Genomic DNA, 286,024 nt, shown 5'->3' with positions numbered 1-286,024 from the left:
TGACTCGGAAACTACAATTAATCCAGAATGTGGCAGCTAGACTGGTGACTGGGGGCGGCCACCGAGACCATGTAACGTTGGTCTTGAAAGACCTACATTGGCTCCCAGTACGTTTCCGAGCACAATTCAAAGTGTTGGTGTTGACCTTTAAAGCCCTAAACGGCCTTGGCCCAGTATATCTGAAGGAGCGTCTCCACCCCCATCGTTCTGCTGGGACGCTGAGTCCAGCGCCGAGGGCCTTCTGGCAGTTCCCTTCCTGTGAGAAGTGAGGTTACAGGGAACCAGGCAGAGGGCCTTCTCAATAGTGGCGCCCGCCCTGTGGAACGCCCTCCCATCAGATGTCAAAGAGATAAACAACCACCTGACATTCAGAAGACATCTTAAGGCAGCCCTGTTCAGGGAAGTTTTTAATGTATGACATATTAGTGTATTTTTTGTCTTTGTGGAAGCCGCCCAGAGTGGCTGGGGAAACCCAGCCAGATGGGCGGGGTACAAATAATAAATTATTATTATTATTATTATTATTATTATTATTATTATTATAAAACCTACATCTTAGGAAGTGGCTAGAAGGCAACCTGGTTGCATTTAGGCTTAAACTCTGTGCCTACCACTTCTAACCTTCAGCATTTCATTAGTGTTATATGCATAATGCAGAAGTCGCATACCCCACTGCTTTCTCTGTGTTTCAAAACATTTAAGGCTATGAAAATAGGCTCCCTAGCCCCCCTCCCTGCCCAGTTAATAGGAACTTGTGTGTGTATATATTTCCTAGGCAAATCGAGCTTTGACACATTGCTGCTTGCGAGTCTTCCGCCTTGGCACATGCATGGCCTGAGGAGCTGAGCAGCTCCCCTATGTGATGAAGTGTAGAAGGACTCTAATGAGGCAGCCTAGGCGTTTGCCTCAAGGACTTGATATGGTGTGTCACAGCCTCTTATCATCAGCAGCTTTTCCTCCAAATTAGCTGGAGCATCATGGCCAGGCTAGTTCCTTTCATTTGCAGCTTTGTACAGTCGTCTTGTGCATTTCTATATCTAGCCAATAAGTTTCGCTCTTGCTCCTGTTTTCAATGGGCTTGCCATTTTTTTTTTACTGTAAAAGCAATAGGTACCCTACAGTAGAATCTATATCTATATAGGCTGGGCTGTGCAGTAGATACTAATTTTAAAACCACCCCTTTATCCCTGAAAGAAAAATAGTGTGCGTTCCATTGTCTTCCACTTCCTGTACTGGTTTAGCAGTAGCCTCACTGCAATACAATTTCCACTTGTTCACATTCCTGCTGACACATTTAATACCCACAGGGAAGTGAAACAAGTCACCGCCGAACCTCTGGCTGGGAAATGAGTGAGGGCTGTAAAGAATGTTTGGCTACTCGACATTCGAGTCTACGCTGCCCTTGCTGATAAAACAATGCTATTTATACGCTGCAGCAAAGGATGCTGGAGTGCCCCAGTGCAAAATGTCCCCGTTGTCCTCTGAAGTCCTGGACAAAGTTGCTGGCTGAAATTCAGGGCAGGCTCGATACTTGAGCAACTTCAGCATTGTCTGAAAGACAGCAGGCAGAGCGTAAAGTCTTCTCAGTGACCTTGTCACGTTGAAGGAAACTGCTACTGCAGAACATCCATTGCTTTCAACCTTGATTGCCTAAATCTCCTGAATGGCCAACTTTTTTATATCTTTTGTTCCTTCTCTACAAGCCAAAGAGGTCCCATGCATATGCATGTATGCCACTGGTTTGGATATCTTCACCAGGCCACTCAAAAAAAAAAAAAATCCCTATTGAGATTCATACTTTACCAGCCATCATCTCTGATATTACAGTGGTACCTCAGGTTACATACGCTTCAGGTTACAGACTCCGCTAACCCAGAAATAATGCTTCAGGTTAAGAACTTTGCCTCAGGATGAGAACAGAAATCGTGCTGCGGCAGCAGTGGGAGGCCCCATTAGTTAAAGTGGTGCTTCAGGTAAAGAACAGTTTCAGGTTAAGAACGGACCTCCAGAACGAAGTAACTACTTAACCCGAGGTACCACTATACTACATTTATTCTATTTCTTCAAGATTTTGCCAAGTGCCCTTTGGTCTTTTCATCTTTATCCTCCTCTCTTTTCTCATCCATGAAACGAAAACGGTATTTTCCTCATGAAATGTTTTAACTAGATGGGTTCATATCATGCTTTCAGTACTTCTGGGATATTTATATGAGCAAAGGTATTGGTAAATGTTTTAAAACAAGTATCAGTAATTAAGATTAAGAAGAACCACCTTCCATTTATTTGCTTCTACGCTAAAAATGCACAGAAGAAAGTTAGGAGTGGACTTTGAGCTTCCCACCAAACAGCTGACCCTTGGTGGGGAACAGAATATTCTGGAAGCCTTCCCAGCATGTTAATATGCTTTGAACAGGCTGGCAGAAATCTCAGCCCACCCACCTTCTGCTCTGTGCCACGTTGCAGTTTATGCCACAACTAGCCCACCTGAGGCAGCCCAGCCTGGGAGGAAATCCCAAAATGGCAGCATTTGGTTTCAGAATGGCTGAAACAAAATTTTATTTAGCTTTCCCTTTCAAGCTCCTCTTGTAATACTAACCTGGCCCAGTTCTAATGCCGCGCAACCAGGGATTCCGGCGGTGCTGCAATCACAGGAGATATAGGGCTGGTATCCTCTTTATGTGTGCTGCCGCACATATGAAAGTAATTTGTCATCTCATGTCCTGGTTTGCTGCTCTTGATTTTTGCAATATACAAGGTACTAAACCTTCAAAGGTGATAATCTTATCTGACTAGCTGAAGGGAAAGCAACATCTTGACAGCATTCATAAGGTAGATGCTAGAGTTTTATCTCTCAGTGCTATCATTCAGTATGTGCTGTTGTTTGGCTCATTGGGTAAATGGTGTGGGCCTCACTTGTCCCATCCATGTATCGGTTTTTTAAAAAATCAGTGTCTTTGTGACATTGATCTTTCAGCAGCTGAATCAGAGTTAAGGGGCAGCTCTGTTAAATTCTGCATGAATGATTTATTATGATTATTATTACAGTGGTACCTCAGGTTACATACGCTTCAGGTTACAGACTCCGCTAACCCAGAAATAGTGCTTCGGGTTAAGAACTTTGCTTCAGGATGAGAACAGAATTCGTGCTCTGGCAGCACAGCGGCAGCAGGAGGCCCCATTAGCTAAAGTGGTGCTTCAGGTTAAGAACAGTTTCAGGTAAAGTACGGACCTCCGAAACGAATTAAGTACTTAACCTGAGGTACCACTGTATTCTTATTATTAGGCAAGCACAATGCTAGAAAGTCTACATAGACACTCTGGAGGATGAGGAACTAGTAGTTTCTTCTGCCTATTTCATTTCTTTGTTTGGATTTCACCCAGTCTTAATTGGGGGTGTAGAGGGAAGTCTCTGGCCCCATTTTCATCGCCATGCTCTGGAGCGTGCCACACATTAATAGGTTGTCTGGGGAGGAATTGTACTCAAATGCTGATGAATTTTCATGAGGACTCTTTTTTTAAGATCACGCTGATGTGGAAATGTGCAGAACTGAACTTGAGATTGGCAAAATGAGAAACTGAGAGAAATGGAAAATGGATTTGCACATCGCTCCTCAATATTGAATAACCATAAACTTTGGCTTCAGGTTAAAGGGCTTTCCATGGCAGAGGGCCATGTGTTCAGGGAGGCATTTGAACTCCATTATTTCTTCCTCTTTTTTAATTAAGCGTGTGGTATTGGCTTAATTCATTTATTTCCCTTATCTACCTTCTGATCTTTCTGTTCGTTAAATGGTTCCCCACCAAATGCGGCATTACAAGTCTTATCTTGTAAAATCTAGCATCTTATATTCTCTCAGTTTTAGCCAATGAAGAAGTATGGTTTGTTGGTATCTCTTACTGCAATCACAGCCAAGTAATACATGGAGATGCAAAGTGAAATCCTCATTAAACGGGCACAGCTCTGGGTTAATGAGGCTGCCCTCTCTAGCAATCACACTATTAATTTCTAAAACCTATAGAAAACTTAAGTCGCAAAAAGAAATATAGGCCTCTTTTAGGGGATGGTACTACTGAGACCTGTTAATAAGAACCCTTCCCTCTCTTTGCTATATGGGAAGCAGGATTAGATGCCTTATATCTCAGGCTTTGGGATGCGAGTGGTGCTGTGGGTTAAACCACAGAGCCTAGGACTTGCCGATCAGAAGGTCGGCAGTTCGAATCCCTGCGACGGGGTGAGCTCCCGTTGCTCGGTCCCTGCTCCTGCCAACCTAGCAGTTCGAAAGCATGTCAAAGTGCAAGTAGATAAATAGGTAGCGCTCCAGCGGGAAGGTAAACGCCATTTCCGTGCGCTGCTCTGGTTTGCCAGAAGCAGCTTAGTCATGCTGGCCACATGACCCGGAAGCTGTACGCCGGCTCTCTTGGCCAATAAAGCGAGATGAGCGCCACAACCCCAGAGTCGGCCACGACTGGACCTAATGGTCGGGGGTCGCTTTACCTTTACTTATCTCAGGCTTTATGACTGGGACATTGAAAACTATCAGAAGTCTGTATTCACTGGGACTCCTCCATAAGTGGTTTGTGGAACAGGGGCTTCGAAACTGCATTCTGTACTTCAAAAGGGCAGCAGCTTAGCCAATATGCAGCTGGTTTTGATCATTATATATTATATACATTTTACATTATGTACATTAAAGAAAAGAAACAAGCTGTTTCCTCTGTGTTTTGAGAAGTGAATCTTCCTGGAAAATCTTGGGTGGATTTTTTTGTCTGCCACGTGTTGTTTTTTTAAGGAGAAGAAAAGTAATCCTGTAATGTCAGTCAGTACCACAGGAATTCAAGTGCTGCTCTGCCACATACTGAGTAGAATATGCTGTTGAAAACGACCCAGGTTTTTTGGTGGCTTTATAAACTGGGGGTGGGGGGGAACCACCCCAGAATGTTGTTATGACCATCCTTTTTGCACTTATGGACTCCTATTTGCAGGATTGCAGCTTTTGATTGGCCACCTAAAGCTCCGCTAGCTTGAAATATAGAATTTTTATTTATTTGCATGTGTTAATCTCCTCTTAACTTGGTCCTCTAGATCAGCATTTCCCAACCTTGGGCCTCCAGCTGTTTTTGGACTACAACTCCCATAATCCTCAGCTAGCAAGACCAGTGGTCAGGGATGATGGGAATTGTAGTTCAAAAACAGCTGGAGGCCCAAGGTTGGGAAACACTGCTCTAGATGACTAGAATTGTGGAGTCTAATCGCCATTCTAGCATCCTGCCTCTGCCTTCGTCCTTATTTGGTTTTATCAGAGGAGATCAGTGGGTGGTGTTGCCTGGCAACTGCCAGCAGGGGAAGACTTGCTTCGCCATGAGCGGGTTCCAGCTGCTCATCCCCACCTCCTTGCCTCAGAGGCTATTGCTCAGAGAACCTCTGCCCAAGACGTGGGCAATTTCCTAAGAATCATAGAATCATAGAGTTGGAAGAGACCACAAGGGCCATCGAGTCCAACCCCCTGCCAAGCAGGAAACACCATCAGAGCACTCCTGACATATGATTGTCAAGCCTCTGCTTAAAGACCTCCAAAGAAGGAGACTCCACCACACTCCTTGGCAGCAAATTCCACTGTCAAACAGCTCTTACTGTCAGGAAGTTCTTCCTAATGTTTAGGTGGAATCTTCTTTCTTGTAGTTTGGATCCATTGCTCCGTGTCCGCTTCTCTGGAGCAGCAGAAAACAACCTTTCTCCCTCCTCTATGTGACATCCTTTTATATATTTGAACATGGCTATCATATCACCCCTTAACCTCCTCTTCTCCAGGCTAAACATGCCCAGCTCCCTTAGCCGTTCCTCATAAGGCATCGTTTCCAGGCCTTTGACCATTTTGGTTGCCCTCACGTTCCAGTTTGTCAGTGTCCTTCTTGAACTGTGGTGCCCAGAGCTGGACACAGTACTCCAGGTGAGGTCTGACCGGAGCAGAATACAGTGGCACTATTACTTCCCTTGATCTAGATGCTATACTCCTATTGATGCAGCCCAGAATTGCATTGGCTTTTTTAGCTGCCGCGTCACACTGTTGGCTCATGTCAAGTTTGTGGTCAACCAAGACTCCTAGATCCTTTTCACATGTACTGCTCTTAAGCCAGGTGTCACCCATCTTGTATTTGTGCCTCTCATTTGGTGGCGACCAAAGAGCAACACAAGAGAAGACTAAGAACGCAGGTGGGAAATGCCACCTGAATAATCCTGACACCCGTCGGAACACAATTTGGACCAAATTGAGTTATACATGGAGAAGACCCTCTGGTTTCAATGTCTTCTCTTTCATTGCCTAGTTGGATGCAACCCAATGTTATTTCTGTTCCTGGTACCAGATCTGAATGTAATTTTCATTGTGTGAATCTTTGGTAAGCACATGACTTCCCGCAAAGAATTCTGTGAACCCCGCAATAACCAGCAGCCCTAGCAAACTACGGTTCCCAGGATTCCTCGGGAGAAACAATGTGCTTTTAATGTGCATTAATTTATGGTGCAGATGTGCGCTGCCTTGGAGCTATAAAGCAGTCTTCTAAATCAATAAATTTAAGTAGTTGGATAATAGTTGCAAACGGTAGTTTCTTTTTATTTATTTTCCTATGCAGTGGTACCTCGGGTTACATACGCTTCAGGTTACAGACTCTGCTAACCCAGAAATAGTACCTCGGGTTAAGAACTTTGCCTCAGGATGAGAACAGAAATTGTGCGGTGGCAGCGGGAGGCCCCATTAGCTAAAGTGGTGCTTCAGGTTAAGAACAGTTTCAGGTTAAGAACGGACCTCCGGAACAAATTAAGTACTTAACCCGAGGTACCACTGTATATATCAGCCCAGTAACATGTTCTCTGGGCGAATGATAGAAAATTCAAAGAACAAAACACAATATTAAAGTAGAAAGCAGCATGTTTTATATTACCCTGGAGCAGAAGAGCCATAGCTTACTGGTAGAAGCTGACTTTGCAAGCAGGTTCAATCCCCAGCATCCCCTAGTTAAAATTTATTAGGTAAACAGGTGAGGGGAAAGACCCTCTGTCTGTGACATGGAAGTGCTGATGCCGATCAGAGTAGACAGATCTGGATGAGATTGAGCAAAGCAGTCTAAACTGGTATAAGGCTGTTTCCAACGAAAGATGGAAATGACTAGAATTATGGGTTCCTTTGACTTGCTAAATCCGCCAGTGGCCAGTAGGAGGCTAGACTCCATAGCTTAGACCATGGAGTTATTTAATCACATCTCATCTGAAGGCCTGATTTCCCAGGTGTAGAACCATCTCCAGTTCTCCATATAAGGACTTGGCTATAAATTGCATTCACCCTGTGGAAACAGGCCTGTCAAAGGAGAGTGTGTTCTTCCCATTTTGAATTCTGAAGGCTCCCACAGGACAGTCAGAGGAGGCTGGAGAGGGAAAAAATCACAACCATAGAGAAGGAGTTGGCTACTTTTCTCACCTTTAGTGGCTAACTTTCCCTAGAAATTGAGAGGAGGAACTTTAAGATTTCATGTTTTGGTACAATTGTTAAAGAAAGAGGTAGTTTTTTTTTCCTTCAGAATGATGGTGATGTTATAAGCTTTTCAGGACTGCAGCAAGTAAAAATAAATAGAAGCTTACCTATGCACAAAGAGATTCAAGGCTAATGATTAAAAACAACAACTCCTTAAATATCTTCCTGCAATCACATGAGCTAATGTTGACTTGGTTATGATAGGCTTTGCGCTACACCACAATGTTCTTAGCATAGAAAATAATTAGTTTTGCTAACCAGTGTGGATTTTAAGTCTGTTAACTGTAAAAGCTGAATTTCAGTTTCTGCTTTATCTAGCAGAATAGCTAAATTAAATTTTTAAATAATCGATCAATCTGTTCCAGGAGAAATAGCTAAGAATCATTAAAGGCCGTGATCCAGCCTTTTTCTTTCCAGTGCTCAGGTTGCATTTCTAGCTATTATCTGCTGTTATGTTGTTGTTGTTTTGCCACTGTACACTGTCTTGAGTAATAGGCATTGCAGAAAGATAACTATAGAAAAATTAAAAATGAATGGGACAAGGATTGAGCATGCAATTCATATCCCACATGCAATGCGGGTGGTGCTAAATGGAGAAAAATGGCTGGCAATTGTACTATATGCATTTATATGCTATGACTTCTAGCGATACACTTGGTGCTCACTCTAGTTTCATCTTCCATTTAGAAACTGAGGACACCTTGTTCATCTTCGTGTGGACAGCCTTTGCCGGGAGGGAAGCAATGGGAGAGTGACTATGTTGATTTATCTGTATATCTTGGTGGTTTTCAACACCCATGAAGGAATTGGAAAGCTCTCTGTCCCCTGCTCCCTTTCAGATCTGATGGGCTATTATTATTTTTTCTTTAAAAGATTGGGGATGGGGATAACTTGATATTTCAACCCTTTGCTTCAGGGAAGAGAGGAAGGGGGTATTCTAGCTTTGACGAGTTGCTTGGTGGAGCAGGGTTTGCCTAGTTGGCACTGTTTGGTCAAGTCCCAGGCTTCTCACCAAGCCTGGAGCTGGAAGAGGGGGCAAGAATGCTTTGTCCACCTCCATAGCTTCAGAGTTGGGCAGGATAAAAAAGGTATGTTTCTCCAAAACTTCATAGCTCCACAGAAGTACAAAATGGATGTATTATATGTATACTACATAGAGCAAGTATCACGGCTTGGCAGAGTATCTCATTTTTGAAACGTGTGTCTAGCATCCCTAACCATCATCCACAAAGATTATTTATACCTCAAGCCTACAGCTTCACACAGAGGGGAAAACCTTTGGGGCAACCTTGTTCAGAACTGCCCTGAGGCTGAAAAGAACATCTCTTGCGGAGCCTGAAGCAGTCTTTTCCAGTTTGAATCTGTCTCTGTAAAAGTTTGCTTTTCTGGTATCTCGTACTATGTGGCAGTAGGTACAACATGGAAGCCAGGCTAATCAGAGAGACAGAAAGAGAGGGAGTGTGGGTCAGTGTACTTTTTTTTGGGGGGGGGGGGGAACGTACTTGCGAATCACTGCGCTCATCTGTTGACTTCTGCTTTTGTTTTTCAGGTTCACACTTTCAGAGGTCCACATTGGTGTGAATATTGTGCCAACTTTATGTGGGGCCTCATTGCTCAGGGAGTGAAATGCGCAGGTAACAACTGCTTGGGTCTTTTGTTTCTTTCTGACGCTGTGAATGTTTAGTAGGTTTTGCATTTCACAATGAAATGCGCTCCCTCAATCTTTACTGACTTCAGTTGTAAATAATGTTATGACTCCCATTGGCACGAGAAGTAACTGGATCAGCCTCTTATATTAATCAGAAAGTATATTGGTAATTTGGCACTCTGCCTTTTAACATAAAAAAGCAATAAAATGGAGGCTGAAACAATGCTAAAATCATCATAAAACAGCAGTAGGTGCAACAAAACTATAAATTATAAATTCTGAAAGTCAGAGTTTCTCCAGTTGGATATCATTATGTGTTGATAGCATCCAAGAGAGAAATGGCAGTGAAGATTCTGCAAAAGCAAACAAGCTTTAAGCTACAAAAATGTAGTCCAAGAAATCAGATTCAATAAAATATGTATATAGGTGAACATCACACAGTTGCAAGGAAAATCCCAAACTTTCAATACACGGTTGAATTTACTTCTTAGGGTGGTTGTCTGTCTATCACAAATTAGTGCCATATGAATGAATGGGTCAGCTTATGGGTGTCCAGTACACATTTGATTTGATTTAATATTTGTATTCCACTTTTCCAACAGCAAATGTTGAGCTCAAAGCAGCTCACAATAATTAAAATAGCACTAAAAGCCAAACAAACATTGCAATCACCACACATGAGCATACACAACATGTGTACATTGTTACACAAATGCCGAATAGTTTCTATGTCATGAATATATGTTTTCGGAGAGCCATGTTGGTGGAGGAATGTGAAAACATTAAAACACAAATCCATATACATGGATTTTTGTGAATAAAAGTATATAAACATTCTGTCCACTTCCAAATGGTGTCTTCTCCCTCGGAGCATAATAATGCTAAGACTGTATAGACAGGCATGCAGCGCTTCAGGGGGAATCCTGCTGTGGAAATAAACTCACTGTTCTTTAGATATACTGCTGTCTTAAACCAGATGAAGCCCAGAAAGTTTTCTTTTAATTCTTGCAAATAAAATGGCCTACATTTCTTATTTAAAATAAGATTCTAGCCATAGATATCAAAACATGTGGCGGATTCTTAGTTGAGGTTGTTATTCTAAAGTAAATCATGTTGAATTATTATGGTGGGCACAATCAAGACTTTTAAATCTCTCTGATTTCAACCAAAGAGTTAAATGCCGCTTCTCTTATCACTGAAATCAGTAGGACTTGCCTAGAGTGTTCATCTTTGGCTGGGTTGTGCCCAACATTAAAAAAAAAAATGTTTATAGACCAATATTAAATTACAGAGAGTACAAAGGAGAAGAAAACTGTCAGGGGCAGGCAGGTGTTTTTTTTTTTTTTTTGTGCACATGAAGTTGCTGTGAAGCTACCTAGTCTGAGATCAAGGCGGGCGAAGAATGTAATCAAGATTCAGAAACAGTTGCTTGCTGGAGGGCAACATCGAAAGAGCATAGGCCTACAGTTGCTCCTTCAAGGTCCTAGTTAGCATTCTGTGGTCAGGATCCAATCCTTAGAGCACCAAAATTGGAATGGGCGCTTATTAGTCATGTAAAAGCAATGTCAGCTATAAAGCAAGAAGACGAAAACTGTGTAAAATTCTTGAGTCCAGCTGTTTGTATTTTTGAGCAAAGTCCAATGAACAGAGCACACTCTGATTACTTTTGCAGTGTTGCATGTCAGCAGAAGTAGAGAAATAATGGGGCGGGGGGCGGGGGGGGGGTGGTGGAATGCTATGTGGAGATTTTTCCAGTAAGCACGTAGATTAATTTATAGCATGAGAGCTTGTCAATCCATTTTCTTCAGAGTAAATTTTATAATCAGTATCTTTTCAGCAGTGCGTGACATACCATGGCAACTAGCTTGCCCCTTCTCGCTAAGCTGGCATGTAGGTGGGTGGCTTGCCTCCCGCATGGCTACAGTTTATATAATGTTCTTTCACACACTGTGCATCGCCATCCACATTAAAATAATGTTTTAGGGCCAGATTTCACACACACACACAAACACACCAAGTCCTTGAGTGGGAGGAGGAAAATTAAAAGTGGCTTCCTGCTTTACCCTGAACAAAACACAGAACAAACTTCCTTCCTTATCGCCTTTAAATTTTCTTGAGCTTTGCATTTGCTTTGGGGGCTTGTACTATTCAAACTTAATGCATCCTCGCCTTGGGCCATCAAGCCAAGTGGCATAGGGCAGGGGTCAGCAACCTTTTCCAGCCGTGGGCCGGTCCACCGTACCTCAGACCATGTGGTGGACCGGACTATATTTTGAAGGGGGGGAAATACCATATTTTTCGCTCTATAAGACGCACCAGACCATAAGACGCACCTAGTTTTTGGAGGAGGAAAACAAGAAAAAATATATTCTGAATCTCAGAAGCCAGAACAGCAAGAGGGATCGCTGCGCAGTGAAAGCAGCGATCCGTCTTGCTGTTCTGGCTTCTGGGATAGCTGCGCAGCCTGCATTCGCTCCATAAGACGCACAGACATTTCCCCTTACTTTTTAGGAGGGAAAAAGTGAGTCTTATAGAGCAAAAAATACGGTAAATGAATTCCTATGCCCCACAAATAACCCAGAGATGCATTTTAAATAAAAACACACATTCTACTCGTGTAAAAACACGCTGATTCCTGGACTGTTCATGGGCCAGATTGAGACAGCGATTGGGCCGCATTGGGCCCCCGGGCCTTAGGTTGCCTACCCCTGGCATAGGGAAATCATTTCACAGCAGGTGTGTCTTTAGAGGGGAGGCTGAGCCCCAAGTCTTAGGTGTTAAGTCCCAGATCTTTTGTCCCTCCCCTTCTGTGAACTGGTTTCTTTTTTTAGTTTGTTTCAGGGTGACTAGACATGATACAAAGTGGAGTGCTCGTGAATTACTACTAATAATAATAATACCCCGCCCGCCCCAGCCAAAACCAGGCTCAGAGCGGCTAACATCAAATGTATAACACATTAACATAAAATCAGACAGTCAATTAAAATACACCCTAAAATCAGATCAGGATCAGACTAAAATCTAATCAGATGGCAACCAGCAGATTAGGGCTGGGGACCTTAAATGCTCATCAGGCCCAACTGTTTGTGCTGAACTTATATGTGAGAAAAATTGGGAGGCCACTTTCATGCAAGTTCTTATGAAAGGGGAGAGGGAGTCAGACTGAACCCAGACCAAAGGCCTGGTGGAACAGCTCTGTCTTGCAGGCCCTGCGGAAAGATGTCAAATCCCGAAGGGCCCTTGTCTCTTGTGACAGAGTGTTCCACCAGGCCGGGGCCACGGCTGAAAAGGCCTTGACCCTGGTCGAGGCCAGTCTAATCTCTTTGAGGCTTGGAACCTCCAAAATGTTATTATTTGCAGACCATAAGGTCCTCTGTGGGGCATACCAGGAGGTGCAGTCCCATAGGTGCAAGAGTCCTAGGCTGTATAGGGCTTTAAATGTTAAAAACAGCACCTTAAACCTGATCCTGTACTCCACCGGGAGCCAGTGCATCTGATATAGCACTGGATAAATGTGATGCTGCAGTGAGGACCCCGTAAGGAGTCTCGCCGCGGCATTTTGCACCCGCTGGAGTTTCTGAGACCTCAGCCACCTTCCCCCTTAATTTGTCCAGAGACAATTGTTCTCATTTTAATATGTCCCTAAATTAGCACTTCTTGCCAATAGATTGCAGGTGGAGCAGAGTGGCCAATCCATACTGGGCTCAGAAAATCTTGCTGGCACCCTATAGCCCAGAGTGTTTTTTTCCACTCTGAAAGTCAACCAAGCCTTGCATCTATTCATATAAATTAGTATATGCAAAAAATGTGTCATGGGCATATCCCCAAGTCTTTTAAAGTATTGAACAATGTCTCTGCTTCAAGGAATTGTTGTGCAGTCAAAAGGAGATGGACCCAAGTGCAATGCCCTGAGCATCTTGGAGGATGGGTGGGATGCAAGTGGGATAAATAAATGCTTGCATCTCAGTTGCTGTTGCATTGACACTAACTTGTGATGGATAGAACAAGTGAAACAGCATTACGAGGGCTAAGAAGGAGCTTGGCCAAAAGGCAGTTTCAAAGACAATACGTGTAACCGACTCAGAAGGAGGTTTAGCCTAAAGAGGAGATGAAAGCCTTAGAAACTGGGTAGCTCACGTTACCCCTGAAGGGCGTTAATGGTCTCCTCTAATTCCAGAGGAGCAATGAACGAAGGGAAGAGATGTTCTGTATCAGAGGGACGCAAGATTCCTTTGAGTAATGGTGCCTTCCAAGAGTGCAGGTCTATTACTGTGCCATGATTGATTGATTGGGATCATTCATTTAGATATGGCTTGTTGTAGGCTGTTTTGTGAGAGTGTTGTTCAGTTAAAAGAAACTATTTGCTTCAATAAATAGCCACATCATAGCATAAACGTAAAGGGACCCCTGACCATTAGGTCCAGTCGTGGACGACTCTGGGGTTGCGGTGCTCATCTCACTTTATTGGCCGAGGAAGCCAGCGTACAGCTCATGTGGTCATGTGGCCAGCATGACTAAGCCGCTTCTGGCGCAACTAGAGCAGCGCACGGAAACGCCGTTTACCTTCCCGCCGGAGCGGTACCTATTTATCTACTTGGACTTTGACGTGCTTTCAAACTGCTAGGTTGGCAGGAGCAGGGACCGAACAACGGGAGCTCACCCCGCCGCAGGGATTCGAACCACCGACCTTCTGATCGGCAAGTCCTAGGCTCTGTGGTTTAACCCACAGCACCACCTGCGTCCCACATCACAGCATAGGCTAATGTAATATACCTCCGGTTTTGTTATGTCCATAAAAGCTAGTCAGCTAATTGACCGAAAAGAATTAATTGCAATGAGCTACCGCACTGTGAGCTACCGCACTGGCAGATAAGCAAGGTCAAAGGACAGTTGTCACAACTCTTAAATGTTATAATCGCGTTTGGTGGCAATTGCTGTGTGCAGGACTTGATGCTTTTGGGACACAGAGCAAAAGTGAATTGGGGTTCCAGGAGTCTAATAATCAGCTGGGTTGCAGCACTAGTAACTGATTCAATGAGCCACAGGCTACTTTCAAAGTGTTCAGCTTTTGTTGCATTGTCCCCTTGAACCCCATCCCTAGGCATTTAGGACAATTTATGTCAGTGTTTGTAAAAAGCAAAAAAAGAAGGAAAGGGTTCTGACCTCCCTTTGTCTCTTCAGCCTGGTCCTCGGACCCTTGTCTGCATAAAAGAGTCCATGAGAATATCCTTGCAGAGTTTTATTCTTAAAAGTCCTTGTGCAAAACACGACTGAATAACTTTACACACCAGCACTAACCAACCAACCAACCCAAACACCAGCCTCTGCACAAACTAACATTTCTCACTTATATATACAACCTGCTGCAGGCCGCTGAGTCATGCTGACCCAGCTTTATTCGCATTAAGGAAACAGCGGCCATTTTAGCCGTGACACCCCTTCTGTTTCTTAAATGCAAAAAACCCCAACAGAAACAATACATACATACATTATATACATAAACCCAGTTTTGTCATTAATTCATTATGGCATGGTGCTGGCAAAGGCTTAGTAAACAAATCAGCAATATTATCTTGTGATTGACAATACTCCAGTTTGATCACCCCATTCTGTATACAATCTCTAACATTCGCATGATGGATAGGCAATATGTTTTGATGCAGATTTCATTATTTCCGAGCCTGCTAATGCAATGCATGATTGGCTATCTTCATACACTTGGATAGGTAAATCTACTTTACAATCTAGATCTTTTAGTATCTGTATAAACCACATGATTTCATTGCAGGTTAGCGATAGGCTCCCATATTCTGCCTCACAGGATGAGGTCGCAACAAATCCTTGTTTCTTTGACCTCCATCCAATTATGGAATTGGCAAACATCATGACCATTCCACTTGTAGATTTTCTGGTAGCTACACAGCTTCCCCAGTCCGCATCAACAAATACTTCTAGTTTTTCGTCTTGTGTACTAGATATCTTTAAAAAACCCACCCTGCTCTTGCAGAAAAGTACAGTCTTTTATTTCCCAAATGGCCCATCGGTTGTGCAAGCACGCTAGGTATGGGTCACTTGCAGCTGCAAACAGTGGGCGTATGCTCGCCGCAGGACATCTGGAGAAGGAGCCTGGTATGTTGGAGAAACTAGCCAGCATTCCACTCGCAACCCCCTATTATCCATTACAAATTTCATTTATAGCCAACCTTTCCTTCAAAGGGCTCAAGGCGGCCATGCATAGTCCCCCTTTCCCCATGTTATCTACTGGAAAGTTTGCTGGCCTGAGAGCTGGTGCCTAAAAGCTAATATGAGCGAGTGCAAGTACATTGTTTTTTTTTTCTTTCCGCAGATCCAAAATTAGCCCCAGGTGGGACTTAGCTGAAGCTTATTTCATCCACTTGCCCCAAATCCTTCTTTGATTTCATGGCGATCATAAAACTGAAGGAACTCTCTGGTTGTCTTTTTGAGGGGCATATACATTATTATTATTTCCGTTTCTATTTGTTCTCAAAAGTGACAGAATGCCTACCCTTCCCCAGTGTAGCTTTGATAAAATACGATGGCCACGCATTAACATATGAGGATGTTTCTATAAAGCTCATTCAGCAACTATATATATTCCAGTGAATTAGAAGCAAGAAGAAGGTTAGGGCTGACTAAAATCAAATCAGCAGTGGAAGAGAAAATGACAGCTTTGCTTATTGTACTCTCAGCAAATATTTGAAATGGGTCCTCGTGGGGCAATCTTAATATACAGTGCTTACAGGTCTTGTGTTTGCTCATGCATTAATGAAAGCACATTATTACAGCTTTCACTGGAGAATGCGAGAATCGATATTTTCTGTTCTTAAATATTGTCTTTCCATTGATGCCCTGGAAGAGTGCAAGGGAAGAACGGCTTATCTGAGACATTTCAACTTGCAGTATCTGAGAATCTATTTCATCATGTTTCTAGGCTTTCTAGCGGTTTATGAAATTACATATAGTGTAATCTCTGCCTTGGTGGTCTGAGAAGCTAGAAAACATTTGGATAATCTGAAAATAAGATAGAAAGGACTGGTGGTTTTAGAAGCTGTGAAGGGGACTGCCAATGAATTTTGGATGATTAGTTTATATAAAGGGGTTGCTGCTAAACTCAGAACACTCAAGGCCACTTTGTACACATGCAAGATGGACATAGCTTGATGAAAGAACATGTGCTTTGGCTGCAGAGGGGAATAGGTTCATTCTGTAGCATCACTTCAATGCAGCATCACTTGCAATGAAGTCATATTGAAGTATATGCTGATAACCTGTTATAAACATGTAGAACCAAGGTGATAATATTCTTCAAACTGTGTACAGGTCCTGTACTGCATACAGTCACTTAAGAGATCCTTAAAATAGCAGACTCTCTAGGATTTCATAGCTACAGTTTCATAGCACTAAATGTTGGGCTAACCGTTTTGTTGTTGTTGTTGCTTGTATGCTTCTCCCACCAGATTGTGGCTTAAACGTTCATAAGCAATGTTCCAAGATGGTCCCAAACGACTGCAAGCCGGACCTGAAACATGTCAAAAAAGTGTACAGCTGTGATCTCACTACACTAGTAAAAGCGCACTTCACAAAGAGACCAATGGTCGTAGACATGTGCATTAGAGAGATTGAATCAAGAGGTAAGGCATCCTTAAATGATATTGTTGCCTTTTCTTATAATTCCTTTAGATCAGAGCTTTCCAAACTGTGTGAGCATGTCGGCTGCAGTGTGTAGGTGTGTCGTGCGAACACTCCTCCCAGGGGCAGGTAAAGGGTTAGTTTAACCTCCGGGTTGCTAGTAAAACTGAATTGCTGTGTCGCAGAAGGATGCGTGTGTCACTGACACGTAGAGTTTGGAAAACTCTGCTTTAGATTGATCTGGTTTAGCTGAATTTTAAGTTTGAAACTGTTTTGCATGACACATCTTACAAATACATACCCATTTCGCTGAGCAATTCATGCTTATCTTTGCATTGGGGTGTTTTTTGTTTTTTTAATGTAATGTCTCTGCTGAATCCCCATTATTGTTTCTTTAATGGTACAAGTTACAAAAAATATTCTTTCCAGTGCTTTAATATTTATGCCTGCTGTTGAGTGATCTCTTGTTCTACTTGCACAAATGCGCTCTTCCCAATATATTTCTGTGGAAAACAACAGGTAAATTATATATTTATAGCTAGGCACTATAATTACATATTTCCGCCTCGACGTCTACCCCTGCTAATGATTCTTTGCTTGAATGTTGCTCTTACGATATTTAAATATATGTAAATAAGCTTGGATATTCTAATGTGAGTGGTTTGTTTTCAAATTCCTTTGTGATTTGATGACATCTTCCTCATTCCAGGGACCATTATCATAAATATGTTTGTGTAAAATTATTGGGTGCTGATCACAACAGTGTTACATATTTAGGATTGAGAGCTGGCGGTGAAATTTATGCTCAGAAAGGAAGATGTGGCTTTTAAAGCTGAGCTCAGATTTATGCGTTGCTAGCAGTAAAGAAATGTGACTGTAGAAAAGATAAATATCTAAGTTTAATTGAGTCATTTGTTTTTTTTACAGGTCTCAATTCTGAAGGACTCTACAGAGTATCTGGATTCAGTGACCTAATTGAAGATGTCAAAATGGCTTTTGACCGAGGTAATATTGCTTACTGGATGTTTTAGCTTTTACATCCAACACAGTGGCCAAGACTCCAAAGCGCAGCACCCAAGCCAGATAGCAGACCATTTTTAAAATGGAGTGGACTTGCAAAGCTTGTGATATGAGACTCTTAATCTCAGCATTGTGGGTTCGAGTCCCAGGTTGGGCGAAAGATTCTTGCATTGCAAAGGTTTGGGCGAGATGACCCCTGTGCTTCCTTTACAACTCTACAATTCTATGGTTTAGTGCAGCTATGATCACGATCCATCCATTCCAAAATCTTAGCATGAAAATAATTCTTAGGTCAGGAATTGGTTTCAAGTTCCACAACTGGATGCCATTCAACACACCAAACAATCACTCCTAGGTACCCCAAGCTTCCTTCATTTCAGAAGTAAAATTTAGGACTGGGAGGCATTTCATTGCTCCTGCTGTTAAACAACTCAAGTTTTAGGGATCTTTCCCAGTCTACTGCAAATCAACCATAGGTTGACCAGTAGATGCAGATCTACTGTACCTAAGGTAGGTTTTGGCATACCAGCCATTGTATACGTTGACAGTATGAGGCCTGGTGAATTGGCCTTGATTACTGAGCAGAGGAAAGAGTAGTGTTTGTGGCTGATTTATCCAGCCATTGTCATCTCACTTAGTAAAGGAATTGCTCTTGCAAATTGAGGTAAACGTAAATTAACATTCTCACTATCTGTACCAATTCGCTGGTAAGGAAGAAAGACTTGGTTTAATGTGTAAAGCAATCATTTAATTTATAACGTCTTGTGAAAAGAAGAACAAGCTGGTTTAAGTGTACTTGACTTAGGGCTGAAATCTATGCCAATATAGTACTGGAATTGTTTACAAAAGGTTTGCTGGGACAGCAAAAAGGTGAACACCAGTAAATGTTCAATTTTGTATGAAAATAACCCTCCTACATTGTTTGCTTCTCCTCTCCCCCACCCCATTTTCTCCCTCGTTTTTACCTACAGACGGGGAAAAAGCAGACATCTCTGTGAATACATATGAAGATATCAATATTATCACAGGTGCACTTAAACTGTACTTCAGGGATTTGCCAATTCCGCTAATCACATACGATGCCTACCCAAAGTTTATAGATTCTGCAAGTAAGTTTTAGTTTATACTATTTTTCAAGTGAACTTTGTCCCCCCCCTCCCTTTTAGTGATTTTTTCCCCTACTGTTTATTACCTCTAGATTCTCCATAGGTTTTGTTTTTGTAGAGTCAAGCAACTTGTGGGGATTGTGTGTTTGTGTGTGTTTAAGCTAGAGTAACATTTTATTATACAGTCATCCTTTAGAGCAAGTTGAAGGCAACAACCTTTTCAGAAGTAGAATCAGAAACATCAAACACACACACACACAACCCTCCAATATTTTATTGTATTCACTTCTTTATGCAAGGGAGCAAGAGTAAACATTCATCAATCCCACCCACCCCCAGCAGAAGCACCAAATGTCTCATGACTTGCTAAACTTGTTTCGATCTTCTTTTTTGCATTTGTGTGACCACCATATCTCCTAACAGATAAGTTTGAAATATTAGGTGAAATAAGAAAACCTAACTGTAGGGTAGATTCTTTCATCTTCAATTCCTTTCAGCGACTCCTGTCCTAGATGCTAAACTTCAGGCAAGACAGGTTCCATTGTTTGTTTGTTTTTGTTTGTTTTTTGCTATTGTTTAAGATAAAACCTATTTGGGAAAGAAATTACTGTATTTTTCGCCCCATAGGGCGCACCGCCCCATAGGACGCACCTAGGTTTTTTGGGGGGGAAATAAAGGGGGGGAGTTCTTTTTCCCCCAGGCGCGGGGGAAGCCCGAGCTTCCCCCGACCCCAGCCCCCAGAACAGCCTGCTATCTGCAAGCCTAGGGAGCCCGGTGCAAAGTCGCGCCGGTCTCCCCAGGCTTGCGGAGAGGTGCGCGAAGCCCGGGCGCGCTCTTCAGCGCGTCCCAGGCTTCGGAATGCAGGCAGTTCTGCGCAGCAGTCGGGAGCCCGGCGCGACTTCGCGCCGGGCTCCAGATGGCTGCGCGGGGCTGTGCGAAGCCCGGGGCTGCAGGCACCTCCAGGCAGCCATTGGGAGCCCAGCGCGACTTCGCACTGGGCTCCGGAGGGCTGCGCGGAGCTGGGCAAAGCCCGGGGCTGCAGGCACCTCCGCGCAGCCTTCGGGAGCCCAGCGTGACTTCGCGCCGGGCTCCCGAGGGCTGCGCAGGGCTTCCTGAAGCCTGGAGAGCAAGAGGGGTCGGTGCGCACCGACCCCTCTCGCTCTCCAGGCTTCTGCGAAAGCCTGCATTCACCCCATAGGACGCACACACATTTCCCCTTCATTTTTGGAGGGGGAAAAGTGTGTCCTATAGGGCGAAAAATACAGTACTTTTGCCATTCTTGTGGACGTTGGTTTGTTTACAGATGGTTGCCTTGGTGATATTATCTTGTGTCGATTGCAGTAGTCATTGTATCATCAGCCTGTTTGTTGTTTTATTGTTAAAACTTTAGGCAAGGCAGGTTCCATTGGGGGTCGCTGTTCACAGTTTATGATACAGGCTAGCTGCCCATATCTGAAAAACGCTGTGTCATGCAATACTCCCTCCGTGAATGAGTCTAAATTCATTAAAAACAGACTCCCAGGGCAGATAAAATCGGGACTCCGTCCTCTGGTCTCCACTTGGTAAAATATTGATTAGTTGAGTTAAAACTAATTTAAAACTTGATAGCTGCGGAGCCACTCTCCGCTTCACAAACCATTCCTCATCATCTGTTTAATTACAATAAACTAGAACTATCTGGGAAGACTACCCAAACTCCTGAAACCCCCACATATTTTGGCTTCAGTTTGATCAGATATTTCTTGTTTCAGAAACCACGGATCCTGACGAACAGCTGGAAATACTTCACGAAGCCCTGAAACTGCTGCCCCCTGCTCACTGTGAAACCTTACGGTATCTCATGGCGCATTTAAAAAGGTATGGAAATGAATGGTCCTGTCCTCTTCTTGGTACCTCTTGGGGGTTTCTTGCCTCTGGTTCTTGGGCCAACTGCTGCAGGCATTAAATCCTAAGGGTAGGACAGAGCTGTTTGACAGTGGAATTTGCTGCCAAGGAGTGTGGTGGAGTCTCCTTCTTTGGAGGGCTTTAAGCAGGTTCTTGACAACCATATGTCAGGAGTGCTCTGATGGTGTTTCCTGCTTGGCAGGGGGTTGGACTCGATGGACCTTGTGGTCTCTTCCAACTCTATGATTCTATGACTTCAGTGATGGAAGGCATTAAGCAATACGGAGTGGCAATTTTCAGCAGTTCTCCTCCTCGCTACAGTCACATGTGTGTAGGAACTGGAGGGTCCCCCAAAACTTCTAAAGCTGATTTAGAGAAGGAAAGGAGCTGCAGCAGAAGGAAGAATTGCTGTAAAATTGCCTCCTTCCCAATTCTGTTGGTGGATGCTTTCTGGCAGTGGAAGAGACAGCATTGGAATGTCACCCTTTTTGCCCTATTCATGTGTTGAGCCCTGATAAGCAAATTCTCAACAAGAAGTGTGAATTCCATATTTCCCCCTTCATGTAACTATCTACGAAACAATGCGAGTGTTTCCATGTCAAACGAGGCTGCTTGTGAATTCAGAGGAATGATCATAGATTGGTTTTGGAATTACTTAGCCCTCGTGAGGTCACACAGCACAGTCCCTCGTCCCCATTTATTTCCTCTGAAAATAGAGACCCAGTAAAATGACTCTTTGTTTTTGCTCCCCTCCACTGAAGAACAGGTGAGATTTGTCCCTTTGGATAGCTCAGTTGGTTAGAGCGTGGTGCTGGCGTTGCACTGACTGCATGGCACTGTTCAAAAATCTAAACTTCCCTGGGAGTGTAACCCTAATCCTCTCTGGTTTGGGTTTTTGTTTTTCTTTGCAAAAACTTTTTTTTCCACCAGAAAGACATCTTATTTCCCCCTCTTTTGAGGAACTTTTTTTGATCATATAGTTTTCTTTGGGAGGATAGCATTCTGGCCATCAAGACAATGCAAAGTAATATTCTGAGCATCCCAAAGCAACCATGCCTTTAGTTAGTCCATGCAAACTTTGGATCTTCAGGTAGTTAATTTGTCTTTCCCGGTTACATGGACTATCGCATCATGCCCAGCACTGTTTTTCTTATCTACCACACTGAGCATGGCTTGGCCTACGGTTTCAAAGTAGAAATCTGGCTGAACCAACTCAGCTGTGCCAGTCTGTAATTGAAACATTAAAAAATGAGCAACCCCCTCCGCCACATCTTCGGCCCTGGCTGGCATGAACAGCAAAGTTTTGGATGCAGTAGTTGCTCTGCTCAGTGCTCCCAGCCCAGGGTTTAGGATTGCTGTACCCAGCCAATAAACTTCCAGTCATGATAGTGTGTCCTAGATTCAGGTAGCACCTTAGAGACCAACTAAGTTTGTTCTTGGTATAAGCTTCCGTGTGCATGCACACTTCTTCAGATACACTGAAACAGAAGTCACCAGAAGTCATATAAGGGTCTGGTGACTTCTGTTTCAGTGTATCTGAAGAAGTGTGCATGCACACGAAAACTTATACCAAGAACAAACTTAGTTGGTCTCTAAGGTGCTACTGGACAATTCTTTAATATATTTTGATAGTGTGCCCTGTTCTTTGAACAACCATTTTTAGTTCTTGGCAGAAGCTTTGGTTTTTTAATTTGGAAAAATTAACATCTTTGCTATGGATAAGGAAAGCCGCAATCCAGACTACGTGAAGCACATTTAAGGCCTGCTCTCCTCTCTTAACAAAAAAAAGGGGGGGTCACTTTCCCTCTATCACACCCAAAACGATTTTTCATTCCCTTTTATTAACAGCACCATTTTCTTTTAGAAGCTCAGCGAGATATTAATGTGATCCGTTGACAAATGTGCACTTGCCACTTCAGTTATGATTTGTAGTGGTTTATTCTTTAAAAAGTATTCTCTAAATACATACTCCACTCATGCAGGTATAATTTCGCAATCAAAATCCTCTTTAAAAGTCAAATGTACAAAAATGCAAATGCAAACAGCAAAAGAAGCGAGAAAGGAGGAAGAGAGTAGTTTCTGATAGAATTCCAAAAAACTTGTTATTTAGTGTGAAGGCCAGCCAGCTCTTCTCTATAGCAATAGCCAAGAAATTTCCACACAGAATTTTCTTATGACTACCACAGATGCAAGAATAACTCAGCCGTACCCATTTCACATAGGTACATAAGCAGCATCTAACTTTTTATAGGCATGCTCACGAAGACGTGTTGCAATGAGGGAACAGCTAATGAAGTCTTGTTATCAAATTCAGTTGGTCAGCCTGCTTGGCTATATTTGGACTCGCTGTAAATAGAAACTGCAGAGGTTGGTCAGCTTCAGAACAATATGCCAAACAGTTATCAGCTCCTAGTTATCATGATAGGTGTCTGAAATTTATTTTACTCTATAATATAGAACGAACACGGTGGAGAGGGGGCTGCTGATGTTTTATTTATAATTCACAGACTTCTCAACAGTGGGTATTTAGTTATATACGTGTGCCCTTGGTGGGGGTTTTGAGTTGTAATCCTGTGATATGAATTTAATCTGTTCACCAGCTAATTTACAAATATTAATTTGTTCTGAGAGGCAATTAACTGCCATAAAGCGTATTGTAGCCTCTCAAGACAGCTGCTTCCATGCTGCGCCATTCAAACGGAGTCCGAAGAGAGGGAGACAATCACTTTTCCTGTCATTTACCACATAGATTGTGTATCGTAGATGTTTATTCAATGCATTTAGATGGTTTGCTTTGTGTGCTTTATATTTATTCCATTTTACTGTTTATAACATGAAAAGGGATGTGTGTGTGGTTCTATAGAAGTACATGGCCTCTTTCAATTCTAGACTTTGATCCTTCCTCTATATCAGCGGTTCTCAACCTGTGGGTCCCCAGATGTTGTTGGACTACAACTCCCATCATCCCTGAGCTTTGGCCTTGCTAGCTAGGGATGATGGGAGTTGTACTTCAACAACATCTGGGGACCCACAGGTTCAGAAAGGCTGCTCTAAGGAGCCCATAAGGGGATATCAGTCTCACAGTAGTCCTTTAGGGCAGTAGTTTCCAACATGCTCAAAATTTGCCAAGCACCAGGAGCATTTTGCACCTGGCCATCGGCCACTTGCGACCAAGTGAAGATGCCCAGATACAGTGGTACCTCAGGTTACATACGCTTCAGGTTACATACGCTTCAGGTTACAGACTCCACTAACCCAGAAATAGTACCTCGGGTTAAGAATTTTGCTTCAGGATGAGAACAGAAATCACACGGTGGCAGCAGGAGGCCCCATTAGCTAAAGTGGTGCTTCAGGTTAAGAACAGTTTCAGGTTAAGAACGGACCTCTGGAATGAATTAAGTATGTAACCAGAGGTATCACTGTACCAGGATGGTGCCGGTCGTCTCCACCATCTGGAGTTGCCTGCCTGGGGATCCTTGGGTCTTGCCTGTTTTCACATACTAGCAACACATCCTGTAGAATTCTATCCATTATATTTTATCTGCACAATCAAAATGAATTTCAGGAACCAAAAAGTCCTATTAAAGAATAAAACGTTCATGCCGTATGGCCCCCAAATGGCAAAGAGGCATTCTGTTTTTGGTAACTCTAACCCTGGGTTTAAGGAGCCATTTGGTGCCTGGCTTAGATATCTGGATTTCTAACCCTGTTTACAAACACAAGGACCCCCTTTTAGCATCAGATTTCACGTGCTGTAATTGTTGTAAGGTCAGATCTTAAGAGTACAGAATTATCAACACAATCAGGGTGCCTACAGGGTTTTCTGGGCCCCATATGTGAGTCGAACCCCCTGCTGCACTAACAAAAGAAACTAGTTTTCATGAGAAGAGTTTGTTGGAGAATGATAACTCCTTTGCTAAACTGTAAGTCTTGCCAACTGGATTTCTGTAAAGCAGTGATCATAAAGCAGACTGTCTGGAAACGGGGTAGAGAGGGGAGAATCAGGGGCGGGGGAAGGGGGTGCGGTGGGGGCAGGCCGCCCCGGGTGTCACCACTGAGGGGGTGACAAAATGGCGGGTGGCACTCACCACGGGGCCTGCAGCGCGCCCAAGCCACACGTCTCTTCTGGGAGTGACATGGTGGCTTAGGCGTACGCAGGCTCCCCGCTGCCCCAAACAGTTCGCCCTCAGCTGTAGGGCAGCTGAGTGGGAAGAGGTAGGCAGACTCTGCAGAGGTCCCGTGGAGCATCCTGCCCCAGATTGCCCCGCCCTCACAGGCAGCTGGCCCTGCCCCTGGGCACATGCACTGCCCCAGGCACCCAATCAGCTTGCTCTGCCACTGGGGAGAATATCTGCCATGACGACAGACAGCTGCCAATAGGGCAAAATACATTATGACCGTTGAAACATTTACCGTATTTTTTGCTCTATAAGACGCACCAGACCACAAGATGCACCTAGTTTTTGGAGGAGGAAAACAAGAAGAAAAATATTCTGAATCTCAGAAGCCAGAACAGCAAGAGGGGTCGCTGCGCAGTGAAAGCAGCAATCCCTCTTGCCGTTCTGGCTTCTGGGATAGCTGTGCAGCCTGCATTCGCTCCATAAGACACACACACATTTCCACTTACTTTTTAGGAGGGGAAAATTGAGTCTTATAGAGCAAAAAATACGGTAATTAGTAGCGTCAATGTGGTTTGTGTTTCTGGTTCCATGTTTGTGAGATCAGTCTGGCAGCTACCAATAATGTCTTCCCGATGCTTTGTGTTTTAACTGTAGCCCTCCTTGTTTCAGGGTGATGCTCCATGAAAAGGAGAATCTGATGAACGCAGAGAACCTGGGCATTGTTTTTGGACCAACACTGATGCGAGCGCCGGAACTTGATGCGATGGCTGCCCTGAACGATATCCGTTACCAGAGACTTGTGGTGGAGATGCTTATAAAAAACGAAGATATTTTATTTTGAACTTGTTTGTGGGTGTGCATGTATGTTTTTAAATGAACTGCGAAAAAGAAAAAAGAGAATCCAGGGATGATGAAGGAATATTTTGAAGTGGAGCCTGCAGCGGAATTCTGATTGTGAGGTTTTTGATGTATGAAAGGTGCTTGTTTATCGTTGCTTGTGTGGTATCATTCAGACAATGTTGGGAACATATATTGTACTTTCCAGTACTAAATAGGTCTGGGGGGTTTCATCATAGTACAGGAAATTCAAACTGAAATAGGTCTCCTCCTTTTTTTACCCTCTCTTGTGAGGCTTCTGCTGCAAAGGACACAACAGGAACAGCACAGCTTCTGTGTTCTGGAATAGTCTGTGATTGTACTTTAGCATGTTTCTCAGTGTAAATCTGTTGTGGGTTTCTTACTACGTTCCGTAATTGGTTTCTGATATTTCAGTTGCGGGGGGGGGAGCAGATTGCAGTGAACCAAGACCTCTAGCTCTTCATTGACATCACCCCTCATTCTTAGCCTACTTTGAAAGATACCGTATTTACTCAAATCTAATGCGTGCCTTTTTTGGCCAAATTACCGTATTTTTTGCTCTATAAGACTCACTTTTTCCCTCCTAAAAAGTAAGGGGAAATGTGTGTGTGTCTTATGGAGCGAATGCAGGCTGCGCAGCTATCAAAGAAGCCAGAACAGCAAGAGGGATTGCTGCTTTCACTGCATAGCGATCCCTCTTGCTGTTCTGGCTTCTGAGATTCAGAATATTTTTCTTCTTGTTTTCCTCCACCAAAAACTAGGTGCCTCTTGTGGTCTGGTGCGTCTTATAGAGCGAAAAATACAGTATGTTGCGAAATTTAAGGTGCTCATTAGATTCGATAGCAGATTTACATTCGCCAGCAAATCCTTCCCCCACCCCCAAGGTTCTGAAAAATTGAGGCGTGCATTAGATTCAATGGTGCATTTGACTCGAGTAAATACGGTAATTTCTAGCTGGGTTCTATAGCATTTGTTTTAACAATGGCGTGCATTTTTCTTTTACGTTGTGGCTGCCACTTTTAAGTCATGCCTTTTTTTGTAAAGATCCAGTTAAAGGTGGCAAACTGAACGAATGAAGACTGGTTTGTTGTTGTTTTAAATGGTAATTTTGTATTTTTATTGGGCATGCGTATTAATTTATTAAAGTTTTGCGTTGGAACCTTACCAAGTCTGGCTGCATTTTTGCCCCAGTATCACAGACATGCAGCCCATTCCCCCACCCCAAACAAAAACACACTTATTTGACAAGTCCTACTTGACTTCTCGGTGGGACGCGGGTGGCGCTGTGGGTAAATCCTCAGCGCCTAGGACTTGCCGATCGTATGGTCGGCAGTTCGAATCCTCGCGGCGGGGTGAGCTCCCGTCGTTCGGTCTCAGCTCCTGCCCACCTAGCAGTTTGAAAGCACTCTTAAGTGCAAGTAGATAAATAGGTACCGCTTTATAGCGGGAAGGTAAACAGTGTTTCCGCGTGCTGCGCTGGTGCTGGCTCGCCAGAGCAGCTTCGTCACGCTGGCCACGTGACCCGGAAGTGTCTCTGGACAGCGCTGGCCCCCGGCCTCTTAAGTGAGATGGGCACACAACCCTAGAGTCGGACACAACTGGCCCGTATGGGCAGGGGTACCTTTACCTTTACTTGACTTCTCAGTTTAGCCTATTCCCAAATACAGTAGTACCTCTACTTACGAACGTGATCCGTTTCAGGGTGCCATTCACACCCTGGAAAGTCCGTAAGTAAAACACCACTGTGAAGCCCGATAGAGCGCTCCTGTGCATGCGTGAAGCGTGCAGATTGCTTCTGCGTCCATGTGCGTGGCGAACCCAGAAATAAACACTTCCAGGTTTGCCGCGTTCATAACCTGAAAAGCCACAAAGTGAAGCCAGCGTAACACGAGGTAGGACTGTAATAAATGCTCAAGACTGGAACTTTACAACCCTGTTCTCTCGTAAACAGGGTTAAGCTTTAGCCTATTGAAATCTTGAACTTAAACGTGCCTAACTCAACACAAGACCAGGCTGTTAGTGGATTGGGGAACCATTTTCAGGCTGAGGCTGCAGCCGGAAGTGAAAGTGGGCAGAGAAATGAAAGCAAATTTCACCTCCCCATAGTAGGCTGATTTCTGCACACATATCCCTCTCTATCCTCCCTCCAGGTGAGCAAGAGTTCAAAGGACGTATTCAAGGCAAGCAAAAAAACTTGATGGTGTGACGCACACAGCCAGTGTGGAGTGTGGCCTTGGGGCTAAAACAGTTTTCTTGTGGCATAAAGAATAAACGTAATAAATTACCAGGAGTGCTTTTAACCACCGATTCCTAGTTCATTTTTCTAATTAAATGTACAGCTGATGATATGCCAGCCAGCCTACTTATGCAAACCAGCAATCCAAACTTAATGAATCCAAATCATAGCTTAAATTGTTGGATAGTGACTTCCCCAAACACTCTGCCCTTCAGACCAGGGAGAAATGACCTAAAGTTACAAATTATTTGGGTATGTGTGGTTTAGCAAATCATGCAAATAAGGTGCTGTCAGTATTCCTGCAAGTCCCTTAATATAGCTGTCTTATCTTACATACAGTTTCATATATAATATTCTCTAGAAACTGGTGAGCTTTGACAAATTATGCAGGGAATTGTGCAGATCTTTTGATGGCCTATTTCAAAGAAAGGTACTAGAGAGTCTTATTCCCTTCCCCTTCTCCCTTACACATACAGCCATAATATTGTGAATCTTGCTAGTCAAAACTTAATAAACACCAATATGCAACGCTCTGACTTCCAGGCCTTGTCTGTGTTCTTTATATGCCATCGGGTCCATATGAACAAAAGATCCTACTTACTGTCAGAGGTCTGTAATCGGGGGGCCTCCCAGACTCCCTCCACTGCAAGGAAGATGATGAAGAAGAGCTGAACAAGGCTGGGTTGGGAGCCATCTTTCCACTGTTTTAGGCCTTGGCAAGGAGAAAGAAGCAAACAAGGTGTGATCTGGTGGTATTTTTGCCATGGAGCAAGTAATGAGCAGGAGGAGAATAAAGGTTGAATTCTTCATTTCCATTCACCAAGTCTGTGTTTACAGCATGGCTATATGTACAGAGCTGTCCCTGCCAGCTAAGTGAATGAGGAACCTACTGCCCACACAAAAGTGCCAGTGGTTCCTCTTTGACTTAAAAAATTGTAGATCACAGAATTGTTGAGGTGGAAGGGGTCTCAAGGCTCATCTCATCCAACCCCCTGCAATGCAAGAAACTCAACTAGAACATACATGACTGGTGGCCATCCAATCGCTGCTGAGAAACCTCCAAGGAAGGAGAGTCCACCACCTCCCAGGGGGTCATTTCCACCATCAAATAGCTCTGAGTGTCAGAAAGTTCTTCCTGATGTTTAGTCAGAATCTCCTTTCTTGTAAGTTGGATACACTGGTTTGGGTCCTGCCTACAGAGCAGGAGAAAGCAAACTTGCTCCATGTGACAGCCCTTGAAATATATTTTAAGATGGCTACCATATCTCCTTTCCAGGCTAAACATATCCAGCTCCTTCAACCATTCCTCATAAGGCCTGATTTCCAGACCCTTGATTATCTTGATTGCCCTGCACACGTTCCATCTTATCAATATCCCTTGTGGCAACCACAACTGGACACAGTATTCCAGGTGTTGTCTGACCAAGACAGAGTAGAGTGGGACTGTGACTTCCTTTGATTGGGATACAACTTTTGTTGATGCAGCCTAGAATAGCATTACCTTTTTGGCTGCTGCATCACACTGTTGACATGTTACACTTGTGGTCTTCTAAGACCCATAGATGCTTTTTCACATGTACTACTGGCAATCCAGGTGTCCCCCACATCTTATGTGTGTGCAGGTTGTTCTTCCTGCCTAAGTGTACAACCTTACATTTGTCCCTACTGAAGAAAGGGACTCCTCTGCACACAAAGAGTCCCTGGCTTAATAGATACAAGAGCCTTTGTTTGGCTGGGTAAATTGATAACAGTTGATGTGCCCACATTGTTCTGTAGCCACACTAGAATCCTACAGCTTTCGTAGACTTAAGTTGTAAAGCCTTTATTTGTAAAATCAGATGTGCCATGTAGTTCAAATTTATCTGCATTATTGAGACAAAAACTGAAATCTGCTTGGTCTTCCTTCTTTTTAAGGGAGGGTTACCCTTCCTTCAGGACTAAGAAACAAATACAAATATGGCTTTGGTATGTCACTGCAGTTCAAGAAGGTTAGTTTCTCAGATGCTCTGACTCAAGTCACAGACTATTAACAGGCCACGCAATTTCCTTGTCCATCCCCTCAACTCCAAGCCAGGGAATTAGCAGCAGACACACAGTTGGTTCAATCCAAAATATAAACTATAGCAGGACTGATGGAAGAAAATTGACATTTTCTTGTGTGTGGTTCTCCCACTTCTGTTTAGCACTAAATCATGTAATCGCCATCAGGAACGGCCCAACAAATATCTGTGGTCCTGCCAAGGCGTGACCTTGTGATTTTTCCACTACTTTTCTTTACAAGACAGAAGCAGATTCCTTGCTGAGGAAAACCTAAGATGAACCTTGTTAAGTCTTGCAAATACCTTTAAGCTGGGTTACTGCAAAACTTATGGAATATATATATATAGAGAGAGAGAGAGAGAGAGAGAGAGAGAGAGAGAGATGGTGCTGTGGGTTAAACCACAGAGCCTAGGACTTGCCGATCAGAAGGCCGGCGGTTCAAATCCCTGTGACTGGGTGAGTGCCCGTTGCTCGGTCCCTGCTCCTGCCAACCAAGCAGTTCAAAAGCATGTCAAAGTCCAAGTAGATAAATAGGTACTGCTCTGGAGGGAAGGTAAACGGCGTTTCCGTGCGCTGCTCTGGTATGTCAGAAGCAGCTTAGTTATGCTGACCACATGACCCAGAAGCTGTACACCGGCTCCCTCGGCCAATAAAGCAAGATGAGCGCCGCAACCCCAGAGTCGGTCACGACTGGACCTAATGGTCAGGGGTCCCTTTACCTTTACATACATATATATATATCTGAAAATACTACAACTGCACTAGATCAGACAAGCACATCCCCCTGATTTTACTTCTGAATTGTTGATTTCGGCATTCCAGAAGGTAAATAGTGCATTATAAATGAGGTCCAATTAGGATAATTGGATTCCTTCTTTCTAGCTATGCTCTCCCAATTAGAAATTAGAAACTATCAGCGGAAGAACCTCGTGTTTTAACAGATTGTTGCTTTCAGTTGGGACTGCCTTGTTCACTTTTAAGAGCAGCTGTCAGAATTAATGATTATTCCTCAACAACGCTGGCAGCTGTTCAGAGATCCTTATCCAAAGTGTGTGCTATCTTGTTCTAGCCATAACTCCAACTAGCAATCAAACCAGGCTTTGCTTTCTTTCTTTTTGGTTCGGAGGTGGCAGTTCCCCTCCCTCGGGGACTTTCGTTTTTGTTTTATAGCAGGAGGTGAGTCCTGTATCCAAAGGGAACAAACTTTATGGTTCAATATTTAGTCCTCTCCCACACTGAGCTCAGAACCACCCACAGGAGCCATGGGCTGCCTTGTCAATCAAGCTTTAGAGAGAGCCACCCACAGTCATGGGGAACTTCCGAACCCTTCAGCATTGAGAGCCGAGCTCGCTGGCAAACAGTTCTGTGGGGAGAGGCAGGAGTGGGAGCTGGGCTGCATTGTTCTCACTTCTGTGCGCTGGGCCCTTGCACACCTCCCCCTCTTTTACAATTAGCTAATGAGTAGGTAGGAGTCCACTCTGCCAAGCTCTACAATCCCTATGCATTTCTATAACAAGCAAAGCACTCAGCTAAACACCCCCCCCTCTCCCACCCCTTACCCCCCCCCCCCCGGTACAACAAATCATGACTATAAATGAGGGACGTCAAGCATGATAAAATCCGTCTGAGTTACTGTTCAGGGCGATGTAATTGTAGATTAATGCATTGCAAACTCCTAATAATTAGAGAGCTATGTGGCATTTTCTCACGCTATGCAGAACTGGTCAAATGTTGCTCAGAAAAGCTCGCTCTCAAAATCATGGTGAAATGGACGGTGGGTTTTCTTTTCGCGATCTGTCTGCTTTCTTTTTTCAAACAAAGGTTTGCTAAGACTGCTTCATTCCCTGTTTATCGTTCGAATCATTTTGAAATGTACCCACTTCGCGTCAGCTTACTTCGGTCAGCGGTTGAAGCCGATTTGGAAATGGCATCTGATTCTCAAATATTCAGGTTTTGTCTTGGGGTTATTTGCAACAGAGATGGAGTAAAGGAGCTCGTCTGGGCAGGGAAGTGTTTTTTTAAAAATAGAGTTTGGTCCCTAACGATTTTGGAGAAAGTCATGTTATGGCTGTTAGGAGCAGAGGGTGTTGCTGAGACATGAGCCTGGAATTGTGTACAACTGCCCCATGGGACATGCAGGTCAGTAGCTTAACACATGGGGCAGCTGCACACAACCCACCCATCTCCAGGCTCCTAACTCAACAGACCACCCAAAACCTTTTCCCCATCCGCATTATACATTTAAAGCAGTGTCATATCACTTTAAACTGTTGTGGGTTCCCCCAAAGAATCCTGGGAACTGTAATCTGTGAAAGGGGAATTGTAGCTTTGGGAGGGGTCTCTTAACAGCTCTCAGCACCCTTGACAAACCACAGTTCCCAGGATTCTTTGGGGGAAGGAAAGATCCGTAACTGCTAAGGTGGCATAAGAGTGCTTTAAATGGGTTGGCCATAATGGCTGAGAATACAGTGGTTTGTCTGAAGGAGGAATCTGCCCTTGAGATTCTCATGAGGTCCGGATCATGAAAGAAAAGGAGAACTTGTTTTCTACCCTAGTTTCTACCCCAGTACGTTTACAAGCACAATTCAAAGTTTTGCTGCTGACCTTTAAAGCCCTAAATGGCCTCGGCCCTGTATACTTAAAGGAGCATCTCCACCCCCATCGTTCAGCCCAGACACTGAGATCCAGCGCCAAGGGCCTTCTAGCAGTTCCCTCACTGCAAGATGTGAGGTTGCAGGGAACCAGGCAGAGGGTCTTCTCGGTAGTGGCGCCCTCCCTGTAGAACACCCTCCCATCGGATGTCAAGGAAATAAACAACTATCTGACTTTTAGAAGACATTTGAAGGCAGCCTCGTTTAGGGAGTTTTTAATGTTTGATGTTTTATCATGTTTTTAATATTCTGTTGTGAGCTGCCCAGAGTGGTTGGGGAAACCCAGCCAGATGGGTGGGGTTTAAATAATAAATTATAATTATAAGTGGTGGTGTTAAGCCATTATTGTTCATGTGCAGGGAGGAGGCCCCTTTGAACATGTGGCCTATCATTGGCATGGTGTAATATTAAAAATAAACTTTTTTTAAAAAAAAGGTCCCTAGTTAATGTGACTCCTTTTCAGTTGATCTTTTTAACAAGTAATCTAATCCACGAATCAACTGCAGCCCAAGCAGTTAGGATGCTGGTCACATGACCAGCATCCACACACAATATCCTGGGGCTGCTGTCACCACCAGTTACACCCTCTGAAGTGCCCAGTCTTGGAGCTGGTTCTCTATGATCAATTTCCAGCATAGAATGGATGGGTGAGGGGTAGTACCTGTAGCCCTCCAGATACTGCCAGATTCCAACACCCGCCAACCTAAGCCATGAGAGATGGTGGGAGTTGTAGTCCAACAACATCTGTGGGGGCCAAAGTGTAGAAAAGGCTCATTTGAAAGGCCATTCAGTAGATTGGGCCTTATCCTTAATTTCCTTCCCAAAAAGATGTTTAGCTGCTGTTAGCCATGATAGTTAAGAACTTCCATAATTAAAGGTGGCATAACTCACATTAGTAGATAGTGGGAATAAAAGAGTACTACTTGGAGTAGTAAGGAAGTAGTAAGAAATTGAGAGCTGGACCATAAAGAAGGCTGGTCGCCGAGGAATTGATGTTTTTGAATTATGGTGCTGGAGGAGACTCTTGAGAGTCCCATGGACTGCAAGAAGATCAAACCTATCCATTCTGAAGGAAATCAGCCCTGAGTGCTCACTGGAAGGACAGATCCTGAAGCTGAGGCTCCAATACTTTGGCCACCTCATGAGAAGAGAAGACTCCCTGTTTGAGTTGAGCTTCCTGTGTGAGCTTCCTGTTTGAGTTGCCACTAGTCAAAGATGCTAAACCATATGGACCTTGAGTAGTCATTTCTGTCTGTGTCTATAATGGAGGGGAATAAATTAGGCTTTTTTGGTTCATTAAGCTGGGAAGAACACAGTGAAGAACAGAATCTCCTAAACAGCTTAATTCCTGAGCTAGCTTACACATGGTGGTGAAAAACACTCAGAATGTCTTATTAAAAGCAAAAGAGCAAAACCCCTAGATATGACTGTAAGACGAAAAGGCCTTTAGTGCACTGAGGGTTTGTGCTATCACAACTTTCCTGTTGTTGTTTTTAGGGGGGAACTAATCACTGCTAGAAAGCTTATGTAACAGAAGCTCTCAAAAGCAACCCATTTGGCCAACTCCACCTTAGCAGCAGGGTTGGAGAAAATTGCAGAGAAAGAAACTGATTGCTGTGCTTCTACCCTTGAACTTAGCCAAAAAGGCCGGTGATTGTTCTGCTTCTGATGATGAATGTTGTATTGACTGGGGGAGAAAATGTACTAGCTCCGAACCTATGGAAATATAATAGGTATAAGCTGGCCTCGGGGTCTCAATCTGACTCAAAGTCTAGTTTCTTTAGAATGTGCCTCATTTTCTTCCATGGATTGGAACAAATGGTCTTCAACCTGGGTCGCTAGTTGCTATACACACACACATGACAATGGAATGTGTAACTTAGACAAAAAGAATCCTGACTGTGAGCCATGAGGACTTGCGCTCGGCAAAAATAGACCCTGTTCCCATTTCCAAACAGTTCTGCCGGCTTCCAGCTGCCATCCCCATAAGCAGGTGCCGTGAAACAATAACTCCGTGGTCACATTTCCTAAACGCCCTAGTTGGAAGCGGCGAAGCTTTACTCAGTGACAGATCTTGAACTCTCTGGAAGTCCCAGTGTTTATATACAAGAGGGAAAGGGATGGACGTCTGCGGTCTACCAATCTTCCTGCTCCTTGGACCAGGTAAATCATTTCAACCAGCAGTATAATTTTGGTGTGGCTTCTGCCTCATTGCAATGAGTGTGTGTGTGTGTGTGTGTGTGTTATAGATGGAGAGAGCATGTGTTTACAAAGATAAGATTCTTCCTATAGCTTTATGATGAGCTTTAGCTGAACGCAGTTTTAGATATATATGTTGGAGATCATTTCCCCAACCCCAAACTGCAACCAGAAAAGAATGAAATATGAGGGGTAAAACTAACAATAAGCTTCAGTGGAAAAAAAACAAAACAAAAAACACTAAATAATAAATAACAAAAAGAAGAATAAATATGATGTTTTTAAAATGTATGTGGGGACATGAAATAAATACGGTAAAGCTTAAAGTATAATATAATATGGTGAATGTTTTTCCTCTATTTGTACAGAAGTTTGATATGGAAGCAGAACTGATTGACAGCTCCATGTGTTGCCAAAAGACTGTTAATGGGTCTTAAACATACCCTCTGAAATGTTAGACCTTTCCGGTCTGCAGAAGAAATAGGAGATGGTTTGTTTTCTGAGATACAGACATCCGCATTCTTTAAGAGCAGCATTTGCAGTCATAAATAGGATCCTCCATGTCCCTTTTTAAATAGCACGGACAACTTATGAATGGTGAAACTCCTCGGGATTCTAGTTCATTCAAAAAAAGATGTAGACGTTCCACCAAAGGTCTTGTGGTAAACTGCAGCTTCTGCCCAATGCACACTTAACTGTGAGTAATCCTCACTAAATTTGATGGGATTTGTCATGGAGTAAACATGCATAAGATTGGGCTGTGTCTTTGTACGACCATAGCACCATCTCCTTCTAATCATCGACTTTCCACAACATTTGTAAAGCAAACCAAACAAAAAAGCAAAACAGTGGTTTAAGAAGTTGGATTTACTTCTTTAAGCCTTCTTAAACCAAATACCACAGACACAACCTTCCTCTGACCATTATTCCCCTTCTTTCCTCCCAGTGTATCCTCTTGCTCCTCCACATCACTGCAAATGGCCCCTTTAACTCCAGCCCCACAACCTGTCCCCTCTTCAAGTCCTCTTCCTCTTCAACTTTCTCCCTCCAACATCACTAGCAGCCTAAAACTGTCACACACACCTCCTTCCCTCTTATTTCTTCAAATGCCCCCTTTACCCCCAGCTTCACTTGTCCCTCCCCAATTTCTTCTCTTTCCCTCTGGCCTGCCACCAGAGGACTACACCTGCCCTTGCTCACTTCTGCTCCCCCCCTCCCATTAGCACACTGTTTTCACAGAGCAACCTGCCTTTGGAACCTTGGAAAACAGACAATAAAAACAGAGCGACGACACCTTACAATTTTATTATATAGTCAGATAAGATGTGAATTGGGCATAGGTGGAGGAGGAAGCTTAAAAACTCTGAACATCTATTTCTCCAGAGAGTGGCATCTCTACGTCCCCAGATAGAAAGCCTCAAAATTCAGCTCACCCCTCCTTCTGCAGTTTTCTCAGTCTCCCTGCTTCAAAACTATCTCAGAATGCAGGTTTACTTTATGGCAAAAGGTATGTTCCCATTTAGCACACAACAGTACAGAAGTTTCCAGCTTTTCCCTAGCTATTCACAATGCATCTATTAGTCATTTAGCCAGCAATTTCAGTCACAAAAGAAGGTAAACCCAGGCTTTGCCAGCAGATTTGCCCAACTTTTATCAGACTTTCTGGACCCATTAATGCTTTTCTGTCCAAACTCCAGACTCTTTTACAGGAATAGGATGAAATAATAGTAATTTTGCAACACCAAATTAACAAGTCTTGCTCTATATTGTCCTGCAGTTGTTCTGGTCCTGGGTTCTGATCATGAAACTCGTCTGGTTGACCATTTATTCGAGAATTATAACAAAGTTATTCGTCCAGTAAGCAACCACCTTGAAAGTGTTAACGTTACCGTTGGACTACAGCTTATCCAGTTGATCAATGTGGTATAGTACAAATTTCAATTATTCCATTATTATTGTTAGTTGTAGTAGTAATAAGCAGCAGTTTTAATTATTTGAAGGGTGTAATGTTTAATTGATTAGTTGGTTATAAACAGTTTAACCAACTAAAATGGTGCACCCCTTTAACTAGGCAGCAGATTGTGTGTATGTGTGTTTTTATGTAGGGTTGCATCTGGGTTAAATCAGTTGAACTTAGTCCCCTTTGGTATCAATGTGATTTAAATAATACCTAGCCTGTTCCATTGATTTCAATGAGAATTAAGTTCAAGTAACTTTGATTTTGTCCAACAAAGTTGTCCCAAAGTTATCAAGTGGAAATGTGTGCAGGTCTAACCGACAGACAACTTGGCTAACCATTGAAAGCTTTCCATGATGTCTACTCAACATTGTCCTCATCAAAATATAACCCCCCAACAAGCTACAAGAATTTGCTGAAATGGCACAGTTAACAAATACCCTGAGAGGCAATTCAAAACAAAAATTTATGGAAAAGTGGGATAGTTATAAAACATATGTTCAAAAATACAGTAAAGGTTCGCTATCTACGCTAGCATTTGTTTGACGTTGGAGTGAGACCGAGTTGAGAAATAAGACTAAGAGCACATATTGACATAGGAATGTATTAGATAATATGTAAAGAAATATACAATAATAAGAGTACATTCATTTGTAAAAAAGGAATATACAACGGAAAAGACAGGAAGTCTAGTGTGTTGGTATGTATATGATTTTGGGGGGAAATTGTTTTTGTTTTTTCTCTTTGTTCTTTCTTTCTTTTTTGTTCTAGGTATATAAAATTTGTATATAATTTTTGTATACGTGTTGGAAATTATATTATAGTGAGTCCTGTAATGTAATATGACAACGTTTACTGATGTAATATAAGAATGTTAACAAATAAATAAAATGCAAATTAAAAAAACAAAAACAAATTTAACATTCCTGTAGGGTATTTCTACAGCATTGAGTCCACAATAAAGTGCCCTTATACAGTGCCATCAGTGTACGATGAAAGCACATTTAAAGCACATGGCTTCGCGGAAATAATTCTGGGAACTGTAGTTTTCCCATCACAGAGCTACAGTTCCAAGCACCCTTTACAAACAGCTCCTCCGGGACAGTTGCATGCTTTAAGAGTATGACATGTATGCAGACTAAAACAAAGCAGGCATTTACAATCTACATTTTGATAGTGGGAAGAAAGGACAAGGGTGGAAGAGTCAGGAATAGTAGCAGATAGCTATTTACCAGTAAGTCTTACTGTACATTTTGCCTGCTAAGATCTCTCCCCTTAATCTTAGTGTTTTGCTCTCTTAAGGATGAAGTGAATCAGATTGTAGCAACCAACGTGCGTCTAAAACAGGTAATTCTTTGTCACCCTTTTCATTAATCTACTGCACGTTTAACAAGCTTGTCTGTTTGTTCACTATGCATTTGGACACCTCGTAAGAAGAAGAAGAAGAAGAGTTTGGATTTGATATCCTGCCTTTCACTCCCTTTGAGGAGTCTCAAAGCGACTCACATTCTCCTTTCCCTTCCTCCCCCACAACAAACACTCTGTGAGGTGAGTGAGGCTGAGAGACTTCAGAGAAGTGTGACTGGCCCAGGGTCACCCAGCAGCTGCATGTGGAGGAGTGGAGACGCGAACACGGTTCACCAGATTACGAGACTACCGCTCTTAACCACTACACCACGCTGGCTCGTAAGACGTCTTAAGCCAATCTTGCACGATGGGGACAGGTTTTCATCTATTTTGGGATGAAATTGGATGCCATTTTGTATCAAGATGGCAGACCTAACCTTTCAGAACTGTGCTGATTTTAACTATAGAGGCCACCACTTTCACACCATGCATTTAAGGCACTATGATGCCACATTAACCAGTCATGGCTTCCCCCAAATAATTCCAGGAGCTGTAGTTCAGGAGTGCTGAGAGTGTTGTTAAGAGACACACACATTTCCCTTACAGAACTCCCTGCAGTTCCCAGAGTTCCCTGTGAAGAAGGATTTATTGTTACAGCACTCTGGGAATTCTAGCTCGGGGGGGAGGCGTCTTTTAAAAACTCTCAGCACCCTTAAGAAACAACAGCTCCCAAAATTCTTTGAGAGAAGACATGACTAGTTAAAGTGGTATCATAGCACCTTAAATGTATGGTGAATGTGGCCAGAGAATTGCTGATAACGGGTACATACAGATATTCGTTCTCAAAAAGGAAATGGCCATGTCAGTTTCAAGTAATTATTCCAGTTACCATGAAGACAGGGCAAAATAAGTTGCAGAATTTTTTCACCCCATAAAATAAGTGCTCTGTTTTAGGCTTACATTCCACACTAGAGGAAAGAGTTGATGGGGTGTTTGTTTTTAAACTCTCTTAAATTCATTTTCTAGCAATGGAAAGATGTAAACCTGAAATGGAAGCCAGAAGATTATGGTGGTGTGAAACAAATTCGCGTCGCCTCAAGCGATCTCTGGCGTCCAGACTTGGTTTTGTACAACAAGTAAGGAAGGTTCTTTCATGTTAATTGTTCAGCAGTCACATAGCAAGGCTGCAAATGAGTCCAGGTTCTGTATGTGACTATGTAATTGCGATGAGAGCATTTCCCCCCAGTAGCTCCAGCTAACTTTGGCCAAGTGGTCTAAACCACAGAGCCTAGGCTTGCCAATCGCCGCGACGGGGTGAGCTCCCGTTGCTCTGTCCCTGCTCCTGCCAACCTAGCAGTTCAAAAGCACGTCAAAGTGCAAGTAGATAAATAGGTACTGCTCCGGTGTGAAGGTAAACGGCGTTTCCATGCGCTGCTCTGGTTCGCCAGAAGCGGCTTAGTCATGCTGGCCACATGACCCGGAAGCTGTACGCCGGCTCCCTTGGCCAATAAAGCAAGATGAGCACCGCAACCCCAGAGTCGGTCACAACTGGACCTAATGGTCAGGGGTCCCTTTACCTTTAAGAACTGCTTTGTTTTGCATAATTCCTGATGCTACCCATGGCTGTCATGGGCACTTATGGGCTGGCAGATAAGGGTTTGCAAGAGGAACACTAGGGCAAAGCTAAGGAACTTGTGACTTTCCAGAGGTTTTCGGATTCAAGGCACCATCAGTCCCAGCCAGCATATTCAATGGCAAGGAAGTGCAGAAGCTGTCATCCAGGCACATTTGAGGGATGACTTAGGTTCCAACTGCATGTGAGGATGAAGAAATTTGGGTCGCAGAGGTAGAAGAATATTCAGGTTTACTCATCAGTGGCCACGATCATCTCCCTGAAATGAGACCCATCACTGTACAAATTAAGCTTAGTATGGGCACATCAGATGGGCGCACCAAGGCCAAATGGTGGACAATTGGAGTTGAATAAATTTTTATCAGATGAATGGATTTATTGTTTTGACATGAGTGTCAATTTGACTTGCTTTGTTGTACTGAATATTCTGATAGTTTTGTTTTGCTGGTGGGGGTTGAGATGCTCTTGTGTTGGCTGCAGCAGCTTTGGGCTTCATTTGGGAAGAAAAAGTGAAATATAAACCCTATGTGCTATGAAAAAAAATTGCCAAAGAACTGGAAAGGGCAGACAGGAAGTTCCTGTCTCCGACTTCTGTTTTCCCCCCCCTAACATGTCTTTAAGCAGATGCAAGACATTTGCTGTATTTCAGATCAAACAAGAAACACAATATGGAGTAGTAGTTTTGCATTTGGTTGGTGTGACCGGGTTAGCCCACGTTCAACACTGGAAACTGCATATTATATCTGTACAGTGGTACCTCAGGTTAAGTACTTAATTCATTCCATACTTAACCTGAAACTGTTCTTAACCTGAAGCACCACTTTAGCTAATGGGGCCTCCTGCTGCTGCCGCCACACGATTTCTGTTCTCAACCTGAAGCAAAGTTTTTAACCTGAAGCACTATTTCTGGGTGAGCGGAGTATGTAACCTGAAGCGTATGTAACCTGAAGCGTATGTAACCTGAAGCGTATGTAACCTGAGGCACCACTGTATAGAACTCCACTGTTAAATTCCCAAAGCTTTCCCAAAGTTGTTGGTAGCTGCTGTGTCTCATTTGCTAGTGAAAATGAATAGGATTCACAGCACTGGTGTTCATCTCTTTCCTTTTACAGTGCAGATGGAGATTTTGCTATCGTTCAGGATACCAAAGTACTCTTAGACTATACAGGTCACATCACTTGGACTCCTCCAGCCATTTTCAAAAGCTACTGTGAAATTATAGTCACCCACTTTCCATTTGATGAGCAGAACTGTAGTATGAAGTTGGGAACATGGACATACGATGGCACAATGGTCGCCATCTTTCCGGTATGTAACATCTGGGCATATGAGACAAAGACCAGGGTCTAAATGCCCTTTGTGTTCTGGTATTGAGGAATGGGGCCCTTATGCTGGAAAAGAGTTCCTCTGTGTTCCTACTTTGGAGGACAGTCCTGTGCTTGAAGGGCTTTTGAAGCTTCCCTCGGTGTCAAAAGTCATTTGTCTTCATTGGCAAAGCAGCTTAAATAATGAAGACAGAGCCCAGAGAGAAAAGAAATCCTGATAACACTGAACAAAAGCAGCACATAATCTAGGGAGAAAAGGACAGGGAGTTTTTGTCTGCCTTGTATATGGCACAGAGACGCCGAACCAAGCATACAGAGGTGCCCTCCCTCAGAACTCCACATGTGTTACCTCAGCAAACCGTCATGCCACTCTCCCTGGTTGCTAAGCAAACACCTGCACCCCATACCTCTCTTAGCTAGCTGACTTCAATACTAACAGAATTAACCTTTCGGTGCCCCAAACCCGTGGCTTACCTGGCGGCAAGTCAGGGACAATCCACATGTCCAAATTCCCTCAGAGATCCCAGAGCATCCAAGCTGAGGCCCATCAACATGGGCAGTTGAGGAGACACAGCCCTCAGCTCTGCTTCCCTGTTGGACTTTGCAGGCTGATTGCAGCACCTGGGCCTGATGAGGCAGGTGACCCTCACCTGCTCCAAGGGAGGAATCACACCCCTCCTCCTAGAGCTAGCAAGCCCAACTGGCCAGCTAGGGAGATGAGCTGTGAATCCTAAGGCCTTGTTAGAGTCATAGAATGAGACACAAACCTCATTGGATATCTGTGCCAAGCTGCTTTTATTCATCTTTGCTACTTGTGAAAAGTTCTAACCTTTTAAATATTTATTTACTTTCTTCTTCTTTTCTTTTTTGCTGGGGAGGGGTAGCACCCCCCTACACACACACCTTCATATATTTGCATGATATATTGTTTGGTGTGTGGAGTTTATTTAGGTGGGGAAATTTTTTTTGGAGCAAATAGATATATAAGCTGCATAGTTCTTTATTTTTCAAGTGTTCTTTTAAACACTGTGCATAGGGGGAAATTACATATTGTTATCAGTTTCTTACACAGTTTCTGTCAGTGGGGCTACCATGTGGGTTGCTCTGAGGAAATACCTGGCCGGCCCACAGATGTGGCAAAAGAGTGTGAATAGCCTGGAGATGTGTTTCCATGGGAACTAACTGTCTCTCCATTTTTCTTAAGTTTGCTTAATGGGTAGGAAATAACTGAAAGATTTTGGGAAGGGCAGATGTTCCTCTTTCCCAGCTGCTATGTACACCATGTGTTCAAAGCGCATGGCTTCCGCAGAGAAGCTTGGGGGTTGTAGTTTGTTAAGCGTGCTGGGAGCTATAGCGCCATGAGGAGTACACTACGGCCCCCAAGCTTCTGTGGGGAAGCAATGTGCTTAGATTGTATGAAGTGCCATTTTAGACCAAGGCACAAAGAGCAGTGTTTAGGCTCTAGAAACCTTTTAAGGGACTGTCTTTCTGGAGATTGGATGTGGAAGCAGTGACGGGGTGAGCTCCCGTTGCTCGGTCCCTGCTCCTGCCAACTCAGCAGTTCAAAAGCACGAAGTGCAAGTAGATAAATAGGTACCGCTCCAGCGGGAAGGTAAACAGCGTTTCCATGCGCTGCTCTGGTTCGCCAGAAGCGGCTTAGTCATGCTGGCCACATGACCCGGAAGCTGTACGCCGGCTCCCTCGGCCAATAAAGCGAGATGTGTGCTGCAACCTCAGAGTCGGCCACGACTGGACCTAATGGTCAGGGGTCGTTTTACCTTTACCTTTACGTAGCCCCTTCATGAGGAATTCTGTGGGTGCTTGGACAGCCAGAGCCCCAGGGAGTTGGCACCTATGGCCAGTATATACACAAATAGGGACGCGGGTGGCGCTGTGGGTTAAACCACAGAGCCTAGGACTTGCCGATCAGAAGGTCGGCGGTTCGAATCCCCATGACGGGGTGAGCTCCCATTGCTCGGTCCCTGCTCCTGCCAACCTAGCAGTTCGAAAGCATGTCAAAGTGCAAGTAGATAAATAGGTATCGCTCCAGCGGGAAGGTAAATGGTGTTTCTATGCACTGCTCTGGTTCGCCAGAAGCGGCTTAGACATGCTGGCCACATGACCTGGAAGCTGTACGTCGGCTCCCTCAGCCAGCAAAGCGAGATGAGCACAGCAACCCCAGAGTCGGTCACGACTGGACCTAATGGTCAGGGGTCCCTTTACCTTTACCTTTATGCTTAACCTATACATTTGCAAATAAATAACCATACTGCAAAAATGCTATAACCCTCGCAAACGAAACCAAACCTTGGTAAACCCTGGGTCCCTGTAACTTCTCGCCCCCTCAGAAAAACAGGCTAAGCGTTTATTTTATCCTGACAACAAAAGGAGATATTGGTTTTACAGTATTTAAATGGAACCGAATGTTTCCTGAATGTAAAGGAGCATCGGGCCTTAGATATTATGTTAATGGCATTCATTCTCCTCTCAGGAAAGTGACCGCCCAGATCTGAGTAACTTCATGCCCAGCGGAGAATGGGTCATGAAAGATTACCGAGGCTGGAAGCACTGGGTTACCTATGCCTGCTGCCCTACCACACCTTACCTGGACATCACCTATCACTTTGTGTTGCAGCGGTTGCCTCTCTACTTCATCGTCAATGTCATCATCCCTTGCCTCCTCTTCTCTTTCCTAACCGGATTAGTGTTTTACCTGCCTACAGATTCAGGTATGTGGGATACAGTGGTACCTTGGGTTACAGACGCTTCAGGTTACAGATGCGTCAGGTTACAGACTCTGCTAACCCAGAAATAGTACCTTGGGTTAAGAACTTTGCTTCAGGATGAGAACAGAAATCGCACGGCGGCAGCGGGAGGCCCCATTAGCTAAAGTGGTACCTCAGGTTAAGAACGGTTTCAGGTTAAGAATGGACCTCCGGATCGATGGAAGTTCTTAACCCGTTGTACCACTGTACTGTGACTCACAGCCAGGGGGAACAACCTGCCCTCTTCTGGCCTACCTTGATTATTCATCTGTTTTGATGGCGGCTTAGGAAATTACATGGTAGTTTGTCCCTTAATTTGGCTTCCCCGTTGGAGAAGTAGTTTTATCTGTTATCGGCCATTGCGAAAGCCTCTCTCTGCCTCTTATCACATCTGATTCACATCCTATATTTATATAGGAGGTCTCAGGTAACTGCCATCAGTGCCGGAGGGAGAGAGCAAAATCCAGAGGGATTCCGGAGAGCGTCCCGGGATTGGGAGAGGCAGCCCATGTTCTGGGGAAGGGAATCAGCGTAGCACCAGTGGAGAAGGGGGGCAGATGGGGGAAGCGGCGAGGCGGTCCCATGACTCCTTGCCGGGGACCAGCGGGGAGAGGAAGGGTCCTCCGCTGCCTACGCCCTCCTTGCGCAGAAGGCTTTCGCGCAGAGAAAGTAGGAGGAGACTAGGCGTCAAAGAGCTTCTTTTCTGGAAGAAGTTTAAGAAACGCCCACTGACGGATTCTGCCAGTGATTGAGACAGCCACGGGTGAGTGGCTGTCCGGACAGGAAAGGTTCACTCAGGCAATCCAGCCAGGTGTTTGCACCGGCTTACACACGAGCAACCCCTAGAACCACTACAGGAGGACACACACAGGAAGGGGGCAGTTGGAGGTGGAAGGTCCCTGCAAAAAAGGCAGGGTAAGAAGGGATCTCTCAGGGTGGGAGACTGGGAGAAAAATAATTTAATCATCATCATCATCATCATTTTTTTATTTATACCCTGACCACCTGACTGGGTTTCCCCAGCCACTCTGGGTGGCTCCCAACAAAATATTAAAAACACGATAAAACAGTGGTACCTCTGGATACGAACGCTTCTGGTTGTGCATGCGTCTCGTTATGAGCTGTGTCAACCCGGAGGTACCGGTAGTTGCTCCCGGATGCGAACTTTTCCCCGGGATGCGAGTGGAAGCACAGCGGGAGGCATGCTTTCGCTAATGGCACCTCATGTTAAGATCAGTTTCAGGATGAGAATGGACCTCCAGAACGAATTAAGTTCGTAACCAGAGGTACCACTGTAGTTGTTTATCTCCTTGACATCTGATGGGAGGGCGTTCCACAGGGCGGGCGCCACTACCGAGAAGGCCCTCTGCCTGGGTAAGTAAGCACCCAGATGAGAGCTGGGGGAATCTGCCTCGCTATGTGTGGGCAAACGATATGATATTCACAACATAAATGTGATAAAGGGTCTTTTTTCCATTATTCTTTCGCTATTCTTTCCTCTCTTTCTTTTTCCTATCCAGTTGTGTTTTTGTATTTTCTTATGAATGAGTTTGAGTATAAACAGATAAGGACATACGCAGGATTATTGTAATAACCTGCAGGCTTTTTTAAGAGCGTATATTTAAAGTAGATGGATAAATGAGCAAATTAAGTTACATTTGGATATGCTGCAAATATTAAAAAAATAAAATTAAGGAACTGCAGAAAGAGGGGGGAAGGAGTCAAGTTTTGAAAAGTTAAAATGATTATAAAATTACTGAAATGTATAAATTGAAAATTATAAATAGAATAATACTAAAAAATGAGTTTGAGTGTTTAATATGTTTAAGAATTTTTTAAAAAAATATTATTTTAAAAAATCACGTTCTTTGTTTACTCTTTGTCACAGGGGAGAAGATGACTCTGAGCATTTCGGTCCTGCTCTCTTTGACGGTGTTTCTTCTGGTCATTGTGGAGCTGATTCCTTCCACTTCTAGCGCAGTGCCCTTGATTGGCAAATACATGCTGTTCACCATGGTCTTCGTCATAGCTTCCATCATCATCACTGTCATTGTGATCAATACCCACCACCGGTCTCCAAGTACTCACACGATGCCGCAGTGGGTGAGGAAGGTGAGATGAGCTTTATGTTGGAAATCAAGCCTTTATCAGGAGAAACTGGCAACTCTCCCAGGCACCCGGCTTGGTCTCCTGTTGACCTCCCTGTCTGCTTTCCCGGCAGGATCCAGGCAGAGGTCGCGATAAGCGATCCTTCTCAGCGTGAGAAGAACACACCCCCTCTTTCCTGCCCCCCGGCAGGGGAAAGAGATAGACAGAAAACGTATTTACATGCCTTTATTTCTGTCTTTGCATCGTTACAAAAAACATGACTGCTCTCTTCAAACTCCAGCAGTCGAGAGTGAAAAACACTTCCTGTACAGCTCATATTACACTCTGAGCTAATTCCAGTGCCCTCTGTTTCCCACGGACAGTCCCAACATCATGTGATGTTGTTTTCAAGCAAGCAGTTCCCAGCAGCATTGTTTCTATATCGTAACACTGTAGTTGGGTTGACATATTTCAAAAAGTGAAAATCTGAACATGGGCTGCCATATCTATGGGTTTTCCCTGGACATTTCAGCAATTTTTGCTCGGACACTGCTTAAGGGGACTGAATACTGGCTATGTCCTGAAAATTCCGGACGTATAGCAACCTTAAACTATAGTCAGAAACATGTCCCCTGGAACAGTTGCAAAGCTCAGAACAGAACACAAGGTTAAGAGAAAAGGCTGGGCTAGGCTTGCTGCCTCGGACCTGGTGGCATTTATTATAGCAAAGATGGGGAGAACCTGAGACCCTCCAACTCCCATCAGCCCCTAGTCAGCATGGCCCCAGGGGTCATGGATGATGGGAGTTGTATTCCAACAACATCTGAAGGGCCATCCCTGCTTTATAGGACAAAGAGTTGGACCTGGGTTCAAATCCTAACTCAACCATGGCCCTGTCTTATGTCTCCAAGGTACCAGTTTAATTTCAGTTTTCAATATGAGGGGGAAAGGGTGCAAGATGGATCAGATAGATATTCTAAACTCGTCTTTTTCAACTATAAAGACAAGTTTAGAATATCTAAACTGCTAAACTCAAATAAGGAGCAAAGGGGAGGCAAAAGAGGGAAGAGATCGTCTCTCACTCTTTCAGTGGAAAGAGCCATTTAAGACCTCTTTAAGGTTGGTATAACAGGTGATCTATAAGTAGCTTACTGGGTGCCAATTAAATTATGTATGCTTTACAGAAAGAACAGAGAGAAAATTCTCTTTCTCTCCCATAATACTAGTACTGGGTGGGTTCCATTAACATAGGGAGCAGCTCTGGGACAAAAACAGCCACTAATTTAGACCATGACAACATTGCCTATTTATGCATTATAACTTATAGATTTTGGGGAAGTTTTTCCAAAAGGAGGAAAAGAAAGAAACAGGCAAGCTGACAGAAACACTGATATTTCTTTATATACTGCAATACTTATCCAGTCATTCCCCCACATTTCAGACTTTGTTTCCTTCTGGAATTCACTAGTGCAGTTAGGTAAATTTAGCCTTGTTGTTGTTTAGTCGTGTCGGACTCTTCATGACCCCATGGACCAGAGCACGCTAGGCACTCCTGTCTTCTACTGCCTCCCACAGTTTGGTCAAATTCATGTTAGTAGCTTCGAGAACACTGTCCAACCATCTCGTCCTCTGTCTTCCCCTTCTCCTTGTGCCCTCCATCTTTCCCAACATCAGGGTCTTTTCCAGGGAATCTTCTCTTCTCATGAGGTGGCCAAAGTACTGGAGTCTCAGCTTCAGGATCTGTTCTTCCAGTGAGCACTCAGGGCTGATTTCCTTCTTGCAGTCCATGGGACTCTCAAGAGTCTCCTCCAGCACCATAATTCAAAACCATCAATTCTTTGGCGATCAGCCTTCTTTATGGTCCAGCTCTCACTTCCATACATCACTACTGGGAAAACCATAGCTTTAACTATATGGACCTTTGTCGGCAAGGTGATGTCTCTGCTTTTTAAGATACTGTCTAGGTTTGTCATCGCTTTTCTCCCAATAAGCTGGTATCTTTTAGAAGCTATGAGCTATGATGTGCAGGGCCACCCAAGACAGACAGGTCATACTGGAGAGTTTTGACTAAATGTGATCCACCTTGAGCAGAGAAAACTCCATGGACAGAAATTTAGCCTAGTCTGGACTTAATGGCCTTATAGGGTCATTATAGAGGGGGAATGTGTATTATTTGACATACTTAAAAATGTAGTAAGCCTGGCCTGGAGAATTTTGGGGCCTCCTTGTTTCTATAGAATCATAGAGTTGGAAGGGACCCTGAGGATCATCTATTCCAACCCCCTGTCTATTACAGGGATCAAACCTGTAACCTTCTTGTTATCAGCACCATGTTCTAACCAACTAAGCTATACCTCTGTTTTGCTGAATAGGTGACTTCTGCCTCATAGTCCTGTCCTGGTAGCATCACTGCTCACAAATGAATAAAGGGGAGGTGGTCACACTAGTGTGAGTCGAAGGCAATCTGGTTGTGCATAGTTTCTACTGACTTCCGCATCCAGCAACAGCCTGTGCTTTTTGGGGAGGCCTCGGCAGGGCTAGGGGAAGGAGTGAAGAAGGAAAGCCCTTTTGGGGCCAGTGGAGGCCCACCCAATACGGATATAAGATAATAATAAAAACAACATCTGGATCCTAAACTGATCAAGTCAGCAGAGTTCCAGCCTCACATGCTGATTTGATAACAGTGCATTACTGGGGGTTAGTATCCATCTGTATGTGGTTTCACTTAAATGAGTCTTAAAGATCTGTTCACCTGAAAAACTCAGACAGCTTCCTGGGGCCTCAGGCATCACAAGCAGAAGAAAGCCCAAACCTCAGAAAGGAAACCTTTTTATTCTGAGGCCAAGATGGAGAACATATTTGCCCCTTGTTTTCATTCTGATTTTTTTATTATTAAAAAAAAAGACACTGACTGTAAAACAAATATTAACTTCTTTCAGATTTTTATCGAGACGATTCCGAACGTCATGTTCTTCTCAACCATGAAACGGCCTTCCAGAAACAAGCAGGAGAAAAGGATTTTTACTGAAGACATTGATATTTCTGAAATCTCCGGGAAACAAAGTCCGGCTGCTGTCAATTTCCAGTCGTCGCTCACCAAAAACCCTGATGTGAAAAGTGCTATTGAGGGCATCAAATACATTGCTGAAACAATGAAGTCAGACCAGGAATCCAACAATGTAAGGACCTTTTCCTTCTGTTTTAGGAGATGGGAGTCTTTGGCCTGCTAGACGTTGCAAGACTTCAACTCCCATCAGCCCCTGCCAGCTTGGCCAATGATCAGGGATGATGGGAGTCGTAGTCCAACAACATCTGGCCGGCCACAGCTTCCCCATTTCTGCTGTAATGTCTCTAACGCACCTGTTAAAGAATGATAACTAAGAGTTATCAACAGCATGTGAGGTTTTTTTCTAAAACCTAAGTGCTTCCTAAGTGCAGAGGGGAAGAAAGAGCATGTGGACAAGCAAGAGTGGTTTCAAGATTAAAGATGAAATCCTAAATCAGTGCACGCTTCCTGCAACTTTGGGTTTGTGAGGGCATCCTTTTAAAATAGTCCAGATTTACCATTTAATCTGTTTTAAATGAGTGAACCTGTGCTATTGAAATCTAGACTGTATTTAGGCAAGCAACGGATTGAGGCTGAGGTGGAGAGAGCTGGCCGGGGTGGCTGGGAGGTGGAGTTCAACAACATCTGGCAATTCCACAGTTTTCCTAGCCCTGGTTTAAGGGATGCCATTATTAATCTCCTGGCTATTGTTGTGAGGCAAGCACTGATCTCTGGCAAGGTGAGGCCTGGCGCAAGTCAAGGCTCAGGCCTGCCAAAGGGGACCCCTGTCCTCAGAGTCATTGGGCTCAGAATAGCCTCCATGATGACACACACCTGCTTCTGATACGGAACCAAAACGCTGTTCCTTGATGCCGGAAACCTCTCTCGCATATCTGGCTCCCTAACAGGAGCGGTATTAATCTGTTGTTCGAAAAGGAAGAAGGAATCAACCCTGTGGCATGAAAGCGGATGCCACCACAAGCCAGTTTGTCTCAAACTAAGCTGCCACAAGTCTCTTTTGTTGTTTCCTCTCCTTTTCCACTCAGCCTCAATTTGGACAAACGCTGCTTTATGGTATTTGGCTCCCTCTTGTGACCCAAGGCCTAACAAAATGACTCATCGAAATAATTCACGGTACATCAAGCTCCGGCCAGGGGGCAGCATATACTCTGTAATGTGCACTAAAATGGCACCAAATCACACACATTTTTTTTTTGATAGTCCAACTCCTCTGTTTCAGGTCATTCTCACAATGATGCAAGGACATGTTTTTGACTAGAATGCATTACATGCTGAAGTTTGTTCCTGCGATTGGACAACATACAGAATAACTTATTCCCCCCCCCCCCCCAAGACAGAGAAGCATAAATGCTCAAAAGTGCCAGCTCTCTAGGGCAAACAATGACTAGGCCCGAGATCATTCTAACTGCTTGTCTTTTTTCCCCCCTTCCCATCCTCAGGCTGCCGAAGAATGGAAGTTTGTTGCCATGGTAGTGGATCACCTTCTGCTTGGCATCTTCATGTTAGTTTGCATCATTGGAACACTGGCTGTCTTTGCCGGTCGCCTCATCGAGTTACACCAGCAGGGCTGAAAAGCAAAAACCAAGTGGGAGAGCTTGATTTAGATCCGAATATGTGCTCACTTAAGAAAGTTCATGGAAGGAAACTCTTCCATCTCCCTCTCTTCCATCCCCTCAGCTGAGCCAACCTTTCAAAGAAGCTTGTAGGGTAGGGAGCTCCAGCCAGTAAGCTTTCCTTCCAGAAACTTCCTTAACTTTGCTTATTTTAAGATTATCTTTAATGTGTTGTTAATCTGTCTCTGCCTAAACGGGGCTAAATGGAGGGATAACCTCTTTCGAACTGGCAATTTCAGGCTCCAGAAAGTGTGATTCTGCTAAACGTTTTTGATTGACTGGCGTCTTTAATGTCAACCGGCATGGCTTTCGTCGCACCTAACCAGCTTGCTAAAGCACTGGGTCAGAACCTCTTATTGTTCAAATCACCAGGTCAATGAGCCTAGGACATCGGTCTGTTCTGGTTATTTAAGAAAAACGGCATTGGTGCTGTACACCAATGGTTCATCTCATTGTCTATTGGTTGTCCCTAATCACTGGCAATCTAGGATACAAAAACTGAACACCATCCCAAGCCATGTCTTCAACCCATTGGCAGTCATGTCTTCATCAAGTCATCAACCCACCATTTTCTCGCTTCCCATTCCTTACTGCTTTTTTGAATAAATAGATATGTTCCAAATGACTCCGTCAGAGAAACTTGGCTGAGCACATCTGTGATCTGAATCTCCCACACACTGCTGAAAGTGGCCCATGCAGAAGAAGAGAAAATAGTCACTGACTGAAGTCTACTGTTTTCTATTCTCTTTCCTCAGCTGCGATTCTTGCTTGCAGGCCTATCAAAACCATGTTTACTCAGAAATATTCAGAAGCCCCTTCTGAGCACTTACTTTTCATTAAATGTGCTTCTGTAATATACTTCGTTTTCTTTTCTTTCTTTCTTTTTTAAGAACCACCACCCCAATCTCAGTTCTGCTTTGGGATTTATTTTTTCAGTTGCCAGCAATACTCACAATTCGCTTGATCCTCTTAGCATTATTCTCACAGTCAGGGATAAAGCTAGCAGCCAAAGGAGTACTTAGATGTCTCCTATACACATGCTCGGATATGAGATAAGCAGGCCAATTGACTGCAGTTCTAAATGTAGCAATTTCACATGCATGCCCTAAAGCCAAACGGGAAAAACTGTTATATCCTGCACAATCCTATGTGGGTCTACTCAGAAGTAAGCACTATTGAATTCTATGGGACTTGCCCATCTATTGGTTGTTCTCACTGGAATTTTGGAGAATGTGTGCTGAGAGCATGCAAGCACCCAGTTTAGGGCACTGTATAAAATAAGAATTTAAATGTTTCAGATTTTAATTTTTACACCCAACCCCCAAAATGTTCGCCCCCTCCCCCTGCTTCAAGCAAATGCCGGTTGCAGTCGAATTTGTGAGTCACAGGCTCCCTCTTGTGGTGGAAATACAGTATTTCTGCAGGTGTATGTGTCCCCCTTTAACACAGACTTTCTATAATGGGAGCAGTAAAGTCAGTGGCATGATGGAAAATTAGCCAACTCCTATTCCAGAACAAGGTTTTAAACTAATTGACAAAGAAAGAAAGCTGTTTAGCTATAGGCTGGAATTCACACGCTTCTGCTGCCTTCATAGACAATGTATCACCATGGTGATCACAAAGAGCCAGTGTGGCCTAGTGGTTAGAGTTTGGGCCTAGAACCTGGAAGACCAGGGTTCAAATCTCAGCTGGGTGACCTCAGGCTAGCCATTATCTCTAGCCTAGCTGACCTCACACACAACCCCGACCCCACCACAATATTCATTTTATAGTGCCGTAGCTATTTGGGGGTGGGGCTAGCCATGTTGGTTTTTTTTGCCCCAGGTGAAGCCTCCAGAGGAGCGCCATTGAGACTCCTGGCCTCTGTGTGTGCACACAAATGGGCATGTCTGTGTGTGTGTGTGTGCGCGCGCGCGCGCCAAACTGGGTTTTTGACTGGGTGGAATATAGCCCAGTTTCGCTCCTGCATTCTAAACAAGACTAAAACCCTAGCAAGTGGACATTTGTGTTAAAAAAAACTTGTCAGAACCAAAATGACTTCTTCCTCTTCATGGGAAAGGGAAATGTGGTTCATGCCTTCAGTCTATACAGTGGTGCCTCGCAAGACAAAATTAATTCATTCTGCTAGTTTTTTCATTTTGCGAATTTTTCGTCTTGTGAAGCACGGTTTCCCATAGGAATGCATTGAAAATCAAAGGAAACAAAAAAGGAAACAAACTTGCAAGACGTTTTCGTCTTGCGAAGCAAGCCCATAGGGAAATTCGTCTTGCGAAGCAACTCAAAAAATGAAAAACTCTTTCGTCTTGCAAGTTTTTCGTCTTGCGAGGTACCACTGTATATCATAGCTGTCAATTTTCACTTTTTTAAAAGGGAAATTTCCTTATTCCGAATAGGATTCCTCTCAAGAAAAGGGAAAAGTTGACAGCTCTGCTATATATTCCTCGCCCCCTCTATTTTATGGTTTAAGTTACCATGGAAGATAACAAGATACATATCCAGCCTGTGAACACAGTTCTGCCATGCTACAGGATAGAATAAATAAATTCAGATATGTATTTATTTGTTCGCACTGCTGTTCGGCTTTCCTATATCAACATCAAGGCCTTTAGAGAAAATAATTCCCCTTTGTCAAAACTTTATTGCCCATTTTGGAACACAGATGCTCCCTGTAGCTGTTGCAAAGAGCCACTGACACATACCCTTAAAAAGTTGTGGCAGAGAAGCAGAGCCGCCTTTTGCAAATAGCATCTCCCCCCACTTATACAGTACTCACATTCCTACCAGAAAAAAAACTGGCATAAAAATGGTTTCTGTCTTGTGTATGCTTTGCTCAAGGAAGCTCTCAGTACAAAAGAAATTTCCACCTTCATCGATGCCCAGAGCATAGCTGTCAACTGTCCCTTATTTGGCGGGAAAGTCGCTTATCCCAGCGCCATGTCCCGCTGCTGTCCCTTATTGATGATGTCCCTTAAATTTCCCGGGTTTCAAAGGAAGCAGCTCCTCTCCCTCCCTCCCTGCCGGCCAGGGAGGAGGGAGGCTCCAACTGTGTAGCTTGGCTGCGTTGCTCACCCAATAAGGAGTCTAAGAACGACTGGGGGGTGGAGCTTGCATTCCTTGTGCTGATTAAATCAGCCGCATTGCCTGGGGACTCGCCTTTGCTCAGTGCTTCCCAGCGGAGAGGTGACGGTGGTTTTCCTTGCTGCATCCCCTTTGCTGGGTTGCTGTGCTTTGGGAACCACCGCTTGAGGCTTCGTTTGGCTGCAGGCTGGGCTTTCTGCCTTTGGCTCGGAGGAGCTTAGAAGTCGAACATACCTGTGTTCAGAAAATCCCTTATTTCCTTATTTTTGAGGCTGCTGGTCCCTTATTTTCAAATCTGTAAGTTGACAGCTATGGCCCAGAGGTGTCTGGTGCTTCAGGAAGGATTGCATGTTGTGGTGAGCAGGGACAGAGGCTCTCTAGTCCTAGGAAGAGTCCAAACTGTAAGCAAGGTAGGAATTGCCTGAGAAGTTTCTTTGCACAAGTGGGACCTTCAACAAGTCACCGCAATGTACAGTGTTCCTGTTCATGGAGCCAGCCAGCCATGCCTCCTTTCAGAGCACTCAGTTACCTCCCTCCCTCATCCTATTCCACTCACCCCTGCTCACTCCAACAATCACCATTCCCTGGCCACTGAAGCGTCCTCATTGGGGGGTTTGCTGGATCCTCTCCCTCTTAGGGTACTGGTGGCTGATGCCCATTAGGAGTAGGGTGGAAAGCAGGGAGGCTAACAGCAGGTGGCGCCAGAGCTGAAAGCCGGAGCCAACTAATTCTAGTTGTACCCATCCCCTTCCTCCCTGCTGAGATATACATGTCACAGATTCAGGAGGAGGAATCTGACAGATCGCACAATTTTTGGTGTAAGTGAGAAGGCAGGCAGATGGGGGCTGGCTAGCAACTGACTAAGGTTGGTGGGTGAGAACCCCATTCACCCTTATTCATCAACCTAATAATAATAATAATAATAATAATAATAATAATAATAATAATAATTTATTTATACCCCGCCCATTTGGCTGGCTTTCCCCAGCCACTCTGGGCAGCTTCCAACAGAACACTAAAATACAATAACCTATTAAACAATAAAAGCTTCCCTAAACAGGGCTGCCTTCAGATGTCTTCTAAAAGTTTGGTAGTTATTTTTCTCTGTGACCTCTGATGGGAGGGCGTTCCACAGGGTGGGTGCCACTACCGAGAAGGCCCTCTGCCTGGTTGCCTGTAACTTGGCTTCTCGTAGCGAGGGAACCGCCAGAAGGCCCTCGGCGCTGGACCTCACTGCCTTAGGGTTTTTTTCCCCCTTTAAAAAAATCTATTTCTGTAAACCTTGGGATTTCCCCTGAGTCTGATGATGCTTCCCTCTTGTGTTGGATGGTTCATTTTTGCTAAATAAGGATCCACGCTCAGATAATGAGTTCATTATTATCATGTGGGACACCAGTCTGCGGCTGGCTGCCATCGACAGATCCTGACAACATGGAGAGAATCTCGACTGATGGTCTGTGGTTTCTGGGTTGCAATCTTGATTTTGACAATCAAGGGAGGCAAATAATTTGCATCGGCTGGGGACTGTGGATTGCGTTCTTCCAGTGCGTGTGTGCAGTTCAGTCCTATGTTATGTTTACTAAGAAGTGAGATTTGCTGAGTTCAGTGGGACTTCTAAGAGAACTTAGGATTTCAGAGTTGCTGAGAAAGAAGATCTCAAATCATTTGCATCCTATTCTTAGGCTGTGTGCACACTGCCATTTATTCTACACCCAGTGCACTCACGCCACTGTTTTAGTTAAAGAAAATCTATCTTTATTGATACTTATCCAAAGATAAGTACCTTTTTATAATATGTACACTGAAATAAAGAAATGCTTCTGAAATCTAACCTAAAAAGGAATGGAGGAGGAGAGAAGGGAAAAGGGAAAAGGGAAAAGAAAAGAAAAGAAAAATGAAATGAAAAGACAATGAAAAAAGTTTTTAAAGACTTCGGATTCTCTGTCCTGCAGCTAAATGTAGTATTCACTTGTTAACAACCAGCTGTTCTATTTTCTATAAGCCAATATTTTTTCCATCTTCAAATCCAGATATTGCCAGTTCATTTTCCTCTTTCATGCAAAAAGTCCGTAAGAAGTTTCCACTCTGTAATAAATGTCAGTAATGATTTTTCTCTAGTTAAACATGTTAATTTCCCCACCACCGGTTTCTCAAGCCTTGGACACACGATGTTAGCTGCAATCCACACCTATCCTGTAGTTTCTTGAGAAACGCTGCATTTTAATGCATTTCCCCACAAACCAGCTTTGATCCGATTGGAAAACATATGCCCTGTAGCAACACCCCTGCCTTTCCCCCCCCCACACCTCCAGTCTGGACAGACAGCCGGAGACAAGGAAACACATCCAATCCTACCGATGTGTACAGTGACCTGCAAATGAAAATGACCCCACTGCATTTTAAGCTGGGAATGTGTACATAATATTAAACTCGTTCATGTCGAAATGTAAAAAAAAGAAAAAGTGTTCCTTCCCAAGCAAATGTAATTGGGCTTGAAGCATTTAAACTCTGGTCCCATACATGTTATTTGGAAGTACAATGGTACCTTGGTTCTCAAGCTTAATCCATTCTGGAAGTCCGTTCCAAAACCAAAGCGTTCCAAAACCAAGGCACGCTTTCCCATAGAAAGTAATGCAAAATGTATTAACCCATTCCAGACTTTTAAAAACTACCCCTAAAACAGCACTTTAACATGAATTTTACTATCTAACGCAGGCATAGGCAATCTTCAGCCCTTCAGATGTTTTGGACTACAATTCCCATCATCCCCGACCACTGGTCCTGTTAGCTAGGGATCATGGGAGTTGTAGGCCAAAACATCTGGAGGGGCGAAGGTTGCCTATGCCTGATCTAACAAAACTATTGATCCATAAAATGAAAACAATAAACAAGGTACTGCAGTCACACAATCAATCAATGAATCAGTAGCTGAACTGGGTTCCACACTGTCACAAAAAACAAAACAAAAAAGAGCCACAAAAACACAAAATAAATAGCAAAAAACTCAGCGTAACACTCAAAATAGAAGTGTGGCACTCAAATCGCCAGCCTAACACTCAAAACGGAAGTGTGGCAATCAAAATGGAGCACGTTCGGCTTCCGAACAAAGTTCACAAACCGGAACACTTATTTCCAGGTTTGTAGTGTTTGGGTTTCAAGTTGTTTGAGTACCAAGGCGTTTGAGAACCAAGGTACCACTGTAAGTCCCCCTAATTTCAGTGGGACTTACGCCCACAGTACGGAAATGTTAATTTTCATTTCAACTTTTAAAGACACCGAATGCCACAGAAACAGAAATACTATTTTAATTTGTGCCTGGAAGTGAACAAATTCTGTCTCGGCTTCCTGGCATTTGCTGCTCAGAAATCGAACCCTTGCAAACGTCAATTCCGCCTTAGCATCTCTGGCTTCATCAAGTCACAAACTGCTGGATCCACAGTTTTAAAACATTTCCTGTTGTGTTCACTCTGTCATTAGGGCTGGATTTTCAAACGGCTCCACTGTTCTGTTCACTTTAAGTGTATATTTGTCCTCTTTGCTGTGGTTTCCTCTCTCCCAGAGGCATTATGAGTCTCATGCTGACTAAGCAGTTCCTGTTTCCACATTTGCAAGAAGGAGTTGCAGGAAGAAGCAAAGGCAAAAAGACAGGGCTTAGGATAACAGTGTTGGATATTTCGTTTCACGGCATCCATCAGCCCAGCTCTCTGCAGTGCTAGAAATCCATCCTGGGCCTGAGCCTCATTACGAAGAGCAACATCAACACCACATCATTCATGGTGGAATATCACAGCAAAGCAACCTTGCGTAATGATGAATTTCATCACCAGTAGGGTTTGTTTGCCTTGCTAGTGGCTTGCAAAAGTTGCATTTTTCAGCAGTTACTCTTTTACCACATCAAAACATGGCCCCAAATTTTACTGGGTGGTCTTTATTTAAATAATAATAATCTCTGTGTATGCACCAGAATATCCAAAACCATTAAAAAACAAAAGCAGAACTATTCAGTTGCCCCATATTTGGCTAACCTGCCCTTTAAATGTTGAGTAACATAATGCAGGGCCTCCGAGTGTGCAAATATGAATTTGTCGTATCTCATGTCAAACTACTGGGACGTGGGTGGCGCTGTGGGTTGAACCACAGAGCCTAGGGCTTGCCGATCAGAAGGTCAGTGGTTCGAATCCCCGCGACGGGGTGAGCTCCCGTTGCTCAGTTCCTGCTCCTGCCAACCCAGCAGTTCGAAAGCACGTCAAAGTGCAAGTAGATAAATAGGTACCGCTCCGGTGGGAAGGTAAATGGCGTTTCCGTGTGCTGCTCTGGTTCGCCAGAAGCGGGTTAGTCATGCTGGCCACATGACCCGGAAGCTGTATGCCGGCTCCCTCGGCCAATAAAGTGAGATGAGCGCCACAACCCCAGAGTCAGCCACGACTGGACCTAATGGTCAGGGGTCCCTTTACCTTTACCTTTAAGTCAAACTACTAGCCCATCTAATTCAGTTTATTCTTATCCCACTCTCCAGTTGCTGTTCTTTTAAACAGACTTTTAGGGCTACAGTTCTATGCACATTTACCAAAATATTTAGCAGTATTGAAATCAGTGGGAGTTTGGAATTAAAACACCTAATGGTTGTATCCAATGTTATTAAGACTCAGAGAACTTGGGGCCTCTAGAATGAATGTACATGACTAGCTTAGGTCCAGAAATTTCAATGCATCTTCTCTGAGTAGAATTTACTCTGTGGTTTGCATCCACACCCACGTTGCAGTTAGGTCTCCTTGAAATCTGTGGGTCTAAATTCAGGACTAATTTGTCTCAGTGATTTCCATGGGACCCAGGACTCAGCTACACTGGCAAAGAAAAAAAACACTTTATATGCATTGTTTATGCATTCTAACACTGTGACACCAGATGGCGCTGTGGAGTTCCCTTTTTGCCAACCCGATTTCTCATACAGTGGTACCTTGGTTCTCAAACTTAATCCGTTCCAGAAGTCTGTTCCAAAACCAAAGCGTTCCAAAACCAAGGCTCTCGCTTTCCCAAAGAAAGTAATGCAAAATGGATTAATCCATTCCAGACATTTAAAAACAACCCCTGAAACAGCAATTTAACATGAATTTTACTGTCTAACGAGACCATTGATCCATAAAATGAAAGCAATAAACAATGTACTGGAGTCACACAGTCAATCAGTCAGTAGCTGAACTGGGTTCCACACAGTCGCAAAAACAAAACAAAAAGAGAAATACATAAGAAAAACAGACAGACCTCAGCATAACACTCAAAACGGAGCATGTCCAGCTTCCAAAAAAAGTTCGCAAACTGGAACACTTACTTCCGGGTTTGCAGTGTTTGGGTTCCAAGTTGTTTGAGTACCAAGGCGTTTGAGAAGCAAGGTACCACTGTACAAAGTTTGCAACACGTTTAACTGAAACACTTCTTTGATGTGTCTAGATCCAGCCCCAAGCTTACCTAATAGGAATAGCTGTTGGAAACAATATAGCATAGGAAGTCAAAGGATCTTGCTCATAGCTGCACTGAAAAGCAATTTCTAGCCCTCTATAAAGCAAAATAAAATAAAATAATTCCTCCCATGTATTGCACATAAGGTTTATTTCCAATACTTAGTGGTGGTTTTCCAATTTAGAATAACTAAAGCTGCTAAGTGGGTGATCACTACCACTTCCTATTCTTACAAAGTGTGTCAAATGCATCCCAATTCCCATTATCCCTGACCAGCCCTGCTGGGCCTGACAGTTCAGTAACATCTGGAGGGCCAAAGGTTCCCCACACCTGGCCTGGAGCATGGTTTAGAGACCTGGGTCCATAGCTATCAACTTATAGATTTGAAAATAAAGGACCAGCAGCCTTGAAAATAAGGGATCAGCAGCCCAAATAAGGGATTTTGGTTAGCTTATGAGTTCCTCCCGAGAGGGAGGGAGAGAGACTCTAGTCCATGCCGCCCACAAGCCCGGCATGAGGCGGTTGCAGTGCTGCCACAGCTGCTGAAGCGCCGCCCTTCTGTGTCCCTCCCCATCCCCTCCTCTTCCTCCTCCCTCAGGCTGCCGCCGCCGCCGCTGCCTCCGGCTTCCCCTGGCAGCGTGGCGGGAAGCCTCGCAAGAGAGGAGCTGCTTGTCTGCCCGCTGCCACCCATCTTTCACAATGCGCCCCTGAGGGGGAAAAGGGAGAGACGGAGACGCGGCAGCTCGTGCGCGCTCTCTCTCGAGGCGGAGGACCCTGAGTCGCTGCTTCCCTCCTGAGCCGGGTGAGCATGAAACCCAGGAAATTTAAGGGACATCATCAATCCAGGACAGCAGCGGGATATGGCGCTGGGATAAGGGAGTTTCCCGCCAAATAAGGGACGGTTGACAGCTATGCCTGGATCCCAGTGCACGCCAACTAAATGTTTGCGCCACAATGTGCCCCAAACTTCCCTGCTATGCAATGTCCCATTTTGTGACATTGAGCCTGAGAAAGTAGTAAGCAATCCCTATCCTAAGAACTTGTATAATGGCACAAGATGGATTTTTTCCCCAAAGCCAAGGAAGGAAGGAAGGAAGGAAGGAAGGAAGGAAGGGAGATTTAGAGCAAAAACCAAAACAGAACAAAGTTTGAAGAGAAGATGGGTGGAGGAGAAACACCCGGAAAGTTGTACAGCCTGCCTATTAATGCTATTTTTTATGTGAATCAAGATGGGATGCTTGCGGGCATCATTTGAAGAAGTAATTGACCTTTCCACACCTCTGCACATCCTGCAACTTGAGAAAGCATAGCTGGCAACAGCTTTTCTCCCCTACTGTTTAATGGGGCTCTTTTTCTTCTGCCTGCCCCTTTGCCTGTGGCATCTGTGTCCCCAGAGCACCACTGTTCCCCCCCCCCTTCCCCAGATAGATGTAATCGAGGCCATTAGAGGCAAGGTAAGGACAATAAACTCTTGGGAGGTCAATGGACACTGGTGGGAGCGTTTCAAAGCAAAGCACCTCGTTTGGATATTGTGGGTACGTAGGGACAAAGCACCTTCGCACGAGTCAAACTGCCCTGAAAGAAATACAATGTACTTCTAAGTCAATGGCTTTAAAATCCAGATTCCAGTCTACAAATGGAGGGACACAAGGTGTATTGCCGGGGGGGGGGGGGATACAGCATGTACACTGTGTGACTGCTCACAGACTTGATGGATACCTGAAACATAGAAATTGAGGCCTTGGCAAATTCAGAGAACCATACGAATCGGAGGAGATGCCAAGGCTGAATTGGTGTTCAAAGGCAGAACTCTCTCTCTCCCTAACAATTTCCTATAGGACGGCATATAATCCGAACCATAGTGATTATTGATATGCCACTACTGTAGTTGTATCGGCAGTGGCGCCCGTTCGCCTCCCCATCAGATGTCGAGGAGATAAAGAACTACACAACTTTTAGAAGGCATTTGAAAGCAGCCCTGTTTAGGGAAGTTTTTAATGTTTGGTGTATTTTTTTAAAAATGTTTTTATATGTGTTGGAAGCCGCCCAGAGTGGCTGGGGCAACCCAGCCAGATGGGAGGGATATTATTATTATTATTATTATTATTATTATCATCATCATCATCATCATCATTTTATACGCCACCCACCTGGCTGGGTTTCCCCAGCCACTCTGTGCGGCTCCCAACAGAATATTAAAAACATCAAACATTAAAAACTTCCCTAAACAGGGTTACCTTCAGATGTCTCCTAAAAGTAAGACAGTTGTTTATTTCCTTGACATCTGATGGGAGGGTGTTCCACAAGGCGGGCACCACTACCGAGAAGGCCCTCTGCCTGGTTCCTTGTAACCTCAATTCTCGCAGTGAAGGAACTGCCAGGATTTTGTTGTTATTTTTGGTGGGCATTTTTTTAAAAAAGTTATTTTTCCTCTGCTTGGTTTTGATTGTGCTCTTCTGCTTATTCTTCTGCTTATTGTTTGGCTCCAGCCATATTGGGTCGTGCGTTTTTTAAACCGACATTATTTCTGCTTCATGGTTTGATAGTGTTGTTACTGATCTTTGTTTGAGGTATTGTAAGCTGCCTGGCGTGGACATTTTGCCTAGGGTATGAATTTATTTATATTCATATCCTGGGCAACATGTCCACTCAACTACAGGCAATAATTTTTCCAGATTAGCTAATGTGGACCATAAGGGTGTGATATGTTGGGGGAGGAACTCTAGCTGAAAGACTTGACCGGAAATAATGAGAACAAACTTTCCCTAGAAATGACCAGCCCCTTTGTCAGATTCAGAGAACAGCTGGTCCGAAACCACTGCCACCCTTTATTTGCCCCCCTGGCAAAGATCCTGAGCCTTTAGCAGCTGTGAGGTGGTTTGGTTGGGGAGAACTCAACACTGCACAGGTGACACTGCCAAACATTGCATCATTTCCATGCCAGTTAAATTCCTGCAGCTGTTCTAGTCACCAGGACTCTGCCCAAAGAAAATACGCAGCACTATTGATAGAAGTTATCTACTTGGATAGATCTGATATAAAGCAACAAACAAATGTGCATTTTGTTAGGATGAAATAGCTGAGAAAGAATTTGAATCCTATCCGGGCTGTCTTTGGCATATGCGCTGCAAAAATCCGCCCAGGGTCCCCAAATTTAATTTAGCTGCCCCCAAGTTAACTTTTACTGATCTTTTTTTTGGGAGGGGGGAGCCAGAGTAGTTGTTGGTTGTTGTTTTTTAGGGGGGGGCGAACTCAAAGTTGTTGAGCTATAGGGCGGTATAGAAATAAAATAAAATGAGAACGAGACCTTCGGGTATAGGACAGTATAGAAATAAAAGAAATAATTTTTAAAAAATATTTGACACTACGGAGTAACAGAGCGAAGGAGGAGGGGGGCAGGGACTTTCGCTCCATTGCTTTTCACTGCCGCCAATCGAGAGGGACAGTAGGTATACATTTGGCACCCCCCAGAATTCGGCACGTTGCACCCCCACATAAAGATGGCCCTGAATCCTATGATTTTTTAAAATATCTTGATTATATTCTGTGAACCACCCTGAGACCTTCGGGGTATAGGGCGGTATATAAATTCAATAAGTAAAATAATGATTCTATGACATTAAATGCATCTGAACGTCTTGGCCGATTGATCAGAGGGGGTTTGCTGAATAATAATAATAATAATACTGTAATAATAATATTTATTTATACTTGAAGACTTAACTCCATGTTCATCTTGTTTTAACTAGTCTGTTGCCCAGCAGCGCGCAGGCAGCGACAGCTATTGCCCCTTTAAATCACATTCGGAAAATAAACATATTTGGCTGTCACGCCTAACAGCACCGGGCGGGACTTGTTTCCCAACTACCCTTTGCTAAATCCTCTTTGCATTCTAGATCAGCAAGACAGCACATTTTGCCGCTGCCTTTTTTTTTGTCCTTCGGGCCTGGCCTGCCCTTTGCACCTCCGCTATCCGGACTGAGAGAGATCTGCCTGTCTCGGCGCTGCGTGTAAAGGGCAGGCTAAGGGCAGCAGCTTCGGGCAGGGGGCGCTTCTAGTGGATACTGGGCATGCCTGCAGGTCGCGCGCATGCTCACTGGTGGGGGGGGGAAACCATTGCAGGGAGTTGAACCCATGCGTAAAAGTAAACAATCCATAATGCAATTGAGAAGAGGCGGTGTGTGTGTCTAGGGAGTGCATGGGGGGGGGGTCCTCTAATACAGGACAAGCCCAGAAGGACCCCTTCTTTTTTTCCTCCTCCTGCTTTGCGTACAAAAGAACCACACGAGATCCTGCTGGAGGGCTCTAAAAATAGGTTGCCCCCCACCCCAGGCTGAAAGGTCCCGCCTGCGCAACGGCGAGCCTTAAGTTCACCCACCCAGGCAGGCAGGCAGGCACCACCCGCGGATGTAAGAGTCCGCAGTTTGCACAGGATCTGAGCAGATCTCCGCAAGGGTGGGGAGTAGATCCGTCCCCCCCTCTTGCCCCGCCCCCGTTTCTCTTTTCCTGGGTTGACCCCAGATCTGCTCTACCCGGAGAGGAGGAGGACGGATCTCGGAGGGGGGAGCGGCTTCTGGGCGGCGGGGCTGCTCTCTGGATCTGTATCGCCGCCTTCTTCTTCCTCTTCCTCCTCCTCTTCGCCTCCCCCTCTGCTCGCGCCGCTGCCTTTCCATAAACATCTGGATCAGGGGAGGGGCTTTTTTTCCGCCCCTCTCTCTCTCTCTTGGAGGGGCTCTGGGCAATTGGCAACCTCTGAATGGCTCCGGGGGAGAGGAGAGCGCGAGTAGAAGTTTAGGTTGGTATCCTTCACACTTTTCTTTAAAACAACAATTAACAATAACGGTGATGGTTATGGTTATGATTGTTTTTTGGAGGGGTGTTGACTTGTGTGGATGTGAGCATCGGTCAGTTACTTTTGCTGGGGAGGCGGCTCCTCCCATCTCCCCACCCCAAGAACAAAAACTAAACCAGCAGAAGGGAGAGGTGCCTCCAGTCTGGGGTTCTCCCTCTGCCACCCCCCTCCCCAAATTTCTGCTGCAGATCCCGGGCCGACCTCCCGGTCCTCGCCCCTGTTGCTCCAGGCGAGCCGGGGTTGCTGCAGAGCTCATCTGGCCAAAGGAGCCGCCGCTTAGCAGAGCAGGCTTTGTGGTTTGTTTGTTTTTTTGGCAAGCGGGGTGTAAAAGAGGGGCGAAAGTCTCCGGCGGGGCGACCCACAGGCCGCCGCTCCCTCCGCAGCCCCTGCCTAAGTTAGAAACGTCCCCCGGGCGCCGGGAGCGGAGGAGGGGCGTCGGTAAGCAGATGTGGCTCATAAAGTAGACCCAGTTTCAGAACCCGCGTTAACCCTTGCTTTTTTTTAATTAAATGAAATGGAATCAAAACCCCTCTAGCCATAGAATCGGGAGGGACCCACGATGTTCATCTAGTCCAACCCCCTGCAGTGCTGGAATCTTAATTTCCCAATTTGGGATTCGAACCCACGACCGGGGAACAATCCAGAGGCTCATGCTGATGTTCCATTGACGCTCTGCTTTGTGTGTCTGCTTGAGAGTCCCTGTTTCTCTTTTCACCTAAAGCAGCTGTGGGTGTCTGGACAGGGATGAAACTAGGCTTTATTTCCCCCGGGGCAAAGACCCAGTTTGGCGCACACACACACACACACACACACGCATATTTGCATATGTTGCGAACCTCAGTCCACCCCTCTGGAGACTTCACTTGGGGCCAAAAAAAACCCAACCCTGGCTAGCCCCTCCACCCCCTGGCTCTGTTTTGGAAAAGGGTTTTGAGAGTGCTTTAACTACAGCTGATTTCTGCATTCGCGTTTGATAAGTGTCATATCAAGTGATGTTTTAATGTGGGTGAGAGAGAGGATGTGTGTGAGAGAGAGAATGCCCCCCCCCCCCAGCTAGAACTTCCAGGGATGGCTGTGGGCAGGATTCCTGCCTTTCAGGGGGCTGGATTAGATGACCCTTGGGGTCCCTTGCAAGTCTACAGTTCTATGTTCCTAAGCAGGCGTGAATCAAATCAAACTTCCATATCTCCTCAGCTGTGCCTTAGGGTGAGCTGCAAAACACTTGGAAATGGCTTCTGCAAGCAACTTTGCCAGCTTGCCAGCTTGCTATAAAAGAGCATCACTGTCTCGATTTCAACTTCCTCGTGCTTGATTTGATTTGATTTTCTCTGTTTAGAACAAGTCATTTGAATCTCTTGAATTTTGGTGGGTTTTTTTTTTTTTTTGGTTTGTGTTTTTTTTAAAGAAAGACGAGAAGAGGCGCTTATAAAATTCCCACAGTGCTCTGCTCAAATATGTGATGCTGGCTATTGCCTCCTTCCTGTGCCTATCATGAGCTAATGTTAGCAACTGCTTCGGAGCCAAATGGCTATTGAACGGCTTTCAATTTCCTTTATGTATAAATTTAAAGTTCAACATTTCCCTCCTCTTCCCTGGCATGCGTACAAAGACTCTGTTTTCTGTGTTTTGTGTGATTTATGTGACAAGATCCCCAGTCGCTCTTGCTGTTCCCACTCCACCCGCTTTTGAAAACAGATCGGGAAGTATTCTCAAATGAAATGGGTCCGCTAGCCATCAGCTGACTGTTGTGGTTCCCGCATCCTTACAAATTCTCAAGAGATGAGCAGAGTCCTGCTTCTGGAATAGTGTGCAAAGGTTTACCGTTAGCGCTTAAGACAAGACAGTGATGTAGCACAGGAACGCTGAACGGTGGAAACGAGTCAGATTGAAATGGCAAGAGTTTGAGAAGGATAAATAGGGCGAAAGGGAGAGAGAAATATGATGTAATTGCAGTGGTACCTCGGGTTAAGTACTTAATTCGTTCCGGTAACCTGAAACTGTTCTTAACCTGAAGCACCACTTTAGCTAATGGGGCCTCCCGCTGCTGCCGCGCCGCCGAAGCACGATTTCTGTTCTCATCCTGAAGCAAAGTTCTTAACCTGAAGCACTATTTCTGGGTAAGCGGAGTCTGTAACCTGAAGCTTATGTAACCTGAAGCATATGTAACCCGAGGTACCACTGTAATCGGGAAGAGATGCTCGGTTATTCGCAAGCCGTCTTGCAACTTGCCCTTGCTCTGTTTCCCAGTTGCCGTCTGGATTCCACCCTCTTCCTTTTTGCGGCTGCTGGTTTTAGTGACTGTTTGGAGTGGTGGTTGTGTGGTGATTTGGGCCTCACTCAGCAGAATGAGCAGGAATCTCCTCAGACGCAGCAACAGGGGCTGAATTGGCCATATTCTGAAGTAACCTGCATTCCCCCACCCCTTTGGATGGCAAACCGTAAGACTGTTCAGACTGTGAATTTACTTCAGTGCTAAGCATGTACAGCTATGGTTGGCCATAACTGGGGCGGGGGGGGGGCAGCTAACATGGCGCCCTCAAGACGATGTTGTCCTCCAACTCCCATCAGCCCCAGCCAGCATGGATGAAAGTTAAGGATGATGGGATTTGTAGTCCAACATCTGGTCTAACTCTTCCCTTGGAAGAGAGGTGGTATGAATAAATATTGAAAGGACAGAGCAGAGGTATAGGGACTGAGGGCAGGCCCGGCCCGGCCCAGCCATTAACCTTGGTGAGGCAGTCGCCTCAGGCAGCAGGCTGAGTACTGCTGGGAGGGGGAACGGATCCAGGCCCTCAAGAAACTTGCTGCCTCCTGCTCCTCCCTGGCCTCTTTTCTCCCTCACTGCCTTGGATATTTCCCAGGCCTTCTCCATAGAATCATAGAATCATAGAGTTGGAAGAGACCACAAGGGCCATCGAGTCCAACCCCCTGCCAAGCAGGAAACACCATCAGAGCACTCCTGACATATGGTTGTCAAGCCTCTGCTTAAAGACCTCCAAAGAAGGAGACTCCACCACACTCCTTGGCAGCAAATTCCACTGTCGAACAGCTCTTACTGTCAGGAAGTTCTTCCTAATGTTTAGGTGGAATCTTCTTTCTTGTAGTTTGGATCCATTGCTCCGTGTCCGCTTCTCTGGAGCAGCAGAAAACAATTTTTCTCCCTCCTCCATGTGACATCCCTTCATATATTTGAACATGGCTATCATATCACCCCTTAACCTCCTCTTCTCCAGGCTAAACATGCCCAGCTCCCTTAGCCGTTCCTCCAGTCACCTCAAGCAGCTGAGGGGGAAGCAGTGAGGGGCACCATTTTTTGTTTTGCCTCAAGCGGTGAAATGTCTTGGGCCGGAGCTGAATGAGGGGGACCCAGGGATGAGGGTTTTTTTTAAAAAAAAAGTCAAGACCCTAAGTTACATCTTTATTGAGTTGCTGAGGGGTAAATTACTTGATTTTTGCATGATTCGCAAACTCTCGTGTTTATAGGAGCGTATTGTTTGTTACCCGTTTGTTTTCTCTCAAGGAGGGGTTGCTTTTCAGCTGCAGGGAAATGGCACAGAATTCTCTTTTGTTACTAACAGGTCTGAGGAACCTGCGTCTCTGGCTGAACTTACAATTCCCATTATCCCTGAGCGTTGGCCATGTTGGATGGGACTGCTGAGAATTCTGCTTTGAGGATATATGTTGAAAACATTTAAGAACCCATTTTATTATACTAAAAAAGCTCAGTTAAAAACAAACAAGCCCATATCTAATAATGATGCAATAGCAGCGAGTTTCCTGTATCAGCAGCAGTGTGGACAAGATGACCTCTGACGTCATTTTAACTCTTGAGTTCAAAGTTGTACAGTTTGTCTGCCACTCTGAGCAACCTATCCTAAGATTAAAAATATCCGATGGCAGAGACTGCAAGTACTGTTCCTTGTTGCTTGTCAACTTACGTGCCTGTTTGGGAGTTACCTTCATGCAAAATGTGAATTGTACAGTCAAAAAGTTGCAGCAGATAATATGAAGCATGGCAGGATCTTAGTTAAAGGATTTATTGTTGCTTTGAGGCACATTTTACAGGATGCATATCAATCGGTGCCTCTTCCAAAGGTTAAATAAGAAGCCTGAATTGCATTGGAAGCAAATGTAGGCATTTACACTGTGCAGGTGTGTGATGTAGTACATTCCTTGCATGCATTCACTTATTTAGGGTTGCCATGTTTCAAAAACTGAAAATCTGGACACAAGAGATGTCGAACTTTCTTTTGGCAAAATCTCAAAAAACAAAGTTTTGAGCTATTTTTACGGAACATCACCCAAAACGACACCGGCGACATGTGTTGCCGTACGGACGGATTTTCCTGTATGTTTTTAGCAATTTCCACCCAGACACTGTTTCCGGCAGCCGAATCCCGGCTATGTCCGGGAAATTCTGGATGTATGGCAACCCTAGCTTATTTTACAAATCCATATGTTGCTCTTTCCACCCCACTCCCCTGCCAGTCTTATGTTGGTTCTTATGTTGTAGCAGCTGTGAGGAATGCTATCGCTGGGGAATTGTAAGGAACAGCAATCGTTTTGCTAGTCATTTCTTATTGTTCGATTGAATCTCATCAGTTTTGAGATGGTGATAAAACTTCTCTGGAATCAATTATCATTTCCCCACCCCCAGGCATTTCCCAAAAGGAGCCAATGATTAAAGAACATGAAAGTATTGGGGGAGGGGAGCCATTTGTTAGCCATACACAATTTTACTCATACTTGGAGTAGGCCTCTTGAAACCAATGGGCTTACTCCGAGTATGACTAAATCTGGATAATCAGCCTATGTTTGCAAAGTGAAAACTGCAAATATATATCGGGCACAGCATACACACAAAAACAACAACAGTGTTTGTGGCAAGGTGCTCCAGGGCAAGGAGGAGTGATTTCACTTTTAATTATCTTCGTATTCTCTTTTCTAGTTTCTTGATAATGCTTATCTGGGTTTCGTTTTCATTTTCAAGGAAGTAGGAAGTAAATTGGGTATTTCCAATTAAGAGCTTAATGACAGCACTGACTAGCCCTTTAGGGCACAATAAAATTATTCTGCCTAATTGTTTATAACTGTGAGATAACTACATCTTGCTCATGATTTAAATTTGTCATGTGACACAATGAGATGCTAGATGTCTGATCCGCCCGAAGTTCTATTGACACGGATGGCAGAGTGTGTCACCTCTCCAGCTGAAACAAATGGGACTTATCCATGCATGCAGAAATAAGCATTTTAAATGGAAATATTTACTTTCTCAGGCTTTAGTATTTCCTCTCTGTTTAATTTCTCCTTTTATAAGTTTTCTCCATGAATGTTGGAATGGTTCTTGCTGGAGTGCTGAGTAAAATACGAAGAATTACATTGCTAAAGGTTTTTCTGTAGCACATAACTGTTGCACAGAAATGGCGCAATAAGATTTTGTGGTTCTTCTTTTCTTTTCTCGCAAGGACAGAAGAGTCTTGCAATGTTGCACTGAACTGTTTTCCCGCAGGTTGCTTGGAGACCCAGCAATTTAATTGGGGGCTTAAATAAATGTTGCGGTTGTTCGTTGTTTTTATTTAGGGAATGTATGTGCTGCCACTATCAATCGGGTACAATGGTAGAGTGATGATTTGTGCTCTCCATGGTGTCCCACAGACTATGAACGTGAAAAGACAATAGTTAAAGCATTAAAGTCTGGGTAGAACTCCTAATAGAACTTGGGAGGATAGATGGAATTCAGTCATGTATGGAATTCCCATTAACTTCCCTTCTGCCAGCCTTAAGCATTGCATTAGCAAATATGTTAATCCCACTTTATGCTAAACAGGAGTCCCTCTTACCTAGGACTTGAAACCAAACCTGCTTCCAGGCAACCTGTGGATTGAGCATTCATCCCGATTTGTTCATACAAAATTTGCAGCATTGGCTATTTACCGAGCAATTTGTTTGCCGGGAAGTTAGATATGTTGGCGTAGGTTTGCTGAGGGTACCACATTGGGTACCTTGATCTACACGAATAGTAATCATGGCTGGTTCCAGTGGTTCCTTCAAAGGTTATCCTACATGCAAAGGTTATCCTACTCTTCCCAGTGCAATTCCCCATCATTTTCCTTACTGCGAAAAATGGTGAGGGACAGTGGGTTTGTTGCACAAGAGCTCCAAAGCAGCTTTAAGTGTGCAACCTGAATTTGGCAGTGTGTGACTGAATCCCACCCAAAAGTAGTGACTGTCTGAAGGGACTGTCTGAAGCTACTTCTTCTCTGTTCCTTCATAGGGAATCCTGGTTCGCATTAGATATGTTGGCATTAACGCAGATAACTGATGTACCGTATTTTTCGCTCTATAAGATGCACCAGACAACAAGACACACCTAGTTTTTGGAGGAGGAAAACAAGGAAAAAAAATATTTTGAATCTCAGAAGCCAGAACACCAAGAGGGATTGCTGCGCAGTGAAAGCAGCAATCCCTCTTGATCTTCTGGTTTCTGGGATAGCTGCGCAGCCTGCATTCGCTCCATAAGACGCACACACATTCCCCCTTATTTTTTAGGAGGAAAAAAGTGAGTCTTATAGAGCAAAAAATATGGTAATTCTCCATCATGGTTCAGGTCGATGGCGAGCATGCAACCTGCTTCTGGTCCCTTTATCGCCACTTAAAAGATGGTTAACATGACATCTGCCCAGGCCCTTGGAGTTATTGGCATGCAATGCTACTAAAGGAGGACAGCAGGCTGTGTTTTTGATGCTGGCGCTCATGAAGTCAGCCTCTTATGTATGGCTGCGACATTGGTATGCATTGTGCTGGATGTGGCACAAGGGGTTTACCAACTGTGCAGAAAGGAATCAACAAGATATTGTTTGGTTTCTGAATGAAACTGGGAGAATAGTGCTAACAGCTTTATGTCAGGGTTCTTCTTCCAGGAAATTAAACAATGAAATAAGTGTTTGGATCACAGTGGCCTTGTGCTATGGGTTGGATAATTAAATAATGGAAACCTCTGTAAAAGTTTTAGAACTTTAGCCGCTGCAGAGATGCATTAAAAGCAAACAGGGTTGCAAACAGGAAGCTGCCTTAGTAAGGAACTTTTAATGCTTATAAGGAAGCTAATGAGCTATAGTTCCCTTAGAGGAAACCACACAGAAGTTTTTCAGAAATTGCCTCTCAGTGGCTTCATGGGACCTCTCTGGATTCCTGCTCCGCCTTGCAGTGAAGTGAAGCAATCTCCTTTGATGTCACCATAAGGGGGCATTGATGAAGGAAGAAGCTGGTGTCTGGTAAGACGTTTTTAAAGTGTGTTGACCCTTGCTTGGGCGGTGTGGGGTGTGTGTGTGTGTGTGTGTGTGTGTGAAGAAGCATGATGACTCTGCTTTGGGTATGGTCACCCTTCTGGGGGCGTCTATGGAAAATGCTTTAATTGAAGTGGAAAAATGGCTTCACCTATGTTGGGTAAGAAGTGGAGACATCCAGTGTTGTGCAAGCAGATCTCCCTTCCCTCCTCCTCCTCCCCCTCTTCCCCACCTGCAGTCCCCTGTGCCTCCCCAAATATGCTCTGAGTGTATCCCAGATTTGGGAGGGGGCTGCAGGAAGAGCAGGAGAGCATTTCACTGAAGATGAACATCACTGGATTTCACCTTTGAAGAAACCTCTAGAACTAGCCTTTGGAGAACATCATGTTGTCTACGCTGATATAGAGATGGACATTGTAATCAGGTTGTATCTCTTACACTGGATAACACTGCCCACTTTAATGTGTGTGTTTTGTATTTGGCGGTTTCTGTAGCAAGTCTTTCCCAATTGTAGAAGGTGAATTTGATTTCAATATAAGGGAACTCCATCTTCTACCTGAGATCTTTCTGTTGCCTCACTGCATAAGGGTAGGACTGGTCCTGGGGTTCAGATTCCAGATTCAGGGTTGTATTCAGCTAAGAAAGTCCTACTCAGAGTATATCCACTGAAATTAATGAACCTAAGTTAGCCATGTGTGTTAATTTCAGTAGCTCTACTCTGAGTAGGACTAGCATAGTCCATACCATTCCAGGAAATGTTGTGAATATCTTCCATGCAGGAAAAGCAGTGCTAGGGTAGCAAAAAAACTGACCTTGTGGTGCAGTTTAGTGTTGCCCTTTTTTAAATATAGTTGCTTTTTTTTGGATTCTGAAATGCAGTTTCAATTTTTAAAAAAGGATTTATTAGACAACTAACTTGGCACTCAGTTAGGTAAAATCACCTGCTAATTTCTAGCAGCTGTAGAATCTACTTGTGTTTCAGAAGAAGGACCCAAGGTTCTCAAACTTGACATCATTTTATCCTTATCCTACTACGATGAAGGTTACTTTTATTTTTATACAAGCTGATATGAAGAGTTAAAATCAGAAAGCGGACAGAAGTTGTTGTAATTTATTTTGTATATTTTTACCCTGCCCCTTCAACCAAGTTTTCAGGGTGGCTTACAAAAATATAATGTAGTTAAGACAGGTTAACACACACACACACACACACACACACACACACAGCCCTATGGACATTACTAAGATAAGCAAGCCTAAGAGAACAGCATAAAACAGTTGTTGTGAGCAGGAAGCAGCACAATCCTTTAAATCCTAGAGATCGGATGGAACAATGAAAGCCACAACTGCTGCAAGCATCAGAAAACACATTGTAGTGATAGACTGTAGGGAGGGTTGTATGCTCACTGACAGCTGTGTGCATTGCATAAGGCCCAATTGTCTGGTTAACTTGGCATAGAAAATGAGCCTGGATACCATGCCAGACTACATGTGTATTGCAAAAAAAAGGGGAAAGAGCAGCTTACCCCAAAAATTCCCCTTGAAGTCACACCAATGATATGGAATTGCACAAGGGCACTAATCCAGTCTACATCTTGGAGATAAAAATATGCAATACATACTTTGAAAGCTGTTGGTTGCATTTGTTCATGTTTCCTGGTTTAAAACATCCATGAGGTTGATCAAGAGATCCCCGGTTATTGACCTAGTATTGCCTACAGCAAGGGTAGCCATCATAGTGTTCCCCATGGTTTTTGGGACTTCAACTTCCATATTTCTCCTACTAGGAGTATTGTGCTTTTCCAGTATCCCAAAGCCCAGTTCAGATGTAACAGTAAACCATGATTTTGCGTTGCATGCAGGAGTCTAAGGGTCTTCTTCCTCTCATTGGCTCTAAATCCTTCCCTTCTGTAGGTTTCTGTTGCAGCTGAACTGGCAACCACGGTTTGCATTCGCCCTCAAAATGGCAAAACCTTATCAACAGGCCATGGTTATAGTGACTGCGTTTTCACACACCAGTCAGCCAGATTTTCTGGCTCATTGCGGTTGACAAGAAGGAGCAGCAGCATATCCGTGCTCACTTTCCAATTGCTCCCTCCTTGGTGTAAGCAGCATAAACAAACCAGGCAGGCTGAAGGGAGAAACTTGGCTTTGTGTTCTGTCCAAACCAGGGATCATGGCTTGTTGGCTTCCAGCTCCAGCAATTCAGGCAACTTAACAAGCCATGATTGTTGTTGACCAGCGATCATGGCTTGTTAGGGAGCAACAGATCCCTGGTTTGGACATAATGCAAAGCCAAGGCTTCCCGTTTATCTATTTTGCACCAAGGGAAGAGCAGAGTAGGAACTATCAGGCAGAGGGCACCAGCACTCTGATACACAAGAAACTCTGACTTGCCTTATGCTTTAAAGAGGGAGGGCATGTGTGGTTCGGAGGCTCCTGTAACACCAAACTATGGCTTGACATTACTTCTGAATTCACCCTTTATCAGTCTATCAAGGGAAACCATCCATGCAAATTTGCTTTAAAAAAAATAGATCTAAATCTTTCCAGGTAATGCCCACATGTCGTAGCTAGCTTTGATGTTAAAATAACCCAATTTACTATGCTATGTAAATGCCACGCAATTACAATCATTCTTCACTTGCAAGCATTTTCTGCTTGCCTAACAGAATGATCTCCCCTCTCCTCCCCCTGTGTTCTGTTTTTGGGGATCTCCTGTCATTCCCACCCCTAGCTGATTTTGGGGGAAGTGCAGTTCCAAAGTAAAATTTACTCATAAAATGAGAGCACTGTTTTCTAAATTTAGTTCTGGTTGTTTTAAAAATGGCTCAGCCTCGCTCTCAACTTTCTTTCTGATTTGCTTCAGTTTTAAAACCTCAGAGTTGCCGTTCTGTTCTCAATCAGGGTATAAACGTGTGTGTGTGTGTGTAACAGTTTAAACAACTCATGTCAGTTAAACATAAAGGAGAATGAAAACAGCTGGTTACAAAACGTGGCTTGCCGATAGTTTTATGCAAAGTTGATTTTTCTGTGGAAATCCCCTCTGCTTCTCAATTGCACCATACTTAGTCACTGTGGGAGGAAAAGCATAGCTGTCCCCACAAATTAGCGAACCAGGAGACCTAAGAAAATCTGAGCAACCTTCTGTTTTTCCTCCTTGTAGCTTTTGAAGAAGCTGGCTAGTGCTTCAGCCATAGTTTTTCTTTTTTAGCTTCCATCATCTCTAAATTCAGCTGATCTTTCCTTTTAACTCTCATGAGGAAAGAAAACTGCAAACTCCGAGCTGCAGTTATGTGGCTTCTAAAATGGGAAGTTCTCACTAACCGACAAGTTCCCCTCCTGTGATTAAAATTTAGGCATATGCTTTGAGTGGTTGAGGTTCTTGTTTTTGTCTTTTTATTTTTTGCTGCTCCTGTGGTTCCAGACATGTTGATTTTTATTTGAGATGTTCTTTGGTCAGTGTACAACGTGATTTATTAGCTGGGCAATGGCCTGGTTGTCTCGGACTAGGGTCTGAACTAGCTTTCCATGGACAAACACCCTCCTTTCTTAACAAAGGCAGACTCCTAGGTTTGGGAGATAGCATGTGCTGTTGTGCAGATTAGGGGTACAGTTAAACTTCGGTTCTCAAATGGCTCCGTTTTTGAACTTTTTGGCTACTGAACGCCGAAAACCCGGAAGTAACTGCTCCAGTTTTTGAGCAGTCAAACGTGTTACGTGGCTCCCGTTTTGAGTTTCCCTATTTTATTGAGGTTTCAGTTTTCGGTCGTCAAACATTTTGGAAGTCGAACAGTCTTTCAGAATGTATTGTGTTTGACAACCAAGGTTTGACTGTACCGTAAGAGGGGTGCAAAGGCAGTAGGAGTCCCTCAACAATTGCCTTCCTCCTGTGTACAATGTTGGCAGCGTCAAGCCTCACATATTATTGGGCAGAGTCACATGAGCACTTGTGCAACAACAGCTGGTCTCTAAATAGAATCAGTGCAGATTCCCAGAACCATTTTGTGTCAGTCTGTTAAAAGCATCTCTATGACCCGACACCAAGTGAAGAGGAGGGTTTGCTTTTCTCAGAAGCGTATAGTTTGCATTTATGGTCTTGCCCCTGTTCTTGAAAGGTCAGGGCTGACAGCAAGTTTATTATCCACAATCAATGGGATTTTGGAAGGATCTAAGATACTCTTGCATACATGTGCCATTAAAGCAAGCCCATGCTTATTGAATTAAAAAGACCTTGCATTTCCTCTGGGAGGTGGATCAGCTTCTACTTTTGGCACACCTTCAAAGACAGAGAATTCCAGAGCCAGAAAGCAGTTATCGAGACAGCGTGTTTGCTAAACTCGTTGCTAATTGCCGATCTCCCTGCATTAAATACACCAAGGCTTTAATCGTGAGTTTCGCATTAGGCTCCTGCCTAACTTGTGAGGCAAGGTCTGTTGCCACGTCTGGAAGAGTTGCAGAGCAACCCAGTTCTATCGGTAATAGCTTAGAAACAGAAAACCATATTAAAATGCCTGCTACAGAGTTATCACTGCTGGGGGGGAAGGGGTGATGGTGTTTTAGATATGTACTCGGAAGCCTTTTGAGAAGACAGTGTGAGAAATATGAGCATTACACTTTATTAATTTGCGTGTCTGAGTGGTACTGCAGGCTTATTCCAAACGCTCTGGAAAACAGGTCTTGAGGCAGCTTAGAATAATAATTCATGCACAAGAATTTCCACTGCCCAAACATAACCAGATGGTTCAGTGTCCTGTGTTAACTCCGCTGCTTATTTTCAAATCCAAATACTTGGATATTTACTGGCTGGGGAGCAGAGAGCTACAGTATTCCACACAACGTCCTGCTGCAGATTTCAAATGTCCTAATGCTACTTCGTTTGATATAATAGGAGGCAGCCATCTGGCAGCCTTTCCTGTAATCTTGGCCCAGTTTCAGGAACTCATTCCTCTGTGCTGATTGAAATTCCAGCCATCCTAACTGTCAATGTGCATGTGCTGGGGGACTTCTTAAGATATCTAACGATCATGTTTTATATAACGTGGCTAAAGTATCCAAAACGCTTTGCCTCTGCTTCCGGTTCCGCTCTGCCTTAATGGGACAGGAAGAAACACCACGGAAATAATAATTGCCACACAAACAGGAAGAACAAGCATATAGTTTGAGTTGCAGTTTTACAAATCATTTAATGTGTCAACACGAATATCTTGCCAGACACAACCATCGCCAACTCTTTGTGGGTACCGCCACACAAGCCAGTTAAGGGAAGCTTTAACGGGCGGGGGGGGGGGGGACGACGACCCTGAGTGGACTTTGGTAATCTTCCGTAATAAGCCGCCCTGTGCGAGGTCAAAATTTGGCACACCCAAATGGATCTTCTCAATTATGGATTGTCTCAATTTTGCACCCCCTTGGCTCAGTGTGCCACCCTAAATCTGGTGCTGGCAGCACCTTCCTGTTTTGCCTCAGGCGGCAAAATGGGGCGGGCTGCCCCTTCTTAAGGTCCATAATTATATAGCTTGATGTAACTTTATGTACTAGCACCTGAATTTGTTCGCTTCCCTCTTTTATTCCCATTACTTTTTTCTCTTTCTTATTCCAAAGCAAGATACTTCTGTGGTACAATTGACATGCTATGTTGCATCGCAAAACGTGGCATTTAGTTTGCCACTGCTCTCCCCGATGACTCCTGCTGCTGCTGCTGCCTCTATTTCCTTTTGTTAATTATCAGCACCTTAGGTTGCTGCAAATTAGCGAACAGTAGGTGATAGTTATTGGGGTGAAATAGAGCATGTGAGATATAGGACAAAGTCTCCCGTTGGTATGAGTATTTAATGCATACCTAAAGCAACTGCTTCACAAAGTTTCAAATAAGCACATGTCACTGGTGACCAGAAAGTTAGATTTCTACACACACACAGAGAGAGAAGTTTTCCAGGTTTCAACGAAGTTTCCTTTTGAAGCCTTCAGACTATAGAGCAAGATGTGCCAAGCTTGCTTTGTACCAATGTAAAAGTCTCCTATTTCAGCTTTAAGCTTTTCATGCCCTTTTAGAAGTTATGATGTTCTTAATTCACCTCCTGTGAATTCAGTGCTTTTCTTTCTTTCTTTCTTTCTTTCTTTCTTTCTTTCTTTCTTAGAAAAAACGGTGCCGGTACCCACCATGAAGTTGTTACACTTTTAACATTACAGTGGTACCTTGGGTTACAGATGCTTCAGGTTACGGATGCTTCAGATTACAGACTCCGCTAACCCAGAAATAGTACCTTGGGTTAAGAACTTTGCTTCAGGATGAGAACAGAAATTGCGCAGTGGCGGCGCGGCAGCAGCGGAAGGCCCCATTATTTAAAGTGGTACCTCAGGTTAAGAACAATTTCTGGTTAAGAACGGACCTCCAGAATGAATTACGGTAAGTTCTTAACCCGAGGTACCACTGTATTATTTTTTAAGGTGCTGGTACTGTGTATCCTTCAATCCCCCAAGAAAAAAGCTCTACCTTTTCCTTCGCTGCTGTAGCTCACACCTTCTTAACATATTCTACTGGTTTCATACTCCGTGCAGGAGAGATGTAAACTCTGTTCACCATTGCCAAAATGTGGGTGATGCACAGCATCAAGTAGCAAATAAGCACTAGGGATCTGTATTAGGGCTGGGTGGGCGAGATCGGAGTTCCCAGACTCATTTCAAGGAACCAGGTGGCAGATTTGAACCATCCCAATAAGGGACCCCTGACCATTAGGTCCAGTCGCGACCGACTCTGGTTGTGGCGCTCATCTCGCTTTATTGGCTGAGGGAGCCAGCGTACAGCTTCCGGGTAATGTGGCCAGCATGACTAAGCCGCTTCAGGCGAACCAGAGCAGCGCACGGAAACACCGTTTACCTTCCCACCAGAGCAGTACCTATTTATCTACTTGCACTTTGACGTGCTTTTGAACTGCTAGGTTGGCAGGAGCAGGAACTGAGCAACGGGAGCTCACCCCGTCGCAGGGATTCGAACTGCCGACCTTCTGATTGGCAGGCTCACCCCAGCAGTATGAGGACCAAATTTAGCACCGAAGTGAAAACTAATCTGAGCCTCCGGAAGTGGGAGGCGGCTGCCTCAGCGTACCTCATGGGCGATCTGGCCCTGACCTTAGATCAGGAATGGGCAACCTGTGGCCCTCCAGAGGTTGTTGCCCTCATCTCCCCTCGTCTTCGGACAGCATGCTGTCTGAAGCTGATGGGAGCTTGAATCCAACAAGCTCCACAGGAGTCATAGATTAGCCATCCCTGCCTTGGGATGCCTAGCTGTACCTGAGCACACCGTTTTCAGGTGGAGGAGCTGCCGAAATGGGTAACTGCTCTGAGCTGACTCTGTGGAGTAGGGTTTCCGGGCTTCCCTCTCCCTCAGATGCAGCAAGGGGAGAATGACTGTTGAGGGAAACAGTTCTGGGATGGGAGGAATGAATGAAAGGCAGTTGGCGCCAGCCACCTCTAGGCTCTTCGTAGGGACAGGGTGTCCCCACTACTTCTGCTGCCACCGCCTCCCAAAGCGGCTCTGGATGTCAGGCAGAAAGTTGAGGGTGGAGAACAGCGCAGGTGACTCACCCTTTTTGTTTAACATCCGAAGACAGAACCTATTCATCTCCTGTTCCTTTCACAGAGCAATTCCTGGGGCGGTTTAACAGGGAAGTCTGGGAATTGTAGCTCTGTGCTGGGAATAGGGGTCTCAACAGCACCCGCAGCCAGTAATTATTGGGGTGCTGTTTAAAGTGGCGTCATAGCGCTTTCAATGTGTGGTGTGAATGTGACGGAAGAGAGGCCTGCTACTGTCAGCAAATCGTGCTAGCGTTTTTCCTCTCAAGTCTTTCAAAATTAAGATTGGTTTTAAAGACAATGGGGACAGTGTCTCATGAGCAAACATCAAGTCACTTCCTGAACTCTTCAACTTCCCTTCAAGTTCTTTCGTACTCAGGGGGTCTACCACATTATATATATATATATATATATATATATATATATATATATATATTCCTGCTGACTGAGGGATCGCTTCAGCTTTGTGTGCAAATAAAATGAAATGAAATGAAAGCTTCCAATATAAATAACCAGCATTTGCATTTTCAGCTTTTGGGTGCAACTTCCCAGTGAGGTTTAAACTGCATGCGCAAATGGGAGCTTCGGGAAGAAGTAGCCACCTGACACTGTTTATGTGTGAAAGCACGATCCAGTACGCATGGTTTGCATGGCTAAAATCTCAGATTTGATTTGTTCACCAGCACTTCTGGCTGAAAGGATACTTTGCTGTAGTTCAGGGTGTGTATGTGGAATACTGGACGTGGTGGACCATAGGTCTGGTTCAGTATAAGGCAGCGCCTGATATAAAGCTTAAGCCAGGGCTGGCAGTATATCTAGTAGTCCTCATTACTGTACCTAAGGACAATAGACTCAACATTTTAATGGCCAAGGTTCAGAGATGATGGAAGTTGTAGGCTAGCAACATCTGCAGGGCCACAGTTTCCCCAGACCTACCGTATTTTTCGCCCTATAGGACGCACATTTTCCCCTCCAAAAATGAAGGGGAAATGTGTGTGCATCCTATGGGGCGAATGCAGGCTTTCGCTGAAGCCTGGAGAGTGAGAGGGGTCGGTGCACACCGACCCCTCTCACTCTCCAGGCTTTAGGAAGCTCTGCACAACCCTCAGGAGACTGGCTCCGAGGGTTGCGCAGAGCTGCCTGCAGTCCCGGGCTCAGCGCACTTCTCCCCATCGCCTGCCCCACAAGCTCGGGGGACAGCGGGGAGGCGGAGCGCGCCCTCCCGCTGTTCCCCGACCTGGTTCTTCCAGGCCCGCACCTGGGGGAAAAAATAATTTCCCCCCCTTTATTCCCCCCCCCCAAAGCTAGGTGTGTCCTATGGGCCGGTGCGTCCTATGGGGCGCAAAATTCGGTAATTTATTTAAAAGAGGAAGCCTCCTTGTAACACAGTTTGCCACAAAATGGGTGCTGGGTGAAGTGGGTCCCCTGGCAAAGTAACCCAGTTCGAATCAAGGTTCTCTAAATGTGAACAGAGCTTTTCTTTCTTTCTTCTTTCTTTTTACTTGGGGGTAGTCGTATATGACTGTGCCCAAACTGGTGAGTGGCATTTGTGTGCAGGAGGGAGTGGCAGATCTTGCAGAATAAATATTAAAATCTTCCTCTTCTTCTTTTTCTTCTTTTACATTTATAGCCTACTGTTCCTCTGAGGAGCTTAAGGTGGTGTGCATAGTTCCTTCCTGCTCTTTTTCAGTCTCATAACAGCTCTGTGGGGTCTGCTCTGTGTCTAAGACAGCGTTTCTCAAACTTGGGTCTCCAACTGTTGTTGGACTACAACTCCCATCATCCCTAGCTAGCAGGACCAGTGGTTAGTGATGCCGGGAATTGTAGTCCAAAAAAAAAAACCAGCTGGAGGCCCAAGTTTGGGAAACACTGTCTTAAGACAGAGCAGACCCCACTTTCTTTATAACTAGGAAGCCAGAGTTGGTGTGTTTGTGTGCTGGCTAGGCGCTTGGGCCAGAACTAACAGATCAGCCTTTGCCAACTTGCTGTGCTGCAGCTGTCTTTGGACTCTGACTCCCATCTAGGTGAGGCTGATGGGAGTTGTAGCGCAAAGCAGCTGCAGCACACCAGGTCAGCGAAGGCCGGGGTGGACAAACCACCTTTTCTCTCTTTTCAGCCTGGTAGGATGGCAGTACTGCCATGCATATAAATGCAATATTTCAGTACAGGAGCCTGAGACAGTGGCTGCTCAGTACTTTGCGGAATGAATAAAACTGCTTCGTCCTGGATGCAGTTTTGCATGTGAATAGAGATGAGGTTGTAAATGCAAATCTAGCAGTGCCACCTTCCTCCTTTGGCCCATCTTTAAATGGCTATAGGGCCTCTCGGCATTACAAATTCTGTGTAAATGCTACCTCCCATGCTACTTCCTGTGGTTTTTACTTGCAGTTTGCATCATTGTCTGCTAACTTTCTTTTTATCAACTCTGCTGCATCTCCAGTGGTAATCTTCCATGGGATTTTGGTACTTTTCCTCTATCCTGTCCAAGCTCACGTTTGCCAAGATGGCATTAACGGAGTTGTATCTGCATGAATTAGTCAAAGGAAAACCTTCGTTGTGTTTGTATAAAAGAGACTCTTATTGCCTCAGTTCCAAAATTAAGAAGGAAAGAAAAACCCCATTGAATCAGACCCATCAAGTCCACCATCCTTTTCTCACGTCGGCCGACCAGATGCCTATGGAAAACCTAAAAACAGAACCTGAGCAAAAAAGCACTATCCCCCTTTGTAAAGGTAAAGGTACCCCTGGCCGTTAGGTCCAGTCGCGGACGACTCTGGGGTTGCGGCGCTCATCTCGCTCTATAGGCCGAGGGAGCCGGCTTACAGCTTCCAGGTCATGTGGCCAGCATGACTAAGCCGCTTCTGGTGAACCAGAGCAGCGCACAGAAATGCTGTTTACTTTCCCGCCGGTGTGGTACCTATTCATCTACTTGCACTTTGACGTGCTTCCGAACTGCTAGGTGGGCAGGAACTGGGAATGAACAATGGGAGCTCACCCTGTCGCGGGGATTTGAACCACCGACCTTCTGATTGGCAAGCCCTAGGCTCTGTGATTTAGACCACAGCGCCACCTGTATCCCACAGCACCACACTGGTAAATTGGACTTCACCCCTACCTATAGCTCTTTCTGCGTTTTTAAATAGTCGACGCTGGGTTGGACTTTTGTGCTCAATAAGCCAAAGGGAAGGATTTTTTTGTGGCAGAAGGTGACCCTGTTTTGAAACTTTTGCTGATTCTTCCTATTGCATGAGTTTCTTTCAAAACTTCCTGTGGCTCACACCACAGTCCATGTTCCCTGATCGCAATACAGTGGCTCGGTAGCTACATTCGTACCTATAAGCAATTTTTAACTGTCTAGTGCAATTGTTTCTCAAACTTGGGTCTGCAGATGTTTTTTGGGGACTACAATTCCCATCATCACTTGCCATTGGTCTTGCTGGCTAGGGATGATGGGAGTTGTAGTCCCAAAGCAGCTGGAGACCCAAGTTTGGGAAACACTGATCTAGTGAAAGGGAGAGAGAGGGGAAAAAATACTCTGCTGTAGAAAAGCTTCCGCGACAGGATGGAGTTAATGGGAGGAATGAAATGTTTGTGTGTGTGTGTGCTCGTTCACATTTGTGTGGTCCTGTCCCCTCTGCCAGCAGCAGGCCACAGACAGAGCATGGTTTAAATGAGTCAGCAGTGTGGCACCACAAAAGATTTCAATGCATGCACACAGTGCAAGCTTTAATATGGCCTTGAACTGACCGGAGGGCCATTCCTGTAACACTCCTAATTGTCCCCTTGCATTTACCCTTTTAAGTTTTAGAGCGCTCTGAGCGGAACAAACAAAAGATAGCGGAATTATGCAAACAAATGGGATGCTTAATAACGTGAGGTATAAATATTCTCCGAGTCGAAACGAAGTAGATGGAGCAAGGTTTTTTTTAGCAAGAGGCAGCGTGGGGAAGTGTGGTGTCATGTGGCTATGTGACAGGAAACTCAGCTGAAAGCTGAGGTGAGCTTCAGACGTGACAGCCCTCCTACTGCTGAAGACAGTGCAGGTCTGTGTTTTTCTTTTTGCAGCAAGTTTTCTATTCTTTTCGAATATGAATGTTATGTGTGTGTTTAAGGTTGTCGTGGTTGGGGTAGGACGATTGTAGCATGAGACTTTCGCTAGGACAGCACTGAGCTTCTGACTTGCAAGGTCGCCCAAAAGATGCATATAACAGGGAAGAATTAACATTCAGGTTGGTGGTTCAGTTTGTGTGTGTGTGTGTGTGTGTGTGCTGGTGAACTTACCTGTCTGTGAGAAGATGAGGATTTTATTTTCAGTAATGAAAGCGTGTTTTGTTGTTGTGGCACCAGCAGTTCTCAACCTGTGGGTCCCCAGATGTTGGACTACAACTCCCATCATCCCTGAGCTCTGGCCTTGCTAGCTAGGGGTGATGGGAGTTGTAGTTCAACAACGTCTGGGGACCGACAGGTTGAGAAACACACACACACACACACACACAGCTGGGGGCGGGGGGAGAACCTTGAACTGTTATTGTAATTGGCTAATGCAAAAGACTTAAGGCTGCAATCCTATACACAGCTATTGTCCAATCGTGCCTCCTTTGGAGTAAGGCCCCTTGAATTTAGTGGGAATTAAATTACATGTGCTTTTGTGTAAGCATGCCTAGGATTGTGCTGCAGATGTGGCTGCTCCTTTAGTGGAGTTTGCTAGCTCTGAAATGCTATTACTGATTTCAATACTTACAGTGCCTTAAAAAATTTCTAAGCCCTGCACGTATATTAAAAGAGAGCACAAGGGCCTGCTTGTGAGCTAGCGGTATAATTAGATGCAATGCAAAATGAGCGAAGAAGAGGAAAGCAAGCATTGCAGCTCCTCCAGGGGCTGGTGAATGGAGCCAGGTTGGTCTCCCCTTTGTCATGGTGTTCTTCCTTGGATGCAGACAAAAATCATAGAATTTGTAGAGTTGGAAGGGACCACAAAGGTCATCGAACCCAACCCCCTGCAATGCATAACTCTTTCGCCCAGTGTGGGACTTGAACCCACAACTCTGAGATTAAGACTCTCAGTGCTCCTTGGTGCTCTGGCCAGTGGCAGAAGCCAGAGTGCGCCTCCTTTTGCTTCTTCAGTCCCTGGGCATCGATCTGATTTTGCTTTCTTCTTTGTCTCTGTCTGAAACGTGTCTCACTTAAACCCTTTTTGCTCCAAGAGTAAGAAGAAAATCTTCCCAGCATCCAGAGAATTGCTGGGCTTGGTGTAAGGGGCCTAACTGGTAGGATCAGATATTCTTTCCCCCCCTCCTCTGGACCTCCTTCCTCCCCAGGCCGTATCACAAGCTGTTTTTGAAACTTCCATCAGTTTCAATTGCTGTCTTCCAGCGGACGGCTGGGTGGGGGAGGGTGGTTGCTTTTGGAGGAAAAACAAGTCCAAAAGTGCATTTAAAGTCACAGAACCAGTTGGGTGGTTCTGTGGCCTCTGTCCTTCTCTGTGAATAACTTGCATATTCTTCTGAAAATTCAGGGTAGAGCTCAGACTAGGACTGGGTGGGGGAGGGGCACCCAAGTTTAAAAATGAGCCAAAAATTGCCTCACCGGGTAGTTGTGAGGACAACATGGTTGGGGGAAGGGAAATGCATGTCCCACTTTGAGACCCAGAAAGGACATGGGGGAAAGAGCACCAACCAAAAAACTGGATCAGTGACTCCCAAGACGTTGTCCTCTGGTCTGTCCCTAACTGTGCAAAATAATATTTGGGTTCAGAATGTTTTATAATATGCTGATTCTTGACAATGCAGAGGTTGACTTGTGTTTTTCTACCCCCTCCTTCTAAAAAGAAAATGTCCTTGTCACCACAATGGTGAAAATCCACAACCTGTGGTTTGTTTTTTCTTTAGTTATAGGCACATGTAACAAAATAATCAACATTTCCTGCTGTAGTGAGACATGCCTGGGTCAGCGGTTTGAATCCCCGCAATGGAGTGAGCTCCCGTTGCTCTGTCCCAGCTCCTGCCAACCTAGCAGTTCGAAAGCACATCAGTGCAAGTAGATAAATGGGTATTGCTGCGGTGGGAAGGTAAACAGTGTTTCCGTGCGCTCTGGCTTCTGTCCCAGTGTCCCATTGCACCAGAAGCAGTTTACTCATGCTGGTCACATGACCCAGAAAGCTGTCTGTGGACAAATGCTGGCTCCCTTGGCCTGAAAGCGAGATGAGCGCTGCAACCCCACAGTTGCCCTTGACCGGACTTAACCATTCAGGGGATTTTACCTTTACCTTTGTATGATTGGATTCTTTGTATGATTGGATTCACATAAATACTGCAAGATCTATGCAATAATGCTATTTATAGGGAAGAACACAAACTTCTTTAGTGTGTTGTGCTTCTGGTGGTGAAGCCTGTGACATTCATTGGCTGAAGCAGCAGCACAGAATGTTCATAACCACCCCAGCTATTCAGGCTTCATAGATTATACATCTATACAGCTCAGTTTCTGTGGGGGAAGGAGAAGTTGTCAGTTTGGCAAGGGATTAGAACCTCACCCAGACCTTAGTTACAGAAGTAGGTTTGTCAACTAGTCTCACAAGAATGAGGGAATTAGAGGGTTGCAATCTTGGAGGCGACATGGCTGAATCAAGAGACCCAACTCAGTAGAGGAACCCAGCTGAGAAAAGAGAATTGAGAGAGAGAAAGGGACGAGTGGGAGAAGGTCCTCTGAATAAGAGTCTTAGTGTGGTTTAAGGAGAGGAAAGCCGGGGTACAAGGGAAGGAGACCAAGAAACTGAAGGTAGCTGGAGGAAGTTGGGCAAAAAGTGAGCGGTGTTTTAAGGCGGAGACCTGGGGAACTGATGGAATGAAGAAAGAATAAGCAAAAGGGAAAGTCTGACCGCAGCATAATTTCACAAGTGTTGGAGGTACAGGAAGGTCCGTTCTCGGAACTGGAGGGAAATGGCCAGTCAAAGGAGATTTAGTCCTTGCAGGACCCTGGGCCATGGAGAAAAGGATCCAGAAGATTACTTGATTTAGCAGTCTTCCCCATTCTGGTGCTCTCCAGGTGTTTGACTACAATTCCCATTAACCCCTGTGCCAGTATGGCCAATGGGTCTGGGGTGATGGGAGTTGTAGTCCAAAACATCTGGCTTTTAGGAGCTAGGCTCTGATTGACATGTTTTGCCAGTTGTGGTTTCCACTGCCACTGCCGTCAGCATGGTGATCTGGTGACCCTAAAGGAACAGTAGCAAGGCCCTGTAAATAGGTGTTGTAAGAAAAGGCTGAGTTGCAAATACTGAGTGAGCACCCACCACACTGTGTTATAATTTGCAGGGCACGGGTGCCTTTTTGGGGTGTCGTCCCTGTCCTGCACTGTTCGTTTGCTGGGAACGTTTATGTTTGCTCTGTTGCACTTCTCAAGCACTTACTGCCTATATGGGTACACAGCGGCTGAATCTAGACACATCAAGGGTTTCAGTTAAACACGTAAATTTAAACAGGGAAAACAGGTAGAGAGAGAAAACGGGACCCACAGCGCTATCTGGTGGCACAATGTTTATATCGCATATACAGTGCCTATAAATCGCTTTTTCTTTGCCATTCTCGCTGAGTCCAGAGAGGGCTTTCTCGGATCATGCCTATTGGGGCAAGCCCACAGATGCTGCAGGGCTGTGCAACTTCCTCTTCCCCTGTTTCACTTGTCTATGAATGAAGTAGGCAAAACAGGAAGCAGCAGCCACCTCTGTGTGTTAATATATATATATACAGGTGGGGTCACCCTGTGGAATGTCCTCCCATCACATGTCAAGGAAATAAACAACTATCTGACTTTTAGAGGACTTCTGAAGGCAGCCCTCTACAGTGGTACCTTGGGTTACATACGCTTCAGGTTACATACGCTTCAGGTTACAGACTCTGCTAACCCAGAAATAGTGCTTCAGGTTAAGCACTTTGCTTCAGGATGAGAACAGAAATCGTGCTCCGGCGGTGCGGCAGCAGCAGGAGGCCCCATTAGCTAAAGTGGTGCTTCAGGTTAAGAACAGTTTCAGGTTAAGTATGGACCTCCAGAATGAATTAAGTACTTAACCTGAGGTACCACTGGATAGGGAAGTTTCTGGTGTTTGATGTCTTATTGTGTTCAAATTTGTTGGAAGCCGCCCAGAGTGACTGGGGACAACAAAAGATAGCATCTTCCGCTTTAAGTGTAATTATTGCTTGAAGATTTGCACAATTGCAAACCTCTGTGCACAAAAAGCACACTGTGGGGAAAAAATGGCCCCTGTCTGCTGCAAGGCTATGTGTGTCAGTGTACAAAACCTTTAGCTTCCACTGTACAAAGCCATTCACTTTGCTTCAGGTTCCTTGTTTTCTTTCACACCGGTAGCACTTCTTTGTGGACCTGTAAAATGAATGGGAAATCTTTTTTGAACGCACCACCATTGAAGCATGCAAAAGCAGAGCAGCGTATGATAGCCTGTGTTTTATAAACGGATAACGCTGCTTGATGAGAAAAACTGAGAAAAGTTAGAGAAGAGGAAGTGGGAAGAGTCAGAGAGCATTGTGGCAGAGGCAAAGAGGGGAGGGGGGGGAATTGTACAATAAGGGGATTGTACAAAAGTGGCAACTGCATAAACCAGAGTTCTTGGAAAAAGAAGGCTGAGGGGAGAATTAATTTTCCAGATTAAAATTAGAGCAGCAGGAAGAAGAGCAAGAAAAGACTATGCAACTATTGTAAATATGGAAGAATGAAGGAATGGTTCAGGCTAGGGCTGGGCGATATATCAATATATTGTCCAAAACCAGTTTGAAGTCCATATCATGATATCAGTTTCATAATAAAAATCACAATGGAGGGAATACCATGGAGCCACCCAATATCACTACATAGGTCCATCCTTGTTTCAGACATCATGATATATTATTATATTGCGATGTTGAGCTGTGATAGATCACGATTTTTGAAAAATATCGGAAGGAACATCTTCACCCCCATCTTTCAGCCTGGACACTGAGGTCCAGCTCCAAGGGCCTTCTGGCGGTTCCCTCACTGCCAGAAGTGAGGTTACAGGGAACCAGGCAGAGGGCCTTCTCGGTGGTGGTGCCCGCCCTGTGGAACGCCCTCCCATCAGATGTCAAGGAAATAAACAACTACCTGACTTTTAGAAGACATCTGAAGGCAGTCCTGTTTAGGGAAGTTTTTTATGTTTGATGTTTTATCATGTTTTTAATATTCTGTTGGGAGCCGCCCAGATGGGCAGGGTATAAATAAAAATTATTATTATTATTATTATTATTATTATTATTATTATTATTATTACCCAGCCCTAATTCAGGCTCAATAGAAAGAGAGAACAGGTAAGGAAATGAATCTAAGCTGCTGTGGAGGCTGAGGCAGTGTGTGTGTTTGGGGAGGGGGGTGAGTTGATTTTGCAATGCTGGCTTGAGAAGCCTCACCAGCGGTTCGATGGTTCTCATGCATCCATCTAAGGCTGTTGATCACAAGCCTTGGGAGCCACTGAGGTGTAGCATGTGGCGTATTGGATTTGCTCAGCCATGAAGCCGACGGCGTGACCTTGAGCTCATTGTTATTTGCCAGCCTAACCAACCTCAGGGTGCTTGGAGGACATCTGATGCTTGATAATAGGATGTGCTATTGGGTTCTTATTTTTGTACAAGTGCAATAAAAAGGACGTGCAGCCAACACACACCTGTTCCAAGCTAGGACTTAGCAGCCCATCTGCCTTCTGCTTTCAGACCAGAACCTTTCTTCTGCACTGTGCTTCTTCCTGCTCAGATCCTCCTGCGCTCTGCAGCTGTTGCAAGAGGTACAGCATGCATTTTTTTTTATTTTTGGAATTCGCTCCCAGAAGCTGTGGCAAAGGCCTCCTGCTTAGAAATAGGTTCAAAGCATATTCCCTAGGAGAGGAGGCCTATCACTGGCTAATATGAAACGTCCAGCTTCAAGGGCAGTCTACCATGTAACCAGGATGCGGGTGGCGCTGTGGGTTAAACCACAGAGCCTAGGACTTGCAGATTAGAAGGTCGGCGGTTCGAATCCCCGCGACGGGGTGATTTCCCATTGCTCGGTCCCTGCTCCTGCCCACCTAGCAGTTTGAAAGCACGTCAAGTGCAAGTAGATAAATAGGTACCACTCTGGCGGGAAGGTAAACGGCGTTTCCGTGCGCTGCTCTGGTTCGCCAGAAGCGGCTTGGTCATGCTGGTCATGACCCGGAAGCTGTACGCCGGCTCCCTCAGCCAATAAAGCGAGATGAGCGCCGCAACCCCAGAGTCGGTCACAACTGGACCTAATGGTCAGGGGTCCCTTTACCCTTTACCTTTACCATGTAACCAGTGTTAGAAACTCCCATATGTAAGCCAGGCATCATATGGCTCCTTAAACCAGGGTTACAGTCCCCAAAACAGAATGCCTAGTTGCCATTTTTGGGCTAGGCGGCTCAAAAGTCGTATTTTTCAATACCACTTTTGGGTTCCTGAAATTCATTCTGATTGTGCAGATAGAATCTCATGGATAGAATTCTACAGGATGTGTTGCCACTGTGTGAAAACGATCAAGACCCAATGATCTCCAGGCATGGCACCTCCAGATGGCAGAGACGTCAGGCGTCATCCCTTGCCACCTGAGCACCTTCGCTTGGTCGCAAGAGGCCGAAAGCCAGGTACAAAAATGCGACTGGCACCTGGTGAATTTCAAGTGCTGCACGTAACAGCAGAGGGCTTTCTGGATGCAACTGGAAGATCCTTCTGGGAAAACAGGGACACTGAGCTAGATCGACCTTTCATCTGATCAGCTGGGTTTCTTGTGTTATTTCTTGTGCTATAGATGCACGAGAAAAGCAGTTTGAAAAGTGGGCAGTGTGCGTTTTCTTTAAAGCTGTTTCCCTGACTTCGGATTGTGTGGCAGTTCAACCGAGGTTTTTTATATATATAAAATTTATCCGGTTATTTAAGCTACCACGCTGTTTTGTTTCAATAGGCTCCTGTCCCGGAGCTTAGGTGGAATTGTAATTAAAGCGAATTGGGGTTAATAAAGTGCTCCCATTAGTTGCACCTTTCTGAAAGCCCTTGGTGTTCTGTTTTTCCTGCATAGCCCTGCATGCCACCAGAGCTCATTCGACCCACTAGTATGTTTTCCTGTTGGCGCCTGTGGGTGCCCTGCACAGCTGCCCTTGCCCTAATACCCACCTTTCCGCATCTGTCTGAATTCAAGTCTTGTCCCTGGGAGTGGCTGGTGGGTGTTTTGTGTTCAGAGGGAGTAGTTGTGTGTGTGTGTGTGTGTGTGTGTGTGTGTGTGTGTTTTGGTCATGCTTTTCTGCCCTTTCGGTTTGCAACAAAAAATAATTAATAGGAATGTTATTATGAAGCTAATTGAGCGTTAAATAAAGTGCATAACTTTAGTTATAGAAGTGTAAAATGTAAAGTAACAGTTTAAGTGGTTCTGGCAGTGGGCTCCATGCCTTGGCAGATGTCCAACATCTGCCAGACTTTGCTGCTTAGAGATGTTAAAATCTGTGTATTACAGTGGTACCTCGGGTTAAGTACTTAATTCATTCCGGAGGTCCGTTCTTAACCTGAAACTGTTCTTAACCTGAAGCACCACTTTAGCTAATGGGGCCTCCTGTTGGTGCCGCGCCACCGGAGCCCGATTTCTGTTCTCATCCTGAAGCAAAGTTCTTAACCTGAGGTACTATTTCTGGGTTAACGGAGTCTGTAACCTGAAGCGTATGTAACCAGAGGTACCACTGTAGTTCTTTGGAGCTTCAGCACAGCTGAAGGGTTGGGTTTGTGGAATGCCTTTGCAAGAAGCTGCTGTGCAAGGAACATGAAACCTTCTATCTACCCCATTGAGTTGCTCCCCCAAAGCAGAGATCCGCTAAAGTGGTGCTTCAGGTTAAGAACAGTTTCAGGTTAAGAACGGACCTCCAGAATGAATTAAGTACTTAACCCGAGGTACCGCTGTACAGTTGCAGGTGTCTTGGCGTGATCAAAGTCTCTCGAACAAATTAGTGCGTGTGCTTTATTTCTCAGAAAAGGTAACTGCTGCCCAGATTTTTCAAAGATGCATTTGGGACCTGCCAGGCAGCCTTGGGCCAGATGTTTAAGTGAATTTGTTTAGTGTGCAAATTAAGTAAGTGTCTTGGCTCCCCCCCCCTTTTTTTTTTTTAGCCGATCCATTAGAAGCCTGCAGTTTTGTTAGGCTATGAAGTTCTGTGTTTGGCCCCTTCTAAAAGAAGCTTCTGTATGGGGTCAGACAATAGAAAAATATCATTAAATGCTTGGCCCATTTTCGGCTGCGTTTGTGCATATGCGTTGCCTGTTTGTTTTCTCCCCCAGGCTGATAGCCAGGGAAATTTTGTTTCCTTTGGTATATTTCCTAAGTAAATGTTTTGTAAGGTTTCTTTCACCTCCAAAGTTCCAAGTAGTTTGGAAATGTCAGTTGACTAATACTCTTTTGAGTGGGTATTCGTAACCCTAAACATGCTCAAAACAGAAATTGCTGATTGTTATCATCTGGTTTAGGATTACTGTCCAGACCTCCCCAAACCTTGTGTGTTCCAGATGTTTTGGACTAGAATGCCAATCTCAGTCCCAGCCAGGTGGAGGTTATATGGCAAGACATATGAAGGGCACCAAGTTGGAGGTGACTGATTCGGACGAAGTAGGATCTGAAACAGAATATTTAAATTATGCACAGATGTATGGGCAGGAGGCTCTGAGTTCTGGGATTCCAGTTTTATTCTGGCAAGGAAGATTCCCACTCCGCAATCTCTGCAAATGCAGTTTTCCGTTTATTAATGGCAGAAACTAAATAGAAAAGTAAGTAAGCTTAAAACAAATTCATTCTTGCCCGGTGCAGCCAAAATATTTATCCCTACTGGCAGCATTGCAGCATTGAAATAAAATTTAACAGGGAGCAGAAGAGGCCCTTTTATACTGCGCTTTGTGGTTTTCGCAGGTGCTTAAGCTAAACAGGAAGCAAGTTGAATTGCTTTCATTAAAACTTTTCTGCTTATTTTGCAAGGTATTAAACCGGTGTCTCCCCTCTACCCACCCAAAAAACCCTGCTGATTGATAAGACTCACCTTTTTTCTCTCCCTGAGCTGGAACTAGAATAAAGGCACATATGGTGAGAACAGGAGAACAATCTGAAATATTTCAGTGCTCAGCCAGAGATTGCGTATTTGTTCCACGAGATGAAATTCAAAAGCCACAGTATCTTTCTTTGGACCACCTAAAATCATAGCGGTCAACTTTCAGATTTCATAGAATCATAGAATCATAGAGTTGGAAGAGACCACAAGGGCCATCGAGTCCAACCCCCTGCCAAGCAGGAAACACCATCAGAGCACTCCTGACATATGGTTGTCAAGCCTCTGCTTAAAGACCTCCAAAGAAGGAGACTCCACAAGTAAGGGATTAGCAGCCTCGAAAATAAGGGATCAGCAGCCTCACCTGTCCTGGGGACAGTTTACGGGATATCTAACAATCCGGGATAGCAGTGGGAAGCAGCGGGAAACGGCGCTGGAATAAGGGAATTTCCCGCAAAAAAAGGGACGGTTGACAGCTATGCCTAAAATCTGGGGTGGGGTGGGGGGGTTGTACTAAGTAGTGTTTTAAGTCCTACAGAACTCATCTTCAGGTTGAATGTTAAGCAAAAGGGAGAGTTCTGGAGAACTCAAAAAGTTTGCTCACCAGGAAGGAGTGGTTTGACACTTCCTTCCACAGCCACAAACTCAGTGGAAACACCTCTTTCCAGTGCATGGTACCGCAGTTAGCGATAGGGGGTGGGGAATCCCATTGCGTCATGATGAGGGAGGGAGGAGTTGGGCCTCTGCTACCTGTGCGCTGTGGAAATCGGGAGAGAGAGCGTTCTCTTCGCCTAGGATTACTTTAAAAATATGTATCTTGTCTTACTATAATCAGCATGATTTGATGTAGTTAAAGCACCACAGTGGCACGTGTGACAGGCGTCATTCAAATTTTATTCAGAGTAATATAGCATAATTAAGGAATGTTGGGAAATGGTGGAATGAAATTATATGACTTTAGTAGAAATATGATAAGGATTTAAGTATAGATAAATTTTAAGATTTTGATGGGAAGATAAGGTTAAAATAAATTAAGACAACTAAACGATAGAAAGCAGTGAAAGACGGAAAGGATTTGCTGATTTAATTATTAACTGGAATACAAAAATGGGAGGTGGGAGGAGGTTGAGGAAATAAGTCAATGAAAGATAAAGATATGGAAAATGGATGTGTTTTTAAATGTTTTTGTTTTTTCTTGTTGTCTCGATGTATTGTTTTTTCCTTTTATTTTTGATGTATTGTTTCTTAATTTTTTACTGTCTTTTTTCTTTCTTTCTTACTTTTCTTTTTCTGTAACTATAAAACCTTTAATAAATATTATTTTTTTTTTAAAAAAAAGGCAAATTTGCTTCTGTTAAACCCCGATTGCTGAGAAAACGTGAAGAAGTATCTTTGGGAATTCAATGAGTTGGCATGTGCAGAGCACCTACACAAAAGTTGTTAGTTGGTTATGTATTCAGATTGGTGTGGTTTGTGGGTGGGGACGCTTGCTTGCTACTTGGTGACCTTTAAGGGCTGAAGTAGACATTATGTTAATCATGGGGTTAACAACCACATACAAGGATTTTATAAGTATAATGATATGTGCAAGGCAATGGAGAGGGGAGAAATTTTTCATCGGGGTCATAGCAAGGGCTTGTTTACCCCTTCCCTCCACTTCTGTAAGCCTGACAAAAATTATCCCCCTTGTGCAGCAGTTTGGACTTCCAAAACGTTCGGAAACCAAAGCGCGGCTTCCGATTGGCTGCAGGAAGCTCCTGCAGCCAGTCAGAAGCCCTGTTGGTCGTTCGGGTTCCAAAGAATGTTCACAAACTGGAACACTCTTGGGTTTCTGGCATTCAGAAGCGAAAACATTTGACTCACAAGTTGTTCGGGGTACAGTGGACCCTCCGGATATGAATTACCGTATTTTTCGCTCTATAAGACGCACTTTTCCCCTCCTAAAAAGTAAGGGGAAATGTGTGTGCGTCTTATGGAGCAAATGCAGGCTGCGCAGCTATCCCTGAAGCCAGGAGAACTGGCTCTCTTGGCTTCAGGGATAGTCGCACGAAGCCTCTTCAGGGCAATGGGAGGAACGCTCCCCCTGCCCTGAAGAGGCTTGGCATGGCTATCCCAGAAACCAGAACAGCAAGAGGGATTGCTGCTTTCGCTGCGCAGCAATCCCTCTTGCTGTTCTGACTTCACTTAGCTGGAGAGGCACTCCGTAGCTTTCCTTCTGCGCAGCGCCTCTTCATTGCTGAAGAGGCGCTACGCAGAGAGGGAAAGCTGCGCAGCGCCCCTTCAGCAAAGCGGGAGGAGAAACGGAGGGAGAGAATTTTTTTTTCTTGTTTCTTGTCCTCTAAAACTAGGTGCGTCTTATGGCCGGGTGCGTCTTATAGAGCGAAAAATACAGTGAATTCATTCCGGGGGTCCATCCGCAACCTGAAAAGCCCGTAGGCAGAAATCCTGCTTCTGTGCACGCGGCGCAATTGAGCGCTTCTGCGCATGTGTGTGGCACACAGAGTGCTTCTGCTCATGCATGCGCAGTGAAACCTGGAAGTATACACTTCCTGGTTTGCCACATTCGTAACCCAAAAGTTACGTATCCAGAGCGGTACATAACTAGAAGGTCCACTGTATTTGACTTTTTTAAAAAAATACCACACACAATGCAAATGGTTTTATTATTTTAAAAGTTAAGAACTTAACTTTAAAATATGTCTTTAAAAGGTATCTTTCATTGGCAGTCATTGCTAAACAATGGCCTTAGTTTTTGAATCCATATGGTGGGGGGCTGGGACTTACAGCGTTCTCCTTTTAAAAAGAGAGATGAAAGGTATGTTGCTTATTCCCTCACTTCCCCCCTGCCCCCTTATTTCCTAATTCCCGTGAAGATATGCTAAAGTCAAAACTCAGCTCCTCTCCTTCCCTTTGTCTGTATTGCGCACAAGCTTGAATGCTGACATTTGCATGATCTCCCTCCAACCAATAGACTGCAACAGCTGAAAGGTTAGCTGAGGATACAGCTTCACATTAAAAAAATCTCCCTTAACTGGTCAAAGCAGATTCATCATACAGGTGATTTCTCTCTCTCTCAAACACTTAAGGGGGGGCAAATCATGTAAATTTAGCCAAATTCCTGAAACTGTAATATTTATCCAAAGTGTAGTTGCCATACCATGTTGTTAAATGTTCTGGTGGTGAATGTAACACATGGGACAAATTATGCAGAGGGCGGCTTTCTTCCTGAAGGCTCTAGTCTACGCCGTGTGGAAAACTCATATGGCTCTCTGTATACTTTTTTCCAGCCAAATGTCTGTATTTCAGGGTCAGCCCAGGCACCACTTTTGATGATGCTAGGAGGGCACGAAATCACAAGAGAGGGAGGGAGCACTTAACCTTTGCTCCCGTCAGCTGTTTTTCTACAGCAAAACACTTCTCCCTAACACTTCCTATCCAAATGGGATTCCAGACAAGTTTTTTTAGTTTGCAGAACCATGGAATATGAAACCTTCCAAACTGAAGCACCTTAGAGGAAGGTCCTGATGAAATCAGTGGGGGGGTTGAGTCAGATTCCTTAGGATCGGGTGGTCATTAATGACTGTACAATCTATTCAGGAGCTTTAAGCACCTCCCTCTCTCATCTGGCTGCCTCCCCATTGCATTTTGGAGAGGAGGAGAAGGCGCTGTGCCCAGGATTTCAGTACCATACTTTAAACATGCCACGCTGGGCAAAGGCTCTGAAACTGCCATTTCTGTTTGCACTCTTTTTACGTGGATTTCTTGAAAACAAGTCATGCCAGATGAATCATATTTCTTTTTTGATAAATATTACAAGCTTGGTGGATCAGGGGAATGCTGTGGATGTAATATATCTTGATTTCCATAAGGTTTTTTGACAAAGTCCCCAATGATATTCTTTTGGAGAAGCTGGTAAAATGTGTACTGGATGAGGTAACTGTTAGGTGGATTTGCAGCTAGTTGACTGGCTGAACCCAAAGAGTGCTCACTAATGGTTCCTTGTCATCCTGGGAAAAGGGACAAGTGGGAGGCCGCAGGATTCTGCCTTGGGCCCACTGGTATTCAATATCTTTATAAACAACTTGTATGAAGGTATTGTAGGGAAGCTAGCCAAATTTGCAGATCACGCCAATCTGGGAAGGGGAGCCATTGCTACAGAATACAGAATAGGGACTCAAGTTGACCTTAACAGGTTGGAGAACTGTGCCCAAACAAACAAAATGAATTTCAGTAGGGACAAATGTAAGGTTCTTCACTTAGCCAGCAAGAACCAGCTGCACAAATATAAGGTGGGGAACATCTGGATTGCCAGTAGTACATGTGGAAAGGATCTAGGAGTCTTAACAAGCTTAACATGTAAGAATGGTGCAGCATCAAAAAAAGCAAATGCCATTCTAGGCTGCATCAATAGAAGTATAGTGTCTGGGTCAAGGGAAGTACCGGTAATAGTCCCACTGTATTCTGCCTTGGTCAGGCCATACTTGGAGTACTGTGTCCGGTTCTGGACACCGCAATTTAAAGATATTGACAAGCTGACATGTGTGCAGAGGAGGGCAACCAAGATGACCAAGGATCTGGAAACCAAACCTTATGAGGAACAGTTGAGGGAATTGGGTATATTTAGCCTAGTAGAGAGAAGACTGAGAGGAGATTTAGTTACAGGTAGGTAGCCGTGTTGGTCTGCCGTAGTCGAAACAAACAAAAAATAGTCGAAACAAACAAAAAAACCCTTCCAGTAGCACCTTAGAGACCAACTAAGTTTGTTATTGGTATGAGCTTTCGTGTGCATGCACAATTCTTCAGATACCAGCACTGCATGCACACAAAAGCTCATTCCAATAACAAATTTAGTTGGCCTCTAAGGTGTTACTGAGAGGAGATGTGATAGCCATTTTAAAATATTGAAAGGGCTGTCACATGGAAGATGGAACAAGGTTGTTTTCTCTTGCTCCGGAGGGTAGGCCCCAAACCAATGGGTCCATGTTACAAGAAAGAAGATTGCGACTGAACATCAGGAAGAACTTTCTGACAGTAAGAGCTGTTAGACAGCGGAACGGTCTCCCTTGGGAGGCTGTGGGCTCTCCTTCCTTGGAGGTTTTTAAGCAGAGGTTGGATGGCTGTCTGTCATTTATGATCTTCTTGAAATTTCTGCAAATTGAAATTTCTGGGGTTGGACTAGATGATCCCTGGGATCTCTACAGTTCTCTGATTTTACAGTGCATTTGATTTGTCGTAGGTCAACAAATAATTGCCCTCTTGTGCTTTCACAGAGGTGGGAAGACTGCAGAAAATCTGACTCTCTCTGTGTGTGCACATGCAAAGATCAGAACAGCAGCAGTCACAGATCTAGATCATGGGTAGGCAAACTAAGGCCCGGGGGCCGGATCCGGCCCAATCGCCTTCTAAATCCGGCCCGCGGACGGTCCGGGAATCAGCATGTTTTTATATGAGTAGAATGTGACCTTTTATTTAAAATGCATCTCTGGGTTATTTGGGGGGCATAGGAATTCATTCCCCCCCCCCAAACAAATATAGTCTGGCCCCCCACAAGGTCTGAGGGACAGTGGACCGGCCCCCTGCTGAAAAGGTTTGCTGACCCCTGGTCTAGATCCTTTGTAGCACGACTCACCCTTTTTAACGTACCTCTTTTTGACATATGCAGTGCTGGGGATTTGTTGCAGTTCCTTTTGCCATGCAGCCACTTCTGTATCTGAAGCCCAGCTATAGCAATTTCTTTTCTCAACAACCGCCATTGCAAGGTTTGTGAGTTAGTTGCTGCCTCAATGTGCTGGCAGGCATAACAAATAAGGTTGTCACAGTTTCAGCCCTGTCCAATGAGGCACCCTGAAAGAGGAGTCCTTGTGATAGAACTCCCACCTCCCCATGGCTGGCATAGGAGTTGCTAGGTGCAGCGTCGGGCAGCTACAGAGAGCCCTGTCCTGTCTCCTGTCAATTGCCTTAGGTGTGCAGAAAAAAGCCTCCTTTTTCCTGGGTATATGTGCAGAAGAGTCTGCTATGTGGTGGAGGGTGAGCAGCTGAAAGGGCAGGTCCAAAGCTCTGCCCTCCATGCACAAAGATGTGCACCAAATCCTACTGAGATACAGGTAGAACAACTTGCACCTGCAGATGTCATGCAGATTTGTGGAGATGGCTTGTGCAGTCACAGGCCTCCTGTTGAATGTACAGTGGTACCTCTGGTTATGTACTTAATTCGTTCCGGAGGTCCGTTCTTAACCTGAAACTGTTCTTAACCTGAAGCACCACTTTAGCTAATGGGGCCTCCTGCTGCCGCCACGCCGCCGGAGCACGATTTCTGTTCTCATCCTGAAGCAAAGTTCTTAACCCAAGGTACTATTTCTGGGTTAGCGGAGTTTGTAACCTGAAATGTCTGTAACCTGAAGCGTATGTAGCCCGAGATACCACTGTAATTGGGAGTAACCAAGTGGGTGGCGCTTTGGGTTAAACCACAGAGCCTAGGACTTGCCGATCAGAAGGTCGGCAGTTCGAATCCCCGCGACGGGGTGAGCTCCTGTTGTTCGGTCCCTGCTCCTGCCAACCTAGCACTTCCAAAGCATGTCAGAGTGCAAGTAGATAAATAGGTACCGCTCCAGCGGGAAGGTAAACGGCGTTTCCGTGCGCTGCTCTGGTTCGCCACATGACCCAGAAGCTGTACGCCGGCTCCCTCGGCCAATAAAGCGAGATGAGTGCCGCAACCCCAGAGTCGGCCACGACTGGACCTAATGGTCAGGGGTCCCTTTACCTTTTAAGTAACTTGGGGCCCTCCTGAGGTTGTTTGCCTTCAGTTCCAGACGGTACAATCCAGCACAGCCGATGGTCAGGGATGGTTAGAGTTGTCATCTAGCAACATCTGAAGGGTGATACACAGGTTCCCCACTTCTGATGTAGCCCCTTCACAGTGAAGCCGTGACACATCAGTCTTCCAAGGCAGAGGGGAACTGTGTCGCCATGTATGCAACCTCTGCCTGCTACAAGCAGTTTCTCACCATGCCATGCTAGATAGGGGCCAGCATGTGGGGGGGGGGGAACCCTGGCATTGCTGAAGACCATTGAAATCAGCTGTATGTTTGCAGAAAGCCATTGTTAACAACACCTGTAAGCTTATGCCGTTGAACACCGCAGCGCAGAATTATTTAGAGACTGATTTAGACTTCCTGGGAGTATTGCTGCCATTTTATTTGGGAATGTTGACAGGAAAACCAGTGCTTGTGCAGTGTGCGAAGGCCACAATTGGGGGGGGGGGAGGACCATCTCCACTCCGATCATTCAGCCCGGACACTGAGGTCCAGCTCCAAGGGCCTTCCGGCGGTTCCTTCACTGCAAGAAGTGAAGCTACAGGGAACCAGTCTTCTCGGTAGTGTCGTCCACCCTGTGGAACACCCTCCCATCAGATGTCAAGGAAATAAACAACTATCTGACTTTTAGACGGCATCTGAAGACAGCCCTGTTTAGGGAAGTTTTTAATGTTTGATGTTTTATCATGTTTTTAATATTCTGTGGTGAGCCGCCCAGATGGGCAGGGTATAAATAAATTATTATTATTATTATTATTATTATTATTATTATTATTATTACCCAGCCCTAGTTCAGGCTCAATAGAAAGAGAGAACAGGTAAGGAAATGATATTTGGTGTCATACTGTCTTTTAATTTGTTTGGAAGCCACCCATAGTGGCTGCGGTAACCCAGTCAGATTAACTAGGTGACTAATTAATTAATTAATTAATTAATGGTGTTGAATACTGGGGCCTGGGGCCATTGTTGTTCCCTTATATTTACAGAGGTATAGTTGCAGTGCACATGACGGAGTTACTTCTATTTCAGCCAATGTCCTCAATATGAGTTCTCCATTGGAATGTATCTGGGGAGATGGTTGGACTGTTTTGGTTCACCTGTTTAAGCAGCAAGAGCCCGTCTTGCAGAAGAGCAAAGTGTACTCCTGACGGCAATAAAGAGCAGGATCTACATTTAAGGCTATCGCCCTACCATCATATCTGCTGGAGCTTTTAATTGTGCATGCAAATGGGTAGTTACATTGTTTACCAGCGCTCGGCATGTGCCGCCTCGTCCTTTAACAGCCCGAGAAATGCCAATTTTTCACTGCGTTAAACTTCAGTAGACTCGTCGAGCTCACCGTTTGCACAGGCATGCGAGAGCTTGGAAAGGGGCCTCGCGGGCCAAAGATGGGGACCAAATGGCCCTCCAGGTGTGTGGCTGGACTACAACTCCCATCCTCCTTTGCCATTGGCCATGCTGGCTGGAGCTGATGGGAGTTGTTCACAGTGCAATGGCAAATCCAAGCCAGCCAATTGTGCTTGTGGAGGGTGTTGTGAGAATCATGGCCAAGGGTAGCAAGGAATTTGCATTCTAGGAAAGCAAACTGTTGTGTTAGGAAAGTTCGCCTACAGAAACTTGTTGTTGTTGTTTAGTCGTGTCCGACTCTTCGTGACCCCATGGACCAGAGCACGCCAGGCACTCCTGTCTTCCACTGCCTCCCGCAGTTTGGTCAAACTCATGTTCGTAGCTTTGAGAACACTGTCTAACCATCTCGTCCTCTGTCGTCCCCTTTTCCTTGTGCCCTCAGTCTTTCCCAACATCAGGGTCTTTTCCAGGGAGTCTTCTCTTCTCATGAAGTAGCCAAAGTATTGGAGCCTCAGCTTCAGGATCTGTCCTTCCAGTGAGCACTCAGGGCTGATTTCCTTCAGAATGGATAGGTTTGATCTTCTTGCAGTCCATGGGACTCTCAAGAGTCTCCTCCAGCACCATAATTCAAAAGCATCAATTCTTCGGCGATCAGCCTTCTTTATGGTCCAGCTCTCACTTCCATACATCACTACTGGGAAAACCATAGCTTTAACTATACGGACCTTTGTTGGCAAGGTGATGTCTCTGCTTTTTAAGATGCTGTCTAGGTTTGTCATTGCTTTTCTCCTAAGTAGCAGGCGTCGTTTAATTTCGTGACTTCTGTCACCATCTGCAGTGATCATGGAGCCCAAAAAAGTAAAACAGATGTAAAGCTAGGAGCTAAATAGCACCTTAAACCTAGGTTATAGGCACAAAAATGAAATGTCTAGGTGCGCTTTTTTGTGACAAGAATACAAAGCTGAAAATGAATGAACCGCAGCTAAAATTCATGTTCATTTTTCACATGGTCTAGTCTTTCCCCTGCCCACCCCCCTAATGTACTTAAGAGGGTCTTTCCTCCAGTCTTCAATAACCTACTATATTCTGTATAAAGTCGTTCCAAATATCATTGTGTTCATGGCAACATATGAAGGGACGCGGGTGGCGCTTTGGGTTAAACCACAGTGCCTCGGACTTGCCGATCAGAAGGTCGGCGGTTCAAATCCCCGCGATGGGGTGAGCTCTTGTTGCTCGGTCCCTGCTCCTGCCAACCTAGCAGATCGAAAGCACGTCAAAGTGCAAGTAGATAAATAGGTACCGCTCCGGCGGGAAGGTAAACGGCGTTTCCGTGCGCTGCTCTGGTTCGCCAGAAGCGGCTTGGTCATGCCGGCCACATGACCCGGAAGCTGTACGCCGGCTCCCTTGGCCAATAAAGCGAGATGAGCACTGCAACCCCAGAGTCAGTCACGACTGGACCTAATGGTCAGGGGTCCCTTTACCTTTACCTTTATGAATGGATAGCTTCTTTCTTCATTACTTCACTTGAGTTGATGAATCTGTTCAACACTTGACACTCCCTTCCACTTCCATCTCTCTGTGTATGTACATGCATATACACAGAGCAACTTAACTAGACTTTAGGTTGCTTTTTTTTTAGTGTCAGGGAGCAGAAACAGTGGGCAGCAAAATGCCCACTCTTAAACTTTTGACTTAATTTCTCTCCCCCCCCCCCCCGCTAAGTTCTATCAGCCTTATGGGGTTTTTTTGTTTTTGTTAATCCTACGCTGCCATTTAGTCTTCCTCTTTTTCTCTGCTTGGAGATTAATCGTGCAGGAAATGAGTAAAACCTCCGAGAGCTGCCTGCTACTGCGGTCCATCTACATTTTAAGTGTCTCTAGAATGGCTGCTTTAAAATGGCTGATTAGGTACATGCTGTCGACTTAAGTCTACAGAGGCCGCCACGTGAAAGACCGACTGATATATAACGCAAGGGGATTTACGAGCATGTTAATAATTTAGGAGTTGAGGTATCTGAAAAGTTTTTAAATTATTAAGTATGAGGGAAGCATAAAAGAAAGCAGGCCTCCCCATTTATTAATTAATCAGACTTTTCCTTCAAGGGAAGTATAATAATTAATGGTCAAGGATGATGGGGATTGTTGACCGGCAACATTTGAGGGTCACAGATTCCCTGCCTCACCTCTACGCTCTCTAATCAGCAAAAATAGTTTTTAACATCATAGACCCTTGTAACATTCATAAAATCATAGAATTGTAGAGTTGGAAGGGACCCTGAGTGTCATCTAGTCTAACCCCCTGCAATGCAGGAATATGCAGCTGTCCCATATGGGAATCCTCCAATTTTTAAAAAATCAGAGCATTCTACTGATTTTGGTGAGACTTGAGCCTGCCTAACTGTCATAATCATAATACCTATTTTTATCCCGTTCATGAAAGCTCATCTCTGAAAACCTAGAGATGAGGCAATGCATCCTCAGCTTTAAAATACTTCCCCCCCACCTCCCGAAATGTATCCTTAAACAATATACCTGAAGGAGTGTCTCCACCCCCATTGTTCAGCCCGGACACTGAGGTCTAGCTCCAACGGCCTTCTGGTGGTTCCCTCACTGAGAGATGTGAGGTTGCAGGGAACCAGGCGGAGGGCCTTCTCAGTAGTGGCACCCGCCCTGTGGAACACCCTCCCATCAGATGTTAAGGAAATAAACAACTATCTGACTTTTAGAAGACATCTGAAGGAGCCCTGTTTAGGGAAGTTTTAATGTTTGATATTTTATTGTGTTTTTAATATCCTGTTGGAAGATGCCCAGAGTGGCTGGAGAGGCCCAGCCAGATGGGCGGGGTATAACTAATAAATTGTTGTTGTTGTTGTTGTTGTTGTTGTTGTTGTTGTTGTTGTTATTGGTGCTGGTGGGTAATCTTCATTCCGTATCAAGTTGTTCAGTCTTGCTAAAAATTCACACAAAAATCCTAACCCTGATTTGCTTCTGGCAATTAAATAAGAAGCCTCTTATCATTCTGACTGAAATGGTTAAGCCTGAGAAAAGAACTATTATAGCTAAGGTTTTTTAAAATTCATTTTAAAGGCAAGAAATGGTTGGCTGTATGACACAGAACTCCACAGGCCACTGCAGCTGTGGAAAAAGAAGAAGCTGTTCAACAGGATGGTTGTGGTTTGCTGTGAGAACTTAATTTTCCTGTTGACCATTTTTGAACAGGAAGTTGAACAAATTTTAGTTTAACGTGCTACAGATTCTGATCTTTAGGTGTAAAATGCTCACAGGGAGAATAGTGTCTGTTTTGCTGCAGTGATGAGCGTTGCAACGTGCACAACTCTGGAGTAGTTCGGAAATTCGGCCGATGGTTACGTGACCTAAGTATATATTTTTAGATTATTATTGTCATTGACCTTTTGAAGCTGTAGTTAGAAAAAGTGTTTTTTAAATCCTGAAAGCAGATTCCCCCCTCCCCTTCTTCTATTGTTGTAGTAGTCAATCTTTAAAGTGTTTCTGTAATTGTTTTCTTTCTTCATCGGGTGAGAGAGTGAGGGAGAATGGATGGCAAAGCTATTGGGACAGATACTATGAAATTATATGAGCTGGAAGTGACCGCAGGTAATGTTGTGTCCTCTCCCCCTCTCAAAAAAATTAAACCTTCTCAAGCATTTACTTCCAGAGAAGTAAATCTTGGGATGTTAAAATTCCTCTGGACACAGAGTGGGGGTGGAGCACTATAGGAAACACAAAATCTTTAGTTGGAGCAGGGAAGAAGTGATTCAGTTGTTTCCAGTACCACCCTTCCAAAATAATTGAGTGCAAAAACACATTGGTACAGTATTTTAGGCCCCCCCCCATTGAATTTCTCCTCTCCTGCCGCACCCCAAAGTAATGAGCGATCACGGTTGCTGTTACCTAGAGCATGTTTTATTTACAGTGGTACCTCGGGTTAAGTACTTAATTCGTTCCGGAGGTCCGTTCTTAACCTGAAACCGTTCTTAGCCTGAAGCACCACTTTAGCTAATGGGACCTCCCGCTGCCGCCGCACCGCCGGAGCACGATTTCTGTTCTCATCCTGAAGCAAAGTTCTTAACCTGAGGTACTGTTTCTGGGTTAGCGGAGTCTGTAACATGAAGCATATGTAACCTGAAGCGTATGTAACCCGAGGTACCACTGCTTTCTGCTTCTGAGGTTGCAATACTAAAGCATGTATATTTTGAATAAAAGAGGTGACTTTCTCCACAGATGCTCTTTCCTCACTTTCTGCCACTCTTCCGGCAGGCTAAGTACCAATACCCCCCTCCCCTTTTTAGCCCCCTTTATTTTATTCATTAATTTAGTCATTTTCTATCTCACCCTTCTTCTAAGGAACTCAGGGTGGTATACACAGTGATCTTTTCTATAAATTTTAGTTTCCTGACAACCCTGTCAGGTGCATACATTTGGCAGAGAGATAGAATTGTAATGTTGCAAGGGACCCCTGAGGGTCATCTATTCCAACCCCCTGAAATGCAGGATTATTTTGTCCAATGTGAAGCTCAAACCCACGACCCTGAGATGAAGAATCTCCATTCTTTATTTAAGTTCTTCTGCCCTGTTCCTTATAGCCCTACTTGCTTGATTTGACAAAATATCAGCTCTTCAGTCATTCTCCTGAGGTCCAAGGCTATAATAGCATCATGATTTTAATTATTCTGAAGGGCCTTTTCTCTTTAAAAAGCTGTGTACCACCCTCTTGGGTGGTATGTCTGTTGCTTAAAACTTTGAGGTTACTGTATTTCAGTTGTTGCGGTTCAGATTTGTCATTATCTATACATTTACTAATGTGTAAGGAGGGGACTGCCCCTCAGCAGAGCATTTCTGAGAACTTACAAAATGGTGTGTTTTTTTTCCCTTGACAGGTTTCACAGCGATAGAAGAACGTTTTAGGTTTAAACCATGCCTGTCCCTCCTCCTCCAGCTCCTCCCCCTCCCCCAACACTTGCCGTGGTAAGTCTCAGCTTTTTTATTTTAAAATTTTTATGGGGATAAACAACCACTATCTATTGTATGGATCAATGAAAATGAAGCCAAGGTCTTAGCCAGTGTGGTGTAGTGGTTAGAGAGTTGGACTAAGACTCAGGAGAGCACGGTTCTAGTCCTCAGTCATCCTTGGTGTCTGAACCTGAACTATAAACCATAAAATTAAAAACTGATGAATCCATATAGGAATTGAACTGATTTTTAAAATATTTTAATAGGTTGACTCCTTAGTTGTAATCTGCACCCTCGGGAGTTATTATGATGTGCACAACATTTAGGAAAAGAAGTAGGAATCTAGTGCAGGAATGCTGCGCGTGATTTTACACTTGGGGAAAACATGCTTATTTAGTGGAATTCTGAAGAGGCGTGAGTCAACTTCTGGAACATCTGGAGAAATTTGAGCTGTTTCATGTTGCTCATACAAAATATTTTCTTTTTCTATTAAACTTTTTTTTAAAAAAAGATGTGTGTGCTTCTGCTAACAAAAGATAATCCAAAACTTTATAGCAATCATGGCAGATTTTAAATACGGAACCTGTAAAATTGGAATAGCTCTTTGATCAGAATTCTTTAAGCGCTTTTAATAAAAAGCATTAAAAGAAACTGTTTTATTCCCTTCGAAATATATCCAGGAAATCCTGTGTTTGGATATTGGAAGTGTTTGCCTCTATCTGGAAAATCACTCTCTTTGTGCAAACGAACTGTGTGTCTGTTTCCAAGACAGCAAACTTAAAAGTGTCTCTTCTTTACTGACTTAAATACTGACTTAATTATGAACAAGTTTTTTTTTAAAAAAAAAAACACGAAACAGACATTCAGGGCTGCTATACACTTTGCATCCACAGATGTATGTCTGAAAGTCCCAGCTTATCACTGGTTCTTGGTGTTTAACACATGTTTAGGGGTGCACCCCTGCCCTTCACACACTGACCTGTTTCACACAGGATGAAAGGGGTGGTGACAGTAACATCAGTCCCACTGCATGCCTTGACCTTGGCATTTGCTGCACGTTTGCCAGGTGCTGACATCGGACCAGAGCCATTCTCACACATTATGTTGGGGTAGTAAAGTCCAACAGTGACTGTCCCAGCTAATTGTCACAGAATCAGCAGTGGTATGCCTAACAGCATCCATGTTTGGGAAAGGTTTGTGGCTCGGTCATACAGTACAGTGGTGCCTCGCAAGACTAAAAGAATCCGTTCCGCGAGTCTCTTCGTCTAGCGGTTTTTTCGTCTTGCGAAGCAAGCCCATTAGCGGATTAGCGCTATTAGCGGTTTAGCGGCTATTAGCGGCTATTAAAGGCTTAAGGGATTAGCGGATTAGCTGCTAAAAGGCTATTAGCAGCTTAGTGCCTTAGAAAAAGGGGGTGGGGAGCGGAAAAAAATTGCAGGAACTCGCAAGACATTTTCGTCTTGCGAAGCAAGCCCATAGGGAAATTTGTTTTGCAAAGCACCCTCCAAAACGGAAAACCCTTTCGTCTAGCGGGTTTTCCGTCTTGTGAGGCATTCGTCTTGCAGGGCACCACTGTATCTGCTTTCAGTCCCTAGGATCTCGTTGTCTAGGACTCAGGCCCTTCAGGATTTAACCTCCTTCCGTCCGGCCTGTAAGACAGAGCTATTTCGCCTGGCCTTTAATTAGAATTCAGCCTGATCTTTTATTTCCCTTCTCTTCCCTCCCCCTCGCCTTTTATGAAGATCACCCTCTCTGAGACCCCACAGCTAATTCTCCCCTGGCCTCTTCGCTGGCCCAAGTAGGACCAATTCAGCCAGCTAGCCCTGAGGATTATCTAATGCTTATTTCCCCTAAATTGATTTTTGAATTTGAATTTTATTGTTATTCATGTTTTTATACTGTATTTTATGCTGCTTTTGTAATTAAGTGTTTTAAATTTGTTGTCAGCCGCCCTGAGCCCGGTTTTTGAACTGGGAAGGGCGGGGTATAAATAAAAATATTATTATTATTATTATGTCCTGGAGAGCAGCTGGCAATCAGAGTAGATGAATCATAGTATTGTAGAGTTGGAAGGGAGCATGAGGGCCATCTCGTCCAACCCCCTGCAATGCAGGAATATTTCACCCAGTGTGGGACTCGAACCCACAACCCTGAGATTAAGGGTGGGGGTGGACTTGTTGACCCTTGGAGTCCCTTCCAGCTCTGTGATGCTGTACCGACTGGTGTGGCTCTGTATAAAGCCACTTCCTGCTGGTAGAAAAATGAAACACAACTGGCTCTGGAGGGATGCTGTACCTGAAGGAAAATGGCTGCTTTTCTTTTCTTAAAAAAATAATAATTAAATAGTCATGCCCTACCTTTCTTTCTGAACCAGACTGACATACAGCTGTCAATTAAGGGGGAAAACATGTTGGGAAAGGTCATTGCACAAACATTAAAGGAGTCATCCATGTGGAAAGAAGTACAAAAACTATAATGTTGCAAACAATTAGTTTTGTATCTTCTGCCCTGTATAGACGATGCTCCGCTACCTTCCTGACAGGTGGGTGGCTGTTGCATTTTGAGGAGGGAGAGAGAGAGGACAGGCCAGGAGGGAGGTTGGCATGATATAAACATACCAGCAGAGCCAATCTGGCACTGCTGGTGGTCTGATTTGGTATTCAAACAGCTATCTATCTGATTTGCAAAAAAAATACTTGGGTAACTATTGGCTCTGAGGTATAAAAGAAAGGTGATTCCTACACAATGCATCGTTGTGACTTAAATGCATCTTTCCTTGTTCTACTTCATAATTAGTATCATTCCTTTGCAGGCGAATACAGAAAAGCCGAATTTAAACAGATCCGAGCAAGCAGGGCGAAATGCTCTTCTCTCCGATATTACCAAAGGGAAAAAACTTAAGAAGGCAGTTACCAATGACAGGAGTGCCCCAGTCTTCGATAGTAAGTATACTTCTGTGTCTTTCAGTGCAGAATACTTTCTACACCACTAGCCAGACGTCTTGAAGCTGTGAAATGCGTAGGGTTTCCCTCTGTGGTTCTGAATGTATGCATGTAAAGGCTGCGTACACCTGGCAATTTAAAGTGGATTTGATGCATCCCATGTGTGCATATTTCTCACGTTGTCTATATAACATTGTCCTCATCCACGTGGTAGTCTGCACTTTCCCCTCATTTCCTGGTTTTTCTGATCCATGGATAATGTGAGGGCGAAAAATCCACCCTAATATTTCAAACGGGTGTACTAAGGTGTGAGCAGGGTTATATCTGGAGTTGTTTTACTGCGGTGGCATCTATCACCATACTGTCTGCTTCTGTTGGCTAGATGCTGTTGGGACCAGGCATGACACTCTAGAAACAAACAAACAAACAAACAAACAAACAAACACCCTGCTGTTTTTTGAAAGTCTGGTATATTGGAAAAAATGTGTTTCAATTTTTATTTGTATTCTTAAGAAAATGACCACATTGTACAGGTAAATAAATACCTGTGTGCATGCCCACAATGGACCTCAGGTTTCTGGAATGCAGGGTGGGTGAGGAAGTACTAATTTGGGGGCATGGAAAACAGTGTGGATGGGAAATATTCAGAGTTCAATTGAAAGCACTCATGTATGCACAGAAAGGCACGCAGAAAAACCAGGTCCGTGTGATCCACTTGTGCAGTGCCACTCTGTTATATACACAGCCCAAAACTTGAATGGTCTTGAGTTATCCTAGACTGGGGGTGGGGAACCACCGGCCCTCCAGATGATGTTGGACTCCAACTCCCATCAGCCCCAGCTGCTCCTTGGGGCATGATCAGTCACTGTTTTATTTAAAGCAGGTACCAATAACCTACAGATCCTGTTAGGATGTGAAGACCTTTCTTCATTCTCCTAGACTTTTTACAAAGTGTTTTGTTTTTTAAGTTCCTTGCATCTTTTAAATCTGCTTTCGCCCTCTGTGGCTATTTGGGTTTTAATTGCACCATCTTTATTCTGCTTTAGATTTTAGGTATTGATCTGTTTTACCGTTTTAACCTTGATTGCGCATCACCCCTAAGTTGTTGGGTAGTACAGATGGGTAGAACAATCAACCATTTCACGTGGGGGTTCCGTTCCCGCCCCCCCTCCCACATGTTGGTGGGATGCCCCGCCCTGTTACTCTGTGCACCACCCATTTACGGGTCACTTCCTGGTTCAACAAGGTGCACACATGCCTGATCGCAGGCCCTCCCTTCGTATGCATGTCAGTTGGTCATTGCTTGTACATACATTTTTTTAAAATACAGTGGTACCTCGGGTTAAGTACTTAATTTGTTCCGGAGGTCCGTTCTTAACCTGCAACTGTTCTTAACCTGAAGCACCACTTTAGCGAATGGGGCCTCCCGCTGCCGCCAGAGCACGATCTCTGTTCTCATCCTGAAGCAAAGTTCTTAACCCCAGGTACTATTTCTGGGTTAGCGGAGTCTGTAACCTGAAGCGTATGTAACCTAAAGCGTATGTAACCCGAGGTACCACTGTAATAATAATCATTATGGTGTTTAAATGCTCTCCCTCCCCTCCCATGCTGTCTCTGCAGAACCTAAAGGGTCTGGTGGTGGAGGCGGCTTCACGAGCAGCAGCGGTGGTGGAGGTGGTGGCGGCAGTGGCGGCAGCTATGGTGGAGGAGGACCACCTGGTTTAGGAGGTCTGTTCCAGGCAGGGATGCCCAAACTCCGATCTGCAAACAGGGATAACGGTAAGCCGGGGAATGCATTCAGTGGCGCACAGAATATTGCACTCGGCATCCTTGCTTACCCAACGCGAGGAAAGGCCAAATATGAATACAATAAATCCATCCTGAGTGCTTCCTCTCTCTCTCTCTCTCTCTCTCTCATTTATACACACACACACACACACTGACTGAGCTATTGACTGACCTGCTTTCTTGGTGCCAAGCAGGCCAGAATGGAGGTTTCGTTTGATAATGCCTGCTCAGGAATGAGTGCTGCTTGTTACATGATGCATGGAACAATTTCTCCCCTGAAATCCAGGCGCTCTTCACTGCCCCTGAACCCCCTTTTCCACTCGTCCCAGTCTGCCACCTTTTCCGTTCTTCTCTCCCCTTCCCTCCAAATAAGTATGGAAATTGTGTGCGGCATCACTTTCCAGTGTGAACACAGCAGCCGAGTAAACTGCAAAGCACCTGCCGTTTATGCCAAGGACCCACAAAGAGATCTTCTTTTTCTCCTCGCCTACTTGGTGGTCTGCCTCCCTACTTTGAAAGCTGTATCATAGGCAAATGCTTCTTTGTGTTCTCCTCCCTCCTACAGCTCTAGCCTGTTTTATTATTTATCACATTTGCATCTTACCCTTGCTTTGTGCAGCTTGGGGTTTTAGATGTGAGGGCACCTTATTTTAATCTCATAGCAATTCTGGGAAGGTCGATTCAGCTGACTTGCTATTATTAATTAAATTGGTATACCACCCTATACCCACAGCTCTCACGGCAGTTCACAAGATAAAATCACAATAGAAAAACACAAAATACTGCACATAATAAAAACAAAAACAACCCAATAATCCCCCTCCCCAAAACATTTGGGGTCACCCAGTCCTGGGCGTACCCAGGATTTTTGTGGGCGGGGAGGGGGGCAGAACTGAGCCATCTGCAACGTGATTGGTCAAGTGCTGTTAAGTGCTGTTATTTATTTACTTAATGGGGGCATCTGCCCCCCCTTGGCTACCCCCATGCATCTAGTACAGGTATAGGCAAACTTTGGCCCTCCAGGTGTTTGGGACTACAATTCCCATCATCCCTGACCACTGGTCTTGTTAGCTAGGGATGATGGGAATTGTAGTCCCAAACATCTGAAGGGCCGGAGTTTGCCTATGCCTGACCTAATAAGTTGCATGACCGAGCAGAGGTTTGAACTCTGCTTCCTTCAGTATTACTTAAGCCACTAGACCAATTGCTTCTCCAGTATAGACTAACTTACATAGATGAATAGTATATATTATTGGTAACATTCTATTAACCCATGTCTGTGGCAGAGAGGGTGAATGTGTGTTTGGCAATGCTGGCATTAAATACATCCATTTTGTCTCTGTTTGTACGGCTGGTTTATCTAGCACAGCAATATTTTTATTATATTTATTTAAAACATGGCTATACCACCCATCATGGGGAAAAGAGAGTTTTCCCAGGATGGCTTACAATTAAATTCAAAATGCAAAACGATGCCGGCAAAAATAAGTCACCTTACAGAGCAGAGAGGCTTCCAAAAGGAATAACAGTATGCATTCTGCACTGTGAGATAAAGTTTCCTTGATTCATGGTTGCATTTATGGGTCAGAGAACAAGCTGGAGTGGCTGCGGCAGGTCAGAGTTGTACTTTCCTGATTGCAGGCGTCTCCCATAAGGCTTGGATGTAGCGGTGCTGGTTAAAAGTGCATGAGGAGGTCTTTCAGCCTGTGTTTGATACAACACAGTCTTTCAGAGCTGGTATTATCTGTTGTGTCACAGGCTATTTATGGCTCTCCTCTTAATCTCAGGGCACTTAACGAGCCCGAGTTTTTCTGAGAGACTGCCTCTTCTAGACAAATGCAAGTAACCGGACAGAAGAGAAATTCCTTCTGCCGCCCCAAATATACGTAAATTGCATTGAGCCAGAGCTGTTTTTGCAGGGCTGTCGGTCAAGTAGGGAATATACCATAGAGGATCCATTGCTTACCGAACAGCATGAAGAAAATGGAGCATGCTTTGCATACGCGCTGACAGCGGTCATCCTCTGTTGGATTTTTTATTTTTTGAAGAGATCTGTAGTCCTTGGATGCTACCGTTCACGTTGCAGTAAACGTTTGCATATATCGGCGGCCATACGTAGGGGGCTCAAAATCCATCCTTTTCCGTGTGGTTTCGGTTCTGTATGACAAACTGATTTCTTTACATTCTCAGATTCTCCAGGAAGCAGGGCTCCAGTGTTCCCACCGGGAGGAAAAGCGACGTCAGCAAAGCCCTTTTCACTCCCAGGTGGTGCAGGGCGGTTTGCAGGCCCTTCTCCCGGGCAAAGAACTGCCGTTCCAGAACCACAGAGGAGCCGAATGCCTCCACCGAGACCTGACCCTGGTTCCAGGGCCGATATGGGTGCTCCTCCCGTGCCAAATACTCCAAGACCTGTCCCATCAACGCTGTACAACCGAGGACCCCCTCCGGTGCCGGGAGCCAGCAGGCAAGTCAGCTTAGGCCTCACACCTCCGCCTTTCCCCGGAAATCGATTCGGAGGGTCCCTCCGCCAGTCGTCGCAAGGGGGGCATCCTCCTCCTTTCGCAAACAGGCCTCCTCTTCCTCCGGCCCCAGGCAGGCCGACAGAAGACAAGCCTCCGCCGCCCCCGCCCCCAGCAGGAAGCAGGCCACTTCTCAACCGGGAAGCTTCCTTGCCACCGCCTCCTCCACCTCAAAACAACAGGCCTCCGGTTCCTTCCACGCCTCGCCCATCCTTTGGCTCTCCGGTCCCTCCTCCGCCTCCTCCAAGCAGGCCAGGCCCACCTCTGGTTCCACCGACGTCCGGCGGAAACGATGAGATGCCGCGGCTTCCGCAGAGGAATATATCGCTAGCGTGTCCTTCTCCGCCGAGCCTCCCTGGTTCTTGTCGCTCTGGACCTCTCCCTCCACCACCAGGCGAGAGGCCGCCACCTCCCGTCAGAGACCCGCCTAGCAGATCAGGTGAGGCTCCCTACGTTCTTCCACCGACGACGCGAATGCCATAACACATACAGTCATACCTCATGTTACGTTCTTTCAGGATACGTCCTGCAGCGACCCGGAAGTACCAGAAAGGGTTACTTCCGGGTTCGCTGCTCGCGCATGCGCAGACGCGCAAAATGATGCCACGCGCATGCGTAGAAGCGGCGAATCGCAACCCACACATGCACAGACGCGGGTTGGGTTCTTTTCATGTTGCGAACGGGCCTCCAGAACGGATCCCGTTCGCAACCAGAGGTACCACTGTAATGCAAACATTGGGGTGGAGTGAGAGAGGGACGTAATAGCAGTGTATAAAATTTAGCACGGCGGTGTGTGAAATTTTGTGTATTGTGTAGCTAGAGAATTTTCCATGGATCTTCCAAATTGCTGTTAAGATACCCTTTGCTTCAAGCGAGAAGTTAGAAAGCTAATACAGAAAGACAGCAAATACCCTCCTCTATGCTTACAGATAAATGGTCTCTTGTTCCTTCTGTGTAGGATGTTCTCTCGTATGTCTCTGGTATGTTCTATGGTATGAGTCATACCTTTCAGAATAAGAAAGGGCAATGGGGCCCTGTTTCGAAATGGGGGTGGAATGCAGCTGCTGACTGCTTCCAGTATACCTGAAGGAGCGTCTCCACCCCCATTGTTCAGCCCAGACACTGAGGTCCAGCTCCGAGGGCCTTCTGGCAGTTCTCTTCCTGTGAGAAGTGAGGTTACAGGGAACCAGGCAGAGGGCCTTCTCAGGAGTGGCACCCGCCCTGTGGAACACCCTCCCATCAGATGTCAAGGAAATAAACAACTGACTTTTAGAAGACGTCTGAAGGCAGCCCTGTTTAGGGAAGTTTTTAATGTTTGATGTTTTTTTCACATTTTTAATGTTCTGTTGGGAGCCGCCCAGAGTGGAACCCCAGCCAGATGGGCTGGGTATGAATTATTACAGTGGTACCTTGGGTTAAGAACTTAATTCGTTCCGGAGGTCCGTTCTTAACCTGAAACTGTTCTTAACCTGAAGCACCACTTTAGCTAATGGGGCCTCCTACTGCCACTGAGCCGCCCCTGCACGATTTTTGTTCTCATCCTGAAGCAAAGTTCTTAACCCGAGGTAATATTTCTAGGTTAGCGGAGTCTGTAACCTGAAGCGTATGTAAGCTGAAGCATATGTAACCTGAGGTACCACTGTATTAGTAGTAGTAGTAACCCGAGGTACCACTGTTATTATTATTATTATTATTATTATTAACCCGAGGTACCGCTGTATTATTGTTGTTGTTGTTGTTTTGTTGTTGTTGTTTTGTTATTATTATTATTCCTTTGTTCTTTCATATCCAGGACCCCTTCCTCCACCTCCGCCACCAATAAGCAGAAACGGTAGCACTTCACGGGCCTTGCCAGCTACCCCACAGCTTCCTTCTAGAGGCGGGCTTGATAAGCACAGAGGCGGACCACTTCCTCCTCCACTTCCTCCTGACAGGCCTGCTTCTGGAGCGCCTCCCCCACCGCCGCCACCTTCGTCCGCCATGCGAAACGGCTTCCAGGATTCTTCATGCGATGGTGTGTGTGTGGCAATCCCCCTGCCATCCCAATGCGCGGAGCGGGATTGCGTGCGCCCAGCGACTTCCGTGAATTAAGCAGAACATCTGCAAGAATCCTTGCGTGCACAGCTGTGCCTGGGGAGGGTTTCTCTCTCCGTCTGGGTGGAACCCAGGGTTTCCTTCAGAGAGGGAGAGAACTCCGTCCAGTCACGTGGGAGACAGCTCTCCTCTGAGTATACTTTGCAATTTTGCTCTTCTGCCCTCTTGATATGCTCTTTCGCAGTGCGCTTTTTTGTGTGTGTGTAAGTTAAAGAGGTGTCGGCACTCACCATGAAGTTGTTAACAGCAAGTGCCGCACTTTTAACATTTGGTGGGATACGGTGCCAGTATCCCTAGAAAACAATAACTTCTTCCAACCCCTACATGTCTGGTTATTTTCAAAAACTTAGAAAAAGTGGAGTTACCCAATTTACCAGAAATTAACTGCATAAACACGGTAATATTGTGGGCATGGGTGTAGACGGGGGGGGGGCAGGGGAGCAGCTGACCCCCAATCCTCAAAAAGCATTAAAAATACTTAAGAAACTGAGGTTCTGCCCCCCATGTCCTCTCTTTGGAGAGGACTATTATTATTATTATTATTATTAGTAGTAGTAGTAGTATTATATTTTGGCAAAGTAATAATCGTATATAAATAAGAATAAAATTTTGCATCCCACCACCAAGTCCATTCCATTGTAACTATACAACCTCCCAAGATTTTTACATGTTAAAGGAAATGTCCGTGATCTCCCAAAAACAAGCTCAGCAACTTTTTGAGACGTTCTTGCAGGGGGTGGGGTGGGTGGGGAGCTCAACGACTGTTTAATGCTTCAGTGCAAATGTTTTATAATTTGCTACCAAAATTGAGGTGGTTCTTAATTATTAAAATGGAGCAGACCAGTTTCTGTGCCAGTTAAAAAATCATATATCATTTGTAATGCTGTTTTTACTCAAGTACCTACCTTTTGAAGAGGACTTAGTTAACTGCAAGGATTTTAAGGAGCCCTTCCCACACGCTTGCGAGTGATGACATTTTGATAACACCAACACTGCAAGAATGTTGTTTGGGTCCTAGGTATTGTAGAATGATACTAGGGGTGTGCACCAAATTCGGATGAATCCTGAGGTCAAGTGGGATGTCTTGGCTTGTCAGAAGTGAAGCGGGATTTGTATGAGGTAGCACAAATCAAATCGGAGGCCCCTGGAAAACTCCCATCTTTTAGTTGGGTAGGGTAGAATGTGTGTGTCCTTTTTGTGTTAATGCAGATGAGCACTTTTAGTTAGTAATGCTTTTTTCCCTATCTTTTTTATTTGGTGTTGTATTATTATTATTATTTACCGATTAAATTTGTATGCCACCCTATACCCACAGGGCTTCAGAGCAGTTCACAGGATAAAATTACAATATAAAAACACAAAATACATAATAAAAACAAAAACAACCCAATAACTAGCCCCCCAGCACGTTTCAAAGGGGCATTGGGTGACAATCAAATAAGGTCTTCTTAAAGAGGGGCGTTTTCGCCTAGCATCCAAAAAATGTATATCGAAGGCACCGGGCAAACCTCCCTGCAGAGAGCATTGCACAAATGGGGAGCCGCTGCAGAAAAGGCCTGTATCCTTCAGGGCCACTGCACTGGGGTGAGATTTGGAGGCCTGCTTTACAGTGGCTCGGGTCCAAAATGTGGTGATTGTGGTGGACTCAGGTTCAATGCTTGGCTGTTGGCCTGTAGTGTCCCTCAAGGTTCTGTCCTGTCCCTCCTCCCCTGCTCTTTTAAGAAAGGTTCTCCTGAATTTTGGGGTTCAGTGTATGACACCCAGCTCCCTCTCTCCTTTCCATCTAAATCTGAGGAAGCTTTCTCAGTGCTATTTCAGTGTCTGCTGTCAGTAACAGACTTGATGAAATTAAAACTTATTCCCGGCAAGACAGAAGTGTTCCTGGTCAGTCAAAAGGCACAGGTCAGGAAATAGATATTCAACCCCATGCTGCTTAGGATTGCACTCCCCTGAAAACACAGGTGCGCAGCTAAGGTGTGATGGATTCAGCCCTGAGCCTCGATGCCCAGGTTTTGGTGGTGCCTATGTATAATATGACATTGCAGAAAGTTCTACAAAGCCTGTTATTGTTGTGTTTTCTCCAGATGAGTGGGAGAGCAGATTTTCCTTCCATCCTATGTCTGACCTGCCACCTCCAGAGCCGTATGTGCCAATGAACAAAAGCTACCCCAGTAAACTAGCAAGGAATGACAACAGAAGTAAGTATTCTTTCACGAGGTGCTTGGTAGCAGAGCATTTGGGGAGCGATCATGGAGGTTATATAAAAAGGGCTTTGAGCACTCAGAAATCACTACGTACGTGTGAAAGATCATTCATGTTATTAAATGACACACCTAAATTGCACAAGTGACCATGTGGGGTACTCCTAGATCCTGTATTTAATGGCTTTGGACTGTATTTAGTTGTGTCATTCCACTCATAGAAGGCTTTCTGATCTAGAAGAGGCTTCCATGAACAGAAGGGAAAACGGGGCAACTTTAGTCAGTTTTCCCTCTGAAAACATCTCCCTTTCCCAAATCTGTACTAGCTTGCAGTGGTGAGAGGAGGCCTTAAACATGAGTCCCAGTTTGGATAATGTTGTTGTTTAGTCGTGTCCGACTCTTCATGACCCCATGGACCAGAGCACGCCAGGCACTCCTGTCTTTCACTGCCTCCCGCAGTTTGCTCAAACTCATGCTTCCAGAACACTGTCCAACCATCTTGTCCTCTGTCGTCCCCTTCTCCTTGTGCCCTCCATCTTTCCCAACATCAGGGTCTTTTCCAGTGAGTCTTCTCTTCTCATGAGGTGGCCAAAGTATTGGAGCCTCAGCTTCAGGATCTGTCCTTCCAGTGAGCACTCAGGGCTGATTTCCTTCAGAATGGATAGGTTTGATCTTCTTGCAGTCCATGGGACTCTCAAGAGTCTCCTCCAGCACCATAATTCAAAAGCATCTATTCTTCGGCGATCAGCCTTCTTTATGGTCCACCTCTCACTTCCATACATCACTACTGGGAAAACCATAGCTTTAACTATACAGACCTTTGTTGGCAAGGTGATGTCTCTGCTTTCTGCTTTTGGATAATATGTTAAGTCAAACCATGGTTTATCTTAGCATGGTAGCAAAAAGGACTGGGGAGGGCCAAAATGGCTGTGAGCTTCTCCTCTCCAGGAGTCCACCAGTTTGCATGGCCTTGCTAAGCCATGTGGCTTAGCATGTGGTGTGAGCCAGGCCATGTGCAGTTTACATTTTTCATTAAAATTAGGTTGGAGTAGATACAGTGGACGCTTGCGTTGCGAACGTAATCTGTGTGGGATGCACATTCACTACCCACAGCGTTCACAAGCCGCAGCTGCGCGTCTGCACATGCTGCGATTCGGCGCTTCTGTGCAAAGTGCGATTTAGCGCTTCTGCGCAGGCGCGGATGCCGAAACCTGGAAGTAACCCGTTCTGGTACTTCCAGGTTTCGGCGGTCCGTAACCAAAAAAAAAGGCAAGCTGAAGCGTCTGTAACCAGAGGTATGACTGTAGTGGATTTTCTTATACAGTGGTGCCTCGCAAGACGAAAAGAATCCATTCCGCGAGTCTCTTCGTCTTGCGGTTTTTTCGTCTTGCAAAGCAAGCCCATTAGCAGATTAGCGCTATTAGCGCTATTAGCAGTTTAAGGGCTATTAACGGCTATTAAAGGCTTAAGGGATTAGCGGATTAGCTGCTAAAAGGCTATTAGCAGCTTAGCGCTTTAGAAAAAGGGGTTGGGGAGCGAAAAAAAACCTCAAGAATCGCTAGACATTTTCGTCTTGCGAAGCAAGCCCATAGAGAAATTCGTCCTGCGAAGCACCTCTGAAAATGGAAAACCCTTTCGTCTTGCGGGTTTTCCGTCTTGCGAGGCATTCGTCTTGCGGGGCACCACTGTACTTGAAAACAGTACCAAAAATAAATAAATTTTGTTCCTCATTCATGCAGGTGTTCTCTCTTTTTTGCCTTTTTGCAAGTTTTTGCGGTGCTTGAAAACCCTTCAAAACCCACCTGACCAGCAATGTGTCTTTTAAAAATGAACGCCCACATCTTTGGGCAATGATACGAGTGCCATACTATTATCAGTTTGAAATAAACAACTCCCCCCTCCCCCCCATGTATATTTGAACAATGTTGTAGGCTAGCTAGCCACACGTTTGTAACAGCTACATGTAATTACGACATAAAATATTTGTGTATTATTCATATCCATCCAATACTAGTTCAATGAATAACAGAAGAGTTTTTAAAAAATTGAACGGGGATGTTTTAACTGAGTATCTTGAGCATAAGCTTCAGTGAATAAAAAAATAAGGTGAAATCTCTTTTCTTTTGCCTTTTAGGTGGATCCAGTCGTAGAGAACGAGGTGCTCCGCCACTTCCACCTATTCCAAGGTGAAGTGGGGCTGTTGACCTCCTTGGGGATGTGACTGCTTTTCTGAAATTTCCCTTGAACCCAGCAGTCTTGTCAAAAGGTTTCCTTTCATGCCGCACTTTTTTGGGGGGGCTGGGGAATCCCACTCTCGGTATCATTTTCAGATCAAGCTGTCAGAATCCTGCTCAGGTTATTCCTGCCGATTTCCACCTTGGTTCTACAAATCAAAGATTTTGTGAACTGTAATCCAAATCCCCATTGATGGGGATTTTCAGTTACTTTGAAATTAATGGGGACTTGCTTCCAATAAGGTGCTTAGTATTGGGGGAGTGGTATGTTGTTATTACTATTGTTACCTTGAAAACTGTCTTGCAAGGCATAGTGGGGACTGTATAGATCACATTTTGGAGCTCAGTCCAAGTCTTGCCAGTACCATCAAAAAGAGCCAAGACTTTCAGCTTGTCTTGTAGTGCGGGACAATAACATTTTACAAAATTCAAGTCTCTGTTACATTAACCTGAAACATAACTTCCTTGACAACCTTCTGTATTTCTTTCCATGATAAAGATGATTCGTAGCACTTTCTCTCCCCCCCCCCCCAAATTACTGTGGTGTGGTGTAGTGGTTAAGAGCGGTAGTCACGTAATCTGCGTAACCGGGTTCGCGTCTCCGCTCCTCCACATGCAGCTGCTGGGTGACCTTGGGCCAGTCACACTTCTCTGAAGTCTCTCAGCCCCACTCACCTCACAGAGTGTTTGTTGTGGGGGAGGAAGGGAAAGGAGAATGTTAGCCGCTTTGAGACTCCTTAAAGGGAGTGAAAGGCGGGATATCAAATCCAAACTCTTCTTCTTCTTCTTCTTCTTGTCTGAGATTACTGATCAAATTGATCAAATTAGTTTGACGATTAGAGGTAGGGGGAAAGAACTACATGGCACAACTTTTAATACATTCCATCTCTGGAAAGAGTTGGGATTCATTGTATGTGACATTCTTACTCTCTCTCAGGCAATCTGCGAAAACTTTAATGAATTGTAGCCCTTCAGAGACCAAAAGAATGTTGCACTGTGTTTGCCAAAGCATCAGTAGCAACTTTTAACAAATCCACCGAAAATGCCTATGTCACAATTCAGGGCAGTACTTGCACGGAAGCAGGCTTCCAAGCATGTAAATCTAGCTGGAGGGAGGGAGGTGTCTACAACCAAATACTGTGTACACAGATCCTCCCTCCTGTCCCAGAGGCAGGGACCGTTTGCTCAGACATCTCCATTTTCTTTATTAAAAAAACAAACAAACAGCTAAGATCTTGCAGGTGGACTTTTCAGCATTGGAAACTGGGGTGTCTTCTAGCCAAACAGCTGGATTGCTGGAGTTTCATATTTTGGAAGAAGAAGAAAAAAGAATTTGGGGCTTGCGGGTGCTACAGAACAACAAGATTCAAGATGTCATTGTCATCTTGGAAGTTAAGTTCTTCTTTTGCTAACAGTCATGCTGTTGGGCTTTTCCTCTGGGGTGGGTTTTACCCCATGGTTTCTGAATTGGTGGTTCTGCAAAACAAATCGTTGTAAAGCTCTCTCCTTTGAACTATGCAAGGCAAATATTCAAAGTTAGTGTATATAAGCAACAATAGATGCTAATAAGACTCTTTCTGTGGCTTTCTGCTAACACCATTGCCCTGAGCTTCCATTTCTTTCATGGTACCATTGAAACTGTTCTTAGCTATGAAAAGATTTTTTTATTTGGCTCCTGTGTGCTGAAGACACTCCCCTCTCCTTTGATGTGGCAGCTGTTAATCAAGCATCCAGCTGCAAGCAGGAAGTGTCAGCAAGAGACATTTGGTTGACCTGTTACAAGCTCTTTCCTTTCCATGAGGTGCAAAACAGCTGGACAGCATTTTAAAGTTACGGCTTTGTTGCAAAATTTCATTACTCTCCGCAGGAATTTTCTTGTCATTCTGACAGCTGATAAGTGCATTTACTCTTTCACAACCGATTCACCTTTACACACATGAGAGAAATGTGGTCCTTAATTGGAACATGATTGAGAATGGAATGACTATTTATGGAAGCTTTGAAGATGGCTGTCTTGTACACATTATTATGCAAATTGGAGACAAAAGGATGACTTTTTCTGGTGATGTCATGAATGAAAAAGTGGGAAGATGGAAGATGTGTATTATGGTATAATAATATCCAAAGTTAAGTTGCGGTGGGACAGTTGGAGCAAGATTTCCTTAGAGATGCACATGAAAAGTATACTTAGATCTTTGGGGAAGCTTTGAAAAGGAACTCAGAAATATTCACAATGGTGCAGCCAAGGTTGCACTTTGCTTTAGACCAGAGGTTCCCAAACTGTGGTGGTCCATGAGCTTCATTCAGGTGGTCTGTGGCATGTCTGTGAAGAACACTTACAATTTGAATTTAATGGAATTCAGATGGTAATAATAGTAAAGTACAATATAAGAAATAAAACAAGCCATAAAAATACAACAAAAGCTCACACTGCAATTGTAATTGCTCGTTACAATTGCTACAACAGGCAAATAATAATCATCAAGAGGTCTGCCAAGACCCATAGCAATTATCAAGTGATCTGTGGGAAGAAAGTTAGGAAGCCACTACTTTAGACTTATGTGCATTCCCGTTGATGATAAATAAAGCAGGCTGGAGCTTTAGGATGGAAAAACACTGCTTTGCATTTACAATCTGTGTGTACAGAAATATGTATGTAAAAGCTTTTTTATGACTCTTTTTCATTAAAAGAAAAAAAAGTTATTGCGTAGATTTAGGTCTTATGTTGAGGTGCATTCCATGAGCCCCTCTTGTGATGGAATCCTTGCAGTTGAATATATTCAGGGACCCAAAGATTCCACCCACATAGGTCTCGTTGCAAAATTGGAAGGACTTTTTTTCAGCTATAAGCACAGCAACATCTTGCAATACCTTTTGGGATCAAGCATACAATAATAATGGATTTTTCAGCAGACTCTTTTCCTATGCACTTAACAATCCTTTACATATATGCAGTATTAAGTAACAGTTCCAGTTTCAGCTCAATTAGTATTGTGTGTGTATTATTATTTTTTAAAAGCAGGATGTAAAATGTTAAATTATTACATTTTTGTTCCTGGAATGGAACACTTCAGCCTTCTGAAGAACAAATGAAGTACAAAGTTTTACAGTGGGGATTTAAAAAAAATAATTGTACATTTTGTGTAAGCTGATTTAAGAGCAAATTCCCTCTTTGAATATGTTGATTAAAGATGGCAGAGAGAAATTGACAACAGTGCTTTCAACTGATCGCTCAAGTTAGAAATTTGGTTATGCAATAGAGTGGAGATGGTTGCATTATCTACTCCTTGTTGCTGCCAATGGATTATTCATTGAGTGAGTGAAGTTCTGGAGCTGTGTTCTTCAGCTAGTCAGTCTGGATCTTTGCAGTGAAAAAGCTTGACAGCAAGGAACAGCCGTGTAATGAAAAGCAAAGGTGTCAAGAGGGCAGACAAATGAAGGAATAAGCATGCAGCGGTTAAAACCTGCTGATTTTACAAGCAACGTCCACTCAGAAACTCTCAGGATTATGGTATTTAGAAACTCTGTGATGTGATTTCATTTGATCCTGCCAATTGTCTGTACCATTGGCAAATTAATTCCCGTGCAATATTATCTGAAATTCTAACCAAAGCCTTGGCATTTAGAATGCAACGTGGCCTTTTAGAGAGAGAAGCAACACCTGGAGCTTCCGTCTTCCTCAGAGGATAACATTTTAGCACTTTCTCTCCAATAGGAATCTTCCTTGGTGTGTGTATATGTTAAGTATTGTCAGGAAATACTTCAAAGGAAAAACAATAATAGGACTTGTTTGGTGTAAAGCATATTTCTTTTTCTTTCACCAGATACATTGATAGAAGCAGCATTTTGAAGTTTAGCATATCGTTTTATTATCGATATTTTAGATTAAATATTTATTTGACTATGTACAATGATCAAACAGCAGAAAGCAAAAGATTCTTCCCAGTGGTGCCTTACTGTTACTTAAAAGCCACTTTTAAAATATCCAAATGGCTGCTGTCTTTTTTAAAACAACAAAAAAAAAAATTAGATCATGTTCCCACAGCCCCCAGAATTTCAAATATAAAATTGTACTTTGTCTATGGTGTAGTGTTTGAGCCCCATCTCTTTTCCCATTGGTTGTCTTAACATCTAACCCTGAAGCCCACTGTATAGAAATATTTTGGATTTCAGTAAGACTTGTTAAAATACTCTTTTTGGTATGTATATTCAAGCAAGTTACATAGATCAAAACAATTTCCAAATGAATGAGTTTAAGACCGAGGTCTTAAAATGAGCAAAAGTTTTAAACCCTACAGATGTTTTTACCCCTATTTTTACCCGTTTTTACAGATGTTTAAACCCTACAGATGATTTGATTCATCAAATGGATCGTGAACTTACAGAGCAAGTTCCATTATATAATACAGAGCTTTCTAAACGTTCCCCATGCTCCTCCCAGGACTGGAAAGGGGTTCTTTACTTTAACCTCTTGTTTACTAGTAAAACTGAATTACTGTGTCGTGAAATGATGCATGCCTAAAAAGTGTTGTCACCAACATGAAAAGTTTGGAAACCTCTGATATAATACATACTCACCACTTTTTTTATATATGAGATTGCACAGGTGTATTAGAGTAAAACAATGCCCATAATGTAAATAAGATTTTTTTTTATTTGACTTTGCTTTGTGTTATTAACATGCATATCTTAAAATATGTTATCACTGTGACTCAAATTGTGAGAAACCAGGTAACAAATAAACTTGTGTCTGTCCAAAGCAAAAATAAAAATAAAATTGGAGCAACTGTTTTGTCAGATGGAACTGTTTTGTCAGATGGAACTGTATTTGTTGTGTGCCTGTGTGTGTGTGTGTGTGTGTGTGTGTGTGTGTGTGTGTGTGTTTAGGATACAGTCTATGTGATCTGATGACTCTTCTTTATTGGAATCATTTTACACTGATCCTCCAAAGGTGCAATCTCAAAAAAAATATTAGCCGTGTCCAAATACTATTTTCAATGGGGTCTTAAATATGCTGAACTTCCTCGATTGCACCTCGGCACTAAAGTGAATGACAAAACTGTTGTTGCCTGTTGTATAGTAGCCAGCCATGTGGACTGTAGTAATGGTAAGCATGTAGATTGACCCATTCACATCCTGTATATCACGGATCCCTGTAGATACATGTAGATGAATCCTACAATTCCCATCAGCTCCTGTGGAGGGATTTCTTCTGTATTATGAATAATAGTGTTTTTTAACTAAAAGTGGGGTTAGATCATACACAGAGTTTAAAGATGAATATGAGGCTTCCCCCCATGAGGAACTTGACATATCTCTTGAATCTTTACTTGGGTAAATAAAGTTGTAAGTTGACAGCTCAGCACTAGAGGGCACTTTTTATCCAAACCACTGCATCAAAATCAACTCGCCTATATATAAACCCGCAGGATAGAGATCCAGGACAGTCTGGATATTGAGCTGTCAACATCAAATGGATCCACCCATGGTTAAAAATACAATAAATCAAATTTACTGGATGGTTTAAATTAAATCTAGATTTAATTTAACTAAATCTCAGGAGACTGCCTTATTCTACCCAAATGCAGGTATTCAATTGCAGAAACCACCCGCCTTCTCCATATGTAATGCCCTGTTCAGTCTCTCTTCGTCTCAATTTTTTTTTTGCCCAGATCCTTATTTAAGTAGCTTATCTCTGTTAATGTCACACCTATAGCAGCCTTCCTAATACCTATCAGAATATTAGCGTCTTGCTTTTTAAAAAAACAAAAAACAAAACCTGGTTGTGCTTTGCATAATGCATTTCACAGAAAGTCATTTGCCTACAGATAGATTGTCATGCAGGCTATGGTACGCAGGGCAAATGAGGGCCAGAGTCGGAGCTGGAGAACTGGGGGATTTTCCTCACCTCTCACCCTGCCACACAAGGGCTGCCACGTTGGATCTGCAGAGGAAAGAGAATGGTAAGCAAGGGGTCGGAAGGCCCCCAAGCCCGTTTCTTAACCAGTAGCAGCAATCTGGCTGTTGGGAGAGGGATGTTCTCTGTCCATCTCCCTTTCATCCATAATGGGATGCTGTGGTGGGCAGATGCTGCCACTTCCTTCATCCTGTGTGCTTCTGCCTATAAAGCGCTTTCTTTGTTTCTAAACACTAGAGAGCTAATATCCTAGCAGTTTAGCAGAAGAATGTGAATTCTTAAAAGGGCATCCCAAATAAAAATAATAAGTGCTTTTCTTCCAGAAAAAGGTGTCGATACCATGAAGTTGCTACTGTCGCACTTTTAGCCAGTGCTTTTCTTATATATGAATATATATATATATTTAAACATATAATACCGTATTTTAAAAGGTGCCGGTAGAGCTACCTTTGAATACCTCCAGAAAAAAAGCATTGAAAATAGGGGTAAAGATTTAAGACACTCATGGCCCATAAATTTAGGGGTTTCTGGTGAACACAGGCTGTTGGCTTATTTAATCTAAGGCTGTGATCCCCAATGTGATTCCCACAAGGGGGCAATTTGATTTTTAAGAGGGGCAGTTCGAGAATGAGTTATTAACAGTGAAGGGCCTTTTAGGCATCCTCCACGTGAATAGTTCACTTTTTGAATATTAAGAATTATATGTCGGGATGGGGGGAGGCATCAGGATTTTAGAGATGCTTAGGTGGGGCATGGCCCCCCCAAAAAAGGTTGGGAACCACTGATCTAAAGTCTCTGGGAATCCAGTCGTTGACCCCTCACAGAGCTACAATTCCCAGAGACCTTAAACTACAGTTCCCATGATCCTTTGTGAGTGGGGGAGGGGTAAGCCATGTGCTTTTATTTACTTATTATATTTCGGGGCCTTTTTTCTTCGAAGGAGCTCGGGGTGGCGCACGGATGCTTCTCCTCCTCCCCACCATTCCGACAACCCTGTGCTGCCGTGAGGTTGCGAGTGTTACCCAAGAAGCGGGTTACCTAAAGAAAACGGGACTTTTTCCCCCTCAGAGAAAAGCGCGTGCAGCCCAAGGCGGCTCCTTCCGTAGAAAAAAAAACAACCACCTTCATTTGGCCACTAAACCAGAGAGCTCTTGTGAAAAGACGCCAGGTGCCCTGGAGGCGAGCGAGCGGCTGCTGCGCGGCGCGAATCTCCAAGGCCTCTGGTTTGCTTTTTACTGCAGCAGCAGCAACAACACAGCAGCTGCTGCTGCTACCTCGGCTGCCGCCGCCGCCATCTTAAAAACAGCCTTTTGCTGCGGGGCGGGTTTTGGCGGGCAGGCCCGCCTCTGCGCTGAGCTCACGCGCCGCCGGCTCCGTCCCACGCGCGCTGCTCCCGTGCGCCCAGGCGACAGCGGCGCCGTGGGCCGGAGATGCCCGCCTTGCTTTGCCTGCCGTTGCTGCTGCAGCCGCCGTAGGGCGAGGGCAGGTAAACGAGGGAAAGGGGACCCCCTTCCTTCCTTCTTTCTCCTTCCATAACCCCCGCGCCTTGACTCCGCTCCCAAACAGCAGCGAGGAGACGCCGCTCGCCTCTCCACACGCCGCGCCGGGTTCACCTTGGACGGCAGCCACTACTACGAGGGCAATGGGAGACTGAGAGAGCTGGGGGAGGGGATGCTGGAAGCAGAGCCCCCTGCGAACACTTAGGACCATATTATTATTAATAATAATACCCAGCGGGGCCGCCCCAAAGTGAAGCCACCCCAAAAGGGCCAGCGCGCAAAGACTTGGGACTGTATGACTTTGCATTTGCCAGGTGACTTTGCATTTACGGGGTTTGTGGGACGTGTCTGTGTGCACGGCTTTTATTGGGGTCGGTGCAGTTGTGGGGCGACTCCCGCCCTCTGGTTCAGGTTGCCATGTGGTTGCGTGCGCGTGTTGCGTCTGCGTTTAGGGGTCTCCCCGTTCGGGTTCGTCCGCCGGCGCGCGAGGGCCGCCGCGTCTGGCTCAAACTCTCCACCAGCAAATCGCCCTCTCTGGTAAACAGGATCCCATTGGCTGCGGCGCGTCTTTCGGGGTGGGTGCAAGGCGTTTGCCGCGGGCGGATTGGCGGCGACTCTTTCCCTTTAAATTAAGTAATCGCAGTCCGGCAGCGGTTTGCATCTCGGCCCGGCCTTTTCGCGCGTTGCAAACCGGATAAGCCAAGTCGTGGGCGGTGGGGGACAATTTACAAGGCATTTGTGTGGTTTCTCTTTAAATCGCCCTATCTGCGCTTGAAACCAACCGAAGAGGTGTTTCTTTTTTTTCTTGCAAGAAGAGAACAGCTGGGTATCTGGTTCCATAAGGTGATGGTGAATATCGGTTCCCCCTTTTACAGATGAGGGGAAACACGAGTTTTCTTAAAGTCGACAGAAAGTTAGGTGCATCCTGTTCCTATTTACATCAGCAGATGATTTTTTTGGTGGGTTGAGTAGGTATTTTTCACCACTTTGGAGGTGTAATTGCAGCATTTAGTCATAACTGTCCTGTTAAGGTGCAGTAAAATATTTTGTTATGTTCTTCTTCCAAACTGCAACTGCAGTTGCAGTTACTTGCTCCTAGGGCAGTGTCTTAGACTTTAAAATGTTTGACTGCTTTTGATGCTGCATAAACCATATATAGCAATATACCACTTTGACAAGCATTCCTTCCTATATGTGAGGCAATATGCTTGAAGTGGTGCATGTGTGCCTCATCTAAAAAGGAAGCAAGCATATTTTTCTTTAGAACCCTCCTTTGTTTGCATATCTGGATTTAATTGGGCAGCCAATTAAAGTTCATATAGTCAATCAGCCATTCTTAACTAGGCAGCAGCCCTACAAATAATATTGATAGCATTGTGATATTATACTTAAGATATTTAGGTGGTGTTTTGTTTTATTTATTTATTAATGTGGAATGATTTCAGTGAGACTTGCATGCTTGATCATAAACAGGGCTGTTTGTGAATATCACAGCTTATCACCATCTGGTCCATTGGCACTGTTTGAGTACAGTGCATAGAACTGGCAAATCTCTTTGGGATGGTTGTTTTTGTCAGCCCAGTTCAGTTCAGTGGCAAAGTAGAAATAGGAATTTAACCATTATCTTTACTGGAATTGAATCATTATGTTTATTTGGGGGCAAGAGGCACTGAGGCGGTTGGCTGGCTTAGAATATGGATCACCTTGTGTTTTGCATTTGACTGGCCAAAAATATTTGTCCTGTTGATTGGTCCGCTATTGTTAAAGCACTACCGTTAACGGAAATAGCAACAAAAATAGTCGTCAAAAAGTTTGGTATTTATATTAACTACTGTTAGCTGCTGTTGTGAACCTTTTTTATATTAAAAAAACTGTAATTCAGTCCCATCCATTATTATTATATCATCATCATCATCATCCTTGTGCCTTGGTTTGTAAAGCAGAATAGACTATGAGAGTGTGACTGATCGAACACTCTGGGTTTTTTTATGGCCAATTGAGGATATGAATTTGGTCGTAGTCTGACCAACTTGGTCTTTTGGCACTGATGACTTACTGCGGTCCTATTTTTGCTGTGGTCTAAACCACAGAGCCTAGGGCTTCCCTATCAGAAGGTCTGCGGTTCAAATCCCCGTGACGGGGTGAGCTCCTATTGTTTGGTCCCAGCTCCTGCCCACCTAGCAGTTCAAAAGCACGTCAAAGTGCAAGTAGATAAATAGGTACCACTGCGGCGGGAAGGTAAACGGTGTTCCCGTGCGCTGCTCTGGCTCGCCAGAAGCGACTTAGTCATGATGGCCACATGACCCAGAAGCTGTCTGCAGACAAACGCTGGCTCCATTGGCCTATAGAGTGAGATGAGTGTGCAACCCCAGAGTTGTCTGCGACTGGACCTAACGGTCGGGGTACCTTTACCTTAGGTAACCGGGGTGGGGTGAAGTTACATTATGCTGTGCTCTTAGGTTTGCTCCCTGACTGCTGTTGCATGAAGGATAAAAGCTGTCTTCCTCCGTCCTAAAAAAGACAACACCACAATGAAATAAAAAGATAGGCAGTGGCATTCTTGGTATACTATATTTGACCTTGGTGACCAGCAGTCCCTTGGACAAAACATGACTCTGAGAGGCTTGCCCCATATTTACCAAGCATGGAGGAAAGCAGATTCAGTAGTAGAACTTGGCAGCAGTCTACTTCCACACTTGTCCTTTGGCAAGACTTAAGTGACGACTTGGACCTTAGATTCATAAGGGCATAATGAATGAAAATGGACAGGCCAGACCTTTGCTTTGTCAACAGAATTAGTAAGGAAACCTGATGTTTACTCAGCCTCCTATTTGTCAAAGAGATTAATGTTGACCCTTCACATCTGCGGTGCAAATGTTAGGAGCCTTTCTGAGAACTTACCGTATTTTTTGCTCTATAAGACTCACTTTTCCCCTCCTAAAAGTAAGGGGAAATGTGTGTGCATCTTATGGAGCGAATGCAGGCTGCGCAGCTATCCCAGAAGCCAGAACAGTGAGAGGGATTGCTGCTTTCACTGCGCAGCGATCCCTCTTGCTGTTCTGGCTTCTGAGATTCAGAATATTTCTTTTCTTGTTTTCCTCCTCCAAAAACTTGTGGTCTGGTGCGTCTTATAGAGCGAAAAATACGGTAATTCATATGATAATAAACAGTTTTATGTGAAAGGTGTGGCTTCTGTAACATTTGACTGCGCTATTTGTATACAAGCCAGGGGTCTAAAGATGGTTGTTGCCATCTGGGGAGAATAATATTTTTATGATTGTTAGGCTTTTTAGATGTTTTCTATTCTCTTGTTACTTATTTCTTTTAAAAACCTCAGATAAATGTTTTTGTATTGTCATGTGTCTTAGATGCTTTCAGAGAAACAATGATGGGCAAAGAACTCTTAAGAGTTTTGAGTTAATAAAATTTGAGATTGCTTAATTTGAGGGAGGTCCTATGACGACTGCTGTTGTGCCCCCCCCTTTATTAACCATCTCAAACATTAAAATACCTTCACAATAGCACTTTTTTATCTGTCTTGTGTCAGGGTATGATTGTTTGATCCCCAGATTTAAAATATGAGGTGACTTGTAGAAGGTTTTGCTTGGTTTACAAGAAGTCTACAATTTATGCCATGGGTAAATAAACTAAGGCCTGGGGGCCAGATCTGGCCCAATCACCTTCTAAATCCGGCCCACGGACAGTCCGGGAATCCGCATATTTTTACATGAGTAGAATGTGTCCTTTTATTTAAAATGCACCTCTGAGTTATTTGTGAGGCATAGGAATTCGTCCATCCCCCCCCCCCCAAAAAAAAATACAGTCCGGCCCACCATAAGTTCTGAGGGACAGTGGACTGGCCCCCTGCTGAAAAAAAGTTTGCTGACCCCTGATTTATGCCTTTAAAAAAATCTTGAGTAGGGTAACAAAAGGGTAAAATTATGCAGCTAGCTTCCTCCTACAGAGATTTTACTTCAGCTTGGTTGGAAAAGGCTACAGTCAATCAGTGTATCTTCCATTAAATAGCAGATAAATTTATCTACCAAGATTCTTTTGTTGTAGAAACATTGTCCTCTTTGACATTTCGTAGACTTGGCTTATGATAACATTTTAGGGCATGTTGTTTCAGTTTGATATTTGCCCAAAGTTACCCAAATTAAAGCCTAACAGACATCTTAAATGTGAATGAGACAGAAATGATCGCCTTTCTGTAACAATCAGCCCCCCCCCCAATATATATATTACTATTTGTGAATATGCAAATAAAACCACAGTTTTCTTCACAATGGAAACTAAATACAGACAGACTTTTGGTGCTGTATCTACACAGTTTACACAAGAATCTCTGCTTTGCCCATAATCATGAATCCTTCCAAAGCACAGTTGATCTGCATATTCCTGAGTACGTCGTACCTTGGAAGTCGAATGGAATCCATTCCGGAAGTCCGTTTGACTTCCAAAACGTTCAGAAGCCAAAGCGCGGCTCCTTGATTGGCTGAAGGAAGCTCCTGCAGCCAATCGGAAGCCGTGGAAGCCCTGTCGGACATTCAGTTTCCAAAAATAGTTCGCAAACCAGAGCAGTCACTTCCGGGTTTGTGGCATTCAGCAGCCATAAAGTTCGAGAACTAAGCTGTTCAAAAACCCAAGGTACAACTGTATTCACCTATACTGTATAGGGAATACAAACTGAACCAGCTACAACATTTTGGGGTGCAGCCACACCTCTTAAGAGGAGTGCTCTTCAAGATTCCAGTCTACAATGCTGACATGGTTTAGTCAAAGGGAGACAGCTGCCCCCCAAGATTAAGTAAAACAATAGAAATACAGTGGTACCTCTAGTTACGAACTTAATTTGTTCCGGAGGTCCATTCTTAACCTGAAACTATGGGGCTTCTTGCTGCTGCTGCACCGCCGACACACAATTTCCGTTCTCATTCTGGGGCAAAGTTCTCAACTTGAGGTAACAACCTTATGTATATACAGTGGTACCTCGGGTTAAGTACTTAATTCATTCCAGAGGTCCGTTCTTAACCTGAAACTGTTCTTAACCTGAGGTACCACTTTACCTAATGGGGTCTTCCGCTGCCACCGCTGCACGATTCCTTCTCATCCTGAAGCAAAGTTCTTAAACCGAGGTACTATTTCTGGGTTAGCGGAGTCTGTAACCTGAAGCGTATGTAACCCGAGGTACCACTGTACAACCTTATGTATGTATGCAAGGAGTGCCCTAAATATATAGACACCACTATCTTAATTTAAGTGGGCTGTGTTTTGTCTTCAAACTCATAGGCATTCTACCAAGTGGCGGCCTGTAACAACAACAACAACCAACAACAACAACGGTTGCACGGCATCCTAACGCACTAACAAGAACACTCCTGTTCTTGGTGCCATCCAGACCTGTGGGGCTCAAGCAGGCCTCTTCTCTCTCTTCACCCTTTTTATCTAGGAGGGTAATCCTGACCCTCAACATTCTGTGGCCTCTGTGATATTATTTTGCTCCTCTTGATCACCAACAAGCCACTGTATAATGAACTGCCCATACAACAGTGACATGGCAGTTTGGCTGAGAGAAGCACAATTTGCCCATCTGCAGCAGCTTATAATAGCAGCTAGCCAGCCAGGTGCATCATGGGAATGGCAAGTTTCCTGCATTTTCTGTGAGGGAAGATCTTGCCGATACTGCGACTCCATTGGAACTGGATGACCAGTGCATCTTCTTGTTTGCCCTGGAGATGCATGTGTGGCTGAACATGTACAATGTTCCCATTATGATGTGATAAACGGTCTTATCTCTACACTGATTGCATGACAAATTATTGTATTATGGCTTCCGTTGCTAATGAAATCCAGAGTCTTTCTCCCTGCACCCACCGATTTTGATTCTTCAATATGGCAAGCTTCAGTGACCTGACATCAAATCCAGAAATGATTGAAATCATAAAACTTGCTGAAATAGTTTGATTATAGGAAAACAGAAGAAAAAATAAACTTCTGAAAATCATGTTTTGGTATTTTAACATAAATAAAATCTAGACAAACATTTTTTTTTCCTTATGGAGAAGTTGTGTTATCTTGCTTAAGGATAACAGTTCTTTAGATGTGCTATCTTATCTTTTCTTTCAACGGAATAATATTTATTTCAGCTCCCTATTGGCCTTGTCTCCTACTTCCAGTTCCCTTTTAGGGTTCCTGTTTTTTGTTCCATTTTACTGCGATGTGAGGGGCTTTCTCAATCTCACTGCACTACAATAACGAACGCTGCCTTCCTTGTTTTACAGATCAGAATCCACATGCTACGTTTTCAGAAGCGCTGAATGAATATGGATATTTACACGTATGCCAGCACAAAGAATCTCTCTTCTTCAGCCAATATGTCCAATCTGCTTTCAGGCAGATTTGGGTACCAGCTGAACTTCACCAGCAATTCTCCTTCTATGTCAATAAGTAAGCTTTTCCCAGCCTTGTTACAATGCTTTGGCATAATCCTTTGTGGATATATAGCTGGAAGAGTGAACATAATCACATCAACTCAGGCCAAAGGACTCGGAAACTTTGTCTCCTGTTTTGCACTCCCAGCTTTATTGTTCAAAAACATGGTTGTACTGAATTTTTCCAACGTGAATTGGTCGTTCTTATACAGCATCCTTGTTGCCAAAGCATCAGTGTTCTTCTTGGTCTGCATTTTAACACTCTTGATAGCTACTCCTGAGAGGCGGTTTAGCAGAGCTGGACTGTTTCCTATTTTTGCTACTCAGAGCAATGACTTTGCACTGGGCTATCCTATAGGTAAGAAACAAATTTACATAATTTTTTTTGTTTGTAATGAGATTGTTTCGTAACACTTTGTGCCTTAGAAATGCATAGTGACTTGTTTGCATTGATGATGTACGCAGTGCATGCACTGTTGTTGCAGCTGCTAATTTGTGCTTTTGAATTTGAGAAAGAGCATATTCTGTTGCACTGTGAGTCGCATGAAGCAGAACTGATGAAATTATTGTTGTTGCTGTTGTTGTTATTTTATTTATACCCCGCCCATCTGGCTGAGTTACCCCAGCCACTCTACTAAGCAAAGCCATGTACTACCCAAGTAGTTGTTGTTGTCTGTCAGTTTCACTCAGAATTGTTCAGTGAGAAGGCACGTTTTCAATGTAAGGTGTTCTTGGCAGCACTAGAACTTTTTCATTTCTTTACCACCAAAAATTGATCCAGTTGAATACTTGTTATTTTTCCAGTTCTTGTGTTGATTTTCTGGGGTGAATGGCAATAATGTCCACCAGTAGGTTGACAGACTAAACTTCCCAGTGGGAATGACTAGGAGAACCCCCTCCATTCATGGAAAGAGTTTGCATTCTCTGGAAGCTTCAGCTAATAGAAAGAGAAGTTGGTTTTGGTGATTCCCCCCCCTCCCCGCCCTGCAGCCTCCCATGCCATTCCAGAAGACCCTCAAACTGCATGTTTTTAGGTGGCAGAGCGCTCTGCAGGGAGAAGGGAAGCTGAAGTAGCCATCTGTCCTCTTCCACAAGCGGTGTTCCATCCAAATCTATGTTAATATGGCTAAAATGGGAAGAGTTCTTTTAGACTCTGTATTCAAGATCACCCTTTAGTAATTTAGTTCAGGCAATTATTTTGTACCCAGCAGTTACTTTAATTAGCTGTGCTGCTTGCTTGCATCTAAGGTCTTCACATACAAAGACTGAGAATGTTTGGCTCCCTGTCACAGAGAATTGGTTGGATGCCCCCCAAAAAAGAAAAAGAAAACCACTAGCAAGGGTTGGAAAAGTGGCCATTGGCACCGTTCTGCAAACATGTACACAAAGGCTTATCCGGTGATATAAGAGGAAGGTCCTATAACTGTTCTCATGCTTTTGGTTGCGCAGGAAGTTGCCCAGCCTGTACAACTTGCTGTAAAAGTGGATTAATATATTGGGATGTGGTTTCATTTTCGTTGTGCAATATTCTAGAGCAAGTAAAGCAAATATTTCCATCAGCAAAAATTCCTGCGCACCTTTGGATACAACTCATGCATGCGCCTATGGTGCTGTATACTGTTGGAGAAGTCATTATGCCTCACTGAAAACCCTTGTTAGGGGATAACTCAGGATTGGACTTTTAGCATTGTTGGCAATATTCCCTTGATCCAGCAGAAAGAGGCTGTCTCGGAGCCAGTTCAGATGATGACTGCTTTTTTGTGAATGGCCTTGACACAGTTAAATTGATCGATCCCTGTTGACTTCGATGCAATTTTGGCAGCATGCCTGCGTATAAAACTGTAGTTTGAGAGGCTTTTGGCTTAGTGAGCAGGTGAGTGTTTCTGCTTGTGCCCAGATCTTACCAGCTGTGTTCTGCTTTCAGAAAGCAGAACAGAAACAAAGCTTGCAAAGTGGATTGACCCAGGATGTGTGGAGCCTTGACTGTTTTGATCAAAGAAGCTTGAAGTTAATTCCAATTCATTCTTTTGTTTTTGGATTTTGTTTGTTTGTTTTCCCCTTCAACTAGTTGGATTAGTTGCCATTAGTGCTTAAGTTTAAGTGAATGTGATTAAATCACTTCAGCAGAGTGGTCATCAATGAGACAGAATGATAGGGAATTTTAGAAATCAGTATGAAGTCAGTATGCCTAATTTGTTCCTGCACCTGCTAGTGATGGGGAGAGAGAGTGGTTTTTTCCCCCATGGGATTGAAGCTTTATACTTAAAAGCTGAGTTCAATAGAATTCTGCATGCAGTGGCGTTTCTGCATATGTGCAGAATTGTAGTCTGCAGCCTTGAGTTTAGATCACAGAGTGTGTGTGTGTGTTGCATACACTTCAGAAGAGACTACAGTCATACCTCATGTTACTTTTGCTTCATGTTACGTTTTTTCAGGTTGCGTCCCGTGGCGACCTGGAAGTGCCGGAAAGGGTTACTTCCGGGTTTTGCCGCTTGTGCATGCGCAGAAGCGCCAAATCGCGCCGCGCACCTGCGCAGATACGGCATTTCAGGTTGCGGGCTTTTCATGTTGCGAACGGGCCTCCGGAACGGATCCCGTTCACAACCAGAGATACCACTGTAGTGAGTTTTCTTCTTAACATTGACCAATCTTTCTAAGACTATCTTGATTTAGGTGGCTGGTATTCCGCTGCCTTGTGGAATATCTTTGGGACAAGAAAAGACTACGGAGGAAACCCTACACAAATCCAAAATGGAGCTCCTAAGGCAGTTGGTTGGCTCCTTCCGGCAACTCCTAAAGCCACACTGGTGCCAGACACATTGCTCCGTTTTCCTTTGGACCACATTAGCAAGGCCTTGTCATCTAGCCAACCCAAGACCACCTTACTCACTGCCCAGGCTTGCATCCTGGGGAGGTCTGAGACAGAGACCATCAAGCAGTGGTCCACATGCTCCACTCGGCTGATCTCTGGAGCACTGATGGAACACTCAAGAATCTGTGTGGCTCTATACTTATTTTCTCTGGCAGCTGAGAACGAGCCCCCTCTGTGACTCTCATAACACGGCGCTGGTTTTGACAACGGCAGTGTTGTACAAGAAAAGCAGCTCATTCTGTGCTCTGCTAATACCCCTCTGCAATTTTCAAGTGGCCCATGCGGAGGGGGGATGTTTTAGGTTCTCATGTTCTCTCTCTGCCCCACCCTGATTTAGAAGCATATAACAGCTAATCTGTTTTAAGAGATCATGCTTCTCAGCTGGGAGAGATAACCTGAGAGTCCTTGAATGGCGCAATGCGGCAGAAAACATTGGCTCTGCAAATCCCGGTGGTTTTTGACTCCCATCATTAAAAGGGACTTAACAGGTCATAGTTAAACATTAGTTAGGTGTCCTTTAAGCACCACATACCATGAGTAATTCTAATTACGCTGAGTGGAGAAATTGTAAACAAAATGGAACATGGGACTTTCTGAGGGAGGAAAATTGATTTTTGAGTATTTTAGAAATCCAATACAGCTGGGAGTTTTTTCAAGACAGGTGAGGTTTTTCTATTTTGCATATAGGGCCTGACCTCTTCTCCAAAAATTCCCAGTGAAGTTGTTTGTGTCAAGTTTGAGAATATGCAGACGACTTGTAAGATATGAAACCTGTTGCTACAAACATAAGTCTGGTTTGAATCCCTGCGGCTTCCTTTTCTGGATTTCTTCTACCAAATAGGGGGAGCACCTGGGATTTTCTCCCTGTGTTTGCAAAGAGGGATAAGAGTTTGGATTTGGATTTGATATCCTGCTTTATCACTACCCGAAGGAGTCTCAAAGTGGCTAACATTCTCCTTTCCCTTCCCAGTTCACCAGATTACGAGTCCACCGCTCTTAACCACTACACCACACTGGCTCTCACAAAGACACCAAGTCTCTGCTTTGCCATTGCTGCTTCTCCTTACTTCCTCTTTGCATTTGACTGTATCAGGGCATTCACCCCAAATCTAAATTAGGTGACAACTTGACTTTTTCACTCAAAATACCACCTTGCAACTAATTAAGCGCATGCATGCAAATGATTTTAAGTTGCATACACCACCTTTTCTCTATACAGGAGTATAAAATGTAGATGACAAGCTGTTGTGATAGCTAGAAAAACTTCATGGATTGCTGGATAGTTTTCAAGCACAATCTTTATATCTCTATAGGACTCGCCTATAGAAATGTGGCAGCTCGAGGGGGTGGCCTTGGCGTTTATGTTATCGCCTTCTCTGTGGTAGTGTCACATTTGTGTAAATTACTTCCTGCTTGGGGAGGCATGCTGCGGATCTGTTGTTGCTTCCAGGAATTTTTTACACACACCCCCCAAAGTACAGTTTTAATATGTTTGCATTGTTTCCTTTAAATATTTTGTGAGCTACATTGAGTGTTCGGTTGCAGTTCAGTGACAACGTAAAATATGTTATTTAGGTTTTGGCTGGGGGGGGTGCACTTTGCTTTCTGTCAATGCTTTCAGCCTCATGTATTCCTGAAGGACCTTTGTGCGAAAGCAGCGAGGGTTTCTGGGCCAACACTTGTCATCTTCATGGCATAATGTGGCTTGCTAGAGACATCACCTTGCCAACAAAGGTCTGTATAGTTAAAGCTATGGTTTTCCCAGTAGTGATGTATGGAAGTGAGAGCTGGACCATAAAGAAGGCTGATCGCCAAAGAATTGATGCTTTTGAATTATGGTGCCGGAGGAGACTCTTGAGAGTCCCATGGACTGCAAGAAGATCAAACCTATCCATTCTTAAGGAATTCAGCCCTGAGTGCTCACAGGAAGGACAGATCCTGAAGCTGAGGCTCCAATACTTTGGCCACCTCATGAGAAGAGAAGACTCCCTGGAAAAGACCCTGATGTTGGGAAAGATGGAGGGCACAAGGAGAAGGGGACGACAGAGGACGAGATGGTTGGACAGTGTTCTCGAAGCAACCAGCATGAGTTTGACCAAACTGCGGGAGGCAGTGGAAGACAGGAGTGCCTGGCGTGCTCTGGTCCATGGGGTCATGAAGAGTCGGATACGACAAAACGACTAACCAACAACAACAAAAGCACGTTCTGTTACGATAGATGCCCTTTTATCCTCATCTCCTCTGCTTATAAGGTGGCACCTTAAAAGGGCCAGGTTGCATACAGTGCTATATTTATTTAGCCCCAATGCTTCCCTTACTCTCAACTGGTTCAAGGTGAAACTTTACCAATTCTTTGTGTGTTTGAATAGCAGCTGATACCACAGCCTATCACCATTCTCCATGCTGTATAACTGGGCTCCCTAGTGCACATTTCATCTCAGTCTCGGTGTGTGCTTCATACTGTCTTTTATATTACTTCTTCCGCTGTTGTTTTGCAGTTAACCTTGCACCAGCTTTGGAATAGCACCTGTAGCGTTTTAACAGGCGTTCTGCAAAGCTCTTTCCTGCAAGAGCTTAATGTCACCAGAATAACTGCCTGGGATCTTTTATTGTCGCCACATAATCCCTGCAGATAAGGACCCACAACAGAGTCACAGGTTCATATGCCAGCAGCAAACGCTTGAACTCTGCCCGTAGATTAAACAGGGTTGTGAATAGTTAGCTAAGGCAGCAAAATTTCTAGGACTTTTCAGTTGCCGATCTCTTTACAGTCCGGTAGCACTCTTGAAGGTACAGATGGGGGCATAAAGCAGATGTGGTTGATAGAAGCCAAGTGGCCCTTTCCTTAAAGCTTAGTAGTAGCTTCAGATGTGTGGTTTAAAGATCAGGGCCTCATTGATGTGTCCCAGATTTGTATGGACCTAAATCTGAAAGACGGCATTCACACATGCAGGAGGCAGGAGTCTCTGCAGGTATTTTGTACCGGAAAGCATTCTATTAGATTGTGACTATTTGTTCATGGCGATGGGAGGGATGCAGTCCAACGCTTGGTATTTTATTCCTGCTTGGACTTCTGGATTACTTGCAGCTATACTGGTGACTGGTAGTGGCCGCTGAGACCATATAACACAGGTCCTGAAAGACCTACATTGGCTCCCAGTACTTTTCCGAGCACAATTCAAAGTGTTGGCGCTGACCTGTAAAGCCCTAAACAGCCTTGGCCCAGTGTACCTCCACGTCCATTGCTCAGCCCAGACACTGAGGGCCAGCTCTAAGACCCTTCTGGCGGTTCCCTCACTGCGAGAAGTGAAGTGCCAGGGAACCAGGCAGAGGGCCTTCTCAGGAGTGGCACCTGCCCTGTGAAATGCTCTCCCATCAGATGTCAAGGAAATAAACAACTATTTGACTTTTAGAAGACATCTGAAGGCAGCCCTGTATAGGGAAGCTTTTAATGTTTGATGTTTTATCATGTTTTTAATATTCTGTTAGGAGCCGCCCAGAGTGGATGGGGAAAACCAGCCAAATGGGCTGGGTAATAAATTGTTGTTGTTGTTGTTGTTGTTACTATCCTGATTGTAGCTCAATGTTAATGCGGTTTCAACAATGGAATGAGGGCAGACCTAATGGGAGCACGTTAATGGGAGTGCTGGATTGTTTATCAAAGTTCAGGGGACAGTACCCAAATCTATTAGACTCTCTAAACTTAGGGTCATGGTTTCAAGCCCTACGTTGGGCAAAATATTCCTGCATTGCAGGAGGTTGGACTGGATGACCTTTGTGGTCCCTTCCAACTCTGATTCTGGTCCTAGTCAGAATAGACTTGTTGAAGTTCATTGTGTATGGCTAACCTAGCTTCATTAATTTCGGTTGGTCTGCTCTAAGTGGGACTTAGTCAATGTTAGAAAATCAAGATATATAAGCTAATTGCCAAATGGCCCCCTTAAACCAGGGTTACGTTCGCCATAAAGGAATGTCTAGGCGCCATCCCCCCCCCAAATGAAAGTGGTTATTATTATAAAGAAAAAGAATCTCAAAGTGGTTTACAACACATTAAAACAATCTAGAATAAAACAAATCCAAGCTTCAAGGCAAATACTCCAGATCCTTCTCTTAAGTGATGTTTTGCTTCCCCCATATTTATTCACCTACTTAATTCATATTAGCTGCCCCATAAACAGAAGTACTCTAGGAAGCCAGGGTAGCGTAGACTGCTGGACTCAGACCTGAGTTCAAATCCCCTCTAAACCATGAAGCTCACTGGGCGACCTTGGGCCAGGCACAGCCTCTTAACCTATCTCACAGGGTCGTTGTAGGGATTAACCAAGCCGGTGTGTGTGTGTGAACCATGTACTTCTTGGAGAAAAGGAAGGGATAGAAATGCAATCAATAAGCTCTACTGCCTGCCTGCTTCAGAAAGCTGGAGGGGCCAGCCAGATAGATATGGCAGTTGCCAATCTGACATCTGCATCTAGAGAACTCCATGTGGTCACAATTAAACCCACGCCAGTCGCAAAACTTGCCTGGTGCCTGTGGGATTTCTAACACTAGACTTAGTTGCATACAATCTTCAGGATCTGAGCAAAGGGAGTGCATCAGTTTACCGGAAGAGCAATCTAGTATGGAAAGATTTTAAGCCATTCAATGTTGTCAACACTTTCCCCCCCTGCACCTAAAAACAAACTGTGTTTTTTTGTTGTTTCAGAACTATTTTTACTAATGCACATTTGAATCAGTTGGTTAATTGTGTCAATTTTAGTCAAGCAGTTAAATCAACTGATTTCTTTAATCGCGCAGTCGAAATAACTTTTTGAAGTTGCTGTTCAAGATAAAACCACCAACTTCATATTGTCTGTCTGTCTGTCTGTCTCTCTCTCTCTCTCTCACACACACACACAAACACACACACACACACACACACACACACACATGCATATAACACACATATAATGATTGCTTGCTTGCTTGCCTAAGAGAGCTCTCCTGCATGAACAGTAGATTGTGGATGAAAATCTTTGGATCTGGGCCCATGTGACTTCCAAAAACTGCATATATTTAAGAATAGAGTGATGTGTGTGGGTGTAAACATTTCCATTAAAATCCTTGTCAATAATTCTTTTTCCATCTCTCTCTCTCTCGTAGTTGAAGCTTTATATCAAACCACATATCCAGAGTATCTCCAGTACATTTACCTGGTTGCACCAATATCTCTTATGATGCTAAATCCCTTAGGATTTATCTTCTGTGAAATCCAGAAATCGCGAGACAATCAAAATCTCTCTCACAGCAAAATCAAGATTGTGGGACTTGGGCTTCTTCGAGTGCTGCAGAACCCAATTGTATTCATGGTCTTCATAGGAATTGGCTCAAACTTCATTCTAAAGCAAAAAATTCCTGAATATTTGGAAAACTTCTTCGATGGACTTGGCAGCTCGTTTTCTGGCTCGGCACTCTTTTATCTGGGCCTCACAATGGTGGGCCAAATAAAGAAGCTGACAAAGGGAACATTTGTTGCACTGATTCTTCTCATCACAGCGAAACTGTAAGTCTGATTCCCTCTCAATCATTTGTGTTTCTATTACTTTCGGTATTGTGTGCATAGCTACTCTCATAGGATAGAAGCGGTATGAAATTGGTGCAGGCATGGTCTCCAACATTTATTTTTCCTGTTAACTGTTAGCATTTTGGGAGTACATATGAGGCTGTTTGGGGGACAATTCTTGTACCCATTGGGTTGTATCTATACTTTGCCTTCTGCTAATGAAAAGATTCCTTCCATCCACAGAGAGCTTTTGATACAGTAGAGAGGGATCCTGTGGACGGAAGGGTGGGGAGAGTGACTTCTTGGCCAACCTTCTTCCAGCACTTCCTCCAACATGGTTGTGTAAGGTCCCCCAACCTTCTGGAGCAGTGGAGGTGCTAAAGGAGGAAGTGGCAAACTGATTGAATTAATCAAGCATCCGTAAACTGTAATTAAGGAGATCACTCTGTAGGTGACTCAACATCTACATCTTAAGCTGCAGCTGATGAATCATCTGATTAATATTTTCACAAGCATGACTACTTAAAACACACAGGCAATATTTAAAGCAGAATTCCTATATGTCCTTCCAGCATGACACTTAAGTCTCAGTGGGTGTTAAGAGTGTTTAGAAACTTTGCATTGAATTGTGGCGAGTAATGTGTTCAAAAGATTGTCTTTGTCCTTTCCTGCTGTTTCATTCCAATATTCCTTATGGCTGCATTTTGAGGCTAGAAAATATTAAGATTGGTGCTGGGTAATTTGTGTTTCCTTTTCCCCTTCTTTGTTGTAGGCTGTTGATGCCGCTTCTATGCAGGGAAATGGTGGAACTGTTCGACAAGAGCGACAGCGTGGTCAACCACACCAGTTTATCAAACTATGCATTTCTGTATGGTGTCTTTCCATCAGCTCCTGGTGTAGCTATATTTGCAACTCAGTTCAACATGGAGGTTGAAATTGTATGTCTCCTGAACAATTAGTGAACAAATGTAAACTTAGGGCAGACCTAAAAATTGATTTTGTTGGGAATCTCAGGTGAGATATCCACACAGTAGTGGTTTCTCCCAGTACCAGTCATTACACAGAAGCTGAGAAAGGTTTAGATAGGTTACTGTTGCAGAAGATAAGGCTCAGTAAACAGTTCTGGATGTAGATATGGATATAGATATAGATACAGCCTCTAGGTTTTTTCTGATACAGATGTTTACAGATAAACGCAAGTACAGAGTATCTCAGTTGCTCTATATAAGTTCAGATATTCATAAATTCAAGACATTGGACAAGTGACAACCAGCTAACTGACTTGCAGAGACACAGCGCTGAGCAGACATGCATTAATTACAGATAGAGTCAGGGCAATGGGCTGTTACCATGGCGACTGGCTTGGCTGACACTGCACCCGCAATTAGCTCATTCATGGGGTGGTTTATGCTCACAAAGAAAATTAACACCTTCTCGTGTCCAGTTACTCCCAACAGTTTTTTCTTATGCAAGCATTCCTGGCTTCTTAACCCTGCTCAGAGATTAAGGGTCACAATTAATAATAATGCAATATACACTTGTGCCTATTCATTTCAGTGTGCCTAAGAACATTTAGTTATGTGTCAGATTTTGGCTTACATGCACAGTAATCTGTTTTGTTCATAGTAATGAAACATTACTGGTTATTTCTACTTCATGCTTTTTGCAGACGCTGAAGGGTCACTTAACTGGTTAAGTTTTATTATTATTTATTTAACAAACTTTAAATACCACTTGATTGCAGTAAAACATCTACATGAAATATTGAAATTATCAATATAAACAGCTTGAAACACCTTAAAAATAAGTTCAAGGTACAGTGGTGCCTCACAAGACGAAATTAATTCGTTCCGCAAGTCTCTTCGTCTAGCGGTTTTTTCGTCTTGCGAAGCAACCCTATTAGCGGCTTAGCGGATTAGCGCTATTAGCGGTTTAGCGGCTATTAGCGGCTATTAAAGGCTTAAGGGATTAGCTGCTAAAAGGCTATTAGCGGCTTAGCGCCTTAGAAAAAGGGGATGGGGAGCGAAAAAAAATCTCAAGAATCGCAAGACATTTTCGTCTTGCGAAGCAAGCCCATAGAGAAATTCGTCCTGCGAAGCGCATTGAAAAACGGAAAACCCTTTCGTCTAGCAGGTTTTCCGTCTTGCAAGGCATTCGTCTTGCGGGGCACCACTGTATTACAATTGGCATATAAAGCCCTTAGCAACTTTGGACCAGTTTATCTGTGAGATTTCCTTTCCCCACATGTGCCTACTCGACCGCTTTGATCAGTGGAATTTGCACTAATACAGGTGCCTCGTAATACCCATTCCACATTTGTAAGAACTCCACCTTTCATTGTGGCAGCACCTGCCCTTTGGAACTCACTGCCCATTGATATCAAGCCAGGCGCCTTCATTGGACTATTTTCTGCACCTGCTAAAAACATCCTTGTTTAGAAAATCTTGCACAGATGCTTAACAAGTTGAGATAATTTTAATCTGTTTTAGTATTTTAACTTTTGTACGTTTTAAAGCATGGTTGTGAATTTTTCTCGATTTTACTGTTTTACCTTTTTGCAAAGGTAGAGGTGTTGGGGTTTTTTTTTATAATAAGGGGTATTGGTGGTTGTTTTTAGAATCAAGAGTAATCAGTATGTAAATTTTATGAAACAAATAATAAAATATTACTCCAATGGTCTTCAACCTTTTCATACATGCATCTTTAACCTATTTGTGGATTATGCATTACGGATTGCATTGGATTTGGTTGAAGCAAGAGGGTTATGCTATAGATTGTTTAAATTTCTCCATTCTTGATGTTTTGTACAGTGGAACCTCTGTTTCTGAACGTAATATGTTCTGGAGACTGTTCAACTTCCGAAACATTTGAAAACCGAGGATCAGTGGGCTGGCTGCAAAGTCAATGGGGAAAAAAATGAAAAAGCCATTTGACTTCTGAGGCACATTCAAAAATGAAAGCAATTACTTCTGGGTGTTCAGCTTCTGAGACGCTGGAAAACTGAGGTTCCACTGTATATTGTTTGTTTTATGGTTCTTGTACTAAGCTGTGTATTTTAATATTGCATATTTCCCTCGGAAACCTTTAGATTGAAGGGTGGAATACAAATTTGATATTATTAAGATTTTGATTATTAATTATTAAAATGGTGTTGCGGGCTTTTACTTGCTGAATACTTTCCATTTATAAATTGCATCAGATGATGCTCACACATCATTAAAGTTGTGTTTTCACCCATTTATATTCCTCTCCTGATCTGCAGTTGAAGTCATATGTTCTTGTTGTCACCTTAATTTCTGATTGCAGATAACTTCTGGAATGGTGATCAGCACTTTTGTCTCTGCCCCCATCATGTATGTTTCTGCCTGGCTGTTGACTATTCCATCTATGGATCCCACTAGACTGGCATCTGCAATCCAGAACGTTAGCTTTGATATTAGCATCATCAGCCTTGTCTCTTTGGTGAGTTTTAAATTTTCGAAACTGCATTTGGGGGGGTGAGGTATGAAGCATGTAAACATGCATGTTCAAACATGTAAGCCTGACAGTGTAAACCTAAGCATGCTTACTTGGAAATAATTGCCATTGAACACAGCATGCTTAATTCCAAGTAAACATGCACGGTGTTGGGTTTTCAGTTTCTACCATAGCCAGTTGCTGGAAGGCTTGCAGGTCAATAGAAGCTGACAATCTGGGCTATGTGAAATTCTAACCCTTCTTGTTAAAAGGTTACCTGTAACGTTAACAAGCTTGTGATAATGGCAAACAGTCTTGGAATTGTATAAGACAGTACAGGGCAAAAGCGGTTGTCCTGAAAGCTTCAGAATACAGTGGTACCTCGGGTTACATATGCTTCAGGTTACAGATGCTTCAGGTTACAGACTCCGCTAACCCAGAAATAGTACCTCGGATTAAGAACTTTGCTTCAGGATGAGAACAGAAATAGTGCGGTAGCAGCACGGCAGCAGCGGGAGACCCCATTAGCTAAAGTGGTGCTTCAGGTTAAGAACAGACCTCCAGAACGAATTACGTTCTTAACCCAAGGTACCACTGTACCAGACATATTAATAGATTTCCCTCCCCCGCTACGCTGTCAGATGGGGTTTTTTTTACAGGTAGCCCTATTTACACGTACAGTGGTACCTCGGGTAAAGTACTTAATTCGTTCCGGAGGTCTGTTCTTAACCTGAAACTGTTCTTAACTTGAAGCACCACTTTAGCTCATGGGGCCTCCTGCTGCTGCTGCGCCGCTGGAGCACAATTTCTGTTCTCATCCTGAAGCAAAGTTCTTAACCTGAAGCACTATTTCTGGCTTAGCGGAGTCTGTAACCTGAAGCGTATGTAACCCGAGGTACCACTGTATATCTATGGATGTTCCAGTTTTATGAATAAGACACCAAGCACTTCTTGTGCTGTGCTGTTCCAGACTGAGGACTGTTTCACAAATTACAGTTTCATATATATGTCTGTATTTGGGGGGTGGGGTGGGGAATGGCCTCTGTCCAACTAACTTGTGCCAGTAGAAGCCAGTGCCAAGGATTCCTGCTAGACTTCCTTCTGTGCCCTCCCCAAGTCTTGCTCAGAAGGGTCAGGAGAACTCTACAGAAGATCCTACAGTGGGGAGAGAGAGAGTTCTGCCAGTGCAATAATTTCTCCTTGCTCAGGAGAGGAATCTCCTTGGTGCTACGTTGAATGCAGCCCATGTGTTTATACCCTGTGGGTGAAAACTGTACATGAATATTTTCATGTGGGGGAAGGAGGTCTTCTTCTTTGGCGATCACTCGTAGCCCAGCAAGATTGTCTTCCACGAACGCGGTTTCAGCAATGAGTCCGTAAGCGGCTGTGGAGGCCAATTCCAGATCCACACGTCCTTCCACAGTGGGGACATTGGTTTCCGGGCAGTGTGGATTTGCCAAGTGTGCCTTCCTCTTAGCGCATTTCTCCCTTTTGTCCTGAGTTCGAGTGTCTTCAAAGCCCATGACACCTTTGGTAAAGGCTGCAAAATAGAGGGAGCTGCATTGAAACTGCATAACAGCTAGCGCTATCTACAGAATCCTTGTTTTCAGGGTATTTGATGTTTCAGAGTGAAGTCTTCTGTGCTTGAAACCAAAATGAAAAACTTGGATCTCTTGATCGGGCTAGCTGTAGCTGCATCCAAAGTTTTTTGTGCAGTGGACAAGACAGGGTTGCTAAGCATGTTGGAGTCGGTGGTGGTTTCTGCCTGTTAAGCAAACGGAACATTTTAAAGGGGCTTGATAATTAACTCGCTTGTAAAAATCGGAATGCTGACTCTCACAAGGGACAGGTTTTAACCAAACACATGCATGCATTTGATGTGCTCCCTTCTTTGTAAAGAAACTAGAATTTGACTCTCTTACCTGTATTTCAGATCTGGTCCCTTGGTGTTATTCTTCTAAGTAAAAAATACAAGCAGCTTCCTCACATGCTTACAACTAACTTACTCATTGCTCAGGTCAGTATAACGTGGACTATAAACATATGGAACATTTCTTGTAAAAGGGATGGTTTTGAAAGTAATAATAAGTAGGAAGTGTTTTGTTTCCTTATGACGATCTGAAGGCCTGTGCCACAGACAGCCATCCTAGTGAAACCAAGTAGGCCTGGCTAATGCAACCAGGAGATAACCTGGAAATCCCATGTATGTTGCTTTGTGTTCACGATGGAAGAATATGAACAATGAGAGATAAATCGATACATTCAGTTGCTTCTGCAAGGGGAATTCTCCACTGCAGCTTTCTACGTACCCCAACAAAAGTTTTCCCTGAGAGTTGGGTAGAATATGAGACTCTGGGGAGAGAAACTTGGGGAAATCTTTCAGAGGCACCTGCAATGAAAAGGCGGGGTTGGGAAATTCCCCTTGCCCCAAGCATTGCATTACCTTGGTTTAAGAACAGCTTAGTTTATGAACAACTTGGATTAAGAACGCTGCAAACCCAGAAGTCGGTGTTCTGGTTTGTGAACTTTGCTTTGGAAGCAGAACATGTTTCGCTTCCTGTTGAGTGTGTTCCATTTGTAAATTGAGTCCCCCGCTGCTATGGGAAAGCACACCTTGGTTTAAGAACACTTTGGTTTAAGAACGGACTTCCGGAACGGATTAATTTCATAAACCAAGGTGCCACTGTATATGCAAACTTGGTTCTTTCACAATATTACAAGCTGAATGTGCAGATTTCTGTGCTCATCTGCTAGAAACAGTGCATGTAGCCAACCCTGTCCTGCCATCCATTGCAAGTAGTGTCAGCTGATGGGCAGATGAATGTCCTTTGGGGGAAATGGCCTTGCAGGGCAAGACTGGCCCACTGGGATACTCAACACCCTGTCTTAGAGGCATTACCCCTTCTGACAACAGGGGGCAAGCATGCCTCTTCCAACATTATGTCTTCTCTGGCACAAGCATTGTATAATCTAAAATAAAATAAAGCTCTTTTCTGATACTACCTCTATTATAGTCCATGGAAGGGAAACAGAAACCACTCTACCTCTTCCCCTTCTCACCCCAAAGTAACAGGGCAAAGGGAAAGCTACAATTACCGTATTTTTTGCTCTATAAGACTCACCTTTTCCCTCCTAAAAAGTAAGGGGAAATGCGTGTGGGTCTTACGGAGCGAATGCAGGCTGCGCAGCTATCCCAGAAGCCAGGACAGCGAGAGGGATTGCTGCTTTCACTGCGCAGCAATCCCTCTTGGTGTTCTGGCTTCTGAGATTCAGAATATTTTTTTCCTTGTTTTCCTCCTCCAAAAACTAGGTGCGTCTTATGGTCTGGTGCGTGTTATAGAGCGAAAAATACGGTAACCTGTTAATCAATCAGTTCAGTAATTACGTGAATTTTAATTTCTGAGATGTCTTCCATTGCATGGCAAACCCGTAAAGGGAATTAAAAATGAACCTGATTTTTACCTTTCAGTTTGTAGCCTGTGTTGGAATGGTAATGTGGAATTTCACTATTAAAGAGAGAAGCATCACTCTGCAAATCCTTGTGTTCATCTTCCTGTACAGTGCGCTTTACAGTGCTTTTTTGTGGACAGGTAAGCTAAAAAGCAGTAATACGGGGTATCCATAACGCAACTCCACGTGCATTACGGTGATCTTGCAAGTTATTTCCCCTCTTAATTAATAGCGCCTTTGTGATAGTGGTCTGTACATTTTCTTTCTTCCAAGCCGAGCCAGTCTTTTTTTTCCCTGTCACCAGGGTGCCCAGAATGCTTTGCATTCATATAGCGCTTTCAGTGTGCAAATTACATCACGCACATTAGAATCATCATAATATTCACAACATCCCTGTAAGGAAGGGCCAGTATTACCATATTTTTCACTCTATAGGACACACCCGACCATAGGACGCACCTTGTTTTAGAGGGGGAGAACAAGAAAAAAAAATTCTCCCCTTCTCTGCTCAGCGCCGCTTCAGCAAAGCAGCAGGAGAAACGGAGCCCCTTCCATTTCTCCTCCCGCTTCGCTGAAGGGGCGCTGCTCAGCTCTCCCTCTCTTCTGAAGCCAGGAGAGTCTTGCTCTCCCGGCTTCAGCAAAAGGAACCCAAAGCCTCCGGAGCGCAGCGGTAACTCGCACTGGGCTCCGAAGGCTTCAGGCGGCTATCCCTGAAGCCTGGAGAGCGAGAGGGCTTGGTGCGCACCGACCCCTCTCGCTCTCCAGGTTTCAGCGAAAGCAATGCGAAGCCTCTGGAGTGCGGAGGGAATGCTCCCTCTGCGCTTCGGAGGCTTCACGTTGCTATCGCTGAAGCCAAGGAGCCTGCATTCACTCCATAGGACGCACACACATTTCCCCTTAATTTTTGGAGGGGAAAAAGTGCGTCCTATAGAGCAAAAAATGCGGTAATTTTTATGTTGCAGATTGGACGTTGAGTAGGAAAGTGGCTTGGCTTCAAACCACCTAGTTGAGTCCGTGGCTTAGCTGGGAATTGATCTGGATTGCATCTCGTTCCTGTTAGTCGCTATGCTAACAACAGCTTCCTTCCTAGTCTGGATTATCCTGCATATGCCTGCCAGCTGGATTGTTGCATATGTTAGTAGTCTGTGCTAGATCAGTAAAAGAGCCATGGCACATGCTTTGCATCCTGGGACTTAGTCCCTTGCATCTCTAGATAGAGATGAGAAGACCCCTGTCTGAAGAGAGTTGCTGCTAGTTTGGTCTACCTTTTCGTCAAATCTTAGAATTGTAGAGTTGGAAGGGACTGCGAGGGTCATCTAGTCCAACCCCCTGCAATGCGGGATTTTTTTGCCCATTGTGGGGCTCGAACCCCTGGCCCTGAGGTTAAGAGTCTCATCCTCTACCAACAGAGCTGTCGAGGTGGTCTACTTTGTGTGCGGCATCTTCCTATGTGCCTGTTTCTTACAGTGTATCCTTATTTCTTAATACAGTGGTGCCTCGCAAGACAAAAAGAATCCGTTCTGCGAGTCTCTTCGTCTAGTGGTTTTTTCGTCTTGCAAAGCAACCCCATTAGCGGATTAGCGCTATTAGCGGTTTAGCGGCTATTAGCGGCTATTAAAGGCTTAAGGGGTTAGCGGATTAGCTGCTAAAAGGCTATTAGCAGCTTAGTGCCTTAGAAAAAGGGGGTAGGGAGCGGAAAAAAATTGCAGGAACTCGCAAGACATTTTCGTCTTGCGAAGCAAGCCCATAGCAAATTCATTTTGCGAAGCACCTCCAAAACGGAAAACCCTTTCGTCTTGCGGGTTTTCCGTCTTGCGAGGCATTCGTCTTGCGGGGCACCACTGTACCTTCTGTGGTTATAAGGGGATGAGGCATCCCACTTTGGTGGTGGTGGGGAAACGCTGCTTCCTTAAAAAGAAATAAACCAAGTTTCAAACTTTGTCGTTATCAGGTTTCTTATCTTTCTCTCTGCTGCTTTTGAAAAGAAGAGAAGCCATAAAGATCCCCGTCGGATTTATCATTATAGCTGGCTGGGGGTATGTTGGCAGAGGCTCTTTACTGAGAAAATAACGTAGGAAGCCAGAAGCTAATGACCTGTGTGGTTCATCTTGGTTTTTTTCTTTATTGCAGCATCCCAGCTGTTCTTGTGGGAATCCTGTTAATCGCTGGTGAACGCTCGGACAACATCATTGACTCTGCGTTCTTTTATGGAAAAGATCAGGTATAGAGGTTCTTCCACTCCTGTCTTTTAGTAGTTGACCTTCCGTAGTCAGTGTCTGTGAATTCTGCCTTCCAGGGGAGGGGTGTCCTTTCAGCCCAAGCACCTTATTGACTTGTGGGCAACCTTACAGAGGGCCATAAGGCAAAAGCTGGTGTCGTTACTGATGTAGTTCTTACCTTTGTGTACAGTAAGCTATGTTCCAGCCAGATGGCACACCCCTCTACCCAGGCAAACATATAGCGTTTCAAGCAGTATTGAAACGAGGGCAGTGATGTATGGCCTGAGGAGAATCACAGAGACTGCTTGGAAGACCTGGATTAGGCTTCCTCAACCTCGGCCCTCCAGATGTTTTTGGCCTACAACTCCCATGATCCCTAGCTAGCAGGACCAGTGGTCAGGGTTGATGGGAACTGTAGTCTCAAAACATCTGGAGGGCCGAGGTTCAGGAAGTCTGCCCTGGAGGGCCTTGTTCAGCCCCTCACCCTTAGGCTTTCCCACCCCTACTATGCACTTTCTGTCTTTATACAGCGGTACCTCGGGTTACAGATGCTTCAGGTTACATACGCTTCAGGTTACAGACTCCGCTAACCCAGAAATACTACCTCAGGTTAAGAACTTTGCTTCAGGGTGAGAACAGAAATCGTGCAGCGGTGGCGCAGCAGCAGCGGGAGGCCCCATTAGTTAAAGTGGTGCTTCAGGTTAAGAACAGTTTCAGGTTAAGAACAGACCTCCGGAACGAATTCAGTTCTTAACCTGAGGTGCCACTGTAATCTTGGATTCACTTTTACAGGGGGGAAAGAAACACAACTTCCAAGAAACAAGGTGTAGAATTGACCGCATCCCTTAAAAGCAATACTTGAGGAGTGCTTTAGCAGCCGAGATTTCTATATGCTTGACAGAATTATATGCGTGGTGCTGGGTAGAGAAAGGGGATGTTGACAAAGTACTGAGGATTAGATTATTTTGCTTGAGAAGTTGCGAAGCTGACATTAAACTTGACATCTGGTGTACAGTATGAACCAGAGGAGGCACAGGTTTCAGCAGGACGTTCCAAATAAAGCTGAGGCAGGTGAGTGTGGCAAATGGAATATTATTGTATTTTTGGTTCCTCCCCCCCCCTCAAAAAGCGACTTGTACTGTAATACAAACATCTGTTCCCAGCCTTTGACTTTAAAAACCTCGAATAAGCAAATAGTATTTGTTTTATTCAGTATTCTAGAGACACAGTGATGCTGAATTTCTAATTCTTTTCAGCATGGTCACATAGGTTCTTTCAAATGACAAGGGACCTACTGAACTCCTGCCTCTCTCTCTCCCCCTCCCCCCATTTTTGCAGATGATTATCACAGCAGTAGTCGTATCCATCAGCATATTGATATCGGGTGTATCACTCATGTGTATGAACAGATCTGGAATGGAAGCCAGCTATGAGGTGTTGACCCAAGATTCCCAACACAGTCAAACAGAGGAAACAGAAAGGGAATTTAACGAGCGCAGTAGATCTCCAGACAGTTCTTCTCGTTCGTTGGTGGACCCTTCAATGGAAAGAGGTATGAAAAATCCTTAATAGAAGCCTGGTTACCTTTGACGGCAATAGGGCATGCTAAGGCCTCTGTCAGGAGATTGTTTTCCATTTTGTTTTGACCCAGGCATTCATGTTCCACACCCAAACTTGTCGACATTGCCACTTGCGATCCCCCGCTCACCTTGGCAGTGATATCTGAATGCCCGCCTCACATAATGTACTGCAGTCAAATTGCAAACCCATTGCAGGCCCATTTAAAAGAGCATAATCTTGTCTTGCTGTGTCACAATACCCTCTAGAAAAATAGACACCTCTCTAATCTGCCATTTTTCCTCTAGGGTGCTGTGAGTGCCAAAAGCCGAATAGAAGGTTATGCTGTTCTGAAGGAGAGCCAGGATCCAGTCGTAGCAGCGCCCGCGATAACTGCACGACATCGATTGAGACAGGTGAAGCACAACTGTAGTATCCTGTGTTGTTCAAGCCCGTTTACAAGTTTTAAAACGGAAGCATGTGAATTTGCAAAATTGCACATCTGTTCGTTAAGAGGTCTGCATGTGCCGGGCCGAGAGTACATCACCCACATTTCAAGTTACAAACCTTTTCACATATTAGTCCCGTGAAGGGGGTCTGTGCGCAGGAAAGGCAGAGGGGGTCAGTGGCTGTTGCCCTTTTCTTTGTGTGAACTTCCAGCTGCACAGTTAATACATAAAGGGAGCTCTTATGGTTGAGTTTGGTCAGTGTGTGTTTTTTTTTCTTCAGAGCATCATGTGTGTACTTCGTATTCATGTACTGCCACACGGGTTTCGGAAAATAATTTGATGGTAACTGGCCAAACTGATAATAAGCTTAATTTTTAGTGAGTGAAAAAATGAATACAGTGGTGCCCCACAAGACGAATGCCTCGCAAGACGGAAAACCCGCTAGACGAAAGGGTTTTCCGTTTTGGAGGTGCTTCGCAGGACGAATTTCTCTATGGGCTTGCTTCGCAAGACGAAAATGTCTTGTGATTCCTGGGGGTTTTTTCCGCTCCCCACCCCCTTTTTCTAAGGCACTAAGCTGCTAATAGCCTTTTAGCAGCTAATCTGCTAATCCCTTAAGCCTTTAATAGCCGCTAAACCGCTAATAGCGCTAAACCGCTAATGGGCTTGCTTCGCAAGATGAAAAAACCGCTAGACAAAGAGACTCACGGAACGGGTTCTTTTCGTCTTGCGAGGCACCACTGTACGCCCAAAAGTAACTTTTGACAGTAGGGGTGTAGGAAGTCATTCACTGCCTCCTGCTATAATTTGGGTGAGGGTTAGAATGGGGCGGGCGGGACCGTAGCTTGCTTTTGAGACAGCTGGAAAAGCAAGGCATCATCCCACTAGCCCCTTTGCACTTTCTGCATGTAGGGACACAGGTGGTGCTGTGGTCTAAACCACTGAGCCTAGGGCTTGCCGATCAGAAGGTCGGCGGTTCGAATCCCTGTAATGGGGTGAGCTCCCATTGCTCTGTTGCAACTCATGCCAACCTAGCAGTTTGAAAGCACGAAGTGCAAGTAGATAAACAGGTACCGCTCCGGCAGGAAGGTAAACAGCATTTCCATGTGCTCTGGCTTCCATCACAGTGTCCCGTAGCACCAGAAGCGGTTTAGTCCTGCTGGCCACATGACCTGGAAAGCTGTCTGTGGACAAATGCTGGCTCCCTCGGCCTGAAAGTGTGATCAGTGCTGTAACTGCTGTAACCCATAGTTGCCTTTGACTGGACTTAACTGTCCAGGGGTCCTTTACCTTTTTATCTTTTTTTTTTTTTTCCCGCTGCACCATCTCCCGCAATCTTCAGAGAATATTCTAAGAGGCATTATATGGGATGGATAGAACACCATAATGTTTAGGGACAACTCCCTACATTCTTTGTGGGTCTATAGAGGATCACACAACGAAGGAAGCAGTAGCAGGAAGAAAATAATTTCACCTGTTTGTCAAGAAGGGCAGCATATTCTTTGGCAAAGCGAACAACTTGACTAGAGAGACTAAAGTGTGTGTCATTGGTTAACAAGTAAGGAAGAGGAAAGGAGCCTAGGCCTCTTGAACTACTCATCTAAGTTAGCAGGAACTATCGCTGCTAAGATTGGCAGCAGAAAGGAATCCAGTGTTCAGCTGCAGCAAGCTCCCTGTATGGGAATTTGTTGACCTCTTGCTGCCATCTGGTGGCAGGAATGATTTTTGCGGTCAAGAACTTTTGACACTTTCTATAAATACGCCAAATTCAACTTTAGAAGTGGAATTCATTGTAGTGCTTAGCTGTTGAAGTGTATGAGAAACGAGGTCCACTCGCCAGTGCCAGTGCTATTTTTCAAAAAAAGAGGTCTCGGAACTCACCACAAACACCTTCCTTGTTCTCTTATAATAGCAATGGCGCTGGAACAGAATTCCTGCTAAAAAAAAGCGTTGTCGCTTGTGCAGTGAAACCTTCCCACTTCCTATCCCCGCGTGCCCCGTAAATCTTTTCTGGGGCTTCACCCAACCCTCCAGAGCAGATTGTGGGGGAGCCCTACTGCATACAGCTTCATTGAACCCCGTCCTAAATTCTATTACGTTATGTTTTACCTATGGAATTTGACGTAGGGCCGAATAAATAAAATGCCAGCATGCTGATATTCAGCTTAGTAAGGCTACACCATGTAGAAAGCATTGTGGGTCGGTATTTTAGTGCCAGTATTTCCTTTCTCGTTTCTCTCCTCCCCACACCTGGCCAGGAAATTTAATGTTGGATTAAAAGCCTGTTCCAGAGAATGGCTTTAGTCCTGTGCTGTTTTAAGCTATTCAAGTGGTAACTGCCCCTGTTGCTTTGTAAGGTCACAGAAATAGGGTAGCTGTTGGCTTAGGTAAAAACTCTTAAGTCTTTCACTCCTTGAAGCAAGCAGCCAGTAAAGTCTTTCACAAGCAAAAGGTGTGTGGGTGTGGAATGCAATGGAAAGGAAAGGACATACAGTTTATTTTTCTGATTAGTGTTTCCTAGTGGGAGGGGGAAATGCCTTTGCTTTAACAATATGATAGTAATCAATGCAGTATTTACATATCAATTGGGCAAAATGAAAAACTTAACATATTTACTTTAATGTTTTTCAGCGAATCGGTGCTTAAGTCCATGCAGTTCTCAGAGCTGTGCCTTGGTCCAGGAAGAGCAGCTTCTGCAGACTGGAGACAAGCAGCTGGCTAGACATGTGCTGCTGTGCTTGCTTCTCATTGTGGGCCTCTTTGCTGTAAATTGCCTATTTTTTTTCACCTCTTCTGATAACTGTTTTAGTTCATTGATTCACACCAATGTTTAGGGAAGTCAGTGCAGGCAGGGGAAACTTTCAATGCCATTATAATTTATGCAGCATTTTTTATTTGCTGCATTTACATCCCATCTTTCCTCTGAAGATCTCAGTGCATCATTCTCCTCCACCCCCAATCTTAGCCTCACAACATTCATGTCAAGTAGGTTGCTTGCATTTGCATCGAAATTCTAGAGGTCCTCAGCAATGCACAGTGTAGGTGGACCAAGTGGTCTGATGTGATATCGTCAGTTTCCTATCTACCGTATTTTTCTCTCTATAAGACACACTTTTCCCCTCCTAAAAAGTAAGGGGAAATGTGTGTGCATCTTATGGAGCGAATGCAGGCGGGAGGCTCTGCTCAGCACTCTCTTTAAAGAGCCGCATGGAGCGTGTGTGTTGCTCTTGGGGGCTTTTCCCCAAAGAGGGAGAAGGAAAAGCCCCCAAGAGCCACACACACACTCCGCACGCTCTTTAAAGGGAGCACGGCTCTTGGGGGAGTCTTAGCCGCGTGCAGCCTCTCCTGAGCAGTGGGAGCTTTCATCCCCTGCCCAGGAGAGGCTGCACGCAGCTATCCCATAAGCCAGGACAGATTTTTTTTTCTTGTTTTCCTCTTCCAAAAACTAGGTGCATCTTACGGAGCGAAAAATACGGTACTCCTCCTTAGTTGTGTTAATATAAGAACATTGCATAAACCCCTTGCATGGAATGATGTCTGAAGTGACCTGCATTAAATGGTGATAAGCCATCTGTTGAGGTGTAATGAAGAAATATTGCACAAAGAGTAGCTGGCATGGTGTCTTTCACATGTTCTGGGCTACATTGTCCCTAATCATTGATTGATCTTGCTGACTTGGTCCAATGGGAGTTGAGTCTAACAACCTCTGTTGTCTACCTCTGAAATAGGCTACCACACCTGTAGTCGTGCTTTCCTATCATGCTTTCAAGTGTTGGTATAACAGCAGACAGCATTGGAGTGATAAAGAGATGGGCTGGTGGTTCCATCAGCTGTGTATTTAGTGAAATGAACATTTCATTAAATTCTTGGGGCGTGGTACTCAACCAAATAGTTTTGTAAGTCGAATGAGTTGCGTTTGGACATTGGGGCTTCCCCTGTGTGCCCCACCATATCCAAATCTGCTCCATAAGGTAGTGGGAACCCCCAGAACAGATTTAAGAGGGTGCATTGGGGTGGGGAGGGAGAACATTCTCTTGCGCAGAGACAAATCATTGTGCTGATGGACTGTTCCCCCTTAGTGCTACTTTGAATACATGCAACCCATGACTTTACTATATTAGTACAGAGACAAATGGCTAGTAGCTTTCCATTGGAAAAGCATTTTGTTAAACAGATGTACATTCCACCTCGTTGCAAGCCCTAAAGTGGATTGCAATAAAAATAACAAAATTCACACACAAAAAACGTGACGCTTTAAAAATATTTGTTCTTCTTGTCTTCCCCCAGAATTTATCCAGCTGCTTGTGGTGGTTGTTCAACCAAGAACCTGGAAGACTCTATGTGGAGCTACAATTCTTTTGCGCTGTATTTAATTTTGGTCAGGTAATATTGACTCTGACATCACACCTCCGATCTTACATTCACTTGACTGAGACAACATCTCACTGAACCCAGTTAGCATGCATAAGAAGATTGGGATAAAAAGAGTTTGCCAGGAAGGGGGGAAGGGGCCCCTCTTTGTTCCTTTGCTTATTATGAACTTGAAGAAAATTATGTTGAAAGCACTCGCTCTGTCAATGTGCTCTGACAAGTTGCACTGGGTTTGGGTTCCTGGCTGCTGTTCCAGTCTTTAAAGGGAGGGGGGAAATACTCATTTCCAATAGACAGATGTTTCATTAGCATCTGTCACCAAGACAGAGGATGGATGGATGTTTCAGCATTATCAGGTGACTGTCATCAAGGTCTGTAGATTTCAGTGAGTGCACATTATTGAAAGTAGTCATTAACTTGTAACTTAGGTATTTGTACTAGCACTTATTTTAATTCCTGCTGCTGTTACCACATACACACTTGTGTGTGCGACGTGTGTGTATAACCTGAAGTAAAATAAAAGCCACAAAGTGTCTTGTGATACCTTAAAATTCCTTGGATTTTAGTGGTCTACTTATCAATGTTTGTTTTTTTTTAAAAAAAATAACAATCCTTTCTTTTTCAGGGATTCATTTCTTTTGGAATTTTTGGTTTAGACAAACATCTTATTATTCTTCCATTCAAACGGAGGTAATTTTCCAAATAAGTATATGAATGCGTTAATAATGCCAACTGTCTTTCAGATTTGACTCCCAACTAATGTTATTTCTGCCTTCTTCTCCGTGCAGCTCTTAACTTTTGTACCATTCATGAAACAACATTCACATACATGGAATGGGGCTTTCTCTTCAACTCAATCTCTGTGTGGTCCTCTGTTCTTCAGAATCTGCTCTGTGGGATTGGGGGGGGGCTTGAGGATGGTAGGAGATATTAATACGGTGGGCAGGGATGGAGCTTACAAATTGCTGTCCTCCTTACACAAACAGAGCAGCTTAGAATCCAAGCTATAGTCACCAAATGATGAACAAGTGTGTATAAATCAGCCCAAAGGGTACAATCATACCTCAGAAGTAGAACAGAATCTGTTCCAGAAGTCCATTCGACTTCCAAAATGTTCAGGAACCAAGGCTTCAGATTGGCTACAAGAACCTCCTGCAGCCATCGGAAGCCGCAGAAGTTGTGACGGTTGTTCAAGTTCCAAATAACATTCGCATTCCAGAACACCCACTTCCAGTTTCGCATGGCATTCAGGAGCCAAAACGTTTGTCTCGCAAGACGTTTGGCTTCCGAGGTATGACTGTACTTGAATTCAGGAGCAGAAATTCACACCTATTCATCCCGTTTTCTATTCCATGCACAATTTTTCTAAGGCAAAAAAACCAAAACAGAAATTCTCATACTGCTTCTCCCCTGAAACTAATTATTTTCAAAGACCTGATTTGATCACTCATCTATACAAAATAGAAAGATAATGTACGTGGATGTCAGGGAACTGCCATCGGAGCGGGAGGCGGTGAGAGGGCTCCCGAATGATGGTGGAGAGGGCCCTAGGAGGAGGAGGGATAGCCCATACACTGGGGAAGGAAATCAGCGCAACACCAGTGGTGAAGAGGAGGAAATAGAGGAAGCAGAGAGGTGGCTCCAGGACTCTTCGCAGGAGACCAGCGGAGAGGGGACAAGTGCTCCTTTGCCCACACCCACCCTGCGCAGAAAGCTTTCGCGCAGGCAACGGGGGAGGAGACTGGGCGTCAAGCAGCTTTTATGTTGGAAGCGGTTTAAGAAATGCCCACTGACGGATTCTGCCAGCGACTGAGGCAGCCACGGAATAGAGGCTGTCCTGTCAGAAAGGGTTCAGCCATGCAACCTAGCCATGAGTAAAGGCAACTTACGCACAAGCAATCCCTAGAACCATTACAGCAGATACTTATTTGTTGTAATATTTGTGGGCTTGTTTCAGATTGACTTTTTCTCTTTCCAGGTTAGAATTCCTCTGGGGAAACAGGACATCGGAGCGCAGGGAATCCACTGTACCCGAGGAAATCCGGATGACGTGCCAACAGTTTGTTAATTACCACAAAGAGATGTGTGTCAGGAGCATTGTCCAAGACAGAAGGTGGGGCTGTATATCAATGTAAAGATTTATTCAAACTGTTTCTATTCTTGAATGATGGGTACACTTTGCAGACAGTTCTGGTGTTCTATCTCTGAGTGTTTTGTGCTGGAAACACTTCCGAATAACACTAAATATGCATGTGAAAGCCTCCAGACTTGTGTTTTGTTTTCTAATTCCTGGACTAAGGTATGCTTGGTCTTAAACCAAAACGACAGGAAATCATTTTCAAGATTCTTTTTCTGAGTTAACATAGTGTCAGACTAGTGGAAAGTGGCTGGCATTGCTGAGGGATTCTAAGGAACCAAAAATTCAGTGCAGTTTTGAAATTAGTGATTAAAGTGAGTGCTGTCTTGAAAGGTTTGGTGTGTCGATTCAAAATGGCATGCTGTTGTATCCTGAATCTGCTCCTTGATCTCAGGAACCATCATACAAAATTTGCTTATGATACCTTAAAAGATTGTCTATATGCCTAGAGAACAAAATTCTTTCCAAAATATATAGTAGATCATGCTAGTATGCTCAAATTATAGCCAATCATTTTACATGCTGATCGAAAACAATTTACGGTACATCTCCTTAAAATACATTTTAATAAATGTTTTTATTTAATTTTCCAGTATAACACAAAAAAATCTCCATATAATAAATATAATCCCTCCCCTCCTCATGAGAACAAAGTAAAGAGTTCAGCCAAATAGATCCCACCACAGTTCGGCATACATTGGCAGAGGTTGGATGAAATTGGTTTCTTATATGTACGTTACAAAGGCATGTCCTATTTCTACAAGGTCCTTTTCCATTTGTTGCCTATTCAGTGTTTTTAACTGTTTAGTCAGCTTTTCCAATCCTTTTGATTTCAAGCAGGCAACTGCAAACAATCCAAACCCTTCCCATTTTGTGCAATCAGTAGATAAGCTGCAACCATTAGAAAGTCTTATTTAAAACATTTGAACCTCAAGCATTTAATGCAAGACCTCAAAAGTAGCGGTGGAAGAAGCTACTGTTTTCTAACCTGTTGTCCTCCACGTAGTAGTGCATGAAACCAAGAAATACTGGGCTTAAAACTCCCATCAGATGGAGTTCGTACTGATGCTACTCTTGGAAGACTTGGTGGTGTATTTTTTAATCGCTTCAGAGATCAAATTTATTACGTACCTGAAGTCCTAAATCGGGTGGGGATCTGTTCAATTCAAGGAGCAGCTGATTAGCAAAAGGGGACTTGTGCGTCCCAAAGCGTGTAATTGTGGCTTCTAACTCTGCAAGATCAGCTGCAAGGAGACCAAAGCAGAGGGCCTGGGTGGGTGTATTTCAGCAGAAAGGTACTTGCATTCCTTAAGAGATATTCAAAATGCTGTCCACACACCTTGCAATTTCTTGCATGCAATCTTTGGGATACAAAGTTCATTATGAAGTTTGACGCTCTGAATAAGCTGTAAGGCAGGGCTTGCAGTCCCAACTGTGCATTGTTTAGATGTTCATTCACCTGCACAGTCCGGACTGAGGAAGGGTGTTGGAGAAAATGGGATATTGTGTTCATGGGGCAATAGCTCTCTCTCTCTCTCTCTCTCTCTCTCTCTCTCTCTCTCTGTGTGTGTGTGTGTGTGTCTGGTGTTAGGGGTGTATGATTATATGTGGGTCTGGCCTTGTCCACTCTGAGAATGCAGCCCCCACAACAGCTTTTCACCAGGGTGCTGCAGCCCTTGACCTGAAAGAAAGTTCCCTACCCCTTTCCCAAATGAGAGAGTTGTGTTTGTCACAATGTTTTCAGATATAAGCAGTGAGGTTTCCAGTTCAGGATTACATATTTCCCAAAAGTTTTGTCTTTTGGGATAAGGGGTATATAATAAACTTACTGAAAAGGAATTTTTAGAACAGTAAGATGGCTTGAGTGAACAACTTAGGACAATTCTGCTGAATTCTTTGTTTTTTAAGTTCTGAAACGAAATGCTTTTTTTGTTTTGTTTTTTGTATGTACATTTGTAGAGTGCCCTTATTTCCGTACTGTGGTGAAATATGTGCCTTCTCTTGGTCCTTTCTCATATACGTGTTTTGCTTCTAATGTTTTTTCTTCCTCTCTCCTTCTCAGTTGAAAGTCCTGCATCAGTCCTCTTCTGTTGTTGTTGTTTCTTCTTCTTCCATCCTTTTTCGTGTTGGCTCTGCTTCACTTCACTAATCCAAATAAATTTTTGCTCTTCGTTCTAATAAAAATGCTGATGGGTTCCTTCTTTACGTTGGTTTGCTGCCTTGAGTAGTTGGTCATATTGGCTTGCTCTAACTCTCTAACACATGCTTCCTTACAAGATAAGCAGAAACATTCACTATCACAGGTCAACTTCTGAACAATACCCTTGTGGCCGTGGGTAGTTTTTCTCCCACTGTGTCACTGGAAATAGAACTTGATCTTTTTTTCTTCTAAATGTTGTTCTCAGTATCTTGCATATTCACGACAATTTAGGGGAATTGAAAAAGTTCAATTGCTGTTCTTATACAGTAATAGAGAATTCTCAATTTAAGTTTGAAAGATGATTGCATTAAAAGGTAGTTGAGTCGCCATACAGTCCCCCAAGGCAGCACTTCACCTGCTTCAAAGCTCCTTGCTGTATGAATTTCCATACAGGATTGGCATCACCCTGCCAGACAGATGCATTGCAGGCAAGTGGTGTGCACAACTGCACCAGCAACTAGGCTAGAGGGCTTTTCGATGGGCTCCTGCTGATTTGGTAACCTTGACTTAGGGGCCAGTGGGTTTAAATGGCTCTCAGTCGGAAGAGAAAGCTGCTCCAGACGTTGTGCTAGTGAATGTTTGAAAGGTGGCAAAACGGTCCCTGAATGGTTCCTCCTTTAGACTGTAAGGGGGGGATTGATCGCCTGTGTGAATCATCATCATCATTTTATTTGTATCCATAGCTGAAACTATGTTCAAGGCGGCTTACAACGTGACGAGATTTACACAATTACCAACATAACAAAAGTCATAAGCAATAAATAAAACGCATCAAAAATACACAACCAAATGGAAATAATTATTAAAAGAAATACTTAGAGAGTCAGTGTCCACAGTCATGGCCTAGATGAACCCTGACTTGGTCTAAAGCAACTTTGACTGTTCCTCCATTTTTTAAATGCAGGCACGCAATCCTCCCCCTGCAGTCTGAAATGGTGCAGTCCAAGAACAGGTTTACTGCCGCTTCTGCTGTATATTGTGTGAACTAGGTAGCAATCGGACTGATTGAAACGTGGATTTCCCCTACTCTTTCCATCCTTTTTGTTACACGGAGTGGAGATCTTAGTTTGTATCACTGTGAATGTTGAACCAGTGGTAGTTCATGCTATACTAACCCACATAGTGTTAATTTTATGCATATGCTGGCTTCAAATGACTTGTGCATGCACGTTGATTGTGACTTAGAAAAAAGATAATCCAGGTTTGCAAAAAAAAAAACCACAACCATGCTTTACTATACACATGACCTCCTTTTTAACAATTCTTTTAACTGTCATGCTGTCTTTCCTTGTTTCCCCCTATTTCCCCCCCTTTGTCTTCACCCATCAAACAGTGGTGGTACGAGATTTACAGAGCATGTGGGTGAATCCTTCCTTTGACATACAGGTGTGGCACAAAGACTGTGGCCGGGGTCTTCTGTGGCTGTGACCTGGTGAACTGGCTCGTGGAAGTTGGCCTTGCCTTAGACCGTGGGGGAGCGGTGGTGTATGGAGAAAGACTGGTGAAAGGAGGCATCATCCAGCACATTGCCGATGAATTTGAGTTCCGGGACGAGCAGTTGTACTATCGCTTTGTGCCTAGGAGATGTGTGGCAGTAGAAAGCCATGGAAATGAGGATGCATTTTGAAGCTAGCCAAAAAAAGAGTTGCCCCAACTCTTTCCTGACCCCTAGTTCTCACGCTCTTCTGTGATGTTCTCTTAGTGATAATATGGTTCTCCTTGTGTCCTACCCAAAGAGAATTAACGTCTCATGTGTTGAATACTGACTAATGAGTCATTTCAGGGAATTATTTAAAATATTTTTGATTTTTGACCTATGAACCGCTTCCCAGTAGTTTCCTTGCCTGTGCAAACAGTACTCTGCAAAAGTCTGTACTTGAGGAAAGTGTTGTGTTCTCCAGTTTAATTCTGTTTTTGAATTGTGATGCACTGGCAAAACAGCAAGGGATAGTTACTCAACACATTTTGGCCAGTCTGTTACTCCCTTTTGACCATAAAATCCTCTATTTGTGCTGACATAAATGAGACTGTGAAGATTGTTGTGGTGTCTGAGGATTAGAATTGGGAAATAGCAGATTTTTGCCATTAGCAGTTCTTGGCTGAACAAGCCGATCATTTTAAAGAATGAAAAGGTAGACTGCACTCCTATGTGCCATCAAGCTGCTCAAATTCAATTGAAATCAGTGGGATTTTAAGGCAGCCTCTGTGCAGCACTTGCAGCCTAAGCATGATTTGGTTTCCTAGCCTCATAAATTGCTCTGAAACAAGAGGTTGGCTTATAACTTCTGAACATTGAGCAATTTGCTTTTACGAACCTTAAAGTAATAAACAGATTCTGATGTCTGTGAGGTTGTGGTTATTTTGCACTTCTAAATTAGACCAATAGCCTATAAAGACCAAATACTTGAATCAGATTTGGGTACTACTTTCAATATGCAACTTAAATGAGTTATTTAAGTTTGTTGGATAACCTTGTAATACTGATTTGAAGGACTCTCTCGTCTTCACAAGGCCCCTTAATGGGTGATGCTCACTTAAATGCCAATAAACCCTCTCATTAGTTTCTCTATTTTTTATGGTTGTCTACATAAAGTAACACTGTATTTTAAATAATGCCCTTTATTTTTTAAGTAGATACTAGAGTGGTCATTTTATCGACCATTTTATATTAACTTAATTCACTAGAAGGAACAATTTGCCATGTGACTTTTGTTTCTTCACCTACAGTCATGAGATCTGTTATGTTGCCTAACCCTTTTTTGCCAGATGAGTGATGTGTGTGCTTTATTTTTATAGAGGTATGGATCGAAAGAGTATTCTTGGACTTGTGGCCGTTCGCCTCTGATAGTAGGGAGTCGGGGCTAGCAGCCTAGTCAACATTTCAGTAGCCACAACTGCATGAATATGCATGCAAAATGTACGAATAAACCACCTCCTTTTGCTGTCAAACGTGTAATCTATTTTATGTCAACCTTACACATGAACTGACAGGCCTGTTTGTATATGTTACAGAAGAAACACTATCTTCCACAATGTAGAAAACTGTGTTTGGTATAAAGTGTGGTTTTAATCTGATCTGCCGCTGAAACGACAGGAATGCATTACAATTACATTTCTGTGGCCTATCATGCTTTTGTCTAATTTGGGAGGAATTCTGGAAAAATGTGTTTTGGAAGTAGTTGGCATTTCTGCATTTTTGTGCTCCAGTTTCTCAATAAATCCAGATGTTTAACCTTGGTGTTCTGTACATTCCTTTTCAGAGCTGAATAAAGTTGCTGCCTACAGAATTAAGTCCAACATAATTATGTACTTGCTATTTTGCACACGCACCCAAGTTATTTCCAGAGGAGGGGGAGTTTTCTCACAAAGGTGACCCAAAGCAAAACATTAAAACCCAAGTATAACAACCAATTACAGAGCACTCTTGGTTCTCTACACTGAATTGCAATTTATTTTTGGCAGTAGAAGCGTTCGTGTTTTAACACAGCATTGCCATTTCCTACATATATAAACTGAAAAAGTAGCATCTTTCCATTATTTTGAATTTCTGTTGCATAATTTTAGCTTTATAGCACACCTTTGTTTGAAGAAACAGTTGAAGTGAGGGCATCGAAAACAATCCTCATTTACAAAACCTTAGTGGCTTTCACCTGAAATAACTAAGAATTTATTCCTTAATTTTCCATTGGTTCATTTAGCATTCTACCATTATTCTTAGCCTAAGTTCAACACACGTGGCTACATAAGGGCACTTAAAATCTGTATCCACCACAGCCAAATTTCAGCCATAGCAAAGATCTAACAAAAGCAATGAAACTTTAGTCACCATTACTAAAGCTTGTTGTTTTCAATGGGACTTCGTGCAGTTAACTTTTGTAGGACTTGTTCTTCCCTAGCAAGTTAATTCTAAAAATTAACCATTCACAATTACATTCTGAGGTGTTTCTTTTTAAAGTCTCCAACCTGAAGTGACAGGACTTCTAACTTCAAGTAAGCAGACTGCACTAGAAAGCATCTTGAGGGTCAATATATTAATATAATATTACACTATAAAGTGAAACTAGTATTTTTCACATTGCCGACTTTCCCTGAGTTAAGAGAGAAAGCCATGCTAGAATAGGCCCTTCCACATATAAATACTGAGCAATCACAACTGCATTGGTTCAGCTGTGAAGTTACACACTTGCTGCCCCCTTGAAATTTCACAGTGCATGTCTTCTTATAGTAAAGCAATCCAATGGGGGATGGAAGAAAATTCTGGCAGAAGTCCCATCTCCACAACCTTACCAGCCTGGGCAGAAGGTGGTGGTAGTGCTATGATGGGGAGAAACAAACACCAGTTGCAGTGCAGAATATACGAAGAGGAAATATCTCCATCATTAAAGACCAGTATTTGGAGGTTGCTCAGTGTGGCATTTGCTCACTCATTATGGAGATGTCGTACTTGGGGGAGGGGGAGAGAAAGGGTTAATAGGCTGACCAATAAGAAATCCCAGGGGCAGAGCCTAACTTTAAGGCTCAACACAGGGGCTTTGGCAGTTACCGTATTTTTTGCTCTATAAGACACACTTTTTCCCTCCTAAAAAGTAAGGGGAAATGTGTGTGTGTGTTATGGAGCGAATGCAGGCTACGCAGCTATCGCAGAAGCCAGAACAGCAAGAGGGATCGCTGCGCAGCGATCCCTCTTGCTGTTCTGGTTTCTGGGCTTCAGAATATTTTTTTCTTGTTTTCCTCCTCCAAAAACTAGGTGCGTTTTATGGTCTGGTGTGTCTTATGAAGCGAAAAATACGGTAGTTGGTTGGTTTCTTGTGGGTGGGAGGCATAGGATAGTGAGTTAGAGACAGAGAGTGAATCGGATTACAGTGTTTCAAAGTATTTAAAACTTGTTTGCGTTCACAATAAACTGGAATCTTTGTTAATACGATACAACCTGAGTCTGAATATATTACCAGGAAAACCTGGTTGGTGGCCGTGGAAGAGATAAGCCGAGGTGGTGCAAGGTCAATAGTCTGTGGAACGACCGGGGGCCCTGTGCGAAAGCCACAGTCAGTTACACTCCTGAAACCTAATTCAAAATTTCCTTGCTTTCTAGTCTGACTCTACCCATATAATAATATGCTATCTGGCCAGAGCTGGGGATGTGCAAAGAACAAAAACACTTTGAGAAGTAAAACAAATTACCCAGTATTATCTTACGCATATGCCTGGATTTCATCATCTGTGCAGTTTGAGAAAAGATTGACTGCTTGATCAGCATCAAGGCTCCCGTTCTGTAGAATATGCTCCATTTCCTTAATCTTCTCTTTCTCCAACTTTCGGATCTGTTCCAATATCATGTCCCCCTTTTCCTATTAAAAAATAAATAAATTAAACTAACAATGTAATGCTTGAACATATGAACTCTTCTAAAAGTTATTTCATCCACCATTAAGAGGTTCAGATCAGCCTACCCATATCTGGCGAAGACCTACACAAAATGTAGCAGTGCATTCCCTAACGGAAGTGCTGCTTCTGTTCACAGGCTTCCAGCAGACTAGGAAGCAGCCTATTGCTGTCTGGAAATCATAGGGAATAACTTTCTTGTCTTTCCCACTATGTTAGAGTTAAAGGACTAGGTTAAGGGTGGGCAGCTAAGTGCTTTACTGCTACTCCTTTGGGGGGAGGGGAATTTTATTAGCCTTCGAGCACACATTCCTTGCTCCCTACCCCCTAAACTAATGTCTGTTCCTAGGATATTATAATCTGCTGTTGTAGGAGTTCAAGCAGGTTAGTTTCCTCCCTGCCTCTCTGCCAGTTTGTTTAACTGATGGGTTCAAAATTACGGGGCTCAACTGCGCTTGGTGATAAGACACCTGCTAGGCTCAGACTGTCTACATGACTTCTAGTTGCTGCAAAATAGGCAGCTCTGACCTACGGGCCAAATTTGGCCTGGTAGGGATCCCAATTTGGCCAATTTGGCCCACAATGCTGTTCCTCACAAAGCTCACCCACCTGACCCATACCTGATGTCATCTGTTGCGTTGGGTGCCGACATAGCTACAAAGGAATAATCGGGGGGTGAAAGTGATCTCCCACCACTCATCAGTGCTTCCAAAAGAACATTAGAAAACTGGAGCACTCATTTCCGGTTTTCAGTTGTTCGGGACCCGAAACGTACAAGTTCAAGGGTGTTCGAGAACTCAGGTAGGATTGTTATTTTGTTGCAAGACTGGTGTAAGTCACACAGTTGCATCGTCCACCCACAACCTGCCACATAAAGATAGTGGGCTGAACTGGCAAGCATCAATACTCTCTTCCCTCTCCCCCTGGGAGCAGACTTTCAAAGAGTATTTGAGTTCAGCTGGCTCTGCTTGAGCATAGGAAACAAGATCAAGTAGCATATGCTAATATCCTCTTGACCTTTCAAGAACTATGTTTTGGCCCTGTGACTGAAAGGTTAGATGCCAGAGCAGTCTCTCTCCATCTGGAGACTGAAGTATTAAATTACATCAGCATGATTGCAATGGAACAGATTACATAAATCCTTACACTGATTTTTATTTTAAAGTCTATACCCCCAGAGATTTAACTTAAATTAACACACCTTAGAAGACTCCATCACAAGAGCTGCACTTTCATGTTTTCTGTAGAGTTCGTGTCTTCTGTCTGGCTTTGTCTGAAATCGTGGCTGCTTTTTAACTGGATCCTCGGGACCAAACACTGGGGAGCTGGTTTTTAGCAACTGCGTAATATTTGGCACAAAAATGAAAGGTTTAAAGACAGACCTAGAGAATAAATTGAAACACCAAGTGAAAAGAAAATTAGCAAATGCACAATGAATGCTGCTTTCCACCATGGACGTTAAGGTTAGCACACAGCCATTACAATATCTTATCTGTTTACTCCATACAGTCTACAAGTGAGAGTTCTTTGAGCTACTTGTTTTAATCAGATGTACTCAAGAGTATTTTCTATTAAAATCAGACAGGATGCACTGTCCACTAATGGTTGCAGTGCCTAGAACAAAGAACAGAGATTCTAGCACGTTTCAAGACTACCTTTTCTCAAGGGAAATCTTTCACGTTTCCTCGTAAGACTTGCTGAAGCCTCACATATTTCAAAATGCATCCAGCTTCTTCAGGAAGAAGGGTGGGATGCAATTTGACTAAATAATAAATATGACAGTTCACATGTAACACTTAAGCCCAAGGTATGGCTTGGTATGAATGAGCAAGAATATGGGTACTCAGGGAGAAAATTGTGGCTGCTTCGCTCCTCCTCTGGTCCTACTGCGACTGCTGCATGACCCAGAGCTAAACTATGGTATCGTGTTAGACCTGAACCCAGGGTCATAGTTTGTCTCCAAACAAACAACGAGCTGTAACCAAAGTTTGTTCTTGGTTTACCCTTTGTGGTTTGTCTGGGGGCTGTTTTTGCATGCAATATTAAACCAAGCCGGAGGAGGATAATGGTCACAATTTTCTTCTTGGGTACCTGTATGCCTGCCCATTCTCACTAAGCTTAAAGGTAAAGGGACCCCTGACCCTTAGGTCCAGTCGTGGCCGACTCTGGGGTTGCAGCGCTCATCTCGCTTTATTGGCCAAGGGTGCCGGCGTGCAGCTTCCGGGTCATGTGGCCAGCATGACTAAGCCGCTTCTGGTGAACCAGAGCAGTGCATGGAAACGCTGTTTACCTTCCCACCGGAGCGGTACCTATTTATCTACTTGCACTCTGACGTGCTTTCGAACTGCTAGGTTGGCAGGAGCAGGGGCCAAGCAACGGGAGCTCACCCCGTCACAGGGATTCGAACCGCCAACCTTCTGAACGGCAAGTCCTAGGCTCTGTGGTTTAACCCACAGCGCCACCCGCGTCCCTCACTAAGCTTAGTGTTATGTCAAAACAAGGCCTTAATCTCCACCCCCTTTTTGTGCTTGAGTTTTTTATGGCTCTTCTTGGTCCTGTTTGTGTGAAATAGTTTCATCCATTATGGATTATATTTTGGACTTCAATGAAATTTGGGGCTTTGTGTTTAACATTGTTAAAGGTAAATCATGAATAAGTTGCTCGAAGGAAAGTTAACAGGGCTAGGAATTTAGTCTTTATGATAAATTGTTAAAGAGTCACCTGTCAGGGTCTGGAGTTCCAGTGAAGAAATGGATGCAAGGGAGGCTGGTTTCCTGAGGAAGTATGGAAACCATGCTACCAGTGGTCATAAAGCCTCCTTCCATATTAATGCCGCTCTCCTTATCCCGAAGGATTGCCATCATTGTCTCAGCTGTTATGGTGCCTATGCAAGACAAGACATTATTCGTTTCATATGCATATTTAACATAGTTTACTTAATAGCACCAGTTTGAAAACCACATGCATGTCTGCTTCAAACTAAGCAACAATTAGGAAAATGATAAGTGAAACATGAATGACAGAATCAAAGAGGGCTCCACCATTACACTGTCCAAAAATATTCTTTCCCATGGGTACTAAAAATTAGTGTTGAAACATTAAAAGAGTAATCCAGTTTCAAGCCTCACAAGATTTTCCAGAAATGTTCCAGAGAAAAATCACTTCTTTCTACATTAAGCGCCCTTCTGTATGAGACAAAGAATTCATCTGTCTGGCATCCTATCTCAAACAGTGGAAAATCAGCCTCTGAGAAGCTGACAAAATAATACATGAATGGCTATCATATCTGTGGCAGTGAATAGTTTAAATGAGTTACGCACTGTAGGGTTTGTTTGGTTTTTTTGTCTCCTAAATTTATTGTCAGTTAATGATGCTGGATAAATCAAGTTCTAGTGTAATATAAAAGTTGTTATATACTCCTTAACCTTTTTTGCTGGACTAAAAGAAAACTGACCAAATGTTTCAGCACAAAAAGGTGTTCCAACCTCTTAATCTTTTTTGTTGTCATTTTCTGTACCTGCTAGAGAACGGGGAAATTATTTTTCTCTGGAACGTTTTTGGATTCCCTGAAGAATCTCACAAAACAATGGATGGCTCTAATCTTTTAAAATATGTATTTATCATGAAATACTGCTTTATGACATCTTTAGATGTTAAAATTAATCTTGGGGGGGAAACAGAAATAAAATGAAATGCGTGCCTACATGTCAATGTACTATGTATGGCCTTCTGTGCTCCATTTCCCATCCCAGTCAGCCAGCATAAAAGGGGGTTTGCAAATAAAAATGAAGAGAACCATACTAAATTTGTTGGGGAACTACCACTCTGCAAGGAAACAAAGTTTCCCTAAATGTGGAAAATTTTTCTCAGTGCTCTGGGGAAGAATAGAAATGTAAGGTGATATCCAATTAAACAATTAAGCTAGTGCAAGGATTAGATTAAGACTTCCTCTCCCTCCTCTTCCTGCTGTCCCCAAATCTTGGGAGCAACCCCACAACAGGTTTAGGGAGGAGAAAGAAAGCACATTCCACTGTATAAGAAGAAATCCTTCTGCTGATTGAACAAGTTGCATGGTGCTACATTGAATTTTTTTTTATTTAAAAAACAACAACCAAACTCAAATTCTAGTTAGAATTAAGCACAGAGATGCGAAGCAGTGTATCTAAAATAGAAAATTAGATACAATGCATTTTAAAGTTAAAAGCAATAAAGCATGAAGAAGTACTGAGCAGAAAAGGAGCTTGCACATCTCTTTTGGCAGGGAGTGAAGTGTGTGGGAAGAGATCCATCCATGCTCTTCTCTTTCAGGGTGCTTACTGTTAACTCTCAAAACCAGGAAGTCTCTATTATCTGTGCTGCAAGGGTTGTATTTCAATGAGGTCTCTAGCAATGTTTGGCTTAGCTGCTAGCCAGAACTCAAAAGTCAGAAGGGCTTCTGGCTGCTGTCCCAGGAGAAATGGGGCAGAATAAGCATGAGCATTAGAAAGTAAGGCTGGGGAAAGGAGTGCTCCAGAAGAATAAAAGGTTTTGATTGAAAGAGGGAGGACAAGTCTAATAGGTGAATGAAAACAGAGAGGGAAATTTGGGCTAGAGGAGAACTACACATGGCCAAGCATTGAAAAGGTGAGAAAGGCTGGGATTTATCTATTCACTAGAAATAAGCAGCCAAATACTTGGCTACCGGCCTCTTTGATCTGTATAAATGCATCTATCTCTGTTTTATGCTATTTACATAAAAATACTTTTCCGCTTTAGATTTCCATCATTGCCCACCTGGTAGTTCAGAATACCCAGTGGCCATTTTACAATAACAATCTCAATATTAAAAATAAATCCTCTGCACCAATTTTGGAAAATCTTTTTAAAAAAAAAAAACAAACACCTGAAAGTACAGAAATTTTTTAGAGACTAGTGCGTTACAATAATGATTCATTCAAGGTATGTAAAAAAGAAACAGCTTAAACTGCATCTGACTGATAACTTGAACACCTGGTGTGACTTAAAAATGGTTGAGGTAAGTATCTGAAAAATGGGGATTTAGAATGAAGGCACTGATAGAACCTCAACAAGGCCATCACATTAGACAGGTATTAAACATGTTCAGTATTCAGAACCTACAATTCCCCAAATGAATGTAGGATTTGCATGATCACAGGGGTATTACAGCTTCAAGTAATCCAGTAGGAAGCACAGAATAACTGCTACAATTGGGGGCGGCAGGGCTCAGCAGAATGAATATTGAAACAGAGGAGTGCAATTTTATTTGGGCTTATGTTATTATTTTTTCAACACATGACTATACATGAAATTTTGATACACGTGTAATAAGCAAACAATGCCAAATGATGGCTGTTATAAGGATCACAAAAGTCGGGGGATGTTCAAATGTGCTCTTCTAGTACCCTGTGTTGTTATATTCATTTATGTTATATTCCGGTGGAGTACAGGGTCAGATTTAAGGTGCTGCTTTTGACCTTTAAAGCCCTTCACGGCCTAGGACCCTCGTACCTACGGGACCGCCTCTCCTGGTATGCCCCACGGAGAGCCTCAAGGTCCATAAATAGCAACACCCTAGTGGTCCCAGGCCCTAAGGAAGTTAGATTGGCTTCAACCAGAGCCAGGGCCTTTTCAACTCTGGCTCCGGCCTGGTGGAATGCTCTGTCTCATGAGACCAGGGCCCTGCAGGATCTGATTTCTTTCCGCAGGGCCTGTAAGACAGAGTTGTTCCGCCTGGCCTTTGGCTTGGAGCCAATTTGATTCCCTCCCTCCCTCTCTTTCTTTTTTCTTTTCCTTCTCCTCCTGCGATGAGGCTACATTTTGATATTTTAATGTTCCATTATTTTAATGTTGTATTTTACTTTTGTTTTTTAAGTTGTAATCATTCATCTTATTTTTATTATTGCTTGTAAGCCGCTCTGAGCCCAGCCTTGGCTGGGGAGGGCGGGGTATAAATAAAAAATTATTATTATTATTATTATTCTAAAGCCAAAGTCCTAAAAACATGAGATGAGCCATTCTTGAAAAGATGAGTCCTGTCTGGCCTTCAGGACTCTGCAGACCACACCCTGCACAAGCCCTGCTCTACACTCCCCCTGAGCACTTATGCCTGACTGAAATGTGTCCTTGAAATCTGATAATGCTCCTTGCTTTCCTGAATGAACAATAGAGAGGGATGTCTCACGTGTAGAAACTAGCCTGCTGTAGAATTCACATATGTTGCTCTGCACTGACCTTGTCCAGCTTGTCACCAGCATGTGGCCCCAGGAAGTGGCCCAGAGGGTAATATCACTCTTGGGCTACAAAGGAGTTTCCTGCCCCTAAGCTAGGGGCAAGAATGGCCTAAATTGCTCAGCTGTTGTATAGGCCTTGGCTGAGCCAAAAAGCCAACTGCAGAATCCTGTTCAAGCCGACAAGCTTTTTTACCCGGTTCTTTGCGGGTTTGTAGCAAGATGGTGCAAATGCTATTCTTCTATCCCAGTAGAATCAGTGTAAATATTCCATGTGGTTCTTGGATCACAAGCCTGCTACAAACATCTTCTAAGCATTTAAAGTCTCTCATGACTCAACAAAGGTACCTTCATGTTTCTTCAGCAGTTTATAGCCTTCACAGTATCTGCCTCTGGTAGTAGTCATCCTGGCAGTATTCACGTATGAATAGGTTGCAGCAAAATCAAATTCTTTTTTTCCATCCCACCAGCCTTTGCTTATAGCATAATTCTTTATTTCTGGATGCTCACGCTCAATCTTGGTTGTTATTGATAGCTGATTGGAAATATTCCGTACTCCTTCTGTCGAAAAGTGTGAAAAACAGTATCTTAAACTGCAATAATAAACCTACATACTAGGGAGTGAGGCCTGCTGAACTATAGTGGGACTTTTTTCATGCATAGGATTGTACTGTTAACCTTACTACCCAAGAGGGGCCATAGCATGACCCAAAAGGCCTCCCCAAACTAGTAGGCATTTGGGTTTAGGGTCAATAACATGCTCATAGGAAACAGTTGTCTCTGCCCCTCATTCCCCAGCTCTTGTGGTATTTATTGTCCCATACAGCACACGTTCTCTTAATATATGCATTTTTGTCTCCATTGTTTGGTTGGAGAACTGAATGGCAAAATTTGAATAAATACAAATTTCATGGGATGGCTGTGTTTCAGTTCTTGCATAGTTTCAGAAAGTGCAAATTTGATAAGATTTTGCTTTGAATGCGAACTGAATCGAATGTCTCCCTCTTCCCTAGTGTTGGCCCTGCAAACATGGAATTCAGTTTCATGTGGGATCAGGTTAGGCTCATCCCTAGTTAGTTTCAAAACAGGCCATCTTTTTTACTGTGGCCTTTAGTGGTTAATGTTATAAGGAGTTGTTGAATGGTGTTGTAGTATTGTTTTTGTGCTGGCTCTTTAGCAATAGGTTGCTATAGATGTATTAAATTGTTTTAGCTTGTATTTTATTATGATTTTGATGTATATTCTGTAAGCTGCATGGACAAGACTTTTTTTCTTAAAAAGCAGTTTATCAATCAGCTACGGTAAATAAAAATGAATTTCTTCACCTCTTCTCTTTAGCATGTTTCAGACATTGCAACTCAACTATGATTTGAACCTCATGCTTGTGCTCTCCCTCTTCCCTTTACATGTTCTAATACCCTCCTTCACTTTCTGGTTCATGATAGCTATAGTTTGCTGTGGCAAATTGCAGTAACCACGGCTTGCTCAATTCCAACATCAAAGCATGCATACTTCCTGGTTTGAAATAATTAAAGGAGGGATTTGGAGTACATGATGGGAAGAAGAAGCCCAAAGCTTGCGACCGGCAGTCAACAATGTTTGCCACAACATCTGAAGCTGACCTTCATGTATTTATTCTTAATTCTTATTCTTACTACCACCATGATCCACCAGTTTCATCTTGTTTGGTTAAATCACTGCTGGCAGATAAGAGATTATCAGTGAGCAAAATAACTTCATTTGAATGAGGAACTAAGCTGCCTTTCTATGAAAACATACTAGCAACAGTTATACCACTTTTATCACCAAAATTTTCTATGTTCAAGCAGCACATACAGGCTATATACACTTATAATCGGAGAAGAATTTAATTAAGTGAAGATGATTGTCCATACCTTCTACTTTCTCTGCAGCCCAATACTTTCCAGAGGTTTCCAGTATCCAAGCTTCCTTTCTGTCTGCTATCAGAAAACTATTATAGTATGTAAATGCCATATGACTCTCCATACAGTTTCCACCTTGACCATACTTGTCCAGCAAGTCAACAATGACACCAACAGCTTTTTCTGCGGTATTAGCTCTTTCCAGTCCAAGCCTAAAACCATACAGAAGTGTTAGCTTTTGGGGAAATTCTTATGAATGTTGAATTTGCATATTATTGCACATTTACTCAATGAGTTAGAAAGTTGCACATGTATCTCAAGTCCTGGATAAGGCTTATTACAGTGGGTGCTAATGTTAAGTTTTGTATGATGAAAATACTTATTCCCACAAAGAGGCTGCTAGCACCCACAGAACTGTCATTGTCCACCTAGTATGCATAATAATAATAATAATAATAATAATAATAATAATAATAATAATTTATTTGTACCCCGCCCCCAGCCACTCTGGGCGGCTTCCAACAAAGATGAAAAATACACTAAAATGTCACATATTAAAAACGTCCCTGAACAGGGCTGCCTTCAGATGTCTTCTGAATGTCAGGTAGTTGTTTATCGCTTTGACATCTGATGGGAGGGTGTTCCACAGGGCGGGCGCCACTCCCGAGAAGGCCCTCTGCCTGGTTCCCTGTAACTTGGCCTCTCACAGTGAGGGAACCGCCAGAAGGCCCTCGGAGCTGGACCTCAGTGTCCGGGCAGAACGATGGGGGTGGAGACGCTCCTTCAGATATACTGGACCGAGGCCATTTAGGGCTTTAAAGGTCAGCACCAACACTTTGAATTGTGCTCGGAAATGTACTGGGAGCCAATGTAGGTCTTTCAAGACCGGTGTTATATGGTCTCGGCGGCTGCTCCCAGTCACCAGTCTAGCTGCCGCATTCTGGATTAGTTGTAGTTTCCGGGTCACCTTCAAAGGTAGCGCATGCCACTCCTTACCCACGTAGAGTGCATGCCACTCCTTACCCCCCCCCCAAAGCCTAAGCCTAAAAAGATGGTTTAAAACAGGTTAGGAAGGCAAGTGTGGCAGCTTAGTCTTGACTGCCTTTCTGCAGGGTGCTAGAGCTACAGTTGCATCAAAGCAGATGTTTCTTACACTCAGCCATAAGTTGTGACTGACTAGACTGGCAAAAGGAAAACCAGTGGTGACAGCTAGTTAGACCATTAGACTATAGGTCCTCCATTGGGGGAAGAGGTATGTTTTGAGATTTCTTTGCTTAAGAACTGATCTGAGCCAAATCTAGGGTGAAGAAAGCTCTTACAACACTAAGATTTTTGCACTAGTAAATAAACACTTAGAATAAGGGGCCTACTTCCAGAGAGCAGCATCACAAAACAGGGTGTTCTGCTGCCACTACATAGATGCCAACACATATGAGTAGATCCCCAAAAAGTATGTGTCTGTCTTATTAATTTTAGTATTAAGCGGGATTTTCCCAGCAATACTGTTTCTATTGTTTATTGATATTAGCAGGCTGTCGGACTTCTGCTTTTACCACAGCTGCAACAGTGTGAGCTCCGATCGCAGTAAGCAAGTCTGTGAGGGGCAACGTTCGGCTAAACAACCCCTGAAAAGGCTTGGAAGGAAGCTCAAGCCAAAGGAACTTCGGCAGTGTCTTTTTGGAGTCCCGGCACCCCTCGCCAAAAGAAAAAAAAGGCTGAGGTGGGAATCATATCATATGTGAAACAGCAAAATTACAACTTGCTTGTGTGAAAGTGTAGGTGATTGCTTACACAAGTTATCAAATGTTGATTAAAAACAATCACAAGGGATCAGTTCATGTGTGAATCAGTCCATCAAGTCTCGCTTTCTACATTTCAAAATTGCATTTTATACAGCTAATTTAAATCGTATTGTCTGCAAACCTGACAAGATCCATGCCTAGGAGGGCTTCATCGTCACAGACCTCCTCCTTCCCCCACACTGCTTCATTCCCAATGCAGACTCCATGCTCATTGGCCCCCATTTCAGCACCCCAGAGCCAGGAGGGGCGACTCAGAACAACGGCATAGGTTTCTGGTGCTTGTTCAATTTCTATATAAGTACACTGCAATAAAAAGAATTCCAGAAAACACATAAGAAAAACACTTCCTGAATTCTACACAATGGACTGGATTGAAACTGATGTGAGTGTACTTCCCAACTTTTTGCCTCCCAAAAAGGCTCTCCAAATTGTTGGGAGACAATCGAATAGCACTGAGTGTGAGATGGGAGCCTGCAATGTCAGGAGGGAATAAGTAAAAATCAGGTTCTTCAAATTCCAACCCAGTATTTTTACTGAGCCTAGTAAAACATCCTGGAGGTCCGGGGCCACAGAGAGGTTAGGCTGGCCTCAACCAGAGCCAGGGCTTTTTTGGCTGTGGCTCCGATCTGGTGGAACGCTCTGCCACAAGAGACTAGGGCCCTGCGGGACTCGACATCTTTCCGCAGGCCTGCAAGACAGAGCTGTTCCACCAAGCCTTTGGCCAGGGCACAGCCTGACTCCCTCCTTTGGCAATCTTCACAGAACTCTAGCCCAATGGTTGCCATCAATTTGATTTGAACTGATTTTATAATTAAATGATTTTAGAATGCTGTATTATTTTATTGTTGTTAGCCGCCCTGAGCCCAGCTTTGGCTGGGGAGGGCGGGATATAAATAATTATTATTATTTTGAAAGCTAAACCACAGCTTAAGGGTAGAGTAAATGCCTTGAATGCAAAAAGTTCCATTTTTAATGCCTAGCCTCTCCAGATAGGGCTGGGAAATTCCCATCTAAAATCTGGCAGAGCCACTGAGTTAAATGTAGGCAGTACAGAACAAGAGTGGCCTGTGGTGTGACTTATACAGCAATGTCCTGTCTTCTTAAGAGATACTATGTCCACTCCCGCTAAACTTCATAACTGACATTCGTGAATGGCTACCAATTCCAGTCAGTTGATGCATCAGCATGAGATTTTTCTTTGGCGGAACTAAATATTTGTTCCACTACTTTACCCTTTAAAGTGGGTCACCTAGGTTTTTTTTGGGGGGGGGGAATAAAGGGGAAAAAAATTATTCCCCCCCCCAGGCGCGGGGCTGGGGCGGGGGAAGCCCGAGCTTCCCCTGACCCCAGCCCCCAGAGCAAGCCATGGGAGCCCGGCGGGAAGTCGCGCCGGGACGCACACACATTTCCCCTTCATTTTTGGAGGGGAAAACGTGCGTCATATAGGGCGAAAAATACGGTATATAAAAAAGCATCCTAATATGGTTGTGTTATTTTTCTAAATGCTTTGATCTTACCTCAACCTTTTCTCCTGGGCCATGACTTGCAGCAGGGAAGTACACAATCTCCTGGACTTCATCTGAGGGCCTATCTGAATTTTTCCCAAAGATGATCCTGCTGCCGGTTGTGGCTGGAGGCAGAGCCACAAAAGTATCACAGGAGGAAGGTTCAGTGATCACGGAAGCCATCCTGGAAAATTATGTAATATGATAAATGACCAGTGAAGGAGGAAAACTATGGGAAACACTAATACTTGAATGAAAGCACAAGGTTGTATAGAATTTTATGTTCCTTTCCCCCAAATGATGGTGCCACTTATATTAACCCCACAATTCCCACTATTATGGAGAGGTATCAACATTCTGGAGATCAGATGGCCTTCCCCATAACTGTGTGCAGAATACTTGGAAACGGGGACACAAATAATCATGTGTGCACATGAGACTTTCGGAAGCATAGTCTGTTGCAGCAAAACCAATGAAAAGTCTTGTGGCTCTGTAAAAAGTGAATCAAATCCATGTGCATATAGGAATAGGATATGGGATTGTAAAATGTGGGTCTGATAAGTTATAAAATTCAATAGGTACAGTCTGTGACATTCCTATGCACATACAAAAAGAACAGTGACCATGAATAACAGCAGTAATTGGTGATAACATAACCCTCCTAAATTAGTTTCGTAAAACTAAATCTGTAGTGGGATAAAAAAACCTTGGAACTGATTTGAGTCCTAAACACCACCATCAAATTTACTGATAAACTCTATCAACAATTCAGACTTTGAGGCTCCCTTTCAAGTTGTTTGTTGTTCTTGCTGTTGTTGGGAAATGGTGGCTTTCAGATCAGACGGTACGTCATGTGGCTTTTTGGCTCCACCAAATACATGTTTTCCTCCATCTAACCTGCCTGTTGAAGATTAACATTTGATGCATCTAACAAAGTAGCTTCTAGTCCATAAAATAATAATAATAATAATAATAATAATAATAATAATAATAATAATAATAATATTTTTTATTTATACCCCACCTATTTGGCTGGGTTTCCCAGAAAAGATATGCTACCGCCCCAATAAACCTGTTGTTAAATTTGTTGCAACAAAAAACATGACATACGTTTTTGTAGACCAATATAAGTCCACAGAAACATTGTTGCTGCTGCGGCTGCTTTAGTTATTGTTGTTAAATTTGTATACCACTCTATACCAGTAGATCTCAGGACAGTCCACAACATAAAATTACAATATAGAAAGCACAAAATACATAATAAAACAGGCTGAAATGCCACGGGCTTCGGGATTATTATCCTGCAGTCCGGATGTTATCCAAAAAGATGAGAGGGGTTAAGAAAAAGTGGTTGTGGCACTTCAATAGTCTTTTTTTAATGAAATGTGGCAGATAATAATATCCTGTGCAGACTTGAGCTAGCCCCAGACAAACTCGGAAAGCGTCCCAACATTCAAAAATTATGTTGCTGTTTACCTAATTTGAGATTAGGAGAAACAGCCGCTTGTAAGACACAAGCGCAAAGAGTCACGGAAAAGATGATGTGTTTAACCAAGCTCCCAATTCCCCGTGAAGGCAAACACGCGTGTTGCGACTTCCACACGTCGTTCACCTGTGACCGTAGCGAAGGGATTGTTTACGTCTGAAGGAAAACGGTTGAGACGGCTCTTTGCTTTTTCATGTTCACAAGTGGCTACCTCTCCGGAAACCTCGTTTGAGGTTTCAACTGTCTGTTGGGATATATCTGTTTGGGACTCGGTCGGCATTCATTCACACGTGCTGGACCCGACAAACGGGGATTTAACGCTGCTGCGAAGCGGCAAGCGGGGAGCTACAGCGGAGCCTACCCGTCGCGCGAGGCCTTGGCGGCCGCCTCTACTTCACGAGCCTGGCTTCGTTCGGCCTCGCCGGCTTCAGGCCCGCTTCGCGTCCCCGCCGCAGTTCTGAGGCGGAGTAACGGGCAGAAGCGGGAGGAGGAGCCGTCCTCTGGCCTAGGCCCCCAGCCGAGTCTTCCGACTCCTCCTCCAGGAAATGCCGGCGCCTGCCCAGGAAGACCCGGGTCGTAAACACGAGCTCGCCTCCCGCCTAGCCTCGTTCATACTACGGTCAAGGAGGCAGGCGTCCCATTCCTGAGGTAAAAAAAAGGGTCCGTCGTCGTCGGCGGCGCCGCCGCCCGAATTCCCGGTGGCCGAAAGCCGAAGCCGCCGCCATCATGGGGAAATCATTCGCCAACTTCATGTGCAAGAAGGACTTCCACCCGGCCTCCAAGTCCAATATCAAAAAGGTGAGGAGGAGAAGGAGGAGATGAACCAGCGGGTTTCTCCTTTTCCCCAACCCAGCCGACACGCTTCACACACCGCCAATGCACCCATGGCCCGTTCAGACGTGGTAGAGTCGGCGTGTATTCCTCGCTTTGGGAGGCCTCCCCCTTTTAACTTCCAGTGAGTGGGGGGAGATGCTTTCTGTCTTCTGTTCGATAGTGGAAAGGCCTCCTTCTGGAGGTGGGGGGCTTTTCCTTCCTCAGAGGTGTTTTGTTTTTTTTAAGCAGATGGCCCTCTGCCATGGGTGCTTTAGAGATGAGGGGGTTAGGCTAGATGACCACCGGGGATCCTTCCAACTCTACGGTTCTAGGATTTCGGGGGGTGGGTGGGTTCCTCATAGCACAAAGCGAACCCTCACAGCCTGAAATATTTTCAGGTCATCCCTTCTGTCATCCCAGCATCCGCAGCCCTGGTTTTGTGACCACTTGAGCCATGGGACGTTGGGGGGGGGCAATTAAGAGGCAAAGTGGGGCAACTGGCTCTGGCAACAGCAGGGAGGCCATTTGAATAAAATACAGGGGAGCAGGCAGGTAAGCCGCTCCCTCTGGATCACAAGATTATGGTGCACAGCATCAATTGAATGGCAATGCCCATCAACTTTGGAGGGGCCCAGCCCGCTCAAATATTTTATTGGGGGGTCCTGAAGGGAGTTGGATCCATACGCTGGGGCAGAAGATCCCGATGCCCAGGTTTCTTTCCCCTCTTGTTCCTTTAAAAAATAAATAAATTATACATTTCACTGATTTTACAATCATTTTGACATTTTAAAACTTGACTTCCTCCCCCCTCTTTCTGCAGTTCCTTAAATTTTTAATATCTTCTGCATATCCAAATTCACTTAACTTACTCATTTATTTGTCTTCTTTAAATATATACTCTTATGTAACTGCAGGTTATTACAATAATCCTGCCAGTGTTTTTATCTGTTTGCATTTTATCTGTAAATATTCTCTTTCCCCTCTTGTTCCTGATCCTCTCTCACCCCTTTTTCCTTGGTGGGTGGGGTGGGGTAGAAATGAAACTACCATTTTGGGGTCTGCCTCAGTTGCCGAAATGTCTTGGGCTGACCCTGGTGGAGCATCTGTCCTCTTACTACTTTTTAAAATTAAATCACCCTGGATAGCTCACCCTGGACAGAGCATGGTGCTGATAAAGCCAGTGTTGCAGGTTCAATCCCTGTAGAGCAGGAGTGGCCAACTTCCAAGAGACTGCTTCTACTTTCAGAATTAAAATCTGGCAGTGATCTACCCCCTGGTTTTTTAGGGGTTCAGTTCAAAGTTGTTGAGCTTTTTGGGGAGGAGGAAAGACCGGTTTTGGGGGGTTAAGGTGCAGGCTTCTTTGGGGAGGGGAGTTCCATTTTTGGAGGGAAGGCAAGGGAAGTTGGGGAACTTATCTCACTCACAATAGCGTCACTATGGATGAAAACAGCCACTCAGAGGGAGCTCCGAGGGGGCGGGGCAGGAGACATATTTACCTATGCAGAGGAAAGGGAGCCAAAGATTGACCGTGATCTACCAAAACATTGCAGGGATCTGCCATTAGATCGCGATCGAGCTGTTGTACATCCCTGCTGTAGAGCATGGGAAGGCAAACTAAGGCCTGGGGGCCGAATCCGGCCCAATCGCCTTCGAAATCTGGCCTGCGGATGGTCCGGGAATCAGCGTGTTTTTACATGAGTAGAATGTGTCCTTTTATTTAAAATGCATCTCTGGGTTATTTGTGGGGCATAGGAATTTGTTCATTTTATTTTTTCAAAATATAGTCTGGCCCCCCACAAGGTCTGAGGGACAGTGGACCGGCCACCTGCTGAAAGAGTTTGCTGACCTCTGCTGTAGAGGAAAGCGGCATATCCCTGCATTGCATTGGGTTGGACCAGATGATCCTCAGGGTCCCTTCCAACTCTACAGTTCTATATGCCCTTGATGAGCGCTTAAAATATTTCATATTCTGTGCCTTGTTGTTCAGCAGGGCAATTCTATATATGCCTGTTCGAAAGTAAGCCCCAACTGAGCTAAATAGGTCTTACTCTCAAGGTTAGCAAGTAAGCGCCAATTTGATACAGGCCATTGACAACTGTCATTGTGAAAACCGTGGGTGATGTTCAGTATTACATGCATGTACTTCCCCTTCCTCTCCATCCCCTAAAGCCTGCCCCCCTCAATCTGCTCTTGATTGTCACCGAACTACCTGGGTCATATTGGGGAAGGGTGTACCTGTGAGGTTGACAGGTGTGTAATTACATGGGTCCCCTTGGATTATTTGTTTACGTATGGGTTTTACGTTGCTTATTATCATCCACTCCACTATGGATGCTGACTTTAACGTTAAGTTATATATTTCACTTAAAAGATTAATAATGGCCCTCAAGAACACTTTGGTGAATGCCATCTAGCATGGGCAGAGCAGATTATATCTTAAACTGTCCCTGTCAGGGGAAAAGGCAGGATATAAATATATGACAGAATGGTGAAGCTTAAAAGTTAACCTTTTGTCATCTTTATCTGACAATTATTTTGATGCCCCGCTACCGCTACAAACCTCCAAAAGCTGGTCATTTTACAGATGAGGACAAAATGCTAAATATGTGGTTAACACCTTATTTTCTTGGAAGTTAATACTACTGAAATAAATTGAACTGCAAAGTTAGTGTACTGGTAAGCAATTTCTGGATAATGTGGGATTTTCCAAATTCTACCACCAGCACACCAGATAGCCAAAACACTATCTAATCTCTTAAACCATGTAACTGTGTTTACACATATGCTGGCAGTGTTTCCTAATTTATTTGGATTATAGAATTTCAGTACAGATTGCATATAAAGTGGAAATACTTAAATCATATTTGTTCCCTTTAGGTATGGATGGCAGAACAGAAAATAACTTATGACAAAAAGAAACAAGAAGAGTTAATGCAGCAATACCTTAAAGAGCAGGAATGTTATGATAACAGGTGAGAAACAACATTTAAATCTTACATTTTAGTAGATAAAAATAAACTCTACTTTTTGTTTTCCTAAAATCTAGCAGATATAAGCATCTCAGTTTGGGATTTCTCATACTACTAATCTGTTTTTGCGTCTCAAACTTTTATTTGAAAAATGGTAAGTTGTATTCACTGAAGCCATTGCGATTCTTGAACACTTATACAATGATATTGTATTTCCTCTCCTTTTTGCCCTTAAACCCTTAAGCCTTGGAACGTAACCCACACGTAAATGGGGAGTTGCCTGTAGATGGAACTCTGCATGTTTGAAACAGGTCTGCAGTTCACTACCTCGCTCCTTAGCTTGCTTCCAACAGATCTGGTGTCAGACCACTCCTAAAGCTTATCAAAGTACAGTACAGTCAAAACCAAATAATACAATTGGAATTAATAGTACTTTGAATTTTCACAATTCAGTTGAACTGGAGAATTCCAGTACTTTGTGCATTACATTCAGAACATGGCACTTTAAATGTATTACCGTATTTTTCCATATATAAGATGCCCCCATGCATAAGATGACCCCTATTTTGGGGGACTCCGATTTAAGAAAATGGGGGGGAGATGGCCCACATGTATAAGACTCCCCCAAATTCTGGACATTATTTTTAGGGGGGAAACCTAGTCTTATACACAGAAAAATACGGTAATTACTTTATGAAGGATATGCTTATCTCTGCTTATACAGTGAAAATTAGAATGTTGAGCTAAAATATTTTAATGTAACCAAAAAGTCTGGGGATATTTCCTAAGCATAACTACTAGTATTAAAAAATGTTCTTCTTGTATTAGATGTCTATAAAAGTAAACATTTAAAAAGTATATGAGCTGTTTCAGAACCATTATTTGTTGTCAACATTTATTTTAAAATGTTTTAGTATCTAAGACACCCATCTCCTATTTCTTTGTGATCATTCTCATTGTCTTCTGTATAGATTGCTTATGGGTGATGAGCGTGTGAAGAATGGTCTAAACTTTATGTATGAGGCCCCACCAGGAGCAAAGAAAGGTAATTTCTAACATCAACGCAAATATATAAATTATCCCTTTCTGCTGAGCTTGGAACCCTGCATAATAGCTCATAGAACATGATCCTACATTGTATCCAAGGTTTGAATACTATGAAAAGACTCTTAAAGCAGAGTCTTGGACAGGTTTAAGAAGTAAATACTACTAAGTTTAATAAGATTTACTCATAAGGAAATATGTATTATTGCAGCCTCAGCTATGAGTCTAGAAATAAGACTTTGGGGTTTACATGACTGCAAACAAATGTGCATTTTTTAAAATAAGGAAAATACTTAGATTTAATAAGTGCTCTATGATTTTTAGAGATGTATGATATCCTATTATCTGTATGTTGCCTGCAATATTGATATCTGCTTGTCTTTTCTAATGTTTCGTCTTATCTTTTCCTTCTATGCTGATAATGAAACAAGAGAGCAAAGAGGTAATTTTGAAATTTATTCCCCCCCCCCAATTATATTCGGCATAAATTTCAAACCAGGTGTTTTTAACAGGACTTTATATTTGTTGTTTTTAGCAAGAAGGAGAGACTGAGTACAAATTTGAATGGCAGAAGGTAGCTCCACGTGAAAAGTAAGAATTATCCCTTTCTTATTTGGATAATGCTGTATGCAGAGTTTATTTTCAAGTATGTGCTCTTAAGTCTGAAAAGTATGTGCTCTAAAGTCTTAAGTCTGAAAAGGTTTTCCTAGTTCCTCAAGGTTGAAATCTTCTTTAAATAAAACAACAGAAAAAGGCCCTCTCAAGTGGTATTATCTTTGACTTGTTTTTCAAAAGTGGATCAACTGAGTCCCATGGCTCCTATATCATATCTAAATAAATATAAAATCCATGAACTTGTGGAGAGGTGAATGGATAAAGAAAAATGCTGACCAAACTCAGCTGAGTAAACTTCCATTCATCACAAAATGGGAAGATTTAGGGAAGTATGAAGAGAGTTCTGGTCCCTGCCTCCAGAACAGCATCAGAAGGGGTGGGGGTTACAGAAGAATGGGGGAATCGGTGGGATTCAAATCTTACTCAAATGCCTCTCTTCTCATGCAAGACATGGATCTAACTCAATGCATGTATTTATTTAAATTAGTTCTAATGCTACTTTTCCAGTTATAAGTCTAAAAAGAAGATCACAAAAATGGAAAAACTATATACATCTTGATGACAGAACAGAAGCAGGAGCAACAAAACAGCAGTCAAGAAAACTCAAAGCTACAGAAAATCATTAGAATATTAAAAAATAATAAACATGGTAGAAAGTGTGTAAACAACATGTTTTTTCCTTAAGTGAAACTTCCTTGACTTGCTGAACATGACAGTTTTGACTAAATAATGATGCTGTAATTTCACAAACTTGTAAAGTATTTGATGTCATTCAAACCCAAGGTTTCACGATTGAAACTGCTCTCCTTTATTCCTAATTCTACATCGTTTGAATCCCCAATAATAGTATAAGTGTTGAGCTTATGTATACTTATATACCTTCTTGTACTTTAACAGATATGCTAAGGATGACATGAACATTAGAGACCAGCCATTTGGGATCCAGGCAAGTTTTGTGCATTTCCTCCCCTCCTGTTTTCATGGTGAATTTCAAATGTTCAGTGATGTACATAATATTTTACTAGGTTTTTAACATGCAGCTGTTTCATTGGACAGACGGTGATATTGAAGAGTAAAATTATGTCAATATTGGCATTGTTTCAGGTGAGGAATGTGAGGTGCATTAAATGTCACAAGTGGGGCCACGTGAACACAGACAGAGAATGCCCTTTGTTCGGCCTTTCTGGGATTAACGCAAGCTCTGTTTCCAATGATGGCTCAGGTAAGCACTTTAAATGTATTTTTATCATTCTATCAAAATACGTATGTTGCCAGAGGGACTGAAGCGTGCCTTGAAAAACTAAGGCAATATGCTGGGTGCATTTGTGGCCCCATGCAGCATTGATCCCCTCCCGTCACTGCCAATACGTGGGCAATGACATCATCCTGGTGGAAAGCTCTTGGATTTCCTGGCACAACTCACACTAGAACTACAAGGCACAGGGGAATCCCTTAAGTACCAGGAAAAAAATGAGGACAGGATGCTAGGATGCTTGGAGTATTCTCTGGAACTGCACAGAGAGGATACCTGCCCATTGCTCTCAGAGCTAATTAAGAATATACATTAAAAAAAAATTTAACAGTGCAATCCTATACTTAAAAAGCAAGCCACACTGACTTCAAGGGGACATAGGACTTCAAGTGTGCATAGGATTGTGAGCTTGAGAAGGACATGTGTAATCAGGAGCAGGGGACCAAATGAGGCTCCCTAGTCCTCTCTGTCTGGGGAGTCCCAGGCCACACCTGTCACTGGCCCTGTTTTGCACCCTGAATATTCTTGTCCAGCTAATGTGAGCTTTAACTCTGCTAATGCCTCTTGCTTGTCTAGATGGAGAAGGGTTTGAGAAGGTGTTTAGAAACTAGCCTACTGTACAAAGTACTGTACTGTACATACACTTATGCCTCTGGCCCTATCCACCACTGGCGTGCAGCCCCCAAAAGGTTCCCTCGCGCTCAACAAGGTTTCTTGCCCCTACAAAAAAAGGAAGTTGTATTGGGACACAAACACATTCCACTTGGTATCTGCACATTCTACCACATTGCCACATGCCACGTTGGTAGCATTCAGGGAACTGAGAAAATAATCTGAAGTTTTGGTGAATTGTGGACAAGTGCAAATAGTCTCCCTAAATTTATCTATCTTTTTCTTGAAATGGGTGGAGTTTTTTTGCTTCTGCCAACAAGTTAAGTACTGTAGAGTACTTAATTTTAAATTTATCTATCTCTTTCTTGAAACGGGTGGAGTTTTTTTGCTTCTGCCAGCAAGTTAAGTACTGTTCTTTAGTTCTCTAATATTACAAACTGAGTTGTGATTTTTGCCTTGCCTTTATTAATGGTTCAAATGGTAGATGTTCTTGTGCTCAGTTCTTTAAACTTAAATACAGTGGTACCTTGGTTTACAAACTTAATTCGTTCCAGAAATCCGTTCTTAAACCACAGCATTCTTAAACCAAGGCATGCTTTCCCATAGCAGTGGGGGATTCAATTTACAAATGGAACACACTCAACAGGAAGTGGAACATGTTCTGCTTCCAAGGCAAAGTTCACAAACCAAAACAGCTACTTCCGGGTTTGCAGCGTTCTTAATCCAAGTTGTTCATAAACTAAGCTGTTCTTAAACAAAGGTATCACTGTATATCCATTCTATTTGTATAACAAATATATATCCTTAGGCCTAGGAGACTTAAGTTAAAATCCCTGCTCTTCTCTCACCTCCCCTGGTGATCTTCAGTGTTGCTATCTATTCATATCAGTGAGAGACAGAGAGAGAGAGAGAGAGAGGCCTTCTTTCGCAGATTGGATTCTCTTAGGCTGAGGGGGTCCTCTTGGGGCTTTTAGAATTAAAAAGGAAACTTTCCAGTAACCACTGGCAGTGATAGTAATTGACAGTGGAAGGGAAAGAAGGCTTCCCTGTGTACCAGAAAAGAAAATGTGACTTTCTTTGCTTTGTAGCATTCATGATTCAGCCCTGCCATTTTAGAGTTGTCATCAGTATTTTGCACTCACCAACTTTGGTTTCTGCAATAACCTCGCATTATAGTATAGTGGTCACTTTTTTTTGGCCATTGGGCACATTTCCACTTCTAAGTGTTGTGGGTGCCAGTCACAAAGAGGCTGCCACTGGGGACATAGCACAACACAGAATGAGAGAATGTGCACTTGTTGCTGCTTCCCTCTACCCCTTCCACCAGACAACCTCATGCTTGCCAGCTGTGTCCCGCTGGTCCTGATTTTGGAAATAACACAGTACAGTCATACCTCGGGTTACGAACGCTGTGGGTTGCGTGTTTTCGGGTTGCAGACCGCGCCAAACCCGGAAGTACCGAAACCGGTTACTTCTGGGTTTCGGTGCTCACGCATGCACAGAAGCACAAAATGACATCATGCGCAGAAGCGCCAAATTGCGTCACACGCGTGCGCAGATGCAGCGCTTCAGGCTGCAAATGCTGCGGGTTGTGAACGTGCCTCCCGCACGGATCACATTCACAACCAGAGGTATGACTGTATTGACTTTTCCACACACACAATGATGCTGTTCTTGTCTAATAACAAGTACAGTTATTTTCCCTTACCATGCAACCACTCCACATGCACATGCAGGCACTCATCACACACCTATAGACCACAGACACAGATGCATCACTCTTTCTTTCATACAAATACACTTCACAAAGACACAGCCTGCACAGACAGGCCATGAAGTGGCTGGAAAAGCTACCCTTGTCACTTTTGGCTAATGAGCTATGGTCTATCTTCTGCCTATCCTTGTGAATTGCTTATTAAACCTCAGCAGTTTGCAGATTACTTTCATAGTTTTTGACGTCTCTGGAGCACCCTCTGTTAAAACTCTGGAGTAAAATTTTGGGCATTGTTAGTATGTTGGAAATAATTTCCAGAGGCGTAACTGATCATCTGCTGCAGTAAAAATAGCAAAGAGTCCTGCGTAATACTAGGCTTAACAGGTACGTTGCAGTACAGTACAGTCACACCTCTTGTTACATTTGCTTCAGGTTGCGCATTTTCAGGTTGCATCCCGAGGCGACCGGGAAGTACTGGAAAGGGTTACTTCTGGGTTTCGCCGCTCGTGCATGCGCAGATGCGCAAAATGACGTCATGCACAGAAGTGGCGAATCGCAACCCGCGCAGACGTGGGTTGCATTCTGCTCATGTTGCGAATGGGGCTCCGGAACAGATCCCGTTCACAACCAGAGGTACCACTGTATGGGTTTAGCAAAGTGAGGCTTAAAGGTCGATCAGTCCAAGACATAACAGTAGATGCAGCCTGTTACTTTGCACAGATGAATGCCATATGTCATCGCAGTGTGTATGACCAATTTCTACCTAAAAGCCACTGGTGATGAATTGACATAGGAAGATAGTGGAAAACAACACCTAAATTAGGTTAGTGAAATAGCCAGCCAATTCTCTATTGAGTCCACAGTATCAGATTTGCTAATGAATTCCAGTTGGGAAGTTTCATACCGGAGCCTCCTTTAGAGGAAAGGTGGGACACCCTCACCCTTGTCACAATCTTGAAGGTGCCATCCAGGGATGGTTTTCCAGCAAGAACACACTGCACCTAGCAGTGCTGGTTTCAAAGCTCTCTGGCTGCATGGCAGGAATCAACTGGAGCTGGTTCCACTCACATCCTACACTGATCCTGCCCCAACCAGATGGCATCCGGGGCTGGTGGAGCTGTCGAGATGGGGAGGGCAGATTTATTTATCTCTCTTTCCTCTTCCATTACAACTTGCCACCCGATCTTGGAGTCTCACAGTCAGCAGCTCCTTGTGCTTAAGAGATGGGGTAGAAATAAATAGGCTAGGAGCAGGTAGGGAAAAAGCAAGGTTAGTGGGTAGGAGGAGCAGAAACAGTGAGGCTAAGGGCTGGGCGAGAGCTTTTTTTGTGGGCTACACTGAGAAATGAGAATTTTTTCTCCCAGTGCAGCACATAAACCAAACATTCTTGTCGGCGTTTCTTGTCCCTGCTTTAAACCAAAGCAGCACAGCCTGTCTGCTCCTTCTGCTGTTTTCCTGCCAAACCTCTGAAGTGGTGTGTTTGCTAAGCTGCTCTCTCTCAGCACAGAACTGCAACAGCAGCAATGTGTATCCTAAATGAATCAGAATAAAATTGTGGGGGGGTTGGGGTGTGTGGAGGGGCGCGGGTGGCGCTGTGGGTAAAACCTCAGCGCATAGGACTTGCTGATCGCATGGTCAGCGATTCGAATCCCCGCGGCGGGGTGCGCTCCCGTCGCTCGGTCCCAGCGCCTGCCAACCTAGCAGTTCGAAAGCACCTCCGGGTGCAAGTAGATAAATAGGGACCGCTTACTAGCAGGAAGGTAAACGGCGTTCCGTGTGCTGCACTGGCTTGCCAGATGCAGCTTGTCACGCTGGCCACGTGACCCGGAAGTGTCTGCGGACAGCGCTGGCTCCCGGCCTATAGAGTGAGATGAGTGCTCAACCCTAGGGTCTGGCAAGACTGGCCCGCACGGGCAGGGGTACCTTTACCTTTACCTGGGGTGTGTGGGGGGGAAAGAATATTTTTGAAGTAGTTCTGCTGTATTGGTTGTGGATATTGATTGATTGAACAAGCTACTTTATGTAAATTGCAGCAAATAGCTGTGTCCTGATTGGCTAGGTGTTTCCAATCAAGGAAAGAAGGCTATTTAGAGAAGTAGTGGGTCTGGTTGCCCTGCCTGAGGACTGTTTTTCTATAGGAAATGGCTTGCAGAAATAGGTGTTTTTATCACTCACTTGCCCCTTTCTGGAGAGTTGGGGGGCAGGCGACAGCAGTGCAGATTTCAAGCAGAAAGATAGGCCATAGGTGATTTTAGTGTGCAAGTGGGGGGGGGGGTTAGCACTGTGATTAAGTAGGGGGAGGGAGACTGGGGCTGTTATGGGGAAGTGGCTGCATTTGGTGGTTCGCTGCGCTTCTTTTGCCCTTCTGGACCAGCAACCCCTGCTTTGTACAGAATAGCATCAGGGTGATTGCACCCATACAGTTTAAAGCCCCTGTTTGGTGCTGATGAGTGCCTTGTTCCTTAAGAATGGGTGTCTGTTTTTAACAATACAAAACAGCACAGCTCTATACTGTAGCAGACAGAAGAAATAACATGCATTCTGTCTGTGTGGGTTTCATTTTTCCCTTTGTATACAGACCATAGTACTAATCCAGTTGGTGATTCAGACCTTTAAAAAAATATAATCTCTCCGCTTTCACAAGTCTCCTATTGAATAATATATCTTGCTGGTGAATGGAGATTATTTTTGCAATAAGGCAATTTCACTGGATGTGGTTATCATGGGATAATCACACCCCTGGGGTACAGCCTTGTCTGTAATCTCCCAGGAGTGTAATTATTTCATGACAACTGCACCCCCCCTGGTGTTGCATTTATTTCCATTATGAAATCTTAGTTTGATATATAAAGTAACTTACTTTGATCACTGGAAAGCTACATGGTAGTGTGAGAATATTCCAGCTGCGAGGTTTACCGAGACCAGCTATAAGCTTTACTACAGCCTTTACAAAGTTAAATTAGGCAATCAAAATGCTTCTTTAGGCTAAGCTGGTTTTAGATTTTTTTAAAAAAATATTTTCCCCCACTGATTGTAACTTTCCAGGTTCATAATCAATATAAGGTAGCAATTAAATGCAAAACTCTATCAGTTGAGGTGAACTGGCACTGTGTGGTCAGTTGCATCCAAAAGATCCCTAATGTTAATCTAGCTTTTTTTGTCTTCTAGTTAACTACCAGCAAATGTTAATTATTTATACCATTAATGAACTATGACAAAACTGCTGGAGGGGCACAATTACTTCTGCTTCTTCTGAGGGCCAGATTGAACATTGCAAGAAACGTGTGGCTACCACTAAATATGGCTGCCGGGAAATTCGTTCCCTCTCTTCCTTCCGTTACAGTAGAACTTGCCTCATGTTAAAACAAAACAATGTTTCACATTGTGCTCTTCCACCATGCCCATTGCCAATGGGTTCTACTGACACAAAACAAGAGCAGGGAACTGAAGAACTTGGTGATATCATGGGATCAGCTTAGTTTTATCATGGGATTTAGTTTTATATTTTGTATCTTACTCTCTGTACAACAGGTAGCAACAGAACATGGCTGCCATTGACAATTGCTGCTATCTTGAAATTTACTGTCTGACCCTCAATCAGGGTCTGTTTAAGATTTACACCTTTTAAATATCATGTCTTCTTTTCAGATGGAATATAAATCCTTTTAATTACAGTGTGACTTGCTGCCAAGTAGATAGGTTTAGAGGGACGCAAGTGGTGCTGTGGGTTAAACCACAGAGCCTAGGACTTGCCGATCAGAAGGTTGGCGGTTTGAATCCCCGTGATGGGGTGAGCTCCCATTGCTCAGTCCCTGCTCCTGCCAACCTAGCAGTTCGAAAGCACATCAAAGTGCAAGTAGATAAATAGGTACCGCTCCAGCGGGAAGGTAAATGGCATTTCCGTGCGCTGCTCTGGTTCGCCAGAAGCGGCTTAGTCATGCTGGCCACATGAACCAGAAGCTGTACGCCAGCTCCCTCGGCCAATAAAGCAAGCTGAGCGCTGCAACCCCAGAGTCGGTCACGACTGGACCTAATGGTCAGGGGTCCCTTTACCTTTACCTAGATAGGTTTAGAAGTGCAATCTGTGATCTAGAGCAACTTCAAAATGCAGCCAGGGCATTAAAATTTAGGGTAGGTTTTTTTCATTCAATCCATATGTATGTGTCTGTTTGGTGCTATCGTGGATGCAAATCAAAATATTGACTCCAAAACAAAAACAAAATACAGTGGTACCTTGGTTTACAAACTTAATCCGTTCCGGAAATCCGTTCTTAAATCAAAGCATTCTTAAACCAAAGCATGCTTTCCCATAGCAGTGGGGGACTCAATTTTCAAATGGAACACACTCAACAGGAAGTGAAACATGTTCTTATTCCAAGGCAAAGTTCACAAACCAAAACATCTACTTCCGAGTTTGCAGCGTTCTTTATCCAAGTTGTTCATAAACTAAGCTGTTCTTAAACCAAGGTACCACTGTATAAAAAACAACACAGATATTGGAAAATGTTTTAAAAATGAAGCCAACAAGAATTAGAAGCTGCGGAAATAGAATGGTTATTTGTCAGCATCGATTGTAAACTGAGGTGTGTGCGAAGAAAGTTTGCACACACTTGCTTGAAGAATGGCCCTATGAATAGAGGTTAAACCTGTGTTTCCTACAATAGCTAAGCATCAGTACTTAATGGTCAGTGTGCACATACTTTATTGCAGCAAGGCAGGGAAACCAATTCCTATTTTAAATATTCTAAATTTGACAGAATTCGTGGCATAGTGAAAACTGACATCGGCTGCCCCCGATGCGTTTCAACACGCCCTGACAAAATCACTCCTAGCAAAGAGGGGGAAATGGAATTGTTCACTGTACTGTTGTGCAGTGTGCCCTCTCAGCAGAGTCCAGATTAAAATGTTATACTTGTTTGGTTCACTTTGTTCACACATTAAATTAGAAAAGTTAGAGAAAGATGGCATTGGCCATTTTGATGATAAGCATAAGCAACCAGTAAAAAGGGCTGCCACATGAAGATACAACCCAGAGACATTTCAAAAAATCGTAATGAAGTTTTGCCACCTTACATGAGCTTGAAGGAAAGAGTGTGTGTGAGAGACAGTGTGTTTTTAAATACTGTAGAGGTTTCTGATTTACTTGTCATTTTCAGAATGTATCCTAGCCAGCCACTAGAGGGCAGCATGTTCACTCTTAGTCACCGATAGCAACCTTGCATTTTCCTAATAGCAACCAAGTCTTGTGCAAAAATTGTCTCCTTCTGAGGCTTGCCTTTAAAGCTAACCACCTCAAGATGGAACTCTGCATGCAGGACTCAATGAAATCTCCTTGTCTCTCTCTCTCTATTCTTGACCTTCCCACTCTAACACAACACACTCACACTTTTAATATATCACCATTTGTTGTCCTTGCTGAAATGCTTGTAATTACATTTGTGTTGTCTGGCTGTACATATATCCCCCCAAAGCATCTATACAGGTTTCCCTTGTCAGAAGGGCTGTTTGACAAAGGAGGAGCAGGATTGGGCTTGGAGAATGAGGCCCTTCACTAACATGACATTATAGCAGGTTGGGGAACCCCCAGTCCGCAGGCCAGATTTCAGCAAAGCCATATCCACCTGCCTTACACGTGATGACATATATGACATCAGGTGTGGGGCAGGTAAGGACAGGGCTTTGAAATGGGCTTTGTGGACTCTGTCAAAACCCCTATGACAGCACTTCCCAAAAGCCCAGCAATCAACTGGTTTCAAGCATTCGGTGAAAGCTGCACAAAGTGCTTTGCCAGTCCCAAGTACAAAGTGCTGCATTTTGACAGGTTTCAATCACCTGATATCAAATGACTAACTAGTGAGTAGTCCCACCCTCCTGTCAGAGGTGGCCTGTGGGGATGGGGTGGGTGTGTGATAAAGATCTGGCCTACTGGGCCAAGAGAGTTTCCCACCCCTGCATTATGATAACAGCCTAAATTACACTTGCTGTTACTTCATTATCTACCCCTTATGAGAACAGCTACCAGAACAAGGGACAGATCTGGAGAACCAGACTTGCCCCTCCCTCATTCTGTCCTATGCTTTGGTCATGCTTGTTGTTCCTTTTTTCTACCTCTTGAAATCCAAATTTAAACTTAAGAAGCTAAGAAGTACAGAAATCGCCTTCAGTTGTGAATCAGCATGCACTTTTTGATTTGCTTAAGCTGCAATGCCACACACTGCTACCCTGTTCAGATTTCAGTAAAGAGGACAGAGTGCATTAAGCAAGATTCAAAGGCCTGTTCTTTGATATAATTAAGAGTTGCATTATTTAAAAGAAAAGTAGTATATCTAAGAGCATTTGATGTGGTTACTTTTATACCACCTTACGAGAAAGGAATGATCTTGAGGAATAATAACATGTTTTGAAACACCAATGGGGGGGGGCAACTGCCAACCTGTGTTTTCCCAAATAATGCCCTGCGTTTATTTCAACCACAACTCAAGCAACACAATCCTATGCATTTCTGCTTGGACGCAAGTTCAGTGAGACTTACTCCCTGGTAAGCATGTACAGTGGTGCCCCGCAAGACGAATGCCTCGCAAGACGGAAACCCCGCTAGACGAAAGGGTTTTCCGTTTTGGAGGTGCTTCGCAAAACGAATTTCCTATGGGCTTGCTTCGCAAGACGAAAATGTCTTGCGAGTTCCTGCGGGGTTTTTTCCTTTCCCCCCCCTTTCCCCCAAGCCGCTAAGCCGCTTAACAGCTGATCCGCTAAGCCGCTTATCAGCTGATCCGCTAAGCCCGCTAAGTGGTAATGGGCTTGCTTCGCAAGACGAAAAAAACCACAAGACGAAGAGACTCGCGGAACGGATTCTTTTCGTCTTGCGAGGCACCACTGTATAGGATTGCAGCCTATGTGTGTATGTATACATATTAGTAGCATCTTGAAGAGCACCTCTACGTATCCGCCAAAGGATCACCCTTTATAGCAATACTGAACACTCATTTTGTACCCTCATTTTGCAAATTGCTCTTTTCTTTGACATCAGCTGAATCTGTATTCTTATAATGCCTTTTTTATACATTTCACTGAAGATTTAGAGCCTATTGAAACACTGCTTTCATTTTATATTGGGCAGGGGGAGGAGAGATGTTTCTATCATTCACACACGACATTGGCCTAGCAGTTAAACTCTGTATAAGTGTTCCACTTTAAACGGCATTCTTAACAACCACTAGGATTCTCAGATATCGTGCTGTTTGGCGATGAACTAGAAAAATAAATAAATAAAACACAGAACATAAGGCTAGATTACAGGGCCAAGCTTTACAGAGCAGTTAAGGTTGGCGTTTAGTGTGCTGAATTAGAAACCGTAACTGCTTCAGCCTCAAACCCACCCTACTGAGGAAATCACATACCAACAACAGCAACTTCTGAAGAGAGGGCCTGTGGTGGCAAATCAATAACCTCAAGGAAGGTGACTCGGGATGTTAAAAATCCAAAGTTCATCTTCTTTTGCGCCTTGCTTGCGGACAACTTTTATCCTTATATGATCCTATATGCACACCCAACCTCTAAGGCAGGCAAATCATAAGCGCACTGATTTGGAAATAACTTCAGCTGATATTTAGCAAGAGACAGTATTAGCAGCACAAGGGTACTTTATGTGTTGAGTCTTAAAAATATCTCAGTTCTCTGAATGAAACCTCCAAAATCGATCTTCGATATATTATCCCTACAACTTCTGGCACCCCAACTTTCATTGGGCTGCGAGCATGTCCTTGTGAGAGACAAACATGTACCTGAGCATGCAGAGGTGTTGTGCTGTGAAAGCATGTTGTGGGCACATTCACACAATTTCTGAGAGCTGCTTTAAACAAAAAGTTTGGCTAATGAATGAATGACAGCAGATAGAAACAGCAAAAGGTGAGAATGAAGCAGGTACCTCTGCCTAAGTTGTTGTTACTGACAACAAGAACACTATCAGTTGGTAAGTAATAACTAGCTAATTCATAGTAATGCTAAGAGGCCTCCAGTACCAAATGCAGCAAACCACCTCTTTTTTCCATAATGAATGTGCCATCATGCTGATGAGACAGAATATCATTTGGAAGTACAAATTTTAAAAATACTTATGGCTAGTGTAACATACTGGCGTTTTGCCAGGTTGGAAGAAAAAAAAAAACAGAATAAGAACAATTTTAACATGCAATTCCACCTGAAGAGCAAAAAGGTAGTTATAGTCCAATACTATACATGCCAAGTATGCTGTGGTTAAGGTTAAATGTGGTTCATGTTGGTACAGATATAATAATAAGGCAGGTTCCTGGGCTGGGCAAACATAGCAGAGAGGGGAAGAGAACAATCCGATTTTTGAGCCACTAATCACAGTGAGGAGAAAGGAATCATTACATTTGTATCTACCCATAGCAAAAACTCTTGAGGTTTTTCTACAATCAAGCAGTATATAAATTTTATGAGTGAAAATTAAATATTTAAGACATCTAATTCTTGTGATTCTGTAGACCTTCCACAAATCATGGGCCATGTGACTTGCATACTCTCATTTGAGATTTATATTGTAAGCATTTTAAACAACATTTAATTTTCTGAAAACTATTTTTTCTAACATCTTTAAAGTATCCCTCTTAAAAGTATGTGTTCGTATTTATTCTTGGTATCAGAAAACATTTGCATCTTAAAGTTGGCATGGCTTTCAAAGCCTGCTTTTTTTATTTTTGTACTTTTATCAAAAGCTTACAGGCAGACAATACCTAAAATATATTGTTTTCAACATGACAAAGTTACATAAGAAGAGAATCCCCTTGCACTTAAAGAAAAATGCAATTATTTTCCATCTGAATCTCCAGACTGCTGTTTTAGAAAATCATATCTGATTATTTGCTCAGCAGAAGATTATTGAGTTGATTTAGCTGTGATTTTACTTAACAAAGCTTCAACCGAATTCCCACTGTGGAGTCCAAAAAAGGTAGAGAGATATAAATGATACATTCAAACTGTGATTTTGGTGAACAGGGCCATCAATGCACCCCTCGGAGCTAATAGCGGAGATGAGAAACAGTGGGTTTGCACTGAAACAAAATGTACTGGGGAGAAACTTGACCGCAAATGATCCATCACAGGTAATGATCTTTTTATCAGTAAGCTGAAAATGTCTGTAAATCTAAATGTGATTGCTTGTGAATTGTTACTTAATGTTTTTATAATATGCATATCCATGGGAAAGCAGAATAGATAGAGCAAGGGATGTGTGTCCCGAAACTTACTGTGTTTTCCACTTCTTCTTTTTTTGTTATCCAGAGTGACAGGTGTAAAATAATTTTTCCAACCCATAGTTTAATAAATGAAATGCCTCCTGTGGGTTAGTAGTGATTTAATACCTGCCAGAGGAAATAGTTTTAGCTTCTGCTACCTTTGCCTTATCCTAAGAGGCTGCCTTAGCCAGAGCAACCAGTGGGTGAAGCCAGAGGGGAAATAATGAAAATGTCCTTCAGGCAATGCCATGTTTGGAAGGTGCAATCCAAAACACTTCCCTTGGGTGCTCCAGGAAGAGGGTACAGGCAAGTTTGGAAAACACATAGCAAGTCAAGGCATACCGGGGTTGGGAGATGACAAAGGGTCTGCCGCTGTGGTCTTTCCACTGGCTCTCCCCTGTTCTTTGGTGGTATCCAAAGGAGACAATTGGAGCCGTGTAGGCTTGCATTTACTGGTGAGAAAGCTTTTAAAAGCTGCTTCTTGGAGGGCAGCCCTTCTCTCTCCTCAGGGAAAAGCCCCCAAGAGCCGCACACACTCCAGTGTGGTGTAGTGGTTAAGAGCGGTAGTCACGTAATCTGGTGAACCGGGTTCGCGTCTCCGCTCCTCCACATGCAGCTGCTGGGTGACCTTGGGCCAGTCACACTTCTCTGAAGTCTCTCAGCCCCACTCACCTCACAGGGTGTTTGTTGTAGGGGAGGAAGGGAAAGGAGAATGTTAGCTGCTTTGAGACTCCTGAAGGGGAGTGAAAGGTGGGATATCAAATCCAAACTCTTCTTCTTCTTCTTCTTCCACGCGGCTCTTTAAAGGGAGCGCTGAGCAGAGCCTCCCGCCTGCATTCGCTCCATGAGACGCACACACATTTCCCCTTACTTTTTAGGAGGGGGAAAGTGCGTCTTATATAGCAAAAAATACGGTAATCTCTTCTCAGACTCTTGGACAAGTTACGCATGAAGATTGCAGATCTGTGTGTTTAAAACACAGAGTTGCCCTAGTCCAGGCTTCCTCAAGCTCGGCCCTCCAGATGTTTTTCGGCCTACAACTCCCATGATCCCTAGCTGGCAGGACCAGTGGTCAGGGATGATGGGAATTGTAGTCTTAGAACATCTGGAGGGCCGAGTTTGAGGAAGCCTGCCCTAGTCACGTGTAAAAAATGGAGAGCGGTTCTGATTTTAAATGTTAAAAAAAGCACACAGGTGAAAGGACGTGACCCCTGTGGCTTTTCTCCCTGTAGTTCCTCTTCAGACACTTTCCCCCCAATTGGGACTCCAGTATTAGATGTGTGCCTGGCTGAGATAAAAGTGCTGCATGGAGATAAGCCTCAGGAGGGATGAGGATTCTGCTCCTCTCACTCACACGCAACCTTTGTTTTTAAAATTGGACATCTCCACCCTCTCCTTTCTACATGCAAGTCCTGCATTTAAAGACATGGACCAACTGCTGTCACATCTAACTTGGCCCTCAGTGTGGGGTGTGCATTTTATGTCTAATTTGAGTTGTACTTCATAAAAATTGAGCTCCGACCAGTGTGCAAGAAATGAGAAACCAAAGCACATAAAAGGATCTTAAATGTTAAAATGGAAACATATCGTTTGAATAGGGGAAAGCCTAAAATTGGCAAGTAAACTATTCAACCGGTCAATACCTCCATAAAGAGTACGGTCTTCCTCGGTTCAGAATTATTGGGACTTTGTGAATATTTATTCCCATACTGTCTCCTTTTTAGCATGACTTTACAAAGCTACTTCATTTAAGTAAATTTTAAAAACCTCTATCCAAATACGTAGGTCGCTTTGTTGTGGCATTCTTAACTCATTTTCTTCTCAAAAAAGCCATATGTTTACTCAGTCAACTATAAAATAACATGTTGTTGTCCTAATATAATAGAGTCGTATCAGTGGCGTAGCGTGGGGGTGCAGGGGGGGCCGGCCGCACCGGGCGCAACATCTGGGGGTTAGGGTTAGTGGGCGCAAATCCACGGGTTAGGAGGCGCAAATTACTTGCCTTGCCCCGGGTGCTGACAACCCACGCTACGCCACTGAGTCATATGTTGGAAGTCAAACGGAATCTGTTCCAGAAGTCCGTTTGACTTCTGAAATGTTCAGAAACCAAAGTGCAGCTTCCAGTTGGCTGCAAGAAGCTCCTGCAGCTAATCGGAAGCTGCGGAACCCAGGTCGGATGTTCAGGTTCTGAAATGTTCAGAAACCAAGGCGCAGCTTCCAGTTGGCTGCAAGAAACTCCTGCAGCTAATCGGAAGCTGCGGAACCTGGGTCGGACGTTCAGGTTCCAAAGAAGGTTTGCAAACCAGAACACTCACTTCTGGGTTTGTGGCATTCAGGAGCCAAAATGTTCGACTTGCAAGGCATTTGGGAGCCCAGATACAACTGTATAATAATATTCATATTGTTTGTCATGGTCATTAAGGTATAAGATAAGTGCTGCCATTTCTGTTTGTATTCCATAGCAACCTATTCCCATTTTCATTGAATAGGAATTTGTTGCAAGTGAAGGGGAAGATGATCCAGAAGTGGAATTTTTGAAATCCTTGACAACTAAGCAAAAACAGAAACTTCTGAGGTAACTATAATGCTAACAGATATAGTAGTACTTCTTTAAAAGTTACCAACAAAACACCCCAAAGTTTTTTTTATTCACACACACACACACACACACAGTGGTACCTCAGGTTAAGTACTTAATTCGTTCCGGAGGTCCGTTCTTAACCTGAAACTGTTCTTAACCTGAAGCACCACTTTAGCTAATGGGGCCTCCCGCTGCCACTGCACAATTTCTGTTCTCATCCTGAAGCAAAGTTCTTAACCCGAGATACTATTTCTGGGTTAGCAGAGTCAGTTACCTGAAGCGTATGTAACCTGAAGTGTATGTAACCCGAGGTACCACTGTATAATATTGGGGGTGGATGAATCCTAAGCGATATTGGTGATAATGTACTGCACCTTTAATAAATTTTGCTCCAATATTAAATGCACCACTTTGGAGCACTTCCCATGTTTTCAGTAGAACCTCTCAAGGTTGGGGAGTTAAAGCTGAAATTCTGAAATACCTTTCCCTCTATTTACTTTGTCTATAGTGTGCTCTTAGGCCTATATATGGAGGAGATGTTTCAGCTAGTTCTTTCTAAGTCTGAATGCTGTCTTTTTATATATTTCATCAAGGGCAGACAGAAGGACTCTCTCAATAACATGAAATGAACGAATTATATATGGCAACAACCTTCTACAGTTGTAAATATGTTCAGTTGAAAAATATATACAATATGGGGGGGAAATGATACTTGTTCTTACTGGATGAAATGTTAACCGAACTCCTTAATCCAGAATAATTAATGAAATTAGCCACAACAATTTTGGGAAACTAGGACTTACACATAACTGAGCCTCTTAAAACAGCAGAATGCCATTAATTATTATTATTATTAACAACTTTACTTCTTCCAACAGTGTTGCATTTCATTGTGGATGGAGTCTTTAAAAAATAATAATTGTTTATTACTCTTGCTATCTGCCCTGGGCAACTAGTGTCTAAAGTCAAGACTATAAATTTAAATAAAACACACTCCTCTGCATGCACAGCATCTTGGTGGGGGCACATGTAGCACCTTCAGACAATAAGCAGCTATGCTTGCCAGGGAGGAAGGGATTCTAAATCCAAGCCAGCCATGCTGCCTCTTCCAAACAGTGTGTTTGCACCGTCACTGATCACCAGGTGAGGCTATGCATGTGCAACCATTGCTGCTGGATGGGCTGAGAAGTAGGCATGCACATACCATTCCCCATCCACGCAAGCAGGATTCTGTTCCTGCGTGGCCCCTTGCTGGTTTCAGGCTCGGAGGGGGTAGAGGGGAAGAAGCATGTGCCCCAGGCAGTGTGTTAGGGGAGCAAAAAGCATCCTACCATATCCGTCTTTTCCATCCCTGGCCCTTTTGACAGGACTGGAGCCATGATACTGTGCCTCTCAAACTTTGTATAAAAAATAATTTTACTCACAGGTAAATAAGGTATCTAGATCCTAGAACACCGGAAGAAATGTTTTATTTAAAAATATTTAGAACATGTCTATTTAAAAAAAAAAACAATCCAAAGCAAAATTACCTTTATGGCCCAGGTGCAAATTGCTCCCTTTGCCCCTCACATTTCATCAGCAGGTGGCAAGTTTGGGAGTAGAGTGTCTTCTTATTTTTTAAATAGTAAACTCGTCACAGTCTGATATTGCGTAGGGTCTGGCCTCTAAAATATAACATTATTCCCCTGCCATACCTCTCTGCTTAATTGCTCTCCTTTTCCATGCTCAAAATAAAAGGAAACTGGATCGCCTGGAGAAAAAGAAGAAGAAGAAGAAGAGAGATAGAAAGAAGAAAAAGCAGCAGAAGAGAAAAAGCAAAAGTAAACACAGGAAGCATAAGAGCAGGTCCTCTTCCCCATCCTCCAGTGACTCTTCAGAAAGCAACAGTGATAGTGAGACTGACAGCCGAGATAAAGCAGCACAAAAGAAGATGGATTCTAAGGAAAGAAGAAAAGCCAAGTTTTCAGAGGCTAGCAGCAGTGATTCTGAAGAGAAGGCGAAGACTAAGGGGAAACTTTATGAAGATCCCTCCAGCAGTCATGGTAACAAGGACAAAGATAGAGAGAAGTGTGGACTTTTAAAGCAAGATAGTTCTGGAGGGAACAACAAATGGAGCTCCTCTGAGAGCAGAAGAAAGCCCACAACAAGCAGAAATGATAACACAGACAAGAGAAGAGCATCTGAAAGGTACGGGAGCGGAAGCAGGAGCCAGAGCAAGGAGGAAAGGAGCGGGAGAGACGTTGACAGGAGGTACAGGACTTCTAGCCCGAATGAGGAGCAGCGGCACAGGAAAAGTGAAGCGAAAAGCTGCAGCTCAGACGTGCGCAGAGAGCAGCACAGAGAGAGCTACAGAGACAAATACAGTAAAATGGAGCGCAGAGAGAGAAGCAGGAGCAGAGAGAGGCAAAAATAGATAATGTGGGTGGCAGATGTACTGCTTGCATCTTTGTTTGAACTCCTTTAGTAAGGGCTCCTAACATACACCTCTCCTTCTTTCAGATTGACTGTTCTCAGTAAATTGTCTGTCTCTCTCACTTCAAATAACCCTTTGCATTTTGTATATATGTTGCAAACATGTACAGGCTTCAAAATGTGAAGAGATTATTAACAAAATAAATGTGTCTTCAGTTTGCGTAGGAAACCATGTGATTTTATTTTGGTGTGGGGTAAGTGGAGGTTATTGTCCCTTGTTTTAGAAATTCACGTGCAAAAGTACTTTGCAATCCTCTGTAGAAGTGGGAGCTTCACTAATAAATAAAATTTATCCTTGCTTGGTGATAGATGTGAATACTCTTGTGAGGAACGGAGCAAGGGTTCCAGGTTATATTAAATGATTCCAATAGTATCTGGGTAAAATCACTTTTACGGACAACAAAACGCTTGATTATATTTGAAGCAAGGCATTTCCCCACCCCAAGTTCCCCCTAAGAGGTCAATTTCTTAAGTTAAAACAGCACAGCAACATAGTTCCACATAAGTGTGTAGCCAACATTTTTGACCTCCTGTGGAGTACAACTTGGTCAAGGCTATCTAAGCATCTTGAGCCCTAGTTGGTACATGTTACCGCAGTGTCGAGTTATTTCTCAAGACATGGGAAGAATATTTACTGCCTTCACAGTTAGTAGATATCGTGTGCTGTAGGAATGTTGTGTCAGCTCTAGTCTTAACCTTGTCAGACAGTAGATTTCTCTTTAGGGTTTGGGTTGTAGTTTTTTAAAGAGATGTTCAGGGATGAACTACATTAAATAAACTTTGATTCTCCCCCCAAAAAATGTTCACTTTATTCTCTGGGATATCTCTGCTATTTTAAAGGCACAGATAACAAGGGAGTTGGAAAACTAAGAAGTGCAATTGAATTCAAGGTACAGACAAGGAGTGTTTCTGCTTCTTCATTTCTGCTATAGTTCTGGTGTGTTTTTCTACCACCACGCAGAAGCTTTTGCATATCACAGAAATCAGTGTCCAGTAGAGGTGCCTTGCCTTTCAAAGCTTAGCCTTTGATGCATCTCACACCTTCCTATGAGTGTTACAGTAAGAGATTAAAAGATAATGGAAGTATCAAAAGCTAAAAGTAGGTGTGACTGCACACTGCATTAGCTTGTTAATGCTGTCATTAGAAGAAATAAACTAAATGGCACCAGGGCTGAAATGCCATGAATTCTTACTTTGAAATAAGACGCATTGAATTCAGTGGCCCTTCCTAGAAAACACACATAGGATTGAGTGGTGAAAAAAGAAATGATTGCAGGATAACCCCTGAATAATGGTAAATCTAGCACACCTAGCAGCTTTGTCATTCCAAAATTGTGCTTACATTTCTAGCTGGCTCTAGGTCAAAAGGTCCATGTGGCTAACGTAAAAATGATGTATACAAAATGGCTATTGCAGTTTACAATAGTTTACCTTCTTGCCACCCTACAAAGCACTTTAACCCCACATGTCAGAAGCTAAAACACACAGGTTTTACAGCACTTCTGACTTAAGCTTTAGAGAGAGTACTGAAAGTGCCTTCTACAGTGATAAAGTGCTCATCAATAATGCTGCTGCATTTATGCTTTCTGTTTCTATTTGATCCATAGATGGTACTGTTTCAAGGATACTCATTTTAAATATTACATTGGAGCGTAGAGGAAAAGGCAGTCTCTTATGCTGGTTTGCCCGATAAGATGTCGCCGTCTTCACTAGATGCTCTGAGAAGCAATACTCTTATACCTGTACACAAAATCCCAACATCGTTGTGTTCTTTGTTTCTAAGCCGACACGGGGCAAGAACTTAATATGAAGTGCCCAGGGCTTACAAGTTCAGAGTTTATGCTTGAGAACAAAGAAAAGAGGACATAATTTTGGCACTAAGTCTGCATTTGAAAATGCCTTTCAGCCCAGTCAAATTTGTGACCCCACTTGGAAAGGACCTTCAGAATAACATAAGCAGTACAAGGCATCTTTTTTTTCTCTGAAAAGAGCAGTCTCTCCCCACAAAAAAACAACAACAGTGGCCTATTTTGTCGCACATAGAAAAGGGGCATTGGTTCAAGCCTGTCTGTGCTGGCAGCTTGCCACCCAGCTGCTGCTCTTGCTACACTTAATCCTCCTGTGTGAGAGAAATGTCTTTTCTCTATTTTTAGTAAGCATTTCTACGTGCTCCAGTTTGGTTGCTGTTAGGGCAGTTCATCAAGGTAAACCACAAACATGTGACTTGATTTATTTATTTTCTCCTGTGTTTCTGGTCGAATGGAAAGGCCTTTAACTGTCTCTGTTCATTTGTCTAAACCTGACCCATGCAAGGCAGAGCAGACCCTAGTACTGCTTATTGCCTCTTTGCAAAGTATCTCAGACGGATGCAATCATGAAGAATATTCAGCTGGGAAGCTTATGGTGAATGTTTCTGTGATTGTATATTTTGAGATCGTATCGAGCAGCCACCTGTATCTCCAGATCAGCCTGTTCTGACAGAGCAACAGTCAAGAGCAAGTTTAAAGCGTATCTTGCTGTTTTGCCCTTAAAACATTTTTGAATGCCATTTTGAAGTATGAGCAGAAAGCTTTCCGCTTATTCACAGTTTTTTTAAAAATAATAAAATACAGAAAGCTACTAGAATTGGGTGGCTTAAGGCAGAAGATTTGCAATCAAGGTTAAAATTTTGCCCTTGTGAACAGTGTAATATAAGGCTATGTCTATGGATGAAAACCTTTCTTGCTGCCATTGCTCATCCTTTGGGAACTCCACAATATATAAAAATCAGCTTAATTTTGCTGAAGGAGAAGCTCCAATAATCCTGAAAGCCCCAGCATATAGCAAGAGAGTTTGAAAAAGCACATTAACTACACCAAATTCTCTGCCTTTTCATACATTTACCTTTTTAGAACTGCAAAGTGCTTTTTTTCTGGGGGGACGCAGGGGTATGCATACCCCTAAATATTTTGTGAATCTAAGTTTGGCCTCATTGAGGGGCAGTATTTCAATATGAGTAGGAAAATGAGAGTACCCCTAAACATTTTTTTAGGGGGGAAAAAGCACTGGAACTGCACCAGATATGGCAAGAATGTACCCAAATATATATAAAAGTGTGGCTGCAGCTCCTACCCTCCGCAAAAAAAAAAAAAAAAAAACCTTGTAGAAATGTGTTGTCCCTAACCGAGTCTGTTTTGTCTCGTGGTGAATCGGGGGGAGGCGATTTGGAGAATGAAGTTTGGGAAGTTGTAAAAAAAATGAACCTTAGGGCTTGCGTCTAACAAACGGTTTCTGAGTCTTGCTGCCTACCTTCGTTGGACGATGGCAAAGCGAACCCTGCAGGAGGTGCTGTTGGTTTGCAAATGGTCCCGGACGCCGCCGTCGCCGCCGCTGCGGAAAGCAAACCAACCCCCGCGACGCCTCTCCAACTCTGCGCGTCGTTTGCGCGCGCATCCCTCCCTCATCCTCAGCAGCTGCGCTCCAGAGTTGCGCAGAGAAGGGGCAGCTGCAAACTACTGCGCCATTATAAACCTCCCTCCTGTGAGGAACTTCCCCTCTTTCCTGCGGGAGAATCAAGGATCTGAGGGACGAGGCCTGCCTGCTGCTGCAAAAACACGACTCGCCGTTGCCCTGACAGGCTACCCCTGGCATCCCCAACCTGCGGCCCTCCAGATGTTTTGGACTACAATTCCCATCACCCCTGACCACTGGTCCTGTTAGCTAGGGATCATGGGAGCTGTAGTCCCAAAACATCTGGAGGGCCGCAGGTTGGGAATGCTTGGGCTACTCCGTGGGAGAAGCTGGGCCCTCGCGCTCTCCTCCTCCTCAAGCCAGCAGCACCCGAAGCCCTCTAGCCAGGCCGAGTGGCGAATCCCCTCGCCTCGGCCCACGTGAATTTCGCCTGAAGCGATAGGTTTCGCGCGCAGGAGATTCCTGTTTCCACAGGTGTGCGCCCGCGGACACTCAGGAGCATAGCTGTCAACGTTCTTTTTAAAGGGAAATTCCCTTATTCCGAATAGGATTCCTCGCAAGAAAAGGGAAAAGTTGACAGCTATGCTCAGGAGGCGCTTCTCTCCCGCCACTGACAGAACCGCTTGCTCTGAGGAGACTCGCTTCAGCCGGTCGAAGCCCAGCGTGGTGTGTTTTCACCACAAGAAACACACAGTCACCCGGCTGTTTTTTTACCTGGTTGTAAAATAAAAGGCGCCTTGTCCCTCAGCCTTCGAAGGCATAATTTTTGGGGGGAGGGGGGGAGAAGGGGAATAATAACAATAAAATAAACAAGCAATGGTTCATTACCACCACTACTTGGCATTTCCCCCAGAGGAGGGCCGAGTTGCCCACTGCTGCTCTCCGGGGAGGCGGGTCACATACTTAAGCAAGTGGAGAGGAAGGACGAGGTGGGGGAACGGAGTCAGCCAAAGGCAACAGAAAAGACAAGGAGCCTGAAGAGCAACGCGTCCTTCCATTTGCTGCACACAGTCAAACACGGCCCAGCGGCAATTGGAGCTCGCCTGGCGGCAGAAAGCAAGAAGAGTTGGCTGGCTGCTGCGCTTAGCGAGAAAAGAACAGGGCCGGTTTATTAGCGCCTATGCGCAACCGTAGGTAGGTCTGCTCAGAGGTCATTCCCACGGAGTTCAGGGGGACTTGCGCTCAGGGAAGCGCGTACGGGACTGCAGCCTGAGCCAACGACGACTGTCTCCCAGTCTTACCGGTGCCTCACGGGGGCTTACTTCTGAGTAGACCTGCATAGGATGGCGCTGCAAGGCTGCCGTCTACTACGGCATGCCAAGGCCCGAGGAGGAAACATAATTGGGGGGGGGGGGGGAGACCGGGATCTCTCGCAAGCCCCGCCATTCCAGGTTTGCACCATCGAGTCTATGTCATTGATGATCAGAGGTGACGGGGGAAAGAACGTGGGGTAGGGAAAATTGTCCACACGTGAAAAGCCTGGACCTGGAAGAGGGTCCGAGCCAGGCACCCCAGGTCTGGGTACGCTATTCCCATAACCATTTTACACACACCATCCTGCACTGAAGAGCTGCTGGAGAACGATCGGGGCTCCTGTGCCCTTGCGCCCCGTCCAACTTCTGTGGATGGCGGCTAACGACTTGAAAACGCTTTGTGGATCGCAGCGTGCACAAACACTAGCGGCGTTCAGCCGTGTACTTGGCCGAGAAAATCGGGATATGTGTGTGTGTGTGACCAGTTCCCAGTGGAATTGGGCTCTTGGGTGGAAACCCGCTTGATTCGTCTCTCTGCAGCACCGAGTAGGTGCGAACGCGGAGGGAGAGGGGGGGAAGGGGTCTGTGTGTTTGGTGCGTAATAGCGCGCGCGTTTCCATTCCGCAACTCTCCAGCTCGGTCTTAACAGGACGCTAAAGAAAAACCTAGGATGCCCTCTATAGCTCCTGCATAGGCTCAATGGGGCAACGAGAGAGAAGGGCTCCCTATTGTGGGCCTGGATGTCCCCGGATTTCAGAGAGGTTCTGGGGGAGTCTATGACGGTTCCATCCCAGTCTGGTGCTCTACTTGATTTATAGAGGCTGGGGAGGGAGGGAGGAGGGCACGGGGAATCAGCCGACAGCTTCGAAATTTAGACGGCGAAGAAGCATAAATTATTACTAATTGAAAAGTAAATAAACAGGTGACTTTTCGGCTCAGATTCCCTCTTGGATCGTTACAATAAATATCCCCTAAGGAAGCTCTCTATTTATGTTGTCATTGATTAATTCCCGCTACCTCATTTGATTTCGATTTAGAACGATTTGATTCTAATTTAATTAGCATGTAATTTGGATGTACATAATTACTGTAATTATGACGTTCAGGTAAGGCAGCTTTAGGCTGAAAGGCATTTTTTTTTTAATAATTAAAAAAAATAAATCGCCCCCCCCTCCAAGCAAAAAAGCCCTACTTTGTAGTAGGGTAATGGACAAGGACTCGGGGGCCCTGCTAGCCAAGTAGTAATTAGCACATCTTGGAAACAGGCAGCGCGGGGAGACGGATATTAAACCGGCAGCAAGCGAGGCAAAAGCCCAAACTCATTGGGCTGCGCCGAGGGAGAGGATGGCGGCGGGGAGGCGGAGCCTGCCGTGCAGAAGAGCAGCCACGTTTACATAGCTGACCGCACCAAAACGCCCGGGCCTCCCGCAGGCCTGGCCCTTCTTCTTGGCTAGGCGGCGGGGGAATCAAAGGTTTCCGTCCGCTTGGCTTTTTCCAAATGGGCGAAGCGGGGTGAGGCGGGGGGGGGTGTGTGTGAGAGAGAGATAGAGCGAGGGGAAGAAGAAGAAGAAGAAAAAAGTCAGCCTCCTCCTCTGATCTTCCCAAGCTGCTCTCTCCTTCCTTGAGCCTTATATTTACAGTGCGCCGCAAAGAGCTGCAAGTGGTTCTTGCGCCTCCTGCGCCGTCTAATGCAAGCTTAAAAGCCAGGAACTGGAAGTATTTGAACGGGGAAATTTAAGCATTATTTTTTGGCACAATGGGAAAGTTGGGGACGGGGACGACAGGAGGTCTGATCTCGAGCCAAGCAATCATCTTACGGCGTTACGGCGTTTCTCCAAAAAAAACTCTCGCGTTTCCAAACTGTCTTACTCTGGTGGAATTAGCACCCCATTATTTGTGCCAGAGCGAAAGCGGATAGAAATGGCTTTAAGCACCAACGCCGCCAGGCTCCGAACTGCTCCTAAGGAGCGGCAGCAGGCGGCGGAGCCGGAGTCACCATACCTAGGTGGCGGCGGCATATACGGCCACTTTCCCTTAATCCGTAGCTTTTGCGCGCGAGGTCTGAAATCGATGTGCAACGCCACGATCTCAGGTCCTTGGCCAAAGAAAGGACGGAAGGAGCTTTTCAATCTCTCTCTCTCTGTTCTGCAAATAAAATGCACCGCTCGGCACGTGGCGCACAGAGGCGAAAGAGCCTTTAGCCACGCCGCGCTTGTCCAGACCTAGTCCCTCTTGGGAAATGGCCTTAGCTGCAGCCATCGCGCGCCGGGGTCTTCAGAAACATGGGAAGACTCCTATCGATGCCCCTGATATATGGAATGCATAAAGAGGAGAAAAAAAACGGAACAATGACCTGACTCCCAGAGTCAGAAAGATTTTTTTCTCTCTCCTCCTTTCGGTTTATGTACTATTATTAGTGTTCACAAATGCACGAATTCAGTATAAGTGGCATCTGTTGAACATTCGGTCCTAGCTGCTTCGTTGTAGATAGATTTAGGAGGTGCCGGCTTGGCCAAAAAGGGAGAGAAAAAAAGTGGAGGTTTGTACCACAATTCTCTTAACAGAGAATATAACACAAGACGGTTTTCGGAATGAATCGGAAAGGAATCTCTTCCCCTCGACGAGCTCTAGATGGCGCCAAAGAGTCAGAAATTATCAGAATCCTTCCCTCCCACCGGTTCCTTCCCCTCCTTCTCCTCTTCTCCAAGGACTCAAAAGTGACTGTCAAACATAAAAGCAAATCAGAGTTTTCAGGGTTTTTTTTAATACGTTAAGAATGTTATTCCTTAAGGAAATTTGTAGCTAAATTATTCTCACTTAAAATAAACACTTAGTATACCAATTACCCAAATAGGCCGGATTTTTCTGCAGCATATTCCTCATCTGCTTCTTTTTTTTTTGAGCTCGGAAAAAGATTCTTGGGTGAATACAGATAACGGCTGCAAATAAATTAGAAGATAAACTTGCTGCGTGTATGGGTGGGTGGATGTGAAAAATAATCAGCTGTCGCGGTTATACGAGGATGAGCACAGACACGCGCGCGCAAATATAAACTTCATAGAACAAAATTAAACAGAGAGGCATTTGAGCAGAAAACCCCAAGGAGCATGCATGAAATAAGGGGCGAGATCCGGTTGAATAGGACAACAGATCGGCTTCAGATACCCTCCGTCCCTGGTAAGCAGTGCGCGATCCCTCCCCACTTCAGTCTCTACCACCTAAAGCACCACCCTCTGCTGTTTTTGCTTAGCAGCAAGCCTAGGGAAGCCAGATTTTGGGTTGCAGCCCCGGAGGGTGCGCGTTGATGTGCCCGCCGATCTAAACCTGCGTGCTGAAACCAGCCCTCTTTTGACTTGTGTGTCCCCCCCCCCCGGAAGTAACAATACCGGGGTGAGAGAAAGTACAAATAGTCGTTTGGGTGAACCTCATGCGTAAAGTGCCATCCAGTGAAAGCAGTTTTCTCTTCCCCCACAATCCCGCTCAGCCATAAACACACACACACCGCCCCAGCCTATATTCCCCTTCTTGGTGCCTTGTCTAGGCTCTCCAAATCCCCTTTTAAGAGGGCGGGGGTGTCTCTCCACTAAGACAAATGGAAAAGAGTTTGCCTCTGCTCTCATCCCTTCTTACGTGTGCGTAAACACACACACACAAAGATATGGGACTGCGAAAATCTGAGAGTTCTAACAATGATCAGATTTGTTTCCGGTTATTGGATAAATATCCCCCCTCCTACGGGGGGGAGGAAAAAAAAGTTAGCATTCCTTCTTATTCCCCTCTCGGCCAGGCTCTGAAGTATTCCCCCTTCTCCGTTTCTGGGGAGTCTGTAAATGATGGACGTTTCCTGACCTCGAAGGGGCAAAAGGAATGCAAAGAGGTCCTTGATCACTGAGCTGAGAATTGTAACCCCGGCCTGGCAGAAAGTGGGACCTGGACGGGGAGCCCTTTGATCTGGGTTCTATTTATTTTTTTATTTCTTTTTTATTACAGATCGCAAACAAAGCAGCTTGCTTCCCAAACAACCCAGCCAGGGCGCATTCCTCAGGCAAGCCCCACACAACAACAGCACAACTGACCGGGGAGGGAGGGAAGCTGTATCCTGCATAGCTCATAAAGCTTTCTGTTTACTTTGCCCCTTCCTCAAGCGTGTCCTCTGTCTCTCCCCCCCCCCCCAGCTGCCGTTGTCTTCCCTCTCCTCCTTCCAAAAACCCCAATATAAACAGCACAAATGTATTGTGGAGACTTGGGTCCGGGGCATGGAGAGATTCATACACTTAACAAGCGCTCCCCTCCCCACCGCCCCCCAAATTAAGCTTGCCAGAGTAGGGAGAGAGGAGCCCATTATCGACACCGCCCTGAGTCGGCCGAAACAAATAAAATAAATAAGGATCGTATTATTTACCGCCGACACCGGTAGACAGATAAACAGCTCAAAGTGAAATTGCCCCTTTCCTGCAGATAAGCTTCTGGCAGCTCTTCTCAGCTTTGCATTGAAAGACTCCGGGTTCACAATACTGCTGGAGGAGACATTATCATCTAGCCCCGGTTTTCAGCGGCTGCATTTCAGCACAATTACCGAGGGAAGCTAAATACGAGCCCTGCTTAGACACAACAGATGTTTTTATTCAGGGATTCTTTCGCCTACTTTTGCCAGCAAATCCAGCGGATAGGATAGGATCGGATCGGCTGGGTGGCTTGCATTTGCATGCGCAATTTCGTAAAATAAAAAAAGGGGCTTCACATATATTTTCGCCTTTCTTTCTGGAAACGTGCAATCTAAATTAACTCCCCACCCACCCCCCAATGTAACCTCTTTCTCTCTCTGCTCCTTCGCAGAGTCTCTCTCTTCCCCCTTAAAGTAGCGCAATTATCTCATTGGAACGATTTTCCCTTAAAAAAAAAAAAGATATCCTGCGACTGTTAAGTTGGTGGTCAGAAGACAAAAGGAGTGAAAATAATTTTCATTTCAATAATTGCCTTCTGGTCCATTTAACTGCGCCTTATTTTGAAAGAGCCCGTCTAAATGAGATTCCTGTCCCAAATGTGTTCCCAGGCCTTATCCCAGGCTTTAATTATTCCTGAGGTTTTTTCCACCCCCCTTTAGAATAAGACGCTGCACTGCGTAATCACAAAGAAGTCAGAGAGCATCCTTGAACCTTTTCAATAGCAGAGCCACTGATATTCAAATAACAGGCGAGGACCATTTGACTGCATGGGGGAGACATAAGCATTTCCAATTCACTATTTGCATAGATCAACTGTCTTTTGAAAAGGGAAAGCAGCCAGTTGTCTTCCCTAACATTAAAAAAAAGGACCAGTTATCAAATCAAGTGCTTGGTTTGGGGGAAGCTTTTTAAAACGTTTACATTTTATCTCAGGTTGCCCTTAGCCGTTTGACATGCAAATTCGGCGCAGTTAATTTAGACAATTAAAAGGATCTTCAAGGGAAGCTTTGTCACCGAGAATATTCTGAGGGTTTTCCCCGCGGACCAGCTGAGATAAAGTTGGCCAGAACAAATGATGTCTAGGAGATTAATTAGATATTTGATAAGACATGAATCTCTAATAAGGGAATACAAGGCACAGGGGGCTGCTCTGTGCTCCAAGTCAAAATTAATAACATTTAACAAGATTTTCATTTAGGCATGAAATGTCTTTTCCGGAGTATTGACTCTAGCTATTTATTCCCTCGGGGCTGCCTTCCTCTCTAACCTGAGCAACCTTGTTGGATGCGTTGCAGGCTTTTTAACACAGTAAATACTTGCTCGGCCCCAGGTTTATCTTTAAACTCCTTATAAGAGGCAAATCATTTATGAAAATCTCCCAGGATCGGATATGGGGTTTGAAGACGGGTCTCTTATTTCTTTCTGGGGAGGCGACGTCTATCATTTAAACAATAAATAAGTCGCTTTAACAAGTTGGGTTTTCACATACTGGGCTGCTGCGCCAGGCGCTCTAGGATCGCAGCCCATCCAAATCAACGGGCGATTTTTGTCGCTGACCTTTCAATAGGATACGAACAACAATCCTAAATAAGGGGACTTTGTTTATTCAGATTATCTATTGTCCTTGAGGGGTCCTGGCTGACACCAGATCCTTAGTATTCATAGCATTCAGCATTTTCATTCGGCCTGAACACATGGAACTCACAACCCGGAAGCGTGTTTACCCGAAGGAAATCCTATGGAATTCAATGGGCCCCTGGTGCCTTAGTTAGTGTGTATAGAATTGCAAGACTAATCCAATCCCATGTACCTGGAGATAAAACGATCTAAGTAAGAGGAAGGCAGATCGCAAGGCAAAGTCCTTTGGCTGAGGCAGGGGGCGGGGTGGAAATGAAACCCCAGAGCGCATTGTTCAGAGTTCTTTAATAATACCAAAATGAAAATATTATGCCAAGTGTCGTCGTCGTCCCCCCCCCCCCAATACAGATAAACGCATTTAATTCCTTTAAACAACCTTAACTTACTGGTGTGAGTGAAATGTTAACTCAACATGTTAAATATCTCTTACATATATACTGACCTCCACAAAGTGCATCAGAAATAATAATAATAATCATAATAATTTCTTTTTTTTAAAAAAACAACTCCCCTGAATTTCAGGAATTACCCCCTCCCAAAAAAAAAATCCCTATTAGAATTGACATTTACAAGGGAAAAAGAGAGAACGCGATCCTTTGTGTGTGCGTGTGTGTTTTGAAACTCTATTTATACATTTGTTTGATGATACAGAGATAAACTGTCTCAACCGTTTTCCAGTTTAGTTTCTCACCTTAAGCCTCTGTGTGTGTTTGTGTGTCTGAGCGTGTGTGTGTAAAGGACGATTTCTCCTTTTCCAATATTTAAATAGAAAAAAGCGTCGTGGTTGATTGCTTTGTCGATTACGACTTGCTTTAGTCTGCAGTAGGTTTATACGTATAGCTATATAATAATAATCCACTCCAAAAGAGCTGCAAGGTGGGGTCCTGGGTGGCGGGTTGTTGTTTCGTTTGTTTCATGGTTTGGTTTGGGGTTTTTTCTTTTTTTTGCCCCCCTTTAAATTTTGCTTGGTTTAGTCTGATTCCCCCCCCCCCTTTTCTTTTCGGAGAGGGGAGCCTGCGCGCGATCTCCAGCCGCTTCTATTGCTGTTCGCCAGGAAGATAAGGTCGTGGTTTATTGTTTACTGAATGGTTGTTTTGTCTGCGTCTCTGCCCTTTCCGGCCGGGTTCAAGTCTCTCCAACAACAGTCTTTATATATATAAAAAAGGTCTAAAAAGCGCGCCCTCTGCTTCACCTTTTTCACCCACTCCCCCCCTTCTCTCTCCCCCCCACCCCCCCATTTCGAAAGCTCCTGGAAAAGTGGAGCCAAAGTGGCGGTGCTGCTGCTGCTGTTTCTGGGGTTGCCTTTGGCGTCCCCCTCCCCTCCCTTCCCGCGCGCGCCGCTTCCTCTCCTCGCGCGCTCTTTCTCTCTCCTCCGGCCTCTTCCTTGGCGCGTCCGTGTCCCGCCAAAACTTCTCCCGCCAAAACTTCTCCCGCCGCCGCCGCCTCCTCCGCCGCCCTCCCTCAGCCCCTACTACGAGTCGTTGGGCCCCGCTGTGGAGTCCTTGCCCCGCGCCTCGTGCAGGATGAGGTCGGGCGACTCGGAGCGCGGCGTCTCCAGGTTGCTGGCGTCCGTGTCGCTGTCGCTGCCCTTTTTGCCCCCTCCTCCGCCGTTGTGCGTCTTAATGTGTTTGCTGAGGTGGTCGCTGCGCATGAAGCGCTTGTTGCAGACCGGGCAGGCGAAGCGCTTCTCGCCCGTGTGAGTCCGCAGGTGCCTCTGCAGCTCGTCGGAGCGCGTGAAGCGCTTGCCGCAGAAGAGCCAGTTGCAGACGAAGGGCCGCTCGCCCGTGTGCCAGCGCAGGTGCGCCTTGAGGTGCGACGTCTTGCCGTACACCTTCCCGCAGCCGGGGATGTGGCAGCTGTGCAGGCCCTTGCGCCTCAGGCTCGCCCCCGCCGGCCCCAGACGCTCGGCCTCCTGGCAGTTGGGGCAGTCGCAGGTGGCCCTGCCCGAGTAGCGCCGGGCGGAGCGCGCCGAGCCTCCCCCAGCTGCCGCGGCCGCCGCGGCGCCGGAAATCATGGCGCTGGCGGCCGCCACCGCGGCGCTGGAGTCCGTGTACGAGGGGAGCACGGGCTTGAAGCCCTCCTGCGTGAGCAGGTGCTGGCTAGTGGAGAGCAGGTGCGACGCCGCCGTCGAGCCCAGGCCCGTGGAGCTGAAGGCCGAGTGCGTGAGGGAGCTGAAGTCGGCCGGGTTGTAGGTGCCCAGCTGCGAGTGCAGGGAGGCCTGGGGGGCGCCCGAGTGCAGCGGGCTCTGCAGGCCGCCGGCCGGGTTCTGCACCTCCAGCCACGAGCCCGGGTTGGTGTGCACGTCCCACCACGACGACGCCGCGCCGTTGGCCACCTCGCCCGCCGCCAGCGTCGAGTGGAAGCCGGACTTGTACCACGACTCGTAAGGGTGCGCCATGCCCACGCGAGGGTACAGGCTGTCCGCCGCAGAGCTGTGCACTTTGGAGATGAACGCCGACTGCCCGCCGGCCTCCTGAGGGGAAACTCCCGCCGCGGCCGCCGCCGCCGCCGCCGAGTTGGAGAAGAGGCCGCTGTAGTCGCTGCTGAAGGCCGACGAGGTGGGCGACGTGGAGGCCAGGCAGAAGGCGCTGTTGGCCGTGCCGCTGCCGCTGGCCAGCCCGCTCGAGCCGCGGCTCGTGGCCACCGTGAAGCCGGACAGGCTGGAGCCCAGGTTGCAGCTGGAGGTGGAGCGCTTCCACGGGTGGAAGCTGCCCTTGGCGAAGGCGCTCGACTCCGGCAAGGTGGTCAGCGGGCTGGTGTTGCCGATCTTGTTGCAGGTGGCGGCCAGCATGGCCAAAGGCGTGGTCCCGAAGCGTGGCTCTTCCTGTGGAGGGGAGGGAGACACAAAAACCAGCCCGTCAGCCTCTCGCGCCCAAGCCCCGGATCCGCCGCCGCCGCCGCGGGGAAAGGCGCGCGCAACAGGCCACGAAAGCCACGGCGTCCTGGCGAAAAGTTCCGCGCAATTTACTCGACCTTTAAAACAAAACGAAACCAATCAGACTCCCGGGCCATCGCATCCCGCCTAGCTGGGTTTATTATTGTTGCCGATCTTATTATTTGGACGCGCTTTTCACCGCCATCCAGCAGCACGATGTTTTTAAATGACAAGGGTCCAGGGAGCAGCCACGACAGAAGCAGAAAGAAAACCACGCTTAAAAAAAGAAAGAAAGAACGGAAATAAATCGCGCGTCTGCTTTTTTTAAAAAAAGATGAAGTCGATGCATTTTTCTCATCTCCCCCCGTCCCCCCTTTGTGGCGGTGGTGGGGCAAACAAATCGGCCTTCATGGCAAAGATCCCGAGAGCAAAAACTATGCGCTCTCCAAAAGGTCTAAAACTAGGCTGCAGAGAAACCTCGAGCGGGATATGGGTTACGAACCGGGAAAACCTGAGCAGCCTACGCGGGGGATTCGCGCAGAAATTTTAGGAAAACATGGCAGGGCTGCAAATCAGATCGGCGAGCAAAAACGAGCTGCTTCTTTACAGCAGCTGGAATCGAAAGAAAGAAAGCTTTATTTTACCTTTACGCTTCTAACCCCCTTTCTCCCGACGTGCAACCACAAACTGCTCGCTGTGGCGACAGCAACAGTTTTAAGGTTCGCCCATAAAAAAAAAAGAAGACAACGAAAGCCGAGGTCCTCAAGCCCGGAAGCGCCTCCCGACTTACCCCAAGTATAGACGTAGCCATAGCCAAGTCTCCCGGCTGGGCGGCGGGATCCGAAGGGGGGCTCTGCCTTGCGCGAGCGTCCTCGGCGCTCCCCGCTGTATTTCCCCCACTTGCGCTAAGTACACTCCTGTCTCTGGACGGCTAAACTCAGCCTAAGTGTGGGGAGCGCCTGCTTTGAAGTACCGCTGGCTGAGACTCTCGCCCAATGAGGGTGGAGAAAGAGCGAGCAGGAGTTGCTCCGCAGCCAATCAGGGAACTTGGAGATGTAAGAGCCAGGGCTCTGGGCGCGTGCCAGTCAAAGGCAGAAGGTGCGGGCGGGCTCAAGGCGTGGGGGTGGGGGCGCGTTTAAGAAATCGCACCAGCGTGCTTTGGGGGTCTTTTAAAAACATTATAGCGCAATTAACTTTTTTAAAAAAATAAAAATAAATAAAGCCTAGGTTTAAGCAGCGTCAAGGTTGTGACAGAAGAGAACATGATGACACTTCCTCTCCCATTTCGGGGTAGGGGCGTAAATGGGAGAATGCAAACTGCTTTTTTTTCCAATTCAGACCCCCCCCGTCGCTTTTCGATCCCCCCTTCCTATCCCGAACATTACACAGCTCATTAATTCCCCTCGTTCATTAAACCGAACTAGGTGTGTCACGCCGTGCCACATAAAGAGGCAGACTTTTTACCCCTACAGGCCTCCACTGTCACCCTGGTCTCTGCAGGGCGCAGGGATGTCTAGCATCGTACGGGTTCCAAGAAAAGCGTTTGCAAAACATTAAACGATAAAAAAGCCTGTTCACATTTTTAAAAAAAAAAATCACCAACTCACCGCACACCCCATAGTCATTGGCAATGCTTTTATGCGTTTGCTAGATTCGTTTGGAATAAAAGATTTAAATATTAAAAAATGCAATATTTGGATTAAATAACATTGGGGAGGGGAAAGTATTTTATTATCCTAGTTCACAGGGTGGTTTCCTAGCGCTCCTCTGCCAGAGAAGGGCAAGAATGTCCCCCTTTAAAGGTGTGGATAAAGAAAGATGAGACCAAGTTTGCAGAGTCTGCGCTGGACCTTTTTCTTGTCCTCACGAATTCCTGCGTGTGTGTGTGTCTGTAAGTAAGAAGCATTCTTGGACAGATTCTCGCCCCCCCCCCCGCCGCCTTCCACACGTACCGAGAAGTTACAGAGACTTTTCTATCCGTTCCCTGCACGTGACAAATACGGAGAACTTCGTCAACCAGCCGCTCTCGGGCGGCCATTGCGGAGGATGACGGAGGACCTTCAAGAAATTGCGTCAAACTCACCCTTTTTCCCGCGGCCGGGCGAAAGATCAACTTTTTTAAAAGAAAGCACACGTCTCCAAACCCTCCAGATGTTCTCTCTGCAACGCTGTGATTATCCCATCGTTGTTGTTTTGTATTTTTTTGTCTGCCCGTCTAATCCTCGCTGCGGTTTGGAGGGACAGGGATGGGGAGGGAGGGAGACGCAGAGAGGTAAAAAACTTAGGTTTCTTCCTCCTGCTTAAATCTTCCTTTCTGCCAACATCTGCTACCTCCGAACCTCGTCAGTTCGCAGATGCAGAATACACGTGGTTCAAAGGCAAGGAGGGGGGAATCACGATTTCCTTCTCCCCCCCCTCTCGCCACACACACACACACACACACACACACACAGCTTTCCTTCTGTCACCATTTAAAGAAGAAAAGAGAAACATCACACACACACACAAAAGTATGCATTAAAAGAAGAACCCCGTTTTGTGTCACGATACACTTTCAAAGCAATCAACAAGCTGGCTTCGGTGGAGCTCCATTATTATTATTATTATTATTATTATTATTAATTATGCTTTACAGCCAGTGCTGTTTTGCTTCGGCTGGAGTGGGGCAAAGGAGTCCACAAAAGTCTAGAATTATGGAAAAGGGGGGGGGGGGAAATCTGTGCCCACGATTGCTGCCCCCAGTGCAGAGGCACTGGGAGTGCCCGTACAGCAAAAAGGTGCGCCAAGGAAGCTCATCCCAAGATTGCCAAAGAGGAGCGTATAAGTGCTAGAGGTGGGCAGCTATGGAAAAACGATTGTGCGTATGTGTGTGTGTGCACTTGGGGTGGAAATCCAGCCTCGCAGCAAAGCTGTAGCAGGGGGTGGGGTAGGGGGGGAAGCCCCAGAGGGCCACGTCTCCAGAATCCTTCATCCAACAGGTGACACAGCCTCCTGCACCCGTATCTGGAGGGAGGGAGGGAGGCGAGCTCCCCTGTTTATTTATAGAAAAAAAGCCGCCGTTGCATTTGCTAATAGAGGTGGATTGCTAAGTGGCGGCGAGGCGTTTCTGGCTAGCCAGGGGGCAGTTCGGGGAGGAGAAAGGGAGAGTCTTTCTCCCACCCTCTCTTTAAGGAAAAGGCTGACGAAAGGATAAATATAATAATTCTCCCTCTCTTCCCTCGATCCCCCCCCCCAATTGATGCCAATTCACAGAGCAGGGGGTGTGGGTGGGTGTTTTCTTTTGTTTTAATCACTCATTTTAAGATGACGTCTGTGGGCACCCACAACAGATTTCCCCCACCCAGTGCCTCCTAAACAAGCAAAACGCGCATATCCCCCGAGCTGATTGCTCCCCGGGTCCTGTTTTGCAACGCGCAGGGGCGTCGTCTCCTCCCGCTGCCCGTCTTTAATCCGCCGCGTCTTTGCAAGTAAATAAAAGTAAAGTGGGATTTTGGCTGGGAAGGACGACGACGGTGCGCGCCTGAAAGGAAGGGAATCAACTCAGCGCTTGGAGGAGCAGGAGAAATCCTTGCTCCCAAATCTTGAGAGGGGGTCAAGCGTTTTCTGTCAGATTTCTTCATACTCCAAAAACCCTAGTTTTTAAACAAAGATCAGCGTGTTATGCCGAAGTGTTGAGCTGACTGTTAAAACATTTGGGGGGGATAATGACAATGTAACAAAGGGCCCTGGTTTGGAGTGAATCATCACCCTTTTAAAAGTTAAAGCAATTTTCAGGAGAATGGCTTTCAGCAACCGCTTTACATTATTCAAAACGGCCAAATAATGCTCTATTATAGCGCCTGAATGCTGCCAGTCAGCCCATAAGTGCAATTTGTGCAGAGGCTCGGTGCCTTATCTCTACTTCTTTATAAAGAGGTGAATATAAAACAATTTCTTCCAAACCCAGACAGAGAGCACGAAAATTGCTTCCCTTTCTGCAATCAGGGCAATTTAACTGGAGTGCAATTAGCACTATTAAATGTCGATTCTGCATAAACAAATCCGACTAAGAAGCGAAAGTGGGGTGAGAACCTCATATAAACTGAAACTGATTTTTTAAAATTATGTATCCGGGTCCTTTACAATTGATCCGTGACGTTTTTTTTGTCTCGGAATATATTTACATGGTAAATACACGGGGGCTTAAATCAACATGCATCTCTCTCTCTCTCCTCTCTCCCCTCCTTCCCCCCCTTTAAATCTCAATATGAATACTAATAAAGAAGAATGGGCTAATTAAAGGCATCAGCCCTCCTTCCTTCCAGCAAATCCAGTTTCCCAGAGGTTCCCCGCGTTTCCACGGGCCCCTTTGATCCGCACCAACTCCGAAAGTTGCAAATCTTCGGGAGGTAGAAGCGCCAAACAATTGGTTCATTAGAGATGATTTGGAAAGGGGGGGGGGCGGCTTCGCGGGTTCACACTCCAGAGCCTTCCGATGAAATGGCGCTTTTGCACCGACGGGCCTTTTCTTTCTTTCTTTTTAAGCAATTCTAAATCCATCGACTGAAGAGCAATTGCTGTCAAATATACCAGAGACCGAGTTTGCCCGGCTGCTGGGTGCGTCCTGGTCTGCGCGCAAGGGACTGCAGGGGGACTTCTTTTTCAGAAGGGGAAAACACAGCCTGCCCCAAAACATTTGTTCAAATAATTGCATCCTCCTCCCTCCTCTCTCTCCTCCTCCCCCCCCCCAAAGCAACAACGCTCCCCCCCTCCTCTCCCTGCCTCAATTACCCCTTTCATTTACATGATACAGAACCAGATTTTACCAGAGACGCTCCGAGGGGGGACGAATTAGGAACTTCGATTAAGAAAAGGCTTCTCTTAATCTTGATACAAAAAAAAAGTGGGGAGGGAGCTTGCATGAGTGGGGTTGGGGGAGAGGGCAGTGAGGACCAGGTTCACCCAGCACAGAGTCCTTGGCAGCCTAATCCCTTTCGCTGGGTTTGTTGTTTGGAAGAGGCGAAGGACGCGTGGCTATTTTTTTGCTTACTCAAAAGAACAAGGACCAGACGGGGCGGGGAGGGGGGTAGGAAGAAGCAGCAATCCGGGGATCAAACGGATCCTGGAAATTAAAGAGGAAATCATGGGACTCTCCAACAGCCCCCCCCCACCGGCCTGAGCTTTCATTTTCTATTTGTTAACGCAGCCCCCCTCCCTCATTTCCCTTGCCCCCCCCTGCAAATAAAGCCCCTCTAATGCGGGAGCATTTGATGGACGGGGCTTTCATCTCTGCCTGGTGAGGGAAGCGGCAGCAGCAGTCAGGAGGCGCCGCTCGGACGACTCCGGAGAGGAAAGCGGACGGATCCGTTCTCTCTCTGATGTGCCTCTCCAAATGTGCGCCCCCTCGAAGGCCGCCCTACCCACCCACGAGCTCCTCGTTTTCCCCATCTCAGCTTGTGTGGATTGGGATGGGGTGGCCCCCGACGCCCCCTTCTTTCTCTTTCTTTCTCTCTGTCTGTCTCTCCTCCTCCTCCTCCTCTCCCCTCTTCCGCAGAAGGCACGTGAACAATTAAAAGGGAAGACACTGTTGTGTCAAAGGAAGGTGACTGGATGATGATTTTAATTACTACAATTACGGGGGATTATTCAACAAAACGTCTTTAGGCTTGTTTACAGCGCCAGGAGAAGGACGTCGAAGGGACCATCGCCTGAAAGGGGTTGTTTAAACCCCGTTGGCGAAGGAAAAGAAGAAAAATAAAGATGCGCCGTCGAGGCTGCAGCGCCACCTGCCCGGCGTGGGCCCCGGGAGCAAAGGCGGCAGGGTCGCGATCTCCAGGCGCTTGACCCACTGCTCCCTCTGCGCCAAGGAGAGCGGCAAACGCTGGAGGAGGACACCGGGTCTCGGAGTTGCTCGCTCCGGAGTCACTCCGGATCGCCTCCGAACAGGATAGGAAGAAGCCCGTCGTGGCTGCTTCTCTTTCCGCACTCGCGGCCAAGTAGCAGAAGCAGAGAATTAAGACTACATTAGTAGCCCTTTGGGGAGTCTAACCGACTTGCTGGCTTCAGGGCGCCGACGGCGAGGTTTAATCCATTCTTCAGTAGCACAGGCCGGAAGCTGACCCAGACCCACCACTACCTGCGACGGACGTGCGCCCACCTATGCAGTCTCCAGAACTGCGCGCCGGGCCTCCAGAGGCCACGGGTTCGAATCCGGCTGCTCACTAACTGATCTTGGGACAAAAGCCACACACGCTTGCATTTCCTCCATCCTTCCCTCCCAGCCTAGCCTACCTCGCAAGGTTCTTGGGAGGACTTTTTTTTAAGCGGGGAGAAAAACGCTGCCACCAGCTCCTTGGAGGAACAGTGAGCGCATGGGTATAATTTAATAATTCCGGGCCACATTTTGTAGGTGAAGAAGGCGGACGTGGAGCCTCGGCCCGCGCGCAGGGGGGATGGTCACAACAGGCCTGGGATTATTCGCCTTCTCTGAAGGGGCGGGGAAGAATCAGTCCTTTCCAAGCCTGAAGCGGGGGGGAGCCAATCTGCACCCCTACAGGAGAAAGGAACAAACCCCAATATTCAAATCGATAATCCACCCAGTGGTTTCCCAAAACAAACCTGAGTTTAGGGCTCATCCAGGCTGCAGCCTAAACCCCACTGACCTCACCGAATGTCCTTAGGACTTACTTCCAAGTAGACGTAGCTAGGATTGCGCTGTTAGGAGTTTGAACCCTGGGCATGGTTTCTTCGAAGGGAGCTCCGGCGGTTTCAAGGAGGCTTACTCCCAAGTAAGCATGCAAAGGGCCCGATCCTCTGGGCCTTCCTTGGCAGAGGAACGGAGGCGAACCTTTGGCGCTCCTGCTCCAGCCACGGCGACGAGGTGATGCCGTGTGGCGAAGTGGTTAGAGCCGTCTGCTTCCCACAGGTTCCAGGAGTGATATTGGCCCTTCCGCTTGGTCTCAGACTGCCCTCCACGGAGGACTCAAAACCCGAGAGAGATAGAGACCCCCAGATCCACTTTGGGGGGCTGTGATTACCCTCGGTTTTGCTGCGCTATTTCAGGTTTTTGTCCTGGTCTTTACTTAAATTAAACGGCCCAGAAGGTTGAGATGAGAGTTAGGGAGCTCTCTTCCCGCACCCTTCATGCTGGCTGGGGGTAAGTCGCTTGGGGTTACCTGCTGAGCATCTCAGCTCGCCCCAGGGGACCATCGCGGCATTTGCCCCAGGACTCAGTGGGATGAGCTGCAGCAGTGAGGAAGACCTTGTCTCCTGACACCAGATCTTCCTTCCTCGCCCATTTTTTTTTGCTCCCATCTCCGTGTTGCCTAAGATTGGCCGTCTTCTTAAGGTGAATTTCACCTCCGATCACGAAGCGTTGCGCCGTCGGTGAGGACGTTTGCAGAAGCGTTTGCCTCTTGATAATTAGGAGTCTATTACAAGCCATTAGATTGATCAATGTACCTTAAACAATGTGCATGATTTATACGGCCAGGAGTCCCTTTCTCTCTCTCCCCCTCCCTCTTTCTCCCTGCCCAATTCCCCCGCCTTACACCCTTTGTAATATTCCCGAAACCACCCAGGAGCCGGGGGGAGCGAGAGAGAGACACCATCCATCAAGCTTTGCACAACAGAAGGCTGTTTAGAAAACTTCCAAGGAAGGAACCAGGGGAAGAGATGATGAGGGGCGGGGAAATCATCTGCCTCTCCAGATTGTTCATCTTGCAAGATAACAGAGTTTTGGAATCACTGAATTTTGGAGTTGGAAGGGACCTCCAGAGTCATCTAGTCCACCCCACCCCCCGCAATGCAGGAATCTCAAGCAGCCATGACAGAGGGCCATCCAACCTCTGCTTAAAAACCTCCTATGGAGGGAATACGAGGGTAATCTCGTCTTAACCCCTGCAACGCCAGAAGCTTTCTGTACCAGCTCCCCTTTAGATGGAATGGTGGGCTTGGGAGAAGACACGGGAAGGAAGGAAACTAGGTTTCCCATCTGATAAATGGAGGGAAGCTGGCCTATCAGGGCGAATGGTGCAGTTCCCAACCAACCACAGCCTTCCTTCTCACTTACAACCAATCAGGAGGCGGCTTCAACGTTAACTCTTCTGGGGTGTGTAGGCGTGGTCTATTAGCCAAGGAATATATATATATATATATATATATATATATATATATATATATATGGTGAGCGAGCGAGAGAGAGAAAGTTCTCCTACACGTGACTAGAAGTCGTATCCAACTAAATAGACCGCTTGAAACTGATGGGCCTAACTTAATCGTACCCATTATTTTCAGTGGGACTACTCTGAGTAGGACTCACGTTGGCTACCACCCTAATTCTCCTAGAACCAGTCATCAGGGAGTGAATTCCATAGAGTTCAATGGAAACTACTTTGCAGTAAACACGTAGAAAGCACATTTTAGAGGGATACAGAGCCCACGTGTACTTGTGTTCATACGCTCAAAGGCATCGCAGATGCTTCGGAGGCCCCGAGTAGCCTATTTTGGAGCTGTTGAAAGGAAACGTCGAACCTCTCCTCCCGACAAGAGAAACGTTGCAGTCCTTTGCAGAATCCGCTAAGGCTTGCCGGTGCAGTTAGCTCTGTGTCTGCAACCCCCATATGCTCGCAGATAAAACGGATTCCTCTCTATAGAGGAAGGGGAACCAAGGACGTTTGAGTGCAAGAGATCGACTGAGTTTTTCCCCTCTGACGCTGCTTACACACATCAGACACTGAAAGCACATCCCCCAAAATCCGGAGAACCTCACAGAGCTACAATTCCTAGCACTCTTAAGAAACTACAGTTCCCATAATTCCTTAGGGGGAAGCCAGCTTTAAATGTGTGGCGCGAACATTTCATGTGTGGGATTGAGCCCTTTAGACTGCAATGCAAAAACTCACGAAGGAGTAGAAATTCATCACAGAATCGTAGAGTTTGAAGGGAATGGACCCTGAGGATCATCTCGTCAACTCCCTGAGATGCAGGGATATGCAGCTGTCTCATTTGGGGATCAAACCTGCAACCTTGATGTTATCAGCGCCGCACTCTAACCAACTGAGCTATACCTCTGTTGTGCCCAAAGTCCTGCCCTGAGATTCCAAACAGAGGGCATTTTGCGTAAAAGCGCACGCTTGGCGGGCGCGCATTTAGCGCCTTGGAGACTGACCTTGTGGCATTCGCCCTCTTTCCTTTGGCAAGGCCCTTGTCTTCGCTTCCAAACTCCCTCCCTCTTGCGGCGTCTGGGGGCCCTTCTGCTCAGTATGATGCGGGGGGGGGTGTCCCTCCCTGGACGTCTTCTGCCCTGAAGGCGCAGGCTCGTGGGCGCTCTCCGAAAGCTAACGAGAGAGCAAGGAGACCGGCCGACGAGTTTCAAAGCGAATCCCCTGGACTGGCAGCCAAGTTTCCGAAGACGCGCTCTGCAGGGGGAGCGGGAGAGAAACAAACAAACAAGCAAACACGCAAGTAACCGCGCTTTCAACTCTCCAAAGTGGAAACGGATGGGGACGCCACAAAAGCGCACTCCGAGCTGGCGGCAGCCGTTCCTTCGAGCGGTGGGGAGTTCTGTGGAATGGAAAGCCATAAATGGGAAAAAAATATATACTGTCCTTCCTGCAGTCCTTCCTTACCTGGAAGTAAGCACCCTTGAATACAAGGGGTTAAGCATTTTGGCGATACCTATACAGGAATATGCACTAAGTCGTGTGCCAATGTTCATTTTTATTTTGGGTCGAGATTTCAATACAAAGTCCAAACAGAGCTCTCTGTGTGTAGCCTACATACGATACCAGAAGCAGCAAAGCTTATAACAGCACCACTATGTGGAAGTAGACCAGTTTGCTTTTCCATCCAGATTGGACCTCTTGGGGAGGAGGGTGTTGCATGGACCCTTTTACAGGGCACTACCATCTCTCAATGGGACGTGGGTGGCGCTGTGGGTTAAACCACAGAGCCTAGGACTTGCCAATCAGAAGGTCAGTGGTTCGAATCCCCGCAATGGGGTGAGCTCCCGTTGCTCGGTCCCTGCTCCTGCCAACCTAGCAGTTTGAAAGCACGTCAAAGTGCAAGTAGATAAATAGGTACCACTCCGGCAGGAAGGTAAACTGCGTTTCCATGCGCTGCTCTGGTTCGCCAGAAGCGGCTTAGTCATGCTGGCCACATGACCCGGAAGCTCTACACTGGCTCCCTTGGCCAATAAAGCGAGATGAGCATCACAACCCCAGAGTCGGCCATGACTGGACCTAATGGTCAGGGGTCCCTTTACCTTTACCTTACTGTCTCTCAACCTCTCCAAGCATTTTTGTTGTTGTTGCTGACATCTCACTTCCACTGCCTTGGAATTCAGGAATCACCAACAGGAGATGAAATGGTCAATTTGGTTCTGGATTGTGTTGTTTCAGATTGGAACTCAGCACCCACTTGCACACAGAAAAGGAGCATGTTAGGGAGACAGCAAAGCTATAAGCCTCCCCCCCCCAACAGCTAGTTTTCAGTGTGCAAGGTGTGTGTGTGTGTGTTAAGTGTATTTCTTTTTTTGTGAGGACTCCTGCTCCTTGCAGTCTCAAGCCCCTGTGCAGGTTTTATCCCTTCACCTGCCTTTTGTGAGAACTGCACTTTCCTGTAGGTTGCCCGGTGAATATGAGAAGCCTGTGTTTGCAGAGGCTTGTCTCGGACAGGGTTGCCGTCAACTCCCCTCCTTGCTGAGTGTAGTACACCCAGTGGCAAACAGGGCTTTGCTGCTGTGCATTACGTGCAAAACAGCCTCTGCACGCTGACTGTGACGGCTTGCCCAGTCTCCTTTTTAGTTCCCTTTTAGGATAGATGCTGTAGTGGTATGGCTTGCATGTTTTCCCTATTTATTTCGGAAACTTATCTCTCACCGTCCTTCCATGATGGAACCCATAACATGTTGTTTCAGTTACGATAGCAGCCTCAGGTGCCCTCAGTTCATACCTCAAGAATGTGTTTATTATAGTTATAACCCACCTTTTCTTCCAGGTTAGGGGAGAGAGAGAAAGACTCTGGTCCATTACTGGTAGGTAAGGCTATGCACTCTACACTGATTGCAAACTGATCACTATCTTGCGGTTGATTTCAGCCAATTTTAGATCCATCCAGCCTGTAATTCTCGGCCAGCTTCTATGCTCATGGGAGGGGTGGGAAAACCCTTATCTCCCCTTCTGTGTAAACCCAGGTTGAGGTGGCCCCATCTTCCTTTCCCCTCTTTTGGTCAACATTTTAAACTATTCCCTGTAACACTTCAGGCTGGGCTTTTTTCAGCTGGAACATAGTTCTGGCACTTCTCAGGTGGGCACTGTGGTGATCACACAGGGTCCCCGGACATTTCACCATCTGATGATTCCTGTGCCACCACTTTATTTCCCGCTGCCGCCACCCAGGCCCTACCTGGTACAATACTGAGTCCAGTCAGGGTTAAACTGGAACATAAACTTCTGTTTATCTATTGCAGTTTAACAAGCGCGTAGTTTCATAAACGGTATCAGTCAATTACAATCATGGGGTGCCTATCCAGACCTATAACTTCCGCTACCTGCTGTCACTCACTAAACCACCTCTCAGACTTTTACTTGTCTTCCTAGCTCCTAACTATTCCTGACTCAGCTTATTTCGTTACATTAACTCAACCTACCCACAGACTCTATCCCAATCCACTCAACTCCAACCAACTCCCAACAAACTCCTCCCTTCGCCCCTCCCAGAGCTGGTTTTATAGTCCCTCTGACTCCACCCCCTGGGTTCTGATTGGGTAACCTGTTAACTATTTCACGTCCAGCACTCTCATATGTTAACATCACAGGCACCATTGCCATTCATGGTGAGTTCCGGTGCCTCCCCCCCCCCCCCCCGAAAAATAGCACTGGCTTCAGGGTGATTGGACATCAACTCCCACTAGCCCGTGCCAGTATGGCACAAGAGCTAGGGATCATGGGAGTTGTAGTTCAGCTACATCTGGAGGACTGCACAGGCTCTCCATTCTTGAGTTACAGGGCCAGGTGCCATTGAGGCCACAGATCCTGCATATCCTCCCCCAGGTCAGAAGAAAAGCTCTATTAAAGTCTTGCTAGTGTATTTCATGTGTATCTTCCACTCCATATTTCATCGGGCGTGTTGTTGGAGGGACTCGGGTGGTGCAGTGGGTTAAACCACAGAGCCTAGGACTTGCTGATCAGATGGTCGGCGGTTCGAATCCCCGCGACGGGGTGAGCTCCCATTGCTCGGTCCCTGCTCCTCCCAACCTAGCAGTTCAAAAGCACGTCAAAGTGCAAGTAGATAAATAGGTACCATTCGGGGGGAAGGTAAACAGTGTTTACGTGCACTGCTCTGGTTCGCCAGAAGCAGCTTAGTCATGCTGGCCACATGACCTGGAAGCTGTACGCTGGCTCCCTTGGCCAATAAAGCGAGATAAGCGCCGCAACCCCAGAGTCAGCCACGACTGGACCTAATGGTCAGGGGTCCCTTTACCTTTACCTTTAATGTTGCCCAGCTAGGGTTGCCGCCTTTGTTCTGGCAAAATACAGGACAGGGCTGGGCTGGGCTGTTGGGGGGCAATTCCACCCCCCCCAATCTGGTGCTGAAGTGACTTCAAAGCCATCCATTACAATCAATTGCAGCCTAACAGGGTGGTCCTTCTGGAATTTCTCTCCCTCTTGGCTACCAGAGCTTAAATCCATGACCTTTCGTGTATTTAAACACATGCATTTGACAGAGAGCGAGGGAGAAAGAGAAGACCTGAAATACAGGGCGAACTGTGCCAATACAGGACATAGCATTTTACATTGAAATACAGGACAATCCTGTATTATACAAGGTAGGTGGCAACCCTATGCCCAGCCTCCTTAAGATGGGAAGATGTCCCCTGCTGTAGCTGCAAGCCTGCCGGCCTCCTCAGACATTTCTGTTACATCTGGCTTGCATTGCCCTTTAATGATCAACCGTCTCATTGTGATCAAGTGAACTTTTACTAATCTCTGCCCCCCTCCCTTTATTTTTTTTTGGGTGGTGGTGGTGGTGGAATAGATGCAGTATTTCATCAATGGATTTGGGGAGCCAATCAGGCAGCCGCAGCGGAGAGGCTCTGAGTAACTTAAGTCAACTGTAAAGAGTTCAGGGAGGGTCTAATTACAGAGGAAGGGAAAACTGCTCACTTTAGCATAACCCAGGATCTCTCTCTGTTGCAAACTGCCCTCTTTTTTTCTTCTAGAAAAACACACACACACAGAGAGAGAGAGAGAGAGAGAGAGAGAGGTCAAGAAGTAGCAGCCACTCCACCTCTGGTGAACTTTAGCAGCTCCAAGCCTGCTAGCTACTTGCAACCAAGCACAGCGATTCACCAAGGAGGGGAAGAGAGAGAGAGAGAGAGAGAGAGAGAGAGAAAAGATTGATTGCATCTTGGCCCTGCCGTTAAATGAGCCATTATCAGGAGAAGCTGCAATAATGCATACAGTCACTTGAAAAGAAAAGCTGCTTTCCTTGGCGAATACACCTATTATTTCAGCAGCACTCCAAGAGTGTTTCAATAGTGTCCAGGTTTGTTGCTTATTTGAAATACATTTGAATTGAATACATAGACACTGAGGCTTAAAGCGGGGTGGCGGGGGAGGGGAGGGGGGAAGGTGGAATAGAAAGGAAGAAAAACGGAAAAGGGGGGAGGAAAGTTGGTGGGGGTGGGGTGGGGTGGGGGGAAAGCCGCCAACACATTTTCGCTTGAGATATATGCCTGAAGTTCTCATTAAACTTGCCATTTGGAAAAAGACAGATTAAAGGGAAATGGCTTTTTGAGAAAAATAGACCTGGAAATGATTTTGGCCCCTTCTGACCTAGAAAAGGCAGATTTGACAGCTACACAAAGATATTAGTCACGGGTAGGATTTCCTGGCAGGCGTCTTTGCACAGTTTCTGTGGCTGGACCTGAGAGGCACACCTTCAGAGACAACCTTGGGATTTTTGTTTCTCCCCACCCCCAGAACTCCGGTTTTTGCTTGATGCTCTTAAATCAGGGGCGTCAAACACAAGGCATGTGAATTTTAGGGGGGATCCCCCACATGGCCTACCAGCACACCCCATATACTACAATAAATATGTTCATTTCCTAGGTGCCATAAGGATATCTCTTTCTGGTATTTGCCGTAACAGACCAACAGAGCTGTTCCTTTGGAATCTGTTACATCTGTTAGTGAACTATTTTCAGAGACAGGCAGTAATGCTCTTGGCTAACCCACCAATTGCTGGTGCATCAGGCCTTGCACCTTTCCAATTAAATTAGCAGCGTGGGGGAAGAAGGTCTTGGTGCAAGCAGAGGACATGCGTTCCCTTTCTCCCAGCAGCTGTTCACAGCACATCATTTAAGAGGGCCGCCTCCCCAACACACCAGAGAAGGGTCAGGTGGTTTCAGGTGATGGTGGGAGGACAGATAATGTTCCTTCCATGAACTTCTGCAAGTTGATTAATCTTAAAATCTTGGCCTCTGGTTTTCTTTTTTTCTTTTTCTTTTTTAAATATAAATCTCTATTAATATAAAATTAATAGGGACACGGGTGGCGCTGTGGGTAAAAGCCTCAGCGCCTAGGGCTTGCCGATCAAAAGGTCGGTGGTTCGAATCCCCACGGCGGGGTGCGCTCCCATTGTTCGGTCCCAGCACCTGCCAACCTAGCAGTTCGAAAGCCAAGTAGATAAATAGGGACCGCTTACTAGCGGGAAGGTAAACTGCGTTCCGTGTGTGGCTCTGGCTCGCCAGAGCAGCGATGTCACGCTGGCCACGTGACCCGGAAGTGTCTCCGGACAGCGCCGGCCCCTGGCCTCTTGAGTGAGATGGGCGCACAACCCTAGAGTCTGTCAAGACTGGCCCGTACGGGCAGGGGTACCTTTACCTTTACCTTTTATTAATATAAAATACAACCATACAGTAAAGGTAAGTATAACAAAATTAAGCACAAAAAAGAAAAAAGAAAAAAAGGGATTTGTCACCTCAGAAAGGTCGAAAAAAGGTTTAAGAGTAACAAAAAAGAGAAAAAAAGAGAATTAAAAGAACCACATATTTATATGACATCATGTCTTATCCAATAAAGTTTTCTGTGAAAAACTTCCAATCGTTCTCATTATACTTTTTCTATTGGAATATATGGAAAAAGATGTAAAACAAACTGTGCGACAAAATCAAGACAAAATCAGGCCTCTGATTTTAAGCAGATGATGATAATAATTCATTATTTTGCCCTTCTTCCACGGAGTTCAAAACATGGCCCATGGCTCCCCTCTCTATATCTTAGCGTCAAATCAGCCCTGTGAAAGGTTGGTTAGGCTGAGAAACTATGGCTAACTTCCAAGTGCTTATTTGGTTTGCCATTCCCCTTTGATGTTTTAATATATATATATGTGTATGTATCTTGCACATATGATAAAAATCTAAGAATGTCATCACGCTGCAGTTCATGCAGCTGCCAACAGGTGGCTCTATGAAGTACAATAGGATGTAACTGTCTCCCTCTCTCCAAACCCCTCAGTGGCGGAGGGTGATCAGGAGAAATGTGGTGGCCCAGGCAAGCTGAGGCATTGGGGGGGGGGGGGCAAGCTGTGCAATAATGCCCAGTAAAGTGGCACAGGTGGAACTCAGCTGTTCTTCTGGCTTGCTCATTGAGAGGGAGAGGGGTGAGGGGCAAGGAGCTCAGTGCAGTGCATGGCAGCAGGAGCCTCAGACAGGCCCATGCCTGACACTTGCCCTTCTTGATATGTGGCAATGACCTGCAATGTTGGGAAGCCAGGAGAGTGTGATGGCCTGGGATTCAGACTCGGAGGCTGAACCTGAGGAATCCCAGCCTGCACAGGATTCCCCGCCTCCGGAACCAGCTGAGCCGGGGTTCGGGCATGAGCCTGAAGGGTCCTCACCTGTGCTGGATCCTCAGGTGCAGGCACCAGCTGAGTCTGCTCTGGCTCCTGAGGCGATGGAGGACCCATTGCCTGCAGGTGCTTCACTCTCAGCCCCATCAGAGGAAGCTGAGGTTGCCTCTGGGTCCGGTAACCCTCCAGCCTCTCCTGAGCTGCAGAGGCTCAGGGCAGAGAGGCGGAGGGAACTAAGTTCCTGCAGGAGGAGTGCTCGCCTCCAGGCCAGGAGAAGCGAGTCACCAGAGGATCGGGGCCGCCCTATGCCTCGGGGCAGATAAAAGCCTGCCAGCCCCAGTCCCAGTTGTGGGAGTGACATTGTTGCTAGCCTGTTCCTGCCTGCACCCTGTCCTGCTCTTCTGCCAGAGTTCCTGACCTCACCTGACTCCCTGCTTGGACCCTGCTTCAGCTTTGATGGACAGCCTCCATACCACACCCTTGACCTCAGACGGGACTCGGACCTCGCCGTAGGGTTAACCCTTGGGACCAGCACAGAGAGCAACAGAGCCCTACCCACCTCACCTCACCAGCCACTAGTGCAGTGGTGGTGGTTTGGTGAGCTGTAAGTGAAAGAGGGGTGTGGGGTTTTTTGGAAGCTATTAGGGGAAGAGGAATGTGGTATTTTTGGAGAACTGTAACAAGAATTGGGGCTGAGCAAGCGGTAACGGGAAGGTTATCTGGGGGCAAGGTTTAAGGGTGTGGCTAGTTCTCCGCCTTTGGCTGCAGGCAGTGTGTGTCTCTGTGCATTTCAGAGACACATTGCTTCTCTCTTTTATGGTAGTTCTGCATGGCTTGTGCCCCCTAGAGGATAGGAGGATACACAGCACATGTCGTTCAATGTTGCTGAAAGAGAAACCTGCAACTGGTGTCACTGACTTGACACAGACTTTTGTGGGGTACAGGAATGGGCAAAAAAACAGGCAGGATGGAGTGAGATGGACTTATTTACATTCTGCAGAGAGAGAAAAGGATAACCTCGTTAAATCAAAACAATGCTAACCAAAAGTAGTAGAAGAAGAGTTTGTATTTGATATCCCGCCTTTCACTCCCTTTAAGGAGTCTCAAAGCAGCTAACATTCTCCTTTCCCTTCCTCCCCCACAACAAACACTCCGAGGTGAGGGGGGCTGAGAGACTTCAAAGAAGTGTGACTGGCCCAAGGTCACCCAGCGCTGCATGTGGAGGAGCGGAGACGCGAACCCGGTTCCCCAGATTACAAGACTACCGCTCTTAACCACTACACCACACTCTCAAGTACTTTTGTAACTGTAGCAGTGATAGAAATAGTGACTCATTTTCTTCTTCCTGTTCCCCCCTCCCCAAAATCATGGCTTCTATAAATAAAGTAATAGAAAATATTATACAATGTCTCCAATATATTGTAATTTTTGTACAGTTCATACAATGGATGAGATTTTAAGTCTCCACCTTCACAATTTCATAGGAACGTAACACAGTGGTCAAAAGTTGCAAGAACTCTTTACAACTATTACATCATTACTTTGTTACACCAGCATGTCTGGTAAGTATAACAGATAAAAATAATATGAAATGTTGGAGAAACTGTAATCGGAAAGGTGTGTATGTTCACATGTGGTAGCTATGTCCTATTGTATCACAGTTCTGGAATATGATGTTTGCGGAACTGGAAGACATTACATATAAAACTGTCAATATACCTCAGCATTAGTTTTTTTAACAAATTGGGAGGAACAAAATGAGAAAGTGATATTTCAGCTTGTAGAAGAGTTTGGATTTGATATCCCGCTTTATCACTACCCGAAGGAGTCTCAAAGCGGCTAACATTCTCCTTTCCCTTCCTCCCCCACAACAAACACTCTGTGAGTTGAGCGGGGCTGAGAGACTTCAGAGAAGTGTGACTAGCCCAAGGTCACCCAGCAGCTGCATGTGGAGGAGCGGAGACGCGAACCCTGTTCACCAGATTACGAGACTACCACTCTTAACCACTACACCACACTCTTGTAGAGTAATAACTGAATTTGGGGGGGGGGGGACGACTGCAGAACTTTGGACATTGACTCCCCCAAGTTCTATGGCTTAAATATAACAGATAACAGGGTCACTTATATTTCCAAATTAATAATTCCAGCCCATTGCCTTTATGTTTCCCCCTCAGCTTTTGTCAAGGGCAGTTATTTATACATCCCCAGAAGCGATAGATATTGCGGATGTTCTTTGAATGTGCTGGACACAGTAGAACATACTCTTTTCTGCTGTCCATTGTACAACCAGCTATCAGATTCTGACATTAACCTGGAAGTAACTGCAAGGGTGCCTGAGTTTTTATCAATAGTATCTCTTAGAGTGGTGAAGGGCTCCATTTAGCAGGAAGAAACCCCAATGAAAACCCTCGTTATTACGTATTTTTACATGGCTGTTTATTTGTATATATTTTAAAATGTTATATATGGGTGTTTTATGATGGCCTATATTTGTAGTGCCTAATAAAGCTTTGGCGGAGTAAGTAAGCAAGCTAAAGCAGTGAAATTCACATACCAACTTAAATTAGCTAAAGGCAAAGTTAAAATATTTGATTTTTACATAGTGTGGTATGATTTTATTTCATATGCAAATCAGAACAAATGTAGCAACATTTATCAAAGCCTTTCCTCAGCTTATGGAAAATAGACTAAGCAGAAACGGTAATATTATGATGGATGTATATAGAAAAACTCCCAAGTTGCCAATAGATCTTACATATATTTTTATCTACATATTTTTCCAAGAAGAAAAATATGTAAAACATATTATCTTCTGTTAGTAATTACAATATGTAATTCTTTCTTTCTTTCTTTCTTTCTTTCTTTCTTTCTTTCTTTCTTTCTTTTTGGAAATGTTTTTTTCTGAGGAAACTTTTCTCCAAGACCCAGTATTTGTTATTAAAACAAAGCGCCAGATCTCTCTGAAGACAACAGCTGTTAATTTCGAACTACAGTGGTACCTCGGATTACATACGCTTCAGGTTACATACGCTTCAGGTTACAGACCCCGCTAACCCAGAAATAGTGCTTCAGGTTAAGAAATTTGCTTCAGGATGAGAACAGAAATCGTGCTCTGGTGGCGTGGCAGCAGTGGGAGGTCCCATTAGCTAAAGTGGTGCTTCAGGTTAAGAACAGTTTCAGGTTAAGAACGGACCTCCGGAATGAATTAAGTACTTAACCCGAGGTACCACTGTACTTCAAAGTTATTCTTAACTCCAACAGGACACTGATCCGCTGACCCGTTCCAAATGCACTTTCTCCAAGGAGCTCAGATCCTATTCATGTCTTAGATGTAAGGCCACTGAGTTCAATGGGACTTACTCCAAGGCAAGCGTAGGATTGCAGTCTGAGACACATCTATCTGGGAGCATGGCCTGCAGCACCAAATGGAACTTCCTTTTGAACAGTGAATAATTGTTGCTGGCATCCGTCTCTCTTGGGAGATGATGGAAGAGTGCTCCTTTGAAGGTGAAACCAAACTGCTGGGGAATCGTAGTGCCTGCTGCGTTTGTAGAGACCAATACAGGAGAGACATGTTTCGTTGCAGCTGGATCAGGTAAGTGGCCCATCTAGTCTAGCATCCTGTTCTCAAGTGAGACCTGTGTGCAACAGTGCTCTTCAATTTGTGGTTCCCACCAACTGGTATTGAGAAGCAAACCACCTCCATCTGTGGTAACTTTATCCTCCATGTACAGTATTTGTCTAACCCTCTTTTAAAGTTATCTGAGTTTTAAGTATCACAGTTTGGAGAGAGGGGGGGCCCTGGTACAGATCCCCACTCCCTCACAAACTTTACCTTGGGCCAATCAAGGTAAATGGCCTCGGCCCAGTATACCTGAAGAGCATCCCCACCCCCATCGTTCATCCCAGACATTGAGGTCCAGCTCAAGGGCCTTCTGGCAGTTCCCTGATTGCGAGAAGTGAGGTTACAGGGAACCAGGCAGAGGGCCTTCTTGGTGGTGGCACCCACCCTGTGGAATGCCCTCCTACCAGAGGTCAAGGAAATAAACAACTATCTGACTTTTAGAAAGCAGTCCTGTTTAGGGAAGTTTTTTATGTTTGATCTTTTATCGCTTTTATTATTAATATTTTGTTGGGAGCCGCCCAGAGTGGTTGTGGAAACCCAGCCAGATGGGTGGGGTATAAATAAATCATCATCATCATCATTTTCACCATCATCATTTTCAATGTAACCTACCTCACAGGGCTGTAGGGAGTGTAAAATGAAGGTTTTGAGTGAATAAACATTTATCATACAGTACATTTATGCATGATAACGAAATAATACTAAAACCACCTGCTTTAAGAACCACCTTGAAGAATCTCTGACTCAGGGATGAGGAACCAATAGCTTTCCAGATGTTGTTCTCTGGGATTCTATGTCCCGTCATCCCTGAACTTTGACCTTGCTGGCTGCAGCGGATGGGAGCTGGAGCCAATAACATTGGGAGGGCCACAGGTTTCTAACCAATCGGGGAACAGCCCAGCCAGTGTGGTGTAGTGGTTAAGAGTCTCGTAATCTGGGGAACCGGGTTCGTGTCTCCGCTCCTCCACATGCAGCTGCTGGGTGACCTTGGGCCAGTCACAGTCTCTCAGCCCCACTCACCTCACAGAGTGTTTGTTTTGGGAGAGGAAGGGAAAGGAGAATGTTAGCCGCTTTGAGACTCCTTAAAGGGAGTAAAAGGCGGGATATCAAATCCAAACTCTTCTTCTTCCTTAAAACTGAGGATGAAAACAGTTTGGCCAAGACATGTTTGTTTAAAAAATAGCTGGCAAACTTCTATGTGTCTGTGTGCAGAGATCGACCTACCTGCTTACCAGCCTATTTATCTTCATATCAAAATGTTGTCCTTGATTTATAGGAGGAAACAATCCTAATCACAGCTATTCTTGTATGGTGACAAGGCTAAGGTGTGAAGAAATCTGACTGCGCCTGTCTCTCAGATTGCCCATACGTGCCACCTTTGAATTTCATCATGAAATAAAGGTGGAGTAAAAATGTAATAATGAAATAAAGCAATGATAAAACTCAGGATTGTCCCCAGTTGTGCTAGCCAGAAACTGCAAGGGACAACTTTGCAGGATTAAGGGTGATCTAACACCGAAAGTATTAATTACAAGTTCCACAAAATAATTGAAGCCAGCCTTTCATTCAGACCATAGGGTTGAACCAAATTTAGTGTACATAAATACCCAGAAGGATTCCTTTTGTAGGAATACCATCTCAATATTGCTTTGATTAAATCCATATGTTTCATTCATGCTATTTAAAAAAAACCAAAAAAATAAAATAAAAAAGAACCAATCACGGAATTCTCCTCTTCCAAAAAGCGATGCAATAAGGGAACTTCTCTATTAGTCATCAGTCTAATTACGGTATATTCTAACGTCCACACTGAACTTTTAGGGGGGGTCACTGTGTCTTGTGAATTGTTCTGCAGATCACATTTAAGTAAAGGTAAAGGGACCCCTGACCATTAGGTCCAGTCGTGACCGACTCTGGGGTTGCGACGCTCATCTTGCTTTATTGGCCGAGGGAGCCGGTGTACAGCTTCCGGGTCCTGTGGCCAGCATGACTAAGCCCCTTCTGGCAAACCAGAGCAGCGCACGGAAACACCGTTTACCTTCCCGCCGGAGCGGTACCTATTTATCTACTTTCACTTTGATGTGCTTTCGAACTGCTAGGTTGGCAGGAGCAGGGACCAAGCAACGGGAGCTCACCCCATTGTGGAGATTCGAACCGCGACCTTCTGATCGGCAAGTCCTAGGCACTGTGGTTTAACCCACAGTGCCACCCGCGTCCCTGCAAGTCACATTTACACTCCTGTAAAAAGGTAAAGGGACCCCTGACCATTAGGTCCAGTCGTGACTGACTCTGGGGTTACGGCGCTCATCTCACTTTACTGGCCAAGGGAGCTGGTGTACAACTTCCGGGTCATGTGGCCAGCAGGACTAAGCCCTACCAGAATAGTGGTGGCGGGGGTGGTCCGCTACCACCATACTCCTGTTCCTCCACCAGTGAAGGTATCATGGCGGTCCCCCAGAAACGCGCCACCCCCCCCGTGGGCCTGGTACCACACCCCCACAGATGGCATGTCACGCCCCCAGAACGTGCGCCACACGCTTGCGGGTGGCATACCACACCCCCTGGGTGCACGCCCCACCCCCGCCCGCTCCCTGCCCCCGGTAGCAGAGCATGCAGCTTCGCCACTGTTTACCTTGAGCGTTCTTGGGCCCAGGTTTCAAGATGAGTGCCTGAGTGCAGGGAAGCGAGGGAAGAAGATTCAGCTCCCCTCAACCACACACAGCTTTTTGCTGCGAAACCTAAGACTCTGTCTAGTGCTTGATCACTGAATTGAGCACACATGTAAACTGTGAACATGCAGCTACCCTGGTCACATCACAGCTGCCGCTGTGTTTCCTAAGACACTAACCTCTTCACCAATGCATTGATTGGATGAAGGTCCCACCGGTGTTCCCGGGATTCAATTCTAGAAACATGTATCTGAGACTATACCCAATCTGGCCTCTCTTCAGAATGGATTGCAATTGGCAGGCATCCTTGCTACCAGCCAGGTTTTGCACCGTCGTCGCAGCTGTGTTTATCTAGAGATGCAAATACAATGACTGAGTTCAACCTGAGAGTTTTGATCTGATCTTTTAGGACCAAGCAAGGGTTGATTTGGTCATGGAACCCAATCCGGAATGACTCTGGGCTGATGTGAACCTATCTGTGGTAGAGCATGCTCTAGCATTTCATCCTAATCTCTCGCTTATACATTTAAGCAAGGCTTAGGATTGTGCTGGCGCAGAACGGGGCAATTTTGTATTTCCTTTCCCCATTTGCATTCTGTGCACACAAACGTGATAATTTCACATTTGGGAGGGGGGGAAAAGTCAAATATAGTTTACTCATTGATATGAAAATTTCATGAACTCTACTTTCCCCAGTACTACATATTCAACGGAACTAATTACCGGAGCTATTTACATCCGAAAGATTTTCTGTGCATCCAGAAAGGACAGAAACATCCCTCCCCAAATGAAAATGTTGATTTTTTAAAAAATCAGTGTTTTTGATCTCTTTAAACAGCGTTACAATCTTGTGCATTCATAACCTCAGATATATGCAAATGTTTCCGTCGTAGGTTGAATGTGGCAAGTAGGTCTTCCTTCTGTGTTGTGGCCGCGATCCGACACCTTTCTGTGTGGAGATTTGTTCCCTCCGTTATTACGAACTTGTTGGTGGCAGCTGCGGGGTTAAAAATTAACCGCACTCAGCCTCTCAGGGGGCAAATGTAGTGTTTCCTTGGACCCTGCACAGAGTATCAAACAGCACTGATAGCACAGTTCACCTTCATTTCCCCTGAAAAAGCGACCAGTGCTGTCATAGCCATCCATCTGGTCCACTGGGAATAACTAGTGGGTGGAGAACCAATGATTTTTTAATGGTGTGTGCTTTTGACCTTTCGCTACACGGCTCTATTTAATTTCTCCCTATCATTACTGTTTTGGCACCATCCTTGCATTTCACATACATCTCCTACGTGGAACGTACTATCTCACTGCCTCCATGCAGCATCGGCAAGAGCTGATTCTGTGGGCCTTGCTTGCTTGCGCGTGCTTCATGCCACTCTGGCAATCTCCCTCAATTGTGCCCCTGTGTCCGCCTACAATGTCAAGACAAAGCTTTGCCATGTTGGTATAATAGCAGGGCTTGTGGAGTTCTACTGGCTGGAACAGAAACTAGTTTCCTCCCGCGGAAATGAAAATATTGGGAAGAAAAGAAACCAGTTTCCTCCTAAGAATTTGTAAATGGCGAATGTCAAATACAGTGGTACTTCGGGTTACAGACGCTTCAGGTTACAGACTCCGCTAACCCAGAAATAGTACCTCAAGTTAAGAACTTTACCTCAGGATGAGAACAGAAATCACATGGCGGCAGCGGGAGGCCCCATTAGCTAAAGTGGTACCTCAGGTTAAGAACAGTTTCAGGTTAAGAACGGACCTCCAGAACGAATTAAGTTCTTAACCTGAGGGTACCACCGTATATATTTCTACCCAGGTCTCTCTGCCTGCTCAAATATTTGCCGGGGATAATAGTGTTGGAAGGGAGGTGAGTCTAACCCCTTGTTCAATACAACTGCAGCATCGCTGACAGATGGCTGCCAGCAAAGGAGGGCCCACTACCCCCAAGGCAATCTGTTCCACTGTCAAGCAGCTAATAATACATAAAATTATATTTTAGCATGTGAGGCAGTATTTGATAGCTGACATGCAATGGCATCAAATGTTTGGCAGTACTTACATGCAATGGTATATTAGTCCTTTTCCGTTTCTCAAGGAACTTTCCCACATAGACTTGTCATAAAAAAAGCCCGCTGGATCAGATCAAAAGTCAGTCTAGTCAAACATCCCATTCTCACTGTGGCTGTGCTACGGGACGCCTGCAAGCAGAACAGAAGTGCAACAGCATTTTTCTTTTCCTGCACCCCCCAGGAACTGGTGTTTAAAGGCATGCTGCTTCTGGTGCTGATCAGGACAAGAATGAACCTCCTCATGAGGTGGCACAGTGGTACCTCGGGTTTAGAACTTAATTCGTTCTGGAGGTCCGTTCTTAACCTGAAACTGGTCTTAACCTGAGGTACCACTTTAGCTGAGGGACGCGGGTGGCGCTGTGGGTAAAACCTCAGCGCCTAGGACTTGCTGATCGCATGATCGGCGGTTCGAATCCCCACGGCGGGGTGAGCTGTTCGGAAGCACCCCTAAGTGCAAGTAGATAAATAGGTACCGCTTTATAGTGGGAAGGTAAACGGCGTTTCCGTGTGCTGCTCTGGTGCCGGTTCGCCAGAGCAGCTTTGTCACGCTGGCCACGTGACCCGGAAGTGTCTGCGGACAGCGCTGGCTCCTGGCCTCTAGAGTGAGATGAGTGCACAACCCTAGAGTCTGTCAAGACTGGCCCGTACGGGCAGGGGGACCTTTACCTTTACCTTTACCACTTTAGCTAATGGGGCCTCCCGCTGCCGCCGCGTGATTTCTGTTCTTATCCTGAGGTAAAGTTCTTCATCCGAGGTTCTATTTCTGAGTTAGTGGAGTCTGTAACTTGAAGCGTCTGTAACCTGAAGCTTCTGTAACCCGAGGTACCACTGTACCTGCAAGTGGTTTGTTGCACAAAAGCTACAGAGCACTTCAATCCACTGTAATTGCACAGACCTGAAAACAGTGACAGTCCGGGTTTAAACATTAGGAAAAATCCTATCCTGCCCAGTAGCCTATCCTCCAACACGTCGAGGCGAAAAACTGGGACACACATCTTTCTCCCATGCAAGTCACATGACCTGTGCAAGATCGTGGCCCTGAAAGATGTGCTTTTTTGGGGTGTGTGTGAGACTGGGGCATGAGATCGGGGTGCCCCCAAATTGCTGCTGTGCTCTTGTGTGAAAAAATGGGATGTCCTGGTTTTGAGGTGTAGGCAGTAGGTGTAACTCAAAGGTAGGCTTGCTCTGTAAGGCTAAGTTCTTACATGATGCAGAGTACTAACCATTATACTGTGCTTTAAAAGGTAAAGGTACCCCTGACCATTAGGTCCAGTCGTGACCGACTCTGGGGTTGCGGCGCTCATCTGGCTTTATTGGCCGAGGGAGCCAGCGTACAGCTTCCGGGTCATGTGGCCAGCATGACTAAGCTGCTTCTGGTGAATCAGCGCACGGAAACGCCGTTTACCTTCCCGCCGGAGCGGTACCTATTTATCTACTTGCACTTGGACGTGCTTTTGAACTGCTAGGTTGGCAGGAGCAGGGACCGAGCAACGGGAGCTCACCCCGTCGTGGGGATTCAAACCGCTGACCTTCTGATCAGCAAGTCCTAGGCTCTGTGGTTTAACCCACAGCGCCACCCGCGTCCCTATACTGTGCTTTACACATACTTATTTGGGAATAAGTCTACTAAATTCAGCAAGACTTCCTTCCTTTTTGTAAACATACCTAGCCAAATACTTTGCAGAAAGGTGGGACACAAATTAGTCAATAACAGCAGAATTAATGCGGCCTAGGACCCACGTACCTATGGCACCGCCTCTCCTGGTATGCCCCGTGGCGGACCTTAAGGTCCGCAAATGACAACACTTGCAAGTTGCAAGGTGGTTAGATTGGTCTCAACTAGGGCCAGGGCCTTTTCAGTACTGGCCCCGACTTGGTGGAACGGTCTGTCACAAGAAACTAGGGCCCTGCGGGACTTGACATCTTTCCGCAGGGCCTGCAAGACAGAGCTGTTCTGCCTGGCCTTTGGTTTGGACTTAGTCTGACCCTTATGTTTCCCTCCCCTTATGGTTTTGATCTATGGGCTTCTTTTAAAATGAGACTGCATTTTAAATTGCATTTTAACCTGTATTTAAATTGGTTTGGTTTTTTTCCTATTAAGTTTTTACTGTAATTTTACTGGTGTTAGCCACCCTGAGCCTGGCTCTGGCAGGGAAGGGTGGGGTATAAATAAAATTCATCATCATCATCATCATCATTATTAATCTCATTATTCAGTTCGTACTGAATTGTGGCTTAAGGTATTGACCACGAGTTTAAATAGTTAAAAGGAACAAAGCAAGCATGTCGTACCCATCAGTCATCCTGGATAGCTCAGTTGGCTAGAGCATGGTTTTGATAACCCCAAGGTTGCAGGTTTGATCCCTGTATGGGACACCTGCATATTCCTGCATTGCAAGGGGGTCAGCCTAGATGATCCTCAGGGTCCCTTCCAACTTTACGATTTTGTGATCTTATTTTTGTATCTGAATATTGTACTATGTCCATCTTACATAAGCTAAAAAGTGAAAACCCACTTTTCAGAGAAGTGAGAAGCTTCGATTGTGATTTATAAAACAAGAACGGCGAGAGGCAGCGTCAAAAGCTGTGATTCTAAGCGCAGCTAATACGGTGGTTAATTTTGCTGCAATCAAGTACTGGCTTTAGGAATGAGATTTCAAGGGCCTAAATTTAGAAATCTGGACCTAAATATTGGCCTAAGTCTCTTACCTGGGACTCTGCCAAAGGGAAATGTACTCAGCAAAAGAGGGACTGGAATAATTGTATATTCTATTTGATTGAATTTTGGTTAATAATAATTTAGAATTCACTGATATATCTTCAAGGAAATATCTTCAGCGATCAGATATGAAACAAACCACTTGGGAAGATTTTGAGACATTTTTTATTTTTTAAAAAGGTAAAATTGCACATGTGCTCTCTTAAAAAAAATTTTTTTTCCCAAACCAAACTGCTTCTTCTATTACGGAAACAAATTCTGACTAGTTATTACATTTGACAAAAAATGGCCTTTGTGAAGGCACAATATGTTGTCATTGAAATTGTGCAAATGCAGCACTCCCATTGACCAGATATAGCATAATGATTCCTACACAAAGGATGAAATGCAGCATTTGAGCCATTCATGCAAGCGACCGTCATTGATATCAATATGAAGTTGGCATATGGACTGAAAATAGTTATAAGGCCAAGCAGATGTGTACAGTTTAAAGGGGCTCACAGCATGGAATTATGCTTTATTTTTGGTTGCTAGTTCGGTTTGTTTTTAAATGCCATCTTGCAGAAATGTATGGGCATTGATAATAGCCTATCTAAGATGACATCATGGACTCACTGACTAAAAACAATGAAGAGCCTTGCTTTTTCAGTGTTATTGCAGCAAGTCTTGAAGCCCAATCCTGTAAATAATAATAATAATAATAAAATAACTCATTATTTATACCCTGCCCATCTGGCTGGGTTTCCCCAGCCACTCTGGACGGCTTCCAACAAAACACTAAAATACAATAACCTATTAACATTAAAAGCTTCCCTAAACAGGGCTGCCTTCAGATGTCTTGTTAAAGTTTGGTTGTTATTTTTCTCTTTGACATCTGGTGGGAGGGCGTTCCACAGGGTGGGTGCCACTAGATTTTAAAACTGGATTTTAGCTGGTGCTCCACAAACAGTAGCTGCTGCCTTAATTAAGCACCCCGTGGAAACAGACTATAAGGCTCCCCCAATATATTCTGTTCACACCCACTAATTGCTTTGCGCTTGACCAGATATTGTAGCGGAACCCTAAACGCTGTAGTTTGCAGATGACCAACACTCTGATTTTACTGAGATAATTTACCAGGATGATGTGGGTGGCACTGTGGGTTAAACCACAGAGCCTAGGACTTGCTGATCAGAAGGTCGGCGGTTTGAATCCCCATGACAGGGTGAGCTCCCGTAGCTCGGTCCCTGCTCCTGCCAACCTAGCAGTTCGAAAGCACGTCCAAGTGCAAGTAGATAAATAGGTACCGCTCCAGCAGGAAGGTAAACGGCGTTTCCGTGCGCTGCTCTGGTTCGCCAGAAGCGGCTTAGTCATGCTGGCCACATGACCCGGAAGCTGTATGCCGGCTCCCTAGGCCAATAAAGCGAGATGAGCGCCGCAACCCCAGAGTCGGTCACGACTGGACTTAATGGTCAGGGGTCCCTTTACCTTTTACTTCTAAATGCAGGAAGCAGATCAACCCAGCAACACTTGGGTAATGAGTGGGTGGTTGTGAGTGAGATGTTTGTTTTCTTGGGACATTTCACATTTCCATGCATTGCTCTGATATGCAGATATGCAGAAACTAGCCAGCAAGTTTCAGGTATGTAGCTGTGCTGGTCTGATGCAGTATATATATAATTGTCCGGTAGCACCTTAGAGACCAACTAAGTTTGTTCTTGATATAAGCTTCCGTGTGCATGGTATCTGAAGAAGTCTGCATGCACACGAAAGCTTATACCAAGAACAAACTTAGTTGGTCTTTAAGGCGCTACTGGACAATTTATTTTTTTATATATATTTAGCCAGCAAGCTGTAAAAGATATACATCAGGAAAATTGCCCTATTTTGCTTGCTGTGTGCACAAATGCACTACCAAGACTGGCATGGAAGACATTGCTACTCTGTCATATTAAATAGCGGTGGAAGCACTAAATAAAAACAATTCCCCCATTTAAATTGGCTTGGCTTCTCACATGGAATCTTATGATTAGGGGGATGGCAACTTTCTGTTAGAGGTTACTAGCTGCCTCATCCTGCCCAAACACAATTCCCAAAACAACTTCGGAAAGAGAATTAAACAAGTTTAACAGCAGCAGCAGCAGCAGCAGCAGTAACAACATCTTATTAATTATACCCCACCCATCTGGCTGGGTTTCCCCAGCCACTCTGGGCGGCTCCTAACAGAATATTAAAAACACGAAAAAACATCAAACATTAAAAACTTCCCTAAACAGGGCTGCCTTCAGATGTCTTCTAAAAGTCAGATAGTTGTTTATTTCCTTGACATCTGATGGGAGGGCATTCCATGGGGCCACTACTGAGAAGGCCCTCTGCTTGGTTCCCTGTGACCTACTCTGAAGACCTGAATATTTCTTGCTGTCCGATTTCTGTCACCATTCACCAGACTTTCCAGTCACACCTTGTATATCGTCCTGTAAAAGAATCCAGGATGCAGCAATCTATGGATAATTGGATGCATGTTTCCTACTAACTCTTGTCAAATGTGCTCCTACCCTGAGGGCATGCCGGTCTATCTCTGTAGATGGTATGGCCCAACATTCTCCCATACCCTCCTGTGTTATCTGCAATCTAGGACCAGACTACTCACAAATGAATGAGGAAGGCAGCTCCTGTTCACATCCAAGTTGCAACCAGGAGGGGAAGATTTGCCACACGTTCTGTAATCTGTATTGTTAAGAGATGTCAAGCAGTTCAACTCCATAGAATTTCACTGAATGAAATCTTGTATTGAATAAAAAAATTATTGTAGATCTACAGTATATAATCCATTATTTTAAAAGTTTTGATCTGGCAGCAGTCCTAGCCAAAGAACCATTATATTACCTCAGAAAAGAGGAGAGCCCCAAAGTTTGCTTCAAAATAGCAAATTGACTGGAGGATCATTATCTCTAGCTGGGATAGAGGTTTTAGGGTTAGAATGACAGATTTGGATTTTTTTAAAAAAAAACACAGACGTAATACTGTTTGAGGGAAAACCTGACTACGTTTTGGGGAGCAGTGAGGGACATTTACATTACCGTGGCTTTCTGGATCTGTAGGCAGGAGAAGGGCTTTTGGATGCACTTCCCAAATATGCCTTTATGGTTTGAGAGGCTGAAATATCTAGGCTGAATTGTATTATTCAGGTGTAGGCACAGCTAGTAGAGCAGGGATTGCCATCATTGCTCCTGTGGTCTCAATGGTGCCCTTAGAGTATTCCCCTCAAAGACTCTTAGCCCTGCCCCTTGCCCCCTTGGTCATGAGGTGGTGAAGGTGGTCAACTTTTGTACAGGGGTACCTCGGGTTAAAAGGGACGCGGGTGGCGCTGTGGGTAAAACCTCAGTGCCTAGGACTTGCTGATCGTAAGGTTGGCGGTTTGAATCCCCCCCCCCCGCGGCGGGGTGAGCTCCCGTCGTTCGGTCCCAGCTCCTGCCCACCTAGCAGTTCGAAAGCACCCGTAAGTGCAAGTAGATAAATAGGTACTGCTCCGGCGGGAAGGTAAACGGCGTTTCTGTGTGCTGCGCTGGTGCTGGCTCGCCAGCTGAAGCTTTGTCACGCTGGCCACGTGACCCGGAAGTGTCTTCGGACAGTGCTGGCTCCCGGCCTCTTAAGCGAGATGAGCGCGCAACCCTAGAGTCGGTCACGACTGGCCCGTACGGGCAGGGGTATCTTTACCTTTACCTTTACCTCGGGTTAAGTACTTAATTCGTTCCGGAGTTCCATTCTTAACCTGAAACTGTTCTTAACCTGAAGCACCACTTTAGCTAATGGGGCCTCCTGCTGCCGCCGCACCACCAGAGCACGATTTCTGTTCTCATCCTGAAGCAAAGCTCTTAACCTGAAGCACTATTTCTGGGTTAGTGGAGTCTGTAACCTGAAGCAAATGTAATCTGAAACGTATGTAACCTGAGGTACCACTGTATTGTGAGAAGTACATCGACCGGAAGGAGGAAGGTGGAAGAGTCTAGGTTTGTAAACACAATTGTCCTGATTCATCAAAAGAGGTCTGTGTGTGCAAGCAGCTTTCTGTGTGCGATGCTAGATTCATATCTCTGTGTGTGCATTATGATAATCATCAACATATACCCCTCAACATTTATCCGATGAAAATAGGGACCTCCCATTCCATAATGATAGGGCTGCCATACACCTGGGTTTTCCTGGATACATCTGGGAATCGCTCAGCGAAATGGTGTCCGGGAGGTTTTTGCTGAATCTGCAAAATGTCCAGGAAGACCCGGACATATGGCAAGTAGGGTTGATTTTTTAATTTTAAAAAATTCTTTAAAAATCAAAGAAAAGCCCCCCCAAAAATGTTTTTTGGGGGAAATGTTCCCAACTTCAACCCCCCCCTTCAAACTTTGTCTGGATTTTCACTTTTAGGAATATGGCAACCCTAATCATGGAAAGTTTACTATTTATACCCCACACATCTTACAGGGTTGTCCCAGCCACTGGGGGCAGCTTCCAACATATATAAAAACTTAAAAAATAAGCATTTAAAAAACTTCCCTATACAGGATTGTCTTCAGATGGCTCGGGGGGTCAGAGAGCTCCGTATCCTCTAACATTTCTCCAATGAAAACAGGGACATCCTAAGGAAAAGTGGGACATACTGGGATCAAATTAGAAATTGGGACATCTTCTGTAAATCAGGGGTGCCCCTGGGAAATAGGGACACTTGGAGGGCATCGGTGCTCTCCACTACGGCTGTGACATGATGCAGTTTTTCAAGCAGTTACTAGAGTGCATGCTTGTTTCTGGGCGCAGCAGTGGCTGCACGTGCCTGGCTGGCCACGGGCAGGGAGGCGACAGGCGCCAACATTTCAAGAGGCCACCAGGATCCCATGTCCCATTCAGTTCAATGGAACCTTCCTTATGTATATACCGTATTTTTCGCTCTGTAAGACGCACTTTTCCCCTCCTAAAAAGTAAGGGGAACTGTGTGTGCGTCTTATGGAGCGAATGCAGGCTGAGCAGCTATCGCTGAAGCCAGAACAGCAAGAGGGATTGCTGTGCAGTGAAAGCAGTGATCCCTCTTGCTGTTCTGGCTTCTGGGATAGCCCACCAAGCCTCTTCAGGGCAGGGGGAGCGTTTCTCCTGTTGCCCTGAAGAGGCTTCTCGCGGCTATCCCAGTCAGAACAGCAAGCGGAATTGCTGCTTTCACTGCACAGCGATCCCTCTTGCTGTTCAGACTTCACTTCGCTGGCGAGGCGCTGCGCAGAGAGGGAGAGCTGCGCAGTGCCCCCTGTCTAATCCCCTTTTGAAGTCACCCAAGCTAGTAGCTGTCGCTCAGTCTTGTAGCAAGTTCTGTCTTTTAACCATACATTGTGCAAAGTTCTTTTGAGAGCCAGTGTGGTGTAGGAGAGCCAGTGTGGTGTAGTGGTTAAGAATGGTAGACTCGTAATCTGGTGAACCGGGTTCGCATCTCCGCTCCTCCACATGCAGCTGCTGGGTGACCTTGGGCCAGTCACACTTCTCTCAAGTCTCTCAGCCCCACACACCTCACAGAGTGTTTGTTGTGGGGGAGGAAGGGAAAGGGGAATGTTAGCCGCTTTGAGACTCCTTCGGGTAGTGATAAAGCGGGATATCAAATCCAAACTCCTCCTCCTCCTCCTCCTCCTCCTCCTCCTCCTCTTCTTCTTCTTCCTTTTGTCTGTCCTGATCTCCTACCTAGCAGCTTCCTTGAATGTGTGTGGGGGTGTGTGATATAAGTATCTTCAAGGTTCAGGGTATCCTGATGAAACCCTTCGGTTGTTTATTAAATAGTTTAGTACAACATTTGATTCAGAATATTTCTTTCCTTGTTTTCCTCCTCTAAAAACTAGGTGCGTCTTATGGTCGGGTGCGTCTTATAGGGCAAAAAATACAGTGACATAACACACTTGGTAAGTTTGGGCACTACTTTTTTTAGGGCAACGGAGTTTCCCATGAGTAGGCCTTCTGCACTTAAGATCAAGCCCCTGAACGCGAAAGCTACACAACTCCTTTAAAAAGGCGGTCACATTTTAAACGTTGGGAAAGGGAAGCACAAAAGTAAGTAAGTAAATGGGTTGAGGAGGCCTCTCTGCCTGCCTTGCTTCTTCACACCTCATTCACAGCAGCTGGGATGGGGGAGGTGGGAACGGGTAATTTCTGTTTCTCCCGTCCCGTTTACCTTTCAGATTTATGTTGTAATTGTTTATGAGCCTGCTTGTTACTGTGTGATGAGGATGGGGTGTGTGTGTGTTTTTATACGGATGCCCTTCATTTTCCTGATGGTCTTGTGAGCCAATCTACAACCTATTTAAAAGAAAATGCCTTGTGTACCACTTTGTGTTCGCGGCCATTTGGAGTTCTATTTCAGCTTCATTAATATTGATGGGCCTGGTCTCCCCGGCTTCCTTGGCAGTAGATTTGTCGAAATTAATCTTTGCTGTTCGCGCGGCAATTTGTTTCTGGGTTGCGCTTCGGCGTCTCATTCAGCTCTTCTCTCGTTAATTTTGTTTTCTCTGTTTTTACGCGCTCGCCGAGACTCTTCTCCTACTTGTGCCCGTGGGGAAATGTCGTGTCCTTTATGGGATTTCTGTTTTGTCTGCGCCTGTCACTGTGATTTTCCGTCATTATGGGCCTCTTGAAGAAAAATGTAGCCCTCATTTCTGACTAAGTCCATGTTTCTTTCCTTCCCTTCCTGTGTGATTTTCCATCATTGCCGTTCTTAAATTTCTTGAATAATGGTGTGTGTGGTGTATACACACACACACTATGAACAAATGGAGGCAGCTATAATAGGGTTTTCTCAAATGTGCGTGTAACAGTCAGCGCACACGGTCTGTGTCATGTACACAAAAATAACATGTGTGTTATAAGAATGATGATGATGATAATAACAACAATAATGAAATTCATAAAAGACATAGCTATGCTATCACACATTTATCTTTCTTCCTTGCAATAATTCATTGTTAGATACCGATTCCAAAAATATTTAAACATCTTTGAATATAACAGGTGAAAATGTATGCCATATAGTGGTTGCAATATATGGAGGCACAGGTTAATTCTGTGTCCAGGGCAGCTGTCTACTAGCTCCATCTGGTACATTGGCTGAGACCCTACCTGCCCACAGACTGTCTTGCCAGAGTGGTACATGTTCTGGTTATCTCCCGCTTGGACTACTGCAATGCACTCTAGGTGAGGCTACCTTTGAAGGTGACCCAGAAACTACAACTAATCCAGAATGAAGCAGCTAGACTGGTGACTGGCATTGGCCACCGAGACCACATAACAAAGACCTACATTGGCTCCCAGTATGTTTCTGAGCACAATTCAAGGAGCACAATTCAAAGTGACCTTTAAAACCCTAAACAGCCTCGGCCCAGTATACCTGAAGGAGCGTCTCCACCCCAATCATTCAGCCTGGACACTGAGGTCCAGCTCCAAGGGCCTTCTGGCAGTTCCCTTACTGTGAGAAGTAAGGTTACAGGGAACCAGGCAGAGGGCCTTCTCAGTGGTAGCGCCCACCCTGTGGAACGCCCTCCCATCAGATGTCATGGAAATAAACAACTATGTGACTATTAGAAGACATCTGAAGACAGCCCTGGTTGGGATGTTTTTAAGGTTCAATCTTTTAGTGTGTTTTTAATATCCTGTTGGAAGCCGCCCAGAGTAGCTGGGGAAACCCAGTCAGGTGGGTTGGGCATAAATAAATAAATAAATAATAATAATAATAATAATTATTGCTACTATTATTATTATTATTGCTACTACTACTGCAAAAGTAGCTGATATATAAAGAAAAATGTCTTATATTGTGAGCGACAGTATGCATACTGCACATATGATCAAGCCCCTACAGTGGCGTAGCGTGGGGGGTGCCAGGGGTGCGAGCCGCACCGGGCGCAACATTTGGGGGGGGCGCAAGTCCAGAGGGAAGGGACAAGCAATCAAGGCTTGGTTGGGGTGAGGGATCGTCGTCTCCGTTTGGCCGGCCCCCCTCGAGGAAGCGGGAGGGAAAAGAGCCGCGCAGCAGCAGCAGGGAGGAGGAGGTGGAGCAGCAAAGCCGGGAGGAGAGCGGGCCCGTCCAGGAGGAGGCGCGATGCTCGGGACCGATCGGGGCTCCAGTTCGACAGGCGCCGGCGGCCGGCTACAGCCTGCCGGCCCGCGTCTTCCTTCCCCCTCGGAGAACTCACCGGAGAAGGGCAAAACTAGTTTGAGTTGGTTCTGCGGAGTCTCTTTGGCTCTGGCGCCCCCCTACCGCTTGTCTCCCTCCTACCATACCAGTCCCAGGGGGCACCGACCCCCCACATTGACCCTAACTTCCATGTGGTTTGCTCCTGAGTAGCCTCTGGTTGGGCAGAAGAGCTTGTCCACCTGGAAAGGCAGCCCACCTAGGAGAAAGAAAACTCTTATCCTAAACATCTGCTGCCTTGGGAGAGATCTCCCAGTGGTGGAGTTTCCTTCCTTGGAGGTTTTTAAACAGGTCGGTTGGCCACCTGTCATGAATGCTTTAGCTGAGATTCCTGCATTGAGGGGGTTGGGCTAGATGACCCTTGGGTCCCTTCCAGCTCTGTGATTCTATGAGAGAAGAAAAGGCTCAGGAGTAAACACTACACAAATACCGAGTGGAGTCCCCAACATGGTTGGATGGCACCTGGAACACCTTCATCAGTGAGGCCGAGAGGGGGGCTGTCATCTGGGCAGCAGTCAGTGGCGTAGCGTGGGGGGTGCAGGGGGTGCCGGCCGCATCGGGCGCAACATCTGGGGGTTAGGGTTAGGGGGCGCAAATCCACGAGTTAGGGGGCGCAAATTACTTTCCTTGCCCCGGGTGCTGACAACCCACGCTACGCCACTGAGCCCCTATATAATAATAATAATAATTTATTATTTATACCCCGCCCATCTGGCTGGGTTTCCCCAGCCACTCTGGGCGGCTTCCAACAGAAAACTAAAATACAATAACCTATTAAACATTGAAAGCTTTCCTAAACAGGGCTGCCTTCAGATGTCTTCTAAAAGTTTGGTAGTTATTTTTCACTTTGACATCTGGTGGGATGGCGTTCCACAGGGCGGGCACCACTACCGAGAAGGCCCTCTGCCTGGTTCCCTATAACTTGGCTTCTCACAGTGAGGGAACTGCCAGAAGGCCCTCAGTGCTGGACTTCAGTGTCCGGGCTGAAAGATGGGGGTGGAGACGCTCCTTCAGGTATACTGAGCCGAGGCCCTAAATGCTAAAGCTACACTCTCTCCACCCTTCCTCTGCATCCAGCCAGTCCGTGACAGGTATATGTGGGTATGACAGCTCAGCTGGTTAGCGCAGGATGCTGATTGTTGCAGGTTCAGTTCCCATAAGGCACAACTGCATATTCCAGAGGGTTGGTCTAGATGATCCTCAAGGTCCCTTCCAACTCTACGGTTCTATGATTCTATGTCTCATTCAACTCAGAGGAATTTTGTTTTTTTTATCCAGTACGCATCCTCTGGCTCAGGTTGTTCTACAAAATCAAATGTAGAAATCTGAGGGTGTCTCCCCAGATGCCATGCTTAGTGAACATTTGTCCTCCTGATTTCTTTCACGGGATGATATTGCATCAAAGCAACTGTTATCCCACTCTCTATTACCAACCTCAAACCTTTGACATCAGAGGAGAAAACTGCTAACGTAGCCGCCATTACGTGTGAGGAAACGGAACTTGCTGTCAGTTATCCCAATCAAAGTTGATCTCCTTTACCCTCACTTCCAGGCTCCAATAATTTAAAAAGCTCTGAACAGTATCTGTTCACATAAAAGCAGAGTCTCCAAGTGCCCCTATTTTCCAGGGTCAGTCCTGGATTTAGAGAAGCTGTCCCGGTTTCTGAATGTCCTGCTTTTTCTTAGGATATACCTGTTTTCGTGGGTGAAATGCTGGAGGGTATGGTAGGATCATATAGTACATGGGTAGGCAAACTAAGGCCCGGACGCCGGATCCAGCCCAATCACCTTCTCAATCCGGCCCGTGGACGGTCCAGGAATCAGCTTGCTTTTACATGAGTAGAATGTGTCCTTTTATTTAAAACGCATCTCTGGGTTATTTGTGGGGCATAGAAATTCATTCATCCCCCCCCCCATATAGTCCGGCCCCCCACAAGGTCTGAGGGACAGTGGACTGGCCCCCTGCTGAAAAAGTTTGCTGACTCCTGATATTATCCAACCCCCTGCAATGCAGGAATATGCAGCTGCCCCATACAGGGCTCGAACCTGCAGCTTTGGTGTTACAGTGGTACCTCGGTACTTAATTCGTTCCGGAGGTCTGTTCTTAACCTGAAACTGTTCTTAACCTGAAGCACCACTTTAGCTAATGGGGCCTCCCGCTGCTGCAGTGCCGCCGGAGCCCGATTTCTGTTCTTATCCTGAAGCAAAGTTCTTAACCTGAAGCACTATTTCTGGGTTAGCAGAGTATGTAACCTGGAGTGTATGTAACCCGAGGTACCACTGTATTAGCATCACACTCCAACCGGCTGAGATACCCAGGCTTGCAGTACCACTGGGCTGAAGAACACAAGCAAGCTAGTGATGCCAAACCCAAGGATCTGATATGAACCTGTGGACTCCGAGCCAGAACTTTTGCAGGCTATCCCGCCTCAATATTAACCTGAGGAGCCGAACCCCCCACTCCGCAATGCTGGCATAATGGTGCAAGGAAAGACCGAAACAAGAAGCCAAAGAAAGTTTGGAGATGCACTTAGCTTAAGGCCCAGGAATTGTCCCTTTGAGAAGACACTGTCCTCAGAAGTGTTGGGTAGAACCTGGCTAAATCTGGACAGAGGGAGTTCTAAATCCTTCATCACCCACCAACATTTGTACTTTATATTGGTGCACTTTGGAGCTATCCAAGGTGCTGATTCTCCAGCTTTCGTTTCCTGGTCTGTGGGTTCCCATTGCGCATGGATTCCAACACATGCGAACCATGTCAAGCTGCATATGGCGGTGGTTGCACATGACCAGTTAAGCACATGTGGAGAAACCCCGCAAATGTCAAGCAGCTGTCACAGGTCCACTGACTGCCAGAGGTTCGACTCACATAGCAACTTCTTCCAAAAGAAGTGGCAGGTTTTTGAAATAGAACTGATGCTATATGGTATAGTAGTTGTCTGAACACTCCAAAGATAATTTATTGTTTTGATGATATCTGCTTTTGTGCGTGTGTCTCTTCAAGTAATATTTACTTGTTTATTGTACATGATGGTGTCAAAGGCAATTAAGAAATGGACGATGAGGAGCAGGACAAGAAATGATGATTAATGTAGGTGAGGTGACAGTAGCTTGGGAAAAACAGCCCCAGATTAGGATTCATGGGTCAGAAGTTGCTAATGACTGGGCTATTATGTCTACAAATTCTACAATTTTTTAAAAAAAGGTTATGGCCATTTTTAATTTCCCCATTATAATCAATGGGGAGGCACCCACAGTTCAGAAAATGAAATGAAGCGATGCTCTACCTTCAATGCGAACCAAAGGCAATGTTTCTAAGGCTCTGAACCACAGTGACCCCCCTATTTGAAGCACTAAAACTTGAAACGAATTAGGCTGAACATATATTTTAGATAGCTAGCAAGGTAGGAGTCAGAGCAGTTATTCTAAGAAACTCTTCTGACAAAATTGCTTAAGCTGACCACCCAACTAGCATTAAGCAGACATGACAATAGACCACAGAGATTTCAGAGAGAATTTTGGATGCCTGATGTTAAAAATGTATGACCCAACAGATGACAGCTCTGTCCCCTCATAGATGGAGAGAAAGGAGGTCACACTCAACGAGGTTCTGATTTCAACAAGAGCAACAACAAAATCCTACACAACAAATGTGTAATTTGATGTTGTCAGGAGTCCTGTAAATTATAACTTGACATGTCAGGCACTGAAAGATCCTGTTGGAGAAAAAGCAGGCGAAAACATGTATTTTATGTTACCATTTCCCCCAACAAACCATTATTCCCAATAGAAAATTCCTCAGGCTAGTTTAGGGTGGCAGCCAATTTATCTGTTCATTAATTGCTTATGATGTATGTCAGTATCTGACAAAAAAGCAATTGTTAAAGTTTCCCACTGTATCTCATCCAGTGCATTGTCTTTGTCTTGCGTGCTGTTTTATTTATTTCTTATTCATCAATATCTATATCAATATTGATGCTTTTCAGCTCGACAGAGCCTATGAGCTATCAGAACATCAGCAAATAATTAAACAATCACATTCACTCTCCATTTGTACATGAGCAGGAAGGGCAGAGATAGATTAAAGCTGTCAGTTGGACAAAGTGAGCATTATCCCCAGCAGTTAAACAATTTAGCTAAATATTTTTATACTACTCTGAAAGCCCCATTTATATGTCACTTCTTGGGACCCCCAAAATTAGCCCACAAACAATTAGTAACCATAAAATCAGTTTTAAAAACAAATAATTTACCCAAACACCATTACAAACATAAGAACACCTCCGGGGATCTGACAGTGTAAAAAGCAAATCCAAAGAAAACCTTTTTTAAAGTCTGTGGCTCAACAAGTTTCTTGAGGGTGTGACTTCCAGAACTTCGGCACCACCACCAAAGAAGCCCTGCCCTGCAAATTCACCAAACACACCTCAGACAATAGCAAGATATGGAACAGAATATTCCCAGAAGATCTGAACAGATAAGGGAGCAGGTGGTCCATCAGTTTTTTGAACATCTAGAACAGGGGTCAGCAAACTTTTTCAGCCGTGGGCCGGTCCATCGTCCCTCAGACCTTGTGGGGGGCTGGACTATATTTTGAAGGGGGGGGGGAAATGAACGAATTCCTATGCCCCACAATAACCCAGAGATGCAATTTAAATAAAAGCACACATTCTACTCATGTAAAAACACACTGATTCCCGGACCGTCTGTGGGCCAGATTTCAAAGGTAATTGGGCCAGATCCGGCCCACGGGCCTTAGTTTGCCTACCCATGATCTAGAACCACTCTAGAAAGGTTAGGAGTTATTAACTGAGCTGTTTTGTTGTGAGTCACTTTGTCCTCAATGTTGCTATAATAATTTGAAATCAAATCATTATAAATGGTTTGTCATGATGGGATGGGTGTTCAGGCAATGGGAGAGACTGCACTCCATTTGAAAACTCAGCTTCACATTTTGGGGGCAGGGACTCTTGGATCCACCCTTAGATCTGGATTTACAGATCTCCTCTGTAGCCAGAAGAATTTTTGCACAATTAAAACTGGTGTATCTGTCAGTTTGCCTTTCTTAGTGCAGAATGTAGTGATCTTATGTGTAGAGATCTTTCCTATTCTACTGCATTCAAGAGGGCTCTGGAAGCTTCTGGAAGCTTCTCTGTGTGAAAGAAGCAAGCGGAAGGTTCATGATGTTTGGGTTATTCCTTCAGAGAAGCTGAGTACAGCTGGTTTAAACTGGTTCTGTTATCTCTTTCGGTCATGCTGACTATAAAAGTAGGGCCAGAAGGAGCCTGGTTTTCTCTTTCTATCTCTTTTCCTTCTGGTGTGGTGTTCTGTATATAGTGTTAAGGGTTAATCTTGTTATAAATTATTGTAACTTTCAGTTAAGTCTGCTGCAACTGGATTTCTTATGGACAGTGCCAATCCTGATAGTATTGGATTTGTGACCATTATGCTCATTTGCCTTCAGTAGCAACAAAGCTCTGCTGGGTGAAGTACAATTGCCTCTGGTCTATTTTTTGGGAATCCTGCAACGTGTTTAAGTTTTTACTCTGCTAACTATACATTGAGGTTCTGTTCTGAATCACTACTGAGTAGAATTTCAATGACAGCATCAGCTGCATCTTTTTCTAGAACTTTCCAAACTATCTCTGAACATCCATGGCTTAGACATGTACTGGTTACTGCAATATTCTGTATCTGAGGCTGCCTTAAATACTGTTTCGAAATTTCCATTGGTTCAGAATGCTGAAGACAGGCTTCTTATGAGGGAGAGATATAGGGTTCATCTTGTTATGAGTTTGGGACAGGTTGGGGAATAGGTCAGGCAACTTTATTTGATGATGAAGACCAGTTGGCCATCTTAGTGCCCCCATGAGCATTTCAAAGGGATGAGCAGGCCTGCCATAGCTGCATCTAAGTGAGAAGCAACCAAAAGGGCAACAAAATGAGTGCTAAACTAGAAAGTTGTTGTGTGAGTCAGCTGGAAGCTGGAGAGGCGATTCTGCAGGAGCCGGGGACAGAGACATGTCTTGCTCTGTGCTGAATCCAAAGCTGTGACTAATGGAGAAGAAAGTTAATGTGGCTGAGTCTCTCCATCCTACGCTCAGGTTACTGTTAGAATTCCTGCTCCGTGATTGCAGTCATGGGATTGTTGTCTATCACATGACGATGTATGTTTTGACTCCACAGAGTGGGAAGTGACGGAGGCAGGATGTTTGTGTTACTGTGTTCCGTGAAGTGGGACTATTGTCCTTTGTCCTTTTTCTCTTTGCTGTCTGATGCTAGAGAGAGAGGGAGCCATGTTGCAGTGCTCTGTGTGTGTTTATGTGTAAATAAAGTAGATTAGCCAAAATGCTGAGTTGCTGAGGTCTGTTACGCAAGCTGCAAAGACTCTGCGGATCCCAAAGTGTGTCGATGTCTGTTGGCATCGGTCGCTGTGATGTTTGGGCTGAAGAAAGCTTCTGAAGCTCCCGAATGAACGACCAGGAGGGAGGGAACATGCCAGTAGGGCATGTGTCTCTGCCAGGGTCCTACTCAAGTGTAGGACGAGCTCCTGACAGTTACATATATGTGTGTCAATAAAACCATATATCTTAAAGACACCATAGTCTCAACTGACTTTTCTTCCTATTCTTTTTGTCAGTCCAGCCAAAATGATAAAATTATTGGACTTATCTGAGATGGCTAAGCTTAGCATGTTCAATTAGAGAAAAATAATTACTAGCGTTTGTTCAGGACTGGAAATTCCTTATGGACTTTTTGTGTGAAAGAGAAAATGAACTTGTAATATCTGTATTTGAAGATTGAAAAAAATTGCTGGCTTATAGAAGATAGAAGGGTTGGATTCTAAAGAATGACTATCATATGTAGCTGCAGAGAGACAAAAGTCTTTTTATTCTACTTTAGCTTTCTTTAGCTTTTTCTTTCTTTCCCTTCTCTCTTGCTTTCTCCTTCTTTAGATTATTCCTTTTCTTGCATATTCTTCATTCTGGTTTTGCTGTTTTTTCGGATTTTGTCTCAGTATATTATATATATATATATATATATATATATAGGCATGCATTTCTGTATATCTTTTAATAAGTATCAACAAATAAAATGTAAGTCCAGCCAGAAGAAGGGGGAAGAGGGCTATCTCCCTGCAAAGGATGACTCCTGAGTCCAAGGCAGGCCACATCCCTTTCCAAGAACATCAAATAAATCTGGGGGTGTTCTGAAGAAATAACATTTCCCACATAAACAACGTGCATGAAAAAAAGTATTTTGGTGAGTTTTGGCTTGTTGGTGCCAACGTTGGGGCTGCCTGGCTGGCGTTGACCTGTGGCAGGGCCTTCTAAGTGGTGGTTCTCCGTTGATGGAATGGCCTTCCTTGGCAATGTGTGTTTCCCTCCCTTATTACTGTCTTTATGGAGGAATTTTAAAACATTCCCATTTACCCAGACATTTGATGACTGAAAGATACTGTTCCTGGCAACCCTGAAATCATTGGCTTAGAATATGTGATTATTTTCATAATGTTTTTAATAATATTTCATGGACTCCAGTGAAGTGTAGGTGGGTTCCCATGAGGCAAAACACAGTGATAACAGCAAGAACCTTTATTGAACTAACAGAACTGAACAAGAGGGGCAAAGCAACTGCTTATATATGTTTCTGAAGGCCCGGGCCACTCCCACTCCCCACGTGATTGGCTGTCTAAACTTCCAAGCTGCGAATCATGACTCAGAGTTTAAGGGCCAATGGCAGAGGCCCAAATCCTAGAATGTTCTGTGATTGGATATCATGTATCGAATCAGAGCACAGGGGCTCAGAATCCTTAGTCCTCTCTCAAGCTCAGGCAAACATAGACCACTGAATACATAACATCCACCGTGGGCTCCTTTGGGAAAAGGGTGGGATATAAATTGAAACCGTCACTCTTTTGGTTTCTACGGCCACAGCAGGCACTGTAACTCTCCAATGGCTTGCCTTTAACCCTCTCCCCTCTGATGGCACACTCTTCCGTTGTCTCTCAAGCAGCATCACCATCTTAGCACACTTTCTTCTCTGCTCAGTGGGGAACGGTCCACTGAGTTTAATACTCCCTGGATTGTACTTGCATGTGAGGCAAGGCTTCTGGGAGATGATCACACTCTCGACACCTTTAGCAGTCTCGGGTTGTGCTTCTCTCTCCCCCCCTTCTTTCCCCTGCAGTGGAATTTCTCCCTCAAGATGCAGTCTCGTCTCCCCACTACCCTCCTCCTTAAAGCATCACTATGATGCTCTTTGCTGCTCTAATGAGTAAGGCTACAGGAACATGTCACCGCTCCTTTAAGTGCACTATACTGACCTCTGATAGCATACAGCCAGTTTTAGTCTCCATCATTATTGCAGAAAGTGCTACCTTTTAAGTGGCACAGCTGTTTCAATCTTGTAAGAACTCAGGCTGACCTGCGTTAAGGTTGCAGCCTGTTCCAGATCTTAGAGAACTCTGTTATTTTTTGAATAACACTCTCTTTCCAGCTGTTGTCCTTGTATTTCTTTCTTTCCTTCACACACACACACACACACACACACACACACACACACCAGCCCCAAGAAACATAAGGCACATGTTATAAAACAAAATCAAAATTAAAGCATATCTTAAAAGGACAACAAAAATCAAAGAAGCTTAACAGTATGATTTTAAGCTGAACACTATATAGTGATTGCATTTACTGCCTTTATTTTACATTTTGTGCCAAACATAGTTTTGTCTTGCAGACTTCCTTTGAAAAGCCATTGAACTGTTTTTTTGCAGGCTTGCTGAGGCTGTATCGCTTTATTTGCCTTTTATGCAACATGAGAGCCGTCCCTGCACAGCCATCTTGCCCGACTAATGAAACATTTGCTTAACCTTATCCCTTGTCCTTTGTTCAAACATATTTCACTAATTCACATACATATTTTTTTCCTTCGCTTTCTGACAGCAAACCTGATAGCCACATCACAAAATTATGACAGGTGGGGTATAAATAATAGAATTCTTCTTCTTCTTCTTCTTCTTCTTCTTCTTCTTCTTCTTCTTCTTCTTCTTCTTCTTGGCTTTCGTTTGATCTATAATCTACCATGCTTTTGCAACCACTATCTTGATCTAGTGACTCTTTACAGAGATGGTTGGTCCAATTGCACATGGGGCTTTGCAGGTGAGACCCACGCCACCTTGGCTTAGCTGTGTTGTTACCTCCATGCAGCATCATATATGATTTGACCGGAGGCGGGTGGTTCTGTGGTCTAAATCACTGAACCTCTTGGGCTTGATGATCAGAAGGTTGGCGGTTCGAATCCCCGTTTCTCTGTCTCAGCTCCTGCCAACCTTGCAGTTCGAAAGCACACCAGTGCAAGTAGATAAATAGGTACCGCTGCGGCAGGAAGGTAAACAGCGTTTCCGTGCACTTTGGTTTCCATCATGGTGTTCCGTTGTGCCAGAGGTGGTTTAGTCATGCTGGCCACACGACCTGGAAAGCTGTCTGTGGACAAACGCCGGCTCCCTCGGCCTGAAAGCGAGATAAGCACTGCAACCCCATAGTTGCCTTTGACTGAACTTAACCATCCAGGGGTCCTTTACCTTTTATATGATTTATTTCTGAGCAGACATGTAGATGATTGTTTGGTATGCATAGGACTGCAGCCTTGATGCTTGAGCCTATCCATGTTTAGTACTCCCATTGGTGCAGTGGGTCTTGTTCCCAGGTAAGGTGTGCACAGAATTGGAGCTTAATGTATATAAAAAACTAGTCACCAGGCAGCAGTCGGCGAAAGGTTAGCAATGTCACTCCCTGCCCCCCTCTCTAACACCTCCTAGCAGCACACAGTACTTATTACCCTGAGTGAAGCCCGGAGAATATTCTAAAGAAAACCAACCCCTTATTTTTGCTGCAGACTTTGCGGTAAATATATGTTCTACCCAGGAGAAGGGAAAGAGCATGTTGGTGACACAAACCACAAGGTGGGTCTTTTTTACTTTTATTTTGGCGGCATCACTTTGCTGCCTTAAACATTGTTTTTAATCAAGCAGAGTTGCTGAAAGACTGCTTGACTTCGGCACGTGTTCCCGTTGTACAATGAGCTCTGTGTTGGGAGAGTGACATTGGTTTTCAGGTCATTCTGTTGAGGCACTCTCTTATTTCCACAACTTCCACGAGAAGTGGAACATTTCTGTATCTAGAGCTATAATTTTCTGAACCATCCGTAAGAAGGGAGCAATGCACTGCCATGGAGCTACACTGGCTCCCAGGACGTTTCGGAGCACAATTCAAAGTGTTGATGCTGACCTTTAGAGCCCTAAACGGCCTCGGTCCAGTATACCTGAAGGAGCATCTCCACCCCCATCGTTCAGCCCAGACACTGAGGTCCAGCTCCAACGGCCTTCTGGCGGTTCCCTCGTGGCGAGAAGTGAGGTTATGGGGAACCAGACGGAGGGCCTTCTTGGTAGTGGCCTCCCATCAGATGTCAAGGAAATAAACAACTATCTGACTTTTAGCAGCACTGTTCAGGAAAGTTTCTGATTCGATCCCTGAATGCCCCGCTTTTCCTCAGGATGTCTCTATTTTCACTGGCAAATTGTTGGAGGGGATGGAGTCATCCAACCCCTGAGCCATCTGAAGGCAATCCTGTATAGGGAAGGTTTATTTTATTTTATTTTAAAGTTTAATGTTTTATTATGTTTTTATATATGTTGGAAGCTGCCCAGAGTGCTGAGGTAACCCAATAAGATGTGTGGGGTATAAATAGCATAATTATCATTATGGAATGGGACATTCCTATTTTCAGTGTAGAACTGTTGGAGGGTATACACTCAGCTAGGAAGCTTACTTAATGACTTGAGGCCATTCATAGTTTCTCAGCCTAACCGACCTCACTGTGTTGTTGTAAGGATAAATATTATGTAAACTGTTTTGGATGGATGGGATAAAAAAATGTAATGTAGTTTTGTGTCTCTTCCATCCACAAATAAAATAAAAATGAGGGATCAGTGTAACTTTTATATAACCATTTGCCTAATCTGACATTTAGATTACAACTCTTCAATATTTTTTGTAAGTAGTGTCAGCACTGCAAGTTTTAAAGATGTTTTTATAGTTTTCACAGGATTGCAAAGTTAAAGGCTTCCTTATGGGTTTCTTGTGCTACATTCACCTTTTTGAAGATTTTTTATTATTATTTAAGATTGTATCTGCCATTGATGTCAGATTGTGTTATCCATTTAAAATAAAATGAAAACTCAACGCATCAAGAGACTTTTCATGTGAAATGGCACAAATACGTTTCTTCATATTTTTTTTCTGGCTATATCCTAACCTTGACAACTTTACAAAGAATCTCTATGGGAATTTTATTTCATAGTCTTAAACTAGGACATACCATAAGAACAGCTTTTATAAGCTTTCTGTCCTTCAATTTTCTTAGCAGGCAAACGCTTGACAGCGTCTCTCTTTAATAGTTGACTCAAAAACTTAGGTTTGTGTTTCTTTTTAATATCCTTACAAGTCTCTTTATCTACTGTATCAGATAATAATTTTCTAATACTATAGTAGTATGGTTCCCCCCTCCCCAATTCCAAAAACAAGAAGATCTCAAGTCAAGGAAACAGCTAATATCTATTAATTTATTGTCTACCACCTTTTATATCCATTCTGTTAATTGTCATTTCCAAAATTCATGCATTCCTCATCCATTGAACATGTGGGTACCAAATTAGACATTCATCTCTGAATTCTGTGTGTCCTATGTCCTAGTACATTTGCTTGGGATTTCAGCCGTGCTGCCCAAACATATGTTTATTCAGAAAGCAAATACGTACTGCAGCTGTGCAGCCTGATTGTAGGCATGTTGTGAGCAAGCCTTACAGACTTCAACGGGGCTTACTCACAAGCAAGCATAGGAAAACCACAACTGCAGAATTATTCCCCCCGTCTCTGGATACTTTCTGATTTTTGACACCTTGTGCCCAGAAGTTATGCACTGATAAGCTCAGATGGAGTAAAACGTTCACCATGTTGCTGAAAACAGGAATAGATTACGAGGATAGAAGAATCATAATTTACACAAAACCTAGGCAGCTATTCTTAGAGTAAATTACATCGAACAAAGAGCCAAAATTAGTAAAGAGGTCTGTCAAGGGTGCTTGCTGTTCCCTGTACCATTTAACATATTTATAGAGGATGACATCAATAAACTGGGAAGGAAGGAAACTGGCAATGCTTTTGCTGATGATCCAGGGGAATAATAGTAGGTATGTAGGGAAAACTATAGAATACATGGAATGCAAGACATTTGGTTTTTGAGAATTTCAAACTAAATAAAAATAATAGCATAAAGGTTTTAGGGGCGAGGGAGAAAACTCCTGTTGCAGGGTGTGTGCATACATGTGCAAATAATGTCCTTGAAAGAGTAAACTTTCTACCAAAAAGAAAACAAACACCTCAGTCTGGAGGATCGATAAAACAGAAGAACGAAAACTGGCAATGTTGGAGATGACTGGTGGGAATTCAGTGTCTAGAGACTTTCAGATCTTCTCGCTAAAGAATAACTGTAATGTCTCCTTCTGCTGCTGCTCTGAGAAAAACTGTGAACACGTTCAGAATGCTGACGTGCTCATTTTCTGAGTGCATTTTTATAGATCCAAAAGATAAAATACAAAAAGTGTGCCATGCTCCATAGTCACGCTAGACTTCCACAACAGAGATCTTTCCACAATGTATGTTAACATCCGCATACCCAGTGGCGGGGGGTGCTGGCCGCACCGGGCGCAACATGGGGGGGGGGGCGTTCGCGCTCGCAGCTCTCTGCCCCTACCTGGCTCCAGGGGGCGCAAATTACTTGCCTTGCCCCGGGTGCTGACAACCCACGCTATGCCACTGCGCATACCCAGGGGAAATATTTGTGGCTTTTGTAAATGCTCCTACCTTTCCTTTTTTCATCTCCCACCCTCAAAAAAGCAGAGCAGGGCAAAGACAAAAGGGGGAATATTTTCCATTTTAATTCCCTGCCCCACCCCCAATTTCCCCAATCCCTCTATTGTTCAATCCAGTTGAGGAGATTTGAGTGTGGCCTTTTGCTACGCCAGTGTGGTGCAGTGGTTAAGAGCGGTAGTCTCGTAATCTGGGGAACTGGGTTCGCGTCTCCGCTCCTCCACATGCAGCTGCTGGGTGACCTTGGGCCAGTCACACTTCTCTGAAGTCTCTCAGCCCCACTCACCTCACAGAGTGTTTGTTGTGGGGGAGGAAGGGAAAGGAGAATGTTAGCCGCTTTGAGACTCCTTCGGGTAGTGATAAAGCGGGATATCAAATCCAAACTCCTCTTCTTGGTGGACTGCAAACTGCATGCCTAAATGCGATGTGCGACCAAGAGCGCATCTAAACACAGATGCTTCCTGTCTCCACTGCATTGGTACGGTGTTGTGGTTATGCACATACAGGTTCACACCTCTACAGCTCAGTTGGTTAGTGCATTGCACTGCTAATGCCAAGGTTGCAAGTTTGATCCCCACATGTGACAGCTGCATATTCCTGCATTGCAGGAGGTCGGACTACAACTAGATGATCTGCAGGGTCCCTTCCAACTCTATGACTCTATGAACACACATCTATATGACTGGTGTGTGAGAAACTAGATGCTTATTATAGTATGATTCTTTTTGTAGTTATTTTTATTGGATCAGGGTTTCCATGTTTGCTGGCTGTGTATTTTAATGAAATGAGCAGAGTGAATGTTTATTAAGCTATTGGGTGTGGGGGGGTTTGAATGTAATGTTTATCTTACTTTTTAGCTGCTTTTTAAAAAAGATTACTTAAAATTGCTTTATTGTTTGCTAATTCTATCATACCTCGGGTTACAGATGCTACGGGTTGCACAAATTTGGATTGCGCACCGCGCCGAACCCGGAAATACCAGAATGGGTTACTTCCGGGTTTCGGTGCTTGTGCATGTGCTGGAGCACTGAATCACAACCCACATGTGCGCAGACACGGCGCTGTGGGTTGCGGACGCTGCGGGTTGCGAACGTGCTTCCCGTATGGATCACGTTCGCAACCCGAGCGTCCACTGTATATAACTTGTGCTGGTAACTGTGATGTTTTATCACATGCGTAGGCAAACTAAGGCCCGGGGGCCAGATCCAGCTCAGTCACCTTCTCAATCCAGCCCGTGGACGGTCCGGGAATCAGCGTGTTTTTACATGAGTAGAATGTGTGCTTTTATTTAAAATGCATCTCTGGGTTATTTGTGGGGCATAAGAATTTGTTCATCCCCCCCCCCAAATAGTCCGGCCCCCCACAAGGTCTGAGGGACAGTGGAGCGGCCCCTTGCTGAAAAAGTTTGCTGACTCCTTATCATGTTGCTATTGCTTGCAGTTTATAAGCCACTGTGGGGTTCGATTGAATGAAAAGTGGCAAAGAAATACAATAAATCAAATCATGTTGATATCCTGCGTATGTGTACATGACGCATCCACTTTACAAATGCGGTGGGTGGGTTATAAACCTTGCTTGGAATTGGGTGAAAAGCATTGCTGTTCAGTCCAACTTTTGAGGATTTGTGACTTTCTCTTTTGCTGTGCTTCTGGGATGCTGCAAACCAAAAAGAAAACAAAGGAACATGGAAGTATATTTCTCAAAAGGTGGCACACAATATTTTCTCTCTAGGTAAACTGGCCCTGACATTTCCTTTTCATTTAAGTTATTGTTTCCAGAAGTGTCTCGGCTGTTGTTCACAGTTTCTTTACAGGCAGTAATCATCTCAAAAAGCTTTTGGAGATCACAGTCCCTGAAAAAGCCTAGATAGACGGATGTCCTAAATAACAGCATCATGTATTTTGACAGGGCCTATTTAGGTGGAAAGAATTGTTGTTTACTTGCTGAACGCTTATTTTACTTGGCATATTCGCTGAAGGACATGGCATATGAACTGAGAATCAAAACGAGAGCCATTTTCTTGTTAAACCAAACACTTAAAAAAAAAGGAAATATTCTAACAATGCTGAAATATGCATATATTTCTGAGGATACATTGAGAGTAGTCATATATATCTGGTCAGCAAAGAAACACGGCCAAGTCAAAAAGGAGACAGCTTCTTTAAATGATTGGGATTGAAAACAGTCTACACTCACCCCGCAGAACTGAATATAGTCCAAAAGAGAAATCCCTGATTGTGGTGTTTATAGTCACCTCTGTATTTTAAAGGCAACTAGCTGCAATGCCAGCAACCATTTGTGTAAGGATTAGGCTGTGGCTGAATCACAACAAAATTGAATTGATGAAGTCATGCAACTGCAACATGAGCAATACCCTCCAATATTTCCAGATCCTTCAAGTGTCTCTATTTTCCAGGGACAATCCTGGATTTACAGAAGCCGCCCTGGTTTCTGATTTGATCCCAGAATGTTCCGCTTTTCTTTAGGATGTCCCTATTTTTATGGGAGAGATGTTGGAGGGTATGAAATTATGTGTCCCTGAGCTAAGGAGATAAATAACTATACAGCCTTTAGAAGACGTCTCTGAAGGTAGCCCTGTATAGTTTTATTATGTTTTTATATGTGTTGGAAGCCACCCAGCATGGCTGGAGCAACCCAGTCAGATTGCCTGGGTATAAATAAGAAAATAATAATAATAATAATGGAATAGGATGTCTCTATTTTCATCGGAGCAATGTTGGAGGGTATACAGTAAAGATACAATAATAATAAAATTCAGTCATGGATGATTTGGGGTCTGAAGCAACTGCTATCTAATGATAGGGCTGGCCCAGCTTCACCTATGCTTTCCCCTTAAAATTCTTCTTCTTCTTCTTCTTCTTCTTCTTCTTCTTCTTCTTCTTCTTCTTCTTCTTCTTCTTCTTCTTCTTCTTCTGGCCAATTGTCTCCTGGTGGGAGCCTTCTGTGACTGGAAGTAACCCCCAGGCAAAAACCAGCTTGAAAGGCCAATGTGTGTGCTGGGGGGAAATCTAGCTTCTTCCTCCTGCTGCCCTCAGCAGCGCTGGAATTTTAATCTCCCACCCACCCCCTTCTTTATAGGAATTCAGCAAGACCCAGGTTTTTTTTATAAAAAAAACTAGTTTCTTTTGCCAACAAAGACCCATATAGTTAAAGCTATGGTTTTCCCAGTAGTGATGTATAGAAGTGAGAGCTGGACCATAAAGAAGGCTGGTCGCCGAAGAATTGATGCTTTTGAATTATGGTGCTGGAGGAGACTCTTGAGAGTCCCATGGACTGTAAGAAGATCAAACCTCTCCATTCTGAAGGAAATCACGAAGAGTCGGACATGACTAAACGACAAAGTTTCTATTAAAGTTTTTTTTATTGTTACAAAACAAATAAAGAGGGAAAGGTAACGTCTGTTGCCTCCACTTTTGATTTGTAGTCTTTTTCGCAGTCTGTTTACATTTAGTGAGAGAAACTTTTGTCATAGACGTCTTGCATTGGGGGGGGGGGGAGCAGAGAGAGATGGGGTATTGTTCTTCCGTTCTGTTGCCACAGTGTAGGTTTGTGTCATCACCATGTGGGGGTAGGTCCTTTGTTTATATATTTATATTTCTTTTTGTTGATAGTGCAAGAGGTTAGGGGTCCCGAGCTTGGTTGACTGTGTTCAGTTGACTGCAGTGTGGCTTGTTTGTGTGTGGTGGGGTAGGTTGTTGGGTCAGGTTAGTCATATTGATTTGCATGCTGTTGCGGGGGAATAGGTCATTGTTCTGTTGTGCTGTGTATGTGATGAAAGGGAGCTATACCAGGGTGGAGGCATCCTCCTTTGCTTGTCCCTGTGCTAGTTTCAGTTTGTTGGTTAACTTCTCTAGTAGGACAGCTTCACATAAATTTTGGTACCAGCGGTCTGTGTTCACTCCTGATAGGTCCTTCCAGTAAGCAAGATCCAGGTTGGTGTGCGTAACTCGCACATCTAATTGCACCCAATGAGACCAACAAAATCTGTATGACTAAATGTAACCAGGGGTGGATCTACACACAGGAAAAAACCCTGCTATAAATAAGTCAGAAATTAAATCATTATCACAATTTTTTTTTTTAATAAAAACCTCTATGCAAAACTGGTTAGATCTTTTTTTTTGCTCTCCAGCGCCATCTGGTGTTGCAAGCTTATAACACATTCAAAACACTGTTTTTTGACTAATGTAGCTGAGCCCCATGAGACAAAATAAAAACTTGTGTGTGCCATGGAAAGTAAATCGTTTTACTTCCAGTTCTACTAAGAATTCCTTCTCTCTGTCCAAACTTAGAGGTTTTGAAATTCCAGTTATGTGATTTCCAAGGTGTTTTAAGATTACATCCATTAAGACATTAGCATTGTTTCCAAGGCAAAACTTCATACAGTGATAATTGCTACTAAGCAGCATTCATAACAAAAGACAAGGGTGGTTACTAAGGCCAGTGTATTATATACATACTTAGGACATTGCCTGTTGTGGTTATAATTTTTTCTAAATAACTTTGTCTGAATTTATTCGTTCCTCTTTTGAACCATTTGTTTGTTTACTTATTTACTCACTATTTTCTGCCCCCTCCGTTTTTCCATTTTCAGAGCAGCTTACGACATCGACAAATAAATCACAATAAGGAGAAGGTTGAAACAGTCAAACTATATTAAAACAGCAGAGCATTAAAACAGAACTAATGCCAGCAAAGGTTAAAACCATATTCAGATTATTAAAAGGCCTGAAGTGTTGTTTTTTTAATCTTCACCTGGTGCCAATAAAAAGGTAGGCACTGAGGAAGCCTCCATGGCTAGGGAGTTTCATGGTTTGCACCCACAAATTGAACCTATTTGGTCACTACCAATGAGCCTCTAAAGTGGGACTGAGGATCCAAAGGGGGGGGGGGGGCTCAGAAGAGTCTCTTAACATACAGGCAGATTCCTGCAAGCTCATTTATTATCTTAGCATCCAATTTTCTTAAACACCCAATTATACCACACTTTAAAGTTGAGAAAAATGTTTCCTCAGCCAGGTCAGGACATCTGAACACTTGGAATAACTGAGAAAAGATCAGCTTTTCCAGAAAAGAAGTTCCATAATGGCGAGAAACTGGCGGCTGAGCTTGTCACCCTACGTGTTGAAGCAAGCGTTACGCAACTGTGGGAATTTATTATCTGTTCAGATCAGTTTCCCACCAGCCTTTTCTTTCTGTCAACCACTTTGTCCTTGAATGTTGTCCCCCCCCCCATCCCATTTCTACGCTTCATTTCACCCTTCGAGGTTGTTAGACATTTCCACATGCTTAGTGCTTCGTATTAACTTTCCTCCACCATTCGTTCCCGGCTTGAATCTTCCCCGAGATGCGGAAATGCGTTTTGCTATTATCTCTTTTTTTAAAAAATGCCTTCGAGGATTTGTTTCTCTGACCTATTGCTGTTCCGAACAGACAAGGATCTTCTGGCGCGTTAGCACGTTGTAACTGGGCCCTGTGACAGAGAAAATGCTGACTTAACAAGCACTGGGTGAGGAAAATACGCACTATCCCTTTATTCTGAAGATTATGAAGACCCAAAATGTTTATTTTGTCTGCAGCTTCTCTGATGAGTGGCAGCTGTGTCTGCTTAGAGCATGGTGCTGATAACACAAAGGTCGCAGGTTCGATCCCCGTGAGGGACAGCTGCATATTTTTGCATTGTAGGGGGTTGGACTAGATGATCCTCAGGGCCCCTTCCAGCTCGATGATTCTATGATTCTACCTGTCACTTAACTTGATAGAGTAAGAGAAAAGACGAGAGGTAGTTTTAGGGTAGCACAACTGGTGAGATCGCACTGGGCGCCACACAGTAGGGGGGCACCAAAACAATGCCAAAGAACGGAGCGCGAGAGATGGGGGAACACCAAGTTTTAGTGTAGCACAGAGTGCCACTCAGTCTGCTACCGAAAAGACTATTGGAAACATAACAATTTCACTCTTTTATCAGCTTATCAGGTCTGAGTTACTTTGGACCAACACAGCAAAATACAGTGGTACCTCAGGTTACAGACGCTTCAGGTTACAGACTCTGTAAGCCTAGCTCTGTAATCCTCTGCATGGTGATATGTAACGCTTCAGGTTACATATGCTTCAGGTTACAGACTCTGCTAACCCAGAAATAGTACCTCGGGTTAAGAACTTTGCTTCAGGATGAGAACAGAAATCGTGCTCCGGCGGCACGGCAGCAGCTGGAGGCCCCATTAGCTAAAGTGGTACCTCCGGTTAAGAACAGTTTCAGGTTAAGAACGGACCTCCGGAACGAATTAAATACTTAACCTGAGGTACCACTGTATATGAATTAGTCCTGTGACTCTGCATAAATAAAGCAGGTTTAAAAGCAGGCATCGCACAATCATATTTTATTAAGTTTCAACATTTTGAGCACATACAATCAAAACACAATTACACCTTTTTTCTTTCTTTCTTTTTGACTTCCCAACCCTGTTTTCCATGGAGCTGCTGTTTCTCCCTTTCTGCTGCACCCTATCTTCTATCAATTAAAACATAACCACAATATTATAATCTAATTACTTCTGTTGCTCATAGCTCCAATCCTGCTCACAAGTTCATCATACGATAGTGTTTCTTTAAGTAATCCGAAAAAGGCACCCATTCTTCCATAAAACACTCATTGTTAGATTCTCTTAATCTTGCTGTTAAGTTTTGCCAGCTCTGCATAGTCCAATATCTTGCACAAAACAGGTTTCTACATACAAGTCAGCATTCTGTTCCATGGGGAGACAGGGAAAACAGCTTCCTGAAATTGAGTAAAGCTTTTCCAGCCTCCGGGCGGAAGACTGTATGTAATAGGGATGCCATATTTCAGAAAGTGAAAATCCAGACACAAAAGTTGTTGAGCTATTTCTAGAAGAAGAAGAAGAAGAAGAAGAAGAAGAAGAAGAAGAAGAAGAAGTAGTAGTAGTAGTAGTAGTTTTGGAGCTATTTTTAAGGAAATTCGCCAAAATCTAGATCCCAAGCACTTGGCATCACCATTCATGGCAGAGGCCATGCAAGATGGATGGACATATGCACTCAGATCATAGCTTGTGCTTATTGAATAAGCCAATGGAAGTAGATTTCCACCAATTGTTCTCCAACAGGCTGATTTGCATAGATTCTATTCTGTGGAAGTTTTGACAGTTGGGATTTCAACCACGAGCATAGCCAGGATTTTTGTTAGCAGGGGGCAGGTCTTTTGTTAGGGGGGGCAGAACAGATGCGATTGGTCAGTTAGCTAAGTAGTCCTATTGTTTTACTTGAAGGTGAGGCGCTGCCCCTACCTGCCCCCGCCTTGGCTATGCCCATGCTTTCAGCTGACTAGCGGTTGGGGGAAAAACAAGTTGCACTAGCAGTTGGCTGCGAGGGGCGGTCTGGTCAAATCTGTCAAGAAAAAGAGGGCATTTTGGAAGAAAACGTTCTAATTCCTCACAACTTGGAGAAGTTTCACTTGGCTAGTATTGGAAGGGGGCTAGACAGCAAATTGCGCCTTTGAGCAACATGGCAAGATCCTGTTGCCTCGATCTAGCTGGCATTTCTTCAGATTTGTTTCCGGGGATAACTGCTTTCTTGGGATTACTTGTGAATTGCTGGCAGATAATTTGGCAATTACTAAGGACATGCGAAGAAGTGACTGTGGTGACGACGTTGAAGTGACTCTTAAGAGGTATTGTTTTCATTTGTGTTAATCATTTCGTAATTTTCATAAGCCTAGCTCTGTAATCCTCTGTATGGTGATTTGAGAGGAAGCTCTGATGAACTCAGGGCAATTTACTTCTGAGTAAATATGCAGAGGCTCAGGCTGTACATGGAACAATGTTAGTTTTGGTTAACATGTGCTTTTTTTCTTAAAAAATGTTTAGGGGTACTCTCATTTTGACTCAAGAAAATCGCCGGGAAAGGAAATGAAGCCGCCATCGGAGGTGGTGGCAACGAAACTGACCAATCACCATGCTAGATTCCAACTCCTACTTCACACATTAAACGCTCGCTTCCGTCTGAGACTCAGGAAACACCATGACAGGAAATGAGGCCACCATCGGAGGTAGCAACAGAACTGACGATTCACTGTGCTAGAGAAAAAAACTATTAATTAATTTTTTAAAAAATTAGTTTCTTCTCCAATTAGGTTCACAAAATGTTTAGGGGTATGCGTACCCCTGCATCCCCTCAGAAAAAAGCACTGGTGTATACAGGCAATGGCCATTGCAAGCGTTATTCCTGCCCCCCTGTGTGTGTAGGCAGAGCATGCATAAGTGCGCCCTGTCCATTACACTCCTATTCTATCCTATTCCTGGTCCAAAAGGACCCACACATCAGTGATTTTGCATCAGTTTGATGCGCCTAGAATGGTTGCCACCTGTTAATAGGTCAGTTAGGTCTGTGGAAACATGTAACTGGGGGTGGATTAAAGCTCAGTGGTAGAGTACAGTGGTACCTCAGGTTAAGAACTTAATTCGTTCTGGAGGTCCGTTCTTAACCTGAAACTGTTCTTAACCTGAGGTACCACTTTAGCTAATGGGGCCTCCCGCTGCCGCCGCGCAATTTCTGTTCTCATCCTGAAGCAAAGTTCTTAACCCGAGGTACTATTTCTGGTTCAGCGGGGTCCGTAAACTGAAGCGTCTGTAACCAGAGGTCCCACTGTACATGTCTTGCATGGTTGCAAGCATCTTCAGTTAAAATTATCTCTAGTAGCAGACCAGGAAAAAGCTGGTGATCTTGAAGAGCTGTTACCAATCAGTAAGAAGATACAGTGTTACCTGGGGCTACATATGCTTCAGGTTACATACGCTTCAGGTTACAGACTCCGCTAATCCAGAAATAGTACCTCGGGTTAAGAACTTTGCTTCAGGATGAGAAAAGAAATCGTGCTCCGGCGGCACGGCAGTAGCTGGAGGCCCCATTAGCTAAAGTGGTGCTTTAGGTTAAGAACAGTTTCAGGTTAAGAACGGCCCTCCGGAACGAATTAAGTACCGGTATTTAACCCGAGGTACCACTGTAGTGCTGAGATGGATGGACCAATGATCCTGGAAAGCAGCTCACAGATGTTGCTCTGTGCAAGCTGAGCTAAACCAAGGTTTGGCTTAGGATGTCATCCAAACCAGAACTCATGGTTAAGCTTTCTGCTCACTAATCATGAGCTTGTAGCCAAGAACAAACCTTGGCTTAGCACAGTGCACTGCAGCAGTAAAAGAACTCCAGGGGAAACCAGAGCAACTATGTGCTTCTCTCCAGGGGCCTGCATGTTTGTGTGTTTCCAGTAAGTAAGTTTGGTTTACGCTGCTGTGCAAACTAGGCCTGTACGTGACATGGTAAGGCTATTGTGAGTATGCAGCAGTGGGACTATATGGTTCTTCAGCAAAACACTGATTCAGTTTAAATTTGAATTAAAAACAAAACAAAAAGGGGAGATCAAGGAAGAACTCAGGTGTGGACTGTCTTAATTTGGCTACAGATTAGAACAAGTTCACAGTATACTATACACTTATTTCTGCCCCTGTCACTCCATACAGCAAATTTTAGAGGAATGGGCCAAGGCTGATGTATTAGTAGTTATTGGTAAGCACTTTGCCCTACTAAGAGCATTGGCTCCTTTGCCCTGAAAGTGATAGCAGTTGTGTGGTGCAGTAGAGGAGGCAGAGGCCACACATCAGAAACGGGGCTGGATAAAGCAACAGGGCCTTATGTTCAACACCCATGGCTTAAATCTAATTAGTTCTCAAAGAAAATAAACGAGATGTAACCTAGGGAACTTCCTGTCATTCCAAATGACACAGTAACTTGTTTTCTTTCCATTTGTGCAGAATGTTTTAAATTGCTGATGTTGGCTAGAGAGTGACAACGAAGTGAGGTATTTGGTGCTTCGGCTGTCATTTCTACATGTCAAATGACCAGCACTTGGGCTTGTTATTTTCAGAACAGATTATTGTACGAAGCACATATGGGGAAAACAGTCTTCGTCTTCTGCTCCTGGTGTAGTTGAAATGGCAGTCGTAAAAAAAAAAAAAAAGTGACAAAAAGAAACCCATACTGGGATGGAACTGGTGTTTACTCAGCCAGGAAGAAACCAGGGCCACAAGCATCCCTAGTTATGGAGATTCATCATTATAGAAGATCTGTTTGGCAAGGTGCAATCCTGTACTGTAACATTCACTCAGGACTAAACTCAATTGAACTCAGCAGGTCTAACTTCCATGTAAACATGCACAGGACTTCATAGCCTTGGCTCCACCAGGATTGGCAACTGACCGACAATCCCCCAGGTGGTCACCTCACAAAGGTTTGCCTGACCTCTTAACACTTGTTGATTTGGCTGGGATTACAATGTCTAATTCACAACCCAGGAAGTGTGCTTACTTATCAGTGGGTTCACCACACCCCTTACTACTACGTCCTAATACACACTTGCCTGGCTTTTTCCACTGAGGAAATTAGCCCTGACAACCCCTAACCTTAATTAAATTATAGCACCTATAAATCTCTGACAATACGTAACTTCTAAAGATTTCAAAAAAGATAACTTTATGTTTCCCATACTTGGGAAACTTCAGCAGCGGTCTCATGCACACTTTTCTGGGAGCAAGCCCCAGTGAATTATTCCGCCTCCCAATGAAATCGAGAGTTGCACAAGGCTTAGCACGTTTACTTAGAAGCAAGTCCTATTGATTTCAATAGGGGTCATTTCCCCAGGGTTTAGGACAAGCTTTTGTGACCTCTGAGGTCCTCTTGCTGTACAGATGGGTTTTCCCAAACATGGGTCTCCAGCTGTTGTGGGACTACAACTCCCACCATCCCTAGCTAGCAGGACTAGTGGTCAGGGATGATGTGAACTGCAGTAAAAGAAGAAGAAGAAGAAGAAGAAGAAGAAGCTGGAGAGACCCAAGTTTGGGAACACCGGCTGATGCAGTTTCCATTCCAGGCAGGCAGGCAGGCAAAACCCCTGAGGAACCACGCGCAAGAGTCGGGAGGAGGTGGCACATCAGGAAGCAGCAGCAGATAAGCGATGAGAGTCTTTGAGCCACGTCCAGAGACTGGAATCTCCATCTCCTTTTGCGTCTTTCCAGGTCTGGCATCCCTGAACCCGGAAGTAAGAGGCGGCATCGGCGTCGCCACCTTTCCCTGCCCCCTCCCGTCCCCACCCCTCGCGAGACCCGCCCTTCCTTCCTTCCTCCTCGCGCAGGTATACTCAGGCAACCCAGTCCTTCAACACGCGCGCGCACGCACACCCTGCGTCCCTCCGCTTCCCCTGCGTGACCTTTGCCCTCGGGCCGAGTCCCCGCCCAATAGGGAAGCTGGCAGTCCCGCCTGTTCCGCCGGCTGGCTGAGTAGGGCGACAGGCAGCGTGTCGGCGCGCGCGAGGGGTCTTCTCGCGGTGGGGGAGAGCGCGAGCGAGAGTCCCAACCGTCCCTCCCTCCCCCCTCACAGGCAACGGTGAAGACGCTCAGCTGGGCCCGCGCGGCTTTCGTGAGGGAGGCGGGGTGGGGTGTCCGCGTTTCATTCTTCGCCGCGTGCCTCTCAGGCGGCGGACGAGGCGGCGGCTCGGAGGAGGAGGAGGCCCAGCTCGGCTTTTCCCGCCTCAGTTGTTGCGGCGGCAGCGGCTGCCACGCGGGCCGGGCCGGCTGGAAAGAGAGATAGGCCTCCTGCTGCCCGTCGGTGCGTTGCGTGGCTGGGAAGCGACCCTCTGAGGCTGCGTCGGGCTCCGCTTGCCCAGCGCCACCTGCCAGCCCGCTGTGGTTTGGGGGCCGTGGCTGGGGTGGGCTGGGCCGCATGCCTTACTGGTTGGGACGGGGTGCGGAGGAAAGCGAAGGTGCTTCCCTTGCCCGGTTCGTGAGGCGGCGGGGTGGCTTAAGGTAAATGGGCCGCTCGCTGTTTTCGGCCGCCCGAGGCCGTGAGGTAGGGCAGCCGGTAAGCCGAGCCCTTTCTCCGCGTGCGCGCAGGCGCGGTGCTAGCAGGGAAGCGGGCGGTGTTGGCTCGCTCGGCTCCGGGGTTTTTGCTGTAGGATCCTGCTCTCCTCGCGAGCCGCCAAGTTGTGCTTCTCGCCCGGCCGGTGCGCTGCTCCCTCCGCTCAGCCCTCCCGCCAGCTGGTTTGACTGCCCGGGGAAGCCTCTGCGGCTGCCACTCAGAGCCGAGCACGTCAGGTGGAGCCGTAGCGGGTGCTGAATTTCAATCCGTCCTTTGGGATCCGAGCCGGTTATTTTTAGCACGGCATTTCTTAGGGACTTTGCAGAAGCTGCAGCAGCAGCAGCCCAGTCCAGCTGGCTTGGGATTTGTGGTTGCACGAAGGGTGCCATGCGCAGCCCTGTTGTGCCTGGCTGGTGGCTGGCCCTTGGGCATCCCAGAGGACATTCTCGCCATGGCTCCCAAAAAGGTATTGGGCATGTTTTAGAAAGCTGACATGTTCACCTCGGTTTATGTATGGGAACGCATGTTGCCTTGGGAGTCCTGGAGGTAAGCAAGGGAGTTTGGGATTTAAGTGGCTTCTGTTTTTCATTTCAGATGCCCCCCAAAAAGGGAGGTGATGGACTCAAGCCACACCCAATCGTTGGAAGATTCGGGACAACCCTGAAAATTGGCATTGTTGGCTTGCCAAATGTTGGGTAGGTGATTCAAGGGGGATAAACTTTGCTTAGTCATCCTAAAGATAGTAGGCCCTCCTGAATAAATTAGTGTTATGCTGCAGTATGAACACTGTGAAATATTGGTTGAGATTAGCATTTATGCTTATAAGTTTTATGTTTTACTTAAATTAGATCATTTTTGAACAAAAGGTGTTTTGAGTTGCTGTTTGAAAAAAGATATATTTTACTGAACTGGGCTTAATGAATAGATTGATAGATAACTGATAAGAAATGAAATTATTTTAATGAATGGAAATACCTTTATAAATAATTGAATTTTCTCTACAAACATTTTAACCTTAATTATCCAACAGTTGATTTTTATTGTGATGTTATTTTGCCTGTAAATTATCTGGAAAGGAATAGTTATTTTTATTGGAAATATGTGTAAAAGAACACAAGTCTTTGTTTCATATAGGCACTTTCGTTAGACCAGCTTCCTTGGATTGTTTAAAGATGTGAGGAAGTTTAAACATTTACTATTAAAAGCAATGCTGCACTTAAAGCGCATTAGCTGACAGCTTCTAACCTATTTATGGCTGATACATGCAGAATAATAATAATAATAATAATAATAATTTATTTATACCTCCCCCCATCTGACTGTATGGATACAGCGGGTGGAGAGATGAAGGTAAAGAACCTTGTCAGATTGTCAACTTTCTTCCGTTTAGTTAGGTATTTAAACTCTACTTGATAAAGGTAATTATACTATGCAGAAAGAAGGGGCACAGTTTATATAGAAACAATCTTTCTTTTGGGGTCTGTCTCTTTCAGTATTTAGTTCCAACAGTGTACTAGATGTTCTGAAGAATTGGTGCTGTGGCCTCTCTCTAGAGCTTGTGAAGTCTGAGTCAAGAACTGACAGATAAATATTGGGGAATAGTAGTGGAGAGAGGTGTAGCAATAGTAATATAGGAATATATGTTGGTGTGGTTCACAAACAGAAAGGAGGCCTGTTTTGGAAATGGAGCAGTATAGCTGAAACTGGGAATAGTACTGGAAGGTGGAGACAGCGTTTAAAGTTGTTTGTAAATAGAATTATGATGGGTTAAGATGCAAGAGACACGGAGATACATGAGAATTTTGCCACTGATTTCTGTGATAAGAGATGCTGTCATGAGATATTGATGAAATAGTGGTCACAAATTGTATTGCGGATACATTATTGCACTTCAGGTCTTCAAATAAGTGCTTTGAGTTAGAAACCAATGTAACCTAAAACACACTCATCATTGGTCGAAGAAGTTTTTGCTGATCTGCCAGTTTTGTTCAGAGTAAATAGGCTGACTTTGCTTTTACCTAGGCTTCTGTCAGATTATGCCATAGATACCACAATGGTGCATTAGACCAAAATGTTGGAATTGTTTTAGCAAAAGCAACTTCTAATTTTTTAAAAAAAGTTTCAGCATGAATAACTGTTTCCCAGAAAGAAAGAAAACTTGGAAGAGGCCCTATAACTGGGAAGTTACAGTGGCAGATGGGCATTGTTTTCATGCTTGTGGGCTTCTCAGAAGCATGTGGTGGATTGCTGAGGGAAGCAGGATGCTGGACTAAATGGAGCTTCTGTATGATTGAATAGGGCGCTTAATGTGATAACCAAAGCCTGAACATGAGCTGTCCATATCTAGAAAGTCATTTCAGTGGGTAAGAAGTTGAAATGTTACTTTAAAGAATTGCTGAGCTACAGATAAAACAACTTTGGAGGGATTCCAGTGGAAACCTGGAAAGACTTAGATGTTTCCCTTGCTGTCTGTGCAAAAATAATGCAAAGGTATAGGAGGCATTAAAAGTATAAAAGAACACGGCGGTGCCCAGCGTCCAACACAAATGTACACTATATAATGTTGCACATATGGTATTATTGGGAAGCTGATCTCAAATATTGCAACATTTTCTTTTCTTAAAGGAAATCTACCTTTTTCAATGTATTAACCAAGAGTCAAGCTGCAGCAGAGAACTTTCCTTTCTGCACTATTGATCCAAATGAGAGCAGAGTACCTGTACCAGATGAAAGATTTGATTTCCTTTGCCAGTACCACAAGCCTCCAAGGTTAGTACCACACATGTTATCAGTTGGTTGTTTCTATGTAAAGAAATAAGCTTCTCAATAAGCAATATTTTCGCAAAATCCATTTTAAAGTATTTAAGTGTTTTGAAGTTGTGTTGTTTGGTTTTTTAAAAAAGGATTGCTTTTGAACAATAATCTAGTGAGAGGACCTCATAGTTTGAAAATAGGAATTCTTCAGGCAACTTGAAATAATCTTGCAAGCAAGTCAACATGCCTGAACTTTCTTATTAGCCTGCTTGTTCATACATGTGAAAGCCATTGTGGCACATGAACATCTGAAAAGAGGGGGGAAAGGATTGTGTTTCCATCTACAAAATTCTCCTTACCTGGATATTATTCGTATTTACCACATACAAGTGGCTGCTTAGATGTCTGCCTTTAAAGTAGATCACATAAAAAGCTTCACTATTGCCTATTTTCTCCATACCCCTATATCTAAGGCAGAGTGAACAGTGAACCAAGAAATTAAAACCACAAATTGTTCCTTTAGTTTTAAACACTAAAACTAAATTCTTTCCAACTTCTAATTGCATTTGCCCCTGATATTTGGAGCATCAATTCCCACTACTTTCCCACTGCTGTTATATGAGCTGATGGGCCTTCTGGGATCAAACAAACTTCTCTCCCATGGAACTAATTCTTGTAGAGTCCTCTGCTTGTGACCTATCTCCTTCTATCACCATTCTGTATAGTGTAGCATTATCTTCTGGGCTCTCTTTGGTGTTGACTGTAGAGAACTTAAGCCATTATTCTTAGGATGCTTTGCAGGGGGAAGTTCTTCTGCAGTTGGTGGGACTTGCTTCTGAGTAAACAGGCTTCACAATTGTGTTGTTTAAAAAAGCTATGTTGAGCTCCTGGCTCTTTTAATCTGATAGTCTGTTAAATCATTTTTGTTAGTAAGAAGTTAGTTTGTTGTATATTCCAAGCTTTAATGGAGTTAAGGCATGCTAACGTGAATATAATGTCTGTAAGGATTTAGTAAATATCCTATTTTTCCAAAGGACGTTCTTTTAGTTGAAGATCACTAGTAAAGAACAAGAAATTCCAGTTTTTATAATCATACATAGATAACTTTTTTTGGTGTCTAAACATTTTGATGTGTTTTCAGTTTTTGTTTTGGTTGTGGGTAAGAATGCATTCCAAAGTTTATACAAGAATATACAGTATGTGAAGTATGGTCTGATGTCTCCTTTGTGAACTAAGACTCTTTAACATAAGTGCGGGGAATGTCAGGCCTGGGAGTCAAATTTGGCTCTTCAATACTCTCTATCTGGCTCTTGGGATGCCTCACTGGCTCTGCTGTGTCTCTTCCTTGAGTGCTTGTGCTGTGCTGTGTATTTGAATTGTGACAATGTGTCTTTCTTGTCTGCATGATGTGATGTGTTTGGAAATTGTCTGCATGGTATGATGTGTTTGGAAATTATTTTTTTTTAATTTTTTTATTATTAAATTTTATTGAGTACAAAAAAGAAAAAATATACAAGTAACCAACTACAAAAAGCACATGTGTTTGGAAATTATTTGTTTTAGGTGTATGGCCCTAAAATATTAAACAAACAATAAAAAACCCAAATCTGATCTACTGTACAAAGACAAGAGTTCACCCCTCCTTTTTTGTGTCTCTGGTCCTGCCCACTGTTAAGGCATGATAGCTCAGTTGGTAGAGCATGAGACTCTTTAATCTCCGGGTTGTGGATTTGAGCCCCATATTGGGCAAAAGTTTCCTGCTTTCCAGGGTTGAACTACATGACCCTGGTGGTCCCTTTCAGTTCTACAGTTCTATGATTCTGTGAGGCACTGTGGCTCCTGCCTGAAAAACATTCCCCACCCTAATACTTAAGTCATGAGCTAAAGTTTCTGACTTTAAATAACCATTTAGGTATTACCTTGAAGATTTCATGATCATGCTATTAAGCCCAGGAGCTTAACATACTCAAAATGCCCCTTTCTTCAGGAGGATTTTTCTATCCTTTTTTTAAGTTGTCCCACCCTAAAGGCAAACTAAATCATAACTTATGATTTAAGTTAATACTTAGCAAAATGGCATTAGAAATATAATTCAGATTTTTATTAACCTGTAAGTACTTGGGTTATTGCTATTGTGTTGCAAAACATGTTAGATATAGTGCATAGTTTAGCTATATGTCAGCAATATTAAATATTTATATGAACTACTTATCTTGTACTTTTCTTTAGGAAATGAATGTTTGCCAAATAGAAGTCTGATTAAAATCAATTCTATATATAAAGTGCTGGTTTTAAGCTTTAAAGCAAGGGTTGCTAACCTGAGGCCATCCAGATCTTGTTGCCATGCTGACTAGGAGCTGTAGTCCAGTTACATCTGGAGGACCACAGGTTATGCACTCTTGTTTTAAAGCTTTAAATGGTGTGGAGCAAGGTTACCTGCAATAATTGGTTTTTCCCATATATACCTGTCAGGGGTTCAGGAGCAGAGTCACAGGAGAGGGAGGAAACGGAGAGCGAGGGGGAGGAGTCCGAAGGAAATGTCAGCTACGACAGTAGTCCGAGGTCTCTGAGTCTCTCCAGTGACTCGGAGGATTCACAGAAAGGGGCCCCCATAGTCAGGGCAAGGGGAGTGCCCAGGGGGACACCTCGGGAAGAAGGGGCCAGAGGGGACTCAGAGAGTAGCAGCTGGAAATCCGGACCAGCGTCCCCCCCAGAGGGCAGTAGGGGGGAGGAGTCCAAGGCATCGGGATCAGGGAGCGCGCAGGCAGAGGGAGAACGTGAGGCAGGAGTGGCCACACCCTCGTCAGGGAGCGAGGAAACGGTCATCAGGAAAGTTAAACGCGCGCGCGCGCCAAGTTCAAATGTACAGGAGGGCGGCAAGGTGGGCAGCCCGGGTAGGGAGCCAGGTCCTAAAGCCCGCCGAAGAGAGGGGGAGGAGTCAGAGGGGTCAACGTCTGCGTCAGAAGAGTCCAGGAGGGAAGAGACCCCGGGGGGTAGTAAGACCCAGAGGAAGAGAGAGAGAAGGAAGAGGTGGAGTAAGATTAGAGTCTTGAACTGGTGCACAGGGGGCGGAGACTCAGACAGAGCTTCGCCGGTCTAAAGTCCAGACGTAGAGCTGGGACGCTGAGACTTGGAAATGGAGACTATTCTTCAATAAAGACTTTGATACTGTACTACCGGCTAGCGTGGGTCCTTGGTGAGCTGGGACCCGGAGCCAGCTCTGACAATACCTATTTGAAGCTTAACATCTTCCTCAGAAACCCTTGTCTAAGTGCCACTACCATCCAAGATGAGGCAGGTAACCACCAGGGAGAGACCTCTTTGATAGTAGCCCAATTATGGAAAGTTTTCTCATACAGGTTTGCTTGATGGCACCTTTGTAGTCTTTTTGGAACTGGAGGAAGAGTTTAAAAACCACACACAACAACTTAACATATTATTATCTGATTATTTTATATTTAAAATCTTAATTGTGCTTTTAGTTTAAAAACATTTTAATGTATTATAAGTTCTTGTTTTGTAAGTTTTGTATTTGTTTTGTAAGTTGGCCAGGCGACTTACGTTAGGAAGCGGCTATTTAAGTTCCATTAGAATAAGATTTATCCTTGCTGGTGGAAGGCAGTAGGAAGTTTCAAAGACTGGGAAGGCCTTTTTAGGGTGGCTTGCATGAAAAGGATAATTCTAATATAATACAATCAAAGTTAAAAAATGATTAAAACATTTCAAAAGCCAGCACATACCCATCTAAAACAAAATATCAAGCAAACTATTAGTTTGAAACTAGCAATAATATAAAACCCTAAAATGATAGCACAAAGTAGCTCAGAATAAATAGGTTTTAAAAGCTTGTTCAGTAGCCAGCATTGAAGGGGCTAAACATACATACCTTGGGAGGAAGTTGTAATCTAGGAGTCATGTACTCCCTATAAGTGGCTTTTTAAAAATAAATGCCTTACCACCATCTCTTTAGGTCCATTGGAAAATCTCCCTCTTTTTGAGAGGCATTGACCACTTCCATTATTTTAGTTGCTGCTGCTGCTGCTGCTGCTAATAATAATAATAATCATTATTATTATTATTATTTATTTCTTATATCTTATTTGCCAGGAAGAACAAGGGTTGAACGTACCTGGAAGGGCAAGGGTTGAACTAGTGGCCAGAATTGTGGAAACCTTTTGGAAAATATATACCGTATTTTTCACTCTATAAGACACACTTTTTCCCCTTCAGAAATTAAGGGGAAATGTGTGTGTGTCTTATGGAGCGAATGCAGGCTCCTTGGCTTCAGCGATAGCAATGCAAAGCCTCCGAAGCGCAGAGGGAGAGCTCCGGAGGCTTCGCATTGCTTTCACTGAAGCTCCCGGAGTGCAGCGGGAACTCTTGCTGTGCTCCGGGGGCTTCAGGCAGCTATCCGCAAGCCTTCGGAGCGCAGCAGGAGTTGTCGTGCTCTGAAGGCTTGCGGATAGCCGCCTGAAGCCTACAGAGCTAGAGGGGTCGGTGCACACTGATCCCTCTTGCTCTCCAGGCTTCGCTTTGCTGGAGAGGCACTGCACAGTTTCCCCTCTCTGCGCAGCGGCCCTTCAGTGAAGTGGGAGGAGAAATGGAAGGGACTCTGTTTCTCCTGCCGCTTTGCTGAAGGGGCGCTGAGCAGAGAGGGGGAGAATTTTTTTTCCTGTTCTCCCCCTCCTATGGTCCGGTGCGTCCTATGGTCCGGTGCGTCCTATAGAGTGAAAAATACGGTATTTCTGAGCTTCGACATCAGTCATTTTTAGAATAGTGCCATAAAATTATCTATCATTAGAAATATAATTTAATGCATAATATAATGCAATAAACTGTTGAATTATCTTTATTCTAGTGAAAGTTATAGCCAAATGATATAAGTTATACACAGAAAACCATGATAAATGGTATCTCATAACTTCTCACCATTTCTGTTAGTACTTAGTGTGGAAACCTTTTGCTGCAGTTACAGCCCTACAACGGCATCCCATTGAGTGAACCAAAGATTTTAGTTCATCAGGTGTTATAACGTGTAACCAAGATTGTATGATTGCTTCTATCAATTGTGCTCCATTCCTTGCTTGCCTCTGACTGACAGGTTTCTTTAATCGGCTCTACAGATTTTCTTTTGGATTCAGGTCAGGGCTACTACATCGCTTTCTAGGTGACTAGTCAACTCTTTTCACTCTGTTTGTCATTGGTCAATTTTTAGTTAAAGAAATCCACTTCATGTTACATAAGGCAGTTGTGCTTTCTTTTTCTGATTATTGGACTATAACTTTTAATAGAATAAAGATAATTTGACAGAGTTTGTTGCATTATATTCTGCATTAATTTCTCCCCCTAATGATACACATTTTTTTCTGTATTATTTTATAGTATTATTATAAAAAAGATGGATGTTATGAGCCATCAGACCTTAGAAATGCAACTTTTTCTAAAGGTTTCCACAATTTTGGTCACTGGTGTGCATGTGGTAGGCCTCAATTCTTAAAGAGTCCACAACTTCAGGATCTGCAAATTGAAAAGTCTACAACAGCAAATATTGACGTTTCAAGGGGTGTATGTTTTCTTTATTACTAGTTTCAGTTCACTTAAAACTGCATGTAGGTGTTCAGAGTACAGGGTGGGTGGCTAATTTGTGGCCCTCCAGGTGTTTCTGGGCTCCAGTTTGGATCAGCCCCAGCCGGCATGGTCAGTAACCAGGGATGATGGAGGAAATAGATGGAGGATATATAGGACTATATGATGTATAGGGAAGTTTTTAATGGTTGGTGTTTTTCTGTGGTTTTGTATGTGCTGTAAGCAGCCCAGAGTGGCTGGGGAAACCCAGCCAGTTGGGTGGGGTATAAATAATAAAATTCTTATTAGTCCATCAACAACGGGAGGGTCACATGTTCCCCATCCCAGCATAGATTTTTCTGGGTGTGTGCTCTGAAGATACTTGCAGATATGTGGTAAAATTGAACTATGTTTCTAATTACAAAAATCTTAAATTATCTTTCAGCAAAATTCCAGCCTTTCTGAATGTAGTGGATATTGCTGGCCTTGTGAAAGGAGCCCATGCTGGACAGGGACTAGGAAATGCCTTTTTGTCACACATTAGCGCCTGTGATGGAATCTTTCATCTACTGCGTATGTAAACTTACTTTTGAAAAATGTTTATATTATTTAAGGATGTGGCTTGCCTAAGAACTGGGGCCTCAAAAGACAAGCTACTCAAGCCATATTAAATGTGAATCTGCTAAGATTAAGTCATGACAATATGATAACCTTGCTCCACCGTGGTATTCTGAGGAGAACACAGTAGAGGCTTCTGCTGAAGAAAGGGATGGGTGAAACGCATTTTTTGGCTGCTTTCCCCTTGAAGCCACCCTCTCCCTAACCATTTCCTATACTATTTTATAGGGTACCCAGTCCACCCAAGCAGATTTTAGGGGTTCAGGAGGATATAGGTAGAAGGAAGCATCAGCAAAAATACCGACCCTCTAGCAGCTGAAATGTCTTGTTAGTGGAGTTTCAGTGCTGGGAAATATGGACCCAATCTTGTGCTTCCCTTGTAATAGCTTTCCCAAATATACTTTGCATTTAGTCCATCATGAAGAATAATTTATTTCAGAGATGCTGAATTATATTTTTCATAACATTTCAAAATGCTGAGCAAGGTAACAGTATTTATTAAGGTATTCATCCCGTCTAATTACTGTGGGGCAAAATGTTTCTTCTGTCCCAGTGAAAATAACCATTTGAAGTTCAAAAGTCAAATCCATTTAGAATAAGTAGCAGGGGCACCAACTTGGGCCCCAGATTATGGGTGCCCAGCGTGCATGACGTGATGTCATGACACCGTGCGCCCTGCGTCCTCAGGACCTATCACTGGAAGTCAGATCCCGAGGTCTCACAAAGCCTCGGACGTGACTTGTGAGTACTTGGACCGCCAGAG

At 44.5% G+C, this 286,024-nt stretch overlaps 8 protein-coding genes and 2 long non-coding RNA genes across 27 annotated transcripts in view; 7 read left to right on the top strand and 3 right to left on the bottom strand.

The window, feature by feature from the left end:
- Nucleotides 1-26,358, top strand: part of CHN1 (chimerin 1) — a 103,796-nt gene extending 77,438 nt beyond the window's left edge. For all 3 annotated transcript variants that reach the window (XM_083411293.1, XM_083411294.1, XM_083411295.1), the window contains 6 exons: nt 9,076-9,160; nt 16,653-16,826; nt 17,752-17,829; nt 18,816-18,953; nt 20,702-20,807; nt 25,625-26,358. In XM_083411293.1, coding sequence (XP_083267419.1) covers nt 9,076-9,160; nt 16,653-16,826; nt 17,752-17,829; nt 18,816-18,953; nt 20,702-20,807; nt 25,625-25,796 — 753 coding nt within the window. In that variant the 3' untranslated portion in view covers nt 25,797-26,358. The remainder of the gene's footprint in view (nt 1-9,075; nt 9,161-16,652; nt 16,827-17,751; nt 17,830-18,815; nt 18,954-20,701; nt 20,808-25,624) is intronic.
- An 8,299-nt stretch (nt 26,359-34,657) lies between these two features.
- On the top strand, nt 34,658-51,356 carry CHRNA1 (cholinergic receptor nicotinic alpha 1 subunit). Its single transcript, XM_083411433.1, has 9 exons — nt 34,658-34,903; nt 36,717-36,862; nt 38,199-38,243; nt 39,270-39,379; nt 40,989-41,184; nt 43,693-43,930; nt 45,855-46,078; nt 48,994-49,233; nt 50,561-51,356. The coding sequence occupies exons 1-9, from the start codon at nt 34,861-34,863 to the stop codon at nt 50,690-50,692; spliced, it is 1,374 nt and encodes a 457-aa protein (XP_083267559.1). The 5' UTR covers nt 34,658-34,860; the 3' UTR covers nt 50,693-51,356.
- A 12,353-nt stretch (nt 51,357-63,709) lies between these two features.
- WIPF1 (WAS/WASL interacting protein family member 1) lies at nt 63,710-123,776 on the top strand. Of its 5 annotated transcripts, none has more exons than XM_083410513.1 (9): nt 63,710-64,064; nt 105,129-105,216; nt 108,014-108,143; nt 109,764-109,922; nt 112,122-112,889; nt 114,243-114,464; nt 116,629-116,742; nt 118,880-119,522; nt 119,782-123,776. In XM_083410513.1, exons 2-8 carry the CDS (start codon nt 105,166-105,168, stop codon nt 118,933-118,935), a joined length of 1,500 nt encoding a protein of 499 aa, XP_083266639.1. In that variant the 5' UTR covers nt 63,710-64,064; nt 105,129-105,165; the 3' UTR covers nt 118,936-119,522; nt 119,782-123,776. The 5 variants fall into 5 exon arrangements, with proteins under 5 accessions (XP_083266639.1, XP_083266640.1, XP_083266641.1 ...); XM_083410514.1 differs by having other exon boundaries at nt 118,880-119,529; XM_083410515.1 differs by lacking the exon at nt 63,710-64,064 and adding an exon at nt 71,136-71,398.
- A 103-nt stretch (nt 123,777-123,879) lies between these two features.
- LOC310665077 lies at nt 123,880-126,078 on the bottom strand. Its single transcript, XR_014505170.1, has 3 exons — nt 125,935-126,078; nt 124,888-124,923; nt 123,880-124,174 (listed from the first exon to the last, which is right to left on the bottom strand). It is a non-coding gene; the product is annotated as an uncharacterized lncRNA (long non-coding RNA).
- GPR155 (G protein-coupled receptor 155) lies at nt 125,822-164,308 on the top strand. Of its 4 annotated transcripts, none has more exons than XM_083407906.1 (16): nt 125,822-126,382; nt 132,677-133,184; nt 140,838-141,237; nt 142,010-142,175; nt 144,544-144,699; nt 146,627-146,710; nt 148,163-148,283; nt 150,095-150,179; nt 150,274-150,364; nt 151,701-151,914; nt 152,228-152,335; nt 155,000-155,133; nt 156,656-156,751; nt 157,365-157,429; nt 158,718-158,852; nt 162,463-164,308. In XM_083407906.1, exons 2-16 carry the CDS (start codon nt 132,713-132,715, stop codon nt 162,701-162,703), a joined length of 2,568 nt encoding a protein of 855 aa, XP_083264032.1. In that variant the 5' UTR covers nt 125,822-126,382; nt 132,677-132,712; the 3' UTR covers nt 162,704-164,308. The 4 variants fall into 4 exon arrangements, with proteins under 4 accessions (XP_083264032.1, XP_083264034.1, XP_083264035.1 ...); XM_083407908.1 differs by having other exon boundaries at nt 162,410-164,308; XM_083407909.1 differs by lacking the exon at nt 125,822-126,382 and adding an exon at nt 127,027-127,238 and having other exon boundaries at nt 162,410-164,308.
- Nucleotides 164,309-164,504: 196 nt separating this feature from the next.
- Nucleotides 164,505-179,855, bottom strand: SCRN3 (secernin 3). 2 transcript variants are annotated; one of them, XM_083411767.1, is made up of 8 exons: nt 179,723-179,855; nt 177,888-178,059; nt 176,492-176,673; nt 174,581-174,780; nt 173,034-173,246; nt 169,180-169,342; nt 167,660-167,840; nt 164,505-166,424 (listed from the first exon to the last, which is right to left on the bottom strand). In XM_083411767.1, exons 2-8 carry the CDS (start codon nt 178,056-178,058, stop codon nt 166,269-166,271), a joined length of 1,266 nt encoding a protein of 421 aa, XP_083267893.1. In that variant the 5' UTR covers nt 178,059; nt 179,723-179,855; the 3' UTR covers nt 164,505-166,268. The 2 variants fall into 2 exon arrangements, with proteins under 2 accessions (XP_083267893.1, XP_083267894.1); XM_083411768.1 differs by lacking the exon at nt 179,723-179,855 and adding an exon at nt 179,352-179,489.
- A 154-nt stretch (nt 179,856-180,009) lies between these two features.
- Nucleotides 180,010-202,856, top strand: CIRSR (corepressor of RBPJ and splicing regulator). 2 transcript variants are annotated; one of them, XM_083411459.1, is made up of 10 exons: nt 180,016-180,159; nt 183,052-183,146; nt 184,115-184,188; nt 184,619-184,629; nt 184,723-184,778; nt 185,700-185,748; nt 185,907-186,024; nt 197,396-197,502; nt 200,124-200,209; nt 201,953-202,856. In XM_083411459.1, the coding sequence occupies exons 1-10, from the start codon at nt 180,088-180,090 to the stop codon at nt 202,626-202,628; spliced, it is 1,344 nt and encodes a 447-aa protein (XP_083267585.1). In that variant the 5' UTR covers nt 180,016-180,087; the 3' UTR covers nt 202,629-202,856. The 2 variants fall into 2 exon arrangements, with proteins under 2 accessions (XP_083267586.1, XP_083267585.1); XM_083411460.1 differs by lacking the exon at nt 184,619-184,629 and having other exon boundaries at nt 180,010-180,159.
- LOC310664898 lies at nt 190,695-196,479 on the top strand. Its single transcript, XR_014505101.1, has 2 exons — nt 190,695-194,918; nt 195,248-196,479. It is a non-coding gene; the product is annotated as an uncharacterized lncRNA (long non-coding RNA).
- Nucleotides 202,857-214,719: 11,863 nt separating the features above from the next.
- On the bottom strand, nt 214,720-217,369 carry SP9 (Sp9 transcription factor). Its single transcript, XM_083426835.1, has 2 exons — nt 217,139-217,369; nt 214,720-216,297 (listed from the first exon to the last, which is right to left on the bottom strand). Exons 1-2 carry the CDS (start codon nt 217,157-217,159, stop codon nt 214,945-214,947), a joined length of 1,374 nt encoding a protein of 457 aa, XP_083282961.1. The 5' UTR covers nt 217,160-217,369; the 3' UTR covers nt 214,720-214,944.
- Nucleotides 217,370-272,290: 54,921 nt separating this feature from the next.
- Nucleotides 272,291-286,024, top strand: part of OLA1 (Obg like ATPase 1) — a 92,658-nt gene continuing 78,924 nt past the window's right edge. Inside the window, exons 1-5 of one of the 7 annotated variants that reach the window (XM_083411985.1) lie at nt 272,291-272,467; nt 275,342-275,486; nt 276,919-277,019; nt 278,950-279,093; nt 285,089-285,216. In XM_083411985.1, coding sequence (XP_083268111.1) covers nt 276,919-277,019; nt 278,950-279,093; nt 285,089-285,216 — 373 coding nt within the window. In that variant the 5' untranslated portion in view covers nt 272,291-272,467; nt 275,342-275,486. Of the gene's footprint in view, nt 272,468-275,341; nt 275,487-275,577; nt 276,273-276,634; nt 276,791-276,918; nt 277,020-278,949; nt 279,094-285,088; nt 285,217-286,024 lie in introns of those variants that run through there. The other 6 variants (XM_083411983.1, XM_083411982.1, XM_083411984.1 and 3 more) reach the window with 6 other exon arrangements.

Source organism: Podarcis tiliguerta (genome assembly GCF_965153285.1).
Source record: "Podarcis tiliguerta genome assembly, chromosome: 1".
In the NCBI taxonomy this organism is placed as follows: domain Eukaryota; kingdom Metazoa; phylum Chordata; class Lepidosauria; order Squamata; family Lacertidae; genus Podarcis; species Podarcis tiliguerta.
This window is presented reverse-complemented; position numbering and strand designations above follow the sequence as displayed.

Coding starts and splice junctions, on each gene's coding strand:
- SCRN3 (XM_083411767.1), bottom strand. CDS start 178,058: ATGGCTTCCGTGATCACTGAACCTTCCTCCTGTGATACTTTTGTGGCT. Junction 173,247..174,580: donor GGCTGCAGAGAAAGTAGAAG/GTATGGACAATC, acceptor ACTTTTCGACAG/AAGGAGTACGGAATATTTCC. Junction 169,343..173,033: donor ACTGCTGAAGAAACATGAAG/GTACCTTTGTTG, acceptor TGTCTTGCATAG/GCACCATAACAGCTGAGACA.
- CHRNA1 (XM_083411433.1), top strand. CDS start 34,861: ATGGACGTCTGCGGTCTACCAATCTTCCTGCTCCTTGGACCAG. Junction 38,244..39,269: donor CCAACGTGCGTCTAAAACAG/GTAATTCTTTGT, acceptor TTCATTTTCTAG/CAATGGAAAGATGTAAACCT. Junction 46,079..48,993: donor TGCCGCAGTGGGTGAGGAAG/GTGAGATGAGCT, acceptor AACTTCTTTCAG/ATTTTTATCGAGACGATTCC.
- CIRSR (XM_083411459.1), top strand. CDS start 180,088: ATGGGGAAATCATTCGCCAACTTCATGTGCAAGAAGGACTTCCACCCG. Junction 180,160..183,051: donor CCAAGTCCAATATCAAAAAG/GTGAGGAGGAGA, acceptor TGTTCCCTTTAG/GTATGGATGGCAGAACAGAA. Junction 184,779..185,699: donor AAGGTAGCTCCACGTGAAAA/GTAAGAATTATC, acceptor GTACTTTAACAG/ATATGCTAAGGATGACATGA.
- GPR155 (XM_083407906.1), top strand. CDS start 132,713: ATGAATATGGATATTTACACGTATGCCAGCACAAAGAATCTCTCTTCT. Junction 144,700..146,626: donor TCATCAGCCTTGTCTCTTTG/GTGAGTTTTAAA, acceptor CCTGTATTTCAG/ATCTGGTCCCTTGGTGTTAT. Junction 146,711..148,162: donor CTAACTTACTCATTGCTCAG/GTCAGTATAACG, acceptor TTTACCTTTCAG/TTTGTAGCCTGTGTTGGAAT.
- WIPF1 (XM_083410513.1), top strand. CDS start 105,166: ATGCCTGTCCCTCCTCCTCCAGCTCCTCCCCCTCCCCCAACACTTGCC. Junction 105,217..108,013: donor CTCCCCCAACACTTGCCGTG/GTAAGTCTCAGC, acceptor ATTCCTTTGCAG/GCGAATACAGAAAAGCCGAA. Junction 108,144..109,763: donor GAGTGCCCCAGTCTTCGATA/GTAAGTATACTT, acceptor CTGTCTCTGCAG/AACCTAAAGGGTCTGGTGGT.
- SP9 (XM_083426835.1), bottom strand. CDS start 217,159: ATGGCTACGTCTATACTTGGG. Junction 216,298..217,138: donor TGGCTACGTCTATACTTGGG/GTAAGTCGGGAG, acceptor TCCCCTCCACAG/GAAGAGCCACGCTTCGGGAC.